Source organism: Ranitomeya imitator, chromosome 6 (assembly GCF_032444005.1).
Source record: "Ranitomeya imitator isolate aRanImi1 chromosome 6, aRanImi1.pri, whole genome shotgun sequence".
Taxonomy (NCBI): domain Eukaryota; kingdom Metazoa; phylum Chordata; class Amphibia; order Anura; family Dendrobatidae; genus Ranitomeya; species Ranitomeya imitator.
In genome coordinates this window covers 3,189,155-3,477,512 of record NC_091287.1, presented here as the reverse complement: position 1 = coordinate 3,477,512, position 288,358 = coordinate 3,189,155, and the positions used below count along the sequence as shown (strand labels likewise).

Sequence of the window (288,358 nt, the reverse complement as noted above, 5' to 3'; positions counted from 1 at the left end):
CCTCACACCCCGGTCACACAGGAGGAGACACTGATATCCGGCTCCTCTCCTCACACCCCGCTCACACAGGAGACACTGATATCCGGCTCCTCTCCTCACACCCCGGTCACACAGGAGGAGACACTGATATCCGGCTCCTCCCCTCACACCCCGGTCACACAGGAGACACTGATATCCGGCTCCTCTCCTCACACCCCGGTCACCCAGGAGGAGACACTGATATCCGGCTCCTCTCCTCACACCCCGGTCACACAGGAGGAGACACTGATATCCGGCTCCTCTCCTCACACCCCGGTCACACAGGAGGAGACACTGATATCCGGCTCCTCCCCTCACACCCCGGTCACACAGGAGACACTGATATCCGGCTCCTCCCCTCACACCCCGGTCACACAGGAGACACTGATATCCGGCTCCTCTCCTCACACCCCGGTCACCCAGGAGGAGACACTGATATCCGGCTCCTCTCCTCACACCCCGGTCACACAGGAGGAGACACTGATATCCGGCTCCTCTCCTCACACCCCGGTCACACAGGAGGAGACACTGATATCCGGCTCCTCTCCTCACACCCCGGTCACACAGGAGGAGACACTGATATCCGGCTCCTCCCCTCACACCCCGGTCACACAGGAGACACTGATATCCGGCTCCTCCCCTCACACCCCGGTCACCCAGGAGGAGACACTGATATCCGGCTCCTCTCCTCACACCCCGGTCACACAGGAGGAGACACTGATATCCGGCTCCTCTCCTCACACCCCGATCACACAGGAGGAGACACTGATATCCGGCTCCTCCCCTCACACCCCGGTCACACAGGAGGAGACACTGATATCCGGCTCCTCCCCTCACACCCCGGTCACACAGGAGGAGACACTGATATCCGGCTCCTCTCCTCACACCCCGATCACACAGGAGGAGACACTGATATCCGGCTCCTCTCCTCACACCCCGGTCACACAGGAGACACTGATATCCGGCTCCTCTCCTCACACCCCGATCACACAGGAGGAGACACTGATATCCGGCTCCTCTCCTCACACCCCGGTCACACAGGAGGAGACACTGATATCCGGCTCCTCTCCTCACACCCCGATCACACAGGAGGAGACACTGATATCCGGCTCCTCTCCTCACACCCCGGTCACACAGGAGACACTGATATCCGGCTCCTCTCCTCACACCCCGGTCACACAGGAGACACTGATATCCGGCTCCTCCCCTCACACCCCGGTCACACAGGAGACACTGATATCCGGCTCCTCTCCTCACACCCCGGTCACACAGGAGACACTGATATCCGTCTCCTCTCCTCACACCCCGGTCACCCAGGAGACACTGATATCCGGCTCCTCTCCTCACACCCCGGTCACCCAGGAGGAGACACTGATATCCGGCTCCTCTCCTCACACCCCGGTCACACAGGAGGAGACACTGATATCCGGCTCCTCTCCTCACACCCCGGTCACACAGGAGACACTGATATCCGGCTCCTCTCCTCACATCCCGGTCACACAGGAGGAGACACTGATATCCGGCTCCTCTCCTCACATCCCAGTCACACAGGAGGAGACACTGATATCCGGCTCCTCTCCTCACACCCCGGTCACACAGGAGGAGACACTAATATCCGGCTCCTCTCCTCACACCCCGGTCACACAGGAGGAGACACTGATATCCGGCTCCTCTCCTCACATCCCGGTCACACAGGAGGAGACAATGATATCCGGCTCCTCTCCTCACACCCCGGTCACACAGGAGACACTGATATCCGGCTCCTCTCCTCACACCCCGGTCACACAGGAGGAGACACTGATATCCGGCTCCTCTCCTCACACCCCGGTCACACAGGAGGAGACACTAATATCCGGCTCCTCTCCTCACACCCCGGTCACACAGGAGGAGACACTGATATCCGGCTCCTCTCCTCACATCCCGGTCACACAGGAGGAGACACTGTGTTAGCCGGAGTATTACCACAGCAGCGCGTGTTACTTCATATAAGCAGCAGAATCCAACGTAAGGCAAACTGTGTTTAATATATGCAGCTTGAACTGGAACAAAATAAGAAAGCTTTGACAGTAACTACCGATATAATCTAGTCCATGTAACACATGTCTCTCTGTGAAGGAAACAGCAGCAGAATGATGCAATCAGTGAGAGTCCTCTGACCTTTTTGTACAAACTTTAACAATCACAGCATAGCTGACAAATGAACACTCATAGACATTCAATGCAGACTACAACAGGAATGGAGTTGTTGCATTTAAACTTATTCCAACACCCCCACTCAACAACTGCTTATCCTGTTAGTCCCATTGCAGTTCTGAATTCTTCAAACTTGGCTCTTGACAATGGCTTTGTCAAAACATCTGCTAACATCTTGTCAGATTCACAGTAAACAAACTTTAGAACTTCACGCTCTACTAAGTCACGCAAGTGATGATGTTTAACATCAATGTGCTTTGTTCTTGCACTTATCCTTTCACTGCTGGCGAGCTTGATACATCCTTGGTTGTCCTCATAGATAACAGTTGGTTCAGCTAGTGGTTTGCCGAATTCTTCCAAAAGTTGCTTCAACCAAATTAACTCTTGACTTGCATGAGCAGCTGATGTATATTCTGCTTCTGTAGAAGACAATGCAACTGACACTTGTTTTCTACTGGACCATGAGATTGAAGTGTGTCCTAACTTGAACAAGTAACCACTTGTTGATCTTCGATCACTTGAGTCTCCAGCCCAATCTGCATCTACATATCCTCTGAGAATTAGATCTCCTGATGCAGAAATCTTTAGACTTAACTTTTGGGTTGCCTTAAGATACTGAAGAAGTCTCTTAATTGCATTCCAATCTCTTTGGCGTGGCTTGCTTACACGTCGGCAGAGAATTCCCACTGTGGCTGAGATATCTGGACGGGTTGTGGTTGCTATGTATAGAAGTGCCCCCACTGCTTGTCTGTAACTGTCATTTGTGGGTAGCAGATCTTCTTCTCCTTCCAATTTTAGGTAAGATGGATCCATTGGAGTTGATATGCCTTTGGCTTCTGACATTCCAAACTGGTTTAGAACTGTGGAGATTTTAGAATTTTGATTAAGAAGAAAACTTCCATCTTCCTCTCTCTGGATTTGGATTCCCAAATAGTATGTCACATCTCCAAGGTCCTTGGTCTCGAAATGCTTGTTCAGAATTTGACCTAGTTTTGAAATTTCTCTCTCTTCTTGATGCGCTATTATTACATCATCCACATATAGAATAACATACATCCAATCTTGTGATACACCTTTTGTATACAAACATGGATCCGCTTGAGACCTTTTAAATCCTTCGTCGATTAACACTTTGTTCATCTTAGTGTTCCATGCTCTTGCTGATTGCTTAAGGCCGTAGAGAGATTTTTGCATTCTGCAAACAAGGTTCTCTTTACCCCTTTTAACATAGCCTTCTGGTTGAGTCATGTACAGCTCTTCTTCAATGTCTCCATGTAGAAAGGCTGTTTTGATGTCAAAATGTCTTACTTTCATCTGCTGAACAGCAGCTATGGATAATAAAGTTCTGAATGTAGTTTGCTTGGCAACTGGAGCAAAAGTAGCATCATAATCTTCACCATATTTTTGTGAATATCCTTTTGCGACCAATCTTGCTTTAAAACGGTGAACATTACCTTCGGAGTCATATTTGTTCTTAAAGACCCACTTACATCCAATTGCTTTCTTGCCTTGAGGTAGCTCTGTGAGCTCCCATGTTTTGAGCTTATGAAGGGATTCCATTTCTTCATCAGCAGCTTTTATCCATTTTTGCTTCTTATGAATAGGCAGTTTTTGCATTTCCTGCCATGACTGTGGCTCTTCTTCTGGAATTGATCTGACCATATAAGAAAGGCGTTTAGCTGGAATTCCTTTATTTGATCTTTCTGATCTTCTGATCTCCTGAGGTTGGCTTGGTTCTTCTGTTTCTTTTTCAGTACTTTCAGAGCATATCCAGACTTCAGTATTTTCTTTGAGATTCTCTTCAATGTCTGGAATCACTGACTGAAATTCTTGTTCCTTAGGTTGAATTATTTGCGTAACCTCATGAAATTTGAGCGATACTGAGTTTTCATCAATCACTACATCTCTGCTGATTGTTACTGTGTTGGTCTGTGGGTGCAGGATTCTGTATCCTTTCTGAGTTTCACTGTACCCCACAAGAACTCCTTCCTTTGCATGAGATTCCCACTTAGAACGTTTTTCTTTGGGAACATGCACAAAAGTTTTGCTTCCGAATATCCTGAGATGCTTCAGGTTGGGTTTCTCACAGTTCCATAGCTCATATGGAGTTTTACTTGTAGCTTTACTTGGCAGTCGATTTTGAAGATAGGTAGCAGTCATGATGGCTTCTCCCCAATATGTTGTAGGTAGGTTTCCATCAAATAGCATACTTCTTCCACTTTCACAAAGAGTTCGGTTCTTTCTCTCTGCTGTGCCATTCTGCTCTGGGTTGTATGGAACGGTTGTCTGGAACACGATTCCATTCTTTTTCAGGATGGTTTGCACTTTACCACTTGTATATTCAGTTCCATTATCTGCTCGCAGTACCTTTGGTATTCTTCCAAATTTGTTAAGAACTGCAGCAAGATATTCTTCAAGTTTCTGTGGAACTTCATCTTTACTTTGAAGTAGGTAAGTAACAGTATATCTGGAATAATCATCAATGAATGTGAGAAAATATCTCTTCTTGCTGGGAGTAAGAACACTCATTGGACCACACACATCTGTATGTATCAAATCCAGTATCTGTGCAGATTTAGTAGTGCTTACTTTAGGAAACGATTTTCTGGACATTTTCCCTTTTAGGCAACTTGTGCACTTCATTGTTTGATTACACTGGTTGATTGCAATACCATTTGCAAGTTGAGCTAGTTTCTTTACTGCTTCTGGATCTCTGTGGCCTAGGCGTCTGTGCCACACATGAATACAGTCCTTATGAAAATCTTGTCTAGCACTGTAAACAGTTTCATTGCATTTCAGCTGATAAAGTTCATCTTTGATTTTTCCTTCGGCAAGGGTATGACCCTTCTTTGAAATGATGCATCTGTCATCCTTAAATGTAACTATATTTCCCTGTTGTGCAAGCTTCTTTACAGATAAAAGGTTACTTTCAAGTTTGGGAACATACAGCACGTCTTTAACTGGGATTTTTCTGACTTGTGCTGAGGATTGAACTTGACAATGGAGATAACCATCTCCTATTCCTTCTGATGTCATATAGTGACCATTAGCTAAAATTACCTTTTCAGACTTGCTTTCATCTAGATTAATGAAGAAATCTTTATCACGTGTCATGTGAGCAGTCGCTCCAGAGTCAATACACCAAACATGGTTTGCATATGGGCTTGTGCTGACCCCAAATGCAGTCGCAATACATGCATCTTCCTTCTTTACAGCTGTTTTAACCTTTTGATGACTGTCCTGCTTTTTAAACTGATTCATTCTTGCTTTCCACACTCTGCAGTCTGCTTTAAGGTGACCAGGCTTTTTACAGACAAAACATTCACGAGTTTCCTTTAAATGACTCTGAGCTTTAGAAAAGTACTGTGTCTTTAATGCTGCTTCTGCTTTGCATATATTATTGCTAATAGTCTCTGACTTTCTCTTGTATTCATCTGCAAGTTTCCCTTTCACATATTCTAGTGTGAGTTCATCATCTGGTCTGGCATCTAATGCAGTCACAAGCGTGTCATAACTTTCTGGAAGACCACTTAATAGTAATGCAGCAACATGAAAATCTTTAATTTCTTCACCAATACCCCTTAGGCGCTCCACAATCTCTAGGGTGTTTCTGATATAGTCCTGCATATGCTGGCCATCACTTAATTTAGACTGATACAGCTTTCTCATAAGATATAGCTTATTGCTGAGATTTGACCTTTCATGCACTTTCTGTAATTCTTCCCACATTTTCTTTGCAGTATCACATTTGCATACATGTACAATCTGGTTATCATCTATGCTGAGGGAAATAGTGCTTTGTGCTTTCTGATCAGTCTCTAGCCAATCACCCGGTACTGGGTCAGGCACAGGCTGTTCAATACATTTCCATGTACCCTCTCTTATAAGTAACATCTTTACCTTGAATTTCCAGGAGCTGTAATTGTGATTTGTGAGACTTGGCACTGTGTACTTCACTGCATTCCTTTCTGTAGACATTCTTGTCTCTTGTACCTTTTTTTTTTTTTTTGTTTGTTACTGGCCCTTTAAGCTGCGCTGTCCGGTGCTCTGTACACTGCGGTACCTTTGCGTTCCGGTGTCCTTGTATTCCGGGGGTTCCTCTGTGCTGTCTGCGCTTGGCTCGCTGCTTATTCCGGTGACTGGGCTTTTTACCATTTACTTTCCGGTGGCTGGGCCCATAACCTGTTAGCCGGAGTATTACCACAGCAGCGCGTGTTACTTCATATAAGCAGCAGAATCCAACGTAAGGCAAACTGTGTTTAATATATGCAGCTTGAACTGGAACAAAATAAGAAAGCTTTGACAGTAACTACCGATATAATCTAGTCCATGTAACACATGTCTCTCTGTGAAGGAAACAGCAGCAGAATGATGCAATCAGTGAGAGTCCTTTGACCTTTTTGTACAAACTTTAACAATCACAGCATAGCTGACAAATGAACACTCATAGACATTCAATGCAGACTACAACAGGAATGGAGTTGTTGCATTTAAACTTATTCCAACACACTGATATCCGGCTCCTCCCCTCACACCCCGGTCACCCAGGAGACACTGATATCCGGCTCCTCTCCTCACACCCCGGTCACACAGGAGACACTGATATCCGGCTCCTCTCCTCACACCCCGGTCACCCAGGAGGAGACACTGATATCCGGCTCCTCTCCTCACACCCCGGTCACACAGGAGCAGACACTGATATCCGGCTCCTCTCCTCACACCCCGGTCACACAGGAGACACTGATATCCGGCTCCTCTCCTCACACCCCGGTCACACAGGAGGAGACACTGATATCCGGCTCCTCTCCTCACACCTCGGTCACCCAGGAGGAGACACTGATATCCGGCTCCTCTCCTCACACCCCGGTCACACAGGAGCAGACACTGATATCCGGCTCCTCTCCTCACACCCCGGTCACACAGGAGACACTGATATCCGGCTCCTCTCCTCACACCCCGGTCACACAGGAGGAGACACTGATATCCGGCTCCTCTCCTCACACCCCGGTCACACAGGAGCAGACACTGATATCCGGCTCCTCTCCTCACACCCCGGTCACACAGGAGACACTGATATCCGGCTCCTCTCCTCACACCCCGGTCACACAGGAGCAGACACTGATATCCGGCTCCTCTCCTCACACCCCGGTCACACAGGAGACACTGATATCCGGCTCCTCTCCTCACACCCCGGTCACACAGGAGGAGACACTGATATCCGGCTCCTCTCCTTACACCCCGGTCACACAGGAGACACTGATATCCGGCTCCTCTCCTCACACCCCGGTCACACAGGAGACACTGATATCCGGCTCCTCTCCTCACACCCCGGTCACACAGGAGCAGACACTGATATCCGGCTCCTCTCCTCACACCCCGGTCACACAGGAGACACTGATATCCGGCTCCTCTCCTCACACCCCGGTCACACAGGAGGAGACACTGATATCCGGCTCCTCTCCTCACACCCCGGTCACACAGGAGACACTGATATCCGGCTCCTCCCCTCACACCCCGGTCACACAGGAGGAGACACTGATATCCGGCTCCTCTCCTCACACCCCGGTCACACAGAAGGAGACACTGATATCCGGCTCCTCTCCTCACACCCCGGTCACACAGGAGACACTGATATCCGGCTCCTCTCCTCACACCCCGGTCACACAGGAGACACTGATATCCGGCTCCTCTCCTCACAACCCCGGTCACACAGGAGACACTGATATCCGGCTCCTCTCCTCACACCCCGGTCACACAGGAGACACTGATATCCGGCTCCTCTCCTCACACCCCGGTCACACAGGAGGAGACACTGATATCCGGCTCCTCTCCTCACACCCCGGTCACACAGGAGGAGACACTGATATCCGGCTCCTCTCCTCACATCCCGGTCACACAGGAGCAGACACTGATATCCGGCTCCTCTCCTCACACCCCGGTCACACAGGAGACACTGATATCCGGCTCCTCCCCTCACACCCCGGTCACACAGGAGCAGACACTGATATCCGGCTCCTCTCCTCACACCCCGGTCACACAGGAGACACTGATATCCGGCTCCTCCCCTCACACCCCGGTCACACAGGAGCAGACACTGATATCCGGCTCCTCTCCTCACACCCCGGTCACACAGGAGCAGACACTGATATCCGGCTCCTCTCCTCACACCCCGGTCACACAGGAGACACTGATATCCGGCTCCTCCCCTCACACCCCGGTCACACAGGAGACACTGATATCCGGCTCCTCTCCTCACACCCCGGTCACACAGGAGGAGACACTGATATCCGGCTCCTCCCCTCACACCCCGGTCACACAGGAGACACTGATATCCGGCTCCTCTCCTCACACCCCGGTCACACAGGAGGAGACACTGATATCCGGCTCCTCTCCTCACATCCCGGTCACACAGGAGGAGACACTGATATCCGGCTCCTCTCCTCACACCCCGGTCACCCAGGAGGAGACACTGATATCCGGCTCCTCTCCTCACACCCCGGTCACACAGGAGGAGACACTGATATCCGGCTCCTCTCCTCACACCCCGGTCACACAGGAGACACTGATATCCGGCTCCTCTCCTCACACCCCGGTCACCCAGGAGGAGACACTGATATCCGGCTCCTCTCCTCACACCCCGGTCACACAGGAGGAGACACTGATATCCGGCTCCTCCCCTCACACCCCGGTCACACAGGAGACACTGATATCCGGCTCCTCTCCTCACACCCCGGTCACACAGGAGACACTGATATCCGGCTCCTCCCCTCACACCCCGGTCACACAGGAGGAGACACTGATATCCGGCTCCTCTCCTCACACCCCGGTCACCCAGGAGGAGACACTGATATCCGGCTCCTCTCCTCACACCCCGGTCACACAGGAGGAGACACTGATATCCGGCTCCTCTCCTCACACCCCGGTCACACAGGAGGAGACACTGATATCCAGCTCCTCTCCTCACACCCCGGTCACACAGGAGGAGACACTGATATCCGGCTCCTCTCCTCACATCCCGGTCACACAGGAGGAGACACTGATATCCGGCTCCTCTCCTCACACCCCGGTCACACAGGAGGAGACACTGATATCCGGCTCCTCTCCTCACATCCCGGTCACCCAGGAGGAGACACTGATATCCGGCTCCTCTCCTCACACCCCGGTCACCCAGGAGGAGACACTGATATCCGGCTCCTCTCCTCACACCCCGGTCACCCAGGAGGAGACACTGATATCCGGCTCCTCTCCTCACACCCCGGTCACCCAGGAGGAGACACTGATATCCGGCTCCTCTCCTCACACCCCGGTCACACAGGAGGAGACACTGATATCCAGCTCCTCTCCTCACACCCCGATCACACAGGAGACACTGATATCCGGCTCCTCTCCTCACACCCCGGTCACACAGGAGACACTGATATCCGGCTCCTCTCCTCACACCCCGGTCACCCAGGAGGAGACACTGATATCCGATTCCTCTCCTCACACCCCGGTCACACAGGAGGAGACACTGATATCCGGCTCCTCCCCTCACACCCCGGTCACACAGGAGACACTGATATCCGGCTCCTCTCCTCACACCCCGGTCACACAGGAGGAGACACTGATATCCGGCTCCTCTCCTCACACCCCGGTCACCCAGGAGGAGACACTGATATCCGGCTCCTCTCCTCACACCCCGGTCACACAGGAGCAGACACTGATATCCGGCTCCTCTCCTCACACCCCGGTCACACAGGAGACACTGATATCCGGCTCCTCTCCTCACACCCCGGTCACACAGGAGCAGACACTGATATCCGGCTCCTCTCCTCACACCCCGGTCACACAGGAGACACTGATATCCGGCTCCTCTCCTCACACCCCGGTCACACAGGAGGAGACACTGATATCCGGCTCCTCTCCTTACACCCCGGTCACACAGGAGACACTGATATCCGGCTCCTCTCCTCACACCCCGGTCACACAGGAGACACTGATATCCGGCTCCTCTCCTCACACCCCGGTCACACAGGAGCAGACACTGATATCCGGCTCCTCTCCTCACACCCCGGTCACACAGGAGGAGACACTGATATCCGGCTCCTCTCCTCACACCCCGGTCACACAGGAGGAGACACTGATATCCGGCTCCTCTCCTCACACCCCGGTCACACAGGAGGAGACACTGATATCCGGCTCCTCTCCTCACACCCCGGTCACACAGGAGGAGACACTGATATCCGGCTCCTCTCCTCACACCCCGGTCACACAGGAGACACTGATATCCGGCTCCTCTCCTCACACCCCGGTCACACAGGAGACACTGATATCCGGCTCCTCCCCTCACACCCCGGTCACACAGGAGGAGACACTGATATCCGGCTCCTCTCCTCACACCCCGGTCACACAGAAGGAGACACTGATATCCGGCTCCTCCCCTCACACCCCGGTCACACAGGAGGAGACACTGATATCCGGCTCCTCTCCTCACACCCCGGTCACACAGGAGGAGACACTGATATCCGGCTCCTCTCCTCACACCCCGGTCACACAGGAGGAGACACTGATATCCGGCTCCTCTCCTCACACCCCGGTCACACAGGAGACACTGATATCCGGCTCCTCTCCTCACACCCCGGTCACACAGGAGACACTGATATCCGGCTCCTCTCCTCACACCCCGGTCACACAGGAGACACTGATATCCGGCTCCTCTCCTCACAACCCCGGTCACACAGGAGACACTGATATCCGGCTCCTCTCCTCACACCCCGGTCACACAGGAGACACTGATATCCGGCTCCTCTCCTCACACCCCGGTCACACAGGAGACACTGATATCCGGCTCCTCTCCTCACACCCCGGTCACACAGGAGGAGACACTGATATCCGGCTTCTCTCCTCACATCCCGGTCACACAGGAGGAGACACTGATATCCGGCTCCTCTCCTCACATCCCGGTCACACAGGAGCAGACACTGATATCCGGCTCCTCTCCTCACACCCCGGTCACACAGGAGACACTGATATCCGGCTCCTCCCCTCACACCCCGGTCACACAGGAGCAGACACTGATATCCGGCTCCTCTCCTCACACCCCGGTCACACAGGAGACACTGATATCCGGCTCCTCCCCTCACACCCCGGTCACACAGGAGCAGACACTGATATCCGGCTCCTCTCCTCACACCCCGGTCACACAGGAGCAGACACTGATATCCGGCTCCTCTCCTCACACCCCGGTCACACAGGAGACACTGATATCCGGCTCCTCCCCTCACACCCCGGTCACACAGGAGACACTGATATCCGGCTCCTCTCCTCACACCCCGGTCACACAGGAGGAGACACTGATATCCGGCTCCTCCCCTCACACCCCGGTCACACAGGAGACACTGATATCCGGCTCCTCTCCTCACACCCCGGTCACACAGGAGGAGACACTGATATCCGGCTCCTCTCCTCACATCCCGGTCACACAGGAGGAGACACTGATATCCGGCTCCTCTCCTCACACCCCGGTCACCCAGGAGGAGACACTGATATCCGGCTCCTCTCCTCACACCCCGGTCACACAGGAGGAGACACTGATATCCGGCTCCTCTCCTCACACCCCGGTCACACAGGAGACACTGATATCCGGCTCCTCTCCTCACACCCCGGTCACCCAGGAGGAGACACTGATATCCGGCTCCTCTCCTCACACCCCGGTCACACAGGAGGAGACACTGATATCCGGCTCCTCCCCTCACACCCCGGTCACACAGGAGACACTGATATCCGGCTCCTCTCCTCACACCCCGGTCACACAGGAGACACTGATATCCGGCTCCTCCCCTCACACCCCGGTCACACAGGAGGAGACACTGATATCCAGCTCCTCTCCTCACACCCCGGTCACACAGGAGGAGACACTGATATCCGGCTCCTCTCCTCACATCCCGGTCACACAGGAGGAGACACTGATATCCGGCTCCTCTCCTCACACCCCGGTCACACAGGAGGAGACACTGATATCCGGCTCCTCTCCTCACACCCCGGTCACACAGGAGCAGACACTGATATCCGGCTCCTCTCCTCACATCCCGGTCACACAGGAGGAGACACTGATATCCGGCTCCTCTCCTCACATCCCGGTCACCCAGGAGGAGACACTGATATCCGGCTCCTCTCCTCACACCCCGGTCACCCAGGAGGAGACACTGATATCCGGCTCCTCTCCTCACACCCCGGTCACCCAGGAGGAGACACTGATATCCGGCTCCTCTCCTCACACCCCGGTCACCCAGGAGGAGACACTGATATCCGGCTCCTCTCCTCACACCCCGGTCACACAGGAGGAGACACTGATATCCAGCTCCTCTCCTCACACCCCGATCACACAGGAGACACTGATATCCGGCTCCTCTCCTCACACCCCGGTCACACAGGAGACACTGATATCCGGCTCCTCTCCTCACACCCCGGTCACCCAGGAGGAGACACTGATATCCGGTTCCTCTCCTCACACCCCGGTCACACAGGAGGAGACACTGATATCCGGCTCCTCCCCTCACACCCCGGTCACACAGGAGACACTGACATCCGGCTCCTCTCCTCACACCCCGGTCACACAGGAGGAGACACTGATATCCGGCTCCTCTCCTCACATCCCGGTCACACAGGAGGAGACACTGATATCCGGCTCCTCTCCTCACACCCCGGTCACACAGGAGACACTGATATCCGGCTCCTCTCCTCACACCCCGGTCACACAGGAGGAGACACTGATATCCGGCTCCTCTCCTCACTCCCCGGTCACACAGGAGGAGACACTGATATCCGGCTCCTCTCCTCACACCCCGGTCACACAGGAGGAGACACTGATATCCGGCTCCTCTCCTCACACCCCGGTCACACAGGAGGAGACACTGATATCCGGCTCCTCTCCTCACACCCCGGTCACACAGGAGGAGACACTGATATCCGGCTCCTCTCCTCACACCCCGGTCACACAGGAGACACTGATATCCGGCTCCTCTCCTCACACCCCGGTCACACAGGAGACACTGATATCCGGCTCCTCCCCTCACACCCCGGTCACACAGGAGGAGACACTGATATCCGGCTCCTCTCCTCACACCCCGGTCACACAGGAGGAGACACTGATATCCGGCTCCTCTCCTCACACCCCGGTCACACAGGAGACACTGATATCCGGCTCCTCTCCTCACATCCCGGTCACACAGGAGGAGACACTGATATCCGTCTCCTCTCCTCACATCCCGGTCACACAGGAGACACTGATATCCGGCTCCTCTCCTCACACCCCGGTCACACAGGAGGAGACACTGATATCCGGCTCCTCTCCTCACACCCCGGTCACACAGGAGACACTGATATCCGGCTCCTCTCCTCACACCCCGGTCACACAGGAGACACTGATATCCGGCTCCTCTCCTCACACCCCGGTCACACAGGAGGAGACACTGATATCCGGCTCCTCTCCTCACACCCCGGTCACACAGGAGACACTGATATCCGGCTCCTCCCCTCACAACCCGGTCACCCAGGAGGAGACACTGATATCCGGCTCCTCTCCTCACACCCCGGTCACACAGGAGGAGACACTGATATCCGGCTCCTCTCCTCACACCCCGGTCACACAGGAGACACTGATATCTGGCTCCTCTCCTCACACCCCGGTCACACAGGAGACACTGATATCCGGATCCTCTCCTCACATCCCGGTCACACAAGAGGAGACACTGATATCCGGCTCCTCTCCTCACACCCCGGTCACACAGGAGGAGACACTGATATCCGGCTCCTCTCCTCACACCCCGGTCACACAGGAGGAGACACTGATATCCGGCTCCTCTCCTCACACCCCGGTCACACAGGAGGAGACACTGATATCCGGCTCCTCTCCTCACACCCCGGTCACACAGGAGACACTGATATCCGGCTCCTCTCCTCACACCCTGGTCACACAGGAGGAGACACTGATATCCGGCTCCTCTCCTCACACCCCGGTCACACAGGAGACACTGATATCCGGCTCCTCCCCTCACAACCCGGTCACCCAGGAGGAGACACTGATATCCGGCTCCTCTCCTCACACCCCGGTCACCCAGGAGGAGACACTGATATCCGGCTCCTCTCCTCACACCCCGGTCACACAGGAGACACTGATATCCGGCTCCTCTCCTCACACCCCGGTCACACAGGAGGAGACACTGATATCCGGCTCCTCTCCTCACACCCCGGTCACACAGGAGGAGACACTGATATCCGGCTCCTCCCCTCACACCCCGGTCACACAGGAGACACTGATATCCGGCTCCTCTCCTCACACCCCGGTCACACAGGAGACACTGATATCCGGCTCCTTGTTGTGAATTCTGTTTTCGAACTCCCTCCTGTGGTCATGAATGGTACTTCGGCGAGTTCTGTCCATGGACTCCCTCTGGTGGCTGTGAGTGGAGCTGCTGCTTCTGAGGTTCCTTCCACAGGTGACGTAGTTTATTCTTTGGCTGGCTGTTCTATTTAACTCCACTCAGATCGTTACTCCATGCCAGCTGTCAATGTTCTTGTACTGGTTCAGTTCGCTCTTGGATCTTTCTGGTGACCTGTCTACTCCAGCAGAAGCTAAGTCCCTGCTGGCTAATTATTTGTTCATTGTTTCCTTGTCCAGTTGGCTATCATGATTTTGTCTTGCTAGCTGGAAGCTCTGGGATGCAGAGTGGCACCTCCGCACCGTGAGTCGGTGCGGAGGTCTTTTTGCACACTCTGCGTGTTTTTTTGTAGTTTTTTGTGCTGACCGCAAAGATACCTTTTCTATCCTCAGTCTGTTTAGTAAGTCTGGCCTCCCTTTGCTGAAACCTGTTTCATCTCTGTGTTTGTGACTTTCATCTTAACTCACAGTCAATATATGTGGGGGCTGCCTTTTGCTTTGGGGAATTTCTCTGAGGCAAGGTAGGCTTTATTTTCTATCTTTAGGGCTAGTTAGCTCTTAGGCTGTGAAGAGGCGTATAGGCCGTGTTAGGTACACTCCATGGCTATTTCTAGTGTGTGTGATAGGATTAGGGGTTGTGGTCCGCAGAGTTCCCACTTCCCAGAGCTTGTCTTGTGTGAGTTTAACCATCAGGTCGTTCCTGGTGCTCCTAACCACCAGGTCATAACAGTACAGCTGGCCCAAAGTATTAATGCATCTCAATAGAGGGATAAGAGAACTTCTGAGACCATTTTTTTTCCTCTGCAGTGTTTTTTTTGTCTTTCTTTTCCCCTTAACCTTTGGGTGGTTCAGGACACAGGTGTAGATATGGACATACAAGGTCTGTCCTCTTGTGTGGATCATCTCACTGCAAGGGTACAAAACATTCAAGATTTTGTGGTTCAGAATCCGATGTTAGAGCCTAGAATTCCAATTCCTGATTTGTTTTCTGGGGATAGATCTAAATTCCTGAATTTCAAAAATAATTGTAAACTGTTTCTTGCTTTGAAACCCCGCTCCTCAGGTGACCCTGTTCAACAAGTGAAAATCATTATTTCTTTGTTGCGTGGTGATCCTCAAGACTGGGCATTTTCCCTTGCGCCAGGAGATCCTGCATTGCGTGATGTTGATGCGTTTTTCCTGGCGCTTGGATTGCTTTATGATGAACCAAATTCAGTGGATCAGGCAGAGAAAATCTTTCTGGCTTTGTGTCAGGGTCAAGATGAAGCGGAGGTGTACTGTCAGAAGTTTAGAAAGTGGTCTGTGCTTACTCAGTGGAATGAATGTGCCCTGGCAGCAATTTTCAGAAAGGGTCTCTCTGAAACCCTTAAGGATGTCATGGTGGGATTTCCCACGCCTGCTGGTCTGAATGAGTCTATGTCCTTGGCCATTCAGATCGATCGGCGCTTGCGTGAGCGCAAAGCTGTGCACCATTTGGCGGTATTCTCTGAGCATAGGCCTGAGCCTATGCAGTGTGATAGGACTTTGACCAGAGCTGAACGGCAAGAACACAGACGTCGGAATGGGCTGTGTTTTTACTGTGGTGATTCCACTCATGCTATCTCCGATTGTCCTAAGCGCACTAAGCGGTTCGCTAGGTCTGCCACCATTGGTACAGTACAGTCAAAATTTCTTTTGTCCGTTACTTTGATCTGCTCTTTGTCATCTTATTCTGTCATGGCATTTGTGGATTCAGGCGCTGCCCTGAATTTGATGGACTTGGAGTATGCTAGGCGCTGTGGTTTTTTCTTGGAGCCCTTGCAGTATCCTATTCCATTGAGAGGAGTTGATGCTACGCCTTTGGCCAAGAATAAGCCCCAATACTGGACTCAATTGACCATGTGCATGGCTCCTGCACATCAGTAGGATATTCGCTTTTTGGTGTTGCATAATCTGCATGATGTTGTCGTTTTGGGGTTGCCATGGCTACAGGTCCATAATCCAGTATTGGATTGGAAATCTATGTCTGTGTCCGGCTGGGGTTGTCAGGGGGTACATGGTGATGTTCCATTGCTGTCAATTTCGCCTTCCACTCCTTCTGAAGTCCCTGAGTTTTTGTCAGATTACCGGGATGTATTTGAAGAGCCCAAATCCGGTGCCCTACCTCCTCATAGGGATTGCGATTGTGCTATTAATTTGATTCCTGGTAGTAAGTTTCCTAAGGGCCGACTGTTCAATTTATCTGTGCCAGAGCACGCCGCTATGCGGAGTTATATAAAGGAATCCTTGGAGAAAGGTCATATTCGCCCGTCGTCATCACCGTTGGGAGCAGGGTTCTTTTTTGTGGCCAAGAAGGATGGCTCTTTGAGACCTTGTATTGATTACCGCCTTCTTAATAAGATCACGGTCAAATTTCAGTACCCTTTGCCGCTGCTGTCTGATTTGTTTGCTCGGATTAAGGGGGCTAGTTGGTTCACCAAGATAGATCTTCGAGGGGCGTATAATCTTGTGTGAATTAAACAGGGCGATGAATGGAAAACAGCATTTAATACGCCCGAGGGCCATTTTGAGTACCTGGTTATGCCATTCGGGCTTTCTAATGCTCCATCTGTGTTTCAGTCCTTTATGCATGACATCTTCCGAGAGTACCTGGATAGATTCATGATTGTATATTTGGATGATATTTTGGTCTTTTCGGATGATTGGGAGTCTCATGTGAAGCAGGTCAGAATGGTGTTCCAGATCCTTCGTGCGAATTCCTTGTTTGTGAAGGGGTCGAAATGTCTCTTTGGGGTTCAGAAGGTTTCATTTTTGGGTTTCATTTTTTCCCCTTCTACTATCGAGATGGACCCTGTTAAAGTTCAGGCCATTTATGATTGGACTCAGCCGACATCTGTGAAGAGTCTGCAGAAGTTCCTGGGCTTTGCTAATTTTTACCGTCGCTTCATCGCTAATTTTTCTAGTGTTGCTAAACCATTGACTGATTTGACCAAGAAAGGTGCTGATGTGGTCAATTGGTCCTCGGCGGCTGTAGAGGCTTTTCATGAGTTGAAGCGTCGTTTTTCTTCTGCCTCTGTGTTGTGCCAGCCGGATGTTTCGCTCCCGTTTCAGGTCGAGGTTGATGCTTCTGAGATAGGAGCAGGGGCTGTTTTGTCGCAAAGAAGTTCTGATGGCTCGGTGATGAAACCATGTGCCTTCTTTTCTAGAAAGTTTTCGCCTGCTGAGCGTAATTATGATGTTGGCAATTGAGAGTTGTTGGCCATGAAGTGGGCATTCGAGGAGTGGCGACATTGGCTTGAAGGAGCCAAGCATCGCGTGGTGGTCTTGACGGATCACAAGAATTTGACTTATCTCGAGTCTGCCAAACGATTGAATCCTAGACAGGCTCGATGGTCGCTGTTTTTCTCCCGTTTTGATTTTGTGGTTTCGTACCTTCCGGGCTCTAAGAATGTGAAGGCTGATGCCCTGTCAATGAGTTTTGTGCCTGACTCTCCGGGTGTTCCTGAGCCGGCGGGTATTCTCAAAGAGGGGGTAATTTTGTCTGCCATCTCCCCTGATTTGCGGCGCGTGCTGCAGAAGTTTCAGGCTGATAGACCTGACCGTTGTCCAGCGGAGAAACTGTTTGTCCCTGATAGATGGACTAGTAGAGTTATCTCTGAGGTTCATTGTTCGGTGTTGGCGGGTCATCCTGGAATCTTTGGTACCAGAGATTTGGTGGCTAGATCCTTTTGGTGGCTTTCTTTGTCACGGGATGTGCGTTCTTTTGTGCAGTCCTGTGGGATTTGTGCTCGGGCTAAGCCCTGCTGTTCTCGTGCCAGTGGATTGCTTTTGCCCTTGCCGGTCCCGAAGAGGCCCTGGACGCATATTTCCATGGATTTTATTTCAGATCTCCCTGTCTCTCAAAGGATGTCGGTCATTTGGGTGGTTTGTGATCGCTTCTCTAAGATGGTCCATTTGGTACCCTTGTCTAAATTGCCTTCCTCCTCTGATTTGGTGCCATTGTTTTTTCAGCATGTGGTTCGTTTGCATGGCATTCCGGAGAACATCGTTTCGGACAGAGGTTCCCAGTTTGTTTCGAGGTTTTGGCGATCCTTTTGTGCTAGGATGGGCATTGATTTGTCTTTTTCTTCGGCTTTCCATCCTCAGACAAATGGCCAAACCGATTAACTAATCAGACTTTGGAAACATATCTGAGATGCTTTGTTTCTGCTGATCAGGATGATTGGGTGTCCTTTTTGCCTTTGGCTGAGTTCGCCCTTAATAATCGGGCCAGCTCGGCTACTTTGGTTTTGCCGTTTTTCTGTAATTCTGGTTTCCATCCTCATTTCTCTTCAGGGCAGGTTGAGCCTTCGGACTGTCCTGGTGTGGATACGGTGGTGGACAGGTTGCAGCAGATTTGGACTCATGTGGTGGACAATTTGACATTGTCCCAGGAGAAGGCTCAACGATTCGCTAACCGCCGGCGCTGTGTTGGTCCCCGACTTCGTGTTGGGGATTTGGTTTGGTTGTCATCTCGTCATGTTCCTATGAAGGTTTCCTCTCCTAAGTTCAAGCCTCGTTTCATTGGGCTATATAAGATTTCTGAAGTTCTTAATCCTGTGTCATTTCATTTGGACCTTCCAGCTTCTTTTGCCATCCATAATGTGTTCCATAGGTCGTTATTGCGGAGATACGTGGCGCCTATGTTTCCCTCCGTTGATCCTCCTGCCCCGGTGTTGGTCGAGGGGGAGTTGGAGTATGTGGTGGAGAAGATTTTGGATTCTCGTATTTCGAGACGGAAACTCCAGTACAGTCCAGTTATGGTCAGGAAGATAATTCCTGGGTTTTTGCCTCTGATGTTCATGCTGCCGATCTAGTTCGTGCCTTTCATTTGGCTCGTCCTGATCGGCCTGGGGGCTCTGGTGAGGGTTCGGTGACCCCTCCTCAAGGGGGGGTACTGTTGTGAATTCTGTTTTCGAACTCCCTCCTGTGGTCATGAATGGTACTTTGGCGAGTTCTGTCCATGGACTCCCTCTGGTGGCTGTGAGTGGAGCTGCTGCTTCTGAGGTTCCTTCCACAGGTGACGTAGTTTATTCTTTGGCTGGCTGTTCTATTTAACTCCACTCAGATCGTTGCTCCATGCCAGCTGTCAATGTTCTTGTACTGGTTCAGTTCGCTCTTGGATCTTTCTGGTGACCTGTCTACTCCAGCAGAAGCTAAGTCCCTGCTGGCTAATTATTTGTTCATTGTTTTCTTGTCCAGCTTGCTATCATGATTTTGTCTTGCTAGCTGGAAGCTCTGGGATGCAGAGTGGCACCTCCGCACCGTGAGTCGGTGCGGAGGTCTTTTTGCACACTCTGCGTGGTTTTTTGTAGTTTTTTGTGCTGACCGCAAAGATACCTTTTCTATCCTCAGTCTGTTTAGTAAGTCTGGCCTCCCTTTGCTGAAACCTGTTTCATCTCTGTGTTTGTGACTTTCATCTTAACTCACAGTCAATATATGTGGGGGGCTGCCTTTTCCTTTGGGGAATTTCTCTGAGGCAAGGTAGGCTTTATTTTCTATCTCTAGGGCTAGTTAGCTCTTAGGCTGTGAAGAGGCGTCTAGGTCATGTTAGGTATGCTCCACGGCTATTTCTAGTTGTGTGATAGGATTAGGGGTTGCGGTCAGCAGAGCTCCCACTTCTCAGAGCTTGTCCTGTGTGAGTTTAACCATCAGGTCGTTCCGGGTGCTCTTAACCACCAAGTCCATAACAGCTCCTCTCCTCACACCCCGATCACACAGGAGGAGACACTGATATCCGGCTCCTCTCCTCACACCCCGGTCACACAGAAGGAGACACTGATATCCGGCTCCTCTCCTCACACCCCGGTCACACAGGAGGAGACACTGATATCCGGCTCCTCTCCTCACATCCCGGTCACACAGGAGGAGACACTGATATCCGGCTCCTCTCCTCACATCCCGGTCACACAGGAGGAGACACTGATATCCGGCTCCTCTCCTCACACCCCAGTCACACAGAAGGAGACACTGATATCCGGCTCCTCTTCTCACACCCCGGTCACACAGGAGGAGACACTGATATCCGGCTCCTCTCCTCTCCTCACACCCCGGTCACACAGGAGACACTGATATCCGGCTCCTCTCCTCACACCCCGGTCACACAGGAGGAGACACTGATATCCGGCGCCTCTCCTCACACCCCGGTCACACAGGAGGAGACACTGATATCCGGCTCCTCTCCTCACACCACGGTCACACAGGAGGAGACACTGATATCCGGCTCCTCTCCTCACACCCCGGTCACACAGGATGAGACACTGATATCCGGCTCCTCTCCTCACACCCCGGTCACACAGGAGGAGACACTGATATCCGGCTCCTCTCCTCACACCCTAGTTGTCACGATATTGTATGAAATATCATATAAGTTTAGTTTCTCTTGCTAGCATTCTGTGGGCTAAGCCCCCCCTCCTTGGAGTGATTCTGCAACAGCTTTTATGGCTTGTAGCTGCAAATTCCTGACTTTCAGCTCCCACGCCCCTCATCCCCCTCGCCAAGGTATTTACGACCGGCATCCCTGCAGTGGAAAGTGACCAACTTAAACTGGTAGAGAATCTTCTAGAATCCATGGAAGTCCTGTGTTCCATTATTGTAATATATTGGGCCAACCATTTAAGATAGGAACAGGAAAATACATATTCTTAATCTCCCTCGGTGGATCTATCCATCACGGTAAACCTGAGCTTCTAACTCCATCAGGTAAAAAAGTAGGGATTTCTCTGTAATGACGCAACACACATAAGACATATTTGGTCTCATTAGAATGCCAACGTTAATACGAGATGAACGCTGGGTTGGTTATGACTGTGACATGTTCTGGAGCAGAGATACAAGCATTAGAAGAACTTGTGTTAGATTTACCTAAACTGAAGAAAGAGGAGGGTGATCTTAACTCAACCCTTTTTGGTGATGTCATAGGCTGCGGGCTATAAGGGTCTGCAGGCTTTGAGCAGTTTAAGTTTTTACCTGGTCTGTCTTCTGCTGGAGCCTATGTGCGGCTGAGTTCTACGTGGGAAGCCCTGACTGCCAGTCCCCATGCATTGGGACATCTGGGCTGTGCATGCAGCATGGTTTTTGCCTGATATGAGCTGAGAACATGTGAGTTGTACCTTTTCTTATTTAATCCCTGTTTATTTTATAATTACCCTTGTACATTTTCAATTGTCTCATTTTGTAACAGCCTTGTAATCTTTTTCGATAAACACTGCCTCAAACTTTATGGAGTATAATATTTAATACTAGTTTAGTTCTTCATGCTCTAAAACGTACCCTGTCTCCTGAAGGGAATTACGCTACTGCTTTGGACCCGTTTAATCGAAGCTGGTGGCAGCTTACCGTGTGCAGGCTTTTGGGTGTTGTTGTAGCGACTGCGGCGTTGATAATTATTGTTCCTGCCTGAGCGGGAGTAGTTGATTGCGTCGCTGCAGCGTGCCCAATAGCCAGTACATAGCAGGCAGCCTGTCTGGCGACGAATTACCCCCGGTGCAGTACCTAATCTGTCCTGAGCGTAAGAGGGGCGCCAGAGAGCTGCAAGTTTCAAGTGGAACTGTAAGCGGGATATACATAAATCCCTGCAGTTCATGGTATATTGAAGAGTAGTGGGATACCTAGAATAAGCCTCTGCTGTAAACTAAGAGGTCAATAGCCTTGTGTGTGTTTTTTCATCACATTGTGGAGTGGAGGGATAACTAAGATAAGCCCCCCTGCACATGTGATAGCCATCTGTTGGCCTAAAGTCACCCCGATCCGTGACGTAGGGGTGACGGTCATGGTGTGAATCGTGACAAATTGGTGGCAGCGGTGGGATATGCACGTACCATGGCCTGAACTCCCAGGGCAAGACCAAGGTTCAAATGGTCGCTGAACTGGTGCAATTTGAAGCAGACCAAGCCAGGCCACAGAGCCCAGAGGCCGCAGAAGCCAGCACCAGCGAACATGGGGCTGCAGCAGAGGTCCAAACACTGAATGCCGGCCCTATTAGCAATCAGGGTGAAGTGGACCCCCACTTGCTGGCGGCCTTGGAAGAACTCCCCACTGATGACCATGATGGACGCATACAGCTGATTCAGCAATACCGGCAGGAGGCCCGAGCCGAGCGAGAGGCTGAGCGAGAGGCCCAGGCCCAGAGAGCCGAGCGAGAGGCCGCGGAGCGGGAGTACCAGCTGCAGATGGCCCGACTGCAAATGCAGGGGTTGTCCCAGTCCAGCCGTGAGCCCAGCAGTGCTCAGACACCGAAGCTCCGGCCCAATCACTTCCCTGTTATGGAAAAGGACGGGGACTTGGACACTTTTCTGCGGCCCGTACCAGCTGCCTGCACAAGAATGGGCCCGATACCTGACACCAGGGCTGAGAGGCAAAGCTCTGGAGGCGTTTGCTGCCCTCCCTCATAGTAACATAGTAACATAGTTAGTAAGGCCGAAAAAAGACATTTGTCCATCCAGTTCAGCCTATATTCCATCATAATAAATCCCCAGATCTACGTCCTTCTACAGAACCTAATTGTATGATACAATATTGTTCTGCTCCAGGAAGACATCCAGGCCTCTCTTGAACCCCTCGACTGAGTTCGCCATCACCACCTCCTCAGGCAAGCAATTCCAGATTCTCACTGCCCTAACAGTAAAGAATCCTCTTCTATGTTGGTGGAAAAACCTTCTCTCCTCCAGACGCAAAGAATGCCCCCTTGTGCCCGTCACCTTCCTTGGTATAAACAGATCCTCAGCGAGATATTTGTATTGTCCCCTTATATACTTATACATGGTTATTAGATCACCCCTCAGTCGTCTTTATTCTAGACTAAATAATCCTAATTTCGCTAATCTATCTGGGTATTGTAGTTCTCCCATCCCCTTTATTAATTTTGTTGCCCTCCTTTGTACTCTCTCTAGTTCCATTATATCCTTCCTGAGCACCGGTGCCCAAAACTGGACACAGTACTCCATGTGCGGTCTAACTAGGGATTTGTACAGAGGCAGTATAATGCTCTCATCATGTGTATCCAGACCTCTTTTAATGCACCCCATGATCCTGTTTGCCTTGGCAGCTGCTGCCTGGCACTGGCTGCTCCAGGTAAGTTTATCATTAACTAGGAACCCCAAGTCCTTCTCCCTGTCAGATTTACCCAGTGGTTTCCCGTTCAGTGTGTAATGGTGATATTGATTCCCTCTTCCCATGTGTATAACCTTACATTTATCATTGTTAAACCTCATCTGCCACCTTTCAGCCCAAGTTTCCAACTTATCCAGATCCATCTGTAGCAGAATACTATCTTCTCTTGTATTAACTGCTTTACATAGTTTTGTATCATCTGCAAATATCGATATTTTACTGTGTAAACCTTCTACCAGATCATTAATGAATATGTTGAAGAGAACAGGTCCCAATACCGACCCCTGCGGTACCCCACTGGTCACAGCGACCCAGTTAGAGACTATACCATTTATAACCACCCTCTGCTTTCTATCACTAAGCCAGTTACTAACCCATTTACACACATTTTCCCCCAGACCAAGCATTCTCATTTTGTGTACCAACCTCTTGTGCGGCACGGTATCAAATGGTTTGGAAAAATCGAGATATACCACGTCCAATGACTCACCGTGGTCCAGCCTATAGCTTACCTCTTCATAAAAACTGATTAGATTGGTTTGACAGGAGCGATTTCTCATAAACCCATGCTGATATGGAGTTAAACAGTTATTCTCATTGAGATAATCCAGAATAACATCCCTCAGAAACCCTTCAAATATTTTACCAACAATAGAGGTTAGACTTACTGGCCTATAATTTCCAGGTTCACTTTTAGAGCCCTTTTTGAATATTGGCACCACATTTGCTATGCGCCAGTCCTGCGGAACAGACCCTGTCGCTATAGAGTCACTAAAAATAAGAAATAATGGTTTATCTATTACATTACTTAGTTCTCTTAGTACTCGTGGGTGTATGCCATCCGGACCCGGAGATTTATCTATTTTAATCTTATTTAGCCGGTTTCGCACCTCTTCTTGGGTTAGATTGGTGACCCTTAATATAGGGTTTTCATTGTTTCTTGGGATTTCACCTAGCATTTCATTTTCCACCGTGAATACCGTGGAGAAGAAGGTGTTTAATATGTTAGCTTTTTCCTCGTCATCTACAACCATTCTTTCCTCGCTATTTTTTAAGGGGCCTACATTTTCAGTTTTTATTCTTTTACTATTGATATAGTTGAAGAACAGTTTGGGATTAGTTTTACTCTCCTTAGCAATGTGCTTCTCTGTTTCCTTTTTGGCAGCTTTAATTAGTTTTTTAGATAAAGTATTTTTCTCCCTATAGTTTTTTAGAGCTTCAATGGTGCCATCCTGCTTTAGTAGTGCAAATGCTTTCTTTTTACTGTTAATTGCCTGTCTTACTTCTTTGTTTAGCCACATTGGGTTTTTCCTATTTCTAGTCCTTTTATTCCCACAAGGTATAAACCGCTTACACTGCCTATTTAGGATGTTCTTAAACATTTCCCATTTATTATCTGTATTCTTATTTCTGAGGATATTGTCCCAGTCTACCAGATTAAGGGCATCTCTAAGCTGGTCAAACTTTGCCTTCCCAAAGTTCAGTGTTTTTGTGACTCCCTGACAAGTCCCCCTAGTGAAAGACAGGTGAAACTGTACAATATTGTGGTCGCTGTTTCCTAGATGCCTGACCACCTGCAGATTTGTTATTCTGTCAGGTCTATTAGATAGTATTAGGTCTAAAAGTGCTGCTCCTCTGGTTGGATTCTGCACCAATTGTGAAAGATAATTTTTCTTGGTTATTAGCAGAAACCTGTTGCCTTTATGGGTTTCACAGGTTTCTGTTTCCCAGTTAATATCCGGGTAGTTAAAGTCCCCCATAACCAGGACCTCATTATGGGTTGCAGCTTCATCTATCTGCTTTAGAAGTAGACTTTCCATGGTTTCTGTTATATTTGGGGGTTTGTAACAGACCCCAATGAGAATTTTGTTACCATTTTTCCCTCCATGAATTTCGACCCATATGGACTCGACATCCTCATTTCCTTCGCTAATATCCTCCCTTAAAGTGGACTTTAGACAAGACTTTACATAGAGACAAACCCCTCCTCCTCTCCGATTTTTACGATCCTTTCTAAACAGACTGTAACCCTGTAAGTTAACTGCCCAGTCATAGCTTTCATCTAACCATGTCTCGGTTATTCCCACTATGTCAAAGTTACCTGTAGATATTTCTGCTTCTAGTTCTTCCATCTTGTTTGTCAGGCTTCTGGCGTTTGCGAGCATGCAGTTTAGAGGATTTTGTTTTGTTCAAATCTCCTCGCTGTGGATTGTTTTAGAAATGTTCTTACCTCCCTTCTGAGTATGTTTTCCTGGATCTTCTTTGTTCAAGTCTAATGTTTTTCTTCCCGTCCCCTCTTCTTCTAGTTTAACGCCCTCCTGATGAGTGTAGCGAGTCTTCTGGCGAATGTGTGTTTCCCAGGTTTGTTGAGGTGTAGTCCGTCTCTGGCGAGGAGTCCATCGTACAAGTAATTCACACCGTGGTCCAGGAATCCGAATCCTTGTTGTCTCCACCATCGTCTTAGCCAGTTGTTTGCATCAAGGATCCTGTTCCATCTCCTGGTGCCATGCCCGTCTACTGGAAGTATAGAAGAAAAAACTACCTGTGCATCCAGTTCCTTTACTTTCTTCCCCAACTCTTCAAAGTCTTTGCAGATTGTCGGTAGGTCCTTCCTTGCCGTGTCATTGGTGCCAACATGTATCAGAAGAAATGGGTCGACGTCCTTGGAGTTGAAGAGCTTTGGTATCCTATCGGTCACATCCTTGATCATCGCACCTGGAAGGCAGCATACAGCTCTTGCAGTTATGTCCGGTCTGCAGATGGCTGCTTCTGTGCCTCTCAGTAGTGAGTCTCCCACCACCACCACTCTTCGTTGCTTCTTGGCTGTACTTTTTGCTGTCACTTGTTGCTGTGTGCCCTTTTCTTTTTTGCTTGCTGGTATTGCTTCATCTCAAGAACAAGATGGTGACAATGAGGCCATCAAGCAAGCTCTGATAGCCAAGTACCAGCTTACCCCTGAGGTTTACCGTAAAAAGTTCCGGAACCTCCAACGTGGCCTCATGACAGCTACGGCGATGTGGCGCATGGACTGGGGACCCACTTTGACCAGTGGACCCAAGGACTGTCAGTGACCACCTTTGCACAGCTGCGAGACCTGATGATCAAAGACCAGTTCTTACATCTTTGCCCAGCTGAGGTGCGACAGTTCGTGATGGACAGAGAACCCAAAGACGTGACGAAAGCAGCGCAGATTGCCGATGCCTATGAGGCCAACCGTAGATCGGAAGTGCGGAAGCCAGTCACCACCAGCTGGAGAGGGGGTAAGCCTGCAACCAACGCCAATACCCCTGCCAGCCAACACACCAGAGGTCCTGGCCCCGTGGCCAACAATACCAGACCGACCACCGAACCTCACAAGTGTTTCACCTGCCATCAGACTGGTCATATCAGTACCTACTGCCCAACCAAGCAGAACAACACCCCAGCCAAGGCCCCAGGGCCTAATGCAGCAGTTCTTTTGGTGGGTGGTGTGGTTGGGAGGGTGTGTGACAACGTACAGCCCGTCACTGTGGGAGGCCATGTTGCTACAGGCCTCAAGGACACCGGGGCTGAACGAACCCTCATCCGACCCGAACTGGCGGCCCCTGAAGAAATCATTCCGGGGAAAACCCTAACTGTCACTGGGATTGGGGGCATCAGCTGTCCCTTACCGATGGCCCGGGTTTTTATTGATTGGGGTGCTGGGAGCGGGGTGAAGGAAGTGGGGCTGTCGGATAATTTGCCCACTGATGTTTTGTTGGGGACTGATTTGGGGAGGATGGTTGCATACTACGTCCCTGACACCCCTCCCCAATCTACTAATGAGGGAAACGTTAACCCTGATGATGATGATGATGATAATGATGGGAAATCGCATGTGTTACCTGACCATGCTTTATCTTGTAATGATGCATCTAATAACCATTTTTTCCCCAGGATTGATGGTGAAAATGTGGTACCTGTGCCAGCTGAACCTGATAATGATTTTTCTGTGAAGGTTAATGTGTCCATAGGTACAGGCGTGCCCAGCCACGTCGCTCTGCGGAGTGAGACGGCTGAGGAACCCCTAACAGGGGCAAGTGTCGGTGCTACAGGAAATGGGGAGATGCAGGGTCGGACTGGGGCACCGGGACACCGGAGAATCCTCCGGTGGGCCCCGCCCCCAGCGCCTGCCTCCCTCATTTGTGCCTGCCCTGCATGTTCGTAGGGTGCACCAGCAGTGCGCACATTATATAGACGGCACAGCTGGCAGACTGCACAGGTGATGGGAAGTGCAGGAGCAGCTCCTTCACATCACCTGCTGCCGCTGCCATTCCTCTGCCAGGAGAGCTGTGTGCAGACCCTCAATACAGCCAGCACAGTCAGAGGAACCGCTGACTGTGAGGCTGAGAGCAGACAGCACACAGCTCACCCGCAGTCACCTGTCTCCTGTGCTCTGTCCCTCTGCTCCTCTTCAAAAATGTCCTGGGCAGCAGTGTAAACGCTGATTGGCTGCAGTTCAGCCAATCAGCGTTAGTTTTCTTTGTGTGAGCTCACAGCACAGCTCAGGCAAGGAGCTGTGCTGTGATTGGTCAGCAGTCCTACCCAAGCAGCAGTGGAGCAGAGGGAGTCTGATGGCTGCAGTCAGTGTGACTGGAATAACTCTATGATGCCGGCACCTGAGTAGATCTCCGGCCACAGAGGCAGTGACACAGGGGAGGGGGCCCACAGTGATATTCTAATTTTCTTCTGGGCCCCCTCCCCTACCTCTATTTTAGGCTATGTGCACACGTATTCTGGGTCCACTGCGGAGTTTTCTGCAGCGGATTTGATAAATCCGCAGTGGAAAACCGCTGCGGATTTATTGCCGATTTACCGTGGTTTTTCTGCGTTTTCCACTGCGGTTTTCCATAGGGGCAGTTGTAAAACCGCTGCAGAAAACGCAGAAAGAAGTGACATGCTGCGGAATGTAAACCGCTGCGTTTCTGCGTGGTTTTTTCCACAGCATGGGCACAACGTTTTCTGTTTCCCATAGGTTTACATGGTACTGTAAACGTATGGGAAACTCCTGCTGACCCGCAGCTGCGGAAATACTGCGGATCCGCAGCAAAATCCGCATCGTGTGCACAAACCCTCACTGTGGCTTCCCTTTCACTCTCTGAGCAGGCCCATAGGAAAATAGAGGTGAAACAGTGGGGGAGGGGCCCACAGGAAAATAGAGGTGAAACAGTGGGGGAGGGGCCCACAGGAAAATAGAGGGGAAACAGTGGGGGAGGGGGCCCATAGGAAAATAGAGGTGAAACAGTGGGGGAGGGGGCCCATAGGAAAATAGAGGGGAAACAGTGGGGGAGGGGCCCACAGGAAAATAGAGGTGAAACAGTGGGGGAGGGGCCCACAGGAAAATAGAGGGGAAACAGTGGGGAAGGGGGCCCATAGGAAAATAGAGGGGAAACAGTGGGGGAGGGGGCCCACAGGAAAATAGAGGGGAAACAGTGGGGGAGGGGGCCCATAGGAAAATAGAGGGGAAACAGTGGGGGAGGGGGCCCATAGGAAAATAGAGGGGAAACAGTGGGGGAGGGGGCCCACAGGAAAATAGAGGTGAAACAGTGGGGGAGGAGGATATTGGGTGACACAGTGGGGGAGGGGGCCCATAGGATACTGGGTGACACAGTGGTGAAGGGGGTCCTCAGGTGATTAACACCCTTACGACATCTGCCTTACATGTGTGGCGCGTGTTAAATGCCAGTGTCAATCTCTGACTGCAGCATATAACACATGCCAGCATGCGTGCGTATCATTCTCTCACCCATTGGTGTCCATGAGGTGATCGTGGGTCGCCAATGGGTTGTAATGACAGCCAGGGGTCTTCTTCCTGTAGCCGAGCTTTAAAGGAGACCATCATTTCTCCTATATGCAGGGATGCTGTGGCAGCACTGTATATAATAGCACATGTGATCGGATGATCGCATCTTCATGTCCTCTAAGGCTCTGTGCACACGTTGCGGATTCGGCTTAGGAATTTCTGGTACAGATTCTGCCTCTCCTGGAAGAAAACTCACCTGCGGATTTGTCGCATTTTTTTGTGCGGTACCGCCGCGTTTTTTGTGCGTTCTTGCTGCGGTTTTCTTGCGGATTTGCTGCGTTTTTTACCCCTGCGGTTTTCTATAATGGAATGGGTACAAAAACGCTGCAGATTCACAAAAAAGAAGTGACATGCTACTACTTTTAAACTGCAGCGTTTCCGAAGCGGATTTTCCGCAAAGTGTGCACAGCAATTGCGGATCTGCAGCATTTCTGCACTGCATAAAATGCTGCGGATCCGCAGAGAATCCGCAACGTGTGCACATAGTCTAAGGGGGCTAACTGTACCAGTGAAAGGTAAAAAGAAAATAAAAAAAATTCCTAAAAGTTCAAATCACCCTTTTTATCCCATTGAAAATAAATATAGTTTAAAAATAAAAAACAACAAATATTTGGTATTGCTGGGTTCAGAAAAGTCCGATCGATCAAACTATAAAAACAATTAACTTGATCAGAAAACACCGTAAAAAGAAACAAATGCCAAATGTCCTTTTTTCTGTTCACCACAATTTCACAAAAAAAGCTAAAAAAAGATGAAAACATTACATCTATCCCAAAATCGTACTAATAAAAACAATGTCTCGCCCCCAACAGAAAGCTTCCCTGTGTGTAATAAAATACGCAGCAGTCGCCGTCTTCTGCCGCTGCGTCGTTGCTTCTGTCTTCATTGCAGTGGAATATGGCCACCGGTAAGTATTTTACTACACATAGTGGACCTACATTACTGCTCTCCTGAGTGGTGTAGTATATAGAGGATCTGTCAGCTCTCCCGTGTGGTGTAGTATATAGAGGATCTGTCAGCTCTCCTGTGTGGTGTAGTATATAGAGGATCTGTCAGCTCTCCCGTGTGGTGTAGTATATAGAGGATCTGTCAGCTCTCCTGTGTGGTATAGTATATACAGGATCTGTCAGCTCTCCTGTGTGGTGTAGTATATAGAGGATCTGTCAGCTCTCCTGTGTGGTGTAGTATATAGAGGATCTGTCAACTCTCCTGTGTGGTGTAGTATATAGAGGATCTGTCAGCTCTCCTGTGTGGTGTAGTATATAGAGGATCTGTCAGCTCTCCCGTGTGGTGTAGTATATAGAGGATCTGTCAGCTCTCCTGTGTGGTGTAGTATATAGAGGATCTGTCAGCTCTCCTGTGTGGTGCAGTATATAGAGGATCAGTCAGCTCTCCTGTGTGGTGTAGTATATAGAGGATCTGTCAGCTCTCCTGTGTGGTGTAGTATATAGAGGATCTGTCAGCTCTCCTGTGTGGTGTAGTATATAGAGGATCTGTCAGCTCTCCTGTGTGGTGTAGTATATAGAGGATCTGTCAGGTCTCCTGTGTGGTGTAGTGTATAGAGGATCTGTCAGCTCTCCTGTGTGGTGTAGTATATAGAGGATCTGTCAGCTCTCCTGTGTGGTGTAGTATATAGAGGATCTGTCAGCTCTCCCGTGTGGTGTAGTATATAGAGGATCTGTCAGCTCTCCTGTGTGGTGTAGTATATAGAGGATCTGTCAGCTCTCCTGTGTGGTGTAGTATATAGAGTACCTGTTAGCTCTCCCGTGTGGTGTAGTATATAGAGGATCTGTCAGCTCTCCTGTGTGGTGTAGTATACAGAGGATCTGTCAGCTCTCCTGTGTGGTGTAGTATATAGAGGATCTGTCAGCTCTCCTGTGTGGTGTAGTATATAGAGGATCTGTCAGCTCTCCTGTGTGGTGTAGTATATAGAGGATCTGTCAGCTCTCCTGTGTGGTGTAGTATATAGAGGATCTGTCAGCTCTCCCGTGTGGTGTAGTATATAGAGGATCTGTCAGCTCTCCCGTGTGGTGTAGTATATAGAGGATCTGTCAGCTCTCCTGTTTGGTGTGGTATATAGAGTATCTGTCAGCTCTCCTGTGTGGTGTAGTATATAGAGGATCTGTCAGCTCTCCCGTGTGGTGTAGTATATAGAGGATCTGTCAGCTCTCCCGTGTGGTGTAGTATATAGAGGATCTGTCAGCTCTCCTGTGTGGTATAATATATAGAGGATCTGTCAGCTCTCCTGTGTGGTGTAGTATATAGAGGATCTGTCAGCTCTCCCGTGTGGTGTAGTATATAGAGGATCTGTCAGCTCTCCTGTGTGGTGTAGTATATAGAGGATCTGTCAGCTCTCCTGTGTGGTGTAGTATATAGAGTACCTGTTAGCTCTCCCGTGTGGTGTAGTATATAGAGGATCTGTCAGCTCTCCTGTGTGGTGTAGTATACAGAGGATCTGTCAGCTCTCCTGTGTGGTGTAGTATATAGAGGATCTGTCAGCTCTCCTGTGTGGTGTAGTATATAGAGGATCTGTCAGCTCTCCTGTGTGGTGTAGTATATAGAGGATCTGTCAGCTCTCCTGTGTGGTGTAGTATATAGAGGATCTGTCAGCTCTCCTGTGTGGTGTAGTATATAGAGGATCTGTCAGCTCTCCTGTGTGGTGTAGTATATAGAGGATCTGTCAGCTCTCCTGTGTGGTGTAGTATATAGAGGATCTGTCAGCTCTCCTGTGTGGTGTAGTATATAGAGGATCTGTCAGCTCTCCTGTGTGGTGTAGTATATAGAGGATCTGTCAGCTCTCCTGTGTGGTGTAGTATATAGAGGATCTGTCAGCTCTCCTCTGTGGTGTAGTATATAGAGGATCTGTCAGCTCTCCTGTGTGGTGTAGTATATAGAGGATCTGTCAGCTCTCCTGTGTGGTGTAGTATATAGAGGATCTGTCAGCTCTCCTGTGTGGTGTAGTATATAGAGGATCTGTCAGCTCTCCCGTGTGGTGTAGTATATAGAGGATCTGTCAGCTCTCCTGTGTGGTGTAGTATACAGAGGATCTGTCGGCTCTCCTGTGTGGTGTAGTATATAGAGGATCTGTCAGCTCTCCTGTGTGGTGTAGAATATAGAGGATCTGTCAGCTCTCCTGTGTGGTGTAGTATATAGAGGATCTGTCAGCTCTCCCGTGTGGTGTAGTATATAGAGGATCTGTCAGCTCTCCCGTGTGGTGTAGTATATAGAGGATCTGTCAGCTCTCCCGTGTGGTGTAGTATATAGAGGATCTGTCGGCTCTTCTGTGTGGTGTAGTATACAGAGGATCTGTCGGCTCTCCTGTGTGGTGTAGTATATAGAGGATCTGTCAGCTCTCCTGTGTGGTGTAGAATATAGAGGATCTGTCAGCTCTCCTGTGTGGTGTAGTATACAGAGGATCTGTCAGCTCTCCTGTGTGGTGTAGTATATAGAGGATCTGTCAGCTCTCCTGTGTGGTGTAGTATATAGAGGATCTGTCAGCTCTCCTGTGTGGTGTAGAATATAGAGGATCTGTCGGCTCTCCTGTGTGGTGTAGTATATAGAGGATCTGTCAGCTCTCCTGTGTGGTGTAGAATATAGAGGATCTGTCAGCTCTCCTGTGTGGTGTAGTATATAGAGGATCTGTCCCCTCTCCTGTGTGGTGTAGTATATAGAGGATGTCAGCTCTCCTGTGTGGTGTAGTATATAGAGGATCTGTCAGCTCTCCTGTGTGGTGTAGTATATAGAGGATCTGTCAGCTCTCCTGTGTGGTGTAGTATATAGAGGATCTGTCAGCTCTCCTGTGTGGTGTAGTATATAGAGGATCTGTCAGCTCTCCTGTGTGGTGTAGTATATAGAGGATCTGTCAGCTCTCCTGTGTGGTGTAGTATATATATATCTGTCAGCTCTCCTGTGTGGTGTAGTATATAGAGGATCTGTCAGCTCTCCCGTGTGGTGTAGTATATAGAGGATCTGTCAGCTCTCGTGTGTGGTGTGGTATATAGAGGATCTGTCAGCTCTCCTGTGTGGTGTAGTATATATATATCTGTCAGCTCTCCTGTGTGGTGTAGTATATAGAGGATCTGTCAGCTCTCCCGTGTGGTGTAGTATATAGAGGATCTGTCAGCTCTCGTGTGTGGTGTGGTATATAGAGGATCTGTCAGCTCTCCTGTGTGGTGTAGTATATAGAGGATCGGTCAGCTCTCCCGTGTGGTGTAGTATATAGAGGATCTGTCAGCTCTCCCGTGTGGTGTAGTATATAGAGGATCTGTCAGCTCTCCTGTGTGGTGTAATATATAGAGGATCTGTCAGCTCTCCTGTGTGGTGTAATATATAGAGGATCTGTCAGCTCTCCTGTGTGGTGTAGTATATAGAGGATCTGTCAGCTCTCCTGTGTGATGTAGTATATATAGGATCTGTCAGCTCTCCAGTGTGGTGTAGTATATACAGGATCTGTCAGCTCTCCTGTGTGGTGTAGAATATAGAGGATCTGTCAGCTCTCCTGTGTGGTGTAGTATATAGAGGATCTGTCAGCTCTCCTGTGTGGTGTAGTATATAGAGGATCTGTCAGCTCTCCTGTGTGGTGTAGTATATAGAGGATGTCAGCTCTCCTGTGTGGTGTAGTATATAGAGGATCTGTCAGCTCTCCCGTGTGGTGTAGTATATAGAGGATCTGTCAGCTCTCCTGTGTGGTGTAGTATATAGAGGATCTGTCAGCTCTCCTGTGTGGTGCGGTATATAGAGGATCTGTCAGCTCTTCTGTGTGGTGTAGTATATAGAGGATCTGTCAGCTCTCCTGTGTGGTGTAGTATATAGAGGATCTGTCAGCTCTCCTGTGTGGTGTAGTATATAGAGGATCTGTCAGCTCTCCTCTGTGGTGTAGTATATAGAGGATCTGTCAGCTCTCCTGTGTGGTGTAGTATATAGAGGATCTGTCAGCTCTCCTGTGTGGTGTAGTATATAGGGGATCTGTCAGCTCTCCTGTGTGGTGTAGTATATAGAGGATCTGTCAGCTCTCCTGTGTGGTGTAGTATATAGAGGATCTGTCAGCTCTCCCGTGTGGTGTAGTATATAGAGGATCTGTCAGCTCTCCCGTGTGGTGTAGAATATAGAGGATCTGTCAGCTCTCCCGTGTGGTGTAGTATATAGAGGATCTGTCAGCTCTCCCGTGTGGTGTAGTATATAGAGGATCTGTCGGCTCTTCTGTGTGGTGTAGTATATAGAGGATCTGTCAGCTCTCCTGTGTGGTGTAGTATATAGAGGATCTGTCAGCTCTCCTGTGTGGTGTAGTATATAGAGGATCTGTCAGCTCTCCTCTGTGGTGTAGTATATAGAGGATCTGTCAGCTCTCCTGTGTGGTGTAGTATATAGAGGATCTGTCAGCTCTCCTGTGTGGTGTAGTATATAGGGGATCTGTCAGCTCTCCTGTGTGGTGTAGTATATAGAGGATCTGTCAGCTCTCCTGTGTGGTGTAGTATATAGAGGATCTGTCAGCTCTCCCGTGTGGTGTAGTATATAGAGGATCTGTCAGCTCTCCCGTGTGGTGTAGAATATAGAGGATCTGTCAGCTCTCCCGTGTGGTGTAGTATATAGAGGATCTGTCAGCTCTCCCGTGTGGTGTAGTATATAGAGGATCTGTCGGCTCTTCTGTGTGGTGTAGTATATAGAGGATCTGTCAGCTCTCCTGTGTGGTGTAGTATATAGAGGATCTGTCGGCTCTCCTGTGTGGTGTAGTATATAGAGGATCTGTCAGCTCTCCTGTGTGGTGTAGAATATAGAGGATCTGTCAGCTCTCCTGTGTGGTGTAGTATATAGAGGATCTGTCCCCTCTCCTGTGTGGTGTAGTATATAGAGGATGTCAGCTCTCCTGTGTGGTGTAGTATATAGAGGATCTGTCAGCTCTCCTGTGTGGTGTAGTATATAGAGGATCTGTCAGCTCTCCTGTGTGGTGTAGTATATAGAGGATCTGTCAGCTCTCCTGTGTGGTGTAGTATATAGAGGATCTGTCAGCTCTCCTGTGTGGTGTAGTATATAGAGGATCTGTCAGCTCTCCTGTGTGGAGTAGTATATATATATCTGTCAGCTCTCCTGTGTGGTGTAGTATATAGAGGATCTGTCAGCTCTCCCGTGTGGTGTAGTATATAGAGGATCTGTCAGCTCTCGTGTGTGGTGTGGTATATAGAGGATCTGTCAGCTCTCCTGTGTGGTGTAGTATATATATATCTGTCAGCTCTCCTGTGTGGTGTAGTATATAGAGGATCTGTCAGCTCTCCCGTGTGGTGTAGTATATAGAGGATCTGTCAGCTCTCGTGTGTGGTGTGGTATATAGAGGATCTGTCAGCTCTCCTGTGTGGTGTAGTATATAGAGGATCGGTCAGCTCTCCCGTGTGGTGTAGTATATAGAGGATCTGTCAGCTCTCCCGTGTGGTGTAGTATATAGAGGATCTGTCAGCTCTCCTGTGTGGTGTAATATATAGAGGATCTGTCAGCTCTCCTGTGTGGTGTAATATATAGAGGATCTGTCAGCTCTTCTGTGTGGTGTAGTATATAGAGGATCTGTCAGCTCTCCTGTGTGATGTAGTATATAGAGGATCTGTCAGCTCTCCTGTGTGGTGTAGTATATATATATCTGTCAGCTCTCCCGTGTGGTGTAGTATATAGAGGATCTGTCAGCTCTCCCGTGTGGTGTAGTATATAGAGGATCTGTCAGCTCTCCTGTGTGGTATAGTATATACAGGATCTGTCAGCTCTCCTGTGTGGTGTAGTATATAGAGGATCTGTCAGCTCTCCTGTGTGGTGTAGTATATAGAGGATCTGTCAGCTCTCCTGTGTGGTGTAGTATATAGAGGATCTGTCAACTCTCCTGTGTGGTGTAGTATATAGAGGATCTGTCAGCTCTCCTGTGTGGTGTAGTATATATATATCTGTCAGCTCTCCTGTGTGGTGTAGTATATAGAGGATCTGTCAGCTCTCCCGTGTGGTGTAGTATATAGAGGATCTGTCAGCTCTCGTGTGTGGTGTGGTATATAGAGGATCTGTCAGCTCTCCTGTGTGGTGTAGTATATATATATCTGTCAGCTCTCCTGTGTGGTGTAGTATATAGAGGATCTGTCAGCTCTCCCGTGTGGTGTAGTATATAGAGGATCTGTCAGCTCTCGTGTGTGGTGTGGTATATAGAGGATCTGTCAGCTCTCGTGTGTGGTGTAGTATATAGAGGATCTGTCAGCTCTCCCGTGTGGTGTGGTATATAGAGGATCTGTCAGCTCTCCTGTGTGGTGTAGTATATAGAGGATCTGTCAGCTCTCCTGTGTGGTGTAGTATATAGAGGATCTGTCAGCTCTCCTGTGTGGTGTAGAATATAGAGGATCTGTCAGCTCTCCTGTGTGGTGTAGTATATAGAGGATCTGTCCCCTCTCCTGTGTGGTGTAGTATATAGAGGATGTCAGCTCTCCTGTGTGGTGTAGTATATAGAGGATCTGTCAGCTCTCCTGTGTGGTGTAGTATATACAGGATCTGTCAGCTCTCCTGTGTGGTGTAGTATATAGAGGATCTGTCAGCTCTCCTGTGTGGTGTAGTATATAGAGGATCTGTCAGCTCTCCTGTGTGGTGTAGTATATAGAGGATCTGTCAGCTCTCCTGTGTGGTGTAGTATATAGAGGATCTGTCAGCTCTCCTGTGTGGTGTAGTATATAGAGGATCTGTCAGCTCTCCTGTGTGGTGTAGTATATAGAGGATCTGTCAGCTCTCCTGTGTGGTGTAGTATATATATATCTGTCAGCTCTCCTGTGTGGTGTAGTATATAGAGGATCTGTCAGCTCTCCTGTGTGGTGTAGTATATAGAGGATCTGTCAGCTCTCCTGTGTGGTGTAGTATATAGAGGATCTGTCAGCTCTCGTGTGTGGTGTGGTATATAGAGGATCTGTCAGCACTCGTGTGTGGTGTAGTATATAGAGGATCTGTCAGCTCTCCTGTGTGGTGTAGTATATAGAGGATCTGTCAGCTCTCCTGTGTGGTGTAGTATATAGAGGATCTGTCAGCTCTCCTGTGTGGTGTAGTATATAGAGGATCTGTCAGCTCTCCTGTGTGGTGTAGTATATAGAGGATCTGTCAGCTCTCCCGTGTGGTGTAGTATATAGAGGATCTGTCAGCTCTCGTGTGTGGTGTGGTATATAGAGGATCTGTCAGCACTCGTGTGTGGTGTAGTATATAGAGGATCTGTCAGCTCTCCTGTGTGGTGTAGTATATAGAGGATCTGTCAGCTCTCCTGTGTGGTGTAGTATATAGAGGATCTGTCAGCTCTCCCGTGTGGTGTAGTATATAGAGGATCTGTCAGCTCTCGTGTGTGGTGTGGTATATAGAGTATCTGTCAGCACTCGTGTGTGGTGTAGTATATAGAGGATCTGTCAGCTCTCCCGTGTGGTGTAGTATATAGAGGATCTGTCAGCTCTCGTGTGTGGTGTAGTATATAGAGGATCTGTCAGCTCTCCCGTGTGGTGCAGTATATAGAGGATCTGTCAGCTCTCCCGTGTGGTGTAGTATATAGAGGATCTGTCAGCTCTCGTGTGTGGTGTGGTATATAGAGGATCTGTCAGCTCTCGTGTGTGGTGTGGTATATAGAGGATCTGTCAGCACTCGTGTGTGGTGTGGTATATAGAGGATCTGTCAGCTCTCCTGTGTGGTGTAGTATATAGAGGATCTGTCAGCTCTCCTGTGTGGTGTAGTATATAGAGGATCTGTCAGCTCTCCCGTGTGGTGTAGTATATAGAGGATCTGTCAGCTCTCCTGTGTGGTGTAGTATATAGAGGATCTGTCAGCTCTCCTGTGTGGTGTAGTATATAGAGGATCTGTCAGTTCTCCTGTGTGGTGTAGTATATAGAGGATCTGTCGGCTCTCCTGTGTGGTGTAGTATATAGAGGATCTGTCGGCTCTCCTGTGTGGTGTAGTATATAGAGGATCTGTCGGCTCTCCTGTGTGGTGTAGTATATAGAGGATCTGTCAGCTCTCCTGTGTGGTGTAGTATATAGAGGATCTGTCAGCTCTCCTGTGTGGTGTAGTATATAGAGGATCTGTCAGCTCTCCTGTGTGGTGTAGTATATAGAGGATCTGTCAGCTCTCCTGTGTGGTGTAGTATATACAGGATCTGTCAGCTCTCCTGTGTGGTGTAGTATATAGAGGATCTGTCAGCTCTCCTGTGTGGTGTAGTATATAGAGGATCTGTCAGCTCTCCTGTGTGGTGTAGTATATAGAGGATCTGTCAGCTCTCCCGTGTGGTGTAGTATATAGAGGATCTGTCAGCTCTCCCGTGTGGTGTAGTATATAGAGGATCTGTCAGCTCTCCTGTGTGGTGTAGTATATACAGGATCTGTCAGCTCTCCTGTGTGGTGTAGTATATAGAGGATCTATCAGCTCTCCTGTGTGGTGTAGTATATACAGGATCTGTCAGCTCTCCTGTGTGGTGTAGTATATAGAGGATCTGTCAGCTCTCCCGTGTGGTGTAGTATATAGAGGATCTGTCAGCTCTCCTGTGTGGTGTAGTATATAGAGGATCTGTCAGCTCTCCTCTGTGGTGTAGTATATAGAGGATCTGTCAGCTCTCCTGTGTGGTGTAGTATATATATATCTGTCAGCTCTCCTGTGTGGTGTAGTATATAGAGGATCTGTCAGTTCTCCCGTGTGGTGTAGTATATAGAGGATCTGTCAGCTCTCCTGTGTGGTGTAGTATATATATATCTGTCAGCTCTCCTGTGTGGTGTAGTATAAAGAGGATCTGTCAGCTCTCCTGTGTGGTGTAGTATATAGAGGATCTGTCAGCTCTCCTGTGTGGTGTAGTATATAGAGGATCTGTCAGCTCTCCTGTGTGGTGTAGTATATAGAGGATCTGTCAGCTCTCCTGTGTGGTGTAGTATATACAGGATCTGTCAGCTCTCATGTGTGGTGTAGTATATAGAGGATCTGTCAGCTCTCCTGTGTGGTGTAGTATATAGAGGATCTGTCAGCTCTCCTGTGTGGTGTAGTATATAGAGGATCTGTCAGCTCTCCCGTGTGGTGTAGTATATAGAGGATCTGTCAGCTCTCCTCTGTGGTGTAGTATATAGAGGATCTGTCAGCTCTCCTGTGTGGTGTAGTATATATATATCTGTCAGCTCTCCTGTGTGGTGTAGTATATAGAGGATCTGTCAGCTCTCCTGTGTGGTGTGGTGTAGTATATAGAGGATCTGTCAGCTCTCCTGTGTGGTGTAGTATATAGAGGATCTGTCAGCTCTCCTGTGTGGTGTAGTATATAGAGGATCTGTCAGCTCTCCCGTGTGGTGTAGTATATAGAGGATCTGTCAGCTCTCGTGTGTGGTGTGGTATATAGAGGATCTGTCAGCACTCGTGTGTGGTGTAGTATATAGAGGATCTGTCAGCTCTCCCGTGTGGTGTAGTATATAGAGGTTCTGTCAGCTCTCGTGTGTGGTGTAGTATATAGAGGATCTGTCAGCTCTCCCGTGTGGTGCAGTATATAGAGGATCTGTCAGCTCTCCCGTGTGGTGTAGTATATAGAGGATCTGTCAGCTCTCGTGTGTGGTGTGGTATATAGAGGATCTGTCAGCTCTCGTGTGTGGTGTGGTATATAGAGGATCTGTCAGCACTCGTGTGTGGTGTGGTATATAGAGGATCTGTCAGCTCTCCTGTGTGGTGTGGTATATAGAGGATCTGTCAGCTCTCCCGTGTGGTGTAGTATATAGAGGATCTGTCAGCTCTCCTGTGTGGTGTAGTATATAGAGGATCTGTCGGTTCTCCTGTGTGGTGTAGTATATAGAGGATCTGTCGGCTCTCCTGTGTGGTGTAGTATATAGAGGATCTGTCGGCTCTCCTGTGTGGTGTAGTATATAGAGGATCTGTCGGCTCTCCTGTGTGGTGTAGTATATAGAGGATCTGTCGGCTCTCCTGTGTGGTGTAGTATATAGAGGATCTGTCAGCTCTCCTGTGTGGTGTAGTATATAGAGGATCTGTCAGCTCTCCTGTGTGGTGTAGTATATAGAGGATCTGTCAGCTCTCCTGTGTGGTGTAGTATATACAGGATCTGTCAGCTCTCCTGTGTGGTGTAGTATATAGAGGATCTGTCAGCTCTCCTGTGTGGTGTAGTATATAGGGGATCTGTTAGCTCTCCTGTGTGGTGTAGTATATAGAGGATCTGTCAGCTCTCCCGTGTGGTGTAGTATATAGAGGATCTGTCAGCTCTCCCGTGTGGTGTAGTATATAGAGGATCTGTCAGCTCTCCTGTGTGGTGTAGTATATACAGGATCTGTCAGCTCTCCTGTGTGGTGTAGTATATAGAGGATCTGTCAGCTCTCCTGTGTGGTGTAGTATATACAGGATCTGTCAGCTCTCCTGTGTGGTGTAGTATATAGAGGATCTGTCAGCTCTCCCGTGTGGTGTAGTATATAGAGGATCTGTCAGCTCTCCTGTGTGGTGTAGTATATAGAGGATCTGTCAGCTCTCCTGTGTGGTGTAGTATATATATATCTGTCAGCTCTCCTGTGTGGTGTAGTATATAGAGGATCTGTCAGTTCTCCTGTGTGGTGTAGTATATAGAGGATCTGTCAGCTCTCCTGTGTGGTGTAGTATATATATATCTGTCAGCTCTCCTGTGTGGTGTAGTATATAGAGGATCTGTCAGTTCTCCCGTGTGGTGTAGTATATAGAGGATCTGTCAGCTCTCCTGTGTGGTGTAGTATATATATATCTGTCAGCTCTCCTGTGTGGTGTAGTATATAGAGGATCTGTCAGCTCTCCTGTGTGGTGTAGTATATAGAGGATCTGTCAGCTCTCCTGTGTGGTGTAGTATATAGAGGATCTGTCAGCTCTCCTGTGTGGTGTAGTATATAGAGGATCTGTCAGCTCTCCTGTGTGGTGTAGTATATAGAGGATCTGTCAGCTCTCCCGTGTGGTGTAGTATATAGAGGATCTGTCAGCTCTCCTCTGTGGTGTAGTATATAGAGGATCTGTCAGCTCTCCTGTGTGGTGTAGTATATATATATCTGTCAGCTCTCCTGTGTGGTGTAGTATATAGAGGATCTGTCAGCTCTCCTGTGTGGTGTGGTGTAGTATATAGAGGATCTGTCAGCTCTCCTGTGTGGTGTAGTATATAGAGGATCTGTCAGTTCTCCCGTGTGGTGTAGTATATAGAGGATCTGTCAGCTCTCCTGTGTGGTGTAGTATATATATATCTGTCAGCTCTCCTGTGTGGTGTAGTATATAGAGGATCTGTCAGTTCTCCCGTGTGGTGTAGTATATAGAGGATCTGTCGGCTCTCCTGTGTGGTGTAGTATATAGAGGATCTGTCAGCTCTCCCGTGTGGTGTAGTATATAGAGGATCTGTCAGCTCTCCTGTGTGGTGTAGTATATAGAGGATCTGTCAGCTCTCCCGTGTGGTGTAGTATATAGAGGATCTGTCAGCTCTCCCGTGTGGTGTAGTATATAGAGGATCTGTCAGCTCTCCCGTGTGGTGTAGTATATAGAGGATCTGTCGGCTCTCCTGTGTGGTGTAGTATATATATATCTGTCAGCTCTCCTGTGTGGTGTAGTATATAGAGGATCTGTCCCCTCTCCTGTGTGGTGTAGTATATAGAGGATCTGTCAGCTCTCCTGTGTGGTGTAGTATATATATATCTGTCAGCTCTCCTGTGTGGTGTAGTATATAGAGGATCTGTCCCCTCTCCTGTGTGGTGTAGTATATAGAGGATCTGTCAGTTCTCCCGTGTGGTGTAGTATATAGAGGATCTGTCAGCTCTCCTGTGTGGTGTAGTATATAGAGGATCTGTCAGCTCTCGTGTGTGGTGTAGTATATATATATCTGTCAGCTCTCCTGTGTGGTGTAGTATATAGAGGATCTGTCCCCTCTCCTGTGTGGTGTAGTATATAGAGGATCTGTCAGCTCTCCTGTGTGGTGTAGTATATAGAGGATCTGTCAGCTCTCCTGTGTGGTGTAGTATATAGAGGATCTGTCAGCTCTCCTGTGTGGTGTAGTATATAGAGGATCTGTCCCCTCTCCTGTGTGGTGTAGTATATAGAGGATCTGTCAGCTCTCCTGTTTGGTGTGGTATATAGAGTATCTGTCAGCTCTCCTGTGTGGTGTAGTATATAGAGGATCTGTCAGCTCTCCTGTGTGGTGTAGTATATAGAGGATCTGTCCCCTCTCCTGTGTGGTGTAGTATATAGAGGATCTGTCAGCTCTCCCGTGTGGTGTAGTATATAGAGGATCTGTCAGCTCTCCTGTGTGGTGTAGTATATAGAGGATCTGTCCCCTCTCCTGTGTGGTGTAGTATATAGAGGATCTGTCAGCTCTCCTGTTTGGTGTGGTATATAGAGGATCTGTCAGCTCTCCTGTGTGGTGTAGTATATAGAGGATCTGTCAGCTCTCCTGTGTGGTGTGGTATATACAGTGGGGCAAAAAAGTATTTAGTCAGTCAGCAATAGTGCAAGTTCCACCACTTAAAAAGATGAGAGGCGTCTGTAATTTACATCATAGGTAGACCTAAACTATGGGAGACAAACTGAGAAAAAAAAATCCAGAAAATCACATTGTCTGTTTTTTTAACATTTTATTTGCATATTATGGTGGAAAATAAGTATTTGGTCAGAAACAAACAATCAAGATTTCTGGCTCTCACAGACCTGTAACTTCTTCTTTAAGAGGCTCCTCTGTCCTCCACTCATTACCTGTAGTAATAGCACCTGTTTAAACTTGTTATCAGTATAAAAAGACACCTGTGCACACCCTCAAACAGTCTGACTCCAAACTCCACTATGGTGAAGACCAAAGAGCTGTCAAAGGACACCAGAAACAAAATTGTAGCCCTGCACCAGGCTGGGAAGACTGAATCTGCAATAGCCAACCAGCTTGGAGTGAAGAAATCAACAGTGGGAGCAATAATTAGAAAATGGAAGACATACAAGACCACTGATAATCTCCCTCGATCTGGGGCTCTGTTGTGAATTCTGTGGCTGAATTCACTCCTGTGGTCACAAGTGGTATTGCAGCCTCTGGGCTTCCTCCCTCAGGTGTTTTGGTGAGCTCGTTGGCTGCCTTGCTATTTAACTCCACCTGAGTCTGTCTTCCTTGCTCCTTGTCAATGTTCCAGTGTTGGATCTGAGCTACTGCATCTTTCCTGTGGCCTGCTGCTCTGCTAGATAAGTGTTACTTTGTTTTTGTTTCCGTTTTTTCTGTCCAGCTGTGCTATTCTCTTTTGCTGGAAGCTCTGAGATGCAAAGGGTGCACCGCAGTGCCGTTAGTTCGGCACGGTGGGTCTTTTTGCCCCCCTTTGCGTGGTTCTGCTTTAGGGTTTTTTGTAGACTGCATAGTTCTCTTTGCTATCCTCGCTCTGTCTAGAATATCGGGCCCCACTTTGCTGAATCTATTTCATTCCTACGTTTTGTCTTTTCATCTTGCTAACAGTCATTATATGTGGGGGGCTGCCTATTCCTTTGGGGTATTTCTCTGAGGCAAGTCAGGCTTGTATTTCTATCTTCAGGCTAGTCAGCTCCTCAGGCAGTGCCGAGTTGCATAGGTAGTGTTAGGCGCAATCCACTGCTGCTTTTAGTTGTGTGAGGATAGGTTCAGGTATTGCAGTCTGCAGAGATTCCACGTCTCAGAGCTTGTTCTATTGTTTTTTGGTTATTGCCATATCACTGTATGTGCGCTGATTACTGCACACTGTGTTGCCTGATAGCACAGCATAACAGGGCTCCACGCAAAATCCCACCCTGTGGGGTCAGAATGATCACAAGAACGGTGAGCAAAAATCCCAGAACCACGCGGGGGGACCTAGTGAATGAACTGCAGAGAGCTGGGACCAATGTAACAAGGCCTACCATAAGTAACACACTACGCCACCATGGACTCAGATCCTGCAGTGCCAGACGTGTCCCACTGCTTAAGCCAGTACATGTCCGGGCCCGTCTGAAGTTTGCTAGAGAGCATTTGGATGATCCAGAGGAGTTTTGGGAGAATGTCCTATGGTCTGATGAAACCAAACTGGAACTGTTTGGTAGAAACACAACTTGTCGTGTTTGGAGGAAAAAGAATACTGAGTTGCATCCATCAAACACCATACCTACTGTAAAGCATGGTGGTGGAAACATCATGCTTTGGGGCTGTTTGTCTGCAAAGGGGCCAGGACGACTGATCCGGGTACATGAAAGAATGAATGGGGCCATGTATCATGAGATTTTGAGTGCAAACCTCCTTCCATCAGCAAGGGCATTGAAGATGAAACGTGGCTGGGTCTTTCAACATGACAATGATCCAAAGCACACCGCCAGGGCAACGAAGGAGTGGCTTCGTAAGAAGCATTTCAAGGTCCTGGAGTGGCCTAGCCAGTCTCCAGATCTCAACCCTATGGAAAACCTTTGGAGGGAGTTGAAAGTCCGTGTTGCCAAGCGAAAAGCCAAAAACATCACTGCTCTAGAGGAGATCTGCATGGAGGAATGGGCCAACATACCAACAACAGTGTGTGGCAACCTTGTGAAGACTTACAGAAAACGTTTGACCTCTGTCATTGCCAACAAAGGATATATTACAAAGTATTGAGATGAAATTTTGTTTCTGACCAAATACTTATTTTCCTCCATAATATACAAATAAAATGTTAAAAAAACAGACAATGTCATTTTCTGGATTTTTTTTCTCAGTTTGTCTCCCATAGTTGAGGTCTACCTATGATGTAAATTACAGACGCCTCTCATCTTTTTAAGTGGTGGAACTTGCACTATTGCTGACTGACTAAATACTTTTTTGCCCCACTGTAGGATCTATCCTGTGTGGTATTTTTAAACTGCATGGTGGGCCCCAAGAATGATTTTTCTCTGGTGGGCCCAAGGTACTCCAGTCCGACGCTGGGGAGATGCATGGGAACCGTGAGGAAGGTGATGCCATGAAAGTGACCAGTGCCACCGAGGAAGGTAACTGGCCCATAAGTAGCACTGCCCCTGGAGTGTTGGGGGTGGATGGGGAGGTAGAGCCCATAGCAGCGCTGGCTGATGGGTCTGTAGAAACCCCCGGGGAGACAGCCTACGTAGCTGTCTGCCTTCCGGACCCTCCTCAGTCATCACTGTGACTGAACCAGAGGTGGACCCAGAGCAGGTCCAAGAGGGTTCCCGTGGGGAAGGGACCCTGACATCGCTTCTGGCTTCCCCTAGCCAGGAGTTTCAGGCCGCTCTGCACACAGATGCGAGCCTAGAGAGTTTGAGACAACTCGCCGAGACGCTCTTCTCCGGGACTGAGAAGGAGAGGGTGTTCTGGGAATGAGGAAGGTTGTACCGGGAGACAGTACCCAGGGAATCACAAAAGGAGTGGTTGAGGGAAAGACAGCTGGTCGTCCCGCAGCAATTCCGGGGTGAGTTGTTACGGATTGCTCATGAGATCCCGCTAGCTGGACACTTGGGGATCAGCAAAACTAAGGCCCGGCTGTCTCAACACTTCTATTGGCCTAAGATGGGGACAGATGTATCAAACTACTGCCGCTCATGTGTCACTTGTCAAAGAGTGGGGAAGGCGGGGCCTGCTCTTAAGGCTCCCCTGATCCCTTTGCCAGTGATAGAGGAGCCTTTCCAGAGGATCGCGGTGGACATTGTGGGCCCGCTGGCCATCCCCAGCAGCTCTGGAAAGCAATACATCCTTACTGTGGTAGACTACACTACCCGGTACTCAGAGGCAGTAGCTCTGTCGTCAACTAGGGCAGATAAGGTGGCGGATGCCCTGTTGGCCATCTTTTCACGTGTAGGATTTCCCAGAGAAATGCTTACTGATCAAGGGACCCAATTTATGTCTCGCCTAATGGAGGCTCTCTGTAATAGGATGCAGGTGAAGAACCTGGTATCGAGTGCGTATCACCCACAGACCAATGGCTTGTGTGAACGCTTCAATGGTACCCTCAAACAGATGCTACGCATGCTGGTTGAGACCCAAGGGCGCGACTGGGAGCGGTACCTCCCACACCTGCTGTTCGCTTACCGAGAGGTTCCGCAGGCTTCGACGGGGTTCTCCCCCTTCGAGCTCCTGTACGGCAGGCAAGTCCGGGAACCCCTTGGGTTGGTAAGTGAATCCTGGGAAGAGGAGCCGAACCCTTCTGAAGTGTCCATAGTGGAGTATGTCATGCGCTTCTGTGACAAGATGCAGACCTTGACGCAGTTGGTGCATGACAACATGACGCAGGCTCAGGCTGATCAGAAGCACTGGTACGACCAGAACGCCCGGGAGCGGACCTACCACGTGGGTCAAAAGGTGCGGGTGCTGGTCCCCGTACCAACGGATAAGCTTCAGGCAGCCTGGGAGGGCCCATACGTTGTCCACCAACAGCTCAACCCGGTCACCTACGTGGTCACGCTTGACCACGCCCGGGGTAGGCGAAAGGCCTTTCACGTCAACATGATGAAGGCTCATCACGAATGTGAAGCTTTCGTCCTACCGGTCTGCAGCTTACCCGAGGACGGGGAGGAAGACACCCTCCTGGACATGCTGGCCCAAGCCAAGGCCGGTGGGTCCATCGAGGACGTGGAGGTAAGCGCCTCGTTAACTGAATCACAGTGGTTGCAGTTGCAAACCACACTGGAACCCTTCCGGGTCGTGTTCTCCAACCGACCTGGGAGGACTGAGTTAGCAGTCCACGAGGTGGACACCGGGAATCACGCCCCACTACGGCGAACACCCTATCGAATCTCTGACCAGGTGCAGCAGGTTATGCGCGAGGAGATCGATGAGATGTTACAGCTGGGGGTGATTCGATGGTCAAAGAGCGCGTGGGCCTCACCTGTAGTTCTCGTGCCAAAGCAAGACCGGTCCACCCGGATCTGCGTGGACTACAGGGGGCTCAACGCCATCACAGCCTCTGATGCACACCCAATGCCGCGCATCGAGTAGCTGCTTGAGAGGTTAGCTGGCTGTTGTGAATTCAGCTTTTGGGCTCCCTCCGGTGGTTGTAGAGGGTAATGCAGTTGTGCCTGGATTGCAGGAGTGGACATGTGTATCTACTAATTGCAGGACTGACTGGGGTATATAGCTTTGCAGGATCCTTTAGTCAGTGCCAGTTGTTCATTGTTCTTGCAGGATTCACTTCCCTGCTGGTCTCTCCAGTTTGCTGTGCTTTTCTACAAAGATAAGTCCTGGCTTTGTTTTTGCTGTCCACCTGCTGTGGACCTTAATAGTTCTGTGCATGTTCATGTTTTTGCCTTGTCCAATTTTGTCTGTGAAGGATTTTTTGCAGCCTGGCTATTTCTCTGGAGATGCAGATATACCCCCCATGTCTTTAGTCAGATGTGGTGATTCGTATCTTCTGTGGTGGATATTTTCTAGCGTTTTTATACTGACCGCATAGTACTCTGTTCTTTTCTTTCTTTTTAGCTAGTATGGCCTCCTATGCTAAAATCTGATTTCATATCTGCGTATGTTATTTTCCTCTCCTCTCACAGTCAATATTTGTGGGGGGCTATCTATCCTTTGGGGATTTTCTCTGAGGCAAGATAGGTTTCCTGTTTCTGTCTTTAGGGGTAGTTAGATCTTAGGCTGTGCCGAGGGGTCTAGGGAGTGTTAGGTACCCCCCACGGCTACTTCTAGTTGCGCTGCTAGGTTCAGGGTTTGCGGTCAGTACAGGGACCACCTTCTCCAGAGTCCGTCTCATGCTGCTCCAAGGCCACCAGATCATAACAGCTGGCGCAAAATACCTGACAATAATGGATCTGAGTAGAGGATACTGGCAGATTCCCCTGAGCCCCGAGGCGCAGGAGAAGTCCGCCTTTATCACACCCTTTGGACTGTACGAGTCCACGGTCATGCCCTTCGGCATGAAGAATGCCCCTGCCACTTTCCAGCGGATGGTCAACCTCCTGCTTCAGGGACTGGAGAAGTACGCAGTGGCATACTTGGATGACTTTGCCATCTTCAGTCCCTCCTGGGAGGAACACCTGCAGCATCTCGAGGAGGTGCTCAGGCGAATTCACCAAGCAGGACTGACTATCAAACCCGGAAAGTGCCAGATGGGCATGAGGGAGGTCCACTCCCTGGGACACCGGCTAGGCGTGGGAACCATGAAGCCAGAGCATGGCAATGTTGATGGGTTGGCCCACCAGGGTGAACCTGCTGAGGTGCGCATGGAGGAGCACCATGAGGTCCTGCCTCCGTAGCGCACACCAAAAGGGGGAGGTGTCACGATATTGTATGAAATATATAAGTTTAGTTTCTCCCCCCCTTCTCTTTCACTCCTGTCTTGTCAATGCATGTGGGGGAGTTTTAAAGGTATTTACGACTAGGCTCAAATCTTTTAGAAGTGTCTAGAAGTTTCCTGAAATCCATGAGAGTCCTTTGTTCCAATATGATAAGATATTGGGCCAACTACTGGGCATAAGAGAATATTAATTAGATATTGCTAAAGTCCATCGGAGCCTCTATCCATCACGGTAAACCTGAGCTTCTAACTCCATCAGGTAAAAAAGTAGGGATTTCTCTGTAATGACGCATCACACATGTGACATATTTGATCTCATTAGAATGCCAATGTTAATACTAGATGAATGCTGGCTTTGTTATGACCATGACATGTTCTGTAGCGGAGTTACAAGCATTAGAGAAATTTAGGAAGTTTTAGTTTAAACTGAAAAGGTAGGAGGGTCTGGGATAGCCAGCCCTTTTGGTGATGTCACCAAGCTGAGCTATAACTGTTTTGCCAGACCCCAGCAGTGAGTCCATCTGCTGGAGCCTATGTGAGTCTGAGTTTACCTGGGAAGCCCTGACTGCCAGTCCCCATGCATTGGGACATCTGGGCTGTGCATGCAGCATGGTTTTTTGCCTGATATGAACTGAGAACATGTGAGTTATACCTTTTCTTATTTAATCCCTTTATTTTATAGTTACCTTGTACATACAGTGGGGCAAAAAAGTATTTAGTCAGTCAGCAATAGTGCAAGTTCCACCACTTAAAAAGATGAGAGGCGTCTGTAATTTACATCATAGGTAGACCTCAACTATGGGAGACAAACTGAGAAAAAAAAATCCAGAAAATCACATTGTCTGTTTTATTAACATTTTATTTGCATATTATGGTGGAAAATAAGTATTTGGTCAGAAACAAAATTTCATCTCAATACTTTGTAATATATCCTTTGTTGGCAATGACAGAGGTCAAACGTTTTCTGTAAGTCTTCACAAGGTTGCCACACACTGTTGTTGGTATGTTGGCCCATTCCTCCATGCAGATCTCCTCTAGAGCAGTGATGTTTTTGGCTTTTCGCTTGGCAACACGGACTTTCAACTCCCTCCAAAGGTTTTCTATAGGGTTGAGATCTGGAGACTGGCTAGGCCACTCCAGGACCTTGAAATGCTTCTTACGAAGCCACTCCTTCGTTGCCCTGGTGGTGTGCTTTGGATCATTGTCATGTTGAAAGACCCAGGCACGTTTCATCTTCAATGCCCTTGCTGATGGAAGGAGGTTTGCACTCAAAATCTCACGATACATGGCCCCATTCATTCTTTCATGTACCCGGATCAGTCGTCCTGGCCCCTTTGCAGAGAAACAACCCCAAAGCATGATGTTTCTACCACCATGCTTTACAGTAGGTATGGTGTTTGATGGATGCAACTCAGTATTCTTTTTCCTCCAAACACGACAAGTTGTGTTTCTACCAAACAGTTCCAGTTTGGTTTCATCAGACCATAGGACATTCTCCCAAAACTCCTCTGGATCATCCAAATGCTCTCTAGCAAACTTCAGATGGGCCCGGACATGTACTGGCTTAAGCAGTGGGACACGTCTGGCACTGCAGGATCTGAGTCCATGGTGGCGTAGTGTGTTACTTATGGTAGGCCTTGTTACATTGGTCCCAGCTCTCTGCAGTTCATTCACTAGGTCCCCCCGCGTGGTTCTGGGATTTTTGCTCACCGTTCTTGTGATCATTCTGACCCCACGGGGTGGGATTTTGCGTGGAGCCCCAGATCGAGGGAGATTATCAGTGGTCTTATATGTCTTCCATTTTCTAATTATTGCTCCCACTGTTGATTTCTTCACTCCAAGCTGGTTGGCTATTGCAGATTCAGTCTTCCCAGCCTGGTGCAGGGCTACAATTTTGTTTCTGGTGTCTTTTGACAGCTCTTTGGTCTTCACCATAGTGGAGTTTGGAGTCAGACTGTTTGAGGGTGTGCACAGGTGTCTTTTTATACTGATAACAAGTTTAAACAGGTGCCATTACTACAGGTAATGAGTGGAGGAAAGAGGAGACTCTTAAAGAAGAAGTTACAGGTCTGTGAGAGCCAGAAATCTTGATTGTTTGTTTCTGACCAAATACTTATTTTCCACCATAATATGCAAATAAAATGTTAAAAATACAGACAATGTGATTTTCTGGATTTTTTTTTCCCAGTTTGTCTCCCATAGTTGAGGTCTACCTATGATGTAAATTACAGACGCCTCTCATCTTTTTAAGTGGTGGAACTTGCACTATTGCTGACTGACTAAATACTTTTTTGCCCCACTGTATTTTCAATTGTCTCTTATTGTAACATCTTTATATGACCGTTTATAAACACTGCCTGAAACTTTTGACGGAGTATAAAATTTAATACTAGAGTCGTTCTTCTGCTCTAAACCGTACCCTTTCTCCCGAAGGGAATTACGCTACTGTGTTGTGGGTTAGCTGGTGGCAGCAATATCGCGTGCAGGCTTTTGGGTGGCATTGTAGCGACTGCGGCGTTAATAATTATTGTTCCTGCCCGAGTGGGACTAGTTTATCGCATCGCTGCAGCGTGCCCAATAGCCAGTACATAGCAGGCAGCCTTTCTGGCGACTAATTACCCAGGGTGCAGTACTTAATCTGACCCGAGAGTAAGGGGGGCGCCAGCGAGCTGCAAGTGTTAAGTGGAACTGTAAGCGGGATATACATAAATCCCTGCAGTTCGTGGTATATTGAAGAGCAGTGGGATACCTAGTATAAGCCCCTGCTGTAAACTAAGAGGTCAATAGCCTTGTGTGTGTTTTTTCATCACATTGTGGAGTGGAGGGATAACTAAGATAAGCCCCCCTGCACATGTGATAGCCGTCTGTTGGCCCAAAGCCACCCCGACCCGTGACGTAGGGGTGACGGTCACGGTGTGAATCGTGATGTACTGTATATACAGTGATATCTCCGCTCTATATCCTGGTGATCTGGGTGTAGTACTGATCACTATACTGACCTCTCACCAGTGATGTATATACAGTGATATCTCCGCTCTATATCCTGGTGATCTGGGTGTAGTACTGATCACTATAGTGACCTCTCACCAGTGATGTATATACAGTGTTATCACCGCTCTATATCCTGGAGATCTGGGTGTAGTACTGATCACTATAGTCACCTCTCACCAGTGATGTATATACAGTGATATCACCGCTCTATATCCTGGTGATCTGGGTGTAGTACTGATCACTATAGTGACCTCTCACCAGTGATGTATATACAGTGATATCACCGCTCTATATCCTGGTGATCTGGGTGTAGTACTGATCACTATAGTGACCTCTCACCAGTGATGTATATACAGTGATATCTCCGCTCTATATCCTGGTGATCTGGGTGTAGTACTGATCACTATAGTCACCTCTCACCAGTGATGTATATACAGTGATATCACCGCTCTATATCCTGGTGATCTGGGTGTAGTACTGATCACTATAGTGACCTCTCACCAGTGATGTATATACAGTGGTATCTCCGCTCTATATCCTGGTGATCTGGGTGTAGTACTGATCACTATAGTGACCTCTCACCAGTGATGTATATACAGTGATATCTCTGCTCTATATCCTAGTACTGATCACTATAGTGACCTCTCACCAGTGATGTATATACAGTGATATCACCGCTCTATATCCTGGTGATCTGGGTGTAGTACTGATCACTATACTGACCTCTCACTAGTGATGTATATACAGTGATATCACCGCTCTATATCCTGGTGATCTGGGTGTAGTACTGATCACTATACTGACCTCTCACCAGTGATGTATATACAGTGATATCACCGCTCTATATCCTGGAGATCTGGGTGTAGTACTGATCACTATAGTCACCTCTCACCAGTGATGTATATACACTGATATCTCCGCTCTATATCCTGGTGATCTGGGTGTAGTACTGATCACTATAGTGACCTCTCACCAGTGATGTATATACAGTAGTATCTCCGCTCTATATCCTGGTGATCTGGGTGTAGTACTGATCACTATAGTGACCTCTCACCAGTGATGTGTATACAGTGATATCACCGCTCTATATCCTGGTGATCTGGGTGTAGTACTGATCACTATACTGACCTCTCACCAGTGATGTATATACAGTGATATCACCACTCTATATCCTGGTGATCTCGGTGTAGTACTGATCACTATAGTCACCTCTCACCAGTGATGTATATACAGTGATATCACCGCTCTATATCCTGGTGATCTGGGTGTAGTACTGATCACTATAGTGACCTCTCACCAGTGATGTATATACAGTGATATCACCACTCTATATCCTGGTGATCTGGGTGTAGTACTGATCACTATACTGACCTCTCACCAGTGATGTATATACAGTGATATCACCGCTCTATATCCTGGTGATCTGGGTGTAGTACTGATCACTATACTGATCTCTCACTAGTGATGTATATACAGTGATATCACCGCTCTATATCCTGGTGATCTCGGTGTAGTACTGATCACTATAGTGACCTCTCACTAGTGATGTATATACAGTGATATCTCCGTTCTATATCCTAGTGATCTGGGTGTAGTACTGATCACTATAGTCACCTCTCACCAGTGATGTATATACAGTGATATCACCACTCTATATCCTGGTGATCTGGGTGTAGTACTGATCACTATACTGACCTCTCACCAGTGATGTATATACAGTGATATCACCGCTCTATATCCTGGTGATCTGGGTGTAGTACTGATCACTATACTGATCTCTCACTAGTGATGTATATACAGTGATATCACCACTCTATATCCTGGTGATCTGGGTGTAGTACTGATCACTATACTGATCTCTCACTAGTGATGTATATACAGTGATATCACCGCTCTATATCCTGGTGATCTCGGTGTAGTACTGATCACTATAGTGACCTCTCACTAGTGATGTATATACAGTGATATCACCGCTCTATATCCTGGTGATCTGGGTGTAGTACTGATCACTATAGTCACCTCTCACCAGTGATGTATATACAGTGATATCACCACTCTATATCCTGGTGATCTGGGTGTAGTACTGATCACTATAGTGACCTCTCACCAGTGATGTATATACAGTGATATCACCACTCTATATCCTGGTGATCTGGGTGTAGTACTGATCACTATAGTCACCTCTCACCAGTGATGTATATACAGTGACATCACCGCTCTATATCCTGGTGATCTGGGTGTAGTACTGATCACTATACTGACCTCTCACCAGTGATGTATATACAGTGACATCACCGCTCTATATCCTGGTGATCTCGGTGTAGTACTGATCACTATAGTGACCTCTCACCAGTGATGTATATACAGTGATATCTCCGCTCTATATCCTGGTGATCTGGGTGTAGTACTGATCACTATACTGACCTCTCACCAGTGATGTATATACAGTGATATCTCCGCTCTATATCCTGGTGATCTCGGTGTAGTACTGATCACTATAGTGACCTCTCACTAGTGATATATATACAGTGATATCTCCGCTCTATATCCTAGTGATCTGGGTGTAGTACTGATCACTATAGTGACCTCTCACCAGTGATGTATATACAGTGATATCACCGCTCTATATCCTGGTGATCTGGGTGTAGTACTGATCACTATACTGACCTCTCACCAGTGATGTATATACAGTGATATCACCGCTCTATATCCTGGTGATCTGGGTGTAGTACTGATCACTATAGTCACCTCTCACCAGTGATATATATACAGTGATATCTCCGCTCTATATCCTGGTGATCTCGGTGTAGTACTGATCACTATAGTCACCTCTCACCAGTGATGTATATACAGTGATATCACCGCTCTATATCCTGGTGATCTGGGTGTAGTACTGATCACTATAGTGACCTCTCACCAGTGATGTATATACAGTGATATCACCGCTCTATATCCTGGTGATCTCGGTGTAGTACTGATCACTATAGTTACCTCTCACCAGTGATGTATATACAGTGGTATCTCCGCTCTATATCCTGGTGATCTCGGTGTAGTACTGATCACTATAGTGACCTCTCACCAGTGATGTATATACAGTGACATCACCGCTCTATATCCTGGTGATCTCGGTGTAGTACTGATCACTATAGTCACCTCTCACCAGTGATGTATATACAGTAATATCACCACTCTATATCCTGGTGATCTGGGTGTAGTACTGATCACTATAGTGACCTCTCACTAGTGATGTATATACAGTGATATCACCGCTCTATATCCTGGTGATCTCGGTGTAGTACTGATCACTATACTGACCTCTCACCAGTGATGTATATACAGTGATATCACCGCTCTATATCCTGGTGATCTGGGTGTAGTACTGATCACTATAGTGACCTCTCACCAGTGATGTATATACAGTGACATCACCGCTCTATATCCTGGTGATCTCGGTGTAGTACTGATCACTATAGTCACCTCTCACCAGTGATGTATATACAGTGATATCACCGCTCTATATCCTGGTGATCTGGGTGTAGTACTGATCACTATAGTGACCTCTCACCAGTGATGTATATACAGTGATATCTCCGCTCTATATCCTGGTGATCTCGGTGTAGTACTGATCACTATAGTGACCTCTCACCAGTGATGTACAGTGGGGCAAAAAAGTATTTAGTCAGTCAGCAATAGTGCAAGTTCCACCACTTAAAAAGATGAGAGGCGTCTGTAATTTACATCATAGGTAGACCTCAACTATGGGAGACAAACTGAGAAAAAAAAATCCAGAAAATCACATTGTCTGTTTTTTTAACAATTTATTTGCATATTATGGTGGAAAATAAGTATTTGGTCAGAAACAAACAATCAAGATTTCTGGCTCTCACAGACCTGTAACTTCTTCTTTAAGAGTCTCCTCTTTCCTCCACTCATTACCTGTAGTAATGGCACCTGTTTAAACTTGTTATCAGTATAAAAAGACACCTGTGCACACCCTCAAACAGTCTGACTCCAAACTCCACTATGGTGAAGACCAAAGAGCTGTCAAAGGACACCAGAAACAAAATTGTAGCCCTGCACCAGGCTGGGAAGACTGAATCTGCAATAGCCAACCAGCTTGGAGTGAAGAAATCAACAGTGGGAGCAATAATTAGAAAATGGAAGACATACAAGACCACTGATAATCTCCCTCGATCTGGGGCTCCACGCAAAATCCCACCCCGTGGGGTCAGAATGATCACAAGAACGGTGAGCAAAAATCCCAGAACCACGCGGGGGGACCTAGTGAATGAACTGCAGAGAGCTGGGACCTATGTAACAAGGCCTACCATAAGTAACACACTACGCCACCATGGACTCAGATCCTGCAGTGCCAGACGTGTCCCACTGCTTAAGCCAGTACATGTCCGGGCCCGTCTGAAGTTTGCTAGAGAGCATTTGGATGATCCAGAGGAGTTTTGGGAGAATGTCCTATGGTCTTATGAAACCAAACTGGAACTGTTTGGTAGAAACACAACTTGTCGTGTTTGGAGGAAAAAGAATACTGAGTTGCATCCATCAAACACCATACCTACTGTAAAGCATGGTGGTGGAAACATCATGCTTTGGGGCTGTTTCTCTGCAAAGGGGCCAGGACGACTGATTTGGGTACATGAAAGAATGAATGGGGCCATGTATCATGAGATTTTGAGTGCAAACCTCCTTCCATCAGCAAGGGCATTGAAGATGAAACGTGGCTGGGTCTTTCAACATGACAATGATCCAAATCACACTGCCAGGGCAACAAAGGAGTGGCTTCGTAAGAAGCATTTCAAGGTCCTGGAGTGGCCTAGCCAGTCTCCAGATCTCAACCCTATAGAAAACCTTTGGAGGGAGTTGAAAGTCCGTGTTGCCAAGCGAAAAGCCAAAAACATCACTGCTCTAGAGGAGATCTACATGGAGGAATGGGCCAACATACCAACAACAGTGTGTGGAAACCTTGTGAACACTTACAGAAAACGTTTGACCTCTGTCATTGCCAACAAAGGATATATTACAAAGTATTGAGATGAAATTTTGTTTCTGACCAAATACTTATTTTCCACCATAATATGCAAATAAAATGTTAAAAAAACAGACAATGTGATTTTCTGGATTTTTTTTTTCTCAGTTTGTCTCCCATAGTTGAGGTCTACCTATGATGTAAATTACAGACGCCTCTCATCTTTGTAAGTGGTGGAACTTGCACTATTGCTGACTGACTAAATACTTTTTTGCCCCACTGTATATACAGTGATATCACCGCTCTATATCCTGGAGATCTGGGTGTAATACTGATCACTATAGTGACCTCTCACCAGTGATGTATATACAGTGATATCACCGCTCTATATCCTGGTGATCTCGGTGTAGTACTGATCACTATACTGACCTCTCACCAGTGATGTATATACAGTGATATCACCGCTCTATATCCTGGTGATCTAGGTGTAGTACTGATCACTATACTGACCTCTCACCAGTGATATATATACAGTGATATCTCCGCTCTATATCCTAGTGATCTGGGTGTAGTACTGATCACTATAGTGACCTCTCACCAGTGATGTATATACAGTGATATCACCGCTCTATATCCTGGTGATCTCGGTGTAGTACTGATCACTATACTGACCTCTCACCAGTGATGTATATACAGTGATATCTCCGCTCTATATCCTGGTGATCTCGTTGTAGTACTGATCACTATAGTGACCTCTCACCAGTGATATATATACAGTGATATCTCCGCTCTATATCCTAGTGATCTGGGTGTAGTACTGATCACTATAGTGACCTCTCACCAGTGATGTATATACAGTGATATCACCGCTCTATATCCTGGAGATCTCGGTGTAGTACTGATCACTATACTGACCTCTCACCAGTGATGTATATACAGTGATATCTCCGCTCTATATCCTGGTGATCTCGTTGTAGTACTGATCACTATAGTGACCTCTCACCAGTGATATATATACAGTGATATCTCCGCTCTATATCCTAGTGATCTGGGTGTAGTACTGATCACTATAGTGACCTCTCACCAGTGATGTATATACAGTGATATCACCGCTCTATATCCTGGAGATCTCGGTGTAGTACTGATCACTATACTGACCTCTCACCAGTGATGTATATACAGTGATATCACCGCTCTATATCCTGGTGATCTCGGTGTAGTACTGATCACTATAGTGACCTCTCACCAGTGATGTATATACAGTGATATCACCGCTCTATATCCTGGTGATCTAGGTGTAGTACTGATCACTATACTGACCTCTCACCAGTGATGTATATACAGTGATATCTCCGCTCTATATCCTGGTGATCTCGTTGTAGTACTGATCACTATAGTGACCTCTCACCAGTGATATATATACAGTGATATCTCCGCTCTATATCCTAGTGATCTGGGTGTAGTACTGATCACTATAGTGACCTCTCACCAGTGATGTATATACAGTGATATCACCGCTCTATATCCTGGAGATCTCGGTGTAGTACTGATCACTATACTGACCTCTCACCAGTGATGTATATACAGTGATATCACCGCTCTATATCCTGGTGATCTCGGTGTAGTACTGATCACTATAGTGACCTCTCACCAGTGATGTATATACAGTGATATCACCGCTCTATATCCTGGTGATCTCGGTGTAGTACTGATCACTATACTGACCTCTCACCAGTGATGTATATACAATGATATCACCGCTCTATATCCTGGTGATCTGGGTGTAGTACTGATCATTATAGTCACCTCTCACCAGTGATATATATACAGTGATATCTCCGCTCTATATCCTGGTGATCTCGGTGTAGTACTGATCACTATAGTCACCTCTCACCAGTGATGTATATACAGTGATATCACCGCTCTATATCCTGGTGATCTGGGTGTAGTACTGATCACTATAGTGACCTCTCACCAGTGATATATATACAGTGATATCTCCGCTCTATATCCTGGTGATCTCGGTGTAGTACTGATCACTATAGTCACCTCTCACCAGTGATGTATATACAGTGATATCACCGCTCTATATCCTGGTGATCTGGGTGTAGTACTGATCATTATAGTCACCTCTCACCAGTGATATATATACAGTGATATCTCCGCTCTATATCCTGGTGATCTCGGTGTAGTACTGATCACTATAGTCACCTCTCACCAGTGATGTATATACAGTGATATCACCGCTCTATATCCTGGTGATCTGGGTGTAGTACTGATCACTATACTGACCTCTCACCAGTGATGTATATACAGTGATATCTCCGCTCTATATCCTGGTGATCTGGGTGTAGTACTGATCACTATAGTGACCTCTCACCAGTGATGTATATACAGTGGTATCTCCGCTCTATATCCTGGTGATCTGGGTGTAGTACTGATCACTATAGTGACCTCTCACCAGTGATGTATATACAGTGGTATCTCCGCTCTATATCCTGGTGATCTGGGTGTAGTACTGATCACTATAGTGACCTCTCACCAGTGATGTATATACAGTGATATCACCGCTCTATATCCTGGTGATCTGGGTGTAGTACTGATCACTATAGTCACCTCTCACCAGTGATGTATATACAGTGATATCACCGCTCTATATCCTGGTGATCTGGGTGTAGTACTGATCACTATAGTCACCTCTCACCAGTGATGTATATACAGTGATATCACCGCTCTATATCCTGGTGATCTGGGTGTAGTACTGATCACTATACTGACCTCTCACCAGTGATGTATATACACTGATATCTCCGCTCTATATCCTGGTGATCTGGGTGTAGTACTGATCACTATACTGATCTCTCACTAGTGATGTATATACACTGATATCTCCGCTCTATATCCTGGTGATCTGGGTGTAGTACTGATCACTATAGTGACCTCTCACCAGTGATGTATATACAGTGATATCACCGCTCTATATCCTGGTGATCTGGGTGTAATACTGATCACTATTGTGACCTCTCACCAGTGATGTATATACAGTGATATCTCCGCTCTATATCCTGGTGATCTGGGTGTAGTACTGATCACTATAGTCACCTCTCACCAGTGATGTATATACAGTGATATCACCGCTCTATATCCTGGTGATCTGGGTGTAGTACTGATCACTATAGTCACCTCTCACCAGTGATGTATATACAGTGATATCACCGCTCTATATCCTGGTGATCTCGGTGTAGTACTGATCACTATAGTCAACTCTCACCAGTGATGTATATACAGTGATATCACCGCTCTATATCCTGGTGATCTCGGTGTAGTACTGATCACTATACTGATCTCTCACCAGTGATGTATATACAGTGACATCACCGCTCTATATCCTGGTGATCTCGGTGTAGTACTGATCACTATAGTGACCTCTAACCAGTGATGTATATACAGTGATATCACCGCTCTATATCCTGGTGATCTGGGTGTAGTACTGATCACTATAGTGACCTCTCACTAGTGATGTATATACAGTGATATCACCGCTCTATATCCTGGTGATCTGGGTGTAGTACTGATCACTATAGTGACCTCTCACCAGTGATGTATATACAGTGATATCTCCGCTCTATATCCTGGTGATCTCGGTGTAGTACTGATCACTATACTGACCTCTCACCAGTGATGTATATACAGTGATATCACCGCTCTATATCCTGGTGATCTCGGTGTAGTACTGATCACTATACTGACCTCTCACCAGTGATGTATATACAGTGATATCACCGCTCTATATCCTGGTGATCTGGGTGTAGTACTGATCACTATAGTGACCTCTCACCAGTGATGTATATACAGTGATATCTCCGCTCTATATCCTGGTGATCTCGGTGTAGTACTGATCACTATACTGACCTCTCACCAGTGATGTATATACAGTGACATCACCGCTCTATATCCTGCGTGATCTCGGTGTAGTACTGATCACTATAGTGACCTTTCACCAGTGATGTATATACAGTGATATCACCGCTCTATATCCTGGTGATCTGGGTGTAGTACTGATCACTATACTGACCTCTCACTAGTGATGTATATACAGTGATATCTCCGCTCTATATCCTGGTGATCTCGGTGTAGTACTGATCACTATAGTGACCTCTCACCAGTGATGTATATACAGTGATATCACCGCTCTATATCCTGGTGATCTGGGTGTAGTACTGATCACTATAGTCACCTCTCACCAGTGATGTATATACAGTGACATCACCGCTCTATATCCTGGTGATCTGGGTGTAGTACTGATCACTATACTGACCTCTCACCAGTGATGTATGTACAGTGATATCACCGCTCTATATCCTGGTGATCTCGGTGTAGTACTGATCACTATAGTCACCTCTCACCAGTGATGTATATACAGTGATATCACCGCTCTATATCCTGGTGATCTGGGTGTAGTACTGATCACTATAGTGACCTCTCACCAGTGATGTACAGTGGGGCAAAAAAGTATTTAGTCACTCAGCAATAGTGCAAGTTCCACCACTTAAAAAGATGAGAGGCGTCTGTAATTTACATCATTGGTAGACCTCAACTATGGGAGACAAACTGAGAAAAAAAAATCCAGAAAATCACATTGTCTGTTTTTTTTAACATTTTATTTGCATATTATGGTGGAAAATAAGTATTTGGTCAGAAACAAAATTTCATCTCAATACTTTGTAATATATCCTTTGTTGGCAATGACAGCGGTCAAATGTTTTCTGTAAGTCTTCACAAGGTTGCCACACACTGTTGTTGGTATGTTGGCCCATTCCTCCATGCAGATCTCCTCTAGAGCAGTGATGTTTTTGGCTTTTCGCTTGGCAACACGGACTTTCAACTCCCTCCAAAGGTTTTCTATAGGGTTGAGATCTGGAGACTGGCTAGGCCACTCCAGGACCTTGAAATGCTTCTTACGAAGCCACTCCTTCGTTGCCCTGGCGGTGTGCTTTGGATCATTGTCATGTTGAAAGACCCAGCCACGTTTCATCTTCAATGCCCTTGCTGATGGAAGGAGATTTGCACTCAAAATCTCACAATACATGGCCCCATTCATTCTTTCATGTACCCGGATCAGTCGTCCTGGCCCCTTTGCAGAGAAACAGCCCCAAAGCATGATGTTTCCACCACTATGCTTTACAGTAGGTATGGTGTTTGATGGATGCAACTCAGTATTCTTTTTCCTCCAAACCCGACAAGTTGTGTTTCTACCAAACAGTTCCAGTTTGGTTTCATCAGACCATAGGACATTCTCCCAAAACTCCTCTGGATCATCCAAATGCTCTCTAGCAAACTTCAGACGGGCCCGGACATGTACTGGCTTAAGCAGTGGGACATGTCTGGCACTGCAGGATCTGAGTCCATGGTGGCGTAGTGTGTTACTTATGGTAGGCCTTGTTACATTGGTCCCAGCTCTCTGCAGTTCATTCACTAGGTCCCCCCGCGTGGTTCTGGGATTTTTGCTCACCGTTCTTGTGATCATTCTGACCCCACGGGGTGGGATTTTGCGTGGAGCCCCAGATCGAGGGAGATTATCAGTGGTCTTGTATGTCTTCCATTTTCTAATTATTGCTCCCACTGTTGATTTCTTCACTCCAAGCTGGTTGGCTATTGCAGATTCAGTCTTCCCAGCCTGGTGCAGGGCTACAATTTTGTTTCTGGTGTCCTTTGACAGCTCTTTGGTCTTCACCATAGTGGAGTTTGGAGTCAGACTGTTTGAGGGTGTGCACAGGTGTCTTTTTATACTGATAACAAGTTTAAACAGGTGCCATTACTACAGGTAATGAGTGGAGGAAAGAGGAGACTCTTAAAGAAGAAGTTACAGGTCTGTGAGAGCCAGAAATCTTGATTGTTTGTTTCTGACCAAATACTTATCTTCCACCATAATATGCAAATAAAATGTTAAAAAAACAGACTATGTGATTTTCTGGATTTTTTTTTCTCAGTTTGTCTCCCATAGTTGAGGTCTACCTATGATGTAAATTACAGACGAATCTGATCTTTTTAAGTGGTGGAACTTGCACTATTGCTGACTGACTAAATACTTTTTTGCCCCACTGTATATACAGTGATATCACCGCTCTATATCCTGGAGATCTGGGTGTAGTACTGATCACTATACTGACCTCTCACCAGTGATGTATATACAGTGATATCTCCGCTCTATATCCTGGTGATCTCGGTGTAGTACTGATCACTATAGTGACCTCTCACCAGTGATGTATATACAGTGATATCTCCGCTCTATATCCTGGTGATCTCGGTGTAGTACTGATCACTATACTGACCTCTCACCAGTGATGTATATACAGTGATATCACCGCTCTATATCCTGGTGATCTGGGTGTAGTACTGATCACTATAGTGACCTCTCACCAGTGATGTATATACAGTGATATCACCGCTCTATATCCTGGTGATCTGGGTGTAGTACTGATCACTATAGTCACCTCTCACCAGTGATGTATATACAGTGATATCTCCGCTCTATATCCTGGAGATCTGGGTGTAGTACTGATCACTATAGTGACCTCTCACCAGTGATGTATATACAGTGATATCTCCGCTCTATATCCTGGAGATCTGGGTGTAGTACTGATCACTATAGTGACCTCTCACCAGTGATGTATATACAGTGATATCTCCGCTCTATATCCTGGTAATCTGGGTGTAGTACTGATCACTATACTGATCTCTCACCAGTGATGTATATACAGTGATATCTCCGCTCTATATCCTGGTGATCTCGGTGTAGTACTGATCACTATAGTCACCTCTCACCAGTGATGTATATACAGTGATATCACCGCTCTATATCCTGGTGATCTGGGTGTAGTACTGATCACTATAGTGACCTTTCACCAGTGATGTATATACAGTGATATCTCCGCTCTATATCCTGGTGATCTGGGTGTAGTACTGATCACTATACTGACCTCTCACCAGTGATGTATATACAGTGATATCTCCGCTCTATATCCTGGTGATCTGGGTGTAGTACTGATCACTATACTGACCTCTCACCAGTGATGTATATACAGTGGTATCTCCGCTCTATATCCTGGTGATCTGGGTGTAGTACTGATCACTATAGTGACCTCTCACCAGTGAGGTATATACAGTGATATCACCGCTCTATATCCTGGTGATCTCGGTGTAGTACTGATCACTATAGTCACCTCTCACCAGTGATGTATATACAGTGATATCTCCGCTCTATATCCTGGTGATCTCGGTGTAGTACTGATCACTATAGTCACCTCTCACCAGTGATGTATATACAGTGATATCTCCGCTCTATATCCTGGAGATCTGGGTGTAGTACTGATCACTATACTGATCTCTCACCAGTGATGTATATACAGTGATATCACCGCTCTATATCCTGGTGATCTGGGTGTAGTACTGATCACTATACTGATCTCTCACCAGTGATGTATATACAGTGATATCTCCGCTCTATATCCTGGTGATCTCGGTGTAGTACTGATCACTATAGTCACCTCTCACCAGTGATGTATATACAGTGATATCACCGCTCTATATCCTGGAGATCTGGGTGTAGTACTGATCACTATAGTCACCTCTCACCAGTGATGTATATACAGTGATATCTCCGCTCTATATCCTGGTGATCTGGGTGTAGTACTGATCACTATACTGACCTCTCACCAGTGATGTATATACAGTGATATCACCGCTCTATATCCTGGTAATCTGGGTGTAGTACTGATCACTATACTGATCTCTCACCAGTGATATATATACAGTGATATCTCCGCTCTATATCCTGGTGATCTCGGTGTAGTACTGATCACTATAGTGACCTCTCACCAGTGATGTATATACAGTGATATCTCCGCTCTATATCCTGGTGATCTGGGTGTAGTACTGATCACTATAGTCACCTCTCACCAGTGATGTATATACAGTGATATCACCGCTCTATATCCTGGTGATCTGGGTGTAGTACTGATCACTATACTGACCTCTCACCAGTGATATATATACAGTGATATCACCGCTCTATATCCTGGTGATCTCGGTGTAGTACTGATCACTATAGTGACCTCTCACCAGTGATGTATATACAGTGATATCTCCGCTCTATATCCTGGAGATCTGGGTGTAGTACTGATCACTATACTGATCTCTCACCAGTGATGTATATACAGTGACATCACCGCTCTATATCCTGGTGATCTCGGTGTAGTACTGATCACTATAGTGACCTCTCACCAGTGATGTATATACAGTGATATCTCCGCTCTATATCCTGGTGATCTCGGTGTAGTACTGATCACTATAGTGACCTCTCACCAGTGATGTATATACAGTGATATCACCGCTCTATATCCTGGTGATCTCGGTGTAGTACTGATCACTATACTGACCTCTCACCAGTGATGTATATACAGTGATATCTCCGCTCTATATCCTGGTGATCTGGGTGTAGTACTGATCACTATACTGACCTCTCACCAGTGATGTATATACAGTGATATCACCGCTCTATATCCTGGTGATCTGGGTGTAGTACTGATCACTATAGTCACCTCTCACCAGTGATGTATATACAGTGACATCACCGCTCTATATCCTGGTGATCTGGGTGTAGTACTGATCACTATACTGACCTCTCACCAGTGATGTATATACAGTGATATCTCCGCTCTATATCCTGGTGATCTGGGTGTAGTACTGATCACTATAGTCACCTCTCACCAGTGATGTATATACAGTGATATCTCCGCTCTATATCCTGGTGATCTGGGTGTAGTACTGATCACTATAGTGACCTCTCACCAGTGATGTATATACAGTGACATCACCGCTCTATATCCTGGTGATCTGGGTGTAGTACTGATCACTATAGTCACCTCTCACCAGTGATGTATATACAGTGACATCACCGCTCTATATCCTGGTGATCTGGGTGTAGTACTGATCACTATACTGACCTCTCACCAGTGATGTATATACAGTGATATCACCGCTCTATATCCTGGTGATCTGGGTGTAGTACTGATCACTATAGTGACCTCTCACCAGTGATGTATATACAGTGATATCACCGCTCTATATCCTGGTGATCTGGGTGTAGTACTGATCACTATAGTGACCTCTCACCAGTGATGTATATACAGTGATATCACCGCTCTATATCCTGGTGATCTCGGTGTAGTACTGATCACTATACTGATCTCTCACCAGTGATGTATATACAGTGATATCTCCGCTCTATATCCTGGTGATCTGGGTGTAGTACTGATCACTATACTGATCTCTCACTAGTGATGTATATACAGTGGTATCTCCGCTCTATATCCTGGTGATCTGGGTGTAGTACTGATCACTATACTGACCTCTCACCAGTGATGTATATACAGTGATATCACCGCTCTATATCCTGGTGATCTGGGTGTAGTACTGATCACTATAGTCACCTCTCACCAGTGATGTATATACAGTGATATCACCGCTCTATATCCTGGTGATCTGGGTGTAGTACTGATCACTATAGTGACCTCTCACCAGTGATGTATATACAGTGATATCACCGCTCTATATCCTGGTGATCTCGGTGTAGTACTGATCACTATAGTGACCTCTCACTAGTGATGTATATACAGTGATATCACCGCTCTATATCCTGGTGATCTGGGTGTAGTACTGATCACTATAGTGACCTCTCACCAGTGATATATATACAGTGATATCACCGCTCTATATCCTGGTGATCTGGGTGTAGTACTGATCACTATAGTCACCTCTCACCAGTGATGTATATACAGTGATATCACCACTCTATATCCTGGTGATCTCGGTGTAGTACTGATCACTATAGTGACCTCTCACCAGTGATGTATATACAGTGATATCACCGCTCTATATCCTGGTGATCTGGGTGTAGTACTGATCACTATACTGACCTCTCACCAGTGATGTATATACAGTGATATCACCACTCTATATCCTGGTGATCTGGGTGTAGTACTGATCACTATAGTGACCTCTCACCAGTGATGTATATACAGTGATATCACCGCTCTATATCCTGGTGATCTGGGTGTAGTACTGATCACTATACTGACCTCTCACCAGTGATGTATATACAGTGATATCTCCGCTCTATATCCTGGTGATCTGGGTGTAGTACTGATCACTATAGTCACCTCTCACCAGTGATGTATATACAGTGATATCTCCGCTCTATATCCTGGTGATCTGGGTGTAGTACTGATCACTATAGTGACCTCTCACCAGTGATGTATATACAGTGACATCACCGCTCTATATCCTGGTGATCTGGGTGTAGTACTGATCACTATAGTCACCTCTCACCAGTGATGTATATACAGTGACATCACCGCTCTATATCCTGGTGATCTGGGTGTAGTACTGATCACTATACTGACCTCTCACCAGTGATGTATATACAGTGATATCACCGCTCTATATCCTGGTGATCTGGGTGTAGTACTGATCACTATAGTCACCTCTCACCAGTGATGTATATACAGTGATATCACCGCTCTATATCCTGGTGATCTGGGTGTAGTACTGATCACTATAGTCACCTCTCACCAGTGATGTATATACAGTGATATCACCGCTCTATATCCTGGTGATCTGGGTGTAGTACTGATCACTATAGTGACCTCTCACCAGTGATGTATATACAGTGATATCACCGCTCTATATCCTGGTGATCTCGGTGTAGTACTGATCACTATAGTGACCTCTCACTAGTGATGTATATACAGTGATATCACCGCTCTATATCCTGGTGATCTGGGTGTAGTACTGATCACTATAGTGACCTCTCACCAGTGATATATATACAGTGATATCACCGCTCTATATCCTGGTGATCTGGGTGTAGTACTGATCACTATAGTCACCTCTCACCAGTGATGTATATACAGTGATATCACCGCTCTATATCCTGGTGATCTGGGTGTAGTACTGATCACTATAGTGACCTCTCACCAGTGATGTATATACAGTGATATCACCGCTCTATATCCTGGTGATCTCGGTGTAGTACTGATCACTATAGTGACCTCTCACCAGTGATGTATATACAGTGATATCTCCGCTCTATATCCTGGTGATCTGGGTGTAGTACTGATCACTATAGTGACCTCTCACCAGTGATGTATATACAGTGATATCACCGCTCTATATCCTGGTGATCTGGGTGTAGTACTGATCACTATACTGACCTCTCACCAGTGATGTATATACAGTGATATCTCCGCTCTATATCCTGGTGATCTGGGTGTAGTACTGATCACTATACTGACCTCTCACCAGTGATGTATATACAGTGATATCACCGCTCTATATCCTGGTGATCTGGGTGTAGTACTGATCACTATAGTCACCTCTCACCAGTGATGTATATACAGTGATATCACCGCTCTATATCCTGGTGATCTCGGTGTAGTACTGATCACTATAGTGACCTCTCACCAGTGATGTATATACAGTGATATCACCGCTCTATATCCTGGTGATCTGGGTGTAGTACTGATCACTATAGTGACCTCTCACCAGTGATGTATATACAGTGATATCACCGCTCTATATCCTGGTGATCTGGGTGTAGTACTGATCACTATACTGACCTCTCACCAGTGATGTATATACAGTGATATCTCCGCTCTATATCCTGGTGATCTGGGTGTAGTACTGATCACTATACTGACCTCTCACCAGTGATGTATATACAGTGATATCACCGCTCTATATCCTGGTGATCTGGGTGTAGTACTGATCACTATAGTCACCTCTCACCAGTGATGTATATACAGTGATATCACCGCTCTATATCCTGGTGATCTCGGTGTAGTACTGATCACTATAGTGACCTCTCACCAGTGATGTATATACAGTGATATCACCACTCTATATCCTGGTGATCTGGGTGTAGTACTGATCACTATACTGATCTCTCACCAGTGATGTATATACAGTGACATCACCGCTCTATATCCTGGTGATCTCGGTGTAGTACTGATCACTTTAGTGACCTTTCACCAGTGATGTATATACAGTGATATCACCGCTCTATATCCTGGTGATCTGGGTGTAGTACTGATCACTATAGTGACCTCTCACCAGTGATGTATATACAGTGATATCACCGCTCTATATCCTGGTGATCTCGGTGTAGTACTGATCACTATAGTGACCTCTCACCAGTGATGTATATACAGTGACATCACCGCTCTATATCCTGGTGATCTGGGTGTAGTACTGATCACTATAGTCACCTCTCACCAGTGATGTATATACAGTGATATCACCGCTCTATATCCTGGTGATCTGGGTGTAGTACTGATCACTATACTGATCTCTCACCAGTGATGTATATACAGTGACATCACCGCTCTATATCCTGGTGATCTCGGTGTAGTACTGATCACTTTAGTGACCTTTCACCAGTGATGTATATAGTGATATCTCCGCTCTATATCCTGGTGATCTGGGTGTAGTACTGATCACTATACTGACCTCTCACCAGTGATGTATATACAGTGATATCACCGCTCTATATCCTGGTGATCTGGGTGTAGTACTGATCACTATAGTCACCTCTCACCAGTGATGTATATACAGTGATATCACCGCTCTATATCCTGGTGATCTCGGTGTAGTACTGATCACTATAGTGACCTCTCACCAGTGATGTATATACAGTGATATCACCGCTCTATATCCTGGTGATCTGGGTGTAGTACTGATCACTATAGTGACCTCTCACCAGTGATGTATATACAGTGATATCACCGCTCTATATCCTGGTGATCTCGGTGTAGTACTGATCACTATAGTGACCTCTCACCAGTGATGTATATACAGTGATATCACCACTCTATATCCTGGTGATCTGGGTGTAGTACTGATCACTATAGTGACCTCTCACCAGTGATGTATATACAGTGATATCACCACTCTATATCCTGGTGATCTGGGTGTAGTACTGATCACTATAGTGACCTCTCACCAGTGATGTATATACAGTGATATCACCACTCTATATCCTGGTGATCTCGGTGTAGTACTGATCACTATAGTGACCTTTCACCAGTGATGTATATACAGTGATATCACCGCTCTATATCCTGGTGATCTGGGTGTAGTACTGATCACTTTAGTGACCTTTCACCAGTGATGTATATACAGTGATATCTCCGCTCTATATCCTGGTGATCTGGGTGTAGTACTGATCACTATACTGACCTCTCACCAGTGATGTATATACAGTGATATCACCGCTCTATATCCTGGTGATCTGGGTGTAGTACTGATCACTATAGTCACCTCTCACCAGTGATGTATATACAGTGATATCACCGCTCTATATCCTGGTGATCTCGGTGTAGTACTGATCACTATAGTGACCTCTCACCAGTGATGTATATACAGTGATATCACCGCTCTATATCCTGGTGATCTGGGTGTAGTACTGATCACTATAGTGACCTCTCACCAGTGATGTATATACAGTGATATCACCGCTCTATATCCTGGTGATCTCGGTGTAGTACTGATCACTATAGTGACCTCTCACCAGTGATGTATATACAGTGATATCACCACTCTATATCCTGCGTGATCTCGGTGTAGTACTGATCACTATAGTGACCTTTCACCAGTGATGTATATACAGTGATATCTCCGCTCTATATCCTGGTGATCTGGGTGTAGTACTGATCACTATAGTGACCTCTCACCAGTGATGTATATACAGTGATATCACCGCTCTATATCCTGGTGATCTGGGTGTAGTACTGATCACTATAGTGACCTCTCACCAGTGATGTATATACAGTGATATCACCACTCTATATCCTGGTGATCTGGGTGTAGTACTGATCACTATAGTGACCTTTCACCAGTGATGTATATACAGTGATATCTCCGCTCTATATCCTGGTGATCTGGGTGTAGTACTGATCTCTATTGTGACCTCTCACTAGTGATGTACGGTATATAGTTAGATACAGAAGCACTTGTAAGATTGTTGGATACTTTATGCTGAGATACAGTGTTGCAGTAAGTAGTATAGATACAGTGTAGATATAAGATAGGATTAGATACAGTTCAGGGATTTAGCAGATTTTTGCATTTCTTCGTTGTACACATCTTCAGTTCGGGTTAATGTTCTGGTTCAGGTTTTCTTGCTTCATGGTTCCGTCTGTAGATAATCGGAGGACACAGCAGTCGGAGCGGTCAGCAAGCGAACTCTCGAATGGATCCCACAGCCTGGTGACGAGGTATTTGGTGCGGTGAACATTTCGGGCAGTATGGTGTGCTCCGCAGAGACGGCCATGAGTCCTGTGCAGAAGAGACAGGGGGATTAGCACTGACAATAGAAGGAACGTGGACTTGGAGTGACACAGAGGACCATAGACAATGGACGGAGCATACATGGCGGGGCTTTACTGTCCCTCTCTATCTCCATTATGATGAAAGTATCTCCATGGCTTCTGCGGTGATCTGACGAATAGTTCTTGCGGCCAGATCTGGGCTGGTCAATGAGCCCATTATCTCTGTGTGCTTTCTTGGACTCAGGTGGGGGCATAAAAGGATGAATGATGGACACCAGATGGAGGTGGTTTGTGTTGGTAGAATTAGCATGTCACCCTTGTGTGTTGTGAACACAGATGTTTGGTAAGTTTTTGGTGGACTGAATTTTTGAGCATAGTCTTTTATGTGTCCTGCACTATGACGTGACATGGTCCAGGATTGATGAAGAGATTGTACATACCACCCATATTTCGTTATCACAGAGATTATATCACCAATGAACTCTGAGAAGTGTCAGTCTAAAGTCCTAATGCTCGATCCACCGTATTATCAGTCATTGAACCTTAACAAGCTGAGATATAACCTGAAACTTTTTTCGGTAATCTCTGTGCCAAGTAGAACATTGAGGTCCTGTTGGATGGCTGAGGACAAAAATCCTCTACAGAGAAGCGTCTCTGAGAGGTGTCTCCAAGAGTAAAGTCCTAACGCCCGGTCCCACAGTCTCATCAATCCTAAAACCATGACAAGCCTAGGTGTAACCTGAAGATTCTGGGCCCAGGACAATGTCTCTGCAAAGTAGAATAATGGTGTCCTGCGAAGTGGCTAAGAACAAAAATCCTATACAGAGAAGCGTCTCCAAGTGTAAAGTCCTAACGCCCGATCCCACTGTCTCATCAGAACCTTGACAAGCCAAGGTGTAACCTGAAGCTTCTGGGCCCTGGGGTGTTCCAGGACAAAAATACAGAGAAAGAGACTCCTTGTGATGAACATAAAAAGTGGTCTCTGCACATCCATTTTACCATATGTTCCTCTGTAGAATCATTCGTTCTCGGCTCATCGAGACGTAATGATGACCTTCTGTTAGGGCTGGCGGTACGCACCGAGTTAATTTGAGAGATGTTATTTGTGCGTTCACAGCCCGGGGTCCACCGTGCAGGAGAGGACCTGCTGCTGGCAAATGGCGGACCTATATGGCGGTAGAAACGCACTCTGTTACTTCAGAGACGCTGTGCCAGATCTCACTCTGACCCTCGGTGGCTTTTAAGCCCACATCAGAGGACGCCCCGAGTCAGCAGCTGAGACCTTGGCAACTAAGAAATGCGGAACCCTGTTGACTTCACAGGAGTATCCAGCAACTGCCGAGCTGAAGGCAGTGTGTGGCAAAACAAACATACAATCTCCTCACCGGAGGAGCCGGTATTCTAGGGGCTTATTTCAGCACACAATCTCCATGCACATAATCTCCTCGCCGGAGGTGCCGGCATTCTAGGGGCTTATTTCAGCTGAATCCCTGAACACACATAAATGTGACCACACTGGCGCATGCACGTAACTGATTAAATACTAGCGCATGGCCATGCGAGCCTTAAATAGCTACAGCAAGTACAGGACCTTCCAAGAAGGACCAATGAGAGGCTGAAACAGAGTCTGAGCACCTACAGGACCTTCCTAGAAGGACTAATGGCTTTAGCTGCAGTATCTGAACATGTGACCCTCGATCTCCACTGAGAGATCTTACTCTGGGCATGCTCAGAACGGGAAAAGCAGGACTTAGTCCTAGAAGCGTCTGCTCGCCGCTGCCCAACACTGACTTCAATGGCAGAAGCAGGAAAAGCAGCAGTAACCCTTTGTACAGAGTCAGACTGAGCGAGACGCTGGGACTGACGTCTCCGCTGAGCAGGCTCCACTGCGGCAGGAGAATGGGAGACCGCAGCAGAGATGGCCCGAGATTCCCCCTGTACAGAGGCGGGAACTTGACCCCCAACACCTTCTGTCCTAATCTTGGGTATTACTACTTTGTACTTAGGATTTAATTCTGTATACTGCGGTGTATGTTAGGATTTATCCTGACAAATTGGGCGTTATCATGTCTAGTATGGCCGATAAAGGAGACTCAGCGGATTGTTGGGTTAGTAGGTCGGACATTGTAGGATGACCATACTCACATGATTGTGCATCTTGTCTTGGGGTCTACATTCCTCTTTTGGTCACTTCTCCATATTTCTAACTCTTTCATTGTATTAGTTTTACTCTATTTTATAATAAAGAATTATTATTTTTGATCGTTTGAGTCTTTTTCTGCTTATCAGATTGTTGATTAATTGACTCTTACCCAAGTAGGTTAACCATGCGGCAGAATAGGCCGCTCCTCTCTGAGTCGCCGCCAGTACCAGGATCCGACAGGAACTCCATAACCATGAGCTGATATCAATCCATAGTCTTTTCTTCCATGGACACTTGAGTTGTGTTTTGTTGTTGGAAGGTAATTTTAACCCCTTAATGACCACCGACATGCCTTTTAACAGCGGTAGTTAAGGGTACTTAAACCACTTAATTAACGGCGCTGTGGAAAAAGTATATAGCACCCCCCAGAGTCGGATTTTCTCCGGGGTCTCAGCTGCCGGGGGTAGCAGAGACCCCTTTAGTGAAACACTTGGGGGTTTAAAGCTCTCACAACATATCTAGATAAGTTCCTTGGGGTATCTAGTTTCCAAAATGGTGTCATTTGTGGGGGGTTTCCAACCTTTAGGCTTATTATTATTATTTATTATTATTATTATTATACATTTTTATAGTACCATTTATTCTATGGCGCTTTACATGTCAAAAGGGGGCAAGTATAGACAAATACAAGAAACATGAGCAAAAAACCAGGCACACAGGTACATAAGGAGGGAGGACCCTGCCCGCGAGGGCTCACAGTCTGCAGGACATTAGGGGCTCTCCAAACGTGACATGGCGTCCGATCTCAATTCTGCATTGAAAAAGTAATTTCCAGAACAACTACATATATTGATGTTTTTCTGGTGACATATTCATGAGCCTGCAATGCCGGCGTCTCTGCACTCTGCCTCCCTCCCCTGGCAAAGCTTACTCACTAACCGTCGCAACCCCGTGCTCAGTCCTCTGCCTCCTGCTGCTCCTGCCTGGGGTATGCACACTGCTCGCAGACCCCCGAGCTCTGTTATTAGGTCGCAGGAGGTCACAAAATTTTAAAGGGCCAGTGCGAACCATCCTAAAGTGTCCCCAGCTAATAGCTGGGAGACACTTATTATTTAAGCACCTCCACCTTCCTGCCTGTATATCAGCTGTGCCAGCCGTTTCTGCCTTCTGTCCCTTGGAGGTCAGCTGCCATCGACCAGAGGTTAGTCCTGGTGTAGTACCAGGTCTCGCCTCTCTCTCGTCTTTTCTTAGATCACGTTATCGTCAGCCGCCGTGCATGCAAGGTTGGACTTGGTGAGGCACCTAGTCGCTCCCTTCCAGGCTCTCCTCGGATCACGGTACAGTGGTTCCAGCACCCAGTCCGTAACATAACTGATGGTGGTTCTGGTGATTTTTTTTTTTAATTCCTCATTTTTCATTCATAGACATTCCTATGGAGTTGGCCCCTTTGCAGATATAAAAGCCCCTGATTTTATGGGAAGGATTTCTACAAAATTTCATAGATGCTTGTGTGAATATTTGTCTCTTCATGCAGAAGAGCATTTGTAAGGTTAGACACTGAAGTTGGAAGAGAGGGCAGGGATCACTATCTATGTTCTAAGTCATTCTAAAGCTGTTGGAAAGGTTTAAGGCCCAGTCTTAAGTTCTTCCACCAAATTTCCTCAACCATAACTTTATGGAACTTGTGTATAGGGCACAGTCATGGAGAACAGAAAATGGATCAAGCAAACTGTTTCCACAAAGCTGAAGCAACAATTGTCCACAATGTCTTCTGCTGAAGAGTTAAGATTTCCATTTACTGGAACTAAGGTGCAGAGGCAACCCTCATAAAGAACAAGCCCATAGCATTGTCCTCCTTCAACAAACTGTACTATGCAGTAAGGCGGGTAATGTTCTCTAGGGGTTCAACAAACCCAGACTCATCCGTCAGAGAAACGTGAACTAGTTATTACGTGGTTTGTTTCCCCCCAACCGTGTACGTCAAAAATTTGAACACATCTTTGTGCAAGGATTGTCCTTTTGGTTGGAATGTGCGCATTGTAAATTCAAACTGAAGTAAAAAAAAACTAGGATGGAACACATTGAAACAAATAATAAACACGTGTGAAACAAACCCAAATATGTCTCACACCTTATATTCCTCCTGGTACTCCAGTTCTACTGTGGTGAAAACTTTACAACTCTATTGTAGACTTGTCAGCTGCTTTGCCTTCTCTCTTCGTCCATCTACTGCTGATTCGCTGAACCATCTGATTGGGTTGGGTGATTGTGGAGGCCATGTCGCTGTTTTCATTCCTGTCTGGTTCTTGTGTTATTCGGTCCATACAAAGGTCTTCTTGTTGGCAGTCCTCATTAGCAGCTCCTTTGCAGCAATTGAACCATAAAGGCCGCTCCTCCCAGTCTCCTCTGGCCAATTGATATTGAGATGTGTCTGCTACTTGATGTCTGGGCATCATTCATGAGGGCACAATCTAAGGTGCTGTCAATTTTCTGTTTCTGAGGCTAGAAACTCTGACCAACTTATCCTCTGCAGCAGAAATAATTTTTGGTGTTCCTTTAGTGGGGCGGTCCTCATGAGAGCCAGTTTCGTCACAGCAATTAAGGAGAATAATGGTATGCACTCGGATCAAAATAATTCGAGGTGCTGGTAAGACAGACCGGGAGGCCCGAAAAGTCATATATCAAAAAATTACCACACACTCAAACTTTTTGCATCATATCAAGTCTGAGTGTGCAGTGATTTTTTGATTTATGTCATCACAGCAATTGACAGATTTCATAGCTGCCCTTGAGGATACCTTCAAGTTTCTAGAAATTTTCCTGAATGACTGAGTTTATTGTCTTACAGTAATGACTGACTGTGGTGTCTCTTAGTTGAGTGTTTTTTTGCAATATTTTGGCAAAGATCAGTTCTGGAGTATGCTCAGCCCTATAAGGAGCTTTGCACCAACACTGCCCCTTTGCGAATATTTTTTTGAAGACCGGTGACTCCACACATGAACTCTAGATGAGGCGAATTGATGATTGGATGATTGATGTCTGAAATGATGCGTTGTGTATATGGGTCACATGCAATAAGGCAAGGTTTTCACATATTTGACAGTTAGGGGGTGCTCTAGCTCAATGAGAATTCCCAGTTTTTACCAGTTCACTTTCTTTGCTCTGTGCATTTCTTCTTTTCTTTAAGTAGCTGAAAACTTTGTCCCGGAAAACCTGCAAGACACGGGAAAAGTGATACAAGACATAGGGATATGGATATTAGGCAGGGAAAGAGGGTTACAAGGCACGTGAAGAGTGAAATATGAGACTGAGAGAGGGATATAAGATACAATGAGTGCGGCATATGACAGGCGAAGACAGAGATAATGCATGGGTAGAGGGAAACAAAGCACGAGAACAGGGGCACACAGTGGGGAAAATAAGTACTTGCTGATTTTGCACAGTTCCGTCCTATAAATAATGGAGAGATCTGTAATTTTAAATAGTAGGAGCACATCACCTGTGAGAGACAGAATCTAAAAATAAAATCCAGAAAATCACATTGTAGGATTTTTACATAATTAGCATTTTATTGCTTAAAATAAGTATTTGATACAATAGAAAAGCAGAGCTTAATATTTATACAGAAACCTTTGTTTGCAATTACAGAGATCAGACGTTGCCTGTAATTCTAGACCAGGTTTGCACACACTGCAGCAGGGATTTTGGCCCCCTCCGCCATACAGATCTTCTCCAGATCTTTCAGGTTTCGTGGGGCAACATTGAGTTTCAGCTCCTCCAAAGATTTTCTATTAGGTTAAGGCCTGGAGACTGGCTAGGCCACTCCAGGACCTTGAAATGCTTCTTACGGAGGCACTCTGTAGTTGCCCTCACTGTGTGTTTTGGGTCCTTGTCATGCTGGAAGACCCAGTCATGACCCATATTCAATGCTCTTACTGAGGGAAGGAGATTGTTGGCCAAAATCTCGACACATGACCCCATCTATCCTCTCTTCAATACAGTACAGAAAAGTACCCCCAAAGTATGATGTTTCCCCCACCATGCTTCACAGTTGGGATGGTGTTCTTGGGGTTGTACAGATCCTTCTTCCTTCAAGCACGGCGAGTGGAGTTGATACCACAAAGTTCTATTTTGTTCTCATCTGATCACATTGCCTTCTACCATGCCTCCTCTGCGTCATCTAAATGGTCACTGGTGAACTTCAAACGGACCTGGACATGTGCTGGTGTGAGCAGGGGACCTTGTGTTCCCTGCAGGATTTTAATCTATGACGGTATAGTGTGTTACTAACAGTAACATTTGAGACTGTGGTCCCAACTCCCTTCAGGTCATTGACCAGGTCCTCCCGTGTAATTGTGAGCTGATTCCTGACCTGTCTCAGAATTTTCCTTACCCCACAAGGCGAGATCTTGCATGGGGATCCAGACTGAGGAAGATTGACAGTCACCTTGTGCTTTTTCCATTTTCTAATAATTGTGCCAACAGTTTTTGCTTTTCACTTAGCTGCCTGCCTATAGTCCTGCAGCTCATCCCAGCCTTGTGCATGCTGCCATTTTGTCCCTGGTGTCCTTAGACAGCTCTTTGGTCTTGACGATGGTGGAGAGGTTGGAGTGTGATTGACTGGGTCTACAGGTGTCTTTTATACAGATAACAAGATCAAACAGGTGCAATTAATAAAATCACAGAATCCTAGAATGTTAGTGTTGGAAGGCACCTCCAGGGTCCTCGTGTCCAATCCCCTGCTCAATGCAGGATTCACTAAACCATCTCAGACAGATATGTCCAGCCTCTGTTTGAAGACTTCCATTGAAGGAGAACTCACCACCTCTCATGGCCTCCTGTTCTACTCATTGATCACCCTGTTATGGCTGGCAATCAGGCAACACAGCGTGCAGTAATCAGCGCACATACAGAGATCTGGCAATAACCAAAAACAATAGGACGAGCTCTGAGACGTGGAATCTCTGTAGACTGCAGTACCTGATCTATCCTCACACAACTATAAGCAGCAGTGGATTGCGCCTAACAACTACCTATGCAACTCGGCACTGCCTGAGGAGCTGACTAGCCTGAAGATAGAAATACAAGCCTGACTTACCTCAGAGAAAAACCCCAAAGGAATAGGCAGCCCCCCACATATAATGACTGTTAGCAAGATGAAAAGACAAACGTAGGAATGAAATAGATTCAGCAAAGTGAGGCCCGATATTCTAGACAGAGCGAGGATAGCAAAGAGAACTATGCAGTCTACAAAAAACCCTAAAATGAAAACCACGCAAAGGGGCAAAAAGACCCACCGTGCCGAACTAACAGCACGGCGGTGCACCCCTCTGCTTCTCAGAGCTTCCAGCAAAAGACAATAGCAAGCTGGACAGAAAAAAAACAGAAAACAAACTAGAAGCACTTATCTAGCAGAGCAGCAGGCCCAAGGAAAGATGCAGTAGCTCAGATCCAACACTGGAACATTGACAAGGAGCAAGGAAGACAGACTCAGGTGGAGCTAAATAGCAAGGCAGCCAACGAGCTCACCAAAACACCTGAGGGAGGAAGCCCAGAGACTGCAATACCACTTGTGACCACAGAAGTGAACTCAGCCACAGAATTCACAACAGTACCCCCCCCTTGAGGAGGGGTCACCGAACCCTCACCAGAACCCCCAGGCCGACCAGGATGAGCCACATGAAAGGCACGAACAAGATCTGGGGCATGGACATCAGAGGCAAAAACCCAGGAATTATCTTCCTGAGCATAACCCTTCCATTTGACCAGATACTGGAGTTTCCGTCTAGAGACACGAGAATCCAAAATCTTCTCCACAATATACTCCAATTCCCCCTCCACCAAAACAGGGGCAGGAGGCTCCACAGATGGAACCATAGGTGCCACGTATCTCCTCAACAACGACCTATGGAATACATTATGTATGGAAAAGGAGTCTGGGAGGGTCAGACGAAAAGACACCGGATTGAGAATCTCAGAAATCCTATACGGACCAATAAAACGAGGTTTAAATTTAGGAGAGGAAACCTTCATAGGAATATGACGAGAAGATAACCAAACCAAATCCCCAACACGAAGTCGGGGTCCCACACGGCGTCTGCGATTAGCGAAAAGCTGAGCCTTCTCCTGGGACAAGGTCAAATTGTCCACTACCTGAGTCCAGATCTGCTGCAACCTGTCCACCACAGAATCCACACCAGGACAGTCCGAAGACTCAACCTGTCCTGAAGAGAAACGAGGATGGAACCCAGAATTGCAGAAAAATGGAGAGACCAAGGTAGCCGAGCTGGCCCGATTATTAAGGGCGAACTCAGCCAACGGCAAAAATGACACCCAATCATCCTGGTCAGCGGAAACAAAACATCTCAGATATGTTTCCAAGGTCTGATTGGTTCGTTCGGTCTGGCCATTAGTCTGAGGATGGAAGGCCGAGGAGAAAGATAGGTCAATGCCCATCCTACCACAAAAGGCTCGCCAGAACCTCGAGACAAACTGGGAACCTCTGTCAGAAACAATATTCTCAGGAATGCCATGTAAACGAACCACATGCTGGAAGAACAAAGGCACCAAATCAGAGGAGGAAGGCAATTTAACCAAGGGCACCAGATGGACCATTTTAGAAAAGCGATCACAGACCACCCAAATGACCGACATCTTTTGAGAAACGGGAAGGTCAGAAATGAAATCCATCGAAATATGTGTCCAAGGCCTCTTCGGGACCGGCAAGGGCAAAAGCAACCCACTGGCACGTGAACAGCAGGGCTTAGCCCTAGCACAAATTCCACAGGACTGCACAAAAGCACGCACATCCCGTGACAGAGATGGCCACCAGAAGGATCTAGCAACCAACTCCCTGGTACCAAAGATTCCTGGATGACCGGCCAGCACCGAACAATGAAGTTCAGAGATAACTTTACTAGTCCACCTATCAGGGACGAACAGTTTCTCGGCCGGACAACGATCAGGTTTATTAGCCTGAAATTTCTGCAACACTCTCCGCAAATCAGGGGAGATGGCAGACACAATGACTCCTTCCTTGAGGATACTCGCCGGCTCAGATAACCCCGGAGAGTCGGGCACAAAACTCCTAGACAGAGCATCCGCCTTCACATTTTTAGAGCCCGGAAGGTATGAAATCACAAAATCAAAACGAGCAAAAAATAACGACCAACGGGCCTGTCTAGGATTCAAGCGCTTGGCAGACTCGAGATAAGTCAAGTTCTTATGATCAGTCAATACCACCACGCGATGCTTAGCACCCTCAAGCCAATGACGCCACTCCTCGAATGCCCACTTCATGGCCAGCAACTCTCGGTTGCCCACATCATAATTACGCTCAGCAGCAGAAAATTTCCTGGAAAAGAAAGCACATGGTTTGAACACTGAGCAACCAGAACCTCTCTGTGACAAAACCGCCCCTGCACCAATCTCAGAAGCATCAACCTCGACCTGGAACGGAAGAGAAACATCAGGTTGACACAACACAGGGGCACAGCAAAAACGACGCTTCAACTCCTGAAAAGCCTCCACGGCAGCAGAAGACCAATTAACCAAATCAGCACCCTTCTTGGTCAAATCGGTCAATGGTCTGGCAATGCTAGAAAAATTACAGATGAAGCGACGATAAAAATTAGCAAAGCCCAGGAATTTCTGCAGACTTTTTAGAGATGTCGGCTGAGTCCAATCCTGGATGGCCTGAACCTTAACCGGATCCATCTCGATAGTAGAAGGGGAAAAGATGAACCCCAAAAATGAAACTTTCTGCACACCGAAGAGACACTTTGATCCCTTCACGAACAAGGAATTAGCACGCAGTACCTGGAAAACCATTCTGACTTGCTTCACATGAGACTCCCAATCATCTGAGAAGATCAAAATGTCATCCAAGTAAACAATCAAGAATTTATCCAGATACTCACGGAAAATGTCATGCATAAAAGACTGAAAAACAGATGGAGCATTGGCAAGTCCGAACGGCATCACCAGATACTCAAAATGACCCTCGGGCGTATTAAATGCCGTTTTCCATTCATCTCCCTGCCTGATTCTCACCAGATTATACGCACCACGAAGATCAATCTTAGTAAACCAACTAGCCCCCTTAATCCGAGCAAACAAGTCAGAAATCAATGGCAAGGGATACTGAAACTTAACAGTGATCTTATTAAGAAGGCGGTAATCAATACACGGTCTTAGCGAACCATCCTTCTTGGCTACAAAAAAGAACCCTGCTCCCAATGGTGACGACGATGGGCGAATATGTCCCTTCTCCAGGGACTCCTTCACATAACTGCGCATAGCGGTGTGTTCAGGTATGGACAAATTAAATAAACGACCCTTAGGGAATTTACTACCAGGAATCAAATCGATAGCACAATCACAATTCCTATGCGGAGGTAGGGCATCAGACTTGGACTCTTCAAATACATCCTGAAAGTCCGACAAGAACTCTGGGATGTCAGAAGGAATGGATGACGAAATAGACAAAAATGGAACATCACCATGTACTCCCTGACAACCCCAGCTGGTTACCGACATAGAGTTCCAATCCAATACTGGATTATGGGTTTGTAGCCATGGCAACCCCAACACGACCACATCATGCAAATTATGCAGTACCAGAAAGCGAATAACTTCCTGATGTGCAGGAGCCATGCACATGGTCAGCTGGGCCCAGTACTGAGGCTTATTCTTGGCCAAAGGTGTAGCATCAATTCCTCTCAACGGAATAGGACACCGCAAAGGCTCCAAGAAAAATCCACAACGTTTAGCATAATCCAAATCCATCAGATTCAGGGCAGCGCCTGAATCCACAAACGCCATGACAGAATACGATGACAAAGAGCACATTAAGGTAATGGACAAAAGGAATTTGGACTGTACAGTACCAATAACGGCAGAGCTATCGAACCGCCTAGTGCGTTTAGGACAATTAGAAATAGCATGAGTAGAATCACCACAATAGAAACACAGTCTGTTCAGACGTCTGTGTTCTTGCCGTTCTACTTTAGTCATAGTCCTGTCGCACTGCATAGGCTCAGGTTTACTCTCAGGCAGTACCGCCAGATGGTGCACAGATTTACGCTCGCGCAAGCGACGACCGATCTGAATGGCCAAGGACATAGACTCATTCAAACCAGCAGGCATAGGAAATCCCACCATTACATCCTTAAGAGCTTCAGAGAGACCCTTTCTGAACAAAGCCGCTAGTGCAGATTCATTCCACAGAGTGAGTACTGACCATTTCCTAAATTTCTGACAATATACTTCTACATCATCCTGACCCTGGCATAAAGCCAGCAGATTTTTCTCAGCCTGATCCACTGAATTAGGCTCATCGTAAAGCAATCCGAGCGCCAGGAAAAATGCATCAACATTACTCAATGCAGAATCTCCTGGTGCAAGAGAAAACGCCCAGTCCTGTGGGTCGCCGCGCAAAAAAGAAATAATAATCAAAACCTGTTGAATAGGATTACCAGAAGAATGAGGTTTCAAGGCCAAAAATAGCTTACAATTATTTCTGAAGCTCAGGAACTTAGTTCTGTCACCAAAAAACAAATCAGGAATCGGAATTCTTGGTTCTAGCATCGATTTCTGATCAATAGTATCTTGAATCTTTTGTACATTTACAACGAGATTATCCATTGAGGAGCACAGAGCCTGAATATCCATGTCCACAGTTGTGTCCTGAAGCACTCTAATGTCTAGGGGAAAAAAAAGACTGAAGACAGAGCTAAGAAAAAAAAATGATGTCAGGATTTCTTTTTTCCCTCTATTGGGAATCATTGGTGGGGCTCCTTGTACTGTTATGGCTGGCAATCAGGCAACACAGCGTGCAGTAATCAGCGCACATACAGAGATCTGGCAATAACCAAAAACAATAGGACGAGCTCTGAGACGTGGAATCTCTGTAGACTGCAGTACCTGATCTATCCTCACACAACTATAAGCAGCAGTGGATTGCGCCTAACAACTACCTATGCAACTCGGCACTGCCTGAGGAGCTGACTAGCCTGAAGATAGAAATACAAGCCTGACTTACCTCAGAGAAATACCCCAAAGGAATAGGCAGCCCCCCACATATAATGACTGTTAGCAAGATGAAAAGACAAACGTAGGAATGAAATAGATTCAGCAAAGTGAGGCCCGATATTCTAGACAGAGCGAGGATAGCAAAGAGAACTATGCAGTCTACAAAAAACCCTAAAACGAAAACCACGCAAAGGGGCAAAAAGACCCACCGTGCCGAACTAACAGCACGGCGGTGCACCCCTCTGCTTCTCAGAGCTTCCAGCAAAAGACAATAGCAAGCTGGACAGAAAAAAAACAGAAAACAAACTAGAAGCACTTATCTAGCAGAGCAGCAGGCCCAAGGAAAGATGCAGTAGCTCAGATCCAACACTGGAACATTGACAAGGAGCAAGGAAGACAGACTCAGGTGGAGCTAAATAGCAAGGCAGCCAACGAGCTCACCAAAACACCTGAGGGAGGAAGCCCAGAGACTGCAATACCACTTGTGACCACAGAAGTGAACTCAGCCACAGAATTCACAACATCACCCTCACAGTCAAAAAGTTTTTTCTAATATCTAATCTGTATCTTCTGCCTTTCAGTTTCATTCTATTGCTCCTCGTGTTTCTATATGCAGATGAGAATAAAGATGATCCCGCTCCACTGTGACAGCCCTTCAGATATTTGTAGTCAGCTAATATTTCTTCTCTTAGCTTTCTTTTTTACAAGCTAAACATTCCCAGATCCTTTAACCATTCCTCGTGGGACATACTTTGCAGTTCGCTCAACATCCTGGTTGCTCTTTTCTGAACTTGCTCTTAGTTTTTCAATGTCTTTTTTAAAATGTGCCCAGAACTGGACCCAGTATTCCAGATTAGGCCTGACCAAGGAGGAGTAGAGGGGGAGAATTACTTCACGTGAACTAGACTATGTGCTTCTCTTAATACATCCTAGAACTGTGTTTGCCTTTCTTGCTGCTGCATCACACTGTTGACTCATGTGCAGTCTGTGATCTATTAGTATATCCAAGTCTTTTTCACATGTGCTGTTTAGTTCTATAGCTCCCATTTTGTAGATGTGTATGTATATGTCCTGGTGTATTGGAAACACCCATCCGATGTCAAGAAAGCAGTCTTCTCCTTAGCACTCTGGCACATGGGGATCTGCTAATAGCCCTTCATCAGGTTGTGGTGGCAATGTACCTCACGGTCTCCAGTCTCCCAATGAATTCGGCCACCCAGGGCATCGGATATGCATCCGATTTGGAGACCTAGTTCAGTTTGCAGTTTGCGGTAATTTGCAAAACTGCCACTCTCCGTTGAGCTTCGGCACGAGGACTATGGGACTCGACCATCTGCTTTTCGACTCCTCGATCACCCCAAGGTCCAACATCCTCTTCACCTCATTGGCTATTACCTCCCAACGTGCTTCGGGAATTCAATATGGCCTGAGGTTCACCCTTACATGAGGCTCCGTCAACATGAGGCTCTGTCAACACATCATGCTCTGCCACCTGCTTGTGCCCAGGCAACTCGGAGAACAGGTCACAGTTCTGCTGCAACAGTTCCCGACAGAGTTGTCTCTGGGCCTGTGTAAGAGTCTCTGCAACCAGATGCTTATACAGGTGTATGTGAACAGCGCAGCATACAAGCCTCTATTGTGCTATAATATACCTGGCAACCACACCCTCCATGGATTGGCAGCCTGAATGTGGTTGTCTAATCAGTATTTTTGCACCCGTGTTGCCGCCATCTTAACTACTTGGGTCCACTGCATCCTTATATTGCATTTGTTTGGAGGCCTGGGCAGGAGGATTTTTAAGTCCTCTTTTTGTGGTTTTGCTGTTTAGTAATCAGATAAGAGGCAAGTTCTGCTATGGGGGTACTGCTCAAATGTGACAGGCCATGCCGGGCAGAGAAAGACTTTGCAACTCATCTCATGTCACTATTGGTGGACTACCGGATATCATGGAATTTGCTTCTGCCTGTACTTCCTGTGCAGGGAAAAAGACTCCCAGACAACTCCAGTCCAGATGACTTGTATCACTTCCTGTCCCTTCTGCGTTCTGACAGCACATCACCATGGACTTTATTACAGACCTCTCTGGATGCTCCGTCATCTGAGTAGTAGTGGATCGCTTCTCGAAGATTAGAGCTATGTGGTGCTGGACTTCTCTCCTGCATACCACCCTCAATCCAACAGACAAGTGGCCAGGTTCTGGCCGCCACCTTCCTGCGGTATTTCAGGAATGTGCACCATGATGACTGGATCAACCTCTTACCCTGTGCGGAGTTCTCCTATAACAATCATGCAAGTGAGTCTTCTCCAAGTTCTCTGTTCTTCATTGTCTTTGGGCAACAGCCAGGAATCCTTCTTCCGATGTCGGCCTCTTGTGGTGTACCAGCAGCCGATGCTCTCACAAAGGATTTATTTAAAATCTCTGAGGACAGCAAAGCCACTCTGGAAAGATCATCTGAACGTATGAAGAGGCATGCTGACTAAAAGACCAAAGACACTTGGATCCACCTGGTTATCGTCCAGGAGATAAGGTGTGGCTATTTTCTAGGAGAACTACAATACCCAGATAGATTAGCGAAATTAGGATTATTTAGTCTAGAAAAAAGACGACTGAGGGGCGATCTAATAACCATGTATAAGTATATAAGGGGACAATACAAATATCTCGCTGAGGGTCTGTTTATACCAAGGAAGGTGACGGGCACAAGGGGGCATTCTTTGCGTCTGGAGGAGAGAAGGTTTTTCCACCAACATAGAAGAGGATTCTTTACTGTTAGGGCGGTGAGAATCTGGAATTGCTTGCCTGAGGAGGTGGTGATGGCGAACTCAGTCGAGGGGTTCAAGAGAGGCCTGGATGTCTTCCTGGAGCAGAACAATATTGTATCATACAATTAGGTTCTGTAGAAGGATGTAGATCTGGAGATTTATTATGATGGAATATAGGCTGAACTGGATGGACAAATCTCTTTTTTTCGGCCTTACTAACTATGTTACTATGTTACTATGTCTCAAGATTCCATCCTATCCTATAAGTTGGGTGCTTGCTTCATCGGTCCCTTTGAAGTCATCAAGCAAATTAATGCCATGCCAACCTCATTACGTGATTATGTGTATATAGTTCCTTTCAAGTATCTCTACCCAAGCCGGCCTTTTTGAGCCCCTTCTTCAAGGATCCTGGTGCTATACCTGCTCTCGTCAGCTCAGAGGAAGTCTTTGTAGTAAAAAGTATACTTGCCATGAAGAAGGTGAGAAGAAACACCTTTTTCTTATTGGTTTGGAAAGGATTTGGTCCTGAAGAAAGATCTTGGGAAACCAAAGAAAATATTCATGCCCCACTTCTACTACAGAGATTCCTCATGTGCTTGAAAAAGAGAGGGCGTAAAATGGGGGGTACTGTTATGTGAGGGCCGTCATCACTGCATGATCCCTCTAACTCTTTCCGGCAGTAACGTCAACATGCTCACCCATGGACTCGCTCTACTCTGGTCCCCACCTTGTCGGTTTCCTCCAGGAACCTGTGCAAGGCAAGCAGGTCTCATGGGAGAGTGCTTAGAGTGCACACGCTCCCCCCTTCCTGTTTCTTAAAAGGACAGCACGCATGCTTCTGAAAATGTCCCCAACCAATAGCTGGGAGACCTCAAGTATTTAAGGCACCCTTCCCTATAGGGAGTTGCTTAAGCAACATTAGTGATCAGTGAGTACACTTACTACTTCATTGTAAGGTCCCTGTATCTATGCTCCCTGAACCTGATCCAGTCCATCCTGTCTTAGCTTGGTCCTGTCCGTCCTGCTGAAACTGTTCATGAACCTGTTTTGCCTATACCTAGTTGCAGGATCACAAGAGTAGGTTCAGATTGGACAGGTGGAAACTGAGTCCGCCCTGTGTTCCTGAGGCCAATTCTAACCACACTATCAAGGGCTCCAGCTAAGAACCAGGTGGTTACTTAGTTACACCTCTCTAGACTCTCTCCGGTCTGTGGTGCAGTAGTTCCACAACCACCAGCATGACAAAGACACAGGCAGAGGGATATAAGAAATGGGGAGAGCGATATCACATACAGGGAGAGGGATGAAAGGCACTGGGGAAAGGGACATAAGATTCGAGGAGAGGGACATAAGACGTGGGGATGGATGCAAGGCATGGAGAGAGGGTCAGAAGGCATGGGGAGAGAGATACAAGGCATGGAGAGAGGGTCAGAAGGCATGGGGAGAGAGATATACGATACAGAGAGGGGTACATAAGAGCCATGGAGAAAGTTTTTCAGACATAGAGTGAATAAAATATTGGTCAGACTCAGACAAGACTTAAACTGAATAAGACATATCATGTATAGACATGGGGTCTAAAAATTTGGGGAGGACAAGACATGAGGTAGATAAACGTAGGGTGCAGCTCTGACTGTGAAATTTTAAGTAAAACCTAAATTCTTTGGCTAAGAAATAGAAGTACTGTCACATGATGTCCCCCTCACATGACCCAGTACAGTCACATGATGTCTCCGTCACCTGGTCCAGTACAGTCACATGATATTCCCCTCATACGGCCCAGTACTGTCACATGATGTCCACCTCACATGGTCCTGTATGGTCACATGATGTCCCCCTCATGTGGCCCAGGACTGTCACATGATGTCCTCTTCACATGGTCCAGTGATATCACATGATGTCGCCTCACATGACCCACTTTAGTCACAAGATTTGCCTCTCACATGGTCCGGTACTTTCACATGACGTCCCCCTCACATGGTCCCAAACATTCACATGATGACCCCCTCACATGACCTAGTACTGTCACACGATGTCCCCCTCACATGGCCCAGTACTGTCACATAAGGTCCTCTCACATGGCCCAGCACTGTCACATGATGCCCCCATCAGATGGCCCAGTAATGCCACATGATGTCCCCCTTAAATGGTCAATTACTGTCATATAAGGCCCCCTTCACATGGCCCAGTTACTGTCAAATGATGTCCCCCTCACATGGCCCAGTATTGTCACATAACGTGCCACTAACATGGCCCAGTACTGTCACATGATGTCCCCCTCACATAGGCCGGTTATTCTCACATGATGTTCCCATCTCATGGGCCGGTTATTGTCACATGAAATCTCCCACACATCGGCCTGTTCTTGTCACATGATGTCCACCTCACATCGGCCTGTTCTTGTCACATGATGTCCCCCTCACATCGGTCTATTCTTGTCACATGATGTCCCCCTCACATCGGTCTATTCTTGTCACATGATGTCCCCCTCACATCGGCCTGTTCTTGTCACATGATGTCCCCCTCACATCGGTCTATTCTTGTCACATGATGTCCCCCTCACATCGGCCTGTTCTTGTCACATGAAATCTCCCACATATCGGCCTGTTCTTGTCACATGATGTCCCCCTCACATCGGTCTATTCTTGTCACATGATGTCCCCCTCACATCGGTCTATTCTTGTCACATGATGTCCCCCTCACATCGGTCTATTCTTGTCACATGATGTCCACCTCACATCGGTCTATTCTTGTCACATGATGTCCCCCTCACATCGGCCTGTTCTTGTCACATGAAATCTCCCACACATCGGCCTGTTCTTGTCACATGATGTCCCCCTCACATCGGTCTATTCTTGTCACATGATGTCCCCCTCACATCGGCCTGTTCTTGTCACATGATGTCCCCCTCACATCGGTCTATTCTTGTCACATGATGTCTCCCTCACATCGGCCTGTTCTTGTCACATGATGTCCCCCTCACATCGGCCTGTTCTTGTCACATGATGTCTCCCTCACATCGGTCTATTCTTGTCACATGATGTCCCCCTCACATCGGCCTGTTCTTGTCACATGATGTCCCCCTCACATCGGCCTGTTCTTGTCACATGATGTCCCCCTCACATCGGTCTATTCTTGTCACATGATGTCCCCCTCACATCGGTCTATTCTTGTCACATGATGTCCCCCTCACATCGGCCTGTTCTTGTCACATGATGTCCCCCTCACATCGGTCTATTCTTGTCACATGATGTCCCCCTCACATCGGTCTATTCTTGTCACATGATGTCCCCCTCACATCGGTCTATTCTTGTCACATGATGTCCCCCTCACATCGGCCTGTTCTTGTCACATGATGTCCCCCTCACAACGGTCTATTCTTGTCACATGATGTCCCCCTCACATCGGCCTGTTCTTGTCACATGATGTCTCCCTCACATCGGTCTATTCTTGTCACATGATGTCCCCCTCACATCGGCCTGTTCTTGTCACATGATGTCCCCCTCACATCGGTCTATTCTTGTCACATGATGTCCCCCTCACATCGGTCTATTCTTGTCACATGATGTCCCCCTCACATCGGCCTGTTCTTGTCACATGATGTGCCCCTCACATCGGTCTATTCTTGTCACATGATGTCCCCCTCACATCGGCCTGTTCTTGTCACATGATGTCCCCCTCACATCGGTCTATTCTTGTCACATGATGTCCCCCTCACATCGGTCTATTCTTGTCACATGATGTCCCCCTCACATGGACTGGATTTTATCACATGATGTCCCCCTCACATGGACTGGATTTTATCACATGATGTCCCCCTCACATGGACTGGATTTTATCACATGATGTCTCCCTCACATCGGTCTATTCTTGTCACATGATGTCCACCTCACATCGGTCTATTCTTGTCACATGATGTCCCCCTCACATCGGCCTGTTCTTGTCACATGATGTCCACCTCACATGGACTGAATTTTATCACATGATGTCCACCTCACATCGGTCTATTCTTGTCACATGATGTCCCCCTCACATCGGTCTATTCTTGTCACATGATGTCCCCCTCACATGGACTGGATTTTATCACATGATGTCCCCCTCACATCGGCCTGTTCTTGTAATATGATGTCCCCCTCACATCGGCCTGTTCTTGTCACATGATGTCCCCCTCACATCGGTCTATTCTTGTCACATGATGTCCCCCTCACATGGACTGGATTTTATCACATGATGTCCCCCTCACATCGGTCTATTCTTGTCACATGATGTCCCCCTCACATGGACTGGATTTTATCACATGATGTCCCCCTCACATGGACTGGATTTTATCACATGATGTCTACCTAATATGGGTCGGTTATTGTCACATGATTTCTCCCTCATATCGGCAAGTTAATGTCACATGATATCACCTTCACATGGACCAGTACCATCACATGATATCACCTTCACATGGACCAGTACCATCACATGAAGTTCCCCTCACATGGACCAGTACCATCACATGAAGTTCCCCTCACATGGACCAGTACTATCACATGAAATCCCCCTTACATGGACCAGTACTATCACATCATGTTCCCCTTACATCAGCCGGTTGTCCCATGATGTCCCTCTCACATGGGCCGGTACTTTCACATGGCTCAGTACACACTGGGGCTATATGTGAGTGGTATTTATTATTATTATTATACATTTTTATAGCGCCATTTATTCCATGGCGCTTTACATGTGAATATGGGGCAAATATAGACAAATACATTAAACATGAGCAGATAACAGGCACACGGGTACATAAGGAGGGGGGACCCTGCCCGCGAGGGCTCACAGTCTGCAGGGGAGGGGTGATGAAACACTAGGAGAGGGTAGGGCAGGTTGGTAGGGCAGGTATCTAGTCTCACCTCATACAGGTAGTCAATGATTTCCAGGATGGTGAGGATACTGGCCCCAATGAACAAGCCCATTTGACCTCCAATGTCACCTGGAGACATAATTCATTCATTAGACAGAACAAACTTCACATGTGAATCTCATTCCTTAGCCCGTGTGCAGCACCAAAAATGCCACAAAAAAAATTTGTTAAAAAAATATTAACTCTTAGAAGACTATTCCTGTTCACCTTAATGTTAATCTATTTTACTCTTCATTTCCTCGTTTTTTTTTTCAACTTTTTTTTTTATTTCAAGTGTTTAAAAACGCTTAGTGGAAAATACAATCGCACGTCCCTTCTCTAAGTGGCTCCTAATGGAATCTGCTCCAAACTAGGCATTGTCCAATCCAAAGACTGCAGAAGCACTTCAGGAAACAAAAACTCCTTCAAAAATTCCTATGAATCGAGGAATTGATTTCCATGCGAAAAATATGTAATTTTTCACCAACTTAAAAAATTCCTTGTGCACCTACTGTAAGGATTGGTCTCCCCAGTCCCATCTGGTCCCAGCCATACTTTGCACATACACACGCTACCATGAACCTGCATTGCATTGAGTTCTGGGTCTCACCAAGCAAACCAGCAACTTCATAAGCCTTCTTCTGCTCAATCGTCTCATAATTCAGCGCTTCAAAGAAGATGTCCAAAACCAGAATGTTCTCCCTGAAACAAGAGGTACAAGCACAATTAAACGTTAGATGCGACAGTGATTTAGTACATGGATACTCAAACGATTGTAAAATGGCACGGTGCCTCACCGTCATCTTCTAGCTCTAGGACATTGGTTCAAGTCCCACCAAGGACAACATCTGCACAGAATTTACATGTTCTCTGCGTGTTTGTGAGGGTTTTCTCCAAACAAATAGTGATAGTGAATTATATTGAGAGCCCCAATGGGGGCAGGGATGTTAATGTCTAAAGAAGAATAAAATGCTGTCTGCAGGGGATGTAGGGCAAGAGTTAGAAGAGCTAAAGCCAGTAATGAAGTCAGGCTTGCAAGAGAGACAAAAAGCAATAAAAAAGGATTTTGGGGTTATGTCAAAAGCAAAAGAAAAGTCAGAGATGCTATAGGATTTTTACAGGATGAAAAGGGTGAAGTGGTATCAAATTATGTTGAGAAGCCAATCTTTTAAATTCCTATTTTGCATCTGTGTTCTCTAAGAAAGCAAATGTAACATCAACTGATCTTCACGGTGCCATCGAAGTACTAAAAGAATCCACACTATCCATAAAAAGAGAGATGGTGAGTAACACTTAGCTAATTTACATTAATTTACATCTCTTGGTCCAGATGAATTACATCCTAGGTGTGACACTAATCACTTCTCACGGCCAAGCCATGAGCCAGAGTGGTCAAGGAGTCCAAGGTCAGAAGCCACGAGGGTACGTCATAACAGAAGGAAGAGACAAAAGCGTAGTTAGGTAACGTTCTGAGGTCAGTGTATCGGGAGGATAACGGATCAGAGCTGAAGGGATTAAACAGGCGGGTAGTCAGAACAAAGTCCAAGGTCAGGCACCAGATCAAACATATAGAACTCAAGACACAGAGAGCACAAACCTCACAAGATGAATGTATGTCTGGCAGTGGTCTAGGAAATTCTGCTCAGTTAAGAAGCATGGCCATTATCGAAAGTGGAATAATGTACATATGAGACAGCCGACACCTCACAGTCTCAGATTGGATAGTCGAGCTGTCAATCAACACACTGACAGCTTGAGCATACCCATATACCAGATTGGATGGCCGAGCTGTCAGTAACTGCATCCCAGACACCCTGAGGGGTGGAACCGTGACAATAGGGTACTGAAAGAGCTAGCAGAGGAAATTGCAGAACCTCTAGCCAGAATTTTTGAGAAGTCCCGGAGAACAGAAGTCCCAGAAGATTGGAGAGGGCAAATGTTGTCCCTATCCTCAAAACAGGAAAGAATATGGAGAAAGGAAATTACAGGCCAGTGAGATCTGTGAACAAATTATTACACAGCATGTATGTAAGTATTTGCATAAGAATACAGTAATTAACCAGAGCCAGCATGGGTTTATAGCAAACAAGTCATGCCAGACTAATCTAATTTCCTTCTATGATGGAATCACTGACTGGGTGGATCAGGATAATGCGGTGGATATAGTATATCTTGACTTCAGCAAAGCATTTGATAAAGTATCTCATACTATCCTTATTGAAAAAAATGACCAAGTATGAGATTGACAAGGCCATGGTTAGGTGGATTCATCCAATTGTAAGAATTTTTAAATTGGGGTACCACAAGGTTTTTTCCTGGCACCAGTGTTGTTCAACATTTTTATAAATGACCTAGATAAGGGAACTGAAGGTAAACTAATCAAATTTGCAGACAATGCAAACCTAGGAGGGATAACTTACGGTACCTTCACATTTAGCGATGCTGCAGCATTCTAGACAACGATGTCGATCGCTGCAGCGTCGCTGTTTGGTCGCTGGAGAGCTGTCACACAGACCGCTCTCCAGCGACCAACTATGCGAATTCTATTAGTCACTGCTCATAGTTCAAGCTTATCTAGATCCCTCTGAATCCTTTCTCTGTCTTCTCTAGTGTTAGGGTACCGTCACACTATACGATTTACCTACGATCATGACCAGCGATATGACCTGGCCGTGATCGTAGGTAAATCGTAGTGTGGTCGCTGGGGAGCTGTCACACAGACAGCTATCCAGCGACCAACGATGCCGAGGTCCCTGGGTAACCAGGGTAAACATCGGGTAACTAAGCGCAGGACCGCGCTTAGTTACCCGATGTTTACCCTGGTTACAAGCGTTAAACTAAAAAAAAACAAACAGCACATACTTACATTCTGGTGTCCATCAGGTCCCTTGCAGTCTGCTTCCCTCTGCTTCCCGCACTCACAGACTGCCGGCCGTAAAGTGAAAGTGAAAGCACAGCCGCTGTGCTCTGCTTTCACTTTACGGCCGGCAGTCTCAGAGCAGGAAGCAGACTGCAAGGGACCTGACGGACACCAGAATGTAAGTATGTGCTGTTTGTTTTTTTTTAGTTTTACGCTTGTAACCAGGGTAAACATCGGGTTACTAAGCGCGGTCCTGCGCTTAGTTACCCGATGTTTACCCTGGTTACAAGCGAACGCATCGCTGGATCGCATCGCTAGATCGGTGTCACACACACCGATCTAGCGATGACAGCGGGAGATCCAGCGATGAAAGAAAGTTCCATACGATCTGCTACGATGTACGATTCTCAGCAGGATCCCTGATCGCTGCTGCGTGTCAGACACAGCGATATCGTAACGATATCGCTGGAACGTCACGAATCGTACCGTCGTAGCGATCGAAATGTTATAGTGTGACGGTACCCTTAAGGTACCTTCACACTAAACAACTTCACAACGATATCGCTAGCGATCCGTGACGTTGCAGCGTCCTGGATAGCGATATCGTTGTGTTTGACACGCAGCAGCGATCTGGATCCTGCTGTGACTTCACTGGTCGGAGCAGAAAGTCCAGAACTTTATTTCGTCGCTGGATCTCCCGCAGACATTGCTGAATCGGCGTGTGTGACGCCGATTCAGCGATGTCTTCACTGTGTGAGCGCCGGCTAGCCGTAAAGCAAAGCGGTGACGTCACCGCTGTGCTTTACGGCTTGCCGGCGCTGACAGTGCAGAGAAGCACAGCGCCGGGGGACAGACACCGGAATGTAAGTATGTAGTGTTTTTTTTTTTTTTTTTATGTTTACGCTGGTAACCAGGGTAAACATCGGGTTACTAAGCGCGGCCCTGCGCTTAGTAACCCGATGTTTACCCTGGTTACCAGTGAAGACATCGCTGAATCGGCGTCACACACACCGATTCAGCGATGTCAGCGGGAGAGCCAGCGACAAAATAAAGTTCTGGACTTTCTGCTCCGACCAGCGATGTCACAGCAGGATCCAGATCGCTGCTGCGTGTCAAACACAACGATATCGCTAGCGAGGACGCTGCAACGTCACGGATCGCTAGCGATATCGTAACGAAATCGTTATGTGTGAAGGTACCTTAACACTAGAGAAGACAGAGAAAGGATTCAGAAGGATCTAGATAGGCTTGAACTATGAGCAGTGACTAATAGAATGGTGTTTAACAAAGAAATGCCGGATTCTACATCTAGGCAAGAAAAACGAAAATTACATCTATAGAATGGGAGTAATAGAACTAAGCAACAGAACTTATGAAAAAGACTTGGGTAAACTAATAGATCCCAGACTGCACATGAGTAAACAGTGTGATGCAGCAGCTAAAAAGGCAAACACAGTTCTAGGATGTATTAAGAAAAGCATAGAGTCTAGATCACGTGAAGTAATTCTCCCCCTCTACTGCTCCTTGGTCAGGCCTCATCTGGAATACTGTGTCCAGTTCTGGGCACATTTTAAAAAAAAGACACTGAAAAACTGGAGCAAGTTTAGAGAAGAGCTACCAGGATGGTGAGCGGACAGCAAACTATGTCCTACGAGGATCTAGGAACGTTTAGCTGCAAAAAAGAAGGCTAAGAGGAGACTTAATAGCTGTCTACAAATATCTGAAGGGCTGTCACAGTGTAGAGGGATCATTATTATTCTCATCTACATGTGGAAACACGAGAAGCAATGGGATGAAACTGAATGGGAGGAGACACAGATTAGATATTAGAAAAAACTTTTTGACAATGAGGGTGATCAATGAGTGGAACAGGCGGCCACGAGAGGTGGTGAGTTCTTCAATGGAAGTCCTCAAACAGAGGCTGGACAGACATCTGTCTGAGATGGTTCAGTGACTCCTGCATTCAGCAGGGGGTTGGACACGAGGACCCTGGAGGTTCCTGTCACGATAATGTAAAAATGTCATATTGTGAGTTTAGTTTCAGAAGGTTACATGGCTTTCCAGACACGCTGTGGGTCATTCCGACCCCCTTTCTTCTTTCTTCCTGATGCTTGTGTGTGTGTGAATACTAAACCCGCAGGAGGCAGATTAAACACGTAAGGTCTTCATCACTGACCGTTGTGGCGCTGTCTTTCTTCTATTCTGGGATATGGACTTGCAGCCGGGCTGGACCCCTTGGCATTGACTTGCGCCAATATGCGAATGGAAGCTGTATGGACATAGGGTGCGGTTTTTCTCTTTTTGGATTTCTGAATACTAAACCCATCCCTGAAGAATTTTTATGGTTCTATACTGCAGGCAGAGCAGTCTCCTTAAAACTACTCATTCCCCGTCCCCTTTAGAATACTGTGCACAGTTCTGGTCTCCGGTGTATAAGAAAGACATAGCTGAACTAGAGCGGGTGCAGAGAAGAGCGACCAAGGTTATTAGAGGACTGGGGGGTCTGCAATACCAAGATAGGTTATTACACTGGGGGCTATTTAGTTTGGAAAAACGAAGACTAAGGGGTGATCTCATTTTAATGTATAAATATATGAGGGGACAGTACAAAGACCTTTCTGATGATCTTTTTAATCATAGACCTGAAACCGGGACAAGGGGGCATCCTCTGCGTTTGGAGGAAAAAAGGTTTAAGCATAATAACAGACGCGGATTCTTTACTGTAAGAGCAGTGAGACTATGGAACTCTCTGCCGTATGATGTTGTAATGAGTGATTCATTACTTAAATTTAAGAGGGGACTGGATACCTTTCTGGAAAAGTATAATGTTACAGGATATATACACTAGATTCCTTGATAGGGCGTTGATCCAGGGAACTAGTCTGATTGCCGTAATGTGGAGTCGGGAAGGAATTTTTTTCCCCAGTGTGGAGCTTACTCTTTGCCACATGTTTTTTTTGCCTTCCTCTGGATCAACATGTTAGGGCATGTTAGGTTAGGCTATGGGTTGAACTAGATGGACTTATAGTCTTCCTTCAACCTTAATAACTATGTAACTATGTAACATGGTACTAGTTGAAACTGGTGTAGCCACCATAAGATTCTTTGTTCTATTAAAGTGATATTCTGGCACTGATCCAGACTAGAGATTATTCCAGGGAAAACCCTTACTGTCACCGGGATTGGGGGCATCTGCTGTCCCCTGCCAATGGCCTGGGTGCATATAGATTGGGGTGCCGGGAGCGGGGTGAAGGAAGTGGGGCTCTCCGATAACTTGCCCACTGATGTTTTATTGGGGACTGATTTGGGGAGGATGGTTGCATATTATCTCCCTGACTCCCCTACACGATCGAATGCTGATGATAGCGATGGGAAATTTCATGTGTTACCTGACAATGCTTTACCGGGTAATGATGTACTTGATAATGACTTTCTGAAAATGCCAAGGGTAATACTAATAATGATGATGATGATGAAAATGTGCATGTGTTACCTGCTAACCATTGTGTCTGAAGGATGATGTGTTCACAGGTGCAGGAGTGCTCAGCCATGTCACTCTGCGGGGTGGGATGGCTGAAGAACCCCTAACAGGAGCAAGCGATGGAGCTAAGGAAAATGAGGAGATACATGGGAACCATGAGGAAGGTGATGCCGTGCAACTGACCAGTGCCACAGAGGAAGGTAACGGGCCCATAAGTAGCACTGCCCCTGGAGTGTTGGGGGTGGATGGGGAGGTAGAGCCCATAGCAGCGCCAGCTGTTCAGTCTGTGGAAATCCCCGGGGAGACAGCCTACGTAGCTGCTGTCACCCGCAGTCAGAGTGCCTGGAACGCAGATAACGTTCAGCCTTCCGGACCCTCCTCAGTCACAGGCGTGACTGAACCAGAGATGGACCCAGAGCAGGTCCCAGAGGGTTCCCGTGGGGTAGGGACCCTGAAGTCGCTTCTGGCTTCCCCTAGCCAGGAGTTCCAGGCCGCTCTGCACTCAAATGCGAGCCTGGAGAATTTGAGGTACCTCGCCGAGAAGCCCACATCCATGACTGATAAGGAGAGGGTGTTATGGAAACGAGGGAGGTTGTACCGGGAGACAGTACCCGGAAAATCGCAAAAGGAGTGGTTGAGGGAAAGAAAGCTGGTGGTCCTGCACCAATTCAGGAGTGAGTTTTTTTGTGGATTTCCCATGAGATCCCGCTCGCTGGACACTTGGGGCTCAGCAAAACTAAGGCCCGGCTGTCTCAACACTTCTATTGGCCCAAGATGGGGACAGATGTGACAAACTACTGCCGCTCCTGTATCACCTGTCAAAGAGTGGGGAAGGCGGGGCCTGCTCTTAAGGCTCCCCTGATCCCTTTGCCAGTGATAGAGGAGCCTTTCCAGAGGATCGCGTTGGATATTGTGGGTTCGCTGGCCGTCTCCAGCAGCTCTGGAAAGCAATACATCCTTACTGTGATAGACTACGCTACCCGGTACCCAGAAGAGATTTGGGGTGGATGATGCTGTAGTGTCTCTGCTACATACAGTACATTCATTCTTGGACAATGATGGATCTGTAGTTCGCGCCATGTTTTTTGACTTCTCAAGTGCTTTCAATACTTTACAGCCGCCCTTAGTAGGTAATAAGCTGACTGATATGGCAGTATATGAGGGGATGGTTGTTACGATTCACACCGTGACCGTCACCCCTACGTCACGGGTCGGGGTGACTTTAGGCCAACAGACGGCTATCACATGTGCAGGGGGGCTTATCTTAGTTATCCCTCCACTGCTACAATGTGATGAAAAAATACACACAAGGCTATTGACCTCTTAGTTTACAGCAAGGGCTTATTTTAGGAATCCCACTGCTCTTCAATATACCACGAACTGCAGGGATTTATGTATATCCCGCTTACAGTTCCACTTGAAACTTGCAGCTCTCTGGCGCCCCCCCCCCCTTACTCTCAGGTCAGATTAGGTACTGCACCTAGGGTAATTAGTCACCAGAAAGGCTGTCTGCTATTTACTGGCTATTGGGCACGTTGCAGTGAGGCGATATAACCACTCCCACTCAGGCAGGAACAATAATTATCAACGCTGCAGTCGCTACAACGACTCCCAACTACCCAGTACAAAGGTATGCTGCCACCAGCTTCGATTAAACGGGTCTGAAGCTAACCCAAAACAGTAGCGTAATTCCCTTCAGAAGACTTAGGGTACGTTTTAGAGCAGGAAGAACGAAAACTAGTAATTTGAATATTTACTCCAAAGAAGGCAGTGTTTTATCAAAATTTTACAGGGATGTTACAATATGAGACAATTGAAATATGTACAAGGTAATTATAAAAGAAAGGGATTAAATAAGAAAAGGTACAACTCACATGTTCTCAGTTCATATCAGGCAAAACCGTGCTGCAGGCAGACCCCAAATGTCCCAATGCATAGTATGGCTCCAGTCCTCAGGCAAAAAAAATCTCAGACTGCAGGCTGGGTTAAGTGTGGGGGCTTATATACTCCAGCCTCAGGACATCACTAAAGGGCTGGTTAATGATATTCACTGAGGTCAGAGATCTTTACGTTTTCAGACCCTGGAGACAAAGAAATTCCTGACTAAGAAGGGAGGGACCACAGGTGGCTTTGCAGGATTGGTCACCTGCAGTTTAAAGCCACACCCTTCTAACACATTAGCTTCAAATTACCCAGTGTCTGCCATAGGGCTGGTTTGTTGTATTCGGGGGGAGGGGGGAGAAAGACTGCTGGAAATGTTCTACCAGTCTGTTGTGGCAAGCGCCATCTTTTTTGCTATCATATGCTGGGGCAGTAGTGTGCGAGTAGCTGACGCTAATAAGCTCAACAAACTTATCCAGAAGGCAGCGCGGCTGTTGGCCTCCATCTGGCCTCTTCTGTGGAGGTATTGGAGGATAGAATTCAGAAGAAGTGTAATGCTATAATGATCAATAATACACAACCACTATACGAGCAGAAGAGCACATTCAGCAGCCGTCTAATCCTACTAAGGTGCAAGGAGGAAAAATTCAGGAAATTGTTTGTACCTACTGCTATGGGGATGTATAATCATTTCCTATGGGTGGTAGACAATAATGACTGATTGCTAGTGTACTAATGTCAATTAACGGTGATTTATATACCTGAACTACCCACATTTATTTATATACCTGAACTACCCACATTTATTTGTTATGTAATGTTGGTATACTTGTGCAAGATCTGTGTCCTAATATTTTATGTACTGCTGTTTGTATTGCTGCTGTAATACCGTAATTTCCCCCTGGGATCAATAAAGTGTATCGTATCATATCGTATCGTAAGCAGTGGCTCTGTCCTCAACTAGGGCAGATAAGGTGGCGGATGCCCTGTAGGCTATCTTTTCACAGGTAGGATTTCCCAGGGAGATGATTACCGATCAATGGACCCAATTCATGTCTCGCCTAATGGAGGCTCTCTTTAAGAAAATGGAGGTGAAGCGTCTGATATCGAGTGCGTATCACCCACAGACCAATGGCTTGTGGGAGCGCTTCAATGGTACCCTCAAACAGATGCTATGCATGCTGGTTGAGACCCAAGGACGCGACTGGGAGTGGTACCTTCCACATCTGCTATTAGCTTACCGAAAGGTTCCGCATGCCTCGACGGGGTTCTCCCCCTTCGAGCTCCTGTACGGCAGGCGAGTCCGGGGATTCCTTGGGTTGATGAGGGAGTCCTGGGAAGAGGAGCTGAACCCTTCTGAAGTGTCCATAGTGGAGCATGTGATGCGCTTCCGTGACAAAATGCAGACCTTGATGCAGTTGGTGCATGACAACATGACACAGGCTGATCAGAAGAACTGGTACGACCAGAACGCCCGGGAGCGGACCTACCACGTGGGTCAAAAGGTGTGAGTGCTGGTCCCCGTACCAAAGGATAAGCTTCAGGCAGCCTGGGAAGGCCAGTACATCGTCCACCAAGAGCTCAACCCAGTCACCTACGTGGTCACGCTTGACCACGCTAGGGGTAAGCGAAAGGCCTTTCACGTCAACATGATGAAGGCTCATCACGAACTTGAACCTTACGTCCTACTGGTCTGCAGCCCGAAGATAGTGAGGAGGACCTCATCCTGGACATGCTGGCCTAAGCCAAGGCCGGTGGGTCCATTTAGGACGTGGAGGTAAGCGCCTTGTTAACCGAACTCCAGCGGTCGCATTTGCGGACCACGCTGGAACCCTTCCGGCCCGTGTTCTCCAATCGACCTGGAAGGACGATGTTAGTGGTCCACGAGTGGATACCGGGAATCATGCCCCACTACGGCGAACACCCTATCGTTTCTCCGAGGTGCAGCAGGTTATGCGCCAGGAGATCGATGAGATGTTACAGCTGGGGGTGGTTCAGCGGTCAAAGAGTGCGTGGGCCTCACCTGTAGTTCTCGTGCCAAAGAAGGATCGGACTACCCGGTGCTGCATGAACTACAGGGGGCTCAATGCCATCATAGTCTCTGACACGCACCCAATGCCGCGCATCGAGGAGCTGCTTGAGCGGTTAGCTGGCGCAAAATATCTGACCATAGTGGATCTGAGTCGAGGATACTGGCAGATTCCCCTGAGCCCTGAGGCGAAGGAGAGGTCCGCCTTTATCACACCCTTCGGACTGTACGAGTCGACGGTCATACCCTTCGGCATGAAGAATGCCCCTGCCACTTTCCAGTGGATGGTCAACCACCAGCTTCATGGACTGGAGAAGTACGCGGTGGCGTACCTGGATGACATTGCCATCTTCAGTTTGTCAGTATCTAGTCCTGGAATCTGTTTCTCTTGCCCTTTAACTTGCCCTTAGTTAACATGGATCTTGAAATTTCACGTCGGCCATCTTGCTTCCTGCCAAAGTTGTATATAAAGCCAGCACCTGCTCTGTTTCATTGCTTGTGTATTATGTTTTGGACCTTGTTTCTCTGCAGTCCCCAAGCCTGGACTTACTATCCCTGTTGGTCCTTTCCTAACGGCGGAGTCTTCTGCCAACCTGCACATCTGGATCCCTGCCTGCTGACCAAGTGATTGCTGGACACCTGACTTCAGAAACCTCTGACTGACCACACCTGCGGTGAAGTAAGAACTGAAGCCAGCTAGTGTGCACCTCTGCTCTGCAAGAGACTGTGTCTTGTGCACTCATTGCTCAGTGACTTTGCATGCTGTGTCGCAGAGTATCAGCTCTGCTATTACTGTTTATCAGATTGACTGAACATTTATCTGGACTTACATGCTATATTGCATTCAGATCACAAATACAATTCTGCTTGTTCAAACCAATGTTTCTGCAGTCTCTTTGACCTAGTGTTATGACCTGGTGGTTAGGAGCACCCGACCTGATAGTTAAACTCATACAGGACGAGCTCTGGGATGTGGGAGCTCTGCTGGCCGCAAGCCCTAATCCTATCGCACACACTAAAAATAGCCGTGGAGCGCTCCTGACGCTCCCTAGGCGCCTCGTCACAGCCTCAGAGCTAGCTAGCCCTAGAGATAGAAAATAAAGCCTACTTTGCCTCAGAGAAATTCCCCAAAGGAATAGGCAGCCCCCACATATAATGACTGTGAGTAAAGATGAAAGTCACAAACGCAGAAATGAAATAGGTATCAGCAAAGGGAGGCACGACTTACTAAATAGACAGAGGATAGGAAAGGAATCTTTGCGGTCAGCACAAAAACCTACAAAAGACCACGCAGAGTGTGCAAAAGGGTCCTCCGCACCGACTCACGGTGCGGGGTGCCACTCTGCATCCCAGAGCTTCCAGCTAGCAAGACAAAATCAGGATAACCAGCTGGACAAAGAAACAATGAGCAAAAATAACAATAAGGAACTTAGCTTCTGCAGGAGAAGACAGGTCACCAGGCAGATCCAGGAGCGAACTGAACCAATGCTAAAACATTGACAGCTGTCATGGAGTAACGATCAGAGTGGAGTTAAATAGAGAAGCCAACCAAAGGATAAACCATGTCACCTGTGTAAGGAACCTCAGAAGCAGCAGCTTCACTCATAGCCACCAGAGGGAGCCCATAGACAGAACTCACCGAAGTACCATTCACGACCACAGGAGGGAGTTCGACAACAGAATTCACAACACCTAGCCACTGGTGTCCAGTTGTATCCACTAGTATCGTGACACAGTTCCTCCTGAGATGAACACCTGCAGCATCTTCAGGAGGTGCTCAGGCAAATTCACCAAGCCGGTCTGACCATCAAGCCAGGAAAGTGCTAGATGGGCATGAGAGAGGTCCACTACCTGCGGCACTGGGTAGGTGGGAAGTCCATAAAGCCTGAGTCTAGGAAAGTGGACATGATCGCATCTTGACCCACCCCCAGGACCAAGAAACAGGTGATGTCCTTCCTGGGCGCTGCAGGGTACTATAGGTGCTTCATACAGAACTATAGTATCCTGGCAAAACCCTTGAAAGACCTCACCAGGAAGAAGCTAACATAGTCGACTTGACAGACACCTGTGAGGGGCCCTTCCAGGCGTTGAAAACAGTCCTATGCAATGCTTCTGTGTTGAAAGCAGTCAACAGCAGTCGACTGTTCTTGGTGCAGACCGACGCCAGCGAATTTGTCCTTGATGCTGTGCTCAACCAGTGCGACTCGGGGAACCAAGAGCACCCAGTGTTGTACCTGAGCCGGAAGCATCTGCCAAGTGAAGTGGCCTATTCCACAATCGAGAAGGAGTGCCTGACCATAATCTGGGCCCTGCAATGTTTGCAGCCCTATCTGTACGGTCGCACCTTCACTGTGGTGATGGACCACCACCCTCTGCGCTGGCTACAAGCCATGTGTGGAACCAACGGAAGGTTTCTACGCTGGAGCCTTGCCCTCCAGCAGTACGACTTTGCCATCAAGCACAAAACGGGCAGGGAGCATGGCAATGCAGATGGGTTGTCCCGCCAGGGTGAACCTGCTGAGTTGCACATGGAGGAGTACCGAGAGGTTCTGCCTCCGTAGCGCAGTCCAAAAGGGGGGAAGTGTCACAATAATGTAAAAATCTTTCAAAAATCTTTCCAAAAACGCTGTGGGCCATTCCGACCCCCCCTCTTCTTTCTGCCTGCTGCTTGTGTGTGTGCCTAAACCCCACCCTCAAGATTTTTTATGGTTCTATGCTGCAGGCAGAGCAGTCTCCCTAAAAATACTCATTCCCCCTCCCACATGGTACTACTTGAAACTGGTGTACCCACCATGAGATTCTTTGCTCTATTAAAGTGATATATTCTGGCACTGATCCAGGGTAGAGATATAAGAATTGTATATTCCGGATGTCCATTGATAGATCTATCACTCCCTGAAACCGCTAGCAGCTAAACTCAATGAGGGCAAAGTGTGGATTTCTCAGTAAAAGGTTCAGGCAATTGCTCCGTGTTTACACTTAAAAGAATCGCCCAGACATGGCGCACCTCGTGATCCGGAAGTATTCCGGATACGAGATTCCTACAGCAAGCTAGGCATAAAAAATAGTTTTCCTAAGTCTAAGTAAAGGGGAGGTTTCAGCCCCTAAGTGATTTCACCGCAGGGGGAGTGCCTTGGTTTTAGGCTAAGAAACAAGTAGTGAAGCGAGCAGTCTTGCAGTCTTTTTGCCCGGGGTCCAGCTTCTCTACAGATGTGACATGCATCTTGATGTATCTCCTGAGCACATGGGCAAACAGATGAAATGATCTGAATGCTATGGAAGTGTTTTTCAATTTTAATCCTTTTATTTGTAATTGTATTGTTCATATGATTTGTCTTCCTTTATAATATCTTTTTATACTTTGTAAACACTGCCTACCTTTTTTTGTAGTAAAATATAAAATTACTTGTCTCTCCATGCTCTAAACGAACTGTCGCGCCCTCTGAGATGAATTACGCTACTGATATGGGTTGGCTCCGGACCCGTTAACAATTAAGAGAATCAGAGCTGGTGGCAGCATACTTTGTTCTGTGCGTTTGGGAGGTGTTGTAGCGATGGAGGCGTTGATAATTATTGTTCCTGCCTGAGTGGGAGTAGTTATATCGCCCTCGCTGCAGTGTGCCCAATAGCCAGTACATAGCAGGCAGCTCTTCTGGCGACTAATTACTCTAGATTCAGTACCCTGACAGACCTGAGGGTAAGGGGGGTGCCAGATAGCTGCAAGTTCCAAAGCGGAACTGGGAAGTGGGATATAGATAAATCCCCTACAGAAGGAACCAGGGGCAACCAAACAACTCTGATTCATGACAAATTGGTGTGAGTGGTGGCGATGATAAAGGTATCTTCCCCGTGAACCGTGACATATCCGGTGGGATCCGTGACATATTGGTTGCAGCACAGCGGATCCGTGACAATCCCTTCCAACTCTAGCATTCTAGGATTCTATGAATCTAAGTTTGCACAGCACTGCGGCACATGTCAGTGCTACAGGCAAGCATAATAGATAGAAACATTCAACAGACACGTGCAGACAGTCATCAGAAACACTTCAAGAAATTAAAAACTCCCTCAAAAAGTGTCTTTCCTGAAATGGTTTCAATTTGAACACTTCTTATTTTTAACCACCTCAACGGACTGTCTGCACAAAGTGTGAGGATTGTGTCTCCCCGGCCACATCAGGTCCATGCCTCACTATATGCACCTGACCGGGAATCTGAATTACATGAACTTTGGGGACTCACCCCACAAACCAGAGACTCCATTGTAGACACTCAACTTGTGAATTATAGACACGTTGGTATGAGCGAGGCACAGTTCTGCCCGGGACGTAGTCCATTGTCCTGATCATTTCCATTGGATAAAAAGCATTTGGGACAATTCATCATGAATGGCATTTCGTATGCCTGTTTTGATGTTGAATGACTGGAGTTAGACGTGGCATTGCACACTGCTACTAAGGAATTTGGCACATTTTTGACATGTCTGTCCTGGTTCTACTATTTGTGCTCAATATAGACTCCTCTACTCAATCAAAAAGCCAATAGGATGCTCGAGCCACAAACCATCAATGCAAATATGAGAAAGAGGAGAAAAAGAAGAAGCAAGAGAATAACAAGAAATAGCAGGAGAAGTGAAAAGGAAGGAGAAGAAGGAAAAATGAGCAGGAGCAAGAGAAAAAGATGAAGAAGGGCCATGAGAAAAGAAAGGAGAAGGAAAAATGAGAAAGAAGGAGCAGCAAAGGAATAAGGAGAAGGAGAAAGTAAAGAAGGGTGTTACGATATGGTATGAAATATCATAAGTAGTTCTCTTGCTAGCCTGAGTGGGCTAAGCCCCCCCTTCTTGGAGCACAGTTTGAGCTGCAAATTCCTGGCTTTCCTTCTCTGAGAGTATGGGGGAAGAGAGGTTTTATTGCCGAATGGAATTTACGACTAGCGTTTCCTGTGTAAGCTCTTGTTCAGCTATAAGGGAAGTAGAAACTTCAAGAATCCATGAAAGATTCTTTGTTTAGTTTTTGTTAGATATTAGGCAAACGATTTAAGCTAGAAATACGAAAATATATATTCGTAGTCTCACTCTGTGTATCTACACATCCCATGAATCTCGGGCTTCTAACTCCATCTGGTAAAGAAGTAGGGTTTTCTCTGTCCATCACGAACTGTCGCACCTCAGCTGGGCAAAGATGAAAGAACTGGTCTTTGATCATCAGGTCTCGCAGCTGTGCAAAGGTGGTCACTGACAGTCCTTGGGTCCACTGGTCAAAGTGGGTCCCCAGTCCATGCACCACATCACTGTAACTGTCGTGTGGGCCACGTTGGAGGGTCCGGAACTTTCTACGGTACACCTCGGGTGTAAGCTGGTACTTGGCTATCAGAGCCTGCTTGATGGCCTCATAGTCACCATCTTGTTCTTGAGGGAGGGCAGCAAACGCCTCCAGAGCTTTACCTCTCAGCCCTGGTGTCAGGTATCGTGCCCATTCATCTGTAGGCAGCTGGTACTGTCTGCAGGCTTTCTCAAAGGCCCGCAGAAAAGTGTCCAAGTCCCCGTCCTTCTCCATAACAGGGAAGTGATCGGGCCGGGGCTTAGGTATCTGAGCGCTGCTGGGCTCACGTCTCTGGGCGGTGGAGGGCATCCCCCCCTGCCGGAGCATCTCCAGTTCATGTTCTCGCTGGGCTTGGCGCTCGGCTCGCTGGGCCTGGGCCTCTCGCTCGGCTCGCTCCTGGTATTACTGGATCAGCTGCAGACGTCTCTCTAGGTCATCTGCGGAGCATTGTTGCAGAGCCAGCTGCAGGAGGAGGTCTGCACCCCCCTGGTTGCCAGTAGGGCCCGTATTCAGTGGTTGGACCTCTGCTGCAGCACCATGTTCGCTTGTGCTGGCTTCTGCGGCCTCTGGGCTCTGTGACCTGGCTTGGTCTGCTTCAAATTGCACCAGTTCAGCGACCATTTGGATCTTGGTCTTACCCTGGGGGTTCAGGCCATGGTACGTGCATATCCCAGCAAGAATGTCCATCTTCTGCTGGTTGTACCAGGCTTCCCCTTTCGCAGCCATGGTTGCCAAATAAAAGATAGGATAGAAAAACGAAGAGAAAGGGAAGGGATAATTACCAGTACGCAATTGTCTCACAACTAAAAAGCACTGAGTTCGTTCTCCAAACTTATTTGCGCAGAGTCCTCGCAAGAACTTTCTGCAAGTTTTTAGTGAGAGGAATGATTACTCAAACCAAATCACTAATGCTCTAAGATATCCCACCGCCTTGCCACCAATTGTCACGATTCCCCTGACCGCTGTCACCACTGGGTCAGGATTCACACCGTGACCGTCACCCCTACGTCACGGATTGAGGTGACTTTAGGCCAACAGACGGCTATCACATGTGCAGGGGGGCTTATCTTAGTTATCCCTCCACTCCACGATGTGATGAAAAAACACACACAGGGCTATTGACCTCTTAGTTTACAGCAGGGGCTTATTCTAGGTATCCCACTGCTTTTCTATATACCACGAACTGCAGGGATTTATGTATATCCCGCTTACAGTTCCACTTAACACTTGCAGCTCTCCGGCGCCCCCCTTACTCTCAGGTCAGATTAGGTACTGCACCCTGGGTAATTAGTCGCCAGAAAGGCTGCCTGCTATGTATTGGCTATTGGGCACGCTGCAGCGACGCGATAACTACTCCCATACAGGCAGGAACAATAATTATCAAACCCGCAGTTGCTTCAGCATCATCCAACAGTCAGCACACTATCGCTGCCACCAGCTTCGATAAAACGGGTCCGAAGCTAACCCAACACAGTAGCGTAATTCTCTTCAAGAGCCAGGGTACGGCTTTTAGAGCATGGAGAAGAACTAATATAAAATAGTATATGCCATTAAAATTAATTAGGCAGTGCTTTATCAAAAATAGTTTATAAAGATGTTATACATGAGACAATTGCAAATATGTACAAGGGTAATTATAACATAAAGGGAATAAATGAGAAAAGATAACACTCACATATTAAAAGCATTGCAGGCATCCAGGCTAGTGCAGTTTCCATACATCCCAGTCCATGGGAGGTACTCAGCTCTTCCAGGACAATAGGACAAAACAGTCCAGAAGGAGAAATCAGCAGAAGACCGTGCCCTGGGCAGCCTGCTACAACTTAATACCTGGAGGCTGTGACATCACAGAAGGGCTGGCTTATCCAGACCCTCCTCTCTCTACATTCTGCCTAAACTTTAAACTATTCTCTCTAATTTCTATAACTTCACTACAAAACATGACAGAGTCATACCAAACCCATAATTCATCTCGGATTAACGTGAGCATTCTAATGAGATCAAATATGTCCTATCTGGGATACATATTTACAGAGAAAACCCTACTTCTTTACCAGATGGAGTTAGAAGCCCGAGATTCATGGGGTGTGTAGATACACAGAGTGAGACTACGAATATATATTTTCGTATTTCTAGCTTAAATCGTTTGCCTAATATCTAACAAAAACTAAACAAAGAATCTTTCATGGATTCTTCAAGTTTCTACTTCCCTTATAGCTGAACAAGAGCTTACACAGGAAATGCCGGTCGTAAATTCCATTCGGCAATAAAACCTCTCTTCCCCCATACTCTCAGAGAAGGAAAGCCAGGAATTTGCAGCTCAAACTGTGCTCCAAGAAGGGGGGGCTTAGCCCACTCAGGCTAGCAAGAGAACTACTTATGATATTTCATACCATATCGTGACAAAGGGAAAGAGAGAAGGAAGAATGAGCAGGAGCAAAGGAATAAGGAGAAGGACATACTGAAGAAAAATTAAAAAAAGAAAGAAGCAGCAGAGAGAGATGAAAAAAGAGGAATATTATTACTAAGAAGAAGAAGGAGGACAAGAACAAGGAGAAGAAGGAGGCTGAAAAGATGACAAAAAATGGAAGTACTGTAGAATGACTGAAGAAAGAGAAGAGAGAAGAGGAAATATAGGTGAAAAAGGTAGAGTTAAAGAAAGTGTAAGATTGAGAAGAAGGGTGAAGATATAAAGAGGCAGAATGAAGGTAAGAATAAGAAGGAAAAGAATGAGAAGATGATAAAGGACAAGATAGAAAAGAGCATAAATAGCCTCCTGACTGTCGGTTCACGTTTCTTTCCTGCCCAGTGCTTGGGCGTTCTCACTTAATGTATTCTTCAGTCCGGTTGTATTTCATGGCCATGAATTTAGACGCGGACTTGCTTGGTATCTTCACCATGGACAGTTCTTTCCCAAATCGAACCATTGAACACGGCGTCTGACACTCACACAGCGGCTTCTCGACATCTGATGAAGTCTCTAAATACGGCAGAGAAAAGAACATTATTTCTGTGCCGATACCTGGCAGAGCTCTGTCCCATCAGACACTGGGCCCATTACAGAGGGACGTCGTCCACATTCCCAGATGGAGACAAATGGGAGATTGGATCATTTACTACAAAACAGGAGATTGTGAGTCATGATCATGAGTACCAGAAAATTCACTATCTGACAAGACGATGGGAAAACCAGATTACTTTGTCCTATATCCGCTCACCATCCAGCATTCCTGACCCCACCGCCCCTCACCATCCGACATTCTTGACCCCACCGACCCTCACCATCCGACATTCCTGACCCCACAGCCCCTCAACATCCAGCATTCCTGACCCCACCGCCCCTCACCATCCGACATTCTTGACCCCACCGACCCTCACCATCCGACATTCCTGACCCCACAGCCCCTCAAAATCCAGCATTCCTGACCACACTGCCCCTCACCATCCAGCATTCCTGACCCCACCGCCCCTCACCATCCGACATTCTTGACCCCACCGACCCTCACGATCCGACATTCCTGAGCCCACAGCCCCTCAACATCCAGCATTCCTGACCACACTGCCCCTCACCATCCGGCATTCCTGACTCCACAGCCTCTCAACATCCAGCATTCCTGACCACACTGCCCCTCACCATCCGGCATTCCTGACTCCACAGCCTCTCAACATCCAGCATTCCTGACCACACTGCCCCTCACCATCCGGCATTCCTGACCCCACAGCCCCTCAACATCCAGCATTCCTTAACCCACTTCCCCTCAACATCCGGCATTCCTGACCCCTCAGCCCCTCAACATCCAGCATTCCTTATCCCACTGCCCCTCAACATCCAGCATTCCTGACTCCACCACCTCTAACTATGTGGAATTCTTGACCCCTCATCATCTGGCATTCCTGACCCCACCGCCCCTCACCATCCAACATTCCTGATCCCACCACCCGTCACCATCTGACATTCCTTTCCTCACCGCCCCTCACCATCTGACATTCCTTATTCCACTGCCCCTCACCATCCGGCATTCCTGATCCCACCGGCCCTCACCATCTGGCATTCCTGAACCCACCGCCCTTCACCATCTGGCATTTCTGAACCCACCGGCCCTCATCATCCTGCATTCCTGAACCTATCGGCCCTCACCATCCAGAATGCCTGGTCCCACAGCCCATCACCAACCAGAATTCTTGGCCACACTGCTCACCATCCGGAATTTTTGACCCCACCGCCCCTCAACATTCAGAATTCCTGACCCCACCGCCCCTCAACATCTGGCATTCCTGAACCCAACGCCCCTCACCATCCAAAATTACTAACTCCACCATCCGCCTTTCCTGACCCCAACGCCCCTCACCATCTGACATTCATGACACCACCGCCCCTCGCCATTCGGCATTACTGACCACACCACTCCCAATATCCATCATTCATGATCCTACCACACTTCACCATCCGACATTACTGACCGGACCTCCACTTACCATCCGGCATTCCTGACCCCACCGCCTCTCACTATCTGCATTCCTGATCCACTGCCACTCACCTTCTGAAATTTCTGACTCCACCAACTCTCACCACCTGGCATTCCTGACTCGACCGCCCCTTACCATCTGGCATTCCTGACCATATCTCCCCTCACCTTCCAGCATTCCTCACCCAACTGCCCCTCACCATCGATTTTTCCCGACTCCACGTCCCTCACCATCCTGCATTCCTGATCCCACCACCCCTCACCATTCGGCATTCCTGACTCCACCACCTCTAACTATGTGGAATTCTTGACCCCTCATCATCTGGCATTCCTGACCCCACCGCCCCTCACCATCCAACATTCCTGATCCCACCACCCGTCACCATCTGACATTCCTTTCCTCACCGCCCCTCACCATCTGACATTCCTTATTCCACTGCCCCTCACCATCCGGCATTCCTGATCCCACCGGCCCTCACCATCCAGCATTCCTGACCCCATTGTCCCTCACTATCCAACATTCCTGAACCCACGGCCCATCACTGTTTGGCGTTTCTGACTCCACCAACCCTCACCATTTATCATTCCTGACCCACTACCCTTCACCATCTAGCATTCCTGACCAGACAGCCCCTTACCATCTGGCATTCCTGACCCCACCGCCCCTCACCATCCAACATTCCTGATCCCACCACCCCTCACCATCTGACATTCCTTTCCTCACCGCCCCTCACCATCCTGCATTCCTGATCCAACCACCCCTCACCATTCGGCATTCCTGACTCCACCACCTCTAACTATGTGGAATTCTTGACCCCTCATCATCTGGCATTCCTGACCCCACCGCCCCTCACCATCAAACATTCCTGATCCCACCACCTGTTAGGGCTAGCGGAACGCACCAAATAATAAGACTGATAGTGTACGGTGCGTTCGTAGCCCGGGGTCCACCGTGCAGAGATGGAACCTGCTGCTGAGTAATGATGGACTATATGGCGGTACTCATAAGTATACTCGCGTGGGTTAAACTTCACCCAACGTGAAGGAAGCGATCCTGTTGCATCACAGGATCGCGGTACCGCACATAGAAGGCGAGCAAGCAGTCAGCGAACTTAACCCCAACTAGGATTGAAGTCCGATTAGACCACTTGCTGACACAACACCGCAACAGGGTGTGTTAGGCAACTCTTATAATTAGAGCACCGAAGTGCGAACTGTGCCGTGCTGGCAGGCACCACTAAGCACCCAGACGTGGGTCAGGAAGCGCACTACTGGCGCGTGGCGCCGCACTGGCGGTCACAGCAATAGACGCTGATACGTGTGTGACACGTTGAGTGATTTGTCGGGCGCTAGATAGCAGCCATACTCCATACGCGAACAGTCATACAATAGGGTAGGGGTATTTAATGAACGACTTGCACTCACAACAAACACACGTATTCAATTGTACACTAGCGCATGGCCGTGCGGTCATGCGCAGTTTATATAATTGCAGGACAGGAAGTGGCCACAGAAACTTTGCCCTTCCAGGGCCTGCCAAGAGGACCAATGGAATGCGCTGCAGAGCCAGAGCACATGACCCTCGATCTCCAACGGGAGATCTTGCTCTGGGCATGCTCAGTGTGCGCAAACAAGGACTTAGTCCCAGGGAAGTCCGCTCGCCGCTGACCAGCACTGACTTTAATGGCAGGAGCTGAAGAAGCAGCAGTAACTCTCTGCACAGAGTGAGAGCGAGCAAGACACTGGGAGCGACGTCCCCGCTGAGCAGACTCCACTGCAGCTGGAGGAGAATGGGAGACTGCAGCGGAGACGGATCGAGATTCCCCCTGTGCAGCAGAGGAAACTCGACTCCTAACACCACCCTCTCACCATCTGACATTCCTTTCCTCACCGCCCCTCACGATCTGACATTCCTTATTCCACTGCCCCTCACCATCCGGCATTCCTGATCCCACCGGCCCTCACCATCCAGCATTCCTGACCCCATTGTCCCTCACTATCCAACATTCCTGAACCCATGGCCCATCACTGTTTGGCGTTTCTGACTCCACCAACCCTCACCATTCATCATTCCTGACCCACTACCCTTCACCATCTAGCATTCCTGACCAGACAGCCCCTTACCATCTGGCATTACTGACCCCACTGCCATCACTATCCAGCATTTCTGACCCCATCGCCGCTCACCATCCAGCATTCCTGACCCCCTCGCCGCTCACCATCCAGCATTCCTAACCCCACTGCTTCTCACCATCTGGCATTCCTAACCCCACTGCTTCTCACCATCTGGCATTCCTGACCCCACCGCCCTCACTATCCGGCATTCCTGACCCCATCGCCGCTCACCATCCAGCATTCCTGACCCCACCGCCCCTCACCTTCTGAAATTCCGGACTCCACAGTCACTCACCATCTGGCATTCCCAACCCCACCGCCTGTCACCATCCAGCATTTCTGACCCCACCAACTCTCACCATCTGGCATTCCTGACAAAATCTCCCATCACCATCCAGCACTCTTCACCATCCACTGCCCCTCAATGTCCTGCATTTTTACCACCCTTACCACATCCATGACCCTACTGGCATGCATGTATGACCCTACCACCCATCAATGCCTTGCATCTCTGAACCTACCACCACTCACTGCACAGCTTCCCTAACCTTACTGCCATCAACATCCTTCCTCCATGACTCAACCGTCCCTCACCTTACTGAATCCTTGATTCCACACAGATTACTGACCCCGACTAAACATCTCTAAGCTTTAACCCCCATTACTGACCTATTAGCCTCAAAGTGTCCTCTGCACAGATGATGTCGTTTTCCTGCTCACATATGGTTTCAGTTCCTGGAGATAGAAGGGGATGGATGCCATCATTTACTCACATGTTGACTGCCTTGCAGGAGCAATCTCACACATTTTCTTTTGTTAGTTTTAAAAAGTTTTAAGGCGTCTGTTCTCTGAACTAATACAGTGATAAAGGGCCGGTATGCCGTGGCTGATGACCAGACACTTATCCCCAGCGCTCTGCCTTTACTGAGTGCAAGTCAGCCATGTTTACAGCATTGATCATAATTATGTAATCTATACACCAGCAACAAGGTGACCTCAATGGACGGCCTCCAACTCTAGTGACGCACCTTGCTTAGCGTCTGGTTAGGCTTGAGCTCTGCCGCACAGAGTGTGCAAATACAGCACTGTGCAAAAGATTTAGGCAGCTGTGGAAAAATGCTGTCGAGTAAGAATACTGTCAAAATAGAAATGTTAATAGTTTATTTTTATCAATTAGCAAAATGCAAAAGTGACTGAAGAAAAGAGAAATGTAGATCCATGAGTATCTGGTGACTCCAGTCCCCTCCATCATCAGTATCTGGTGACCATCTGCTGCCTCCATCATCAGTATCTGGTGACCATCTGCTGCCTCCATCATCAGTATCTGGTGACCGTCTGCTGCCTCCATCAGTATCCGATGACCGTCTGCTGCCTCCATCATCAGTATCTGGTGACGATCTGCTGCCTCCATCATCAGTATCTGGTGTCTCCAGTCCTCTCCATCATCAGTATCTGGTGACCATCTGCTGCCTCCATCATCAGTATCTGGTGACTCCAGTCCTCTCCATCATCAGTATCTGGTGACCGTCTGCTGCCTCCATCAGTATCCGATGACCGTCTGCTGCCTCCATCATCAGTATCTGGTGACTGTCACGATATTGTATGAAATGTCATATGATTTTGTAGCTTTGCCTGTTAGACCCATGCTGTGGGCAAAACCCCCCCTTCTCTCTCTGTCTCTCTTTGCTTCTATGTGTGTGTGAAACTATTCTTCTCAATGCTCTGCCTTGCCCCCAAGCCCAGGAAGGTTTATTGCGCTTGTAGCGGCACAAATCTCCCTCCAGCTAGAACTGGTCAGATATCCTTCTCAAAGACATGCGGTTCTTTGTTCGGTTACAGTAAGATATTGGGCCACCGATTTGGGCTAGAAAAATAATAAGTATATATTGCTAACCTCCATCGGCGGATCTATGAGCCACTGTAAGCACGAGCCTCTAATTCCACCAGGTAAAAATGTATGGATTTCTCTGGAACTGTATGTCCCAACTAGCCCAAATTTGGTTTAATTAGAAAACCAATTTTAAAATAAGCTGAATGAGGGTGTGCTGGGATTCTGGCATGCGGAGATGCGAGCATTATAAAACTTTGTGTTAAATTTAGTATGTTTGAGGAGATGGGAGGGTCCGAGGAAACCAACCCCTTTAGTGATGTCATGAGGCTGGGGTTTAAAAGTCTCTACACTTAACCCAGCTTCCAGTCTGAGTCTTACCTGAGGAGCTGTTCCTACCCACGACCTCCTGATGCACTGGGACATTTGGGGACTCCACCTACCAGCATGGTTTAGCCTTGAAATGACCTGAACACATGTAAGTGTTAACTTTTATTATTATTATTATTATTATTATTATTATACATTTTTATAGCGCCATTTATTCCATGGCGCTTTACATGTGAATACGGGGCAAATATAGACAAATACATTAAACATTCTCATTTAATCCCTGTTATTTTTATAATTACCCTTGTACATATTTTAAATTGTCACTTTTGTAACATCCTTGTAATATTTTGATAAAACACTGCCTAATTTTATGGAGTAAAATATTTAAAATACTAGATTCGTTCTTCCTACTCTAAAACGTACCCTAAGTCTTCTGAAGGGAATTACGCTACTGTTTTGGGTTAGCTTCGGACCCGTTAATCGAAGCTGGTGGCAGCATACCGAGTTCTGGGTATTTGGGAGTCGTTGTAGCGACGGCGGCGTTGATAATTATTGTTCCTGCCTGAGTGGGAGTAGTTTATCGCGTCGCTGCAGCGTGCCCAATAGCCAGTGCACAACAGGCAGCCTTTCTGGCGACTAATTACCCTAGGTGCAGTACCTAGTCTGACCTGAGAGTAAGGGGGGCGCCAGAGTGCTGCAAATTTCAAGTGGAACTGTAAGCGGGATATACATAAATCCCTGCAGTTCGTGGTATATTGAAGAGCGGTGAGATACCAAAAATAAGCCCCTGCTGTAAACTAAGAGGTCAATAGACTTGTGTGTGTATTTTTTCATCACATTCCAGCAGTGGAGGGATAACTAAGATAAGCCCCCTGCACATGTGATAGCCGTCTGTTGGCCTAAAGTCACCCCGATCCGTGACGTAGGGGTGACGGTCACGGTGTGAATCGTGACAACTGGGCATCTAAAATAGACACCTGGCCTGAATTGGCAGAATATGCATTACAGGAGCTCGCTTGCCCTGCTTCTAGTGTGCTATCAGAAAGAGTCTTCAGTGCTGCGGGTTCAATACTGACCGAAAAAAGGACTCGTCTGGCTCCCTGAAATGTTGATGATCTAACCTTCATTAAAATGAACCAATCATGGATTTCAAATTATTTTGCCCCACCTTCCCCTGCTGACACGTAGCTTGCTGGATAAATGTCTTGCTTTTGGCCTCTTCTTACTGACTGTTCCAATTCCTCCATTTGCAGCTGCTGAATGTCTACCATAGGCCATTTTTATACCTCCCTAAATGGGCTGACTCTCCCCACAGGGCCGTGGTCACCACTTGGCGCAAGCACCCGTGCGAGTGCTGTTTGCCTGGACAGGTGGGTGTGCCCACTCTTGGGCGACGGCACTGGCACAGGGTCCCTCATAGTACAATGAAGTGTCTCTAACGGTGGTGGTGTACAACCAATGTCAGACACACCGTCGTAATATGAGGGGCCCTGTGCCAGTACCGCTTTTAGCCTACTTACTTATTTGGGCCTAGTAACTGTGTCTGCCACTCATTACAGTTGTCCTCCACTGAACAAAGCAATGCCGTCTGTTTAGTCCGGTTACCAATTTTGAACTGCATTTAGCCTACTTTATTCTTTGGGCCTATATCTGTGTTTCCCCCTCATCCTGCCCATTGCCCAGCCAGTGATAGATGAGTCTGCTGGTATATTGGCCCAGACCACTACATTCCCCTTGCCCTCTACACAGCCAGAATCTGACCCTGCTGAAAGTCAGGTTCCCCTTCCCGCATACCATACCACCTTACACGGGGGCAAAGAGGAAGGTGCAGATGAAAGTGCAGGTTCCGTCATCAGGTGGGGGGAGGAATACTTGTTGGCGACGTCACTGGCACAGGGCCTCTCATAGTGCGCAAAAGTGCCTTTGCCGGTGGGAGGCGCCACCCGCCGTCAAACACACCGCCGTACTATGAGGGGCCCTGTGCCAGTGCCAACTAGTGGGCCCCACTGCTTGCTCAGGATCACAGCACTTGCAAAGTTGAAATACTTACCTCTCCCTGCTCCACCGCCGTGACGTGGTCCAGATTTCCTGGGCCCACGAAAATCTTGAGCCAGCCCTACCCCCCACAACTTTAGCCAAATGACCTCCTGTTTTCAATGCTAACTATTATTATAAAGTAAATTAAGATTGACAAGCTTAAGAAATAAGAATGGATGTTTTTGCCAGTAAAATGGGCACTCTAGGTGTTTTCCTGTCCTCCACTCACTGCCGACTATGCTCCCCCATTGACTTGCATTGGGTTTCGTGTTTCGGTCGGCCCCCGACTTTTCGCAATAATCGGCTGATTTCAGCCGACTCGACTTTTGAGAAAGTTGGGTTTCGCGAAACAAGACTCGATCCTAAAAAAGTAAAAGTCGCTCAACTGCGAGCGGTGATTACCGGGTCCGGTGGAGGGAGGTCTGTGCACAGGCAGTGAGTCAGGGACTGAGGGTGGCACAGCGAGAGAATGGAGACCCGGAGACTGCCCGTCCCAGTGTACGCCGTAGCCTGGAGCCTTATTATTAGAGGAATATGTCAGTTAATACATTGTTTTTCTAAAGCTTTATAGTGTAGTTTTAGGTCAGAGAGGGATGAGCTAGGAAGGTGCAGGGACAGGTAGTGATGGCTACTTGTGGACATGTGCAGCAATTGCGGTTTTGCACTTGTGGTGATACAAAATACACTGCTGGCAGTGTTTCTTTCCATTGCTGTAAGTACTGCATTTGCCGGATCGTGGCAAAACCGCAAGTGCCGCACATGTCCGCAAGTCCCATAGGGAATGAATGAAGCCGAACGCAGTGTTGCGGTAAGTGATCCATTACGCGGTAGATGCGGAAAAACTGCCGGATCTGCTGCAAAAGACGACTTTCACATCAGCAATTTATGGCAAAGTCACTGCCGATAGTGTCATACTCACCAAAGGGGGAGGCAGCACTAATAGTGCCTAGGGCAGCAGAAACTCTAAATACGGCCCTGATTACCAGATACTGATGATGGAGGTGATGGGCGGTCACCAGATACTGATGATGGAGGGGACGGGTGGTCACTAAACACTGATGATGGAGGGGATGGGCAGTCACCAGATACTGATGATGATGGAGGTGACGGGCAGTCACCAGATACTGATGATGGAGGTGACGGGAGGTCACCAGATACTGATGATGAAGGCGACGGGCGGTCACCAGATACTGATGATGGAGGCGACGGGCGGTCACCAGATGCATTTCTCTTTTTTTTAGTCACTCTGTTTTTAGCTCAATGATAATAAACTATTAACCCTTTTATGGCTGAAGCTTCTGACACTGCAACATTTATGGTACCTCTGACAGACGTTTGCACAGCACTGTGAGTCTATATGATGTATACGTGTGAGGCAATGACCGGTGTTATATGCGAGGGTCGCTGTGTATCCCCCAGGATGCGCAAAGAAGTCACATGCATAGCTGTGATTGCAGTGCAAAATAAAAGTAATGCATGGGCTTTTATTTTTGGAGCGAACACAGGATGGTAGTGGGACGGTCCATTTCCTCCAGGCCAGGTCTTACAAGTGGCCCATGGCCACAGATTCCTTAAAAACTCTACAGCAAAGGGATAGGGTGTCAGTCATGGTTTGCAAACTTGCAGAGCAGGTGGCTTTGCAAAGCTTCAGCCTGTGTGAAGCAACACGGAGTCAAACGACCTGGTACTCAGTGAGGACGTCTCTATATTACTGTGGCCAGTGAGGACATCTCCATATTACTGAGGCTAGTGAGGACATCTCCATATTACTGTGGCCAGTGAGGACATCTCCATATTACTGAGGCTAGTGAGGACATCTCCATATTACTGTGGCCAGTGAGGACATCTCCATATTACTGAGGCCAGTGAGGACATCTCCATATTACTGTGGCCAGTGAGGACATCTCCATATTACTGAGGCTAGTGAGGACATCTCCATATTACTGTGGCCAGTGAGGACGTCTCTATATTACTGAGGCCAGTGAGGACATCTCCATATTACTGAGGCCAGTGAGGACATCTCCATATTACTGTGGCCAGTGAGGACATCTCCATATTACTGAGGCCAGTGAGGACATCTCCATATTACTGTGGCCAGTGAGGACATCTCCATATTACTGTGGCCAGTGAGGACGTCTCTATATTACTGTGGCCAGTGAGGACATCTCCATATTACTGAGGCCAGTAAGGACATCTCCATATTACTGTGGCCAATGAGGACATCTCCATACTACTGTGGCCAGTGAGGACATCTCCATGTTACTGTGGTCAGTGAGGACGTCTCCATATTACTGTGGCCAGTGAGGATGTCTCCATATTACTGTGGCCAGTGAGGACGTCTCCATATTACTGAGGCCAGTGAGGACGTCTCCATATTACTGTGGCCAGTGAGGACATCTCCATATTACTGTGGCCAGTGAGGACATCTCCATATTACTGTGGCCAGTGAGGACATCTCTATATTACTGAGGCCAGTGAGGACATCTCCATATTACTGAGGCCAGTGAGGAAGTCTCCATATTACTGTGGCCAGTGAGGACATCTCTATATTACTGAGGCCAGTGAGGACATCTCCATATTACTGAGGCCAGTGAGGACGTCTCCATATTACTGAGGCCAGTGAGGACGTCTCCATATTACTGAGGCCAGTGAGGACGTCTCCATATTACTGAGGCCAGTGAGGACGTCTCCATATTACTGAGGCCAGTGAGGACGTCTCCATATTACTGTGGCCAGTGAGGACATCTCCATATTACTGAGGCCAGTGAGGACATCTCCATATTACTGAGGCCAGTGAGGACATCTCCATATTACTGTGGCCAGTGAGGATATCTCCATATTACTGTGGCCAGTGAGGATATCTCCATATTACTGTGGCCAGTGAGGACATCTCCATATTACTGTGGCCAGTGAGGACATCTCTATATTACTGAGGCCAGTGAGGACATCTCCATATTACTGAGGCCAGTGAGGATATCTCCATATTACTGTGGCCAGTGAGGACATCTCCATATTACTGTGGCCAGTGAGGACATCTCTATATTACTGAGGCCAGTGAGGACATCTCCATATTACTGTGGCCAGTGAGGATATCTCCATATTACTGTGGCCAGTGAGGACATCTCCATATTACTGTGGCCAGTGAGGACATCTCTATATTACTGAGGCCAGTGAGGACATCTCCATATTACTGAGGCCAGTGAGGAAGTCTCCATATTACTGTGGCCAGTGAGGACATCTCTATATTACTGAGGCCAGTGAGGACATCTCCATATTACTGAGGCCAGTGAGGACATCTCCATATTACTGTGGCCAGTGAGGATATCTCCATATTACTGTGGCCAGTGAGGATATCTCCATATTACTGTGGCCAGTGAGGACATCTCTATATTACTGAGGCCAGTGAGGACATCTCCATATTACTGAGGCCAGTGAGGAAGTCTCCATATTACTGTGGCCAGTGAGGACATCTCTATATTACTGAGGCCAGTGAGGACATCTCCATATTACTGAGGCCAGTGAGGACATCTCTATATTACTGAGGCCAGTGAGGACATCTCCATATTACTGAGGCCAGTGAGGACATCTCCATATTACTGAGGCCAGTGAGGACATCTCCATATTACGTGGCCAGTGAGGACGTCTCCATATTACTGAGGCCAGTGAGGACGTCTCCATATTACTGATGCCAGTGAGGACGTCTCCATATTACTGTGGCCAGTGAGGACATCTCCATATTACTGTGGCCAGTGAGGACATCTCCATATTACTGAGGCCAGTGAGGACATCTCTATATTACTGAGGCCAGTGAGGACATCTCCATATTACTGAGGCCAGTGAGGACATCTCTATATTACTGAGGCCAGTGAGGACATCTCCATATTACTGAGGCCAGTGAGGACATCTCCATATTACTGAGGCCAGTGAGGACATCTCCATATTACGTGGCCAGTGAGGACGTCTCCATATTACTGAGGCCAGTGAGGACGTCTCCATATTACTGATGCCAGTGAGTACATCTCCATATTACTGTGGCCAGTGAGGACATCTCCATATTACTGTGGCCAGTGAGGACATCTCCATATTACTGTGGCCAGTGAGTGACATTTTAACATAAAGTCATCATTCACCACACCGTTGATTATGAAAAGCAAGCAATGATGGATAAAGTGAAGTTTAAGCGATAGGCTGCGTTTCTACCATGGCTACCCAGTAATGTCAGGTACATGAAATAATGGAGAACTATGCATTGACCACAATAGTATGGCTTCCCAAAGGGGAAGAGGGGGAGCGTAAGGCAGGGTGCCAGAGAGGACCAGGTGAAAAGAGCAAAACGCGCTGTCTGTGATGACATAACTGGACATAGCGATGTTTGAAAAAGACCGAGGCAGGGTCAGAACGTAACATATCGCTTACCTATCACATTACCCATCATCGCTTGTTTTTGACATTCAACGGTGTGGTGAATGATGACTTTATGTTAAAATAAAAACACTATTGCAATCTATAGAAAAGGTTGACACGGCCTTGATCTGAAAGGACATTTGCTCAGACCCGTGTGATTACGAGACACTTCTGGCTCCATACTTGTAATCACTGACATGAACATATTTCACTGCATCCTCCAGATAGTATATAGACCTTACCTGGCATATAGACCAAGCGACAGCCGCATGCTTCCAGAATAAGGCGAGTCTCACAACTGATGCGACAGGCAGAGATGCTGTACTTATCAAAGTAAGGAGACGTGAACGGAGTATCCTTACAGTCCCCCCACGGTGGAGGCAGGTATGACAACTAAGGAAAAAAAAGTTAAGGACAAATATGATGCATTGTGGGTAGTGATGAGCAAATATACTCGTTTCTCGAGATTTCCAGAGCATGCTCGGGGTCCTCCAACTATTTTTTAGTACTCAGAGATTTAGTTTTTCTCACCTCAGCGGAATGATTTACATCTGTTAGCCAGCATAAGTACATGTGGGGGTTGCCTGGTTGCTAGGGAATCCCCACATACTTTTGCTATCAGATGTAAATCATTCAGTTGTGGCGCTAAAAACAAACTCTGAGCACTAAAAAATACTCGGAGGACCCCTGAGCATGCTCTGGAAATCTCGAGTAACGAGTATATGCGCTCATCACTAATTGTGAGACCACAAAAGTCCAATTTACAGGTGAAGGCTTCAGGCCAATGGGTCCACTAAATATGAGCTCATGATTTGTGAGCCCTAAATAATGGCTGGTGATATTCTGAACTGGATTCAAGGGTCTCTTTGCACCAGGCTCGGACTGGCCCACCGGAGAACCGAAGGATTCTCCGGTGGGCCCAGGCACTGACACCTGCTGGCATACTGGCCAACAGCTGCCTAGGGCCCCCACTGCTCCAGGGGCCCCCAGCCAGTGGCTATGGGGTCCCTGAGTCAAGGGGGCCCGCCCTGTGCCAGCATGGCAGCAGCTGGAGACAGGATCCTGTCTCCGCTGCTAAAGCAGAATGAATATTCACGCTTCTCCACGCCCCTATGGGTGTGGAGAGGCATGAATACCATTTCTCTTTAATAGTGGGCAGCGTTAGTCGCAGGCTGCAGCTAACACTGCCCGCATGTAAAGCCCCACCACCACACGCACACACACAGCACAAATACACACACAGCACCGCACACATACACACACATGCAGACACACAGACTCACACAAAGCAGCTCACCTCCCGGCGTCCTGCTTCCTGTCTGAGACAGCCCAGCTGCTGTCTCAGTCAGAAAACTTCCAGCGAGGAAGAGTCTGCTGGGATGAGCTGCTGCTGCAGAGAGGTGACCTGTGCTGTGTGCCTGCGTGTGTCTGTCCCTGTGTGTGTGTGAGAGTGTGTGTGTGCCTGCGTGTTTGTTTGTGTGTGCCTGCATGTGTGTGCCTGCGTGTGTGTGTGCCTGCGAGTGTGTGTGTGTGCCTGCGTGTGTGTGTGCCTGCATGTGTGAGAGTGTGTGTGCCTGCATGTGTGCCTGCGTGTGTGTGTGTGTGATGAGCTGCTGCTGCGGTGAGGTGTGTGTGTGGTGGTGAAGGACAATGATATTGGTGATTGGTGGGGGGAGACAATGATGGAGGTGATGGGCAATGATGGTGGTGTGGGGAGGCAATGTTGGAAGTTATGGGCAATGATGGTGGTGGGGGTGACAATGATGGAGGTGATGGGCAATGATGGTGGTGGGGGGAGACAATGATGGAGGTGATAGGCAATGGAGGTGATAGGCAATGATGGTGGGGAGGCAATGATGGAGGTGATGGGCAATGATGGTGGTGGGGGAGGCAATGATGGAGGTGATAGGCAATGATGGTGGGGGAGGCAATGATGAAGGTGATAGGCAATGATGGTGGGGAGGCAATGTGTCATGTCGGACGCTATTCACACTAGGGCGTCCGACAGACAGCGGTAATTCTTCATTCGTCCACTATGTGCTCAGTGGCGCCGGCTAGATTTTATCTAGGTTGTCCGGGGTTAATCTAGCTGGTACTCGGATTGGAGGCTGGGTCACGCCCACGGCCTTTAAATAGTTCTTCTGAACTTTGGGCGTCGCCGATTATAGCTTGTCTTGTACCTGGTGATCTCAGTTCGGAGTGGTGGTCTTGGAGTGGAAATATCATATGTGGTGGTGTATGATCCTTTGTCATATTTCTCCTTCCTATTAGTGTATTGTTTTACCCTGTGTACATTATAGTGTTTTCCTGAGTGTGTTTGCTGCGTGGTGCGTTTTTAGTTTTCCCTGTCTGTGCTTTCTGTAGGGGTTGGTGTGAAGTATTATCACTGGGTGGAGGGTGGAGGTTTCAGATTAGAACTGAAACAGGAGTTAGGGTCAGGCCTGGCGGCCCAGACAAGCACACCATCAGTGTAATCTCTGGGAGAGGGACAGGCAGGGTTTCCCTAGTCTGAGGGATATCACAGGGGCCCGGGTTATTAGCTTTGCCTACCTGGGCTCCCCGTGACACAATGATGGAGATGATGGGCAATGATGGTGGTGAGGGAGGCAATGATGGAGGTGATGGGCAATAATGGAGGTGATAGGCAATGATGGTGGGGAGGCAATGATGGAGGTGATAGGCAATTATGGTGGTGGGGGAGGCAATGATGGAGGTGATGGGCAATGATGATGGTGGGGGGAGGCAATGATGGAGGTGATGAAATGGGCAATGATGGTGGTGGGGGAGGCAATGATGGAGGTGATGAAATGGAAAATGATGGTGGGGAGGAGGCAATGATGCAGGTGGTGGAATGGGTAGTGATGAGGTGGTGGGGGAGAAAGATAGGGGTGGAGGGGGAGGAGGCAATGATGGAGATGGTGATGAGGACAATGATGGGGGTGGAAAGGGGCTGAATTAACTTTATGAGGGGGCTACATTATATTCTGTGGGGGACTGCATTATTCTCAGGGTACTACATTATATTATGGGGGCTACATCATACTATATGAGGGGGCTACAGTATACTCTATGAGGGGCTGCATTATATTCTGTGGTGGGCTGCATTCTCTCAGGGGACTACATTATATTCTGTGGTGGGGACTGTGTTATACCTAAGGGGGTTGCATTATATTTTGTGGGGTGCTGTATTATATTTCATGAGGGGGCTACATTATATTTTGTGAGGGGGCTACCCCAACCCTTGCTACATAATTAAGACGTGAACTACCTTATATTATACCCTGATATTAGAGCTTTTTACCGCACAATTGGTGGTCTTGTATCTATTTCTATGTAGCTACATAGTGGGCCCCAAGAATGATTTTCTCTGGTGGGCCCAAGGTGCCCAGTCCGACGCTGCTTTGCACGGTGGGTTCAATTTCTTCAACATGTTGAAAAATAATTTTTTAGACATTGACTATCATCAGAACCTCCTGACATCCACTATGACTATCGCCATCTTAGCTGACTTGACGAGTGATGTACTCTGTAGAAAAGAAAAAAACATTTCCATCGTACTCACATTTAGAAAACACCTGTCTTTATCTTCAGGAGCGCCATTCTGATTCTGCTGACCGGCCAGAAACGTCCTACCAAAGAAAAACAATGGAAAAGGCACATCCTATAAAAAAGCACTCTTCAAGCTTTATTAACGATGCAGCTCATTAAAAATTCCACAAGGGAATAATGTGGTACAAAAACCACGTCATAGAGCTCGTGGAATGTTTAATGCTATGCATCTTTAATGAAGCCTCTAGAATTTTTTATTATTAGTATGCCTATCCATTGTTTTTCTTTGGTTAGAGAGACATATGGTTGGTTTCCAGAAGTCTTGGTGTTGTGCCCTTGATTACTAATTGTCCTCATATTAGTTGTGTACTTTATTGCTCAACACAATATACAGTAGATGTCACAATGGTAGTAAAGGATACATTCTGCTGCTGACAGGATACAAATGTCTGGAACCCTGGGGCAACTCCGAACCCGAGCTGACCTATGTCTGGAGGCTCATCCTGACTGTGAATCTGAACCTTCACTCCAGCCTCTAGTAAAGAGTCAGCTGCCCGGAACAAAGTGCAAGTACACAAAAGAAGGGGATTTAATGATTTATTATGACCATAGCCTTGTCCTCTAATGATCTCCTACAGATACAATGTCATAGCCTTGTCCTCTAATGTTCTCTAGATACAAGGTCAAAGTCGTGACCTCTAATGGATTCAAGGTTCAAGGTCAAAATAATGTTCTACAATGGTCTTTAGATACAAGGTCATCATTATGCCCTCTAACCATCTCCTGCAAATACAATGTCATTGTCATATCCTCTAATATTCTACATAACAGATGCAGGGTCATCGTCATGTCCTTTATTTTTCTACAGATACAAGGTAATCTGCATGTGCTCGAGTGGTCTGCAAAAACAAGGTCATCATCATCTCCAATATTTTTCTTCAGATACATGGTCATCGTTATGTCTTACAATGGTCAATAGATACAATGTCATTGTCATGTCCCCTAATATTTTCCTACACGCACAAGGACTTCGTCATGTCCTCTAGCACAGAGGTCCCCAACTCCAGTCCTCAAGGCCCACCAACAGGTCATGTTTTCAGGATTTCCTTTGCATTGCACAGGTGATGCAATTATTACCTGGGCAAGACTAAGGAAATCCTGAAAACATGACATGTTGGTGGGCCTTGAGGACTGGAGTTGGGGACCCCTGCTCTAGCAGTCTAAAGATACAAGATAATCAACTCTTTTAGAGGTCTACAGATACAAGGCCATCATCATGTCCTCTATTAATCTACATATACTGTACAAGATCATCGTGATGTCCTCTAATAGTCTCCAGATACAATGTTATCATCATGCCCTCTATTAATGTACACATACAATGTCATTGTCATGTCGTCTAATAGTCTCCAGATACAAGGTCATCATCATGTCCTGTAGTGGTCTTCAGATACAAGGTCATCATTATGCCCTCTAGTGGTTTCCAGATACAAGTTTATCATCATGTCCTCTAGTGGTCTACAGATTGAAGGTCAAAATCATGTCCTCTAGTGGTCTACATATACAATGTCATCATTATGCCCTCTAGTGGTCTCCAGATACTAGGTCATCATCATGTCCTCTAATGGTCTACAGATTAAAGGTCAGAATCATGTGCTCTAGTGATCTACATTTACAATGTCATCATTATGCCCTCTAGTGGTCTTCAGATACTAGGTCATCATCATGTCCTCTAATGTTCTACAGATTAAAGGTCAAAATCATGTCCTCTAGTGATCTACATATACAATGTCATCATTATGCCCTCTAGTGGTCTCCAGATACAGGGTCATTATCATATTTTCTAGTGGTCTACAGATACAAGGTCGTCATCATGTCCTCTAATGGTCTACAGATACAAGGTCGTCATCATGTCCTCTAGTGGTCTATAGATACAAGGTCAAAATCATGTCCTCTAGTGGTCTATAGATACAAGGTCAAAATCATGTCCTCTAGTGGTCTACAGATACAATGTGTGATGGGGAGCGATGGGAAGACAGAAAATAAGGAACCTGGGCCCTAGAACTGCCCCGTAGTCTAGGGGTGTCCTGCCTGCCGTTAACTCAGGGGTACCCTTGATGGTAGTTAGGCCTGAGTCACCGACCTGTCCCCATCTCCTGGCCAGCCCTGAAATAACCCCCTACCCCTCCTTAGAAGGGGAACCATAAAAAAAACCACAGTTAACCCCTTACTGACATTGGACGGGATAGTACGCCCGATGTCAGTATCCCCCACTTTGGTGTGGGCTTCAGCGGTGAGCCCGCATCAAAGCCGGGTCATGTCAGCTGTTTTGAAGAGTTCACATTTGCCCGCAAAAGGCGCAGGTGGAATCATGATCATCCCGTGCCTATTAACTAGTTAAATGCCGCTGTCAAACTCTGACAGTGGCATTTATCGAGCGCTTCTGGCCATTGGCATGGAAATATGCACACTGCTGACCTCAGTCACGTGATCGAGGGTCATCGGTTCATCAGCATAACAACCAGAGGTCTCAAGGAGACCTCTATGGCTGTTGATGCCGGATTGCTATGAGACCCACCCTGTGGTCGGCACTCATAGCAATGCTGTAATTCTACTACTTAGGGTCGATCTGAGCATCGCCTCTATGTAGCAAAATCGATCAAGCTATGGCAGCTTCTAGCCTCGCTTGGAGGCTATTGAAGCATGCCAAAAGTTAAAGAATAATGTTTTTAAAAATATAAAAAAAATAAAAAATCACATCACCCCCTTTTGCCCCATTCAAAATAAAACAATAAAACAAAAAATCAAACATACACATATTTGGTATCACCGTGTTCAGAATCGCCCGATCTTTCAATAAAAAAAGGATTAACCTGATCACTAAACAGCGTAGCGAGAAAAAAATTCTAAACGCCAGAATTACTTGTTTTGGTCGCTGTCACATTGCATTAAAATGAAATAACATGTGATCAAAAGAACGTATCTGCACAAACGTGGTATCACTAAAAACGTCATATCAGCACACAAAAAATAAGTGCTCACCCAACCCGAGATCACGAAAAATGGAGACGCTATGAGTAACGGAAAATTGCGCAATTTTTTTTTTCCGGCAAACTTTGGAATTTTTTTTTCACCACTAAGATAAAAAAAAACCTAGACATGTTTTGTGTCTATGAACTCGTAATGACCTGGAGAATCATAATGGCAGGTCAGTTTTAGCATTTAGTGAACCTAGCAAAAAACCCAAACAAAAAACAAGTGTGGGATTGCACTTTTTTTGCAATTTCACCACACTTGGAATTTTTTTCCCGTTTTCTGTTACACAACATAGTAAAACCAATGGCATTTTTCAGAAGTACAACTTGTCCCGCAAAAAATAAGCCCTCACATGGCCATATTGACGGAAAATAAAAAAGTTATGGCTCCTGGAAGGAGGGGAGCGAAAAACAAAAACGCAAAACCGAAAAAAAGCTCTGTTCATGAAGGGGTTAAAGACTGACAGGGATAAAGAAAACTGCACGACAACACAAACTATCAGGACGACGCAATATGTGTGCAGGGGAGAACACCATACAAAATAGGGAAATGAACAAGCAACAAAGTATACTTCACCAGACACCAAATTAGGATTTGAGTATCAACAGCTACTCCAAAACAGGACCGGTATACAAGAGACACGTAAATGCTATAGTCGCCATCCAGGAACGTTCTGAGCCATACTTAAAGGGAGAAGCAGCCTCAGCCACTAATCAATAAGATAACTCCTGCCAAGCTGAACATAAATGAACAAACCACCGCCGACCCCCAAACTCAGGCTGAGCAACAGGAAGGTCTAAGACTGCACAACAGAATCCCCAGTGTGAACAGAGTCCAAAGCCGGCATGACAAAAGGTCATCATTATGCCCTCTAGTGGTCTCCAGATACTAGGTCATTGTCATATTTGTAAAACCCCAGGTAACCGGTTGTTACAGTGATTTTGCCTATCTTTTGGGGAGTGTGATGTCATGCTTGGAGGCAAGTAGGATTCCCTTTACCAGGTAACAAACCTACATGCAACACATTCTATATCCAGGCCAGAACGGGGAGCTCTGAACACGAATTCAGGGGAGCTTCCTCCAGATATATATATATATTCTGGTGTGGGGGAGGAGTTAGACAGTTGTTCAGAGACAGTTAAAGAGAGAGGAGTTGGAGGAGAGCAGAGAGTGGAGCTGTGCAGCCAGGTGAGAGCTGCATCTCCAGGAACGGAAGATAACCTGAAGGGTTGGAATGTAGTGAGCATCTGAGGAAAGAAGCAAATGAGAAGGAAAGGGTATAGAGGGGAACTGTGACCGGGCACCCTCTGAGCTGAAGCGCAGCAACCGGGCAGCGGGAGCCCGAGGTTGTGTTAAACTCTAAGTCGCACAGAAGAACCGGAGGGCAAAGGACTTTATGTAATTTGCCCGCACCCAGACCCGAAGGTCTACGCAGTACACGAAGAGCCTGGTTCGTGATAGAGACCCTATAAAAAGGCTCACACTGCCCACCATACGGGTAACTGGTCCAGGACAGGAGAGAGGACTTTGTCAGGGAGCCACAGGCAGCAAGGACCTCGCATACGAGCGTGAGCAGGAAGGCTTACGGACCTCACCTGGGAGAGGGATCTACCATTGCCTCTAAGCCAGCTGGACCACATCACCACCTGTTTCTGGTACCCTGGACTGTGGCCTGCTACCACCAGTAAACCTGGTAAAGACGTTACAACCCTGTGTCCTCCATTTATTTGTTGGCATCCATCACACCATCCCTGCCCAGCATACCGGGAGCCCTGATGACCCAGATTCACCTGTGGGAAGCAACACCATCTTGCTGCCGTACCATCACCCCCAGAGGACCCCTTTAAGCAGCATCGGTCACCCCTGAACGAACACCACAGGTGGCGTCACAAACTTTTATTGCTTTACAACTCCCTTTAAAAAAACTATCCCTTTTACTTGTGCACCCAGGGCCTTGGAAAGGGTCACTGCCACCGTAACTACCCCTTTAATTGCGACTGGACCCAGTACCGAGTACCCCTAGTCCCTGGTGGGCGACTCGTATTCTCTAGTGGTCTACAGATACAAGGTAATCATCATGTCCTGTAATGTCTACAGATGCATGGTCTTCATCATGTTTTGAAGTGGTCTCCCGATACAAGGCCATCATTATGCCCTCTAGTGGTTTCCAGATACAAGATCATCATCATGTCCTCTAGTAGTCTACAGATGCAAGGTCATCATCATGTCCTGTAGTGGTCTCCAGATACAAGGTCATCATTATGTCCTGTAGTGGTCTCCAGATACAAGATCATCATCATGTCCTGTAGTGGTCTCCAGATACAAGGTCATAACATAGTTAGTAAGGCCGAAAAGACATTTGTCCATCCAGTTCAGCCTATATTCCATCATAATAAATCCCCAGATCTACGTCCTTCTACAGAACCTAATTGTATGATACAATATTGTTCTGCTCCAGGAAGACATCCAGGCCTCTCTTGAACCCCTCGACTGAGTTCGCCATCACCACCTCCTCAGGCAAGCAATTCCAGATTCTCACTGCCCTAACAGTAAAGAATCCTCTTCTATGTTGGTGGAAAAACCTTCTCTCCTCCAGACGCAAAGAATGCCCCCTTGTGCCCGTCACCTTCCTTGGTATAAACAGATCCTCAGCGAGATATTTGTATTGTCCCCTTATATACTTATACATGGTTATTAGATCGCCCCTCAGTCGTCTTTTTTCTAGACTAAATAATCCTAATTTCGCTAATCTATCTGGGTATTGTAGTTCTCCCATCCCCTTTATTAATTTTGTTGCCCTCCTTTGTACTCTCTCTAGTTCCATTATATCCTTCCTGAGCACCGGTGCCCAAAACTGGACACAGTACTCCATGTGTGGTCTAACTAGGGATTTGTACAGAGGCAGTATAATGCTCTCATCATGTGTATCCAGACCTCTTTTCATGCACCCCATGATCCTGTTTGCCTTGGCAGCTGCTGCCTGGCACTGGCTGCTCCAGGTAAGTTTATCATTAACTAGGATCCCCAAGTCCTTCTCCCTGTCAGATTTACCCAGTGGTTTCCCATTCAGTGTGTAATGGTGACATTGATTCCTTCTTCCCATGTGTATAACCTTACATTTATCATTGTTAAACCTCATCTGCCACCTTTCAGCCCAAGTTTCCAACTTATCCAGATCCATCTGTAGCAGAATACTATCTTCTCTTGTATTAACTGCTTTACATAGTTTTGTATCATCTGCAAATATCGATATTTTACTGTGTAAACCTTCTACCAGATCATTAATGAATATGTTGAAGAGAACAGGTCCCAATACTGACCCCTGCGGTACCCCACTGGTCACAGCGACCCAGTTAGAGACTATACCATTTATAACCACCCTCTGCTTTCTATCACTAAGCCAGTTACTAACCCATTTACACACATTTTCCCCCAGACCAAGCATTCTCATTTTGTGTACCAACCTCTTGTGCGGCACGGTATCAAACGCTTTGGAAAAATCGAGATATACCACGTCCAATGACTCACCGTGGTCCAGCCTATAGCTTACCTCTTCATAAAAACTGATTAGATTGGTTTGACAGGAGCGATTTCTCATAAACCCATGCTGATATGGAGTTAAACAGTTATTCTCATTGAGATAATCCAGAATAACATCCCTCAGAAACCCTTCAAATATTTTACCAACAATAGAGGTTAGACTTACTGGCCTATAATTTCCAGGTTCACTTTTAGAGCCCTTTTTGAATATTGGCACCACATTTGCTATGCGCCAGTCCTGCGGAACAGACCCTGTCGCTATAGAGTCACTAAAAATAAGAAATAATGGTTTATCTATTACATTACTTAGTTCTCTTAGTACTCGTGGGTGTATGCCATCCGGACCCGGAGATTTATCTATTTTAATCTTATTTAGCCGGTTTCGCACCTCTTCTTGGGTTAGATTGGTGACCCTTAATATAGGGTTTTCATTGTTTCTTGGGATTTCACCTAGCATTTCATTTTCCACTGTGAATACCGTGGAGAAGAAGGTGTTTAATATGTTAGCTTTTTCCTCGTCATCTACAACCATTCTTTCCTCGCTATTTTTTAAGGGGCCTGCATTTTCAGTTTTTATTCTTTTACTATTGATATAGTTGAAGAACAGTTTGGGATTAGTTTTACTCTCCTTAGCAATGTGCTTCTCTGTTTCCTTTTTGGCAGCTTTAATTAGTTTTTTAGATAAAGTATTTTTCTCCCTATAGTTTTTTAGAGCTTCAATGGTGCCATCCTGCTTTAGTAGTGCAAATGCTTTCTTTTTACTGTTAATTGCCTGTCTTACTTCTTTGTTTAGCCACATTGGGTTTTTCCTATTTCTAGTCCTTTTATTCCCACAAGGTATAAACCGCTTACACTGCCTATTTAGGATGTTCTTAAACATTTCCCATTTATTATCTGTATTCTTATTTCTGAGGATATTGTCCCAGTCTACCAGATTAAGGGCATCTCTAAGCTGGTCAAACTTTGCCTTCCTAAAGTTCAGTGTTTTTGTGACTCCCTGACAAGTCCCCCTAGTGAAAGACAGGTGAAACTGTACAATATTGTGGTCGCTATTTCCTAGATGCCCAACCACCTGCAGATTTGTTATTCTGTCAGGTCTATTAGATAGTATTAGGTCTAAAAGTGCTGCTCCTCTGGTTGGATTCTGCACCAATTGTGAAAGATAATTTTTCTTGGTTATTAGCAGAAACCTGTTGCCTTTATGGGTTTCACAGGTTTCTGTTTCCCAGTTAATATCCGGGTAGTTAAAGTCCCCCATAACCAGGACCTCATTATGGGTTGCAGCTTCATCTATCTGCTTTAGAAGTAGACTTTCCATGGTTTCTGTTATATTTGGGGGTTTGTAACAGACCCCAATGAGAATTTTGTTACCATTTTTCCCTCCATGAATTTCGACCCATATGGACTCGACATCCTCATTTCCTTCGCTAATATCCTCCCTTAAAGTGGACTTTAGACAAGACTTTACATAGAGACAAACCCCTCCTCCTCTCCGATTTTTACGATCCTTTCTAAACAGACTGTAACCCTGTAAGTTAACTGCCCAGTCATAGCTTTCATCTAACCATGTCTCGGTTATTCCCACTATGTCAAAGTTACCTGTAGATATTTCTGCTTCTAGTTCTTCCATCTTGTTTGTCAGGCTTCTAGCGTTTGCGAGCATGCAGTTTAGAGGATTTTGTTTTGTTCCAATCTCCTCGCTGTGGATTGTTTTAGAAATGTTCTGACCTCCCTTCTGAGTATGTTTTCCTGGATCTTCTTTGTTCGAGTCTAATGTTTTTCTTCCCGTCCCCTCTTCTTCTAGTTTAACGCCCTCCTGATGAGTGTAGCGAGTCTTCTGGCGAATGTGTGTTTCCCAGGTTTGTTGAGGTGTAGTCCGTCTCTGGCGAGGAGTCCATCGTACAAGTAATTCACACCGTGGTCCAGGAATCCGAATCCTTGTTGTCTGCACCATCGTCTTAGCCAGTTGTTTGCATCAAGGATCCTGTTCCATCTCCTGGTGCCATGCCCGTCTACTGGAAGGATAGAAGAAAAAACTACCTGTGCATCCAGTTCCTTTACTTTCTTCCCCAACTCTTCAAAGTCTTTGCAGATTGTCGGTAGGTCCTTCCTTGCCGTGTCATTGGTGCCAACATGTATCAGAAGAAATGGGTGGACGTCTTTGGAGTTGAAGAGCTTTGGTATCCTATCGGTCACATCCTTGATCATCGCACCTGGAAGGCAGCATACTTCTCTTGCAGTTATGTCCGGTCTGCAGATGGCTGCTTCTGTGCCTCTCAGTAGTGAGTCTCCCACCATCTCCAGATACAAGGTCATCATTATGTCCTGTAGTGGTCTCCAGATACAAGGTCATCATCAAGTCCTGTAGTGGTCTCCAGATACAAGGTCATCATTATGTCCTGTAGTGGTCTCCAGATACAAGGTCATCATCATGTCCTGTAGTGGTCTCCAGATACAAGGTCATCATCATGTCCTGTAGTGGTCTCTAGATACAAGGTCATCATTATGTCCTGTAGTGGTCTCCAGATACAAGTTCATCATCATGTCCTGTAGTGGTCTCCAGATACAAGGTCATCATTATGTCCTGTAGTGGTCTCCAGATCCTAGGTCATTGTCATAGCCTTTATTTTTCTGCAGATACAAGGTCATCATCATGTCCTGTAGTGGTCTCCAGATACAAGGTCATCATCATGAACTGTAGTGGTCTCCAGATACAACGTCATCATCATGAACTGTAGTGGTCTCCAAATACAAGGTCATCATTATGTCCTGTAGTGGTCTCCAGATACAAGGTCATCATCATGTCCTGTAGTGGTCTCCAGATACAAGGTCATCATTATGTCCTGTAGTGGTCTCCAGATACAAGGTCATCATCATGTCCTGTAGTGGTCTCCAGATAAAAGGTCATCATCATGTCCTGTAGTGGTCTCCAGATACAAGGTCATCATTATGTCCTGTAGTGGTCTCCAGATACATGGTCATCATTATGTCCTGTAGTGGTCTCCAGATACATGGTCATCATTATGTCCTGTAGTGGTCTCCAGATACAAGGTCATCATCATGTCCTGTAGTAGTCTCCAGATACAAGGTCATCATTATGTCCTGTAGTGGTCTCCAGATACAAGGTCATCATCATGAACTGTAGTGGTCTCCAGATACAAGGTCATCATCATGAACTGTAGTGGTCTCCAGATACAAGGTCATCATCATGAACTGTAGTGGTCTCCAGATACATGGTCATCATTATGTCCTGTAGTGGTCTCCAGATACATGGTCATCATTATGTCCTGTAGTGGTCTCCAGATACAAGGTCATCATTATGTCCTGTAGTGGTCTCCAGATACAAGGTCATCATCATGTCCTGTAGTGGTCTCCAGATACAAGGTCATCATTATGTCCTGTAGTGGTCTCCAGATACAAGGTCATCATCATGAACTGTAGTGGTCTCCAGATACAAGGTCATCATCATGAACTGTAGTGGTCTCCAGATACAAGGTCATCATCATGAACTGTAGTGGTCTCCAGATACATGGTCATCATTATGTCCTGTAGTGGTCTCCAGATACAAGGTCATCATTATGTCCTCTAATGGTTTTCACATAAACAGATATTTTGATGGTTTCTGCATAGAATCGTGGTCATTAGTATGTCTACTAAAGGCCTTCTACATACACATTGTCACCCTCATGTCATTCACTACTCACATAATAATGTCCTACACATAATAATGTCCTACAGATCACTGTAGTTAAGGTTTCCTGAAATGTCTAGATAAATCTCATCTTTTACATATTCTCACCTGCCAAGAAATGACTCACCTGTATCTTCAAACACAGGAATGTACTCATTCTGCTGAATGTCCAGCATCAGTTCCAGACCATTGCCAGTGCCCCCCTTTAATGTGTTGAGAAGTTCAAAACCTTCCTTCCCAGAGTTAAATGTATAGCACTTTCCATTACTCGTGTACTCCTGAAACGCAAGGACAACGCAAAGATGTCACTACCAACATCAGGACAGGAAAATAAACTGACCGGAAATAATATAAAGTCTACTGACATATAGATGAGGGTATATAGTAGAGGACTAAGTGTAGAACAAGTCAAAGAACAAAGCGAAAAGGAGGAGAAATGGTATAGAGCCTCAACGACTGTAACAAAAGGAACATTATGAAACAAAAACACTGAAGATGGAGGCCTGAATACAGCGGTAATGAGAGAGACAGCACAGGAGAGGACATGTAACGAAACATGCAACATTTCATAGGGCAATATAAGAGGACAGGACAAAGAAAGACCAACATGGAAGTATATACACTGGCACACATCTACCCATAAATGCCCTCCATAGAGCGCGAGTCACAATGGACACGTGACCTGCATTGGTCACGTAATCAGGGTAGCCAACTCAGCTTTATTTTTTCTGGGAAACATATCAAAGATTCAAAGACAAGACAGACAACTTTTTTATAAATACAAAGAAAAACCACAACAAATCCATGATTATAAGTGATTAGTGTCTACAGCCCATACTTCTGATATCAGACATCAGCTGCCATCACTGTGAGCTATAAGATGAGGCAAAACACAGTCAGAATCATCTGGAGAAGTTTCTTCAGTTTCCAAAAAATCACCAATGCCTTAAATATATACAATGGACAGCGCAAAAAAGTGATGAATTTTTACTTACTGCCCTGCAATTTCTGGACGTTTGGCGGCTCAGCAGATCTCCAAGCGAGACACTTCCCACAAAGACGTGAACTACGGGAGGGAAGGGAGAGAGGGACTCATGCATACATGCAGATAGAAGATGAAGCTGATAGATGCACAGTAGACGGTGCCAGATTGATAAAACCTAGAAGCCAATACACAAGAAATCTGCCCAAAGAGAAGTGTAAAGATGTGACCATCAATAAGGATAAGGCCATTCTCACCCAGAAAAGTGGAGGATTTCTTTTCAGACATAATAGTTAATAATTATGAACATGTCCAAGGAGAAGCAACCCAGAAAAAAAGGCCCTATTTCTGGTCATTACATCTATTACAGCTAGATGTAATGACCAGAGATCCGAATAAGATCCAGTGGGTCACAAACCGAGAATGAGGCAGAAATAACAATACTGTCTTTACTAAAATTACAGTTGGAGTGAGGTTTAGTATTGAAGGAAACAGACTGAAATTCCCTTTCAATTACACTCATTCAGCCAGAGCCGAAATCAATATGCTAATCCCAAAGTTCCTGCTTTGAGTGTGTTACACTGATGTTTAGAATAAATTTACCTATCCAGAAGGTCAAACAAGGTACTAAGAAAACAGGTGTAAATCAGTTGAGGTGGTATTATGGGACCCATAATGGGATAATCTGCATTGGCTGTAGCCAGTCACAAAATCTTCGGCGCCAAAAACAACCACAGGAAAACAAGGTTCAGCATCTTGTCGGCCGATGTAGAGCCCACGTGCCGGGGACTTACAGTTCTGTAGCCTCAGGGAATGGTCTGGGATAGCACTTCAACAGGGCTTGTCAGGATCCCTCTCAATACGAATGATACAGGATACCATCTCTCGTCCAGCAGTCACTCACAGATTTTCCTGAGAGCAAACTTCCTGAATCTGCACTGGATAAATGTTTTCTGTTGCTTTTCAGCTCAGCACAGCAGGAACTCCACAGAGCTCCAAAGTCACAAAGCTCTCATGAATGCTCTGTAATTGTTCCACAACAGAACCACAGGTTCACCAGAGGAAGGGGTTAATACCCTCACTAACACGCTGGCAGCAAAACAGTCTTTACAGAGTCCAAACTTCTACCTTCACATCAGCTGCCACATGCTGCTTCTCACACAGCAGTTTCTCTTCTCCACCTCCTTTCCTCTCTCATGAGCTTCCCTGCCCAGTTTCTGGGGACTTTTCTCTCAGCTCAGATGTGCAGAAACAGCAGGGTCCTAATGTTATCACAGTTCACCCCCTTACATGCCACCCCACTAGAGGTGGGCGTCCACGACATATCTCCCCACTCAAAAACGTCCTGAGCATAGCACTGAGGTGGTATTCCTGCTGTAGATCAGGTAGTTCTCCAGAGACCTACTCCAACAGGCTCAGTCCCACAGGGAACGGGAGCCTCTTCTGTTGGATCATCAGGGGGATGAAATGATGATGCTTCCTCCTGAGGTGTGGCACCCTGTGATACAACTTCTAGGTCAAGTAACTGACTTGACTCTCCCTCTTCAGCAGGACATACCACATTCTCAACACTCTCTTCACATGGGAACAGATGGACCACAGGGAGTAAGTAAGCAGGAGCAGAAGAAGACACACCATCAAATTCAAGAATACTAGGAGTATCCATCCCTTGAGATGCAGCCTCTGGCTCTGTGGGAATGGGGGCTGAATCTTCAAACCAGCACCGTTGTAGCATGTTATGGTGAAGATTACGGGTTGACCCCTCTGTCCCCACTGGCTTGACCTCATAAACTGGAATCTCAGGATTCACCCATTTTTTTTGATCAGATATGGAGTCGCCTTCTACCGATGACTGAGCTTCCATGACCGTCCTTTGGCTCTCACCAACACTCTATCCCCTGGAGAAAATGGCTCTGCTTGCACGGGTCGCGTGTCCCTATGGGCCACCTGATGTAGGCGGTCACCCACCACCTGATACACCACCCTTAATTACCGCCGGTGCTCTTGTACTCATTCGGATGCAGTCCAAGGGGATTGGAGGAGGGATCCAGCATGCTCAAATCCTCAATGTCCCTGCCGGGCCTCCTGAACAGCAACATGTGTGGTGAATAGCCAGTAGTGCTGTGCACTCAAATATTGTAGGCCCACATCAATTCGGGGAGATACCAAAGCCAGCTCGCTTGCTGTTTACCCTCTAATGTCCTCAACATCTGCAACAGGGTCCGATTAAAGCACTCACATGCCCCGTTGCCCTGGGGGTGATAAGGCGTCATTCTTCACTGTTCGATACCATACAGCTGGTACAGCTCTTTCATCAGTGTCCCCTGGAAGCATGCCCCCTGATCCGAGTGTGTTCTCTGCAGACACCAGAACACTTGGAGGAAATGTTGACACACGGCCTCAGCTGCCGACTCTGCTGTCTGGTCTCTTGTTGGCACTGCTACAGCATACTTGGTAAAGTGATCTGTCATTGTCAGACAATAGGAGTACCCAGACATGGAAGACCCTATCAAAACATAGTCTGAATAGACTGTGTGGGAGCCTGCTGCTCAGGGCTTTTACTGAGCCCACAGACCCGACACTGCCGACATGTGTCTGCCAGCATTCCTCCCAACTCAGGGCAATAGAGGAGTCGCTGTAGCCACTGAAGTGTTTTTTCACTTCCAAAGTGGCTTTCACATGTGCCTGTTGAGCGACCACGAGACCCAGCTTCACAGGGATCACCAGTTGGTACCGGTGATGCAGCTCGCATGGCAGGTACACTTTATGATACAAGAGGCCCTGTTTCACACACAACTTGTCCCACTGTCGCAGTAGTTTCGTTCCTTCCCAGGACAGTTGAGCCTTGTCCTCTGCATGGGGCCAGATCCCATTTTGTACCCAACGGCGCACAAGTGCAATGTCTGGGCATTTATCCTGGTCTTTTGCCCAATCTGAGGGTGTTTTACCCAGGACACAGGACATCCCTGATGCCATCCCACTTGAGTGTACCACACTTCGGAAAATAGGTATCTGCCCCAAGGCCAGAGTTTCAGTGTCCTCGAGTTGGTGTTAAAAATACTTATTTAGTAAATTTATTCAGGGCTCTTTACCAGATGCAATACTCTAAAGAAAATGTCATGATATTTCTTATAAAAAATGTAGTGGTTTATTTGATTGTCCAACAAAAAGCATGATTGCAGCAAAACATAAAATAGGTAAAATAGTTACAAAGAGATTGTCCATTTGTCCATATCAAAGTTTGTTCCCCATCTTTCCTGAGACTCTGAATGGTAAATTGCATCTGTCTAAAGCATGGTAGGAGCCATCAAAAAGCACATCGTTAACTCATATACCAGCTGTTCATTCTGTCTGAAGTCTGTGTGGAGTGTCTGTGAAGTACGCAGAGAGCGAGAGACCCCCAAGTGAGAGGGAGAGAGGCCCTCCCTCCTGTGAGTCATGAATATATACTCTGCTCAAAAAATAAAGGGAACACTAAAATCCCACATCCTAGTTATCACTGAATGAAATATTCCAGTTGTAAATCTTTATTCATTACATAGTGGAACGTGTTGAGAACAATAAAACCTAAAAATGATCAACATAAATCACAACTAATATCCCACAGAGGTGTGGAGTTGGAATGATGCTCAAAATCAAAGTGGAAAATAAAGTTAGAGGTTGATCCAACTTCAGTGGAAATGCCTCAAGACAAGGAAATGATGCTCAGTAGTGTGTGTGGCCTCCACGTGCCTGAATGACCTCTCTACAACACCTGGGCATGCTCCTGATGAGGCGGCGGATGGTCTCCTGAGGGATCTCCTCCCAGACCTGGATTAAAGTATCTACCAACTCCTGGACAGTCTGTGGTGCAATGTGACGTTGGTGGATGGTGCGAGACATGATGTCCCAGATGTGTTCAATTGGATTCAGGTCTGGGGAACAGGCGGGGCAGTCCATAGCTTCAATGCCTTCATCTTGCAGGAACTGATGACACACTCCAGCCACATGAGGTCTGGCATCGTCCTGCATTATGAGGAACCCAGGGCCAACCGCACCAGCATATGGTCTCACAAGGGGTCTGAGGATCTCATCTCGGTACCTAATGGCAGTCAGGCTACCTCTGGTGAGCACATGGAGGGCTGTGTGACCCTCCAAAGATATGCCACCCCACACCATTACTGACCCACTGCCACACCGGTCATGCTGAAGAATTTTGCAGGCAGCATGTTGCTCTCCACGGCATCTCCAGACTCTTGTCACATCTGTCACATGTGCTCAGGGTGAACCTGCTTTCATCTGTGAAGAGCACAGGGTGCCAGTGGCGAATTTGCCAATTCTGGTGTTCAGTGGCAAATGCCAAGTGTCCTGCATGGTGTTGGGCTATGAGCACAACCCCTGTGATGAGGGAACAGCCGCCATCTTGGAACAGGCATGCTATCAGATTGGCGTGACTCCATTTTGTCTCCTGGACACAGGAGTGCTCCTGGCCCCCACCTTTGCTAATGAATAGAGTTCCTATTAGTATGCTAACGGGCTGAGCTCAGTGTAAACTGTAGACGGTATTTCAAAGCCCCATGAGGAAACCACGCCACCAGGGGGCTTGGAAATGCTTGGGGGCTTAATTAAAACACGCATGCCAAGTGGCCACTGGATACACATCTATTATGGCAGCCCAGCCAAACCGTCTCCAACATGGAATTGTGAATTATGGACGCATCGTCCGAGGTACAGGCTCATAAAAAATATTCTCCTTACCCTAAAGAAATTGTGCATCCAACAGTGTGACTCCCATGACGGTGGAAGGTCTGAAACCCGAGATATAGGGATCAGCCTCCCACAGGGACCGAATGGGTCCAGGTTTGATCCCAGTACGACCGGCAGAACAAACCACAGGCGCTGGTACTGCCCGTGTGCTGATCCGATCATCCTGAGAGAAGTTATCCCATTTATTAGATATTGGAATAAATCTTGCAGGGAGACAGAGGGGGTGGAGATTGCTAAGCCCACCCAGCTGCAGGCAGGGGGGCTCAGCCAGGTATAAGAAGAAGCTGAGGTCACTGGGAGGGTCTCACTCCACAGAAGAAGATGATGATGATGATGACATCTTAAGGAACAGGGTATGCCAGCCAGAGGGGAGCAAGCACATGCTTTCTGGGGGCTGCCCGGCAACTAAGTTTTGGACCTGCGGAATGCTATGCCCCCCGGCTTCCACAAGCGACCTTCGACCTGGTAAATTGACCTCCAGCTTTATACCTTTAAGCCTTGTATTATTGTTGTTATATTGTACTCTGACTGTAACTCTTGATATATTGTGATTGTATATTTCTTGTAATTATCTAGTGCGCCCTTAAGGCAATTAAATCATAAATTAATTTTGGGCTGATCCTTTTACTCTGATTGCGAATCTTAGAATACCCAGGGTGGGTAACAGGGCAGTCTCCCCGGCGGCCATTTGCTCTAGGTGCAGTCCCTTTACTGACCTGAGAGACAAAGGGGGCGCCGGAGAGCTGGACCTGTGTAGTGACGTCACGGATTGGTGACGTGGGAGGAAGGGGTAATCCTTCACAGTGGTGGCAGCGTACGTGGGATCAGAGTAATAGTGTGCGTGGGACCCCTACTCCCAGACACTAAAGACTACCAGTGGTAACTTTCACTGCTGGGGTCTTAAGGTCAGCCCAGCACTAGACGGTCAGAGTGTAGATATAATAAGTTGTGTGCAAGGTCAGGGGTACAGCTGTGTCAGTAACCAGAGGTTCCAAAGATGGCGGATGGCACCAGGAGTGCAGTGAGGGCGCAGGCCAGTGCTATGGCCTATGAGGAGGTGGTGGTGGACGGTACTGTTCCAGGCGAGGGGGAGCTCAGCCCAGACTCCCCAAGGAGCCAGCCACCCGTGCTTAGTCCGGCAAGGGACTACCCACCACCTACCCGCCCCAGCCTGTCCACATCAGCGGCCCTTGTTGCAGCGGCAGTAGCACGTCTCGAGGCGGGTAATGAAGACGCCTATATGAGACTCATGGCAGCTGCAGAGAAAGCAGCGGAGGCCGAGCGTGCAGAACGCCGTGAAGCAGAGGAGCGGGAGAGGGCAGAACGCCGTGAAGCGACAGAGCGAGAGAGGGCAGAACGCCGTGAGGCAGCGGAGCGGGCAGAGAGAGCTGCTGAGCGGGCAGCGGAGCAAGCAGCGGCAGAGAGAGCAGCGGAGCGCCAGCACCGACTGGAGATGGCTCATCGCGGGCTCCCGCTGGACGCCCCAGCACCGCCAGAGTCCAGGGTTTCCAAAGTCCGGGCCGAGGACTTCCCTCTGCTTGAGAAGGATGGAGACCTGGATTCCTTCTTGCTGGCCTTTGAAAGGACCTGCCTTCAACACCATCTGGCCCCGGATCAGTGGGCAAGATACCTGACCCCCCGTTTGAGGGGTAAGTCCCTGGAAGTTTTGGGGGACTTACCTGCCGGGGCTGAGCAGGACTACAGCAGCATCAAGCGGGCCCTGATCCAGCACTACAACCTCACCCCAGAGTCTTACCGCAAGAAGTTCCGGAGCCTGCAGCGGGGCCCAAAGGACACCTGGACCGACCACATGCGGGCGTTGCTGAGAGCTGCAGAGCACTGGACCTCGGGTCTAGCGCTCACCACCCGCCAGGAGGTCCAGGAACTGTTCGTCATGGAGCAGTTCTTGTGGAACTGCCCAGAGGACCTCCAGCAGTTCCTCCGTGACCGGAAACCGAAGGGGGCTTCTGCTACAGCCGCCCTGGCAGATGAGTATGCCAATAACAGGGCGCCTGAGCCGAAGAAGCCTGCCAGCAGCACCTGGAGAGGGGGTAAGCCCAATCCTGCCCCTGTTCCCCCAGCCCCCAGAGTGCAAGGGGTGTACCCCCCTGCTGCCCTCTCCAGGCCAGGCGCAGAACCCAGACGTTGTCATCACTGCAACCAGCTGGGACACTTCAAAGCTGCATGTCCCCAGCGTCTTAAGGCCCCATCCCTGTCCCCGGAACCGTCCACTGTTTTATGTGTGGGAGGGGGTGGTGGGAGGTCCCTGGACAATTACCAACCCGTCACTATCGGCCGCTCAGCGGTCATGGGACTGCGGGACACAGGCGCTGAACGAACCCTAGTACGTCCTGAGGTGGTGTCCCCTCAAGACTTGGTGCCAGGGAGAACCCTGTCCGTCTCCGGAATTGGAGGCGTGGAACCGGCGCTGCCTGTCGCAAAGGTGTTTTTGGACTGGGGTGCCGGGAGGGGAATGCGGGAGGTGGGAGTAACGTCAAATATTCCTGCTAATGTATTACTTGGGACCGATTTGGGGCGGCTAGTGTCTCAGTATGTGGCCACTGAACCCCCAAGTTCGGCTCCCCAAGAATGTCATGACTCTACTGTGAATGTTGATGTGTTGAATGTGCCTCCAACAGTGGGGGAGGGAGTGAAACCTGAGGGTACTCCATACACTGACACCACACACGCAGGGCTCACAGGGAGGACAGGTGAGGAGACTGTAGGGGAGAGCTCAGAGGTGGAGGGAGGGGCTGCTACGGGCAGTGTAGGGCCCCTAAGTGAATCCAGCCTGCTGAGTCTAGGGCCCCTGCAGGAAGAGGAACAGGCCATGGGGGGAGGAGGCGTCCCGGGAGAGGAGCCACCAGGTAAGACCCCAGGGCAGGAGTTCCCCACACCCGGGATGTCAGGAGGGCAGGGAAGTCTGCCTGACCCGGCGACTTGGTCAGGAGCCGGGGGGAAGCGGGCGCTACCCATGGGCACAGTGGTCGTGGCCGCTGTCACCAGGAGTGGGAGCGCCGGAGCCCAAGGAGCCTTGCAGAGGTCCGACGGCTTCCCCCTCTCTGACCAAGTGGCTGCCGAGTCAGACAGCAGCCAGGAGACAGATCCCGGGGAGCTGACGGTGGATGTGGCGGTGTCGTCCATTCTTGCCACATTGAGTCAGGGATTTCAGGAAGCGTTGGAAGCTGATGCTAGCCTGAAAGCTCTTAAGGAGCAGGCGGCACAGCCTCCTGGGGAGTCAGACCGCGAGCGGGTGGTCTGGGACCACGGACGGCTGTACCGGGTAACGGTCAAGCAGGGTTCACCGGAGGCGTGGCCCAGGGACCGACAGTTAGAGGCAGCCTCTGAGAGAGGAGGAGGGGGCAGAGACAGCCTCAGCGAGAGAGAGGAGGGGGCAGAGACAGCCTCAGAGAAAGAAGGAGGAGGGAGCAGAGACAGCCTCAGAGAGAGAGAGGGAGGGGCAGAGACAGCCTCAGAGAGAGAGAGGAGGGGGCAGAGACAGCCTCAGAGAGAGACAGAGGAGGAGGAAGAAACAGCCTCAGAGAGAGGGAGGAGGGGGCAGAGACAGCCTCAGAGAGAGAAGGAGAAGGGGGCAGAGACAGCCTCAGGGAGAGAGAGGAGGGGGCAGAGACAGCCTCAGATAAAGACGGAGGAGGAGGGGGCAGAGACAGCCTCAGAGAGAGAGAGGAGGGGGCAGAGACAGCCTCAGAGAGAGACAGAGGAGGAGGGGGCAGAGACAGCCTCAGAGAGAGACAGAGGAGGAGGGGGCAGAGACAGCCTCAGAGAGAGAGAGGAGGGGGCAGAGACAGCCTCAGAGAGAGACAGAGGAGGAGGGGGCAGAGACAGCCTCAGAGAGAGAGAGGAGGGGGCAGAGACAGCCTCAGAGAGAGACAGAGGAGGAGGGGGCAGAGACAGCCTCAGAGAGAGAGAGGAGGGGGCAGAGACAGCCTCAGAGAGAGACAGGAGGAGGGGGCAGAGACAGCCTCAGAGAGAGAGAGGAGGGGGCAGAGACAGCCTCAGAGAGAGACAGAGGAGGAGGGGGCAGAGACAGCCTCAGAGAGAGAGAGGAGGGGGCAGAGACAGCCTCAGAGAGAGACAGGAGGAGGGGGCAGAGACAGCCTCAGAGAGAGAGAGGAGGGGGCAGAGACAGCCTCAGAGAGCGATGGAGGAGGAAGCGGAGACAGCCTCAGCGAGAGAGAGAAGGAGGAGGGGGCAGAGACGGCCTCAGAGAGAGAAGGAGGAGGAGGCAGAGCCAGCTTCAGGGAGAGAGAGGAGGGGGCAGAGACAGCCTCAGAAAGAGAAGGAGGAGGGGGCCGAAACAGCCTCAGAGAGAGACCGGGGAGGAGGCAGAGACAGCCTCAAAAAGAGGGGAGAGGCAGAGACCGCCTCAGAGAGAAAGAGAGAGGAGGGACAGAGTCAGCCTCAGAGAGGAGGAGGCAGGGACAGTCTCAGGGAGAGAGAGGCCGAGACCATAGTAATGCTGATGGGTTGCCCCGGCAAGGAGAAGGTGCGGAAGGGCGCATGGGGGAACACAGGAATGTGATGCCCCCTAGCGCCCTCTAAAGCAGGGAGGTGTGATGAGGGAACAGCCGCCATCTTGGAACAGGCATGCTATCAGATTGGCGTGACTCCATTTTGTCTCCTGGACACAGGAGTGCTCCTGGCCCCCACCTTTGCTAATGAATAAAGTTCCTATTAGTATGCTAACGGGCTGAGCTCAGTGTAAACTGTAGACGGTAGTTCAAAGCCCCATGAGGAAACCACGCCACCAGGGGGCTTGGAAATGCTTGGGGGCTTAATTAAAACACGCATGCCAAGTGGCCACTGGATACACATCTATTATGGCAGCCCAGCCAAACCGTCTCCAACATGGAATTGTGAATTATGGATGCATCGTCCGAGGTACAGGCTCATAAAAAATATTCTCCTTACCCTAAAGAAATTGTGCATCCAACAGTGTGACTCCCGTGACGGTGGAAGGTCTGAAACCCGAGATATAGGGATCAGCCTCCCACAGGGACCGAATGGGTCCAGGTTTGATCCCAGTACGACCGGCAGAACAAACCACAGGCGCTGGTACTGCCCGTGTGCTGATCCGATCATCCTGAGAGAAGTTATCCCATTTATTAGATATTGGAATAAATCTTGCAGGGAGACAGAGGGGGTGGAGATTGCTAAGCCCACCCAGCTGCAGGCAGGGGGGCTCAGCCAGGTATAAGAAGAAGCTGAGGTCACTGGGAGGGTCTCACTCCACAGAAGAAGATGATGATGATGATGACATCTTAAGGAACAGGGTATGCCAGCCAGAGGGGAGCAAGCACATGCTTTCTGGGGGCTGCCCGGCAACTAAGTTTTGGACCTGCGGAATGCTATGCCCCCCGGCTTCCACAAGCGACCTTCGACCTGGTAAATTGACCTCCAGCTTTATACCTTTAAGCCTTGTATTATTGTTGTTATATTGTACTCTGACTGTAACTCTTGATATATTGTGATTGTATATTTCTTGTAATTATCTAGTGCGCCCTTAAGGCAATTAAATCATAAATTAATTTTGGGCTGATCCTTTTACTCTGATTGCGAATCTTAGAATACCCAGGGTGGGTAACAGGGCAGTCTCCCCGGCGGCCATTTGCTCTAGGTGCAGTCCCTTTACTGACCTGAGAGACAAAGGGGGCGCCGGAGAGCTGGACCTGTGTAGTGATGTCACGGATTGGTGACGTGGGAGGAAGGGGTAATCCTTCACAACCCCCATCTGTGGATGTCAACCACTCAGACCAACCTCAGAGTCGGTTTCTAACTGTGCAGACACATGCACATTTGTGGCCTGCTGGAGGTCATTTTGAAGGGCTCTGGCAGTGGTTCTCCTGTTCCTCCTTGCACAAAGGCTGAGGTAGCGGTCCTGCTGCTGGGTGGTTGCCCTCCTACGGCCCCCTCCATGTCTCCTGGTGTACTGGCCTGTCTCCTGGTGGCACCTCCAGCCTCTGGACACTATATTGACAGACAAAGCAAACCTTCTTGGCAAAGCTTGCATTGATGTGCCATCCTGGATGAGCTGCACTACCTGAACAACTTGTGTGGGTTGCTGAGTCCTTCTCAAAATATCATCAGAATAACAAATCTTCCAATGCAATCAGAGACAATATAATTCTTAAAATTTTGAAACACAGCAGGTGCATTAGATAATCCTAAAGGCATGACAAGGTTTTTAGAAAGACACTTAGAAGTTAAAAAACGCCGTTTTCCAATCATCACCCTCCCGCATGTGGATCAAATTGTAAGCCCCTCTAAGATCAAGTTTAGAAAACACCCTGGTCACCAGAAGCTGATTATAGAGGTCAGGGATGAGTGGAAGTGGGTAAGTATTTTTAACTGTGATCTTATTTAGTTCTCAGAAAACAAGGCAAGGACGGAGACTCCTATATTTCTTTTTAACGACAAATACAGCATCTATAGGGGAGGAGGAAGGACGGATATGACCCTTCCATAAACTTTCATTAACATATTCTTTCCTGGTAGGCCTTTCAGGTCCTGACAAATTGTAAAGGTGAGCTTTTGGCAACTTGGCGCTAGGAATAAGATCAACAGCACAATCATAAGGACGATGGGGTGGTAGAATTTCTGCCTCTTTTTTTCGAGAGCACATCTCCTAAGTCCTTCAGGTACCCCAGAGCACCCTCCAGACTAGTGGAGCATATTTGTATGTTTTTTAGAGATTTCTTGTAAAAACCAGGGCTAACTGGATTTTGACTCTGCAACCATGGAAACACCAGTACCAATCCAGCAGGTAAATTATCCAACACAAAACAGGAGATGGACACAAAACAGGAGATGGATTCAAAGTGCAGTGTTCCCACTTGGAGAGTGAAATCCAGCATTGCTCTCTTGACCAAATTGTGAGCTAACGGTGTCTTGTCAAGGGCAATGACTTGAATGGGTTTTCCTAAGCTAACTGTTCCTAACCCTAACTTCAGAACCAGTCCCGAATCAATAAAGTTAGCAGCAAACCCACAGTCAATGAACGCCAATGTTGATAACACCTGGTTACATAGTAACATAGTAACATCGTTAGTAAGGCTGAAAAAAGACATTAGTCCATCCAGTTCAGCCTATATTCCATCATAATAAATCCCCAGATCTACGTCCTTCTACAGAACCTAATAATTGTATGATACAATATTGTTCTGCTCCAGGAAGACATCCAGGCCTCTCTTGAACCCCTCGACTGAGTTCGCCATCACCACCTCCTCAGGCAAGCAATTCCAGATTCTCACTGCCCTAACAGTAAAGAATCCTCTTCTATGTTGGTGGAAAAACCTTCTCTCCTCCAGACGCAAAGAATGCCCCCTTGTGCCCGTCACCTTCCTTGGTATAAACAGATCCTCAGCGAGATATTTGTTTTGTCCCCTTATATACTTATACATGGTTATTAGATCGCCCCTCAGTCGTCTTTTTTCTAGACTAAATAATCCTAATTTCGCTAATCTATCTGGGTATTGTAGTTCTCCCATCCCCTTTATTAATTTTGTTGCCCTCCTTTGTACTCTCTCTAGTTCCATTATATCCTTCCTGAGCACCGGTGCCCAAAACTGGACACAGTACTCCATGTGCGGTCTAACTAGGGATTTGTACAGAGGCAGTATAATGCTCTCATCATGTGTATCCAGACCTCAAAGGATGTTATCTCAAAGGATAACATTGTATTCATCAGTACTTTATCAGAGGAAGAAAAAGGTACCTGGGAGTCTATGTGATCTCCTCAGCTGTCACCCAGACTCAGACGTTCTCCCGATGGTTTGATAGCTTGAGGACGAGTGGGACAATTCTTAAGAAAATGTTCAGAGAGACCACAATATAGACAGAGTCCAAGATCTTGTCTCTGTCTTCTCTCCGCAACACGAAGACTGGCAACTCTAACCTCGGGTAAATGGACCTGCTCTGGGGAAGTACAACGAGCAGCCTGCTGCTGTTCACTAGGTCTCTCACGGATTCTGCAGTCCATTTGTATAGCCTGAGTAATGACTTCCATCAGAGAACAAGGGGTGTCATGAAGAACCAGAGCATGTTTGAGGGTTTCGGAAAGGCCTTTTTGAAACTGGCACCAGAGAGCAGCATCGTTCCATAGAACTTCTGTGGTACCACTTCCGGAACCCCATTGTGCCAAGTTAATGATCTTAGCTTCGGTGATCTGTCAGGTTCGTCATATATTAGAATCACAAGGTTGAGCCAATCAGAAACTTAGGGTAGAAACATTACGAATTCAGGTTGGAGACATCAGGAACAACACAGGTACTAGTATCTGATTTAGCAATCAACTGCAGAATAGCTCAGAGGGAAGAACTTTCGTCTGGTGCACAAGAGCTGAGGGATTCATTCCTGACAGTGTGTGACTCGTAGGACCATGGGGTGCGCAGTGATAGTGTGTGACTTATAAGAGCTTGGGATGTGTAGTGATGGTGTGTGAGTCGTAAGAGCGTGAGGTGTGCAGTGATGGTGTGTGACTCAGGACAGTGGAGTGTGCAGTGATTACTGAGTATGTGACTCATAGTAGTGTGGGGTGTGCAGTGATGGTGTGTGATTTATTGGAGAGTGGGGTGTGCAGTGATGGTGTGTGATTTATTGGAGGTGGGGTGTGCAGTGATGGTGTGTGATTTATTGGAGAGTGGGGTGTGCAGTGCTGATGTGTGATTTATTGGAGTGTGGGGTGTGCAGTGATAGTGTGTGATTTATTGGAGAGTGGGGTGCGCAGTGATGGTGTGTGATTTATTGGAGTGTGGGGTGTGCAGTGATAGTGTGTGATTTATTGGAGCGTGGGGTGTGCAGTGATGGTGTGTGATTTATTGGAGCGTGGAGTGTGCAGTGATTGTGTGAGACTACTAGGAGCGCGAGGTGTGCACTGATGGTATGTGACTCAGGACAGTGGAGTGTGCAGTGATTACTGAGTGTGCGACTCATAGTAGTGTGGTGTGTGCAGAGATGGTGTGTGATTTATTGGAGTGGGGTGTGCAGTAATGGTGTGTGATTTATTGGAGAGTGGGGTGTGCAGTGCTGGTGTGTGATTTATTGGAGAGTGGGGTGTGCAGTGATGGTGTGTGATTTATTGAAGCTTGGGGTGTGCAGTGATGGTGTGTGATTTATTGAAGCTTGGGGTGTGCAGTGATGGTGTGTGATTTATTGAAGCTTGGGGTGTGCAGTGATGGTGTGTGATTTATTGGAGCGTGGAGTGTGCAGTGATGGTGTGTGACTCAGGACAGTGGGGTGTGCAGTGATTACTGAGTGTGTGACTCATAGTAGTGTGGGGTGCGCAGTGATGGTGTGTGATTTATTGGAGTGTGGGGTGTGCAGTGATGGTGTGTGATTTATTGAAGCTTGGGGTGTGCAGTGATGGTGTGTGATTTATTGAAGCTTGGGGTGTGCAGTGATGGTGTGTGATTTATTGGAGCATGGAGTGTGCAGTGATGGTATGTGACTCAGGACATTGCAGTGATTACTGTATGTGTGACTCATAGTAGTGTTGGGTGTGCAGTGATGATGTTATTTATTGGAGCATGGGGTGTGCAGTGATGGTGTGTGATTTATTGGAGCGTGGGGTGTGCAGTGATGGTGTGTGATTTATTGGAGAGTGGGGTGTGCAGTGATGATGTGTTATTTATTGGAGAGTGGGGTGTGCAGTGATGGTGTGTGATTTATTGGAGCGTGGGGTGTGCAGTGATGGTGTGTGATTTATTGGAGCATAGGGTGTGCAGTGATGATGTGTTATTTATTGGAGCATGGGGTGTGCAGTGATGGTGTGTGATTTATTGGAGCGTGGGGTGTGCAGTGATGGTGTGTGATTTATTGGAGAGTGGGGTTGTCACGATATGGTATGAAATATCATAAGTAGTTTTCTTGCTAGCCTGCGTGGGCTAAGCCCCCCTTCTTGGAGTGATGCTGCAGCAGTTTGTAGCTGCAAATTCCTGGCTTTCCTTCTCAGAGAGTGTGGGGGTTAGGAGAGCCAAAAGTATTTACGACCGGCATTTCCTGTGTAAGCTCTTGTTCAGCTATAAGTGAAGTAGAAACTTCGAGGATCCATGAAAGATTCTTTGTTTAGTTTTGTTAGATATTAGGCAAACGATTTAAGCTAGAAATACGAAAATATATATTCTTATTCTCACTCGGTGTATCTACCCATCCCGCGAAACACGGGCTTCTAACTCCGTCTGGTAAAGAAGTAGGGATTTCTCTGTAAATATGTATCCCAGATAGGACATATTTGATCTCATTAGAATGCTCACGTTAATCCGAGATGAATGATGGATTTGTTAGGACTATAACATGTTTTGTAGAGGAGTTATCGAAATTAGATATAGATTAGAAAAAATGAGTTAACTGAAGAGGTAGGAGGGACGAGGTGATCCAACCCCTTTCTGGGATGTTACAGGCTTAAGCTCTAACTGTCTGCACACCTCCCCAGCTTCCTTCTTGTCCTATTTTCCTGGAAGAGCTGAGTACCTCCCATGAGCTGGGACGTATGGAAAACTGCCCTAGCCTGGTTGCCTGTCATGTTTTGAACATGTGAGTGTTACTTTTTCTCATTTATTCCCTTTATGTTATAATTACCCTTGTACATATTTGCAATTGTCTCATTTGTAACATCTTTATAAAATATTTTTGATAAAGCACTGCCTAATTTTTATGGAATATAATATTTAATATTAGTTCGTTCTCCTGTTCTAAACCGTACCCTAAGTCTTCTGAAGGGAAAGACGCTACTGTTACTGTTGTGTTGGGTTAGCTTCGGACCCGCTTAATCGAAGCTGGTGGCAGCATACATTTTGTACTGGGTAGTTGGGTGGCGTTATAGCGACTGCGGCGTTGATAATTATTGATCCTGCCTAAGTGGGAGTAGTTTATCGCGTCGCTGCAGCGTGCCCAATAGCCAGTACATAGCAGGCAGCCTTTCTGGCGACTAATTACCCAGGGTGCAGTACCTAATCTGACCTGAGAGTAAGGGGGGCGCCAGAGAGCTGCAAGTGTTAAGTGGAACTGTAAGCGGGATATACAGTTAGGGCCAGAAATATTTGGACAGTGACACAATTTTCGCGAGTTGGGCTCTGCATGCCACCACATTGGATTTGAAATAAAACCTCTACAACAGAATTCAAGTGCAGATTGTAACGTTTAATTTGAAGGGTTGAACAAAAATATCTGATAGAAAATGTAGGAATTGTACACATTTCTTTACAAACACTCCACATTTTAGGAGGTCAAAAGTAATTGGACAAATAAACATAACCCAAACAAAATATTTTTATTTTCAATATTTTGTTGCAAATCCTTTGGAGGCAATCACTGCCTTAAGTCTGGAACCCATGGACATCACCAAACGCTGGGTTTCCTCCTTCTTAATGCTTTGCCAGGCCTTTACAGCCGCAGCCTTCAGGTCTTGCTTGTTTGTGGGTCTTTCCGTCTTAAGTCTGGATTTGAGCAAGTGAAATGCATGCTCAATTGGGTTTAGATCTGGAGATTGACTTGGCCATTGCAGAATGTTCCACTTTTTGGCACTCATGAACTCCTGGGTAGCTTTGGCTGTATGCTTGGGGTCATTGTCCATCTGTACTATGAAGCGCCGTCCAATCAACTTTGCAGCATTTGGCTGAATCTGGGCTGAAAGTATATCCCGGTCCACTTCAGAATTCATCCGGCTACTCTTGTCTGCTCTTATGTCATCAATAAACACAAGTGACCCAGTGCCATTGAAAGCCATGCATGCCCATGCCATCACGTTGCCTCCACCATGTTTTACAGAGGATGTGGTGTGCCTTGGATCATGTGCCGTTCCCTTTCTTCTCCCCATCATTCTGGTCCAGGTTGATCTTTGTCTCATCTGTCCATAGAATACTTTTCCAGAACTGAGCTGGCTTCTTGAGGTGTTTTTCTGTCTATTTTTGGTATTGATGAATGGTTTGCATCTAGATGTGAACCCTTTGTATTTACTGTCATGGAGTCTTCTCTTTACTGTTGACTTAGAGACAGATACACCTACTTCACTGAGAGTGTTCTGGACTTCAGTTGATGTTGTGAACGGGTTCTTCTTCACCAAATTAAGTATGCGGCGATCATCCACCACTGTTGTCATCCGTGGACGCCCAGGCCTTTTTGAGTTCCCAAGCTCACCAGTCAATTCCTTTTTTCTCAGAATGTACCCAACTGTTGATTTTGCTACTCCAAGCATGTCTGCTATCTCTCTGATGGATTTTTTCTTTTTTTCCAGCCTCAGGATGTTCTGCTTCACCTCAATTGAGAGTTCCTTTGACCGCATGTTGTCTGCTCACAGCAACAGCTTCCAAATGCAAAACCACACACCTGGAATCCACCCCTGACCTTTTAACTACTTCATTGATTACAGGTTAACGAGGGAGACGCCTTCAGAGTTAATTGCAGCCCTTAGAGTCCATTGTCCAATAACTTTTGGTCCCTTGAAAAAGAGGACGCTATGCATTACAGAGCTATGATTCCTAAACCCTTTCTCCGATTTGGATGTGGAAACTATCATATTGCAGCTGGGAGTGTGCACTTTCAGCCCATATTATATATATAATTTTATTTCTGAACATGTTTTTGTAAACAGCTTAAATTACAAAACTTGTGTCACTGTCCAAATATTTCTGGCCCTAACTGTACATAAATCCCTGCAGTTTGTGGTATATTGAAAGCAGTGGGATACCTAGAATAAGCCCCTGCTGTAAACTAAGAGGTCAATAGCCTTGTGTGTGTTTTCTCATCACATTGCTAGCAGTGGAGGGATAACTAAGATAAGCCCCCCTGCACATGTGATAGTTGTCTGTTGGCCTAAAGTCACCCCGAATCGTGACAATTGGGGCAAGCGGTCAGGGGAATCCTGACAGGGGTGTGCAGTGATGGTGTGTGATTTATTGGAGAGTGGGGTGTGCTGTGATGGTGTGTGATTTATTGGAGAGTGGGGTGTGCAGTGATGATGTGTGAATTATTGGAGAGTGGTGTGTGCAGTGATGGTGTGTGATTTATTGGAGCGTGGGGTGTGCAGTGATGGTGTGTGATTTATTGGAGCGTGGGGTGTGCAGTGATGGTGTGTGATTTATTGGAGAGTGGGGTGTGCAGTGATGGTGTGTGATTTATTGGAGAGTGGGGTGTGCAGTGATGATGTGTTATTTATTGGAGAGTGGGGTGTGCAGTGATGGTGTGTGATTTATTGGAGAGTGGTGTGTGCAGTGATGGTGTGTGATTTATTGGAGCGTGGGGTGTGCAGTGATGGTGTGTGATTTATTGGAGAGTGGGGTGTGCAGTGATGGTGTGTGATTTATTGGAGAGTGGGGTGTGCAGTGATGGTGTGTGATTTATTGGAGCATGGGGTGTGCAGTGATGGTGTGTGATTTATTGGAGTGGGGTGTGCAGTGATGGTGTGTGATTTATTGGAGCGTGGGGTGTGCAGTGATGGTGTGTGATTTATTGGAGCGTGGGGTGTGCAGTGATGGTGTGTGATTTATTGGAGTGTGGGGTGTGCAGTGATGGTGTGTGATTTATTGGAGAGTGGGGTGTGCAGTGATGGTGTGTGATTTATTGGAGAGTGGGGTGTGCAGTGATGATGTGTGATTTATTGGAGCGTGGGGTGTGCAGTGATGGTGTGTGATTTATTGGAGAGTGGGGTGTGCAGTGATGATGTGTGATTTATTGGAGAGTGGGGTGTGCAGTGATGATGTGTTATTTATTGGAGAGTGGGGTGTGCAGTGATGGTGTGTGATTTATTGGAGCGTGGGGTGTGCAGTGATGGTGTGTGATTTATTGGAGAGTGGGGTGTGCAGTGATGATGTGTTATTTATTGGAGTGTGGGGTGTGCAGTGATGGTGTGTGATTTATTGGAGAGTGGGGTGTGCAGTGATGATGTGTTATTTATTGGAGAGTGGGGTGTGCAGTGATGGTGTGTGATTTATTGGAGCGTGGGGTGTGCAGTGATGGTGTGTGATTTATTGGAGAGTGGGGTGTGCAGTGATGGTGTGTGATTTATTGGAGGGGGTGTGCAGTGATGGTGTGTGATTTATTGGAGGGGGTGTGCAGTGATGGTGTGTGATTTATTGGAGAGTGGGGTGTGCAGTGATGGTGTGTGATTTATTGGAGCATGGGGTGTGCAGTGATGGTGTGTGATTTATTGGAGAGTGGGGTGTGCAGTGATGGTGTGTGATTTATTGGAGAGTGGGGTGTGCAGTGATGGTGTGTGATTTATTGGAGTGGGGTGTGCAGTGATGGTGTGTGATTTATTGGAGAGTGGGGTGTGCAGTGATGGTGTGTGATTTATTGGAGCATGGGGTGTGCAGTGATGGTGTGTGATTTATTGGAGTGTGGGGTGTGCAGTGATGGTGTGTGATTTATTGGAGCATGGGGTGTGCAGTGATGGTGTGTGATTTATTGGAGAGTGGGGTGTGCAGTGATGGTGTGTGATTTATTGGAGTGGGGTGTGCAGTGATGGTGTGTGATTTATTGGAGAGTGGGGTGTGCAGTGATGGTGTGTGATTTATTGGAGCATGGGGTGTGCAGTGATGGTGTGTGATTTATTGGAGAGTGGGGTGTGCAGTGATGGTGTGTGATTTATTGGAGTGGGGTGTGCAGTGATGGTGTGTGATTTATTGGAGAGTGGGGTGTGCAGTGATGTTGTGTGATTTATTGGAGCATGGGGTGTGCAGTGATGGTGTGTGATTTATTGGAGAGTGGGGTGTGCAGTGATGGTGTGTGATTTATTGGAGCGTGGGGTGTGCAGTGATGGTGTGTGATTTATTGGAGAGTGGGGTGTGCAGTGATGGTGTGTGATTTATTGGAGTGGGGTGTGCAGTGATGGTGTGTGATTTATTGGAGAGTGGGGTGTGCAGTGATGGTGTGTGATTTATTGGAGCATGGGGTGTGCAGTGATGGTGTGTGATTTATTGGAGTGTGGGGTGTGCAGTGATGGTGTGTGATTTATTGGAGCATGGGGTGTGCAGTGATGGTGTGTGATTTATTGGAGAGTGGGGTGTGCAGTGATGGTGTGTGATTTATTGGAGTGGGGTGTGCAGTGATGGTGTGTGATTTATTGGAGAGTGGGGTGTGCAGTGATGGTGTGTGATTTATTGGAGAGTGGGGTGTGCAGTGATGGTGTGTGATTTATTGGAGCATGGGGTGTGCAGTGATGGTGTGTGATTTATTGGAGCATGGGGTGTGCAGTGATGGTGTGTGATTTATTGGAGAGTGGGGTGTGCAGTGATGGTGTGATTTATTGGAGAGTGGGGTGTGCAGTGATGGTGTGTGATTTATTGGAGAGTGGGGTGCGCAGTGATGGTGTGATTTATTGGAGCATGGGGTGTGCAGTGATGGTGTGTGATTTATTGGAGCATAGGGTGTGCAGTGATGGTGTGTGATTTATTGGAGAGTGGGGTGTGCAGTGATGGTGTGATTTATTGGAGAGTGGTGTGTGCAGTGATGGTGTGTGATTTATTGGAGAGTGGTGTGTGCAGTGATGGTGTGTGATTTATTGGAGCGTGGGGTGTGCAGTGATGGTGTGTGATTTATTGGAGCGTGGGGTGTGCAGTGATGGTGTGTGATTTATTGGAGTGGGGTGTGCAGTGATGGTGTGTGATTTATTGGAGTGGGGTGTGCAGTGATGGTGTGTGATTTATTGGAGAGTGGGGTGTGCAGTGATGGTGTGTGATTTATTGGAGTGGGGTGTGCAGTGATGGTGTGTGATTTATTGGAGTGGGGTGTGCAGTGATGGTGTGTGATTTATTGGAGAGTGGGGTGTGCAGTGATGATGTGTTATTTATTGGAGAGTGGGGTGTGCAGTGATGGTGTGTGATTTATTGGAGAGTGGGGTGTGCAGTGATGATGTGTTATTTATTGGAGAGTGGGGTGTGCAGTGATGGTGTGTGATTTATTGGAGCATGGGGTGTGCAGTGATGGAGTGTGATTTATTGGAGAGTGGGGTGTGCAGTGATGGTGTGTGATTTATTGGAGTGGGGTGTGCATTGATGGTGTGTGATTTATTGGAGCATGGGGTGTGCAGTGATGGTGTGTGATTTATTGGAGAGTGGGGTGTGCAGTGATGGTGTGTGATTTATTGGAGAGTGGGGTGTGCAGTGATGGTGTGTGATTTATTGGAGAGTGGGGTGTGCAGTGATGGTGTGTGATTTATTGGAGAGTGGGGTGTGCAGTGATGGTGTGTGATTTATTGGAGCATGGGGTGTGCAGTGATGGTGTGTGATTTATTGGAGAGTGGGGTGTGCAGTGATGGTGTGTGATTTATTGGAGAGTGGGGTGTGCAGTGATGGTGTGTGATTTATTGGAGAGTGGGGTGTGCAGTGATGGTGTGTGATTTACTGGAGCATGGGGTGTGCAGTGATGGTGTGTGATTTATTGGAGGGGGTGTGCAGTGATGGTGTGTGATGTATTGGAGAGTGGGGTGTGCAGTGATGGTGTGTGATTTATTGGAGCATGGGGTGTGCAGTGATGGTGTGTGATTTATTGGAGAGTGGGGTGTGCAGTGATGGTGTGTGATTTATTGGAGCAATGGGTGTGCAGTGATGGTGTGTGATTTATTGGAGAGTGGGGTTGTGAAGGAACAAATTATGAAAGATTCTCCATTTTGTGCTTTGACTCCATTTTGTTGTTGGTTAAAGATAAATTCTGTTATTTACTTAGGTAGAAGGTTACAGCTGCTATGAAATAACTGTCCTGTTTCTCACGAAGATAACATTTTGTTATTCAGCTAGTCTATGGTTCATAATTGATATAAAGACCTTGAGTATTCTAACTCGAGTGAGCCAGATAAGAGACTCGTGGGGGTATCGCTATACAAGACTGAGGCATCTGTTAATATGTTTTTCTATGCCAAAAAGACATGACCATATCTGTAGTTCCCATTTTTCCTGTATCCTCATGGGTTAAGTTTTTCCTGTATTCTTATAGGTTAAGAACTGTGAACGTGTTCTTATGCTGATTGGTTGAAGTATAATTTCTATGACTATGAAAAGTCAGACAATAAAACGGGGGCCCAGAGATCTGCTCGATCCCCCACACAGAGGCACGAGTCTCCGTCTGGTCATTTTCAGTTGCCGGCAACGCCCTTTAGATTAATCTGGAAATCACTGAGTCAACCGTGAAGGATCACTTTAGATCCTCCCTCAACAGCTTGGCGCCTGAAAACGTGGGGCCCCAACCAGGAACGCCTCTGCCCCCCGGAGGACAACCAGACAAAGGACCCTCGGAGCGGACACAGGCACTGGAAAATTGGGACTGATCATCCCCCACAACAACCACGGTAAGTTGGCAGTTATACTGCCCAGACTGACCGTTTGGTGTGGTTTTCCTGTGTTTGTTGCTGCAAAGAGGATCTGAGGTTTGTCCCCGATGGTGGGGTGATTTTTGGGTGGAATCATATAGAGGTGTAGTTCCGTTGGGAGCCCAGTGCTCGAACCGTACCTCATAAGGGACGGACACCCCGGATTGACCAGTGATGTAATTCTCTTTATAGTCAAAATATACTGAATTGCTGATCATTGTTAGAATCAGGCGCGGTGAGGTGATCGAAGATTGGGTAGGATACGTAACTCAGGAATATATAGAAGTATACAGTAGGGCGGCACGGTGGCGCAGTGGTTAGCACTACAGCCTTGCAGCGCTGGAGTCCTGGGTTCAAGCCCCACTAAGGACAACATCTGCAAAGAGTTTGTATGTTCTCTCCGCGTTTGCGTGGGTTTCCTCCGGGCTCTCCGGTTTCCTCCCACATTCCAAAGACATACTGATAGGGAATTTAGATTGTGAGCCCCATTGGGGACAGTGATGATGATGTGTGCAAAATGTAAAGCGCTGCGGAATATGTTAGCGCTATATAAAAATAAAGATTATTATTATATATATATCCAGAGGTATTCGGAGGGAATGTCTAAGACGCCCTCCTCCTTTCACTGAGTACCGCGTTTTTGGGTTGTCCCAGTGGGGGACAGGTAAACCTAGTGGAATAGACTATATACGGCCGCTCTGGTACTATGCACGACAAAGTAAGGATATTTAGCTCTAAAGGAGAATCATGTTTCCATGGAAGTAAGAGAAGACTTTGAATTTGTGTGTTGAATCTGATATTGTTAGCCCAAAGATGGAGAAAATATTCTCAATCATTGGTTTTTCTAAGGTGGTCTGGTTTTTTATATGAATTGTGTAATGAAGGTTTTGTAGAAATTAATTAAGTCTGAGAACTGCTGAATTCCGTCTCTGTGTGAAATTTGGGATGGGAGGGGTCAAACATCTGCGCTATTGCTTTCTTTTGTGTTGAGGAATGCTGTGATGTTCTTATCTGTTCTGTGTTTCTGGTATGGAGGGGGCGAGTCGCTGCGCCCTCTCGGAATTTTCTATCCATGTGTTGTGTAGTATGTGCAATAGTACAATGTTGTATTGAATTAGAAAGAAATATCGTAAGTTCAAGTTGGAATTTGAAAGTGAAAGAATTGTGCCTATTTTAGAAGAAAACATGTAAGAGATTGTTTGATTATCAGTGTAAGTAATTAAAAGATTGGTAAAAGATTCACCTGCTTCAAGTTGAGTGGTTGATATATAGTAAATTAAGGATTAACAGAGAAAGTGAATTCGGATTTGTTTTTGTTACGCTGAAAAAGGGAAGCTGTCTACTACTATGACAAAGACTGAGAAAGTGGCTGAATGTTTTGTGGTGCAGGAAGAAATTGAGAAAGTGATTGAGGGTGGCATGATGTATAACCTGGACGGGGGAACCTATGAGAGTGGTGTTGATTTCTGTAATGCTTTAAAGGTTTGGGCACAAGATAGATTAGCGGACCAAGCTACCTCCCTCATAGATGTCACACAGGACAAGGGGGAGACTGCCGAGAAGTTCTATGGGCATCTTATGGTAGTATTTAAAGATTTGGGGTTTTCACTGTATAATAAAGCCCATACACACCTTTTTTGTAGTAGCTTTGATGTCCAGCCTTAAATCTGAATTGAAAGAGGCAATAATGTCAGTTAGATCCGATATTGAGACTTCCATTCTGGACGATGCATTGAAAAAAGTAGTACTAAGTTTTCAGAAGAACTTAACCCACTCTAAATCAGCAGCTGCAGCGATCTCTGCTCGCTCTCTAGCCCCCCGCCGCAGCTTCAAGGACGCAGCTCGGTTCCTTATCAGTGGCCCAGACTTTAGCTCCAGCCCCCCTCCCTTACACAAATCCAGTCTTACGCTCCAATATCTATTTTAACCCTGTGTCTGGAAATCTCCCTCGCTATGTTAATTCTCAGACCAAGAGTTTGTTTTAATTAGAGTAGATGGCAGACCCAATAAATATACTCTTACAAAACCCATCCCTGTGGGACCTTTCCCTGAAGTCACTGCTCAGTTCATAATCTCTCCCTCATGTCCGGTAAATTTACTGGGGACAGATTTTATTATCACAGTTCCGCTCCAGAATATAATTCCAAGATGATGGTCAAATGGTCCTTACGTTATATAACCCCTATGCAGATGAACATAATGAGATGTATATCTTACATGCCCTTCCCACGGTTATGATGGCCCTGGTAGGCCCAGATCCACTCCCAATAATGCCTGTAAAACCAGTAAAAGTGTTTCTCAAACCCGGTGCCCCTTTTCCCAAAGTCCATCAGTACCCTTTGAAGCATGATCAGGAGCGGGGCCTCAAGGGGCAAATACAAACGTTACTCGATAATGGTGCCCTGGTACCCTGTGTTTCCCCATGTAACACGCCCTTGTTTCCCGTTAAGAAAAAGACCCCACCCGGCCAACCCCCTGCCGGTACACAGACCTATGGGCAGTTAATGCAGCTACTGTTCTAGAAACTCCGGTGGTGCCTAATCCATATACTCTTGTCCCAGATATCTCAGGATGCTGCTTGGTTTACAGTCATCGACCTCGCCAATGCCTTCTTCAGCATTCCATTACACCCAGATTGCCAGTTTGTTTGCATTCACTTATCAGGGACGACAATTGATGTGGACAGTTATGCCACAAGGGGCCCAAAACAGTCCCAATCAGTTTGCAAAAAATATATGGGCGAGTGTCTTTTACCCTGGCAGTTAGAATATTCTTATGTCACGCTGCTTCAGTATGTGGATAATTTTTTGTTGTGTGCACAGACAGAGCAGGAAGCCATTGTTGCCACTGTTAGTTTTCGCAAGTATCTGGCAGATCTGAACTGTCAGGTTTCGGCCTCGAAACTTCGGTTCTGCCTTGGTCAAGTGATATTTTTGGGTCACTGTCTCCTTCAGGGTGCCAGACACCTCACAGAAGAAAAAAAAAAAAAAAAATAGCTGTCAGCTCCCTTCCTTTCCCAAAAGATGAGACTGAACTCCAGCGTTTTCTTGGACTATGTACTTATTGTTGTCAGTGGATACCGGACGCATCCCGCATAATGCAACCTCTCTACAATGCCGTGAAAGACGGTTCACGATATGGTGATGATTTTGGCAGATTCCACACCGGATAAGCTGTTACCACGGAAGATACTGTATTGCTCGGAGCTGCACTCCCTCCCTCCCTGTCAGGACAAGAAGCAGAACTTCAGGATCTGTCTACTACATGTACTTTGGCCAAAGACAGGCGGGCTAATATATACGGACTCACAGTATGCATTTGGTATTGCTCATGATTTTGGAGCCCTATGGACCAATCGAGGGTTTGTTACTACCGCCGGGACTCAGTGAAGAATGTTGAAGCTGTTAAAGCCCTCATGGACTCAATCAAATTACCTACTCAGGTGGCCATTATCAAAGTTAAGGAGCACGGTACTATGGAACAGGCCACAGACTGTTGGTAACGCCTCTGCAGATATGCAAGCAAAAGCTGCTGCTCTCCTACCCGTTGAACAGACCATACCAGCTATGGTGACCACACGCTCTCAGCGTAAACAGTTACAAGAAACACTGACTCTACAGGAACCTGATGATCTATGCCAGACTGAGGTTTTCTGCCGGAACCCGCAAGACCGCTTAATGACGATGCAGAGAATGTCTCCAAAGGAAGAAGTGAAGCACTGGAATGCTGATGGAGCACGTATGGACAATGGTCGCTGGAAAAAGGACCAACTTGTGTGTCTCCCTAAGCAGATGTACCCTGCTATTGTCACGTGGGCGCATGGGCCCACACATCGAGGTATCTGTCAGACCTGCAAACCCGGTGAACTTCAACGTGTACCCCCGAAGCACCTTGCTAAGCCCGACTATCCTTTCCAAAGGCTCCAGGTGGACCACATCACGTTGCCTAAGTCTGGAAGGTATGAATATTGTCTGGTGGTTGTCGATATGTTCTCCAATTGGCCAGAAGCATTCCCCGTTACCAACGTGACTGCAAAGACCACAGCAAAGAAACTGGTGATGGAAGTTATATGCAGATATGGTGTTCCAGAAGTTGTTGAAAGTGACCAAGGCTCATGTGTATCAGGAGGTTCTGACAATGCTTGGATCCACTGTAGCCCTCCATACTCCGTACCATCCACAATCCAGTGGGAAAGTTAAGAGGCTGAACGGCACACTGAAGGGACAATTGACCAAAATGATGCAGGAGACTACGGCTCCATGGCCAGTGCTCTTATATATTCGTACTACCCCTATTGCAAAACATGGCCTGTCCCCATATAAGATATTGTTTGGTGCTAGGTTCTCAGTTGTAAATTTTCAGTCTCAGTAGTTGTCAGAAGAAACTGACCGTGTTGTTCAATATGTTATTCAGTTTAGTAGAAATGTTGTTAACACCCATGTTTTAGTTTCTTCTTTCCTTCCAGATTCAGCAGAAACCGATATTGGTTATAATTTGAAGCCTGGTGGTTTTATGGTCGTGAAAAGCTATGTCAGAAAACACGGACTAGAACCCTTGTATGACGGTCCCTACCAAGTCCTCCTCATCACTCCTATGTCAGTAAAGCTGGAAGGAAGGCCGACGTGGATCCACGTATCGCAGTGCAAGCTGGTCAAACAGACTAGTGGCAAATAAGGGGACATGATGTTTTGGTTTTTCGTATTTCCATATAATAATAATGGTAACCGCATGGGACAGCCTAAATTCCACAACATCCTTGAACAATAAGTTTGTACAATATCATGAAAATTTAGTAGTACAGATGGGTATAGCCAATAAAATTGTCAGTTATACAAATGTGGGATAAATTGGTTAGGGCCACAGATTATCCAGATGATTAAATTTGGGATATATTGGATATACTTAATACCACTGCCTGTGATATGAATCTGTTGAAGGGTCTAAAGTCCACTGATTGCTCAGATTATGTCCCACTAATTCATGAAGCACCTAAACTAAAGGTCCCAGGAGGGATAACCGTATTAGCTGATAATTATACCTGCTATAATTCCCACGACACTACAGGTACACCAGTAGGGGTCTTCGAGACAGGTTTCTGTAAAGAGAACAGTTCCCTAGATACGGACTTGCTAGCTAATCATACACAGTATATGTACGATATTTATTGGTTATGTGGAGATGGTAAGCTCCGTCCTAGGTTGCCTAATGCCTGGACAGGTCAATGCACCCTTGTTAAACTAGCCAAGAAGTTCAAGATTTTACCTTGGGATCCGGAGACACCTGATGAATATACCAGAAAGAGGAGAAGTCTCGATCAGCTCCACATGAGTTATGAAGAAGATCCATTAGTGTATGTCGATGGCATTGGAGTGCCAAGGGGGGTGCCTGACCAATTTAAGGCCCAGAACCAGATCTATGCTGGCTTTGCTTCTATAATCCCACAGGTGCAGATTAATAAAAATGTTGATTGGATCAATTACATATATTACAGTGAACAAAGGTTTGTCAATTTTACCTGTGATGCTTTCCAGGGTATAGTTGAGGAATTGGGCCCTAACACTAGAATGACCCTCCAAAACCGACTCGCCCTTGATATGATCTTAGCTGAGGAAGGAGGAGTCTGTGGGATGGTGGGAGAGGAGTGATGTACCTATATCCCTCAGAACTCTGGGGTAAATGGAAAGACCATGATAGCCCTTAAAAAGATAAATGGGTTAGCAGCAGAATTAAAAATTAATGCTGGAGTAGACACATCTTTCTTTTCCGGCTGGTTGGGTGGGCTCAAAGGATTCTTTCAACAAGCTTGTCTGGTACTGATTGCTCTCCTTGTAGTTGGATCGATAATCCTCTGTTGTGTTATTCCCCTGTATAAAAAGGTTATCACTGAGGCAACTCCGACTGGCACCTTCCTTAACGAAGAAGTAGACTCACCAGAGTACGATGGCACTGATCCAGGGGACATCCCCAAGTACGTCCCCCTCAAGAAGATAGACAATACCCCTTACTCTCAGATGATGCTAAGAGATTTAGTTTAGGGACAGCGAGAGAACTCCATGTGAAGCTAGTGAAGGGTTCAGCTGCCTGGAGGCCTCTCGCAAGGGGAGAGCTTCTGAGGTGTCTGGATGAAGAAATCCACCTCCCCTTTCCCCATCACATGGACAGTCTCGAAGGATCTTTCTTTTTAGGGAAAAACTTAGTGTTTAGGGGGGGGTTGTCAAGTTGAAAATATATATAATATATATCTTTATACTCTTTTGTACTTTTATATATTCTTATGCTGTGAAACAATAAGTTTTTCCCCTTATGTTTGCTAATGCAAATTTAACTGTATTTAAGATGGCTGCCAGTATTCACATAAGTTAGAAGATATTCAAAGACTCAGAGATTAATATGATAAAGACAATGACCGTAATAAGGACAGTTGGTGGGCAGACACCTTCTCCTTTCTTAATCCAGCCAATTGGTTTGAGGGACTTGCGGCTGGATAGCTGGAATCTTACAAAGTTTGTTATATATCGCTGCCTTTATCCTTGTCATGTATGTAATACTAAAACTTGTTCTTTGGTGTATTTCTGTATGTATTAGGAAATTCTGCACTAAGACAACTAATGATGAAACCAAAAGCGTTGCCACCCCTGCTCTTCTCTACACCGATTTTACAAAGTTACCTGATGAAGATGTTGAAGCCAAGCACATGGCTACCTTCAAAAGATCCCAACTACTGTTATCAATAATTGTTATTCATAAATTCTAGTATACAGGGGGGACGAGTACGCCGCAACAGCCATGGCTGGTAACATGGCACCAGTTATGTGAAGACCAGTACCCCTCGAGCTTATAGCTTGGGATAGTACCTCTGATGCTGGACATTAGTTAACAAAATTTATCTAGGGGGAAATGTGATGGAACAAATTATGAAAGATTCTCCATTTTGTGCTTTGACTCCATTTTGTTGTTGGTTAAAGATAAATTCTGTTATTTACTTAGGTAGAAGGTTACAGCTGCTATGAAATAATTCTGTCCTGTTTCTCACGAAGATAACATTTTGTTATTCAGCTAGTCTATGGTTCATAATTGGTATAAAGACCTTGAGTATTCTAACTCGAGTGAGCCAGATAAGAGACTCGTGGGGGTATCGCTATACAAGACTGAGGCATCTGTTAATATGTTTTTCTATGCCAAAAAGACATGACCATATCTGTAGTTCCCATTTTTCCTGTATCCTCATGGGTTAAGTTTTTCCTGTATTCTTATAGGTTAAGAACTGTGAACGTGTTATTATGCTGATTGGTTGAAGTATAATTTCTATGACTATGAAAAGTCAGACAATAAAACGGGGGCCCAGAGATCTGCTCGATCCCCCACACAGAGGCACGAGTCTCCGTCTGGTCATTTTCAGTTGCCGGCAACGCCCTTTAGATTAATCTGGAAATCACTGAGTCAACCGTGAAGGATCACTTTAGATCCTCCCTCAACAGGGTGTGCAGTGATGGTGTGTGATTTATTGGAGCATGGGGTGTGCAGTGATGGTGTGTGATTTATTGGAGAGTGGGGTGTGCAGTGATGGTGTGTGATTTATTGGAGAGTGGGGTGTGCAGTGATGGTGTGTGATTTATTGGAGAGTGGGGTGTGCAGTGATGGTGTGTGATTTATTGGAGAGTGGGGTGTGCAGTGATGGTGTGTGATTTATTGGAGAATGGGGTGTGCAGTGAAGGTGTGATTTATTGGAGCATGGGGTGTGCAGTGATGGTGTGTGATTTATTGGAGTGGGGTGTGCAGTGATGGTGTGTGATTTATTGGAGAGTGGGGTGTGCAGTGATGGTGTGTGATTTATTGGAGTGTGGGGTGTGCAGTGATGGTGTGTGATTTATTGGAGAATGGGGTGTGCAGTGATGGTGTGATTTATTGGAGAGTGGGGTGTGCAGTGATGGTGTGTGATTTATTGGAGAATGGGGTGTGCAGTGATGGTGTGTGATTTATTGGAGAGTGGGGTGTGCAGTGATGGTGTGTGATTTATTGGAGCATGGGGTGTGCAGTGATGGTGTGTGATTTATTGCAGAGTGGGGTGTGCAGTGATGGTGTGTGATTTATTGGAGCGTGGGGTGTGCAGTGATGGTGTGTGATTTATTGGAGCATGAGATGTGCAGTGATGGTGTGTGATTTATTGGAGTGGGGTGTGCAGTGATGGTGTGTGATTTATTGGAGAGTGGGGTGTGCAGTGATGGTGTGTGATTTATTGGAGAGTGGAGTGTGCAGTGATGGTGTGTGATTTATTGGAGAGTGAGGTGTGCAGTGATGGTGTGTGATTTATTGGAGCGTAGGGTGTGCAGTGATGGTGTATGATTTATTGGACGGTGGGGTGTGCAGTGATGGTGTGTGATTTATTGGAGAGTGGGGTGTGCAGTGATGGTGTGTGATTTATTGGAGAGTGGGGTGTGCAGTGATGGTGTGTGATTTATTGGAGCATGGGGTGCGCAGTGATGGTGTGTGATTTATTGGAGCATGGGGTGTGCAGTGATGGTGTGTGATTTATTGGAGCGTGGGGTGTGCAGTGATGATGTTATTTATTGGAGAGTGGTGTGTGCAGTGATGGTGTGTGACTCATGAGAGTGGGGTGTGCAGTGATGGTGTGTGATTTATTGGAGAGTGGGGTGTGCAGTGATGGTGTGTGATTTATTGGAGAGTGGTGTGTGCAGTGATGGTGTGTGACTCATGAGAGTGGTGTGTGCAGTGATGGTGTGTGATTTATTGGAGCATGGGGTGTGCAGTGACAGTGTATGATTTATTGGAGAATGGGGTGTGCAGTGATGGTGTGTGATTTATTGGAGAGTGGGGTGTGCAGTGATGGTGTGTGATTTATTGGAGCATGGGGTGTGCAGTGATAGTGTATGATTTATTGGAGAATGGGGTGTGCAGTGATGGTGTGTGATTTATTGGAGAGTGGGGTGTGCAGTGATGGTGTGTGATTTATTGGAGCATGGGGTGTGCAGTGATAGTGTATGATTTATTGGAGAATGGGGTGTGCAGTGATGGTGTGTGATTTATTGGAGAGTGGGGTGTGCAGTGATGGTGTGTGATTTATTGGAGAGTGGGGTGTGCAGTGATGGTGTGTGATTTATTGGAGAGTGGGGTGTGCAGTGATGGTGTGTGATTAATTGGAGAGTGGGGTGTGCAGTGATGGTGTGTGATTTATTGGAGTGGGGTGTGCAGTGATGGTGTGTGATTTATTGGAGAGTGGGGTGTGCAGTGATGGTGTGTGATTTATTGGAGAGTGGGGTGTGCAGTGATGGTGTGTGATTTATTGGAGCATGGGGTGTGCAGTGATAGTGTGTGATTTATTGGAAAGTGGGGTGTGCAGTGATGGTGTGTGATTTATTGGAGCATGGGGTGCGCAGTGATGGTGTGTGATTTATTGGAGTGGGGTGTGCAGTGATGGTGTGTGATTTATTGGAGCATGGGGTGTGCAGTGATGGTGTGTGATTTATTGGAGCATGGGGTGTGCAGTGATGGTGTGTGATTTATTGGAGAGTGGGGTGTGCAGTGATGGTGTGTGATTAATTGGAGAGTGGGGTGTGCAGTTATGGTGTGTGATTTATTGGAGTGGGGTGTGCAGTGATGGTGTGTGATTTATTGGAGAGTGGGGTGTGCAGTGATGGTGTGTGATTAATTGGAGAGTGGGGTGTGCAGTGATGGTGTGTGATTTATTGGAGTGGGGTGTGCAGTGATAGTGTATGATTTATTGGAGAATGGGGTGTGCAGTGATGGTGTGTGATTTATTGGAGAGTGGGGTGTGCAGTGATGGTGTGTGATTTATTGGAGAGTGGGGTGTGCAGTGATGGTGTGTGATTTATTGGAGAGTGGGGTGCGCAGTGATGGTGTGTGATTTATTGGAGAGTGGGGTGTGCAGTGATGGTGTGTGATTTATTGGAGAGTGGGGTGTGCAGTGATGGTGTGTGATTTATTGGAGAGTGGGGTGTGCAGTGATGGTGTGTGATTTATTGGAGAGTGGGGTGTGCAGTGATGGTGTGTGATTTATTGGAGCATGGGGTGCGCAGTGATGGTGTGTGATTTATTGGAGAGTGGGGTGTGCAGTGATGGTGTGTGATTTATTGGAGCATGGGGTGTGCAGTGATGGTGTGTGATTTATTGGAGCATGGGGTGTGCAGTGATGGTGTGATTTATTGGAGAGTGGGGTGTGCAGTGATGGTGTGTGATTTATTGGAGTGGGGTGTGCAGTGATGGTGTGTGATTTATTGGAGAGTGGGGTGTGCAGTGATGGTGTGTGATTTATTGGAGAGTGGGGTGTGCAGTGATGGTGTGTGACTCATGAGAGTGGTGTGTGCAGTGATGGTGTGTGATTTATTGGAGAGTGGGGTGTGCAGTGATGGTGTGTGATTTATTGGAGAGTGGGGTGTGCAGTGATGGTGTGTGATTTATTGGAGTGGGGTGTGCAGTGATGGTGTGTGATTTATTGGAGAGTGGGGTGTGCAGTGATGGTGTGTGATTTATTGGAGAGTGGGGTGTGCAGTGATGGTGTGTGATTTATTGGAGTGGGGTGTGCAGTGATGGTGTGTGATTTATTGGAGAGTGGGGTGTGCAGTGATGGTGTGTGATTTATTGGAGCATGGGGTGTGCAGTGATGGTGTGTGATTTATTGGAGAGTGGGGTGTGCAGTGATGGTGTGTGATTTATTGGAGTGGGGTGTGCAGTGATGGTGTGTGATTTATTGGAGAGTGGGGTGTGCAGTGATGGTGTGTAATTTATTGGAGCGTGGGGTGTGCAGTGATGGTGTGTGATTTATTGGAGAGTGGGGTGTGCAGTGATGGTGTGTGATTTATTGGAGAGTGGGGTGTGCAGTGATGGTGTGTGATTTATTGGAGCATGGGGTGCGCAGTGATGGTGTGTGATTTATTGGAGTGGGGTGTGCAGTGATGGTGTGTGATTTATTGGAGCATGGGGTGTGCAGTGATGGTGTGTGATTTATTGGAGCATGGGGTGTGCAGTGATGGTGTGTGATTTATTGGAGAGTGGGGTGTGCAGTGATGGTGTGTGATTTATTGGAGAGTGGGGTGTGCAGTGATGGTGTGTGATTAATTGGAGAGTGGGGTGTGCAGTGATGGTGTGTGATTTATTGGAGTGGGGTGTGCAGTGATGGTGTGTGATTTATTGGAGAGTGGGGTGTGCAGTGATGGTGTGTGATTTATTGGAGAGTGGGGTGTGCAGTGATGGTGTGTGATTTATTGGAGAGTGGGGTGCGCAGTGATGGTGTGTGATTTATTGGAGCATGGGGTGCGCAGTGATGGTGTGTGATTTATTGGAGTGGGGTGTGCAGTGATGGTGTGTGATTTATTGGAGCATGGGGTGTGCAGTGATGGTGTGTGATTTATTGGAGCATGGGGTGTGCAGTGATGGTGTGTGATTTATTGGAGCATGGGGTGTGCAGTGATGGTGTGTGATTTATTGGAGAGTGGGGTGTGCAGTGATGGTGTGTGATTTATTGGAGAGTGGGGTGTGCAGTGATGGTGTGTGATTTATTGGAGAGTGGGGTGTGCAGTGATGGTGTGTGATTTATTGGAGAGTGGGGTGTGCAGTGATGGTGTGTGATTTATTGGAGAGTGGGGTGTGCAGTGATGGTGTGTGATTTATTGGAGAGTGGGGTGTGCAGTGATGGTGTGTGATTTATTGGAGAGTGGGGTGTGCAGTGATGGTGTGTGATTTATTGGAGAGTGGGGTGTGCAGTGATGGTGTGTGATTAATTGGAGAGTGGGGTGTGCAGTGATGGTGTGTGATTTATTGGAGAGTGGGGTGTGCAGTGATGGTGTGTGATTTATTGGAGAGTGGGGTGTGCAGTGATGGTGTGTGATTTATTGGAGGGGGTGTGCAGTGATGGTGTGTGATTTATTGGAGAGTGGGGTGTGCAGTGATGGTGTGTGATTTATTGGAGCATGGGGTGTGCAGTGATGGTGTGTGATTTATTGGAGAGTGGGGTGTGCAGTGATGGTGTGTGATTTATTGGAGCATGGGGTGCGCAGTGATGGTGTGTGATTTATTGGAGTGGGGTGTGCAGTGATGATGTGTGATTTATTGGAGCATGGGGTGTGCAGTGATGGTGTGTGATTTATTGGAGCATGGAGTGTGCAGTGATGGTGTGTGATTTATTGGAGCATGGGGTGTGCAGTGATGGTGTGTGATTTATTGGAGCATGGGGTGTGCAGTGATGGTGTGTGATTTATTGGAGTATGGGGTGTGCAGTGATGGTGTGTGATTTATTGGAGCATGGGGTGTGCAGTGATGGTGTGTGATTTATTGGAGTGGGGTGTGCAGTGATGGTGTGTGATTTATTGGAGAGTGGGGTGTGCAGTGATGGTGTGTGATTTATTGGAGCATGGGGAATGCAGTGATGGTGTGTGATTTATTGGAGAGTGGGGTGTGCAGTGATGGTGTGTGATTTATGGGAGCGTGGGGTGTGCAGTGATGGTGTGTGATTTATTGGAGAGTGGGGTGTGCAGTGATGGTGTGTGATTTATTGGAGAGTGGGGTGTGCAGTGATGGTGTGTGATTTATTGGAGAGTGGGGTGTGCAGTGATGGTGTGTGATTTACTGGAGCATGGGGTGTGCAGTGATGGTGTGTGATTTATTGGAGAGTGGGGTGTGCAATGATGGTGTGTGATTTATTGGAGAGTGGGGTGTGCAGTGATGGTGTGTGATTTATTGGAGAGTGGGGTGTGCAGTGATGGTGTGTGATTTAATGGAGCATGGGGTGTGCAGTGATGGTGTGTGATTTATTGGAGCATGGGGTGTGCAGTGATGGTGTGTGATTTATTGGAGAGTGGGGTGTGCAGTGATGGTGTGTGATTTACTGGAGCATGGGGTGTGCAGTGATGGTGTGTGATTTATTGGAGAGTGGGGTGTGCAGTGATGGTGTGTGATTTATTGGAGAGTGGGGTGTGCAGTGATGGTGTGTGATTTATTGGAGAGTGGGTTGTGCAGTGATGGTGTGTGATTTATTGGAGCATGGGGTGTGCAGTGATGGTGTGTGATTTATTGGAGTGTGGGGTGTGCAGTGATGGTGTGTGATTTATTGGAGAGTGGGGTGTGCAGTGATGGTGTGTGATTTATTGGAGCATGGGGTGTGCAGTGATGGTGTGTGATTTATTGGAGAGTGGGGTGTGCAGTGATAGTGTGTGATTTATTGGAGTGGGGTGTGCAGTGATGGTGTGTGATTTATTGGAGAGTGGGGTGTGCAGTGATGGTGTGTAATTTATTGGAGCATGGGGTGTGCAGTGATGGTGTGTGATTTATTGGAGAGTGAGGTGTGCAGTGATGGTGTGTGATTTATTGGAGAATGGGGTGTGCAGTGATGGTGTGATTTATTGGAGAGTGGGGTGTGCAGTGATGGTGTGTGATTTATTGGAGTGGGGTGTGCAGTGATGGTGTGTGATTTATTGGAGAGTGGGTTGTGCAGTGATGGTGTGTGATTTATTGGAGCATGGGGTGTGCAGTGATGGTGTGTGATTTATTGCAGAGTGGGGTGTGCAGTGATGGTGTGTGATTTATTGGAGCATGGGGTGTGCAGTGATGGTGTGTGATTTATTGGAGAGTGGGGTGTGCAGTGATGGTGTGTGATTTATTGGAGAGTGGGGTGTGCAGTGATGGTGTGTGATTTATTGGAGAGTGGGGTGTGCAGTGAGGGTGTGTGATTTATTGGAGCGTGGGGTGTGCAGTGATGGTGTGTGATTTATTGGAGCGTAGGGTGCGCAGTGATGGTGTGTGATTTATTGGAGAGTGGGGTGTGCAGTGATGGTGTGTGATTTATTGGAGAGTGGGGTGTGCAGTGATGGTGTGTGATTTATTGGAGAGTGGGGTGTGCAGTGATGGTGTGTGATTTATTGGAGCATGGGGTGTGCAGTGATGGTGTGTGATTTATTGGAGCATGGGGTGTGCAGTGATGGTGTGTGATTTATTGGAGCGTGGGGTGTGCAGTGATGATGTTATTTATTGGAGAGTGGGGTGTGCAGTGATGGTGTGTGACTCATGAGAGTGGGGTGTGCAGTGATGGTGTGTGATTTATTGGAGAGTGGGGTGTGCAGTGATGGTGTGCGATTTATTGGAGAGTGTGGTGTGCAGTGATGGTGTGTGATTTATTGGAGAGTGGTGTGTGCAGTGATGGTGTGTGATTTATTGGAGAGTGGGGTGTGCAGTGATGGTGTGTGATTTATTGGAGAGTGGGGTGTGCAGTGATGGTGTGTGATTTATTGGAGCATGGGGTGCGCAGTGATGGTGTGTGATTTATTGGAGCATGGGGTGTGCAGTGATGGTGTGTGATTTATTGGAGCGTGGGGTGTGCAGTGATGATGTTATTTATTGGAGAGTGGGGTGTGCAGTGATGGTGTGTGACTCATGAGAGTGGGGTGTGCAGTGATGGTGTGTGATTAATTGGAGAATGGGGTGTGCAGTGATGGTGTGTGATTTATTGGAGCATGGGGTGTGCAGTGATAGTGTATGATTTATTGGAGAATGGGGTGTGCAGTGATGGTGTGTGATTTATTGGAGAGTGGGGTGCGCAGTGATGGTGTGTGATTAATTGGAGAATGGGGTGTGCAGTGATGGTGTGTGATTTATTGGAGAATGGGGTGTGCAGTGATGGTGTGTGATTTATTGGAGAGTGGGGTGTGCAGTGATGGTGTGTGATTTATTGGAGCATGGGGTGTGCAGTGATAGTGTATGATTTATTGGAGAATGGGGTGTGCAGTGATGGTGTGTGATTTATTGGAGAGTGGGGTGCGCAGTGATGGTGTGTGATTTATTGGAGAGTGGGGTGTGCAGTGATGGTGTGTGATTTATTGGAGAGTGGGGTGCGCAGTGATGGTGTGTGATTTATTGGAGTGGGGTGTGCAGTGATGGTGTGTGACTCATGAGAGTGGGGTGTGCAGTGATGGTGTGTGATTTATTGGAGAATAGGGTGTGCAGTGATGGTGTGTGATTTATTGGAGAGTGGGGTGTGCAGTGATGGTGTGTGATTTATTGGAGCATGGGGTGTGCAGTGATAGTGTATGATTTATTGGAGAATGGGGTGTGCAGTGATGGTGTGTGATTTATTGGAGAGTGGGGTGCGCAGTGATGGTGTGTGATTTATTGGAGAGTGGGGTGTGCAGTGATGGTGTGTGATTTATTGGAGCATGGGGTGCGCAGTGATGGTGTGTGATTTATTGGAGTGGGGTGTGCAGTGATGGTGTGTAATTTATTGGAGCATGGGGTGTGCAGTGATGGTGTGTGATTTATTGGAGAGTGGGGTGTGCAGTGATGGTGTGTGATTTATTGGAGCATGGGGTGTGCAGTGATGGTGTGTGATTTATTGGAGAGTGGGGTGCGCAGTGATGGTGTGTGATTTATTGGAGAGTGGGGTGTGCAGTGATGGTGTGTGATTTATTGGAGAGTGGGGTGTGCAGTGATGGTGTGTGATTTATTGGAGCATGGGGTGCGCAGTGATGGTGTGTGATTTATTGGAGTGGGGTGTGCAGTGATGGTGTGTGATTTATTGGAGCATGGGGTGTGCAGTGATGGTGTGTGATTTATTGGAGCATGGGGTGTGCAGTGATGGTGTGTGATTTATTGGAGCGTGGGGTGTGCAGTGATGATGTTATTTATTGGAGAGTGGGGTGTGCAGTGATGGTGTGTGACTCATGAGAGTGGGGTGTGCAGTGATGGTGTGTGATTTATTGGAGAGTGGGGTGTGCAGTGATGGTGTGTGATTTATTGGAGAGTGTGGTGTGCAGTGATGGTGTGTGATTTATTGGAGAGTGGTGTGTGCAGTGATGGTGTGTGACTCATGAGAGTGGTGTGTGCAGTGATGGTGTGTGATTTATTGGAGCATGGGGTGTGCAGTGATGGTGTATGATTTATTGGAGAATGGGGTGTGCAGTGATGGTGTGTGATTTATTGGAGAGTGGGGTGTGCAGTGATGGTGTGTGATTTATTGGAGAGTGGGGTGTGCAGTGATGGTGTGCGATTTATTGGAGAGGGGGGTGTGCAGTGATAGTGTATGATTTATTGGAGAATGGGGTGTGCAGTGATGGTGTGTGATTTACTGGAGCATGGTGTGTGCAGTGATGGTGTGTGATTTATTGGAGAGTGGGGTGCGCAGTGATGGTGTGTGATTTATTGGAGAGTGGGGTGTGCAGTGATGGTGTGTGATTTATTGGAGAGTGGGGTGTGCAGTGATGGTGTGTGATTTATTGGAGCATGGGGTGCGCAGTGATGGTGTGTGATTTATTGGAGTGGGGTGTGCAGTGATGGTGTGTGATTTATTGGAGCATGGGGTGTGCAGTGATGGTGTGTGATTTATTGGAGAGTGGGGTGTGCAGTGATGGTGTGTGATTTATTGGAGCATGGGGTGTGCAGTGATGGTGTGTGATTTATTGGAGCATGGGGTGTGCAGTGATGGTGTGATTTATTGGAGAGTGGGGTGTGCAGTGATGGTGTGTGATTTATTGGAGTGGGGTGTGCAGTGATGGTGTGTGATTTATTGGAGAGTGGGGTGTGCAGTGATGGTGTGTGATTTATTGGAGAGTGGGGTGTGCAGTGATGGTGTGTGACTCATGAGAGTGGTGTGTGCAGTGATGGTGTGTGATTTATTGGAGCATGGGGTGTGCAGTGATGGTGTGTGATTTATTGGAGAGTGGGGTGTGCAGTGATGGTGTGTGATTTATTGGAGCGTGGGGTGTGCAGTGATGGTGTGTGATTTATTGGAGAGTGGGGTGTGCAGTGATGGTGTCTGATTTATTGGAGAGTGGGGTGTGCAGTGATGGTGTGTGATTTATTGGAGCATGGGGTGCGCAGTGATGGTGTGTGATTTATTGGAGTGGGGTGCGCAGTGATGGTGTGTGATTTATTGGAGAGTGGGGTGTGCAGTGATGGTGTGTGATTTATTGGAGCATGGGGTGTGCAGTGATGGTGTGTGATTTATTGGAGAGTGGGGTGTGCAGTGATGGTGTGTGATTTATTGGAGAGTGGGGTGTGCAGTGATGGTGTGTGATTTATTGGAGAGTGGGGTGTGCAGTGATGGTGTGTGATTTATTGGAGCATGGGGTGCGCAGTGATGGTGTGTGATTTATTGGAGTGGGGTGTGCAGTGATGGTGTGTGATTTATTGGAGCATGGGGTGTGCAGTGATGGTGTGTGATTTATTGGAGCATGGGGTGTGCAGTGATGGTGTGTGATTTATTGGAGCGTGGGGTGTGCAGTGATGATGTTATTTATTGGAGAGTGGGGTGTGCAGTGATGGTGTGTGACTCATGAGAGTGGGGTGTGCAGTGATGGTGTGTGATTTATTGGAGAGTGGGGTGTGCAGTGATGGTGTGTGATTTATTGGAGAGTGTGGTGTGCAGTGATGGTGTGTGATTTATTGGAGAGTGGTGTGTGCAGTGATGGTGTGTGACTCATGAGAGTGGTGTGTGCAGTGATGGTGTGTGATTTATTGGAGCATGGGGTGTGCAGTGATGGTGTATGATTTATTGGAGAATGGGGTGTGCAGTGATGGTGTGTGATTTATTGGAGAGTGGGGTGTGCAGTGATGGTGTGTGATTTATTGGAGAGTGGGGTGTGCAGTGATGGTGTGCGATTTATTGGAGAGGGGGGTGTGCAGTGATAGTGTATGATTTATTGGAGAATGGGGTGTGCAGTGATGGTGTGTGATTTACTGGAGCATGGTGTGTGCAGTGATGGTGTGTGATTTATTGGAGAGTGGGGTGCGCAGTGATGGTGTGTGATTTATTGGAGAGTGGGGTGTGCAGTGATGGTGTGTGATTTATTGGAGAGTGGGGTGTGCAGTGATGGTGTGTGATTTATTGGAGCATGGGGTGCGCAGTGATGGTGTGTGATTTATTGGAGTGGGGTGTGCAGTGATGGTGTGTGATTTATTGGAGCATGGGGTGTGCAGTGATGGTGTGTGATTTATTGGAGAGTGGGGTGTGCAGTGATGGTGTGTGATTTATTGGAGCATGGGGTGTGCAGTGATGGTGTGTGATTTATTGGAGCATGGGGTGTGCAGTGATGGTGTGATTTATTGGAGAGTGGGGTGTGCAGTGATGGTGTGTGATTTATTGGAGTGGGGTGTGCAGTGATGGTGTGTGATTTATTGGAGAGTGGGGTGTGCAGTGATGGTGTGTGATTTATTGGAGAGTGGGGTGTGCAGTGATGGTGTGTGACTCATGAGAGTGGTGTGTGCAGTGATGGTGTGTGATTTATTGGAGCATGGGGTGTGCAGTGATGGTGTGTGATTTATTGGAGAGTGGGGTGTGCAGTGATGGTGTGTGATTTATTGGAGCGTGGGGTGTGCAGTGATGGTGTGTGATTTATTGGAGAGTGGGGTGTGCAGTGATGGTGTCTGATTTATTAGAGAGTGGGGTGTGCAGTGATGGTGTGTGATTTATTGGAGCATGGGGTGCGCAGTGATGGTGTGTGATTTATTGGAGTGGGGTGTGCAGTGATGGTGTGTGATTTATTGGAGCATGGGGTGTGCAGTGATGGTGTGTGATTTATTGGAGAGTGGGGTGTGCAGTGATGGTGTGTGATTTATTGGAGAGTGGGGTGTGCAGTGATGGTGTGTGATTAATTGGAGAGTGGGGTGCGCAGTGATGGTGTGTGATTTATTGGAGTGGGGTGTGCAGTGATGGTGTGTGATTTATTGGAGCATGGGGTGCGCAGTGATGGTGTGTGATTTATTGGAGTGGGGTGTGCAGTGATGGTGTGTGATTTATTGGAGCATGGGGTGTGCAGTGATGGTGTGTGATTTATTGGAGCATGGGGTGTGCAGTGATGGTGTGTGATTTATTGGAGAGTGGGGTGTGCAGTGATGGTGTGTGATTTATTGGAGTGGGGTGTGCAGTGATGGTGTGTGATTTATTGGAGAGTGGGGTGTGCAGTGATGGTGTGTGATTTATTGGAGAGTGGGGTGTGCAGTGATGGTGTGTGATTTATTGGAGAGTGGTGTGTGCAGTGATGGTGTGTGATTTATTGGAGAGTGGGGTGTGCAGTGATGGTGTGTGATTTATTGGAGCATGGGGTGTGCAGTGATGGTGTGTGATTTATTGGAGCATGGGGTGTGCAGTGATGGTGTGTGATTTATTGGAGAGTGGGGTGTGCAGTGATGGTGTGTGATTTATTGGAGAGTGGGGTGTGCAGTGATGGTGTGTGATTTATTGGAGAGTGGGGTGTGCAGTGATGGTGTGTGATTTATTGGAGAGTGGGGTGTGCAGTGATGGTGTGTGATTTATTGGAGAGTGGGGTGTGCAGTGATGGTGTGTGATTTATTGGAGAGTGGGGTGTGCAGTGATGGTGTGTGATTTATTGGAGAGTGGTGTGTGCAGTGATGGTGTGTGATTTATTGGAGAGTGGGGTGTGCAGTGATGGTGTGTGATTTATTGGAGCATGGGGTGTGCAGTGATGGTGTGTGATTTATTGGAGCATGGGGTGTGCAGTGATGGTGTGTGATTTATTGGAGCATGGGGTGTGCAGTGATGGTGTGTGATTTATTGGAGAGTGGGGTGTGCAGTGATGGTGTGTGATTTATTGGAGAGTGGTGTGTGCAGTGATGGTGTGTGATTTATTGGAGAGTGGTGTGTGCAGTGATGGTGTGTGATTTATTGGAGAGTGGGGTGTGCAGTGATGGTGTGTGATTTATTGGAGAGTGGTGTGTGCAGTGATGGTGTGTGATTTATTGGAGCGTGGGGTGTGCAGTGATGGTGTGTGATTTATTGGAGAGTGGGGTGTGCAGTGATGGTGTGTGACTCATGAGAGTGGTGTGTGCAGTGATGGTGTGTGATTTATTGGAGAGTGGGGTGTGCAGTGATGGTGTGTGATTTATTGGAGAGTGTGGTGTGCAGTGATGGTGTGTGATTTATTGGAGAGTGGGGTGTGCAGTGATGGTGTGTGACTCATGAGAGTGGTGTGTGCAGTGATGGTGTGTGACTTATTGGAGCATGGGGTGTGCAGTGATGGTGTGTGATTTATTGGAGCTTGGGGTGTGCAGTGATAGTGTGTGATTTATTGGAGAATGGGGTGTGCAGTGATGGTGTGTGATTTATTGGAGCATGGGGTGCGCAGTGATGGTGTGTGATTTATTGGAGAGTGGTGTGTGCAGTGATGGTGTGTGATTTATTGGAGAGTGGGGTGTGCAGTGATGGTGTGTGATTTATTGGAGTGTGGTGTGCAGTGATGGTGTGTGATTTATTGGAGAGTGGGGTGTGCAGTGATGGTGTGTGATTTATTGGAGAGTGGTGTGTGCAGTGATGGTGTGTGATTTATTGGAGAGTGGGGTGTGCAGTGATGGTGTGTGATTTATTGGAGTGTGGTGTGCAGTGATGGTGTGTGATTTATTGGAGAGTGGGGTGTGCAGTGATGGTGTGTGATTTATTGGAGAGTGGGGTGTGCAGTGATGGTGTGTGATTTATTGGAGCATGGGGTGCGCAGTGATGGTGTGTGATTTATTGGAGAGTGGGGTGTGCAGTGATGGTGTGTGATTTATTGGAGCATGGGGTGCGCAGTGATGGTGTGTGACTCATGAGAGTGGTGTGTGCAGTGATGGTGTGTGACTTATTGGAGCATGGGGTGTGCAGTGATGGTGTGTGATTTATTGGAGCTTGGGGTGTGCAGTGATAGTGTGTGATTTTTTGGAGAGTGGGGTGTGCAGTGATGGTGTGTGATTTATTGGAGCATGGGGTGCGCAGTGATGGTGTGTGATTTATTGGAGAGTGGTGTGTGCAGTGATGGTGTGTGATTTATTGGAGAGTGGGGTGTGCAGTGATGGTGTGTGATTTATTGGAGTGTGGTGTGCAGTGATGGTGTGTGATTTATTGGAGAGTGGGGTGTGCAGTGATGGTGTGTGATTTATTGGAGTGGGGTGTGCAGTGATGGTGTGTGATTAATTGGAGAGTGGGGTGTGCAGTGATGGTGTGTGATTTATTGGAGAGTGGTGTGTGCAGTGATGGTGTGTGATTTATTGGAGCATGGGGTGTGCAGTGATGGTGTGTGATTTATTGGAGTGGGGTGTGCAGTGATGGTGTGTGATTTATTGGAGAGTGGGGTGTGCAGTGATGGTGTGTGATTTATTGGAGAGTGGGGTGTGCAGTGATGGTGTGTGATTAATTGGAGAGTGGGGTGTGCAGTGATGGTGTGTGATTTATTGGAGAGTGGGGTGTGCAGTGATGGTGTGTGACTCATGAGAGTGGTGTGTGCAGTGATGGTGTGTGATTTATTGCAGTGGGGTGTGCAGTGATGGTGTGTGATTTATTGGAGAGTGGGGTGTGCAGTGATGGTGTGTGATTTATTGGAGCGTGGGGTGTGCAGTGATGGTGTGTGATTTATTGGAGAGTGGGGTGTGCAGTGATGGTGTGTGATTTATTGGAGAGTGGGGTGTGCAGTGATGGTGTGTGATTTATTGCAGTGGGGTGTGCAGTGATGGTGTGTGATTTATTGGAGAGTGGGGTGTGCAGTGATGGTGTGTGATTTATTGGAGAGTGGGGTGTGCAGTGATGGTGTGTGATTTATTGGAGAGTGGGGTGTGCAGTGTTGGTGTGTGATTTATTGGAGAGTGGGGTGTGCAGTGATGGTGTGTGATTTATTGGAGTGGGGTGTGCAGTGATGGTGTGTGATTTATTGGAGAGTGGGGTGTGCAGTGATGGTGTGTGATTTATTGGAGAGTGGGGTGTGCAGTGATGGTGTGTGATTTATTGGAGAGTGGGGTGTGCAGTGATGGTGTGTGATTTATTGGAGAGTGGGGTGTGCAGTGATGGTGTGTGATTTATTGGAGAGTGGGGTGTGCATTGATGGTGTGTGATTTATTGGAGAGTGGGGTGTGCAGTGATGGTGTGTGATTTATTGGAGAGTGGGGTGTGCAGTGATGGTGTGTGATTTATTGGAGTGGGGTGTGCAGTGATGGTGTGTGATTTATTGGAGTGTGGGATGTGCAGTGATGGTGTGTGATTTATTGGAGAGTGGGGTGTGCAGTGATGGTGTGTGATTTATTGGAGTGGGGTGTGTAGTGATGGTGTGTGATTTATTGGAGAGTGGGGTGTGCAGTGATGGTGTGTGATTTATTGGAGCATGGGGTGTGCAGTGATGGTGTGTGATTTATTGGAGAGTGAGGTGTGCAGTGATGGTGTGTGATTTATTGGAGTGGGGTGTGCAGTGATGGTGTGTGATTTATTGGAGAGTGGGGTGTGCAGTGATGGTGTGTGATTTATTGGAGCATGGGGTGTGCAGTGATGGTGTGTGATTTATTGGAGAGTGGGGTGTGCAGTGATGGTGTGTGAATTATTGGAGAGTGGGGTGTACAGTGATGGTGTGTGATTTATTGGAGCATGGGGTGTGCAGTGATGGTGTGTGATTTATTGGAGAATGGGGTGTGCAGTGATGGTGTGTGATTTATTGGAGTGTGGGGTGTGCAGTGATGGTGTGTGATTTATTGGAGAATGGGGTGTGCAGTGATGGTGTGATTTATTGGAGCATGGGGTGTGCAGTGATGGTGTGTGATTTATTGGAGTGGGGTGTGCAGTGATGGTGTGTGATTTATTGGAGAGTGGGGTGTGCAGTGATGGTGTGTGATTTATTGGAGAGTGGGTTGTGCAGTGATGGTGTGTGATTTATTGGAGCATGGGGTGTGCAGTGATGGTGTGTGATTTATTGCAGAGTGGGGTGTGCAGTGATGGTGTGTGATTTATTGGAGAGTGGGGTGTGCAGTGATGGTGTGTGATTTATTGGAGCGTGGGGTGTGCAGTGATGGTGTGTGATTTATTGGAGAGTGGGGTTTGCAGTGATGGTGTGTGATTTATTGGAGTGGGGTGTGCAGTGATGGTGTGTGATTTATTGGAGTGGGGTGTGCAGTGATGGTGTGTGATTTATTGGAGAGTGGGTTGTGCAGTGATGGTGTGTGATTTATTGGAGCATGGGGTGTGCAGTGATGGTGTGTGATTTATTGCAGAGTGGGGTGTGCAGTGATGGTGTGTGATTTATTGGAGTGGGGTGTGCAGTGATGGTGTGTGATTTATTGGAGAGTGGGTTGTGCAGTGATGGTGTGTGATTTATTGGAGCATGGGGTGTGCAGTGATGGTGTGTGATTTATTGCAGAGTGGGGTGTGCAGTGATGGTGTGTGATTTATTGGAGAGTGGGGTGTGCAGTGATGGTGTGTGATTTATTGGAGCATGGGGTGTGCAGTGATGGTGTGTGATTTATTGGAGAGTGGGGTGTGCAGTGATGGTGTGTGATTTATTGGAGAGTGGGGTGTGCAGTGATGGTGTGTGATTTATTGGAGAGTGGGGTGTGCAGTGATGGTGTGTGATTTATTGGAGCGTGGGGTGTGCAGTGATGGTGTGTGATTTATTGGAGTGGGGTGTGCAGTGATGGTGTGTGATTTATTGGAGAGTGGGGTGTGCAGTGATGGTGTGTGATTTATTGGAGCATGGGGTGTGCAGTGATGGTGTGTGATTTATTGGAGAGTGGGGTGTGCAGTGATGGTGTGTGAATTATTGGAGAGTGGGGTGTGCAGTGATGGTGTGTGATTTATTGGAGCATGGGGTGTGCAGTGATGGTGTGTGATTTATTGGAGAATGGGGTGTGCAGTGATGGTGTGATTTATTGGAGCATGGGGTTTGCAGTGATGGTGTGTGATTTATTGGAGTGTGGGGTGTGCAGTGATGGTGTGTGATTTATTGGAGAGTGGGGTGTGCAGTGATGGTGTGTGATTTATTGGAGCATGGGGTGTGCAGTGATGGTGTGTGATTTATTGGAGTGTGGGGTGTGCAGTGATAGTGTGTGATTTATTGGAGTGGGGTGTGCAGTGATGGTGTGTGATTTATTGGAGAGTGGGGTGTGCAGTGATGGTGTGTGATTTATTGGAGCATGGGGTGTGCAGTGATGGTGTGTGATTTATTGGAGAGTGAGGTGTGCAGTGATGGTGTGTGATTTATTGGAGCGTAGGGTGCGCAGTGATGGTGTGTGATTTATTGGAGAGTGGGGTGTGCAGTGATGGTGTGTGATTTATTGGAGCATGGGGTGTGCAGTGATGGTGTGTGATTTATTGGAGAGTGGGGTGTGCAGTGATGGTGTGTGAATTATTGGAGAGTGGGGTGTGCAGTGATGGTGTGTGATTTATTGGAGCATGGGGTGTGCAGTGATGGTGTGTGATTTATTGGAGCATGGGGTGTGCAGTGATGGTGTGTGATTTATTGGAGTGTGGGGTGTGCAGTGATGGTGTGTGATTTATTGGAGAGTGGGGTGTGCAGTGATGGTGTGTGATTTATTGGAGTGGGGTGTGCAGTGATGTTGTGTGATTTATTGGAGCATGGGGTGTGCAGTGATGGTGTGTGATTTATTGGAGAGTGGGGTGTGCAGTGATGGTGTGTGATTTATTGGAGAGTGGGGTGTGCAGTGATGGTGTGTGATTTATTGGAGCATGGGGTGTGCAGTGATGGTGTGTGATTTATTGGAGCATGGGGTGTGCAGTGATGGTGTGTGATTTATTGGAGAATGGGGTGTGCAGTGATGGTGTGATTTATTGGAGAGTGGGGTGTGCAGTGATGGTGTGTGATTTATTGGAGTGGGGTGTGCAGTGATGGTGTGTGATTTATTGGAGAGTGGGTTGTGCAGTGATGGTGTGTGATTTATTGGAGCATGGGGTGTGCAGTGATGGTGTGTGATTTATTGCAGAGTGGGGTGTGCAGTGATGGTGTGTGATTTATTGGAGCATGGGGTGTGCAGTGATGGTGTGTGATTTATTGGAGAGTGGGGTGTGCAGTGATGGTGTGTGATTTATTGGAGAGTGGGGTGTGCAGTGATGGTGTGTGATTTATTGGAGTGGTGTGTGCAGTGATGGTGTGTGATTTATTGGAGAGTGGGTTGTGCAGTGATGGTGTGTGATTTATTGGAGCATGGGGTGTGCAGTGATGGTGTGTGATTTATTGCAGAGTGGGGTGTGCAGTGATGGTGTGTGATTTATTGGAGCATGGGGTGTGCAGTGATGGTGTGTGATTTATTGGAGAGTGGGGTGTGCAGTGATGGTGTGTGATTTATTGGAGAGTGGGGTGTGCAGTGATGGTGTGTGATTTATTGGAGAGTGGGGTGTGCAGTGATGGTGTGTGATTTATTGGAGCGTGGGGTGTGCAGTGATGGTGTGTGATTTATTGGAGCGTAGGGTGCGCAGTGATGGTGTGTGATTTATTGGAGAGTGGGGTGTGCAGTGATGGTGTGTGATTTATTGGAGAGTGGGGTGTGCAGTGATGGTGTGTGATTTATTGGAGAGTGGGGTGTGCAGTGATGGTGTGTGATTTATTGGAGCATGGGGTGTGCAGTGATGGTGTGTGATTTATTGGAGCATGGGGTGTGCAGTGATGGTGTGTGATTTATTGGAGCGTGGGGTGTGCAGTGATGATGTTATTTATTGGAGAGTGGGGTGTGCAGTGATGGTGTGTGACTCATGAGAGTGGGGTGTGCAGTGATGGTGTGTGATTTATTGGAGAGTGGGGTGTGCAGTGATGGTGTGCGATTTATTGGAGAGTGTGGTGTGCAGTGATGGTGTGTGATTTATTGGAGAGTGGTGTGTGCAGTGATGGTGTGTGACTCATGAGAGTGGTGTGTGCAGTGATGGTGTGTGATTTATTGGAGAGTGGGGTGTGCAGTGATGGTGTGTGATTTATTGGAGTGGGGTGTGCAGTGATGGTGTGTGATTTATTGGAGTGTGGGGTGTGCAGTGATGGTGTGTGATTTATTGGAGAGTGGGGTGTGCAGTGATGGTGTGTGATTTATTGGAGAGTGGGGTGTGCAGTGATGGTGTGTGATTTATTGGAGCATGGGGTGTGCAGTGATGGTGTGTGATTTATTGGAGCATGGGGTGTGCAGTGATGGTGTGTGATTTATTGGAGAATGGGGTGTGCAGTGATGGTGTGATTTATTGGAGAGTGGGGTGTGCAGTGATGGTGTGTGATTTATTGGAGTGGGGTGTGCAGTGATGGTGTGTGATTTATTGGAGAGTGGGTTGTGCAGTGATGGTGTGTGATTTATTGGAGCATGGGGTGTGCAGTGATGGTGTGTGATTTATTGCAGAGTGGGGTGTGCAGTGATGGTGTGTGATTTATTGGAGCATGGGGTGTGCAGTGATGGTGTGTGATTTATTGGAGAGTGGGGTGTGCAGTGATGGTGTGTGATTTATTGGAGAGTGGGGTGTGCAGTGATGGTGTGTGATTTATTGGAGAGTGGGGTGTGCAGTGATGGTGTGTGATTTATTGGAGCATGGGGTGCGCAGTGATGGTGTGTGATTTATTGGAGCATGGGGTGTGCAGTGATGGTGTGTGATTTATTGGAGCGTGGGGTGTGCAGTGATGATGTTATTTATTGGAGAGTGGGGTGTGCAGTGATGGTGTGTGACTCATGAGAGTGGGGTGTGCAGTGATGGTGTGTGATTTATTGGAGAATGGGGTGTGCAGTGATGGTGTGTGATTTATTGGAGAGTGGGGTGTGCAGTGATGGTGTGTGATTTATTGGAGCATGGGGTGTGCAGTGATAGTGTATGATTTATTGGAAAATGGGGTGTGCAGTGATGGTGTGTGATTTATTGGAGAGTGGGGTGCGCAGTGATGGTGTGTGATTTATTGGAGAGTGGGGTGTGCAGTGATGGTGTGTGATTTATTGGAGAGTGGGGTGCGCAGTGATGGTGTGTGATTTATTGGAGTGGGGTGTGCAGTGATGGTGTGTGACTCATGAGAGTGGGGTGTGCAGTGATGGTGTGTGATTTATTGGAGAGTGGGGTGTGCAGTGATGGTGTGTGATTTATTGGAGAGTGGGGTGTGCAGTGATGGTGTGTGATTTATTGGAGCGTGGGGTGTGCAGTGATGGTGTGTGATTTATTGGAGCATGGGGTGTGCAGTGATGGTGTGTGATTTATTGGAGCATGGGGTGTGCAGTGATGGTGTGTGATTTATTGGAGCGTGGGGTGTGCAGTGATGATGTTATTTATTGGAGAGTGGGGTGTGCAGTGATGGTGTGTGACTCATGAGAGTGGGGTGTGCAGTGATGGTGTGTGATTTATTGGAGAGTGGGGTGTGCAGTGATGGTGTGTGATTTATTGGAGAGTGTGGTGTGCAGTGATGGTGTGTGATTTATTGGAGAGTGGTGTGTGCAGTGATGGTGTGTGACTCATGAGAGTGGTGTGTGCAGTGATGGTGTGTGATTTATTGGAGCATGGGGTGTGCAGTGATGGTGTATGATTTATTGGAGAATGGGGTGTGCAGTGATGGTGTGTGATTTATTGGAGAGTGGGGTGTGCAGTGATGGTGTGCGATTTATTGGAGAGTGGGGTGTGCAGTGATAGTGTATGATTTATTGGAGAATGGGGTGTGCAGTGATGGTGTGTGATTTACTGGAGCATGGTGTGTGCAGTGATGGTGTGTGATTTATTGGAGAGTGGGGTGCGCAGTGATGGTGTGTGATTTATTGGAGAGTGGGGTGTGCAGTGATGGTGTGTGATTTATTGGAGAGTGGGGTGTGCAGTGATGGTGTGTGATTTATTGGAGCATGGGGTGTGCAGTGATGGTGTGTGATTTATTGGAGAGTGGGGTGTGCAGTGATGGTGTGTGATTTATTGGAGCATGGGGTGTGCAGTGATGGTGTGTGATTTATTGGAGCATGGGGTGTGCAGTGATGGTGTGATTTATTGGAGAGTGGGGTGTGCAGTGATGGTGTGTGATTTATTGGAGTGGGGTGTGCAGTGATGGTGTGTGATTTATTGGAGAGTGGGGTGTGCAGTGATGGTGTGTGATTTATTGGAGAGTGGGGTGTGCAGTGATGGTGTGTGACTCATGAGAGTGGTGTGTGCAGTGATGGTGTGTGATTTATTGGAGCATGGGGTGTGCAGTGATGGTGTGTGATTTATTGGAGAGTGGGGTGTGCAGTGATGGTGTGTGATTTATTGGAGCGTGGGGTGTGCAGTGATGGTGTGTGATTTATTGGAGAGTGGGGTGTGCAGTGATGGTGTCTGATTTATTGGAGAGTGGGGTGTGCAGTGATGGTGTGTGATTTATTGGAGCATGGGGTGCGCAGTGATGGTGTGTGATTTATTGGAGTGGGGTGTGCAGTGATGGTGTGTGATTTATTGGAGCATGGGGTGTGCAGTGATGGTGTGTGATTTATTGGAGAGTGGGGTGTGCAGTGATGGTGTGTGATTTATTGGAGAGTGGGGTGTGCAGTGATGGTGTGTGATTAATTGGAGAGTGGGGTGTGCAGTGATGGTGTGTGATTTATTGGAGTGGGGTGTGCAGTGATGGTGTGTGATTTATTGGAGAGTGGGGTGTGCAGTGATGGTGTGTGATTTATTGGAGAGTGGGGTGTGCAGTGATGGTGTGTGATTTATTGGAGAGTGGGGTGTGCAGTGATGGTGTGTGATTTATTGGAGCATGGGGTGTGCAGTGATGGTGTGTGATTTATTGGAGCATGGGGTGTGCAGTGATGGTGTGTGATTTATTGGAGCATGGGGTGTGCAGTGATGGTGTGTGATTTATTGGAGAGTGGGGTGTGCAGTGATGGTGTGTGATTTATTGGAGAGTGGTGTGTGCAGTGATGGTGTGTGATTTATTGGAGAGTGGTGTGTGCAGTGATGGTGTGTGATTTATTGGAGAGTGGGGTGTGCAGTGATGGTGTGTGATTTATTGGAGAGTGGTGTGTGCAGTGATGGTGTGTGATTTATTGGAGCGTGGGGTGTGCAGTGATGGTGTGTGATTTATTGGAGAGTGGGGTGTGCAGTGATGGTGTGTGACTCATGAGAGTGGTGTGTGCAGTGATGGTGTGTGATTTATTGGAGAGTGGGGTGTGCAGTGATGGTGTGTGATTTATTGGAGAGTGTGGTGTGCAGTGATGGTGTGTGATTTATTGGAGAGTGGGGTGTGCAGTGATGGTGTGTGACTCATGAGAGTGGTGTGTGCAGTGATGGTGTGTGACTTATTGGAGCATGGGGTGTGCAGTGATGGTGTGTGATTTATTGGAGAGTGGGGTGTGCAGTGATGGTGTGTGATTTATTGGAGAGTGGGGTGTGCAGTGATGGTGTGTGATTAATTGGAGAGTGGGGTGTGCAGTGATGGTGTGTGATTTATTGGAGTGGTGTGTGCAGTGATGGTGTGTGATTTATTGGAGAGTGGGGTGTGCAGTGATGGTGTGTGATTTATTGGAGCATGGGGTGCGCAGTGATGGTGTGTGATTTATTGGAGAGTGGTGTGTGCAGTGATGGTGTGTGATTTATTGGAGAGTGGGGTGTGCAGTGATGGTGTGTGATTTATTGGAGTGTGGTGTGCAGTGATGGTGTGTGATTTATTGGAGAGTGGGGTGTGCAGTGATGGTGTGTGATTTATTGGAGTGGGGTGTGCAGTGATGGTGTGTGATTAATTGGAGAGTGGGGTGTGCAGTGATGGTGTGTGATTTATTGAAGAGTGGTGTGTGCAGTGATGGTGTGTGATTTATTGGAGCATGGGGTGTGCAGTGATGGTGTGTGATTTATTGGAGTGGGGTGTGCAGTGATGGTGTGTGATTTATTGGAGAGTGGGGTGTGCAGTGATGGTGTGTGATTTATTGGAGAGTGGGGTGTGCAGTGATGGTGTGTGATTAATTGGAGAGTGGGGTGTGCAGTGATGGTGTGTGATTTATTGGAGAGTGGGGTGTGCAGTGATGGTGTGTGACTCATGAGAGTGGTGTGTGCAGTGATGGTGTGTGATTTATTGCAGTGGGGTGTGCAGTGATGGTGTGTGATTTATTGGAGAGTGGGGTGTGCAGTGATGGTGTGTGATTTATTGCAGTGGGGTGTGCAGTGATGGTGTGTGATTTATTGGAGAGTGGGGTGTGCAGTGATGGTGTGTGATTTATTGGAGAGTGGGGTGTGCAGTGATGGTGTGTGATTTATTGGAGAGTGGGGTGTGCAGTGATGGTGTGTGATTTATTGGAGCGTGGGGTGTGCAGTGATGGTGTGTGATTTATTGGAGAGTGGGGTGTGCAGTGATGGTGTGTGATTTATTGGAGAGTGGGGTGTGCAGTGATGGTGTGTGATTTATTGCAGTGGGGTGTGCAGTGATGGTGTGTGATTTATTGGAGAGTGGGGTGTGCAGTGATGGTGTGTGATTTATTGGAGAGTGGGGTGTGCAGTGATGGTGTGTGATTTATTGGAGAGTGGGGTGTGCAGTGATGGTGTGTGATTTATTGGAGCGTGGGGTGTGCAGTGATGGTGTGTGATTTATTGGAGAGTGGGGTGTGCAGTGATGGTGTGTGATTTATTGGAGCGTGGGGTGTGCAGTGATGGTGTGTGATTTATTGGAGAGTGGGGTGTGCAGTGATGGTGTGTGATTTATTGGAGAGTGGTGTGTGCAGTGATGGTGTGTGATTTATTGGAGAGTGGGGTGTGCAGTGATGGTGTGTGATTTATTGGAGTGTGGTGTGCAGTGATGGTGTGTGATTTATTGGAGAGTGGGGTGTGCAGTGATGGTGTGTGATTTATTGGAGTGGGGTGTGCAGTGATGGTGTGTGATTAATTGGAGAGTGGGGTGTGCAGTGATGGTGTGTGATTTATTGGAGAGTGGTGTGTGCAGTGATGGTGTGTGATTTATTGGAGCATGGGGTGTGCAGTGATGGTGTGTGATTTATTGGAGTGGGGTGTGCAGTGATGGTGTGTGATTTATTGGAGAGTGGGGTGTGCAGTGATGGTGTGTGATTTATTGGAGAGTGGGGTGTGCAGTGATGGTGTGTGATTAATTGGAGAGTGGGGTGTGCAGTGATGGTGTGTGATTTATTGGAGAGTGGGGTGTGCAGTGATGGTGTGTGACTCATGAGAGTGGTGTGTGCAGTGATGGTGTGTGATTTATTGCAGTGGGGTGTGCAGTGATGGTGTGTGATTTATTGGAGAGTGGGGTGTGCAGTGATGGTGTGTGATTTATTGCAGTGGGGTGTGCAGTGATGGTGTGTGATTTATTGGAGAGTGGGGTGTGCAGTGATGGTGTGTGATTTATTGGAGAGTGGGGTGTGCAGTGATGGTGTGTGATTTATTGGAGAGTGGGGTGTGCAGTGGTGGTGATGACTCCTGAGCTCCGTCATCTAATTCTATCATGTGTGTTGATGTCTTCTGAGCTGTGTGCTTTATCCTGTCATGTGTGATACTGTCTGCTGTATATAATTCTGTTCAGATTGATGCAGTGTCAGCGCTCGCCTTTGTGTTTTGCGGTTGTCAGCAGTCCTCTCTTCTCCCATTTCACTAATGTCCTGCAGGGAATGTGACTCCTCTGGTCCTCACACCCGATCCTCCCCTGGGGCCACTTAGGATCGGCACAGTCTCTGCTCAATAACGGAAAAGCAATTGTCATTATAAGAATTAAAAATAGCTGAAACTAACCCCCGATGCCCTGGAGAAAGGGCACCGATCCTAGTGATTGCCAGCTCCTGGGGGGAGGGCACCGATCCTAGTGATTGCCAGCTCCTGGGGGGAGGGGACCGATCCTAGTGATTGCCAGCTCCTGGGGGGAGGGGACCGATCCTAGTGATTGTCAGCTCCTGGGGGGAGGGGACCGATCCTAGTGATTGCCAGCTCCTGGGGGGAGGGGACCGATCCTAGTGATTGTCAGCTCATGGGGGGAGGGCACCGATCCTAGTGATTGCCAGCTCCTGGGGGGAGGGGACCGATCCTAGTGATTGCCAGCTCCTGGGGGGAGGGGACCGATCCTAGTGATTGCCAGCTCCTGGGGGGAGGGGACCGATCCTAGTGATTGTCAGCTCATGGGGGGAGGGCACCGATCCTAGTGATTGCCAGCTCCTGGGGGGAGGGGACCGATCCTAGTGATTGCCAGCTCCTGGGGGGAGGGGACCGATCCTAGTGATTGCCAGCTCCTGGGGGGAGGGGACCGATCCTAGTGATTGCCAGCTCCTGGGGGGAGGGGACCGATCCTAGTGATTGTCAGCTCATGGGGGGAGGGCACCGATCCTAGTGATTGCCAGCTCCTGGGGGGAGGGGACCGATCCTAGTGATTGCCAGCTCCTCGGGGGAGGGGACCGATCCTAGTGATTGTCAGCTCCTGGGGGGAGGGCACCTATCCTAGTGATTGCCAGCTCCTGGAAAAAGGGCACCGATCCTAGTGATTGCCAGCTCCTGGGGGGAGGGCACCGATCCTAGTGATTGCCAGCTCCTGGGGGGGAGGGCACCGATCCTAGTGATTGCCAGCTCCTGGGGGGAGGGGACCGATCCTAGTGATTGCCAGCTCCAGGCGGCAGGGCACCGATCCTAGTGATTGCCAGCTCCTGGGGGGAGGGCACCGATCCTAGTGATTGCCAGCTCCTGGGGGGAGGGCACTGATCCTAGTGACTGCCAGCTCCTGGGGGGAGGGGACCGATCCTAGTGATTGCCAGCTCCTGGGGGGAGGGCACCGATCCTAGTGATTGCCAGCTCCTGGGGGGAGGGCACCGATCCTAGTGATTGCCAGCTCCTGGGGGGAGGGCACCGATCCTAGTGACTGCCAGCTCCTGGGGGGAGGGGACCGATCCTAGTGATTGCCAGCTCCTGGGGGGAGGGCTCCGATCCTAGTGACTGCCAGCTCCTGGGGGGAGGGGACCGATCCTAGTGATTGCCAGCTCCTGGGGGGAGGGCACCGATCCTAGTGATTGCCAGCTCCTGGGGGGAGGGCACCGATCCTAGTGATTGCCAGCTCCTGGGGGGAGGGCACCGATCCTAGTGACTGCCAGCTCCTGGGGGGAGGGGACTGATCCTAGTGATTGCCAGCTCCTGGGGGGAGGGCACCGATCCTAGTGATTGCCAGCTCCTGGGGGGAGGGCACCGATCCTAGTGATTGCCAGCTCCTGGAAGGAATGGACCGATCCTAGTGATTGCCAGCTCCTGGGGGGAGGGGACTGATCCTAGTGATTGTCAGCTCCTGGGGGGAGGGGACCGATCCTAGTGACTGCCAGCTCCTGGGGGGAGGGGACCGATCCTAGTGATTGCCAGCTCCTGGGGGAGGGCACCGATCCTAGTGATTGCCAGCTCCTGGGGGGAGGGCACCGATCCTAGTGATTGCCAGCTCCTGGGGGGGTGCACCGATCCTACTGACTGCCAACTCCTGGGGGGAGGGGACTGATCCTAGTGATTGCCAGCTCCTGGGGGGAGGGCACCGATCCTAGTGATTGCCAGCTCCTGGGGGGAGGGCACCGATCCTAGTGATTGCCAGCTCCTGGAAGGAATGGACCGATCCTAGTGATTGCCAGCTCCTGGGGGGAGGGGACTGATCCTAGTGATTGTCAGCTCCTGGGGGGAGGGGACCGATCCTAGTGATTGCCAGCTCCTGGGGGGAGGGGACTGATCCTAGTGATTGCCAGCTCCTGGGGGGAGGGGACATGTCATGCTTGTATTTAATGAATATATATTTTCAAACTCTACAATTACACATGCCATTAGATCAAGTGAAGACATGAATATGTGATCGACCTATAGAAAGCACAGCAAAACGTGTCTGCTAGACTCCAGTAGTATTGCAGAGGGTTGTGCTCCTACGAGTCACACACCATCACTGCACACCCCAATTTCTTAGGAGTCACACACCATCACTGCACACCCCAATTTCTTAGGAGTCACACACCATCACTGCACACCCCAATTTCTTAGGAGTCACACACCATCACTGCGCACCCCAAGCTCCTACGAGTCACACACCATCACTGCGCACCCCAATTTCTTAGGAGTCACACAGAATCACTGCGCACACCAATTTCTTAGGAGTCACACACCATCACTGCACACCCCAATTTCTTAGGAGTCACACACCATCACTGCGCACCCCAAGCTCCTACGAGTCACACACCATCACTGCGCACCCCAATTTCTTAGGAGTCACACAGAATCACTGCGCACACCAATTTCTTAGGAGTCACACAGAATCACTGCGCACCCCAATTTCTTAGGAGTCACACACCATCACTGCGCACCCCAATTTCTTAGGAGTCACACACCATCACTGCGCACCCCAATTTCTTAGGAGTCACACACCATCACTGCGCACCCCAAGCTCCTACGAGTCACACACCATCACTGCGCACCCCAATTTCTTAGGAGTCACACACCATCACTGCGCACCCCAAGCTCCTACGAGTCACACACCATCACTGCGCACCCCAATTTCTTAGGAGTCACACAGAATCACTGCGCACACCAATTTCTTAGGAGTCACACACAATCACTGCACACCCCAATTTCTTAGGAGTCACACACCATCACTGCGCACCCCAATTTCTTAGGAGTCACACACCATCACTGCGCACCCCAAGCTCCTACGAGTCACACACCATCACTGCGCACCCCAATTTCTTAGGAGTCACACAGAATCACTGCGCACACCAATTTCTTAGGAGTCACACACAATCACTGCACACCCCAATTTCTTAGGAGTCACACAGAATCACTGCGCACCCCAATTTCTTAGGAGTCACACACCATCACTGCGCACCCCAATTTCTTAGGAGTCACACACCATCACTGCGCACCCCAAGCTCCTACGAGTCACACACCATCACTGCGCACCCCAAGCTCCTACGAGTCACACACCATCACTGCGCACCCCAATTTCTTAGGAGTCACGCAGAATCACTGCGCACCCCAATTTCTTAGGAGTCACGCAGAATCACTGCACACCCCAATTTCTTAGGAGTCACGCAGAATCACTGCGCACCCCAAGCTCCTACGAGTCAAACACCATCACTGCGCACCCCAATTTCTTAGGAGTCACGCAGAATCACTGCACACCCCAATTTCTTAGGAGTCACACAGAATCACTGCACACCCCAATTTCTTAGGAGTCACACAGAATCACTGCACACCCCAATTTCTTAGGAGTCACACAGAATCACTGAACACCCCAATTTCTTAGGAGTCACGCAGAATCACTGCACACCCCAATTTCTTAGGAGTCACACAGAATCACTGCACACCCCAATTTCTTAGGAGTCACACAGAATCACTGCACACCCCAATTTCTTAGGAGTCACACACCATCACTGCACACCCCAAGCTCTTACACGTCTGACACGAATCACAGGGGGATATTTTATCATCCCCACCACTTACACCAATGTGTCTTGAACAGGGGTTGTTTGGTTGCCCCGATTCTTTTCTGAGGGGATTTACCTATATCCCACTTCCGGTTTGACCCTCAGGTCAGTCAGCGTACTGCACCTAGGGTAATTAGTCGCCAGAAGGGCTGCCTTACTATGTACTGACTAATGGGCACTCGAGGGCGACATAACTACTCCCACTCAGGCAGGAACCATAATTATCAACGCCTTCCATCGCTACCAGGTTTCCCAAAGGCTCAGGACAAGGTATGCTGCCCCCACCTCTGATTTCTTAATTAATAACATGTCCGGAGCCAACCCAATTATTAGCATAATTCACTTCAGAGGATGTGACAGTACATTATAGAGCAAGGAGGAACGAAGCTAGTAATTTTAGATATTTTAATCCAAAAAAAGATATTATAACATAAGACACGTATACATGTACAGATAAATAAAAAGGGATTAACGGAAGAAAATAGACTTACAGTTCTTTCATATCATGGCTGACCATGCGGCTGGAGGGGGAGCGGCGATACATCAAGATTCATTACAGATGTGACTCTCATCTAGACCCTGGACAGAGACTGCAGCAAAATGAGGTTTCACTATCTTATACTTGTGCCCCAAACCAAGGCACTCCCCCTGTGGTGACCTCACTAGGAGGTTGAATACTCCTCTTTTACAAAGTTATGGAAAACCATCTCTGGACATATCTTGCCGTATGAACCTCGTAGAAGAACGACACAATTATCATTATGCTCACCATGACATGGGGTTCATTTAAGTATAAACACGAGGTAGATATGTGACCTGCTAAAGCAGCAATCCGTCTCTCCGTCCCTGCTAGGCGCTGCACCTAGAAAACGCACTGGCATGTAGCCCGATTGTCGCACATCCCAAATATATAACTTTCATATCTCTGTCACTACCTGAGGTCGAATTATTGTCATGGATAATTCTCACATAACTTAGAAGACGCATGGCTGCTAACAAAAACATTCCTGAGGGAGGGGGGTAAAGAGTGGCTTAGAATTTCACTGTACTGACAGGCAGAGTGAAGAGGGGATGTCAGAGAGCCCACAGCGTGTGTCTGCCATAGGACTTTTTGTATCAGCGAGTGCAGTGGGGGTTGATTATGTAGCATGTGTGTGCGCGCCATGGAACCTTCTAGAACTAAACTCATAATATGGCATTTTTACATTATCGTGTGTTAGGTGTCGAGTTCCTGCATCTGCACAGGGGGAATCTCGAACCACCTCCACTGTGGTCTCCAATTCTTCTTCAGCCACAGTGGAGCCTGCTCAGCGGAGACGTCGGTCCCAGTGTCTGGCCCAGGCAGATACTGTGCGCTTGGTTATTGCTGATCTTCCAGGCTCAGCCATTGTAACTAGCACTGTTATGCGGCGACCAGATGCTCCTGGGACTAAGTCCTGCTTTTCCGCTGAGGAGCATGCCCAAGGGACGACCTCTCATTGGAGGTCGGGGGTCACATGCTCAGGTCCTGAAGTGGTTCCTATTGGACCACTAGGAAGGTCCTGGAGAGCTTTCTCTATAAAAGGTTTGCATGGCCACACGGCCATGCACTAGTATCAACCTATGTTTATGAGCTTAGCTACCTTGTGGTCAGTGTCTGCATGTGTTCAGGGTTGGCTATATAGCCACTAGAATTCCAGCACCTCCGGAGAGGAATTTGTGTGTGTGAATTTAGGGCGGGCGTATAGCCACTAGAATTCCGGCACCTCCAGAGAGTTGTTTGTGCTTATGCTGACTATATGACGACTATATGCTATCTGCTCTGTTAGTGAGCTGTGATCCTCTGTGAAATTAACAGGGCACAGCGTTATCTTAATCTTGGTGACTCTGTGAAGCAACAGAGTTCGCTCCTATACAGACCAGGTGATGGAACCGGTGTCTATTCAGGCGTTAAACCATCATATAGTGCCGCCATTTACTAGCAGCAGGTTCCACTCCTGCACGGTGAAGCCCGAGCTGCGAAAGCACCTATATTATCTCAATATTTACTCGGTGCGTTCCGCCAGCCCTAACATTATACTAACACCAGGGTCTGGCTAGTAATGGTGGACGAACAGCGACCGCATCGGTACATCCAGCAGCTGGAGGGCAGGTTGGCGGGTCATGAGCGCACAACCTCAGCTGTGGATGTTACCACAGTAGCTGTTCAGGCTGCTAGCGTGGCTGCAGCTAGTTTGTCCACTGCCACCTCGGTTTCGACCTTATCCCGCCTCCCACTGCCAGATAGGTACTCTGGCAATAGCAAGTCATGCAAGGGATTCATGAACCAGTGTGCGATACATCTTGAGCTCCTGGCTGCACGTTTACCCTCAGAGCGGGCTAAAGAGGGATTCATTATATCCCTCTTGTCAGACAGGGCGTTGGAGTGGGCTACGCCGCTGTGGGAGCACGATGATCATGTGGTGCAGAGTGCTCTCTGGTTCCTGACCACTCTGAAACAGGTCTTTTTGAGACCTCAAGTCACTCATGATACGACGCTCCAACTGCTGGCACTGACACAGGGCTCATCCTTGGTCAGCCATTTTTCCGTCCACTTCCGGACTTTAGCATCTGAGCTGGAGTGGCCGGATAAAGCCCTCATCCCTGTATTTTGGAGGGGGCTGGCTGACCATGTAAAGGATGCTTTGGCCACTAGGTAGATTCCCGCCACACTGGAGGAGCTAATAGCTGTTTCAACCCGCATTGACCTTCGTTTTAGCGAGCGAAGGTTGGAGCGAGCCCAGTGTAGGCAGAGGTTTAGGCTGGCTCCCACCTTCGCCATACCTCTGGAATCTCTGGTCCAGGCGTCCGATCCACATGAGGCCAATGACGTGTTACGAGCGGGATCTAAGTCCCGGACCGCTTGTGCACTCAAGGTCTGTCATGTCTACCGGCGGTCAGGACATCTTGCCTCCAGATGTTCCCAGCGGTCGGGAGAACGTCAGCATCTAGAAAATGTAGGAGGTGGTACACTAGACACGGCGACATTTTCTTCCAAACTGTCATTCAAAGGGACAATCACTTTAGGCCCAACCACTCCTACAGTGGAGCTTTGTGTGGATTCTGGGGCAGAGGCGAATTTTAAGTCCTCAGCCTTCGCCCAACGCCACGCAATACCCCTGGTGATGCTCACCAAGCCGGTGACTGTCGAGTGGTGAATGGGTCGACACTGCCCTCACAAATAACACACCAGATCATCCCATTTACATTGTCTATATCTCCATCCCATCAGATTATTTCCCTCGTCATCCCCGAGGGAATAGATGAGATTCTGCTAGGGATACCCTGGTTACGTTATCACTCCCCTCAAATAGAGTGGTCGTCAGGGAGAATTTTGGGGTGGAGTGAATCTTGTGAGGGCAGATGTCTGAGGGAATGCATTCAGGTTGCTACTACTGAAGTACCCGCGATCTTTCCTCTCTCCCCAAGCACTACTGGTCTTAAGAGGACGTATTCTCCAAGAGGGCTGCGGAGACCCTTCCGCCCCACCGCCCCTATGACTGTCCTATTTACCTCTTGCCTGGTGCAGAGCCTCCCCAGGGTCGAGTCTACCCCGTCTCTCCCGGTGATGGAGGCGATGTCCAAATACATCCAGGAGAACGGAGAACCACGTCCATGCATTGATTACAGGGGTCTTAACGCTATCACCGTTAAGAATAAATATCCTCTGCCTCTGATATCAGAGCTATTCGACAGGTTGCGGGGAGCGAGGGTATTTACTAAAGTAGATCTGCGGGTGCTTACAACCTGATTCGCATCCATGAGGGGGGCGAATGGAAGACGGCATTAAACACCAAGCACGGGCACTGTGAATACCTGGTGATGCCCTTCGGGCTCTGTAATGCCCCTGCCGTTTTCCAAGACTTTGTGAATGATATCTTACGGGATATGCTCTCCACCTCGGTCGTAGTTTATCTGGATGATATTCTCATCTACTCTCCAGATATAGATTCCCACCGGAGAGATGTTTGTAAAGTCTTCGACCTCCTACGGGCAAACTCCCTTTACGCCAAATTGGAGAAGTGTGTGTGTCACGATATTGTATGAAATGTGGTATGATTTTGTAGCTTGCCTGTTAGACCCATGCTGCTGGCTAAAAAAAAACCCTTCTCTCTCTGTCTCTCTTTGTTTCTATGTGTGTGTGAAACTATTCTTCTCAATGCTCTGCCTTGCCCCCAAGCCCAGGAAGGTCTATTGCGCTTGTGGCAGCACAATTCTCCCTTCAGCTGAAACTGGTCTGATCTCCTTCTCAAAGACATGCGGCTCTTTGTTCTGTTATAGTAAGATAAAGATATTGGGCCACCGATTTGGGCTAGAAAAATAATAAGGATATATTGCTAACCTCCATCGGTGGATCTATCAGCCACTGTAAGCACTAGCCTCTAATTCCACCAGGTAAAAAAAGACAGATTTCTCTGGAACTGCATGTCCCAACCAGCCCAAATTTGGTTTCATTAGAAAGCCAATTTTAAAATAAGCTGAATGAGGGGTGTGCTGGGATCCTGGCATGCTCTGGAGCAGAGATACGAGCATTATAAAACTTTGTGTTAAATTTGGTATGTGTGAGGAGATGGGAGGGTCCGAGGAAACCAACCCCTTTAGTGATGTCACGAGGCTGGGGTTTAAAAGTCTCTACCCTTAATCCAGCCTGCAGTCTGAGTCTTACCAGTGGAGCCCTCACTGCCAGACCTGATGCATTGAAACATTTGAGAGCTCCGCCCACCAGCATGGTTTTGCCTGAAATGAACTGAGAACATGTGAGTTATACCTTTTCTCATTTAATCCCTTTATTTTATAATTACCTTTGTACATATTTACAATTGTAACACCTTTATGTGCCTTTTTATAAACACTGCCTTCTTTCGGAGTAAAATATATAAATTACTATTTTTTGTTCTTCCTGCTCTAAAACGTACCCTAAGTCTTCTGAAGGGAATTACGCTACTGTTTTGGGTTAGCTTCGGACCCGTTTAATCGAAGCTGGTGGCAGCATACCTTGTGCGGTGCCTTTGGGTGTCGTTGTTAATTATTGTTCCTGCCTGAGCGGGAGTAGTTGTATCGCCTCGCTGCAGCATGCCCAATAGCCAGTACATAGCAGGCAGCCTTTCTGGCGATTAATTACCCTAGGTGCAGTACCTAGTCTGACCTGAGGGTGAGGGGGGCGCCAGAGAGCTTCAAGTTTTCAAGCGGAAGTGTAAAGCGGGATATACGTAAATCCCTGCAGGTCGTGGTATATTGAAGAGCAGTGGGATACCTAAAATAAGGTAGCAAAAAGAGAAATCCAGCTCACCATAGTAACGATCCCAGGAGGCTCGGAGCACGGAAACGCTGTGTCAAGGCGTGAGGAAACCAGGAAAAGAAAAGGAAATCCAGCTCGACGAGGCAGTGAAAAGTAAAAACTTGATACTTTATTCACTTCATATGGGAAGCAGAGGATAAAACATCAGCACAATAAAGATAAAAAACACTATCTACGCGTTTCAGGTGACAAAGCACCCTTAATCATGATATCATGATTAAGGGTGCTTTGTCACCTGAAACGCGTATGAAGTGAATAAAGTACCAAGTTTTTACTTTTCACTGCCTCGTCGAGCTGGATTTCTTTTTCTTTTCCTGGGCACCTAAAATTAGCCCCTGCTGTAAACTAAGAGGTCAATAGCCTTGTGTGTGTTTTTTTATCACCCTGTAGCAGTGGAGGGATAACTAAGATAAGCCCCCTGCACATGTGATAGCCGTCTGTTGGCCTAAAGTCACCCCGATCTGTGACGTAGGGGTGAAGGTCACGGTGTGATCGTGACATATTGGTGGCAGCGGTGGGATCTTAGAGCATTAGTGATTTGGTTTGAGCGATCATTCCTCTCACTAAAAACTTGCAAAGTTCTTGCGAGAACTCTGCGCAAATAAGTTTGGAGAACGAACTCAGTGTTTATTAGTCCAGAGACAATTATGTGTCAGTGACCACCTTTGAGCAGGTGGGAGACCTGATGATAAAAGACCAGTTCTTACATCTTAGCCCAGCTAAGGTGCGACAGTTCGTGATGGACAGAGAACCCAAAGACGTGATGAAAGCAGCGCAGATTGCTGATGCCTATGAGGCCAACCGTAGATCGGGAAGTGCGGAAGCTAGTCCCCGTGGCCAACAGCACCAGACCTACCACCGAACCTCACCAGTGTTTATTCTGCAAGCGGACTGGCCATATCAGTCCTTACTGCCCAGAAAAGCAGAAGAACACCCCAGCCAAGGCCCCAGGGCCTAATGCAGCAGTTCTTTTGGTGGGTGGGTGACAACGTACAGCACGTCACTGTGGGAGGCCATGTTGCTAAAGGTCTCAAGGACACCGGGGCTGAACGAACCCTCATCCGACCCGAACTGGCGGCCCCTGAAGAGATCATTCTGGGGAAAACCCTAACTGTCACTGGGATTGGGGGCATCAGCTGTCCCTTACCAATGGCCTGGGTTTATATTGATTGGGGTGCTGGGAGAGGGGTGAAGGAAGTGGGGCTGTCTGATAATTTTCCCACTGATGTTTTGTTGGGGACTGATTTGGGGAGGCTGGTTGCATACTACGTCCCTGACACCCCTCCCCAATCTACTAATGAGGGTAACGTTAACCCTGATGATGATGATGGGAAATCGCATGTGTTACCTAACCATGTTTTATCTTGTAATGATGCATCTGATAACCATTTTTCCCCTAGGATTGAAGGTGGAAATGTTGTACCTGTGCCAACTGAACCTGATAATGTTTTTTCTGCAAAGGTTAATGTGTCCATAGGTACAGGAGTGCTCAGCCACATCGCTCTACGGAGTGAGATGGCTGAGGAACCCTTAGAAGGGGCAAGTGTCTGTGCTACAGGAAATGGGGAGAAGCATGGGAACCGTGAGAAAGGTGATGCCATGAAATTGACCAGTGCAACAGAGGAAGGTAACTGGCCCATAAGTAGCACTGCCCCTGGAGTGTGGGGGGTGGATGGGGAGGTAGAGCCCATAGCAGCGCCGGCTGATGGGCCTGTAGAAACCCCCGGGGAGACAGCCTACGTAGCTGCTGTCACCCACAGTCAGAGTGCTCGGAACGCAGATAACTGTCTGCCTTCCAGACCCTCCTCAGTCATCATTGTGACTGAACCAGAGGTGGACCCAGAGCAGGTCCAAGAGGGTTCCCGTGGGGAAGGGACCCTAACATCGCTCCTGGCTTCCCCTAGCCAGGAGTTTCATGCTGCTCTACACACAGATGCGAGCCTGGAGAATTTGAGGCACATCGCCGAGACGCCCACCCCTGTGACTGATAAGGAGAGGGTGTTCTGGGAACGAGGAAGGTTGTACCGGGAGACAGTACCCGGAGAATCACAAAAGGAGTGGTTGAGGGAAAGACAGCTGGTCGCCCCGCAGTAATTCCGGGGTGAGTTGTTACGGATTGCCCATGAGATCCCGCTAGCTGGACACTTGGGGATCAGCAAAACAAGGCCCGGCTGTCTCAACACTTCTATTGGCCTAAGATGGGGACAGATGTGTCAAACTACTGCCGCTCCTGTATCACCTGTCAAAGAGTGGGGAAAGCGGGGCCTGCTCTTAAGGCTCCCCTGATCCCTTTGCTAGTGATAGAGGAGCCTTTCCAGAGGATCGCGGTGGACACTTTGCCCCCGCTGGCCATCCCCAGCAGCTCTGGAAAGCAATACATCCTTACTGTGGTAGACTACGCTACCCGGTACCCAGAGGCAGTAGCGCTGTCGTCAACTAGGGCAGATAAGGTGGCGGATGCCCTGTTGGCCATCTTTTCACGTGTATGATTTCCCAGGGAGATGCTTACTGATCAAGGGACCCAATTCATGTCTTACCTAATGGAGGCTCTCTGTAAGAGAATGCAGGTGAAGCACCTGGTATCGAGTGCGTTTCACCCACAGACCAATGGCTTGTGTGAACGCTTCAATGGTACCCTCAAACAGATGCTACGCATGCTGGTTGAGACCCAAGGGCGCGACTGGGAGCAGTACCTCCCACACCTGCTATTCGCTTACTGAGAGGTTCCGCAGGCCTCGACAAGGTTCTCCCCCTTCGAGCTCCTGTATGGCAGGCAAGTCCGGGGACCCCTTGGGTTGGTAAGGAAATCCTAGGAAGAGGAGCCGAACCCTTATAAAGTGTCCATAGTGGAGCATGTCGTGCGCTTCCGTGACAAGATGCAGACCTTGTCGCAGTTTGTGCATGACAACATGACGCAGGCTCAGGCTGACCAGAAGCACTGGTACGACCAGAACACCCAGGAGTGGACCTACCACGTGGGTCAAAATGTGTGGATGCTGGTTCCTGTGCCAACGGATAAGCTTCAGGCAGCCTGGGAGGGCCCGTATGTCATCCACCAACAGCTCAACCCGGTCACCTACGTGGTCACGCTTGACTATGCTCGGGGTAGGCGAAAGGCCTTTCACATCAACATGATGAAGGCTCATCACGAAAGTGAACCTTTCATCCTACCGGTCTACAGCTTGCCCGAAGACGGGGAGGAAGACACCCTCCTGGACAAGCTTGCCCAAGCCAAGGCCGGTGGGTCCATCGAGGATGTGGAGGTAAGCGCCTCAATAACCGAACCCCAGTGGTCGCAGTTGTGGACCAAGCTGGAACCCTTCCGGGTCGTGTTCTCCAACCGACCTGGAAGGACGGAGTTAGCAGTCCACGAGGTGGACACCGGGAACCATGCCCCACTACGGTGAACACCCTATCGAATCTCCGACCAGGTGCAGCGGGTCATGCGCCAGGAGATCGATGAGATGTTACAGCTGGGGGTGATTCAACGTTCAAACAGTGCGTGGGCCTCACCTGTAGTTCTCGTGCCCAAGAATGACGGGACCACCCAGTTCTGCGTGGACTACAGGGGGCTCAATGCCATCACAGCCTCTGATGCGCACCCAATGCCGCGCATTGAGGTGCTGCTTGAGAGGTTAGCTGGCGCAAAATACCTGACAATAATGGATCTGAGTCGAGGATACTGGCAGATTCCCCTGAGCCCCGAGGCGCAGGAGAAGTACACCTTTATCACACCCTTTGGACTGTACGAGTCCACGGTCATGCCCTTTGGCATGAAGAATGCCCCAGCCACTTTCCAGCGGATGGTCAACCTACTGCTTCAGGGACTGGAGAAGTACGCAGTGGCATACTTGGATGACTTTGCCATTTTCAGTTCCTCCTGGGAGAAACACCTGCAGCATCTCGAGCAGCTGCTCAGGCGAATTCACCGAGCTGGACTGACTATCAAGCCGGAAAAGTGCCAGATGGGCATGGGTGAGGTCCACTACCTGGGGCACCGGGTAGGCGGAGGCACCCTAAAGCCAGAGCCTGAGAAGGTGGGAGCGATCGTGAACTGGCCCACCCCCAGGACCAAGAAACAGGTGATGTCCTTCCTGGGCACGGCAGGGTACTATAGGCACTTCGTACAGCACTATAGTAGACTGGCAAAACCCTTGACGGACCTCACCAGGAAGAAGCTACCCCACATCGTCAACTGGATTGATGGCTGTGAGGGGCCCTTCGAGGCATTGAAAACAGCACTGTTAAACTCCCCTGTGTTGAAAGCAGTCAACAGCAGTTGACTGTTCTTGGTACAGACCGACGCCAGCGACTTTGGCCTTGGTGCTGTGCTCAGCCAGGTTGACTCGGAGGACCAAGAGCACCCCGTGTTGTACCTGAGCTGGAAACTTTTGCCAAGGGAAGTGGCCTACTCCACCATCGAGAAGGAGTGCCTGACCATAATCTGGGCACTGCAGCGCTTGCAGCCCTACTTGTACGGTCGCATCTTCACTGTGGTGACCGACCACAACCCTCTGCTCTGGCTAAACGCCATGTGTGGAACCAACGGCAGGTTGCTACGCTGGAGCTTTGCCCTTCAACAGTTTGACTTCACCATTGAACACAAAACGGGCAGGGAGCATGGCAATGCAGATGGACTGTCCCGCCAGGGTGAACCTACTGAGGTGCGCATGGAGGTGTACCGAGGGGTTCTGCCTCCATAGCGCAGACCAAAAGGGGGAGGTGTCATGACATTGTATGAAATGTGATATGATTTTGTACCTTGCCTGTTAGACCAATGCTGTGCGCTAACCCCCCCTTCTCTCTCTGTCTCTCTTTGTTTCTATGTGTGTGTGTGAAACTATTCCTCTCAATGCTCTGCTCTGCCCCCAAGCCCAGGAAGGTCTATTGCGCTTGTGGCGGCACAATTCTCCCTTCAGCTGAAACTGGTCTGATCTCCTTCTCAAAGACATGCGGCTCTTTGTTCTGTTATAGTAAGATATTGGGCAACCGATTTGGGCTACAAAAATAATAAGGATATATTGCTAACCTCCATCGGCGGATCTATCAGCCACTGTAAGCACTAGCCTCTAATTCCACCATGTAAAAAAAAGACAGATTTCTCTGGAACTGCATGTCCCAACCAGCCCAAATTTGGTTTCATTAGAAAGCCAATTTTAAAATAAGCTGAATGAGGGGTGTGCTGGGATTCTGGCATGCTCTGGAGCGGAGATACGAGCATTATAAAACTTTGTGTTAAATTTGGTATGTTTGAGATGGGAGGGTCCGAGGAAACTAACCCCTTTAGTGATGTCACGAGGCTGGGGTTTAAAAGTCTCTACCCTTAATCCAGCCTGCAGTCTGAGTCTTACCAGTGGAGCCCTCACAGCCAGACCTGATGCATTGGGACATTTGGGAGCTCCACCCACCAGCATGGTTTTGCCTGAAATTAACTGAGAACATGTGAGTTGTACCTATTCTCATTTAATCCCTCTATTTTATAATTACCTTGTACATATTTACAATTGTCTGTTTTGTAACACCTTTATATGCCTTTTTATAAACAATGCCTTCTTTCGGAGTAAAATATATAATTTACTAGTTTTTGTTCTTCCTGCTCTAAAATGTGCCCCAAGTCCTCTGAAGGGAATTACGCTACTATTTTGGGTTAGCTTCGGACCCATTTAATCGAAGCTGGTGGCAGCATACCATGTGCGGTGGCTTTGGGTGTCGTTGTAGCGATTGCGGCGTTGATAATTATTGTTCCTGCCTGAGCGGGAGTAGTTGTATCGCCTCGCTGCAGCGTGCCCAATAGCCAGTACATAGCAGGCAGCCTTTCTGGCGACTAATTACCCTAGGTGCAGTACCTAGTCTGACCTGAGGGTGAGGGGGGCGCCAGAGAGCTGCAAGTTTTCAAGCAGAACTGTAAAGCGAGATATACATAAATCCATGCAGGTCGTGGTATATTGAAGAGCAGTGGGATACTTAAAATAAGCCCCTTCTGTAAACTAAGAGGTCAATAGCCTTGTGTGTGTTTTTTCACCACCTTGTAGCAGTGGAGGGATAACTAAGATAAGCCCCATGCACATGTGATAGCCGTCTGTTGGCCTAAAGTCACCCCGATCTGTGACGTAGGGGTGACGTTCATGGTGTGATCATGACAGTCTGTTTGAGAAGGAGTCCTTGCCTTTCCTTGGCTATATCATCTCCGACCAGGGATTGGCTATGGATCCTGCCAAGCTATTGGCTGTGATGGACTAGCAGGAACCCCATTCTCTCAAAGCGGTGCAGCGCTTTATGGGGTTCATTAATTACTATCGCCAGTTCATTTATGATGCTTGTGTAGGCTCAAATCTCCCTCTAGCTGAAACTGGTCTGATCTCTCTCTAAGACAGGAGCTTCTTTGTTCTAATATTGTAAGATATTGGGCCACCGATTTTGGCTAGGAAAATAAGAAGTCCATTTTGCGAATCTCCATCGGCGGATCTGTCGGTCACAGTAAGCGCGAGCCTCTGAGCCCAACAGGTACAGAGCACAGATTTCTCCGGAACTGTGTGTCCCAGCTAGGACAAATTTGGTCTCATTAGAAAGCCAATTCTAAAATAAGATGAATGCTGGGTGTGTTATGATTCTGACATGTTCGGGAGCGAAAATACAAGAATTATATGAATTGTTGGAGAAAACTGTACAGCTGAGGAGAGGGGAGGGTGATGTTAACTAAACCCCTTTAGTGATGTCACGAGGCTGCAGTTTTTAAGTTTCTGCACTTCACCCAGCTGTTAGTCTTACCTGAGGAGCTCTTACTGCCAGCCCTGATGTATTGGGATATTTGGGAACTCCGCCCACTAGCCTGGTTTTGCCTGCAATGACCTGAACACATGTAAGTGTTAACTTCTCATTTATCCCGTTATTTTATAATTACCTTTGTACATATTTTCAATTGTCTCTTATTGTAACATCTTTGTAATAATTTTTATAAACACTACCTATTCTTTTACGGAGTAAAATATCTAAATTACTAGTTTTGTTCTTCTTGCTCTAAAACGTACCCTAAGTCTTCAAAAGGGAATTACGCTACTGCTTTCGGTTAGCTTTGGACCCGTTTAATCGAAGCTGGTGGCAGCATACCTTGTTCTGTGCCTTTGGGAGTTGTTGTAGCGACGGCAGCGTTGATAATTATTGTTCCTGCCTGAGTGGGAGTAGTTATATTGCCTCGCTGCAGTGTGCCCACTAGCCAGTGTAATGGGGCCTACCAAGCTGTACCACCCCGTTTCAGGAGGTCCACTCTGCTTTGGCTGGAGTCTGAATGAAGGATGCTGGCTGGAATTCCTTGGTTACCGGGGAGTATATAAAATATCACTGCTTCTCCACGTATTTCCAGTCTGACCACACTTTATTCACAGGACACAGAATATATCACACAGATACAGAGGGCAGGCCTGTGAGGAAACTGTATAAAATAAGTAGTAGTTTATCTGCCTGTTAGCACCATAGCTGAGGGATTTTTGGCACTTCTGACCATGGTTCCAAAAAACACATGGCAGACCCTGGGCTCAAAACCCCCCCTTCCCATTACTTCAGAGTTTAGCTTTCCTTCTCAGAGAGTGTGGGGGTTTTAGGAGAGCCAAGGTATTTACGACCGGCATTTCCTGCCGTGTAAGCTCTTGTCCAGCTATAAGTGAACTAGAAACTTCTAGGATCCATGAAAGTTCTTTGTTTGGTTTTTGTAAGATATTATGCACACCGTTTACGTTAAGAACACGAAAATATATATTCTTATTCTCCCTCAGTGGACCTACCCATCCCTCGAAACACAGGCTTCTAACTCCGTCTGGTAAAGAAGTAGGGATTTCTCTGTAAATATGTATCCCAGATAGGACATATTTGATCTCATTAGAATGCTCACGGTAATCCGAGATGAATGATGGGTTTGTTATGACTATGACATGTTTTGTAGCGGAGTTACTGGAATTAGATATAGATTAGGATAAAAATGAGTTAACTGAAGAGGTAGGAGGGATGAGACGATCCAACCCCTTTCTGGGATGTCACAGACTGAAGCTATAACTGTCTGCCACAATCCCCAGCTCAGTCTTCTTCTTGACTTCGTGTCTCCTCCTGAAGCCCTGAGCACATCCAATGAGCTGGGACGTATGGTTGCCTGCCATGCAATGAACTGAGAACATGTGAGTGTTATCTTTTCTCATTTAATCCCTGTTTATTTTATAATTACCCTTGTACATATTTGCAATTGTCTCATTTGTAACATCTTTATAAAATATTTTTGATAAAGCACTGCCTAATTTTTATGGGATATAATATTTAATATTAGTTCATTCTCCATGCTCTAAACGTACCCTAAGTCTTCTGAAGGGAAATACGCTACTGTGTTGGGTTAGCTTTGGACCCGTTTAATCGAAGCTGGTGGCAGCATACATTCTGTACTGGGTAGTTGAGTGGCGTTGTAGCGACTGCAGCGTTGATAATTATTGATCCTGCCTAAGTGGGAGTAGTTTATCGCGTCGCTGCAGCGTGCCCAATAGCCAGTACATAGCAGGCAGACTTTCTGGCGACTAATTACCCAGGGTGTAGTGCCTAATCTGACCTGAGAGTAAGGGGGGCGCCAGAGAGCTGCAAGTTTTAAGTGGAACTGTAAGTGGGATATACATAAATCCCTGCAGTTTGTGGTATATTGAAAAGCAGTGGGATACCTACAATAAGCCTCTGCTATAAACTAAGAGGTCAATAGCCTTGTGTGTGTTTTCTCATCACATTGTTAGCAGTGGAGGGATAACTAAGATAAGCCCCCCTGCACATGTGATAGCCGTCTGTTGGCCCAAAGTCACCCCGACCCGTGACGTAGGGGTGACGGTCACGGTGTGAATCGAGACGAATTGGTGGCAGCGGTCAGGGGATTCCTGACAAGGCCAATAGAAAAGCAGCAGGCCAGACATACATTACAATAGCCGCAGGGGGCCGGAGCGTGCCGATATTTACTGTGGGAATTACGAAGGTGGGGGAGGACAGAAGGGGGATATCTTGTCCCCTCTGCCCAGGGGCGCAGCCTGTGGGCTCATGTATCTCACATGGAACCTATTATACATGCATATAACTGCATAACATATTCTGAGTGCTGAGTGGTTCCGTAACACGTAACAGCCAGTACATAGCAGGCAGCCTTTCTGGCGACTAATTATCCTAGGCGCAGTACCTAATCTGACCTGAGGGTAAGGGGGCGCCAGAGAGCTGCAAGTTCTCAAGCGGAACTGTACAGCGAGATATACATAAATCCCTGCAGTTCGTCTTATATTGCAGAGTAGTGGGATAACTAAAATAAGGCCCTGCGGTAAACTAAGAGGTCAATAACCTTGTGTGTGATTTCATCACAGTGTAGCAGTGGAGGGATAACTAAGGTAAGCCCCCCTGCACATGTGATAGTCGTCTGTTGGCCTAAAGTCACCTCGATCCGTGACGTAGGGGTGACGGTCACGGTGTGAATCATGACAATCACTGTTATTATGGGGACACTGTGGATATCACTGTTATTATGGGGGACACTGTGGATATCACTGTTATTATGGGGACACTGTGGATATCACTGTTATTATGGGGGCACTGTGGATATCACTGTTATTATGGGGGACACTGTGGATATCACTGTTATTATGGGGACACTGTGGATATATCACTGTTATTATGGGGACACTGTGGATATCACTGTTATTATGGGGACACTGTGGATATCACTGTTATTATGGGGACACTGTGGATATCACTGTTATTATGGGGACACTGTGGATATCACTGTTATTATGGGGACACTGTGGATATCACTGTTATTATGGGGACACTGTGGATATCACTGTTATTATGGGGACACTGTGGATATCACTGTTATTATGGGGGACACTGTGGATGTCACTGTTATTATGGGGACACTGTGGATATCACTGTTATTATGGGGACACTGTGGATATATCACTGTTATTATGGGGACACTGTGGATATCACTGTTATTATGGGGGCACTGTGGATATCACTGTTATTATGGGGACACTGTGGATATCACTGTTATTATGGGGACACTGTGGATATCACTGTTATTATGGGGACACTGTGGATATCACTGTTATTATGGGGACACTGTGGATATCACTGTTATTATGGGGACACTGTGGATATCACTGTTATTATGGGGACACTGTGGATATCACTGTTATTATGGGGCACTGTGGATATCACTGTTATTATGGGAGCACTGTGGATATCACTGTTATTATGGGGACACTGTGGATGTCACTGTTATTATGGGGACACTGTGGATATCGCTGTTATTATGGGGACATTGTGGATATATCACTGTTATTATGGGGACACTGTGGATATCACTGTTATTATGGGGACACTGTGGATATCACTGTTATTATGGGGGCACTGTGGATATCACTGTTATTATGGGGGACACTGTGGATATCACTGTTATTATGGGGGCACTGTGGATATCACTGTTATTATGGGGACACTGTGGATGTCACTGTTATTATGGGGACACTGTGGATATCACTGTTATTATGGGGACACTGTGGATATATCACTGTTATTATGGGGGCACTGTGGATATCACTGTTATTATGGGGACACTGTGGATATCACTGTTATTATGGGGACACTGTGGATATCACTGTTATTATGGGGGCACTGTGGATATCACTGTTATTATGGGGGACACTGTGGATATCACTGTTATTATGGGGGCACTGTGGATATCACTGTTATTATGGGGACACTGTGGATATCACTGTTATTATGGGGACACTGTGGATATCACTGTTATTATGGGGACACTGTGGATGTCACTGTTATTATGGGGACACTGTGGATATCACTGTTATTATGGGGGCACTGTGGATATCACTGTTATTATGGGGACACTGTGGATATCACTGTTATTATGGGGGCACTGTGGATATCACTGTTATTATGGGGGACACTGTGGATATCACTGTTATTATGGGGGCACTGTGGATATCACTGTTATTATGGGGGACACTGTGGATATCACTGTTATTATGGGGACACTGTGGATATCACTGTTATTATGGGGGCACTGTGGATATCACTGTTATTATGGGGACACTGTGGATATCACTGTTATTATGGGGGACACTGTGGATATCACTGTTATTATGGGGGCACTGTGGATATCACTGTTATTATGGGGGACACTGTGGATATCACTGTTATTATGGGGGCACTGTGGATATCACTGTTATTATGGGGACACTGTGGATATCACTGTTATTATGGGGACACTGTGGATATCACTGTTATTATGGGGACACTGTGGATGTCACTGTTATTATGGGGACACTGTGGATATCACTGTTATTATGGGGGCACTGTGGATATCACTGTTATTATGGGGGCACTGTGGATATCACTGTTATTATGGGGGACACTGTGGATATCACTGTTATTATGGGGACACTGTGGATATCACTGTTATTATGGGGGACACTGTGGATGTCACTGTTATTATGGGGACACTGTGGATGTCACTGTTATTATGGGGACACTGTGGATATCACTGTTATTATTGGGGCACTGTGGATATCACTGTTATTATGGGGGCACTGTGGATATCACTGTTATTATGGGGACACTGTGGATATCACTGTTATTATTGGGGCACTGTGGATATCACTGTTATTATGGGGCACTGTGGATATCACTGTTATTATGGGGACACTGTGGATATCACTGTTATTATGGGGACACTGTGGATATCACTGTTATTATGGGGACACTGTGGATATCACTGTTATTATAGGGGCACTGTACCTGTAATTTCGGGAGGGCATTGTGCTGTGACTCCATGTCAGTGTAGTGCGCTCGGTGTCCGTGGTGCTGATCAGCATGTACAGTGCAGCAGACACTGCACCATCAGCTTAGATCAGTTTCTGGCATTATATTACGTTTCATTTGCAATTTTGCATGTTTCTCAGACTATTTGAATGGTGATTTCCATGTGTCCCTGGCTGTGAGGACAGAGAAACAGAATGGTCACTGGTGATACATAGCATAGTGATCAGAAGAAAGAAAGGTGAAGCAAAGTTCTGCACATCTGCTGAGAGGTCAGCGGTGTAATAGTCCGGAGCATAGATCGCTGTGTATCTGTCAGGATGGAGCAATGTTCTGCAGATCAGTAGAGGTCTGCCTGTGATCCTAGTTTGTACTGTTCACATTTGTGGATCAGGGACTGCTCTCTTGTGATAATTTTCCTTCCAGATACAAAAGCTCTGGGTTCAGTGTGTGGCCACCCTCTATTGCATTATTTATAAACGATGGTTAGGATGGGGGTTGTTGTTGTGTTGGCTATACGCTTGTCCCGTCCCAATCTAGAAATCTCAAGAAGTGACATTGAGGCTTGGACTGCCTTCATGACGTTATTATTTCTGTTCTACACTTTTGTGGCAATTCTTCTGGAGAACGTCCTTCACTCAAGTTCCTCCTCCTTTCTCTAGGTTGTTCTCCTTTTCCTCATTCCCTCATTCTCTTCTTCTTCTTTCTCAAAGCTTTTCTTCTACTCCTCATTCCTGGGCTTCTATTATTACTCCTAATTCCTGAACTACTCATGGCTTCTCCTAATTCTGCTGTAATGGCTGAGTTTGGAGATTTGATCCTTTGAGCTGTTGCTGTGTGGACAATTCCTGAGTCTCCTGAGCTATTGTCTTTTCTTCCCTGTCCAAATGCTGATGATTCTAATTATCGTTGCACCTATCCAGTGGTTTTTGTTTTTTCCTGTTTTGGTTTTCCCTATCACATATTTTTGGGGGTTTAATATGTTTACCCTTCACTGTACTTCCTTGCTGGCTATACTTTTAGGTGGAATTGGCTTTAGGAGTTCCCACTAAGCCTTATATGTACATTTTTTAATTTTCTCACCCCGGATTTTGTATCTTCCTGCACACTTTCCTGTCCTCTTGTTGGCAGTGTCTTGCGGCCTCCCCTTTGTTTCCTCAAAAGGAAGAAGAAACCACTCAAAGGCCTTTAGTAGAGATGAGTGAATATGTTCGATAAACGATTGCATACATAAAATCGGCACGAATATGGTACATTCGGATTCCTGATCGGAAACCTAAGCACATTTTTATAAAATCTGAAAACTCGCTAACATTCGTTAAGTGTGGGAAAATATTTGGCTAGGTTAGTGGTGGTGTATGATGAGCATGGGGCATGTGTTTGATGAGGGGAGTACCTGGGGAGAGCTCAGAGGAGCGGCGTGCTTTTAAATTTATTTAACTTTGTGTACACATTGCGGCTAGCCAATCAGAGAGCAGGAAACACAATGTCAAGACACAAGGGCTTGTGTCATTGGCTGCTGAAATCACAGGTCCCTCTCTTTATATAGAGCGGACATCTTGTTTTAGCACCATTTTGACAATAACAGCGCAGAGAGACTGCTCCTGATGTTGAGACTGTTTGCTGATAGATTTTAGTTAGTTAGCTAGGTGGTTGTTTCTTAGTCAGATAGTGTAGCTAGCTAGTGTCCACTCTGGCTGTGAAGTCAACCTTCCCGCAGATTTTTTTCTTTTGTGTCATTAGTGAGGTCCACATACAAAGCCAGCAGGACAAATGTCCTACAAGTGTGTTGTGCACTGCTTCTATTGTGCTTCATGCACGAGTATAGCGTTCAAAATCTTATTTTTTCCAGTCACCCATGACAGCACCAATCAGAGAGGGGATGGATGCACCCTTCAAGGACAGGAAACCTTCAGCTGATAGCTTGAATACATGTGGGGATTCCCTAGCAACCACGCAACCACCCCATGTACTCAGGCTGGCTAGCAGCCTTAAATCATGCAGCTGCATCAACAAAAACTAAATCTCAGAGAAGTTACAAATACTAGGAGACCACCCGAGCAACAAGTACACCCGCTCATCACTAGTGGTTTCCTGTCCTTGAAGGGGGAACATTCACCTGCAAGACGGCAGCAGAAGAAAGAAGAGCAAGTCCAAGACCTTGCCGGAGTTACTGGAAGCGCAGCGAAAAGGCCAGGTGGGGTCTCAATCCTCAGTCGTGCGGGAGTCTGTGGCACAATCACTGCATGGTTAGCTGGCAGCCCTGCATGCCGACGCGGGCACAGAGCACGGCCAGAAATCGAAAGCCACGCTCTGATGACACGGCTGGGACCTTTTACCCGGAGCACTTCTGAGGTCTGATACCGGAAGCTGCAGGAGACGCTGACCGGCAGAATCCCTACAGACACAATACTTATAGGTAGATCACTGGTCAGACAGCGGCACCAGTGCAGAGATGGATGCACAGCAGACCTCTCCACAGTGACAGCCACAGCAGCAGCATTTGGAGCCAGAGCAACAGCAGCGACTGCACCAGGATAGGAGTTCTGGACATTCCAGCGGGTCACGCCGGTCCAAAGACTCTAGGACAAGTTAGCACAGGTCTAGACCAGGATGGAAGATTCCACAGTCCCTAAAGGAGACCTTTTGGATGACATCTTGCCTCTTGTTACGGATCCCCCAAGAAAATGTAAAGGGAAATTGAAACACAGAGCCTGCATTCTCTGTGGGCAGGATCTGGCTAGCATATGGACCAAAATATGATGCCAGGCTGGTGGCTAATGAGACCCCAGACTTCTCTTCCACCTTAAGAACCCTCATCAGAGCAGAGGTGGAGAACTCATAAAGGTTCAAATACCTCTCAGGGGAAACATCACTGAAGTGTTTCCCACATCGTTTGCTGTATATTCGGACAAGAGAGAGAGATACTTCAGAATCATCCTCATCAGAAAATGACTTGGGCTCAGGCTCCTGCTCCCCCTTAGAAGAGGTGGACAATTTAGTTAAGGCCGGGCATGCTACTTATTCATCATGGCATCCTATATCTTTGACCTCGTTAGAATCACACAGGTCTCCTGATGAACCATGACAACGGGGAAACCTGTTGGGGCACATCGTGTCTATGATAAGTCTACTCTATTAAATTCACTGAAATTTTGTATATACTGTATATGGTGAATTGAATCCCTGAGCATATGATCATGTTGTAGGCCAGGATAGGTAGGTATCTAACAAAAGTATTTCTTCAGAAGCGTTGTCATAGGGACGGAATATCAATGTTTTATAAATAGTTATTGCCATTATATCTGTATGATCTACAGAATACCTGCAGGGGATGTTTATGTCAAACAGCTGCCTGGGAATTGACTTAATTTCTTTCATCTCTTTCTTTCATCTATATTGTTTTCCCTCCTGCCTTGGTAGGGTTTTATGGGAAGTGAGGGATAATCCTCGTTGACTGGGGGCACCAAAAAATCATTCTCTTAGGGTGCCAAGCAGGTTCAGGAGTAGGATTATTGCAGGATTGTCTATATTTTTTGGTCTATGGTTTGATTTTGGTATTTAACCAATTGTTTTCACTGGGTAGGTGTTTAATATTGGAATAAAGTTGTTTCAAGGGATTATATGTATTATATTATATCCTTCAAAAAGAGCCTGAAGACCCACCTCTTCCGACAAGCCTACAACCTGCAGTAACCACCGGTCGACCAAACCGCTGCATGACCAGCTCTATCCTCGCCTACTGTATCCTCACCCATCCCTTGTAGATTGTGAGCCCTCGCGGGCAGGGTCCTCACTCCTCCTGTATCCTCACCCATCCCTTGTAGATTGTGAGCCCTCGCGGGCAGGGTCCTCACTCCTCCTGTATCCTCACCCATCCCTTGTAGATTGTGAGCCCTCGCGGGCAGGGTCCTCTCTCCTCCTGTATCCTCACCCATCCCTTGTAGATTGTGAGCCCTCGCGGGCAGGGTCCTCTCTCCTCCTGTATCCTCACCCATCCCTTGTAGATTGTGAGCCCTCGTGGGCAGGGTCCTCTCTCCTCCTGTATCCTCACCCATCCCTTGTAGATTGTGAGCCCTCGCGGGCAGGGTCCTCTCTCCTCCTGTATCCTCACCCATCCCTTGTAGATTGTGAGCCCTCGCGGGCAGGGTCCTCTCTCCTCCTGTATCCTCACCCATCCCTTGTAGATTGTGAGCCCTCGCGGGCAGGGTCCTCCTCCTGTATCCTCACCCATCCCTTGTAGATTGTGAGCCCTCGCGGGCAGTGTCCTCCTCCTGTATCCTCACCCATCCCTTGTAGATTGTGAGTCCTCGCGGGCAGGGTCCTCTCACCTCCTGTATCCTCACCCAACCCTTGTAGATTGTGAGCCCTCGCGGGCAGGGTCCTCTCTCCTCCTGTATCCTCACCCATCCCTTGTAGATTGTGAGCCCTCGCGGGCAGGGTCCTCTCTCCTCCTGTATCCTCACCCATCCCTTGTAGATTGTGAGCCCTCGCGGGCAGTGTCCTCCTCCTGTATCCTCACCCATCCCTTGTAGATTGTGAGCCCTCGCGGGCAGTGTCCTCCTCCTGTATCCTCACCCATCCCTTGTAGATTGTGAGCCCTCGCGGGCAGGGTCCTCTCACCTCCTGTATCCTCACCCATCCCTTGTAGATTGTGAGCCCTCGCGGGCAGGGTCCTCTCTCCTCCTGTATCCTCACCCATCCCTTGTAGATTGTGAGCCCTCGCGGGCAGGGTCCTCTCTCCTCCTGTATCCTCACCCATCCCTTGTAGATTGTGAGCCCTCGCGGGCAGGGTCCTCTCTCTTCCTGTACCAGTTATGACTTGTATTGTTTAAGATTATTGTACTTGTTTTTATTATGTATACCCCTCCTCACATGTAAAGCGCCATGAAATAAATGGCGCTATAACAATAAATAATAATATGTACACAACTCATTTATAATGACCCTGGCAAATTCACTGTGGCTGAATCAAAGATCTGAAACTTGGGTCAGGGAAGCCATAGAGCTGAGGACTACTGCTCAGAGTTTGGACGATGGGCACTAGAGACCTCGTGCAATGACCCTGATCATCGGAGTCAGTCCGGCCAAGGACTTTCAGACCAGATTAAGGACATGTTGGTCTACAGCCCTTGTTGTTCTCAGTCCCTGGAGGAAGCTATGACAAATTTTAGATAGACACCTGAAAAATAGAGACACATGTAAAGGTGGTGGTATCTTCCTTGCTATTAGTTGAAACTTGTGAACCTATGACAATTGGTGCTTGTAGAAACTCCGGGGGGATGCAGAATTAGGAGCATCAGCTTAGTAGCTTAGCAAGGTTGAAAAAAGCCATCTGTCCATCTAGTTCAGCCTATGTTCCATCAGAATAAATCCCCAGATCGACGTCCTTCTACAGAACCTAATAACTGTAAGATACAATACTGTAAGGCTATATGCCCACGTTGCGGATTTGTGTGCGGATTTTTCCGCACCGTCTTTGAAAAATCCACAGTTAAAATGCAGTGTGTTTTACCTGCGGATTTACCACGGATTTCCTGCAGTTTTTGTGCGGATTTCACCTGCGGTTTTACACCTGTGGATTCCTATTGAGGAACAGGTGTAAAACGCTGCGGAATCCGCACAAATAATTGACATGCTGCGGAAAATACAACACAGTGTTTCCGCGCAGTATTCTCCGCACCATGGGCACCGCGGATTTGGTTTTTCATGTGATTAGATGGTATTGTATACCTGATGGAAAACTGCTGCAAATCCACAGCAACCAATTCGCTGTGGATCCGAAGGCAAATCCGCACCGTGTGAACACAGTCATACGCTCCATGAAGACATCCAGACCGCTTGCTTTTGTTTTTTCTGTGGTCATTCAGGTCATGTGGGGTTTTATTTTACACCTGCCGTTGTGGATTCAGGTTCTGCCCTGAATCTTATTGATCATGACATAAACTGTGGTTTTAATGTCTCTTCCCATTCAAGTTTTGGCTTTTGATAACGCTCCTCTCACAAAGCCATTTTACTATGGAGGTCGAGAATGTATTTATAAAAGTAGGAGCGTTGCGCATTGGATCCATTTCATTCCTGGTTTTTCCTTCTCTACCTGCAAGTGCACATGTTGCGGATTTCCTGCGGATCCGCAGCGTTTTTTTTACTGTGCAGAAACGCTGCAGATCCGCAAGTGATTTACGGTACAATGTAAGCCCCTAGTCCATGAACATATGCAGCAAACAAGGCTGCTTCACAATCAGGGTCTCCCATGGGCGGAAAAGTATATGCTGGTACAGTGGGTAGCAAAAGTCGCGTCAGTACTTGGTTCTCTCTTTTCGGCGCATGTGCTGTACTCACAATCACGAAGCACACGGCACCTTGCTCTCTGCCAGCCACCGGGTGCGCTGCACTTCTCTCTATGCTGCGAGCTGCCTGTTCCCACCAAGACTGAAGCTCTGACAACAGCTGGCGCGATGCTTCTCCAGCAAGGTCCTACAGAGCACGGTCCAACAACGAGGGCAGCAGCGAACAGTCCTGAACTCTGCCCTGGCGCTTAGTCTGGCGTGCGGCACTTAGCAGAACAGGGCTCCCGGCTCTTTCCTTATTATTGCGGTGGGCTCCAGCAGTGTCCTGGCATCAGATCAGCCGCGTGTCGTTGCAGCCTGGCTGCGCACCCCTCAGAGCCTGCACCTTGCCTGTCAGCGCTAGGGGGAAACTGCCCGATGCGGAGCACACTTTTACTTATAACCGCACCCCCAGCTCCGGGTCAGGGAACCTGTCCGGGCCTTTTTGCCTTCCCCTGGACAACAGTTCTGGACCCAGTCTGGCACAGGTACCCGCAGTCCGGTCTTCCTCCTTACAAACTGACAATCTTAATTAACACATAGGCAGCCCCTTTTTGAAGTGAAAGACCTCGACATTGTCCAAGTGACAGAACGAGGATGTCTTTTGTGCGTGAGACAGAGGTTTATAGATTAGACAGATAATTAAGACCTATTGTCTCTCCTGAAAGTACATCCTTTGTTCCACCAACCTCAGGGAAATGTTAGAACTACAATAGCAAGCCCAGACTGGGGCCGGTATAGATCCATAAATTTCAGCTTCAGGACGAATCTGGGAAGATCCATGGTTCTTCATAACTGTAACACCTGCCTATAAGCCACAAATCAATAAAGGGCAGATAACTGAAAACAGCCAGGTCATGTTGGATCTCTGGGTAACGGTAAAATCCTGATTAAGAGAATATGGCGGCGTGACTGCACAGTATTTCTTCTTAATTATGCCATAAATTCCGTAGGCTCAGAATCATAGACTACTGTCTGAATTGGAGGAGAAAGGATGGATATCCGGTTTGCCAACCAGGAAAATCCAAAATATATTAGAACTAAAGCAAAAAACATTAAAACAGCTTTGACTCTTCTTGTAGGTTGAATTGATATTTGTAAATTGGTGAATGGTTATTTACCTCATATCATCTCCTACAACTTATTTTTACTGCTCTCTTTGCAAAACAGGGATGCAAGGTCATGAACAATGAACAATGTTTGTCGTTTCAGTGGGATGATGATCCCTGGTACATATAGTCTTGAGCAAGTGGACGAGAGCACCCACTGACCCCCGGTGTCTCCACAGGTGGCAATCTTGAACTTTTTTGATCATCAGGAGGGAAGTTATTACATAAGTTGGGAATTCCATAAAATCCTGCGGGTCTCCTCCATTAATCATTGGTGAATCGAGTAATTGACTGGGTAATAGGGAGAAGCAAAGCATTGTTCTCTCTCCAAATATAACATCTGAGATACAAGCTCCTTGGCTGCGATCTTAGGCTACGTTCACATTTGCGGTGCATCGGGCGCAACCACGGCGACGCATGCGTCATGCGCCCCTATAATTAACATGGGGGTGCATGGACATGCGTTGTCTTGCGTTTTGTGACGCATGCGTCTTTTTTGGCGCAAGCGTCAGGGCGCAGCAAGTTGCATTTTTTTTGCGGCCAAAATCGGACAAAAAAGGACGCATGCGTCACAAAACAATGCGTTTTTGCATGCGTTGTTTCGCACCCCACATCCCCTCCTCCCCCCTTTTTTGCTTCTCTTTCCCCTTTATCTAGGCTGTCTTGGGGTCCTGATCCATTTTGTGTCAGCGGCTCTTTCTAGGCACAGGTATATTATGTACTATCCAGGCAAATCTCAGACCATTATGTCGATTACCTTGTACATTTGCATCTGCATTAATGGGGCATGAGCTTTTTGTCCCAGCAGCCATTGGGGCATTGATTGTTACATGTTTGCTTTCATCAATTGTTCCTTGGCTTTAATTGTCTGTGGGACCATATGGCACTGTGATATTGGTGAGTCCATATATAAGTATGCACTGCATCTTTTGATAGCGGGGATATAGCAGTATTTCACAGTTATTATTAGTATTGTATAGAGACTATCTGCACTGTATGTACTGCTATATGGTTAAATTATTGGCCATTGCGCTGAATATATCCATTTCAATTTTTGGGAGGGGAAGGGGATGTGGTTAGGCATTTTCCCTATATTAGGAAATGTCTGTTGTGCACGTTTGTTCTGTGCATTGCATTTTTAAATGTTTTTAGTCCTATTTTTTGTGTGATGTATCTTTGACCATTGTGATACTTTTTCAATAAAAACTTTGTAACTTTTGTGTAATTGTTTGAGGAGCTCCCGTTCATGTGGACATGTTCTTTTCTTTCTTGGGTTATCTCTGTTGTTTCTCAGTCCACGGTGAGCCCCAACATTAGTTTTACATTCAGTGGTGCCCTCCGCTTTCTCTATTCAATGCGCCCCTATAATTAACATGGGGGTGCATGGACATGCGTTGTCTTGCGTTTTGTGACGCATGCGTCTTTTTTGGCGCAAGCGTCAGGGCGCAGCAAGTTGCATTTTTTTTTGCGGCCAAAATCGGACAAAAAAGGACGCATGCGTCACAAAACAATGCGTTTTTGCATGCGTTGTTTCACCGACGCAACACACAACAACCCAAATGTGAACGTAGCCTTAGACAAACTGGTTGCAGCGGTGGGACTTTCAGTGATCCCTGCAGTGAACGCTCCTTGACAGCATTCAATATGCCTGAAGGTAATTTTGAAAATTTAGTGATGCCGTTTAGGTTATCCAATGCTCCAGCAGTCTTTCAAAATTTCATAAATTACACTTTTTACTTTCTAGTGGGTAGATTTGTTTTTATTTACCTGGATGACATATTGATTTACTCATATATTCGGGAAAAGAATCATGAGCATGTCAGACAAAATATCCAGGTTCTATGTGAAAACCATTTATTTGCTAAACTGGAGAAATGTCAATTTGAAGAACAGGAGGTCCAGTTCTTAGGACATTTGGTCTCTGCATTGGGGTTTCAGATGGACCTATCTTTCCTATCCAAATGCTGATGGTTCCAATTTTCTTTATTCCCCTTTTGGTTTACTCTCCTCCAGTTGTTTTCACACATTCTATCACATTCTAGGTTGGGATTTATATGTTCACCCTTCACTGCAATTCCTTGCTGGTTATACCTCTAGGCGGACTTAGGTTTAGGCATTCCAGACCTTCAGCTAAAGGGTTTACCTTGTATGGTAAACACAAGCTGAATAACTGCTGTGAATTTGTTTTGTTTTCCTTCCCAGTTTCGCTTCCTTTCATCTTTTTTACATTTCTGGGAGGTTATACTTGTTCCATTTACTTTTATCTCTCCTTAACTTGCACTCTCTACTCTACGACAGAGCAAGTATCCTTAATTTAATTATGCCAGATATATTGTTCAGTAGGTCATTGGACATGAGCCTGTATGTTGACTCTTTTATATTAATTTGTGGAATGCCTGCTGATTAAGTCCACCTTCCCACTTCCAGGTTTCTGCTGTTCTCACTCCCAGGTGTGTCATTCTCCTCACTTCCTGGCTTCTCTTCCTCCTTCTCAATTGGCTTCTCTTCCTCCTTCTCAATCCCAAGATTCTCCTCCACCACATCACTCAGGCTTCTCATTCTCCTGTTCACTCCTGGAATTCTTCTCGTCCTCTTCACTCCCAGGCTTCTACTTCTCCTCATTCTGCCCAATACCAGACATCTCCTTCTCAACTCTGAGATTCTCCTCCATCTCACTACTTTTTCTTCTCCTTCTCACTGCCAGCATTCTCCTTCTCCACACTCCCAGGTTTCTCCACTTTGGTCTTCTCATTTGTGGGCTGACTCTCCTCCTGCTTACTCCTAGGCTGCTTCTTCTTTTCACTCCTGGGCTTCTTCTCCTCCTCCTCACTCCAGTTCTTCTCTTTCTTTTCCATCCCTGGATTTTCTACCTCTTCACTCCTGGGTTTCTCCTTTTCAATCCCGACTTCTCCTCCTGCTTACTTCCAAGCTTCTCCTACTCCTTCTCACTCCCGGGCTACTCCTCTTCCTCACTCACAGAATCTTCCTTCTTCTCACTCCTGGCTTATCCACCTCCTCGTTCACACACCTTGGTTTCTACTTCTCCTCCTGCTCACTTCTTGGGTTATTTTGCTCCTCCTCAGTCACAGGCTTTCTGTTATCCTTTCCATTCCCTTGAATTCTTGTCATGCTCACCACCATGCTTCTCCTCCTTCTCTTCACTCCCTGGCTTCTTCTCTTCCTTTTCACACCCAAGGGTTCTTCTCCTGCTTCTCACACCCAGTCTTCTTTTCCTCCTCCAACTCACATCACGGCTTCTGCTCCTCCTTGCTGCCGTTCAATTTTTCCAAGTGCAAAACTGTTTATTTTTCACTGATTTTATTCTGCAGGTGCCAGTACCAAAATGCACAATAGCAATATGCTGTGATTATTGCATTCTTGGTGCAGATTTGAAGTAGAGTTTTTTTTAATGAATATGTTAGTGTAGAAATGCTGGGATTTTGCATTTAAACTGACACTGCAATATAAACATGCATTTTTTTAGATCACTTAAAGAAGGCTATAGGGAAAAAAACATTTAAGAAATACTCAGTTAAACAAGATATATAGGAGGGAACCTATCAACAGGATTGTCCACGGTAACTACCCAAAGGTATGGGTAGAATGGCACGGTCATGCTGACTTTATACATACCTTTAGTGTAAAAATCTGCAGCCTGGTTTTCATTTAAACCTTGTCGGCAGGACTGGCGGTAGATTCTTCTGCTCAGAGGGCGCACCCAAAGCCCCTCCGCTGCCTCTGTTGTATTTATTATCTTCGTAATTTACATTTTGGGTTGGCGACAACCTAAGTATGGACTGCACTTTTGCAGATTCGGCTGATGGTGTCCTTTCATGAAAATGCACAGATCAACCTCTGGCGGTCTTCAAGAAAATGGTGCTGGAGGTGGCACCATTTTCCCGATGATCACAGCCAGTCAAATCTGTAAGAGCGCCGCCCACATCTAGGATGGCGCCAGCCCAAAATTAAAATTCCGAAGATAGTTAATAAAGGGGCCATGACTTTATATAAAAACACACCAGCATTTATGCTACATGGGAACATTGCCTATAGGTGCAATGTTTATAGGGAAGATATCTCCTACATGGCTATGGGCTTAGTTTATACTGCAAAAAACACAAAAAACTGTGCAACACCTCCCAAAAGAATGAAGTGTGAACACGTGCATGCCGTGGATACAGGACCAGCAGCAGCCGCTGTAAGCACCAATACATGCAAACATTGAGTACAGTACAGACCAAAGTTTGGACACACCTTCTCATTTAAAGATTTTTCTGTATTTTCATGACTATGAGAATTGTACATTCACACTGAAGGCATCAAAACTATGAATTAACACATGTGGAATTATATACTTAACAAAACAGTGTGAAACAACTGAAATTATGTCTCATATTCTAGGTTCTTCAAAGTAGCCACCTTTTGCTTTGATGACTGCTTTGCACACTCTTGGCATTCTCTTGATGAGCTTCAAGAGGTAGTCACCGGGAATGGTCTTCCAACAATCTTGAAGGAGTTCCCAGAGATGCTTAGCACTTGTTGGCCCTTTTGCCTTCACTCTGCGGTCCAGCTCACCCCAAATAATAATAATAATCTTTATTTTTATATAGCGCTAACATATTCTGCAGCGCTTTACAGTTTTGCACACATTATCATCACTGTCCCCATTGGGGCTCACAATCTAGAATCCCTATCAGTATGTCTTTGGACATACTCCATTGGGTTCAGGTCTGGTGACTGTGGAGGCCAGGTCCTCTGGCGTAGTACCCCATCACTCTCCTTCTTGGTCAAATAGCCCTTACACAGCCTGGAGGTGTTTGGGGTCATTGTCCCGTTGAAAAATAAATGATGGTCCAACTAAACGCAAACCGGATGGAATAGCATGCCGCTGCAAGATGCTGTGGTAGCCATGCTGGTTCAGTATGCCTTCAATTTTGAATAAATCCCCAACAGTGTCACCAGCAAAGCCCCCCCACACACACATCACACCTCCTCCTCCATGCTTCACGGTGGGAACCAGGCATGTAGAGTCCATCCGTTCACGTTTTCTGCGTCACACAAAGACACGGTGGTTGGAACCAAAGATCTCAAGTTTACTCATCAGACCAAAGCACAGATTTCTACTGGATTAATGTCCATTCCTTGTGTTCTTTAGCCCAAACAAGTCTCTTCTGCTTGTTGCCTGTCCTTAGCAGTGGTTTCCTAGCAGCTATTTTACCATGAAGGCCTGCTGCACAAAGTCTCCTCTTAACAGTTGTTGTAGAGATGTGTCTGCTGCTAGAACTCTGTGTGGCATTGACCTGGTCTCTAATCTGAGCTGCTGATAACCTGCGATTTCTGAGGCTGATGACTCAGATAAAATTATCCTCAGAAGCAGAGGTGACTCTTGGTCTTCCTTTCCTGGGGCGGTCCTCATGTGAGCCAGTTTCTTTGTAGCGCTTGATGGTTTTTGCAACTGCACTTGGGGACACTTTCAAAGTTTTCCCAATTTTTCGGACTGACTGACCTTCATTTCTTAAAGTAATGATGGCCACTTGTTTTTCTTTACTTTGCTGCTTTTTTCTTGCCATAATACAAATTCTAACAGTCTATTCAGTAGGACTATCAGCTGTGTATCCACCAGACTTCTGCACAACACAACTGATGGTCCCAACCCCATTTATAAGGCAAGAAATCCCACTTATTAAACCTGACAGGGCACACCTGTGAAGTGAAAACCATTCCCGGTGAAGACCTCTAGAAGCTCATCAAGAGAATGCCAAGAGTGTGCAAAGCAGTCATCAAAGCAAAAGGCGGCTACTTTGAAGAACCTAGAATATAAGACATAATTTCAGTTGTTTCACACTTTTTTGTTAAGTATATTATTCCACATGTGTTAATTCATAGTTTTGATGCCTTAATTATATATATATATTACCATATCTGCTCATTATTATTATTTATTGTTATAGCGCCTTTTATTCCATGGCGCTTTACATGTGAGGAGGGGTATACATAATAAAAACAAGTACAATAATCTTGAACAATACATGTCACAACTGGTACAGGAGGAGAGAGGACCCTGCCCGCGAGGGCTCACAATCTACAAGGGATGGGTGAGGATACAGGAGGAGAGAGGACCCTGCCCGCGAGGGCTCACAATCTACAAGGGATGGGTGAGGATACAGGAGGAGAGAGGACCCTGCCCGCGAGGGCTCACAATCTACGAGGGATGGATGAGAATACAGTAGGTGAGGATAGAGCTGGTCATGCAGCTGTTTGGTCGATCGGTGGTTACTGCAGGTTGTAGGCTTGTCGGAAAAGGTCGGTCTTCAGGCTGTTTTTGAAGGTTTTGATGGTAGGCGAGAGTCTGATATGTTGTGGTCATTAAAATTGTGAATACAAAACAAACGATCTGGACATAAATATTAAAAGTAACCTTTATTAAATAAGTTAAAATAACCACTCACAAATATAAAACCAAAAATGTGTACTACATGAAAAAGAAAAACAAGGAAATAACAACACTAATGGTAAAGCCCGCACCTTTGGGATAAAAATATAAATCTACACATGCGTGTAAGGGTAACACAATGACGGGCCCACATAAAGGGTCTGTGCACGACCCGGAAAAGGGACACAGAATGTGCAGAATAAAATTGGATACAACCACAGGGCCGAAACGGTGGTACCATAGACGATAAGAATCAAATGGAATAAAATGAAATGATAGGCAAGCCCTCCCTGGCGGCCCTAAAGTGTGCAGGGGGAGTAGGGAGGGTGTTATGAAAGGCAATTCAGTACCACAATGGACATAGCGGTCAGAGCACATACAGTGATCTGACAATAACCCAAAATCATAGAACGAGCTCTGAGACGTGGGAACTCTGCAGACCGCAATCCCTAATCCTCTCCAAACAACACTAGAGGCAGCCGTGGATTGCGCCTAACTCTGCCTATGCAACTCGGCACAGCCTGAGAAACTAACTAGCCTGAAGATAGAAAAATAAGCCTACCTTGCCTCAGAGAAATACCCCAAAGGAAAAGGCAGCCCCCCACATATAATGACCGTGAGTTAAGATGAAAAGACAAACGTAGAGATGAAACAGATTCAGCAAAGTGAGGCCCGACTTTCTTAACAGAGCGAGGATAGGAAAGATAACTTTGCGGTCTACACAAAACCCTAAAGAAAACCACACAAAGGGGGCAAAAAGACCCTCCGTACCGAACTAACGGCACGGAGGTACACCCTTTGCGTCCCAGAGCTTCCAGCAACAAATTAGACAAGCTGGACAGAAAAAATAGCAAACAAATAGCAAAGAAGAACTTAGCTATGCAGAGCAGCAGGCCACAGGAATGATCCAGGGAAAAACAAGTCCAACACTGGAACATTGACAGGAAGCCAGGATCAAAGCATTAGGTGGAGTTAAGTAGAGAAGCACCTAACGACCTCACCAGATCACCTGAGGGAGGAAACTCAGAAGCCGCAGTACCACTTTCCTTCACAAACGGAAGCTCCCAGAGAGAATCAGCCGAAGTACCACTTGTGACCACAGGAGGGAGCTCTGCCACAGAATTCACAACAGGAGGGTACACAAAATGAGGGAAGGGAGAAAGCACCGGAGAATAGACACGGGTGCAACAAGTGGCATAGGACTGGGTTCCTAGCTAAAAGGCATATAGTTCTACCCCGTGAGTGAGGCCTTTAGGTGCAAGGCTGTCAAGGGAAAATATCCATTTGGATTCAGCCCTGGACGTAACCTGTATTAAATTGCCCTCTCAAGTTTTGTCTAATTCTTTGGATGCCCTGAGCATCCTTCATCGATTTCTTGTGTTTCTCACTGAAATGACTTGAGTGGGTGACCCATAAAGCCTTTCTGGATGTCAGTGAAGTGATCCTTAATTCGTACCATGAGGGGCCTCTTAGTGCGGCCTACATACAATTCTTTACATGGACATTCAATTAGATAAATGACTTTTGTAGTAGAACATGTGATATTGTCCTTAATCCTAAATTCATTCATGGCATCAGAGTCAGTAAACGTAGATCGGCGTGTTTGTTTAAAAGATGTATGTCTGCAACCAAAACAATAACCACAGGGCATGAACCCCGGCTTGGTACCACTAAGGGTACCGACTTGATGCTTCTGGTTAGAAGCCGCTTTTGTAGTGGGGTCTATGATACTGCCCAGAGATTTGGCCTTCCTAAATACAAATCTAGGTACGGCCAGCAAATATTCCACTATGATTTTGTCCCTTTGAAGCATGGACCAATGTTTCTGGATGATGGACCTAAACTTGGCATACCCTGCATGGAATTGTGTGATGAGCTGGCAAATTTGATCATGAATACTGATAGTAGTTGGATTAGTAGGTTTCACTCTGTGTATCAAGGCGTTCCTGGGTATCGCCATCACTTCCTGTTTTGCTTGTTCCAACAGTGAGATGGAATAACCTTTATCGAGGAATTGTTGGGTCAAAACTTCGGATTCCCTGTTATAGTCATCCAGGGTTGTACAGTTACGTCTAATTCTTGTAAACTGACCTTTAGGGATATTTGTCAGCCATACAGCTAAGTGGCAGCTGGTAATATTAATAAAACTGTTGGAATCCACTTCTTTTCGATAACAGTTAGTTAGTAGCTGGCAATCCTCTACATATATGCAGGGGTGCATTCGTGCACAATTATTCGTGTATTTTTATTCAAAGTACTTTTTTTCTAAGTACTCGGCAGTTATAACATGGCAGAATATAATCAAGCATCTCTTCTCTCTTCATACAGGTAAACTGATCATTCATTCTCTGAGCTGAAATATCCTGCATGTCTATTGCTCCAGTCCCTGACAGCAAGCAGCTTGGATGGAATCTGAGTCATTCTATCTTCGGCATTGAATCCTGCATGTATCTATATATGTTAGTCATCCTATTATGCATTTGTTTGTGTTTATAGATATTTAACTGACTTTTGCATGTCTTTACTCAGAGAGATCACATAACTGTTTCAAAGTGCTTTATGATCCATGTAGACCTGGACATTTGTTTATCTGATCACTACATTTATTGTGTCCTGTTGTCTCAACTGAGTTAGATTGATTGCTAACGAGCTTTAACCAAAAAAAAAAAAAAAAAAGGGGAGATCTAAGAGCTAGCCTTCTATAAATGTAGACTTAGCTTGGGGATGCATTCGTGCAGGGGTGCATTCGTGAACTGTTATTCGTGTATTTTTATTCAAAGTACTTTTTTTCTAAGTACTCGGCAGTTATAACATGGCAGTTAGACAGGGCAGGAGACAGGTAAGACAATCTAAATCTAATCCATATACACTTGAAACAGCACAAATACTCACCATATTTATTTGTATAATCTATATCCTGGCTGCTGCATTCACTCACATTCACCGCCCTTGCATTAACTCTCTACACTCCATCCATATCGGCCCCTCTGTCCTTCCCTCTCCTATGTATAGCACCCACGCTCTGTTCACATTGCTTAACAGCACAGATCCATTCAGTCCCACCATCCAACACAAGAGACGCTCTCACAAATCACTTAACCATCTGCTCACTCTTTCGATCCTCCTTCTCCTAGTCGCTGGAGACATATCTCCAAACCCCGGCCCCCTATGTTATAGCCAGTCAAACCTCCCAATTGTTACACCCAGAAACCCCTCTAACCTTATTAATATTCCCTGCATGCCTTCTGTCTCTTTGAATTGTGCCCTTTGGAATTCTCGCTCTGTGTGTAATAAACTCTCCTTCATCCATGACTTCTTCCTTTCTAATTCTCTTAATCTCCTGGCTCTTACTGAAACCTGGATCCAGCAGTCAGACACCACCGCTGCTGCTGCTCTTTCCTATGGTGGACTACATTTTTCTCATACCCCAAGATCAGACAACAGAGCAGGTGGAGGCGTTGGTCTGCTCCTTTCACCCAAATGTACCTTCCAAGTTATCCCCCAAGTGCCCTCACTTGTCTTCCCTTCCTTTGAGGTCCATGTGGTCAGACTCTACATCCCCTTCTCCATGCGAGTGGCGGTGGTGTATCGTCCTCCCGGCCCCTCTCATCAGTTCCTGGATCACTTTGCCACCTGGCTTCCACACTTTCTCTCCTGTGACACCCCCACCCTTATCATGGGTGATTTCAACATCCCCATTGCTTCTCCCCTCTCCCCATCTGCTTCTCACCTTTTATCTCTATCCTCCTCTTTCGGCCTCTCGCAGCATACTAACTCTCCAACGCATGAAGATGGAAACTCCCTTGACTTGGTCTTCTCCCGGCTTTGCTCAGTGGATGATTTCACAAACTCCCCTTTCCCTCTCTCTGACCACAACCTTCTTTCATTCTCTATCAAGAACTGCCATCCAGCTCAGGTCACCCCCATTTTCCACACTTATAGAAACATACAGGCCATTAACACCCAGAAACTTATGAAGAACCTGCAGTCCTCATTGGCCCCAATCTTCTCCATCTCATGTCCTGATTCTGCTCTGAAGCATTACAATGAAACCCTGCAAAGTGCTCTGGATGAAGCTGCTCCTCCTATACATAAAACAACTCGGCACAGACGGCAACAACCGTGGCACACGCTGCAAACACGTTTCCTGTAGCGGTGCTCCAGGTGCGCAGAACGTCTGTGGAGAAAATCTAATCTACCCGAATACTTCATCCATTATAAGTTCATGCTAAAGACATACAATTCTGCCCTTCACCTCTCCAAACAAACCTATTTCAACACCCTCATCACCTCCCTGCCCAATAACCCTAAACGTCTCTTTGACACGTTCCAGTCCCTACTCAACCCAAGAGAGCAGGCCCCAACCACGGATCTCCGCGCTGACGATCTGGCCAATTACTTCAAAGAAAAAATTGACCACATTCGACAGGAAATCATCTCCCAATCTCTTCATATCATGCACTGTCCTCCCTCCCCCACTGCATCTAGTTCACTCTCTGACTTTGAACCAGTTACAGAAGAAGAACTAAGCAAGCTCCTTGCATCCTCTCGCCCAACCACTTGCACCAGTGACCCCATTCCGTCACATCTCCTCCAGTCCCTTTCCCCGGCTGTCACCTCTCACCTAACAAAAATATTCAACCTTTCCCTCACTTCTGGTATTTTTCCCTCCTCATTTAAGCATGCCATCATACATCCATTACTTAAAAAACCATCCCTCGACCAAAACTGTGCCGCTAATTATAGACCTGTCTCTAATCTTCCCTTCATCTCTAAACTCCTCGAACGCCTGGTCCACTCCCGTCTTACCCGCTATCTCTCAGATAACTCTCTTCTAGACCCTCTTCAATCTGGCTTCCGCTCTTTACACTCTACTGAAACTGCCCTCACTAAAGTCTCTAATGACCTACTAACAGCTAAATCTAATGGTCACTATTCCATGCTAATTCTCTTGGATCGCTCCGCAGCATTCGATACTGTGGATCAGCTCCTCCTCACTATGCTCCGCTCCATCGGCCTCAAGGATAGCGTTCTTTCCTGGTTCTCCTCCTATCTCTCTGACCGATCCTTCACTGTATGTTTTGCTGGTTCCTCCTCCTCTCACCTTCCCCTTACTGTTGGGGTTCCTCAAGGATCAGTCCTAGGCCCCCTCCTCTTCTCTTTGTATACTGCCCCTATTGGACAATCAGTAGATTTGGTTTCCAGTACCATCTCTATGCTGACGACACCCAATTATACACTTCTGCTCCTGATATCTCGCCTGCCTTATTAGAAAACACCAGTGATTGTCTTACCGCTGTCTCTAGCATCATGTCCTCCCTCTATCTGAAACTAAACCTGTCAAAAACTGAACTCCTCGTGTTCTCTCCTTCTACTAACCTACCTTTGCCTGACATTGCCATCTCCGTGTGCGGTTCCACCATTACTCCAAAGCAACATGCCCGCTGCCTTGGGGTCATCCTTGATTCTGACCTTTCATTCACCCCCCACATCCGATCACTGTCTCGCTCTTCTTATCTGCATCTCAAAAACATTTCTAGAATTCGCCCTTTTCTTACTTTCAACTCTGCAAAAACTCTGACTGTTTCACTTATTCATTCTCGTCTGGACTATTGTAACTCTCTACTAATCGGCCTCCCTCTTACCAAACTCTCCCCGCTCCAATCTGTCCTGAATGCTGCTGCCAGGATCATATTCCTCACCAATCGGTACACCGATGCCTCTACCTTGTGCCAGTCATTACACTGGTTACCCATCCACTCCAGAATCCAGTACAAAACTACTACCCTCATCCACAAAGCTCTCCATGGCTCTGCACCACCCTACATCTCCTCCCTGGTCTCAGTCTACCACCCTACCCGTACCCTCCGCTCCACTAATGACCTCAGGTTAGCATCCTCAATAATCAGAACCTCCCACTCCCGTCTCCAAGACTTTACACGTGCTGCGCCGATTCTTTGGAATGCACTACCTAGGTTAATACGATTAATCCCCAATCCCCACAGTTTTAAGCGTGCCCTAAAAACTCATTTGTTCAGATTGGCCTACCGCCTCAATGCATTAATGTAAGGATCCCTGTGTGGCCTATTTAAAAAAAAAAAAAAAAAATTGTTCTCATTCACTTTATGCAGTTAATAGCCCTCTGTGTCTGTACTGCTACATACTTAGGCAGGTAACTGGTTCATGCAGCTTTACATGAACACCCGAGCCTTACACTATGGCCGGTCCGAATAACTAAAGCAATTGTTACCATCCACCTCTCGTGTCTCCCCTTTTCCCCATAGTTTGTAGCTTGCGAGCAGCAGGACCCTCACTCCTCCTGGTATCTGTTTTGAACTGTATTCCTGTTATGCTGTAATGTCTATTGTCTGTGCAAGTCCCCTCTATAATTTGTAAAGCGCTGCGGAATATGTTGGCGCTATATAAATAAAAATTATTATTATTATTATATGTTGAGATCCAAAAAGTTACTGCTCGTAGTACTAATTGTTGGTGTGAATTCCAATCCAGAACTATTAGGCTATGTGCACACTTTGCGGATTCCACTGCAGATTTTTCCGCAGCAGAATTCCAAAATCCGCAGTGAAAACCCGTCGCGGTTTTTACTGCGGATTTATCGCGGTTTTTACTGCGTTTTCTTCTGCGGATTTTCATCTGCAGTTTCCTATTGGAGCAGGTGAAAATACGCAGAAAAGAAGTGACATGCTGAGGAATGTAATCCGCAGCGTTTCCGCGCGGATTTTTCTGCAGCATGTGCACAGCGTTTTTTGTTTCCCATAGGTTTACATTGTACTGTAAACTCATGGGAAACTGCTGCGGATCCGCAGCAGTCAAATCCGCTGCGGATCCGCAGCAAAATCCGCAAAGTGTGAACATAGCCTTAAGGTACCGTTACACTAAACGATTTACCAACAATCACGAGCAGCGATACGACCTGGCCGTGATCATTGGTAAGTCGTTGTGTGGTCGCTGGCGAGCTGTCACACAGACAGCTCTCCAGCGACCAACGATCTGGGGAACGACTTCGGCATTGTTGAAACTGTCTTCAACGATGCCGAAGTCCCCGGGTAACCAGGGTAAACATCGGGTTACTAAGTGCAGGGCCGCACTTAGTAACCCGATATTTACCCTGGTTACCATACCACCACCATGCCTGAGGAGGTGGTGATGGCGAACTCAGTCGAGGGGTTCAAGAGAGGCCTGGATGTCTTCCTGGAGCAGAACAATATTGTATCATACAATTATTAGGTTCTGTAGAAGGACGTAGATCTGGGGATTTATTATGTTTGTGTGTGTAGCCCATTCACTATCCCCATCTACCCCCCACCCCCTGAAGATGGCCGGACCCTCATTGTAAATACATCATTGTAAATACACACCTGTACTTTGTATCTCCCCCACCTCATTGTAGATTGTAAGCTCTCACGAGCAGGGTCGTCTTATTTTGCTTTAATTATTGTATTGTTAACGTTGTTACTTATGACTTTTGTGTTTGAAACTGTTAAACTGTAAAGCGCTGCGGAATATGTTGGCGCTATATAAATAAAGATTATTATTATATAAATAAAGATTATTATTATTAGGCTGAACTGGATGGACAAATGTCTTTTTTCGGCCTTACTAACTATGTTACTATGTTACTATGTTACCATTGTAAAAGTAAAAAAAAAAACACTACATACTCACATTCTGATGTCTGTCACGTCCCCCGGCGTCACCTTCCTGCACTGTGTAAGCGCTGGCCGTAAAGCAGAGCAGTGATGTCACCGCTGTGCTCTGCTTTACGGCCGGCTGGCGCTGACACAGTGCAGGGAAGCTAACGGCGGGGGACGGGACAGACATCGGAATGTGAGTATGTAGTGTTTTTTTTTTTTTACTTTTACAATGGTAACCAGGGTAAATATCGGGTTACTAAGCGCGGCCCTGCACTTAGTAACCCGATGTTTACCCTGGTTACAGGTGAACACATCGCTAGATCAGCGTCACACACGCCGATCTAGCGATGACAGCTGGTGATCAGCGATCAAAAAAAGGTCCTGATCATTCCCCAATGACCAACGATCTCCCAGTAGGGGCCTGATCGTTGGTCGCTGTCACACAAAGATATCGTTAGCGGGATCGTTGCTGCGTCACAAAAAGCGTGACGTTGCAACGATATCGTTAACGAAATCGTTATGTGTGAAGGTACTTTTACTGTTTAGATTGGGAATAAATAAATCCGAATCATTTCTAGAACCATTCCAGACGAACAACACGTCATCAATGAATCGGTGACATAGCATTAGACCTGTACGGAGATTGCCAGAGGTATAGATGTGGAACTCCTCCCACTTTGCAACAAACAAGTTGGCATAACTGGGGGCAAAGCGTGTGCATCCTATCTTTAGGGCGAACCGAAGGTATTTCTGTGAGGGGACTTTTAACCACTCGTGTATTTCATGTCCCTATAAGGAAGAAAGGACGTCCTCCATGGTGCTGTCAGGAGGGACGTCCTGGAAATGGTCATTAGCAGGAACAGTGAAGGTCAAGATAAGGTCTGGAAGACCAAGCAAAACTTCAGTGCGAGCTGCTTGTACGATTGCTAGAGAGGCAAATAAGAACCACCACTTGACTGCAAAAGACCTTCAGAAAGATTTATCAGACTCTGGAGTTGTGGTACATTGTTCTACTGTTCAGACACCTGCTTCATGGAAGAAAGCCTCTCATGCATCCTCACCATACAATTCAGTGTCAGAAGTATGCACAGGAACATTTAAACAAGCCTGTCACAATATGGTATGAAATATCATATAAGTAGTTTCTCTTTCTAGCAGGCTGTGGGCTAAAAAAGCCCCCCTTCCCTTTCACTCAGCCAAGAGCTGCCTTGCCAAAGTACTGGGGGGAGTTTTATTGAAGAAAGGAATTTACGATCGCTTTGGAAGGCTCCGACTCTTCTCCAGGTATGATTGGATTAGAAATTTCCAGAATCCATGAAAGTTCTTTGTTCTGTTTTTGTAAGATATTAGGCAAACCATTTAAGATAAGAACACGAAAATATATATTCTTAATCTCCCTCCGTGGATCTACCCATCACTCTAAACACGGGCTTCTAACTCCATCTGGTAAAGAAGTAGGGATTTCTCTGTAAATATGTATCCCAGATAGGACATATTTGATCTCATTAGAATGCCCACGTTAATCCGAGATGAATGATGGGTTTGTTATGACTATGACATGTTTTGTAGCGGGGTTATAGAAATTAGATAAAAGTTAGGGTAAAATTAGTTAACTGAAGAGGTAGGAGGGACGAGGTGATCCAACCCCTTTCTGGGATGTTACAGGCCGCAGCTATAACTGTTTGCCCAGATCCCCAGCACTTCTTCTTGTCTTTTTCCTGGAGAGCCCTGAGCACGTCCAATGAACTGGGACGTATGGAAACTTCACTAGCCTGGTTGCCTGCAATGAACTGAGAACATGTGAGTGTTATCTTTTCTCCTGTAATCCCTTTATGTTATAATTACCTTGTACATATTTGCAATTGTCTCATTTGTAACATCTTTGTAAAATATTTTGATAAAGCACTGCCTAAATTTTGTGGGGTATATTATTTAATACTAGTTCTCTCCATGCTCTAAACGTACCCTAAGTCTCCTGAAGGGAATTACGCTACTGTTTTTGGGTTAGCTTCGGACCCGTTTAATCGAAGCTGGTGGCAGCATACGTTTTGTACTGGGTAGTTGGGTGTTGTTGTAGCGACTGCGGCGTTGATAATTATTGTTTCTGCCTGAGCGGGAGTAGTTTATCGCGTCGCTGCAGTGTGCCCAATAGCCAGTACATAGCAGGCAGCCTTTCTTGCGACTAATTACCCCAGGTGCAGTACCTAATCTGACCTGAGAGTAAGGGGGGCGCCAGAGAGCTGCAAGTCTTAAGTGGAACTGTAAGCGGGATATACATAAATCCCTGCAGTTCGTGGTATATTGAAGAGCAGTGGGATACCTAGAATAAGCCCCTGCTGTAAACTAAGAGGTCAATAGCCTTGTATGTGTTTTTTCATCACATTGTGGAGTGGAGGGATAACTAAGATAAGCCCCCCTGCACATGTGATAGCCGTCTGTTGGCCTAAAGTCACCCCGACCCGTGACGTAGGGGTGACGGTCACGGTGTGAATCGTGACAAATTGGTGGCAGCGGTCAGGGATTCCTGACAAAGCCTATTGCATTTTAGGAGCAAGTCTTGTGGATCCATGAGGTTAAAATAGATGGCTTTGGCCACAATGATCAAAGATATATGAGGAGAAAAAAGTGCACAGAAATTCATGAAAAGAACATCTCGCCAACTGTTAAACATGGGGGAGGATTAATCATGCTTTGGGGTTGTGTTGCAGCCAATGGTAACGGGAACATTTCACGGGTAGAGGGAAGAATGGATTCAATGAAATTTCAACAAATTGGTTATGCAAACATAATACCATCTGTAAAAAAGCTGAAGGTGAAAAGTGGAAGAGGATGGCTGCTACAAATGCATGATGGTCCTAAACACACGTCACAATCCACAATAGACGACTTCAAAAGGCGCAAGATGAAGGTTTCTCAATGGCCCTCACAGTCCCCTGATCCGAGCATCATTCATAATCTGAGGCTAGATCACAAAATATGGTAGACGACCCAGGAATCTCACAGAACTGGAGGAATTTTCCAAGGACGAATGGAGGAAAATCCCTCAAACAAGAATAGGAAGCCTCTTAGGCTACTTTCACAAATGCGTTTCTTTTAATCCGTCACAATCCGTTGTTTTTTGTGAATGCAGGATCCTGCATTTTCCCATAGACTTGTATTAACGACGGACTGTGACGGATGGCCATCCGTTTCATCCGTCGTGCACTGGATCCGTCGTAAAATAGCGGTCTGTCGTGCGGAGAAAACCTTCATAGGAACGTTTTTTGTGAATGTCGGAAAATCGGTCAGCGACGCATCCTGCGCAGCCCGTCGTGGGATACAATGGAAGCTTATGGACGCAGGATCCGTTGCTTACCGTCACAGACAGGAATCCAGTTTTTGTCTTCTGAGCATGCCCGGAAGGATTTTTCAAGCCTGGGAAGAAGTCTCAGTCTCCCTCTCTCTCTCGTCCCCGGACATTACAGTTTGGAAAATTTTTTCCCATTGACAAATACAAACGACGCATCCGTTGCACGTTTTTCACAATTTTCATGACGTCTGTTGAAACGCCATTTCACTGCGCGCAGACGGAAACCAGAAAACGCAAGGGTGAAAGTAGCCTTATCTGGCTACAAAAAGCATTTACAAAATGTGATACTTGCAAAAGGGGAGCTACTAGGTACTGATCATGCAGGGGGCCCAAACTTGTGCAGCGGCCCATTTACCTTTTTGTAATTTTTAAAATGTAATAGATGACATTTTTATTTTCCTGAACTATAAAGGAAACGTGTCATCTGTAACTTTAGGCCTTTTAGATCATTTCATCTTCAACTTGCTTAAGTGATCACAGTAACAGTCGTTTTGACCAGGGGTGCACAGACTTTTACATGTCACTGTATATACCCTACACTCACTGTGAGTCCCCCAATAACCGGCCGAGTCGCAGAAGCAGCTGCGGCCTCGTCCATCACTCGTCAGTCAATGACATATTGTTGTGATGATTGGAGGCAGCGGACAACTGGTGGCATCTGTGTGACCCCCTCCTGTTATCACAGGGTCTCCACCAGTCCCAGAAGATGGGAGGTCCGGTGCCCTGTTCTTCCTCTGCATGGTACAAGTCCCTGTGACGTCCCCTCATCTGATCGGGGAGGTTCATCGGCCTTTCAGCCAAGTGTTTGAGGAGTTTCGAGCAGCAGATCTGCCTGGTGTGAAGATTTCCTAAGACCCAAGAACCCTATAAAGTGGAGTGGACCCCAGCGGGGACGAAACCACGGTGACCCCCCTGCCATCTGTGCGGTGGAGACGGAGGGATGAGTAGGTGTGGAGCTCGATGGGTTAAACCCCTTCACTCCAGGAATGTTTCCTCCACGGCACACAGCAGCCCAGACAGAATAATGTCCGATATCATCTCCACCCGAAGCCGGCCCACCGACTCTTGGGTGTAATAATGGGGGCTCCGACTGTAAAGCGGGGTGCTCAGTTACCTGGGGCCACATTCAGCCCACAACGCCAGTCAGTCCCCCCACCATCTGGTCATGCTCCATGCTGGAGGGGATCGGTGCTGGAGCACAGGCTGTGCGGATGGGTGGGGAGGCGGCCATACATACAGCGGGGGGCGTCCGGACATAACTCACAATGTACAGCGCTGCTCCCATGCTCTGTACTACAGTACAAAGGGGTTTGTAGGACCCCCCATACAGACCCCTTCCCCTATACAGACCCCTTCCATGGGCGGGAGGGACCCTCCATACAGACCCCTTCCATAGGCAGGTGGGACCCCCCATACAGACCCCTTCCCCTATACAGACCCCTTCCATAGGCAGGTGGGACCCCCCATACAGACCCCTTCCCCTATACAGACCCCTTCCATAGGCAGGTGGGACCCCCCATACAGACCCCTTCCATAGGCAGGTGGGACCCCCCATACAGACCCCTTCCATAGGCAGGTGGGACCCCCCATACAGACCCCTTCCCCTATACAGACCCCTTCCATAGGCAGGTGGGACCCTCCATACAGACCCCTTCCATAGGCAGGTGGGACCCCCCATACAGACCCCTTCCATAGGCAGGTGGCACCCCCCATACAGACCCCTTCCCCTATACAGACCCCTCCCATGGGCAGGTGCGACCCCCCATACAGACCCCTCCCATGGGCAGGTGCGACACCCCATACAGACCCCTTCCATGGGCAGGTGCGACCCCCCATACAGACCCTTCCCATGGGCAGGTGCGACCCCCCATACAGACCCCTTCCCCTATACAGACCCCTTCCCCCCATACAGACCCCTTCCCCCCATACAGACCCCTTCCCCTATACAGACCCCTTCCATAGGCAGGTGCGACCCCCCATACAGACCCCTTCCCCTATACAGACCCCTTCCCCCCATACAGACCCCTTCCATAGGCAGGTGGGACCCCCCATACAGACCCCTTCCCCTATACAGACCCCTTCCCCCCATACAGACCCCTTCCCCTATACAGACCCCTTCCATGGGCGGGAGGGACCCTCCATACAGACCCCTTCCATAGGCAGGTGGGACCCCCCATACAGACCCCTTCCCCTATACAGACCCCTTCCATGGGCGGGAGGGACCCTCCATACAGACCCCTCCCATGGGCAGGTGCGACCCCCCATACAGACCCCTCCCATGGGCAGGTGCGACCCCCCATACAGACCCCTCCCATGGGCAGGTGCGACCCCCCATACAGACCCCTTCCCCTATACAGACCCCTTCCATAGGCAGGTGGGACCCCCCATACAGACCCCTTCCCCTATACAGACCCCTTCCATAGGCAGGTGGGACCCCCCATACAGACCCCTTCCATAGGCAGGTGGGACCCCCCATACAGACCCCTTCCCCTATACAGACCCCTTCCATGGGCGGGAGGGACCCTCCATACAGACCCCTTCCATGGGCAGGTGCGACCCCCCATACAGACCCCTTCCATGGGCAGGTGCGACCCCCCATACAGAACCCTCCCATGGGCAGGTGCGACCCCCCATACAGACCCCTCCCATGGGCAGGTGCGACCCCCCATACAGACCCCTCCCATGGGCAGGTGCGACCCCCCATACAGACCCCTCCCATGGGCAGGTGCGACCCCCCATACAGACCCCTCCCATGGGCAGGTGCGACCCCCCATACAGACCCCTTCCATAGGTAAGAAATCTCGCAGTGCCCATGTTACTTTTTTGTGGCTCTTGGCGCGGTGTAAATCTGACATTACGGCCTTCAGATCAGAAAAGTCCGTGCCCCCTGCAGTATGAAGTGAGGGGTCTTCCCACAGAGAAGTCGCCGGCTCCGCACTCACCACAGAGAAGTCGCCGGCTCCGCACTCACCACAGAGAAGTCGCCGGCTCCGCACTCACCACAGAGAAGTCGCCGGCTCCGCACTCACACAGAGAAGTCGCCGGCTCCGCACTCACCACAGAGAAGTCGCCGGCTCCGCACTCACCACAGAGAAGTCGCCGGCTCCGCACTCACCACAGAGAAGTCGCCGGCTCCGCACTCACCACAGAGAAGTCGTCGGCTCCGCACTCACCACAGAGAAGTCGTCGGCTCCGCACTCACCACAGAGGAGTCGCCGGCTCCGCACTCACCACAGAGAAGCCGCCGGCTCCGCACTCACCACAGAGGAGTCGCCGGCTCCGCACTCACCACAGAGAAGTCGCCGGCTCCGCACTCACCACAGAGGAGTCGCCGGCTCCGCACTCACCACAGAGGAGTCGCCGGCTCCGCACTCACCACAGAGAAGTCGCCGGCTCCGCACTCACCACAGAGGAGTCGCCGGCTCCGCACTCACCACAGAGGAGTCGCCAGCTCCGCACTCACCACAGAGGAGTCGCCGGCTCCGCACTCACCACAGAGGAGTCGCCGGCTCCGCACTCACCACAGAGGAGTCGCCGGCTCCGCACTCACCACAGAGGAGTCGCCGGCTCCGCACTCACCACAGAGGAGTCGCCGGCTCCGCACTCACCACAGAGGAGTCGCCGGCTCCGCACTCACCACAGAGGAGTCGCCGGCTCCGCACTCACCACAGAGGAGTCGCCGGCTCCGCACTCACCACAGAGGAGTCGCCGGCTCCGCACTCACCACAGAGGAGTCGCCGGCTCCGCACTCACCACAGAGGAGTCGCCGGCTCCGCACTCACCACAGAGAAGTCGCCGGCTCCGCACTCACCACAGAGGAGTCGCCGGCTCCGCACTCACCACAGAGGAGTCGCCGGCTCCGCACTCACCACAGAGGAGTCGCCGGCTCCGCACTCACCACAGAGGAGTCGCCGGCTCCGCACTCACCACAGAGGAGTCGCCGGCTCCGCACTCACCACAGAGGAGTCGCCGGCTCCGCACTCACCACAGAGAAGTCGTCGGCCCCGCACTCACCACAGAGGAGTCGCCGGCCCCGCACTCACCACAGAGGAGTCGCCGGCTCCGCACTCACCACAGAGGAGTCGCCAGCTCCGCACTCACCACAGAGGAGTCGCCGGCTCCGCACTCACCACAGAGAAGTCGTCGGCCCCGCACTCACCACAGAGGAGTCGCCTGCTCCGCACTCACCACAGAGGAGTCGCCGGCTCCACACTCACCACAGAGGAGTCGCCGGCCCCGCACTCACCACAGAGGAGTCGCCTGCTCCGCACTCACCACAGAGGAGTCGCCGGCTCCGCACTCACCACAGAGGAGTCGCCGGCCCCGCACTCACCACAGAGGAGTCGCCGGCCCCGCACTCACCACAGAGAAGTCGTCGGCTCCGCACTCACCACAGAGGAGTCGCCGGCTCCGCACTCACCACAGAGAAGTCGCCGGCTCCGCACTCACCACAGAGGAGTCGCCGGCTCCGCACTCACCACAGAGGAGTCGCCGGCTCCGCACTCACCACAGAGAAGTCGCCGGCTCCGCACTCACCACAGAGAAGTCGCAGGCTCCGCACTCACCACAGAGAAGTCGCCGGCTCCGCACTCACACAGAGAAGTCGCCGGCTCCGCACTCACCACAGAGGAGTCGCCGGCTCCGCACTCACCACAGAGGAGTCGCCGGCTCCGCACTCACCACAGAGAAGTCGCCGGCTCCGCACTCACCACAGAGAAGTCGCCGGCTCCGCACTCACCACAGAGAAGTCGCCGGCTCCGCACTCACCACAGAGAAGTCGCCGGCTCCGCACTCACCACAGAGAAGCCGCCGGCTCCGCACTCACCACAGAGAAGTCGCCGGCTCCGCACTCACCACAGAGGAGTCGCCGGCTCCGCACTCACCACAGAGAAGCCGCCGGCTCCGCACTCACCACAGAGAAGTCGCCGGCTCCGCACTCACCACAGAGAAGTCGCCGGCTCCGCACTCACACAGAGAAGTCGCCGGCTCCGCACTCACCACAGAGGAGTCGCCGGCTCCGCACTCACCACAGAGGAGTCGCCGGCTCCGCACTCACCACAGAGAAGTCGCCGGCTCCGCACTCACACAGAGAAGTCGCCGGCTCCGCACTCACCACAGAGAAGTCGCCGGCTCCGCACTCACACAGAGAAGTCGCCGGCTCCGCACTCACCACAGAGAAGTCGCCGGCTCCGCACTCACACAGAGAAGTCGCCGGCTCCGCACTCACCACAGAGGAGTCGCCGGCTCCGCACTCACCACAGAGAAGTCGCCGGCTCCGCACTCACCACAGAGAAGTCGTCGGCTCCGCACTCACCACAGAGGAGTCGCCGGCTCCGCACTCACCACAGAGAAGTCGCCGGCTCCGCACTCACCACAGAGAAGTCGTCGGCTCCGCACTCACCACAGAGAAGCCGCCGGCTCCGCACTCTCCACAGAGAAGTCGCCGGCTCCGCACTCACCACAGAGAAGTCGCCGGCTCCGCACTCACCACAGAGAAGCCGCCGGTCCCGCACTCACCACAGAGAAGCCGCCGGCTCCGCACTCACCACAGAGAAGTCGCCGGCTCCGCACTCACCACAGAGAAGTCGCCGGCTCCGCACTCACCACAGAGAAGTCGCAGGCTCCGCACTCACCACAGAGGAGTCGCCGGCTCCGCACTCACCACAGAGGAGTCGCCGGCTCCGCACTCACCACAGAGAAGTCGCCGGCTCCGCACTCACCACAGAGGAGTCGCCGGCTCCGCACTCACCACAGAGAAGTCGCCGGCTCCGCACTCACCACAGAGGAGTCGCCGGCTCCGCACTCACCACAGAGAAGCCGCCGGCTCCGCACTCACCACAGAGAAGTCGCCGGCTCCGCACTCACCACAGAGGAGTCGCCGGCTCCGCACTCACCACAGAGAAGTCGCCGGCTCCGCACTCACCACAGAGAAGTCGCCGGCTCCGCACTCACCACAGAGAAGCCGCCGGCTCCGCACTCACCACAGAGAAGCCGCCGGCTCCGCACTCACCACAGAGAAGTTGTCGGCCCCGCACTCCCGGTTCCGGTACCGGCACTCCAGCACCATCTCCTCGATGCTGTGGCCCGTTCGCTCGTAGAACTCCGTCAGGGAGAAGGGCGCCCCCGGGTCGCTGACGTTCTGGATGACGCCCCGCAGCTCGTCCAGGTGGTTGCTCAGCCCCAGGATCGCGCCCATGTTCTCCACGTCCCGGGTCGTCATCCGCGACAGGCGGAACTTGTTGTAGTTGCAGATGGTGACGGCCGGGAAGGTCATGTCGCTGCTCTCCTGCTCGTCCAGGGTGGTGACATGGTGGAACTCCGAGTAGTAGAGGATGCGGTCCACCACTTGGAAGAGGAAGCAGCTGAGCGAGCAGAGGAAGGCGACCGCCCAGAACACCCGCCTGGGGGTCACCCCACCGGGCAGGAAGACGTGGCTGATCCCGTGCAGAGTGGAGCTACCGGCAAACACCGTCAGGTCGGAAGCCTTCTTCTCAGCCTGCTCCTGCCCCTCGTCTGGCGGGGGCTTCACAGTATCCATAGCTGGGGGTCTACTACTGTGGGGGTCTGCTACTGCCAGGGGTCCGCTACTGGGGGTCTACTGCCAGGGGTCCGCTACTGCCAGGGGTCCGCTACTGAGGGTCTACTGCCAGGGGTCTACTGCCCGGGGTCTACTGCCAGGGGTCCGCTACTGAGGGTCTACTACCAGGGGTCTACTGCCAGGGGGTCTGCTACTGCCAGGGGTCCGCTACTGGGGGTCTACTGCCAGGGGTCTACTGCCAGGGGTCCGCTACTGCCAGGGGTCCGCTACTGAGGGTCTACTGCCAGGGGTCTACTGCCAGGGGGTCTGCTACTGGGGGTCTACTGCCAGGGGTCCACTACTGGGGGTCTACTGCCAGGGGTCCGCTACTGCCAGGGGTCCGCTACTGAGGGTCTACTGCCAGGGGTCTACTGCCCGGGGTCTACTGCCAGGGGTCCGCTACTGAGGGTCTACTACCAGGGGTCTACTGCCAGGGGGTCTGCTACTGGGGGTCTACTGCCAGGGGTCCACTACTGGGGGTCTACTGCCAGGGGTCTACTGCCAGGGGTCCGCTACTGGGGGTCTACTGTCAGGGGGTCCGCTACTGGGGGTCTACTGCCAAGGGTCTACTACTATGGGGGTCTACTGCCAGGGGGTCTGCTACTGGGGGTCTACTGCCAGGGGTCCGCTACTGAGGGTCTACTACCAGGGGTCTACTGCCAGGGGGTCTGCTACTGGGGGTCTACTACCAGGGGTCTACTGCCAGGGGGTCTGCTACTGGGGGTCTACTGCCAGGGGTCCGCTACTGGGGGTCTACTGTCAGGGGGTCCGCTACTGGGGGTCTACTGCCAAGGGTCTACTACTATGGGGGTCCGCTACTGGGGGTCTTCTGCCAGGCGTCCCCTACAGCAGAGGCTCTCTGGGCTGCAGCAGATGGAGGACGCCCAGGTGTCTGAGGAAAGTTTACTCTGTAGCTTCTGCTCTGCCCTCAGTGAGGAGGAGGAGGGAGCGGAGCCATTAGAGGAGCAGACCACAGGACTAATGGATCAGAAAGAAACCCAACACCGTCAGTCCTGAGGGAGAGACAGCAGCGGAGGGGGTGATATCGAGCGAGAGAGACCGACTATGTGAGAGACCGAGAGAGAAACACAACAGCGGAGGGGGCGAGACCGAGCGAGAGAGACCGACTGTGAGAGACACCGAGAGAAACAGACAGAAGCAGATGGGGCAAGATCGAGAGAGATCAACTGTGAGAGAGATCGAGAGACAGCCACAGAGGGGGCAAGACCGAGGGGGAGACAGCAAGAGAGAGACAGCCGCAGAGGGGGTGAGACCAAGCGAGAGAGACCGACTATGTGAGAGACCGAGAGAGACACAGCAGCAGAGCGGGCGAGACCGAGAGACCAACTGTGAGAGAGACCAAGAGAGACACAGCAGCGGCGGGGGCGAGACCGAGCAAGAGAGACAGACTATGTGAGAGACCGAGAGAGACCGACTATGTGAGAGACCGAGAGAGACAGCAGCGGAGGGGGTGAAACTGAGAGACCGACTGTGAGAGACACCGATCGAGAAAGACAGACAGCAGTAGAGGGGGCGGGACAGAGAGAGATCGACTGTGAGAAAGAGACAGCAGCGGAGGGGGCAAGACCGAGAGAGATCGACTGTGAGAGAGAGAGACAGCCGCGGAGGGGGCGAGACCGAGAGAGACTGACTGTGAGAGAGCGAGAGAAAGACAGCCGCAGAGGGGGTAAGACTGACTATGAGACTGACCGTGAGAGACGGAGACAGCCGCAGAGGGAGCGACACCAAGAGAGAGACTGACTGTGAGAGACGGAGACAGCCGCGGAGGGGGCGAGACCGAGAGAGAGAGACTGACTGTAAGAGACGGAGACAGCCGCAGAGGGAGCGAGACCGAGAGAGACTGACTGTGAGAGACGGAGACAGCCGCGGAGGGAGCGAGACTGAGAGAGAGAGACTGACTGTGAGAGACGGAGACAGCCGCAGAGGGAGCAAGACCGAGTGTGAGAGACCAAGTGTCACGATAATGTAAAAATGCCATATTATTATTATTATTATTTATTGTTATAGCGCCATTTATTCCATGGCGCTTTACATGTGAGGAGGGGTATACATAATGAAAACAAGTACAATAATCTTAAACAATACAAGTCATAACTGGTACAGGAGGAGAGAGGACCCTGCCCGCGAGGGCTCACAATCTACAAGGGATGGGTGAGAATACAGTAGGTGAGGGTAGAGATGGTCATGCAGCGGTTTGGTCGATCGGTGGTTACTGCAGGTTGTAGGCTTGCCTGAAGAGGTGGGTCTTCAGGTTCTTTTTGAAGGTTTCGATGGTAGGCGAGAGTCTGATGTGTTGTGGTAGAGGGTTCCAGAGTAGGGGTGATACGCGAGAGAAATCTTGTATACGATTGTGGGAAGAGGAGATAAGAGGGGAGTAGAGTAGGAGATCTTGTGAGGATCGGAGGTTGCGTGCAGGTAAGTACCGGGAGACGAGGTCACAGATGTATGGAGGAGACAGGTTGTGGACGGCTTTGTACGTCATGGTTAGGGTTTTGTACTGGAGTCTCTGGGTGATGGGGAGCCAGTGCAGGGATTGACAGAGGGGAGAGGCCGGGGAATAGCGGGGGGACAGGTGGATTAGTCGGGCAGCAGAGTTTAGAATAGATTGGAGGGGTGCGAGAGTGTTAGCGGGGAGGCCACAGAGCAGGAGGTTGCAGTAGTCAAGGCGAGAGATGATGAGGGCATGGACTAGGGTTTTTGCAGATTCATGGTTGAGGAATGAACGGATTCGTGAAATATTTTTGAGTTGCAGTCGGCAGGAAGTGGAAAGGGCTTGGATATGTGGTTTGAAGGAGAGATCAGCGTCAAGGATTACCCCGAGGCAGCGAGCTTGTGGGACTGGGGAGAGTGGGCAGCCATTTACTGTAATTGATAGGTTCGTTGGGGGGGTCGCGTGAGATGGGGGAAAGATGATGAATTCTGTTTTGTCCATGTTAAGTTTCAAAAATCTAGCGGAGAAGAAGGATGAAATAGTGGACAGACATTGAGGGATTCTGGTTAGAAGGGAGGTGATATCTGGTCCAGAGATGTAGATCTGTGTGTCGTCAGCATAGAGGTGATACTGAAAGCCATGAGATTCTATGAGCTGTCCCAGGCCAAAGGTGTGAGTTTAGTTCTAGAAGGTTCCATTGCAGACACACTGTAGGCGATTCCGACCCCCCCTCTTCTCACTCTGCCTGGTGCCTTTGTGTGTAATTCAAAACCCCTCAGTTTCCCTCCTCCCACAAGAATTTATATAGCTCTACCCTGCAAATACCAGACTCTGTGAACACTACTCATTCCCCTTCCCGCCTGGTACCCGCCAAAACTAGTACAGAAAGCCTGAGATTCTTTGTTCTATTAATGTGATATATAGGGGCACCGATCTAGGCTAGAGATATAATAATTATATATTCCGGATGTCCATCGATAGATCTATCACTCAATGAAACCGGTAGCAGCTAAAAGCAACGAGTGCAAAGAGTGGATTTCTCCATAAGCGGGTCATCTAATTACTCCGTGTTTACACTTAAAAGAATCCCCGTGATGTGGGTCACATCCTGATCATTGTGTATTTAGTATACGATATTCATACAGCAAGCTAGGCATAAAAATAGTTGCCATAGCTCCAAGTAAAGGGGAGGTTTCAGCCTCTCAGTGAGATCACCACAGGGGGTGCGCCTGGGTTTTGGGCTGTGAGATAACTTTCTGGTGACAAATTACCCTAGGTGCAGTACCCTGACTGACTTGAGGGTAAGGGGGGCATCAGAGAGCTGCAAGTTCCAAACTGGAAGTGGGATGTAGATAAATCCCCTTCAGAAAAAAACAGGGGCAACCACACAACCCCGGTTTATGACCAATTGGTGTGAGTGATGGGGATGATAAAGGTATCCTCCCTGTGAACTGTGACATATTGGTGGCATCTCTGACCTAGTCGGTGGGATTTGTGACATATTGATGGCAGAACAGTGGGATCATAGAGCATTAGTGATCGGGTTTGAGCAATTATTCCTCTCACTAAAAACTTGCACAGTTCTTGGGAGGACTTGGCGCAAAAAAGTTTTGGAGAACAAGCTCAGTGTTTACTAGTCCTGAGACAAATGTGTGTACTTGCGATTACCCCCTCCCTTTCTCTTTGTTTTTCTAATCTTTTATTTGGCAATGATGGCCGCAAAAAGAGAAGCCTGGTACACCCAGCAGAAGAGAGTCACTCTTGTTGGCGTATGCACGTACCACGGCCTGGACCCCCATGGCAAAACCAAGGCTCGATTGGTCATGGAACTGGTGCAATTTGAAGCAGACCAAGCCCGGTCTCGGAGCCCAATGGCCGCAGAAGCCAGCACAAGCGAAGATGGTACTGCAGCTGAATGCCGGCCATGCTTGCAACCAGGGTGGGTTGGACCCCATCTGCTGGCGGCCTTGGAACAACTCCCCGCCGATGACCATGAGGGACGTCTGCAGCTGATCCAGCAATACCAAGAGAAAGCGAGAGGCACAGAGAGCCCAGTGGGAAGCCGAGAGAGCTGAGCGAGAGGTCCAAGCTCGGAGGGAACATGAGCTGCGGCTGGCACAACTCAGAGCCGTACCACATACCACGCAGAGCAGTGAGTCCAGCAATGGTCAGTTCCCAAAACCCTGGCCAGAGCACTTTCCTGTGATGGAAAAGGATACCTGACCCTAGGGCTAAAAGGCACAGCTCTGGAGGCGTTTGCTTCTCTCCCTACAACCAAGACAAAGATTATGAGGCCATCAAGCAGGCCCTGATAACAAAGTACCAGCTTACACCTAAGGTTTACTGTAGAAAGTTCCGGAACCTCCAACGCGACCCACACGACAGCTATAGCGATGTGGCGCATGGACTCGGAACCCACTTTGACCAGTGGACCCAAGGACTGTCAGTGACCACATTTGCACAGCTGCGGGACTGGATGATCAAAGACCAGTTCTTACATCTTTGCCCACCTGAGGTGCGACAGTTCATGATGGACAGAGAGCCTAAAGACGTGACTAAAGCAGGGCGGATTGCTGATGCCTATGAGGCCAACCGTAAGTCGGAAGTGCAGAAGCCAGTCACCACCAGCTGGAGAGGGGGTAAGCCTGCAACCAACGCCAGTATGGCTGGGGTCACACTGCGTTATGGCAGTCCATTAGATGGACTGCGTTACACCGCGGCATAACGCGATGTAACGCAGAGTCCGTTAACGCTGCCATTAACCCCTATTATCGGGTGCATCTCCAACGCATGCCATAATCGGCATGCGCTAGCGATGTGCCATCATTCTGTAATGGACCCTCGGATGCGGTCTGCAGCGTTTCGTGGTCCGTCACCGCTAGCGCAGATAGAACTTCTGCGCTAGCACGATCGCATAACGCGATCTTTTTCGGCACTTGCGTTAGCGCAGTCCGTGTAACGCATGCGTTGAACGGACTGCACTAACGCAATGTGAACCTAGCCTAACCCTGCCAGCCAACTCACCAGAGGGCCTCCCTGTTGCCAACAACTCCCAGACCTACCACTGACATTTGCCAGTGTTTTGCCTGCAAACGGACTGGTTATATCAGGGAGCGAGACAGAGTGTGAGAAATGGAGACAGCCGTGGAGGGGCCGAGACCGAGTGAGAGATGGAAATAGCCGCGGAGGGGACGAGACAGAGTGTGAAAGATGGAGACGGCCGCGGAAGGAGAGAGACCAAGTGTGAGAGATGGAGACAGCTGCGTAGGGAGCGAAACAGTGTGAGAGATGGAGACAGCTGCGGAGGGGGTAAGTGTGAGAGATGGTGACCGCCGCGGAGGGGACGAGACCGAGTGTGAGAGATGGAGACAGCCGCGGAGGGGGCGAGACCGAGTGTGAGAGATCAAGTGTGAAAAATGGAGACAGCTGCGGAGGGAGCGAGACTGAGTGTGAGAGATGGAGACAGCCGCGGAAGTGGCGAGACCGAGTGAGAGAGATGGAGACAGCCGCGAAGGGAGCGAGACAGAGTGTTACGTGTTACGGAACCACTCAGCACCCAGAATATGTTGTGCAGTTATATGTATGTTTAATAAGTTCCATGGCAGATGCATGTCCCTAATGCATCAGCCCACAGGCTGCGCCCCTGGGCAGAGGGGACACGATATTCCCCTTTTGTCTTCCCCCCACCTTTGTAATTCCCACAGTAAATATCGGCAGGCTCCGGCCACCTGCGGCTATTGTAATGTATGTCTGGCCTGCCGCTTTTCTATTGGCCTGCCCTCTGTATCTGTGTGTTATATTCTGTGTCCTGTGAGTAAAGTGTTGTCAGACTGGAAATACGTGGAAAAGCAGTGATATTTTATATGCTCCCAGGTAACCAAGTAATTCCAGCCAGCGTCCTTCATTCAGACTCCAGCCAAAGCAGAGTGGACCTCCTGAAACACGGGTTGGTACTGAAAGAGGTACCCCAGCTTGGTAGACCCTGTTACACTGGTGGCAGACAGCGGGATATGATACCCCTTCTACAGGAGGAAAGGAATGAATGGAAAACAACTACCAGAAGTTAAAGAAGACTACATTAAAAGATCTGGTGGAAGCCCAAGGGTTGATCGCCAGCAACAAAACAAAAGCGGATTTGATAGCAGCCATCATGGAACACGACAGTGCAGCGCCCCCCAATGTGAACGTGGAGGAGACTGAATTCCAGAGGGAGGTAAAGAACAGACTGGCGTTCTATGGCCCAAATCCTGCAGTAGAGATCATACGAGAGGTGTTGGCTGATGTGCGTACTTGTCACGATATGGTATGAAATATCATAACTAGTTCTCTTGCTAGCCTGCGTGGGCTAAGCCCCCCTTCTTGGAGTAACAGTTTGTAGCTCCAAATTCCTGGCTTTCCTTCTCTGAGAGTATGGGGGAAGAGAGGTTTTATTGCCGAATGGAATTTACGACTGGCATTTCCTGTGTAAGCTCTTGTTCAGCTATAAGGGAAAGTGGCTCCAAAAATTCATGAAAGATTCTTTGTTTAGTTTTTGTTAGATATTAGGCAAACTATTTAAGCTAGAAATACGAAAATATATATTCTTAGTCTCACTCGGTGTATCTACACATCCCATGACACTCGGGCTTCTAACTCCATCTGGTAAAGAAGTAGGGATTTCTCTGTAAATATGTATCCCAGTTAGGACATATTTGATCTCATTAGAATGCTCACGTTAATCCGAGATGAATGATAGGTTGAGTCTGACTCTGTCATGTTTTGTAGCAAAGTTATAGCAAGTAGATAAATTTAAGATTGAATTACTCAGAATGTAGAGAGAGGAGGGTCTGGATAAGCCAGCCTTTCTGTGATGTCACAGCCTTGAAAGTATAACTGGCTGCACACATCCCCAGCTGAGTCTCTGCTAGATTTCTTCCTGACTTCTTGTCTTCTCCTGAAGCCAGCAGCATCCCATGGACTGGGATATATGGAAACTGCCCTAGCCTGATTGCCTGCAATGCTTTTAACATGTGAGTGTTATCTTTTCTCTTTTATTCCCTTTATGTTATAATTACCCATGTACATATTTGCAATTGTCTCCTTTATAACATCTTTATAAAATATTTTTGATAAAGCACTGCCTAATTTTCTATGGGATATAATATTATATATTAGTCCGTTCTCCTGTTCTAAACCGTACCCTGTCTTCTGAAGGGAAATACGCTACTGTGTTGGGTTAGCTTCGGACCCGTTTAATCGAAGCTGGTGGCAGCGATATGTGTGCCGACTGTTGAGGGATGCTGTAGTGACTGCGGCGTTAATAATTATTGTTCCTGCCTGAGTGGGAGTAGTTATCGCGTTGCTGCAGCATGCCCAATAGCCAGTACATAGCAGGCAGTCTGGCGACTAATTACCCAGGGTGCAGTACCTAATCTGACCTGAGAGTAAGGGGGGCGCCAGAGAGCTGCAAGTGTTAAGTGGAACTGTAAGCGGGATATACATAAATCCCTGCAGTTTGTGGTATATTGAAAGCAGTGGGATACCTAGAATAAGCCCCTGCTGTAAACTAAGAGGTCAATAGCCTTGTGTGTGTTTTTTCATTACATCGTGGAGTGGAGGGATAACTAAGATAAGCCCCCCTGCACATGTGATAGCCGTCTGTTGGCCTAAAGTCACCTCAATCCGTGACGTAGGGGTGACGATCACGGTGTGAATCCTGACCCATTGGTGACAGCGGTCAGGGGAATCGTGACAATTGGTGGCAAGGCGGTGGGATGTCTTAGAGCATTAGTGATTTGGTTTGAGTAATCATTCCTCTCACTAAAAACTTGCAGAAAGTTCTTGCGAGGACTCTGTGCAAATAAGTTTGGAGAACGAACTCAGTGCTTTTTAGTTGTGAGACAATTGCGTACTGGTAATTATCCCTTCCCTTTCTCTTCGTTTTTCTATCCTATCTTTTATTTGGCAACCATGGCTGCGAAAGGGGAAGCCTGGTACAACCAGCAGAAGAAGGACTCTTGCTGGGATATGCACGTACCATGGCCTGAACCCCCAGGGTAAGACCAAGACTCAAATGGTCGCTGAACTGGTGCAATTTGAAGCCGACCAAGCCAGGTCACAGAGCCCAGAGGCCGCAGAAGCCAGCACCAGCGAACATGGTGCTGCAGCAGAGGTCCAACCACTGAATGCCGGCCCTGTTAGCAATCCGGGCGAATTGGACCCCCACCTGCAGGCGGCCTTGGAAGAACTCCCCACTGATGACCATGAGGGATTCAGCAGTATCGGCAGGAGGCCCGAGCCGAACGAGAGGCCCAGCGAGAGGCTGAGAGAGCCGAGCGCCAAGCCCAGCGAGAACATGAACTGGAGATGCTCCGGCAGGGGGGGATGCCCTCCACCGCCCAGAGACGTGAGCCCAGCAGCGCTCAGATACCGAAGCCCCGGCCCGATCACTTCCCTGTTATGGAGAAGGACGGAGACTTGGACACTTTTCTGCGGGCCTTTGAGAAAGCCTGCAGACAGTACCGGCTGCCTACAGATGAATGGGCCCGATACCTGACACCAGGGCTGAGAGGTAAAGCTCTGGAGGCATTTGCTGCCCTCCCTCAAGAACAGGATGGTGACTATGAGGCCATCAAGCAGGCTCTGATAGCCAAGTACCAGCTTACACCCGAGGTGTACCGTAGAAAGTTCCGGACCCTCCAACGTGGCCCACACGACAGCTACAGTGATGTGGTGCATGGACTGGGGACCCACTTTGACCAGTGGACCCAAGGACTGTCAGTGACCACCTTTGCACAGCTGCGAGACCTGATGATCAAAGACCAGTTCTTTCATCTTTGCCCAGCTGAGGTGCGACAGTTCGTGATGGACAGAGAACCCAAAGACGTGACGAAAGCAGCGCAGATTGCCGATGCCTATGAGGCCAACCGTAGATCGGAAGTGCGGAAGCCAGTCACCACCAGCTGGAGAGGGGGTAAGCCTGCAACCAACGCCAGTACCCCTGCCAGCCAACACACCAGAGGTCCTGGCCCTGTGGCCAACAACACCAGACCTACCACCGAACCTCGCAAGTGTTTCACCTGCAATCAGACTGGTCATATCAGTACCTACTGCCCAGCCAAGCAGAAGAACACCCCAGCCAAGGCCCCAGGGCCTAATGCAGCAGTTCTTTTGGTGGGTGGTGTGGTTGGGAGGGTGTGTGACAACGTACAGCCCGTCACTGTGGGAGGCCACGTTGCTACAGGCCTCAAGGACACCGGGCTGAACGAACCCTCATCCGACCCGAACTGGCGGCCCCTGAAGAAATCATTCCGGGGAAAACCCTAACTGTCACTGGGATTGGGGGCATCCGCTGTCCCTTACCGATGGCCCGGGTTTTTATTGATTGGGGTGCTGGGAGCGGGGTGAAGGAAGTGGGGCTGTCGGATAATTTGCCCACTGATGTTTTGTTGGGGACTGATTTGGGGAGGATGTTTGCATACTACGTCCCTGACACCCCTCCCCAATCTACTAATGAGGGTAAAGTTAACCCTGATGATGATGGGAGATCGCATGTGTTACCTGACCATGCTTTATCTTGTAATGATGCATCTAATAACCATTTTTTTCCTAGGATTGATGGTGAAAATGTTGTACCTGTGCCAGCTGAACCTGATAATGATTTTTCTGTGAAGGTTAATGTGTCCATAGGTACAGGCGTGCCCAGCCACGTCGCTCTGCAGAGTGAGACGGCTGAGGAACCCCTAACAGGGGCAAGTGTCAGTGCTACAGGAAATGGGGAGATGCATGGGAACCGTGAGGAAGGTGATGCCATGAAAGTGACCAGTGCCACCGAGGAAGGTAACTGGCCCATAAGTAGCACTGCCCCTGGAGTGTTGGGGGTGGATGGGGAGGTAGAGCCCATAGCAGCGCCGGCTGATGGGCCTGTAGAAACCCCCGGGGAGACAGCCTACGTAGCTGCTGTCACCCGCAGTCAGAGTGCCCGGAACGCAGATAACTGTCAGCCTTCCGGATCCTCCTCAGTCATTACTGTGACTGAACCAGAGGTGGACCCAGAGCAGGTCCAAGAGGGTTCCCGTGGGGATGGGACCCTGACGTCACTTCTGGCTTCCCCTAGCCAGGAGTTTCAGGCCGCTCTGCACACAGATGCGAGCCTAGAGAGTTTGAGACAACTCGCCGGGACGCGCTTCTCCGAGACTGATAAGGAGAAGGTGTTCTGGGAACAAGGAAGGTTGTACCGGGAGACAGTACCCGGAGAATCACAAAAGGAGTGGTTGAGGGAAAGACAGCTGGTCGTCCCACAGCAATTCCGGGGTGAGTTGTTGCGGATTGCCCATGAGATCCCGCTAGCTGGACACTTGGGGATCAGCAAAACTAAGGCCCGGCTGTCTCAACACTTCTATTGGCCTAAGATGGGGACAGATGTGTCAAACTACTGCCGCTCCTGTATCACTTGTCAAAGAGTGGGGAAGGCGGGGCCTGCTATTAAGGCTCCCCTGATCCCTTTGCCAGTAATAGAGGAGCCTTTCCAGAGGATCGCGGTGGATATTGTGGGCCCGCTGGCCGTCCCCAGCAGCTCTGGAAAGCAATACATCCTTACTGTGGTAGACTATGCTACCCGGTACCCAGAGGCAGTAGCTCTGTCGTCAACTAGGGCAGATAAGGTGGCGGATGCCCTGTTGGCCATCTTTTCACGTGTAGGGTTTCCCAGGGAAATGCTTACTGATCAAGGGACCCAATTTATGTCTCGCCTAATGGAGGCTCTCTGTAAGAGAATGCAGGTGAAGCACCTGGTATCGAGTGCGTATCACCCACAGACCAATGGCCTGTGTGAACGCTTCAATGGTACCCTCAAACAGATGCTGCGCATGCTGGTTGAGACTCAAGGGCGCGACTGGGAGCGGTACCTCCCACACCTGCTGTTCGCTTACCGAGAGGTTCCGCAGGCCTCGACGGGGTTCTCCCCCTTCGAGTTCCTGTACGGCAGGCGAGTTCGGGGACCCCTTGGGTTGGTAAGAGAATCCTGGGAAGAGGAGCCGAACCCTTCTGAAGTGTCCATAGTGGAGTATGTCATGCGCTTCCGTGACAAGATGCAGACCTTGACGCAGTTGGTGCATGACAACATGACGCAGGCTCAGGCCGATCAGAAGCACTGGTACGACCAGAACGCCCGGGAGCGGACCTACCATGTGGGTCAAAAGGTGTGGGTGCTGGTCCCCGTACCAACGGATAAGCTTCAGGCAGCCTGGGAGGGCCCGTACGTCGTCCACCAACAGCTCAACCCGGTCACTTACGTGGTCACGCTTGACCACGCTCGGGGTAGGCGAAAGGCCTTTCACGTCAGCATGATGAAGGCTCATCACGAACGTGAACCTTTCGTCCTACCGGTCTGCAGCTTGCCCGAAGACGGTGAGGAAGACACCCTCCTGGACTTGCTGGCCCAAGCCAAGGCCAATGGGTCCATCGAGGATGTGGAGGTAAGCGCCTCGTTAACTGAACCCCAGCGGGTGCAGTTGCAAACCACACTGGAACCTTTCCGGGTCGTGTTCTCCAACCGACCTGGGAGGACTGAGTTAGCAGTCCACGAGGTGGACACCGGGAATCACGCCCCACTACGGCGAACACCCTATCGAATCTCTGACCAGGTGCAGCAGATTATGCGCCAAGAGATTGATGAGATGTTACAGCTGGGGGTGATTCGACGGTCAAAGAGTGCGTGGGCCTCACCTGTAGTTCTCGTGCCAAAGAAGGACCGGACCACCCGGTTCTGCGTGGACTACAGGGGGCTCAACGCCATCACAGCCTCTGACGCGCACCCCATGCCGCGCATCGAGGAGCTGCTTGAGAAGTTAGCTGGCGCAAAATACCTGACAATAATGGATTTGAGTAGAGGATACTGGCAGATTCCCCTGAGCCCCGAGGCGCAGGAGAAGTCCGCCTTTATCACGCCCTTCGGACTGTACGAGTCCACGGTCATGCCCTTCGGCATGAAGAATGCCCCTGCCACTTTCCAGCGGATGGTCAACCTCCTGCTTCAGGGACTGGAGACGTACGCCGTGGCGTACTTGGATGACATTGCCATCTTCAGTCCCTCCTGGAAGGAACACCTGCAGCATCTCGAGGAGGTGCTCAGGCGAATTCACCAAGCAGGACTGACTATCAAGCCGGGAAAGTGCCAGATGGGCATGAGGGAGGTTCTCTACCTGGGGCACCGGGTAGGCGGGAACACCCTGAAGCCAGAGCCTGACAAAGTGGGAGTGATCGTGAACTGGCCCACTCCCGTGACCAAGAAACAGGTGATGTCCTTCTTGGGCACTGCAGGGTACTATAGGCGCTTCGTACAGCACTATAGTAGCCTGGCAAAACCTTTGACGGACCTCACCAGGAAGAAGCTACCCCACATCGTCAACTGGACAGATGGCTGTGAGGGGGCCTTCCAGGCATTGAAAACCGCACTGTGCAACGCCCCTGTGTTGAAAGCAGTCGACAGCAGTCGACCGTTCTTGGTGCAGACCGACGCCAGCGAGTTTGGCCTTGGTGCTGTGCTCAGCCAGGTTGACTCGGAGGACCAAGAGCACCCCGTGTTATACCTGAGCCGGAAACTTTTGCCGAGGGAAGTGGCCTACTCCACAATCGGGAAGGAGTGCCTGGCCATAGTCTGGGCCCTGCAGCGCTTGCAGCCCTACTTGTACGGTCACACTTTCACTGTGGTGACCGACCACAACCCTCTGCGCTGGCTAAACGCCATGTGTGGAACCAACGGCAGGTTGCTACGCTGGAGCCTTGCCCTTCAGCAGTTTGACTTCACCATTGAACACAAAACGGGCAGGGAGCATGGGAATGCAGATGGACTCTCCCGCCAGGGTGAACCTACTGAGGTGCCCATGGAGGCATACCGTCGGGTTCCACCTCCCTAGCGCACACCAAAAGGGGGAGGTGTCACGATATGGTATGAAATATCATAACTAGTTCTCTTGCTAGCCTGCGTGGGCTAAGCCCCACTTCTTGGAGTAACAGTTTGTAGCTGCAAATTCCTGGCTTTCTTTCTCTGAGAGTATGGGGGAAGAGCGGTTTTATTGCCGAATGGAATTTACGACTGGCATTTCCTGTGTAAGCTCTTGTTCAGCTATAAGGAAAAGTGGCTCCAAAAATTCATGAAAGATTCTTTGTTTAGTTTTTGTTAGATATTAGGCAAACGATTTAAGCTAGAAATACGAAAATATATATTCTTAGTCTCACTCGGTGTATCTACACATCCCATGACACTCGGGCTTCTAACTCCATCTGGTAAAGAAGTAGGGATTTCTCTGTAAATATGTATCCCAGTTAGGACATATTTGATCTCATTAGAATGCTCACGTTAATCCGAGATGAATGATAGGTTGAGTCTGACTCTGTCATGTTTTGTAGCAAAGTTATAGCAAGTAGATAAATTTAAGATTGAATTACTCAGAATGTAGAGAGAGGAGGGTCTGGATAAGCCAGCCTTTCTGTGATGTCACAGCCTTGAAAGTATAACTGGCTGCACACATCCCCAGCTGAGTCTCTGCTAGATTTCTTCCTGACTTCTTGTCTTCTCCTGAAGCCAGCAGCATCCCATGGACTGGGATATATGGAAACTGCCCTAGCCTGATTGCCTGCAATGCTTTTAACATGTGAGTGTTATCTTTTCTCTTTTATTCCCTTTATGTTATAATTACCCATGTACATATTTGCAATTGTCTCATTTATAACATCTTTATAAAATAGTTTTGATAAAGCACTGCCTAATTTTCTATGGGATATAATATTATATATTAGTCCGTTCTCCTGTTCTAAACCGTACCCTGTCTTCTGAAGGGAAATACGCTACTGTGTTGGGTTAGCTTCGGACCCGTTTAATCGAAGCTGGTGGCAGCGATATGTGTGCCGACTGTTGAGGGATGCTGTAGTGACTGCGGCGTTAATAATTATTGTTCCTGCCTGAGTGGGAGTAGTTATCGCGTCGCTGCAGCGTGCCCAATAGCCAGTATATAGCAGGCAGTCTGTCTGGCGACTAATTACCCAGGGTGCAGTACCTAATCTGACCTGAGAGTAAGGGGGGCGCCAGAGAGCTGCAAGTGTTAAGTGGAACTGTAAGCGGAATATACATAAATCCCTGCAGTTTGTTGTATATTGAAAGCAGTGGGATACCTAGAATAAGCCCCTGCTGTAAACTAAGAGGTCAATAGCCTTGTGTGTGTTTTTTCATCACATCGTGGAGTGGAGGGATAACTAAGATAAGCCCCCCTGCACATGTGATAGCCGTCTGTTGGCCTAAAGTCACCTCAATCCGTGACGTAGGGGTGACGGTCACGGTGTGAATCCTGACCTATTGGTGACAGCAGTCAGGGGAATCGTGACAGTACTGATCTGAAGAAAGAGATGGCCGAGCGGACCAGGATAGAGCTAACCAAGATGGAGATGGCAGAGCGGACCAAAGTGGAGCTGGCCAAGATGGAGATGGCAGAGCGGAGAGAGGAGAGTCAGCGAGCAAGGGGAGCTCTGGCCTCTGCCCAGGTACCTTCAACAGTAAGCCACAAAAAGATCCAGTATAATGCCTTCCGACAGTTGGGGAAGGCAGAGGAAGACATTGATGGCTTTCTGCAAGACTTTGAGCGGCAGTGTGCCCTTCATCAAGTGAAGCCGGAGGAACGGGTTCAAATTCTGGCCAGCAAGCTGACAGGCCGGGCAGCGGACGCCTATCGCACGGTACCTGATGAGGACTTGATGCAAACAACTGGCTAAGACGATGGTGCAGACAACAAGGATTCGGATTCCTGGACCACGGTGTGAATTACTTGCACGATGGACTCCTCGCCAGAGACGGACTACACCTCAACAAACCTGTGAAACACACATTCGCCAGAAGACTCGCTACACTCATCAGGAGGGCGTTAAACTAGAAGAAGAGGGGACGGGAAGAAAAACATTAGACTTGAACAAAGAAGACACAGGAAAACATACTCAGAAGGGAGGTAAGAACATTTCTAAAACAATCCACAGTGAGGAGATTGGAACAAAACAAAATCCTCTAAACTGCATGCTCGCAAACGCCAGAAGCCTGACAAACAAGATGGAAGAACTAGAAGCAGAAATATCTACAGGTAACTTTGACATAGTGGGAATAACCGAGACATGGTTAGATGAAAGCTATGACTGGGCAGTTAACTTACAGGGTTACAGTCTGTTTAGAAAGGATCGTAAAAATCGGAGAGGAGGAGGGGTTTGTCTCTATGTAAAATCTTGTCTAAAGTCCACTTTAAGGGAGGATATTAGCGAAGGAAATGAGGATGTCGAGTCCATATGGGTCGAAATTCATGGAGGGAAAAATGGTAACAAAATTCTCATTGGGGTCTGTTACAAACCCCCAAATATAACAGAAACCATGGAAAGTCTACTTCTAAAGCAGATAGATGAAGCTGCAACCCATAATGAGGTCCTGGTTATGGGGGACTTTAGCTACCCGGATATTAACTGGGAAACAGAAACCTGTGAAACCCATAAAGGCAACAGGTTTCTGCTAATAACCAAGAAAAATTATCTTTCACAATTGGTGCAGAATCCAACCAGAGGAACAGCACTTTTAGACCTAATACTATCTAATAGACCTGACAGAATAACAAATCTGCAGGTGGTCGGGCATTTAGGAAATAGCGACCACAATATTGTACAGTTTCACCTGTCTTTCACTAGGGGGACTTGTCAGGGAGTCACAAAAACATTGAACTTTAGGAAGGCAAAGTTTGACCAGCTTAGAGATGCCCTTAATCTGGTAGACTGGGACAATATCCTCAGAAATAAGAATACAGATAATAAATGGGAAATGTTTAAGAAAATCCTAAATAGGCAGTGTAAGCGGTTTATACCTTGTGGGAATAAAAGGACTAGAAATAGGAAAAACCCAATGTGGCTAAACAAAGAAGTAAGACAGGCAATTAACAGTAAAAAGAAAGCATTTGCACTACTAAAGCAGGATGGCACCATTGAAGCTCTAAAAAACTATAGGGAGAAAAATACTTTATCTAAAAAACTAATTAAAGCTGCCAAAAAGGAAACAGAGAAGCACATTGCTAAGGAGAGTAAAACTAATCCCAAACTGTTCTTCAACTATATCAATAGTAAAAGAATAAAAACTGAAAATGTAGGCCCCTTAAAAAATAGTGAGGAAAGAATGGTTGTAGATGACGAGGAAAAAGCTAACATATTAAACACCTTCTTCTCCACGGTATTCATGGTGGAAAATGAAATGCTAGGTGAAATCCCAAGAAACAATGAAAACCCTATATTAAGGGTCACCAATCTAACCCAAGAAGAGGTGCGAAACCGGCTAAATAAGATTAAAATAGATAAATCTCCGGGTCCGGATGGCATACACCCACGAGTACTAAAGGCCCCGTCACACATAGCGAGATCGCTGCTGAGTCACAAGTTTTGTGACGCAACAGCGATCTCATTAGCGATCTCGCTATGTGTGACACGTACCAGCGATCAGGCCCCTGCAGCGAGATCGCTGGTCGTGTCGGAATGGCCTGGGCCATTTTTTGATCGTTGAGGTCCCGCTGAGATCGCTGAATCGGCGTGTGTGACGCCGATTCAGCGATGTCTTCGCTGGTAACCAGGGTAAACATCGGGTTACTAAGCGCAGGGCCGCGCTTAGTAACCCGATGTTTACCCTGGTTACCATCGTTAAAGTAAAAAAAGCAAACGCTACATACTTACCGCTGTCTGTCCCCGGCGCTCTGCTTCTCTGCTCTGGCTGTGAGCACAGCGGCCGGAAAGCAGAGCGGTGACGTCACCGCTCTGCTTTCCGGCTGCCTGCCGCTCACAGCCAGGGCAGAGAAGCAGAGCGCCGGGGACAGACAGCGGTAGGTAAGTATGTAGCGTTTGTTTTTTTTACTTTAACGATGGTAACCAGGCTAAACATCGGGTTACTAAGCGCGGCCCTGCGCTTAGTAACCCGATGTTTACCCTGGTTACCGGGGACCTCGGGATCGTTGGTCGCTGGAGAGCTGTCTGTGTGACAGCTCTCCAGCGACCAAACAGCGACGCTGCAGCGATCCGGATCGTTGTCGGTATCGCTGCAGCGTCGCTAAAGTGTGACGGTACCTTAAGAGAACTAAGTAATGTAATAGATAAACCATTATTTCTTATTTTTAGGGACTCTATAGCGACGGGGTCTGTTCCGCAGGATTGGCGCATAGCAAATGTGGTGCCAATATTCAAAAAGGGCTCTAAAAGTGAACCTGGAAATTATAGGCCAGCAAGTCTAACCTCTATTGTTGGTAAAATATTTGAAGGGTTTCTGAGGGATGTTATTCTGGATTATCTCAATGAGAATAACTGTTTAACTCCATATCTGCATGGGTTTATGAGAAATCGCTCCTGTCAAACCAATCTAATCAGTTTTTATGAAGAGGTAAGCTATAGGCTGGACCACGGTGAGTCATTGGACGTGGTATATCTCGATTTTTCCAAAGCGTTTGATACCGTGCCGCACAAGAGGTTGGTACACAAAATGAGAATGCTTGGTCTGGGGGAAAATGTGTGTAAATGGGTTAGTAACTGGCTTAGTGATAGAAAGCAGAGGGTGGTTATAAATGGTATAGTCTCTAACTGGGTCGCTGTGACCAGTGGGGTACCGCAGGGGTCAGTATTGGGACCTGTTCTCTTCAACATATTCATTAATGATCTGGTAGAAGGTTTACACAGTAAAATATTGATATTTGCAGATGATACAAAACTATGTAAAGCAGTTAATACAAGAGAAGATAGTATTCTGCTACAGATGGATCTGGATAAGTTGGAAACTTGGGCTGAAAGGTGGCAGATGAGGTTTAACAATGATAAATGTAAGGTTATACACATGGGAAGAAGGAATCAATATCCCCATTACACACTGAATGGGAAACCACTGGGTAAATCTGACAGGGAGAAGGACTTGGGGATCCTAGTTAATGATAAACTTACCTGGAGCAGCCAGTGCCAGGCAGCAGCTGCCAAGGCAAACAGGATCATGGGGTGCATTAAAAGAGGTCTGGATACACATGATGAGAGCATTATACTGCCTCTGTACAAATCCCTAGTTTGACCGCACATGGAGTACTGTGTCCAGTTTTGGGCATCGGTGCTCAGGAAGGATATGATGGAACTAGAGAGAGTACAAAGGAGGGCAACAAAATTAATAAAGGGGATGGGAGAACTACAATACCCAGACAGATTAGCAAAATTAGGATTATTTAGTCTAGAAAAAAGATGACTGAGGGGCGATCTAATAACCATGTATAAGTATATAAGGGGACAATACAAATATCTCGCTGAGGATCTGTTTATACCAAGGAAGGTGACGGGCACAAGGGGGCATTCATTGCGTCTGGAGGAGAGAAGGTTTGTCCACCAACATAGAAGAGGATTCTTTACTGTTAGGGCAGTGAGAATCTAGAATTGCTTGCCTGAGGAGGTGGTGATGGCGAACTCAGTTGAGGGGTTCAAGAGAGGCCTGGATGTCTTCCTGGAGCAGAACAATATTGTATCATACAATTAGGTTCTGTAGAAGGACGTAGATCTGGGGATTTATTTTGATGGACTATAGGCTGAACTGGATGGACAAATGTCTTTTTTCGGCCTTACTAACTATGTTACTATGACTGTATGGACTATGAGCGGATCAAAGAAGTGATCTTGGCCCGGTATGCGCTGACACCAGAGGCATACCACCAAAAGTTCAGCGGACTTATAAAACGAGTAACCGATACCCACACTGAATGGGCCTGTAAATTTCGGCGGTCACTGCTACAGTGGGTACAAGGGAGCCAAGCAACCACTAAGGAGGACGTCCTCCAGCTCTTCTTGTTAGAACAATTCTTTAATGGACTAAACCCCGAGACACAGGAATGGCTTCAGGACAGGCGGCCAATGACTCTTGAGGAAGCCGCTCGTCTGGCCGATGAACATCATGATGCCAGGAGGCCTCATTTGTCCGGATCAAAGATGGTCACTAGGGGTCCGCCCATGGACCTGGAGGGCCCCAAACCACCGAAGATTGTAGGGGGATCAGCTAGAAACCCGGTCTACCACAGTTCCCCTGGGGTGCGATGCCACACCTGCCGTCAGCTGGGCCACCTGCAAAGACAATGTCCCAACCGGACTCAGCATACCCAGTGGCCAAAGGCGGGAGCAGCTACCTTCTGCCGAGCCGCTGTACACTGCTACCAAGGTGAAGCTGACCCGGCATTGGGGGCTACAACTAACCAAGGGGTGGAAGACATGCAGGAAGTGCTGCATGAAGTAGACCCCGTGCAGGCAGCCCGGGCAGATAATCGACAACAGCATCGACAGGTCGTGTGGGTTAATGGGAAACGCATGCAGGGACTAAGAGATTCCGGAGCAAATTTGACCCTTGTGAAGCCTCATCTCGTCCGGGACCAAGAGAAGACGGACCGAACAGTGGCAGTCCGTGTAGCAGGGGGAGCCATACATCGACTGTCCACTGCCAGGATTCACCTGAACTGGGGAGTTGGGGATGGTCTTGTTGAGGTCGGCTTGATGGAGGATTTGCCTGCAGACGTCTTGCTGGGAAATGAATTGGGGCCCATGTTGTTTGCCTTCTCGGTTGCCCCTCTGGCTGAGACATATCCTGTGACCACCCGGAGACAAGCTCGAGCTGCGGAGGTGGAATCACACTCAGAGGAGGCCCAGGTAAGACATCACAGCCTTACACGTATTCCCATAGCCAGACACATTTCTTGGACCACACCAGATGAATTTAAGAGGGAGTTATTTGGGGATCCTTCATTGGAGGGATATCGTGGGAAGGCACAGCAGGGGAGAGGGGTACTGGAAGGGGAACAGTTTATATGGAAGCAGGGACTCCTCTACCTGATCACAGAGCAGCACCACACAGGGACGAGCCCCACTATAAAACGACAGCTGGTAGTTCCCAAGAAGTATAGGCAGGAGTTACTGCGAATCTCTCATGACATACCCTTGGCCGGGCACTTCGGCGTCAGTTGCACCAGGCATCGTCTGACACAAAACTTCTTTTGGCCGGGGGTAACCTATGACGTTTGTCAATACTGCCAGACCTGTGACAGTTGCCAGCGCATTGGCAAGAGGGGAGATCGATGCAAGGCCAAATTACGCCCCCTCCCCATTGTGGAGGAACCATTTAGCCGAGTAGCGGTCGATCTGATAGGGCCGTTAGCCAAACCCAGTCCATCAGGGAAAAGGTATATATTGACAGTGGTAGATTGAGGCGGTTGCGTTACCTAACATACTGGCAAAGATGGTGGCGGCTGCCCTGCTCCAGGTTTTCTCACGGGTTGGATTTCTCCGGGAGATTATCTCAGACCAGGGTACCCAGTTTACAGCAAAGGTGACCAACCAACTGTGGAAGCTGTGCGGCGTAAAGTCCATTAGAAGCGCCCCGTACCACCCGCAAACCAATGGGTTGTGTGAACGCTTTAACGGGACATTAAAACAACTCATTGGGACTTTTACCAGGACCTACAGGGACTGGGAGAAATTCTTGCCTCACCTCCTGTTTGCCTATCGAGAGGTGCCCCAAGAATCCATGGGGTTCTCCCCATTCGAACTGGTATACGGGAGACGGGTAAGGGGACCCCTAGACTTAGTGCTAGAACACTGGGAAGGGGAGGGCATCATAGAAGGGGTTCCTATTGTACCCTATGTGCTGGAATTCCGGGACCGCCTACAGGAGCTGACCCAGGCTGTACGTGGAAACATGCAGGTGGCCCAGCGGCGCCAGCGCGTATGGTACGATCGGAGGGCCAGAGAGCGCACCTTGGAAATAGGGCAGAAGGTCCTGGTGTTAGAGCCCACTAGGCAGAACAAGTTCCAAGCTGCTTGGCAGGGGCCCTACCAGGTAGTGGGGAAAATAGCCGACACCACCTATAATGTCGCCGATTGTGACGACCCCAGGGTTATTATTATTATTATACATTTTTATAGCGCCATTTATTCCATGGCGCTTTACATGTGAATACGGGGCAAATATAGACAAATACATTAAACATGAGCAGATAACAAGGCACACGAGTACATAAGGAGGGAGGACCCTGCCCGCGAGGGCTCACAGTCTGCAGGGGGTGGGTGAGGATACACTAGGAGAGGGAAGAGCTGGCTGTACGGCTGTTCAGTAGGTTGAGGATCACTGCAGGCTGTAGGCTTGTCGGAAGAGATGAGTCTTCAGGTTCTTTTTGAAGGTTTCTATGGTAGGCGCAAGTCTGATGTGTTGGGGTAGAGAGTTCCAGAGTATGGGGGAAGCACGGGAGAAGTCTTGGATGCGGTTATGGGAAGAAGAGATGAGAGGGGAGTAGAGAAGGAGGTCTTGGGAGGATCGGAGGTCGCGTGTAGGTAGGTACCTGGAGACCATGTCACAGATGTATGGAGGAGACAGGTTGTGGATGGCTTTGTATGTCAGTGTGAGGGTTTTGAACTGGAGTCTCTGGGCGATAGGAAGCCAGTGAAGGGCTTGACACAGGGGAGAGGCTGGGGAATAGCGGGGGGACAGGTGGATTAGTCGGGCAGCAGAGTGTAGGATGGATTGGAGTGGTGCCAGAGTGCTAGAGGGGAGTCCAGAGAGTAGGAGGTTGCAGTAGTTGAGGCGGGAGATGATAAGGGCATGCACTAGCGTTTTTGCAGTGTTGCGGTCAAGGAAAGCACGGATCCGGGAAATATTTTTGAGTTTGAGACGACAGGAGGAGGCAAGGGCTTGGATATGTGGCTTGAAAGAGAGGGCAGAGTCGAGGATCACCCCGAGGCACCGGGCGTGTGGGACTGGGGATAGTGAGCAGCCATTGACATTGATGGATAGGTCTGGTGGAGGGGTAGAGTGAGATGGGGGAAAGATGATGAATTCTATTTTGTCCATGTTCAGTTGTAGAAAGCGAGCAGAAAAGAAGGCTGAAATGGCAGACAGACAGTGCGGGATTTTGGTAAGCAAGGAGGAGAGGTCAGGTCCGGAGAGGTAGATCTGCGTGTCGTTAGCGTAGAGATGGTACTGCATACCGTGGGATTCTATGAGCTGTCCCAGGCCGAAAGTGTAGATGGAGAAGAGTAGGGGTCCTAGAACAGAGCCTTGAGGAACACCGACTGACAAGGGGCGAAGTGAGGAGGTGGTGTGGGGGAGGGAGACACTGAATGTTCGGTCTGTCAGATATGACGAGATCCAGGAAAGGGCCAAGTCTGTGATGCCAAGGGATGAGAGGATTTGTAGCAAAAGGGAGTGGTCTACAGTATCAAAGGCAGAAGACAAGTCCAGGAGAAGGAGGACAGAGTAGTGTCGCTTGCTCCTGGCAGTTAGTAGGTCATTGGTGACTTTAGTTAGGGCAGTTTCAGTTGAGTGATGGGAACGGAAGCCTGATTGTAACCGATCAAAGAGGGAGCAGGAGGAGAAGTGGGAGGACAGTTCAAGATGGACGTGTTGCTCCAGCAATTTGGAGGCATAAGGGAGAAGAGATATTGGGCGATAGCTAGACACAGAGGATGGGTCGAGGGAGGGCTTTTTGAGGATGGGTGTGATCTTGGCATGCTTGAAGGATGAGGGAAAGACACCTGTTGTGAGTGAGAGGTTGAAGAGGTGCGTTAGGGTTGGGATGAAGACCGTGGAAAGGTTAGGGATGAGGTGGGATGGGAGCGGGTCAAGCGTGCAGGTGGTGAGGTGTGATCTTGACAGGAGGGTGGAGAGCTGATCTGTCATGGTGGAGAAGCTGGTTTTGGAGGAGCAGGGTTGAGCAGCTAAGAGGGGCAGTGGGCGCTGTGGGCCAAAGCTTTCTCTGATCGTATCGATCTTCTGTTTAAAGAAAGAGGCGAAGTCATCAGCAGAAATGAGGGGGGAGGGAGGAGGTGCGGGGGGACGGAGTAGAGAATTGAAAGTGAGGCCAAAGGTTATCCGCATGTTCCACGTGAATATGCTGAATCCCTATCGGGAGCAGCCTGAAGAGGTAGTGGCCATCTGTGCACCTGAAGCAGAGGATTTAGCCGGACTTCTCTTGCCGGATGTCTTAGGGGAGAGGACTCAGTCTAAAACATGGGACCAGGTACACTGGGGTGAAGACTTAGGTCCCCGGGAGAGACAGCAGGCGGAGGAGTTGTTGAGGCAGCGACAGAGGATGTTTTCGGGGAAACCCGGGTACACTCAACTGGCACAACACAAGGTTGAGACCCAGGATCAGACCCCCCTGCGACAACCCCCCTTCCGCGTCCCTGAGTCTGTACGAGAAGGGATACGACAAGAGATACAAGAGATGTTGCGTTTAGGGGTCATTGAAGAGTCAGATAGTCCCTGGGCATCCCCCGTAGTGTTAGTGCCCAAGAAGGATGGGACTACACGGTTTTGTGTAGATTATCATAAGCTCAATGAGAAAACAGTGACGGATGCGTATCCCATGCCGCGTGTGGATGAGTTGTTAGATCGGCTGGCGGGGGCAAAGTATTTGACCACCATCGATCTATGCAAAGGCTACTGGCAGATTCCCCTTAGTCCTAATGCTATTCCCAAGTCGGCATTTGTCACCCCGTTTGGCTTATTCCAGTTTCGAGTTATGCCATTCAGGATGAAGACTGCCCCGGCGACCTTCCAGAGGCTGGCTGACCGGCTTCTGGATGGTCTCCAGGACTATGCGTGTTCCTACCTGGATGACATCGCCATCTACAGCGCGACATGGGAAGAGCATCTAAATCACCTAGAGACCATATTAGACAGGATCCACAAGGCCGGAATCATCCTGAACCCAAACAAGTGTCACGTGGGCAAAGCAGAGGTTCAGTATGTAGGGCATTGGGTGGGAAGTAGGAAACAGAGACCAGAACCAGCCAAGATTGAGGCCATAGCCAAATGGCCCACCCCACGCACTAAAACCCAGGTCATGGCGTTTCTAGGGACAGCGGGGTATTACAGGAAATTCGTTCAAATTACAGCAGCCGACAAATGGAATTTGTACCAACCCCATAAACTTCGGTCATCCCCAAACCAATCCGTTAAGGATCAGACTGTGTATGCCGATCGCGTCGCTGAAAAGGGGAGCCGTGTTACAGAACCCCAGCACCAAAAATATGTTATGCTATATATATTATGTATAATAGGTTCCATTTGAAATGCATCAGTCCACAGGCTGCATCCCTGGGCAGAGTTGACAAGATATTCTCCTTCTGACCTCCCCAACCGTTGTAATTCCCACAGTAAATACCAGCACGCTCCGGCCCCCTGCGGCTATTGTAATGTACAGTATGTCTGGCCTGTTTGTTCTATTGGCCTGCCCTGTGTATCTGTGTTATATATTCTGTTTGCTCTGAATAAAGTGTGTTCTTTTAGACTGGAAATACGTGGAGTAGCAGTCAGCTTTTATATGCTCCCTTGTGTTATGATACGGTGGTCTAGGAGCAACATGGAACGAGCTCTGAAGGAAGTGGTAACTGTACTGACCGCAGTCCCTAAGCTCAACACAACACTAGAAGTAGCCGTGGAATGCTCCTAACTCTCCCTAGGCATCTCGTCACAGCCTAAGAGCTAACTACCCCTAAAGAAAGAAGAAGAAAAGCTATCTTGCCTCAGAGAAAATCCCCAAAGGATAGATTAGCCCCCCACAAATAATGACTGTGAGTGGAGAGGGAAAAGACATACACAGAATGAAACCAGGATGAGCACAGGAGGCCAGTCTAGCTAAATAGATAGGACAGGATGGAATACTGTGCGGTCAGTATAAAACACTACAAAAATCCACGCAGAGCTTACAAAAAATCTCCACACCTGACTAAAGGTGTGGAGGGCAAATCTGCCTCCCAGAGCTTCCAGCAAGACAGAATTAATTCACACTGATAAGTGTTATGGACCTGGTGGTTAAGAGCACCCGAAATGACCTGATAGTTAAACCGATACAGGACAAGCTCTGGGAAGTGGAAACTCTGCTGACCGCAATCCCTAATCCTATCACACACACTAGAAATAGCCGTGGAGCGTACCTAACATGGCCTAGATGCCTCGACACAGCCTAAGAACTAGCTAGCCCTAGAGATAGAAAATAAAGCCTACCTTGCCTCAGAGAAATTTCCCCAAAGGAAAAGGCAGCCCCCCACAAATATTAACTGTGAGTAAAGATGAAAGTCAAACACAGAAATGAAACAGGTTTTAGCAAAGGGAGGCCAGACTAACTAAACAGACAGAGGATAGGAAAGGTATCTGCGGTCAGCACAAAAAACTACAAAAGACCACGCAGAGTGTGCAAAAAGACCCCCGCACCGACTCACGGTGCGGAGGTGCCACTCTGCATCCCAGAGCTTCCAGCTAGCAAAGCAAAATCATGAAAGCAAGCTGGTCAAGAAAACTATGAACAGAAAATAACAATCGGGGACTTAGCTTCTTGCAGGAAGAGACAGGTCGCCAGAAAGATCCAAGAGCGAACTGAACCAGTACAGGAACATTGACAGCTGGCATAGAGAAACGATCTGAGTGGAGTTAAATAGAGAAGCCAGCCTAAGAATAACCTAGGTCACCTGTGGAAGGAACCTCAGAACCAGCAACTCCACTCACAGCCACCAGAGGGAGTCCATGGACAGAACTCGCCGAAGTACCATTCATGACCACAGGAGGGAGTTCGATAACAGAATTCTCAACAGTACCCCCCCCTTGAGGAGGGGTCACCGAACCCTCACCAGAACCCCCAGGCCGATCAGGACAAGCCAAATGAAAGGCACGAACCAGATCGGCAGCATGAACATCAGAGGCAACAACCCAGGAATTATCTTCCTGACCATAACCCTTCCACTTGACCAGGTACTGGAGTTTCCGTCTCGAAATACGAGAATCCAAAATCTTCACCACGTACTCCAACTCCCCCTCAACCAACACCGGGGCAGGGGGGGTCGACGGAGGGAACCATAGGCGCCACATATCTCAGCAACAACGACCTATGGAACACATTATGGATGGCAAAAGAAGCTGGAAGGGCCAAACGAAATGACACAGGATTGAGAACCTCAGAAATCTTATAAGGGCCAATGAAACGAGGCTTAAATTTAGGAGAGGAAACCTTCATAGGAACATAACCAGACGACAACCAAACCAAATCCCCAACACGAAGTCGGGGACCAACACAGCGACGGCGGTTAGCGAAACGTTGAGCCTTCTCCTGGGACAATGTCAAATTGTCCACTACGTGAGTCCAAATTTGCTGCAACCTGTCCACCACAGAATCTACACCAGGACAGTCCGAAGGCTCAACCTGCCCTGAAGAAAAACGAGGATGGAAACCAGAATTACAGAAAAAAGGCGAAACCAAAGTAGCCGAGCTGGCCCGATTATTAAGGGCGAACTCAGCCAAAGGCAAGAAGGACACCCAATCATCCTGATCAGCAGAAACAAAACATCTCAGATATGTTTCAAAAGTCTGATTGGTTCGTTCGGTTTGGCCATTTGTCTGAGGATGGAAAGCCGAAGAAAAAGACAAATCAATGCCCATCCTAGCACAAAAGGACCGCCAAAACCTTGAAACAAACTGGGAACCTCTGTCCGAGACGATGTTCTCCGGAATGCCATGCAAACGAACCACATGCTGGAAAAACAATGGCACCAAATCGGAGGAGGAAGACAATTTAGACAAGGGCACCAAATGGACCATCTTAGAGAAGCGATCACAAACCACCCAGATGACCGACATCCTTTGAGAGACAGGGAGATCTGAAATAAAATCCATGGAAATATGCGTCCAGGGCCTCTTCGGGACCGGCAAGGGCAAAAGCAACCCACTGGCACGAGAACAGCAGGGCTTAGCCCGAGCACAAATCCCACAGGACTGCACAAAAGAACGCACATCCCGTGACAAGGAAGGCCACCAAAAGGATCTAGCCACCAAATCTCTGGTACCAAAGATTCCAGGATGACCAGCTAACACCGAACAATGAACCTCAGAGATAACTCTACTAGTCCATCTATCAGGGACAAACAGCTTCTCCGCTGGACAACGTCAGGTCTATCAGCCTGAAACTTCTGCAGCACCCGACGCAAATCAGGGGAGATGGCAGACAAAATTACCCCCTCTTTGAGAATACCAGCCGGCTCAGGAACATCCGGAGAGTCAGGCACGAAGCTCCTTGAAAGGGCATCAGCTTTCACATTCTTAGAGCCCGGAAGGTATGAAACCACAAAATTGAAATGGGAGAAAAACAGCGACCATTGAGCCTGTCTAGGATTCAACCGTTTGGCAGACTCGAGATAAGTCAAATTCTTGTGATCCGTCAATACCACCACGCGATGCTTGGCTCCTTCAAGCCAATGTCGCCACTCCTCGAATGCCCACTTCATAGCCAACAACTCTCGATTGCCAACATCATAATTGCGCTCAGCAGGCGAAAACTTTCTAGAAAAGAAAGCACATGGTTTCATCACTGAGTCATCCGAACTTCTTTGAGACAAAACAGCCCCTGCTCCAATCTCAGAAGCATCAACCTCGACCTGAAACGGGAGCGAAACATCTGGCTGACACAACACAGGGGCAGTAGAAAAACGACGCTTCAACTCCTGAAAAGCCCCAACGGCCGCAGAGGACCAATTGACCACATCAGCACCTTTCTTGGTCAAATCGGTCAAAGGTTTAACAACACTAGAAAAATTAGCGATGAAGCGACGGTAAAAATTAGCAAAGCCCAGGAACTTCTGCAGGCTCTTCACAGATGTAGGCTGAGTCCATTCATAAATGGCCTGAACTTTAACAGGGTCCATCTCGATAGTAGAAGGGGAAAAAATGAAACCCAAAAATGAAACCTTCTGAACCCCAAAGAGACATTTAGACCCCTTCACAAACAAGGAATTCGCACGAAGGACCTGGAACACCATTCTGACCTGCTTCACATGAGACTCCCAATCATCCGAAAAGACCAAAATATCATCCAAATATACAATCATGAATCTATCCAGGTACTTTCGGAAGATGTCATGCATAAAGGACAAACACAGATGGAGCATTAGAAAGCCCGAATGGCATCACCAGGTACTCAAAATGGCCCTCGGGCGTATTAAATGCTGTTTTCCATTCATCGCCCTGTTTAATACGCACAAGATTATACGCCCCTCGGAGATCTATCTTGGTGAACCAACTAGCCCCCTTAATCAGAGCAAACAAATCAGACAGTAACGGCAAAGGGTACTGAAATTTGACCGTGATCTTATTAAGAAGGCGGTAATCAATACAAGGTCTCAAAGAACCATCCTTCTTGGCCACAAAAAAGAACCCTGCTCCCTACGGTGATGACGACGGGCGAATATGACCTTTCTCCAAGGACTCCTTTATATAACTCCGCATAGCGGCGTGTTCTGGCACAGATAAATTGAACAGTCGACCCTTAGGAAACTTACTACCAGGAATCAAATTAATAGCACAATCACAATCCCTATGAGGAGGTAGGGCACCGGATTTGGGCTCATCAAATACATCCTGGTAATCCGACAAAAACTCAGGGACTTCAGAAGGAGTGGAAGACGAAATTGACAGCAATGGAACATCACCATGTACCCCTTGACAACCCCAGCTGGACACAGACATTGATTTCCAATCCAATACTGGGTTGTGAACCTGTAGCCATGGCAACCCCGAAACGACCACATCATGCAGATTATGCAACACCAAAAAGCGAATATCCTCTTGTTGTGCAGGAGCCATGCACATGGTCAAATGAGTCCAGTACTGAGGCTTATTCTTGGCCAAAGGCGTAGCATCAATTCCTCTGAATGGAATAGGATACTGCAAGGGCTCCAAGAAAAAACCACAGCACCTGGCAAACTCTAAGTCCATCAAATTCAGGGCAGCGCCTGAATCCACAAATGCCATAACAGAATAGGACGACAAAGAGCAAATCAGAGTAATGGACAAAAGAAATTTAGATTGTACAGTACCAATGATGGCAGACCTAGCGAACCGCTTAGTGCGCTTAGGACAATTGGAAATAGCATGAGTGGAGTCACCACAGTAAAAACACAGCCCATTCTGACGTCTGTGTTCCTGCCGTTCAGCTCTGGTCAAAGTCCTATCGCATTGCATGGGCTCAGGCCTATGCTCAGAGAGTACCGCCAAATGGTGCACAGCTTTGCGCTCACGTAAACGCCGATCGATCTGAATGGCCAAGGACATAGACTCATTCAGACCAGCAGGCGTGGGAAATCCCACCATAGTATCCTTAAGGGTTTCCGAAAGACCCTTTCTGAAAATTGCCGCCAGGGCACACTCATTCCACTGAGTAAGCACAGACCACTTTCTAAATTTCTGACAATATACCTCCGCTTCATCCTGACCCTGACACAAAGCCAGCAAGATTTTCTCTGCCTGATCCACTGAATTTGGTTCATCATAAAGCAATCCAAGCGCCAGAAAAAACGCATCAACATCACGCAATGCAGGATCTCCTGGCGCAAGGGAAAATGCCCAGTCTTGAGGGTCACCACGCAACAAAGAAATAATGATTTTTACTTGTTGAACGGGGTCACCAGAGGAGCGGGGTTTCAAAGCTAGAAACAGTTTACAATTATTTTTGAAATTCAAAAACTTAGATCTATCCCCAGAAAACAAATCAGGAATTGGAATTCTAGGTTCTAACATCGGATTCTGAACTACAAAATCTTGAATGCTTTGTACCCTTGCAGTGAGATGATCCACACAAGAGGACAGACATTGAATGTCCATATCTACACCTGTGCCCTGAACCACCCAGAGATCAAGGGGAAATGAAAGACAAAACACACTGCAAAGAAAAAAAAATGGTCTCAGAACTTCTCTTATCCCTCTATTGAGATGCATTAACACTTTCGGGCCAGCTATACTGTTATGGACCTGGTGGTTAAGAGCACCTGAAATGACCTGATAGTTAAACCGATACAGGACAAGCTCTGGGAAGTGGAAACTCTGCTGACCGCAATCCCTAATCCTATCACACACACTAGAAATAGCCGTGGAGCGTACCTAACATGGCCTAGACGCCTCGACACAGCCTAAGAACTAGCTAGCCCTAGAGATAGAAAATAAAGCCTACCTTGCCTCAGAGAAATTTCCCCAAAGGAAAAGGCAGCCCCCCACAAATATTAACTGTGAGTAAAGATGAAAGTCACACAGAAATGAAACAGGTTTTAGCAAAGGGAGGCCAGACTAACTAAACAGACAGAGGATAGGAAAGGTATCTGTGCGGTCAGCACAAAAAACTACAAAAGACCACGCAGAGTGTGCAAAAAGACCCCCGCACCGACTCACGGTGCGGAGGTGCCACTCTGCATCCCAGAGCTTCCAGCTAGCAAAGCAAACTCATGAAAGCAAGCTGGACAAGAAAACTATGAATAGAAAATAACAATCGGGGACTTAGCTTCTTGCAGGAAGAGACAGGTCACCAGAAAGATCCAAGAGCGAACTGAACCAGTACAGGAACATTGACAGCTGGCATGGAGAAACGATCTGAGTGGAGTTAAATAGAGAAGCCAGCCTAAGAATAACCTAGGTCACCTGTGGAAGGAACCTCAGAACCAGCAACTCCACTCACAGCCACCAGAGGGAGTCCATGGACAAAACTCGCTGAAGTACCATTCATGACCACAGGAGGGAGTTCGATAACAGAATTCACAACAGATAAGCTGGACAAACATAGAAAGCACAGAATGGATAAGTCCACAATCTATGACAGAAAAGAGCAAGCAAAAACTTAGCTTTGCTGAAATGGTCAGGATAACAGGGAACTCCAAAGAGATGTGAATCCAACCAGGAACCATTTACAAGTGGCACTGGCTGAAGAAAGAGCCAGGCCTAAATAGCAGAGCAGAAGAGAAGATAAGTGGAGGCAGCTGATGACAGCTAACTCCAAGGAGCAGCCATACCACTAGAAACCACAAGAGGGAGCCCAAGAGCAGAACTCACAAAAGTGCCACTTACAACCACTGGAGGGAGCCCAAGAGCGGATTTCACAACACCCATGTAATCAAGGAATTCCAGCCAGCGTCCTTCATTCAGAATCCAGCAAAAGCAGAGTGGACCTCCTGAAACACCGGGGGTGCTGAAAGAGGTACTACAGCAGAGTAGACCCCGTTACACCTGCCCTCTGTATCTGTGTGATATATTCTGTGTCCTGTGAGTAAAGTGTTGTCAGACTGGAAATACATGGAGAAGCAGTGATCTTTTTTATGCGCCCATGTAACCAAGCAATTCCAGCCAGCGTCCTTCATTCAGACTCCAGCCAAAGCAAAGTGGACCTCCTGAAACATGGGGTGGTACTGAAAGAGGTACCCCAGCTTGGTAGACCCCATTACACCGAGTGTCAGAGACCAATTGTGAGAGATGGAGACAGCCGCGGAGGAGACGAGACCGAGTGTGAGAGATGGAGACAGCCACGGACGGGGCGAGTGTTATGATCTGGTGGCCTAGGAGCAGCATGAGACGTACTCTGGAGAAGGTGGTACCTTTACTGACCGCAAACCCTGAACTAGCAGCGCAACTAGAAGTAGCCGTGGGGGGTACCTAACACTCCCTAGACCCCTCGACACAGCCTAAGAACTAACTACCCCTAAAGACAGAAACGGGAAAACTATCTTGCCTCAGAGAAAATCCCCAAAGGATAGACAGCCGCCCACAAATATTGACTGTGAAAGGAGAGGAAAATAACATACGCAGACATGAAATCAGGATTTAGCATAGGAGGCCATACTAGCTAAAAAGGAAGAATAGGACAGAGTACTATGCGGTCAGTATTAAAACACTAGAAAATATCCACCACAGAAAATACAAAACACCACATCTGACTAAAGACATGGAGGGTATATCTGCATCTCCAGAGACACAGCTAGGCTGCAAAAAATCCTGCACAGACAAAGCTGGACAAAACAAGAAAATGCACAGACTATAAGGTCCACAGCAGGTGGACAGCAAAAACAAGGCCAGAACTTATCTTTGAAGAAATGAACAGCAGACCAGGAGAGACCAAGTATGGATGTGAATCCTCCAAAAACAATGGACAACTGGCACTGACTAAAGGATAAAGCAGGACTTAAATAGCCCAGCCCAAATTGCAAAAAATGGATACACCTGATAAATGCTGCGATCCAACTACCGCAGCACTACCACTCATAACCACCGGAGGGAGCCCAAGAGCAGAATTCACAACAGGCGAGACCGAGTGTGAGAGATGGAGACCTCCATGGAGGGGACGAGACCAAGTGTAACAGGGTCTACCATGCTGGGGTACCTCTTTCAGTACCACCCCGTGTTTCAGGAGGTCCACTCTGCTTTGGTTGGAGTTTGAATGAATTGAAAAGCGGCATGCCAGACATACATTACAATAGCTGCAGGTGGCCGGAGCCTGCCGATATTTACTGTGGGAATTACAAATGTGGGGGGAGGTCATGAGGGGGATATCTTGTCCCCTCTGCCCAGGGCGCAGCCTGGGGGCTGATGCCTTAGGGACATGCATCTCACATGGAACCTATTATACATATAACTGCACAAGATATTCTGGGTGCTGAGTGGTTCCGTAACACATAACACCGAGTGTGAGAGATGGAGTCAGCTGTGGAGGGGGCGAGACCAAGTGTGAGACATGAAGACAGTTGTGGAGGGAGCGAGACCGAGGGTGAGAGGGAGAGACATCCGCGGAGGGAGCGAGACCCAGTTTGAGAGACCAAGTGTGAAAGATGAAGACGGCCACAGAGGGGGCAAGACTAAGTGTGAGATGGAAACAGCCATGGAGGGAGCGAGACCGAGCAAGAGACAGCCGAGAAGGGGGCAAGACCAAGCGAGAGAGAAAGACGTTGAGAGAGACTGAATGTTGGACAACCGCGGAGGGAGAGAGATAGAGTGATAGAGATCGAGTGGAAAGAGAGACAGCTGCGGAGGGGGCGAGACAAAGTGTGAGAGATGGAGACAGCCGTGGAGGGAGCGAGACCGAGTGTGAGAGATGGAGACAGCCACAGAGGGAGCGAGAACAAGTGTGAGAGATGGAGACAGAAGCGGAGGGAGCGAGACCGAGTGTTAAAGATGAATATAGCCGCGGATAGATCGAGACAGAGTGTGAGAGAGACAGCCGCAGAGGGGGCAACACCGAGAGACAGCCACAGAGGGGGTGAGAACGAGCGAGAGAGACAGTGTGAGACAGCCACGGAGGGGGCGAGACTGAGTGTCAGAGATGGAGACAGCCGCGGATGGAGCGAGACCAAGTGTGAGAGATCGAGTGTGAGATATGGTGACAGCCGTGGAGGGGGCGAGACCGAGTGTGAGAGATGGAGAAAGCCGCGCAGGGGCAAGACAGAATGTGAGAGATGGAGACAGCTGCGGAGGGAGCGAGATCAAGTGTGACAGTTGGAGACCGCCACGGAGGGAGCGAGACCGTGTGTGAGAGATTGAGACAGCCGCGGAGGGGGTGAGACCGAGTGTGAGAGAGAAAGCTGCGGAGGGGGCAAGACCGAGAGAGACAGCCACAGAGGGGGCGAGAACGAGCGAGAGGGAGAGACAACCGCAGAGAGAGAGAGCGATGGAGACAAAGTATGAAAGAGAGACAGCCGCTAAGGGGGCGAGACCGAGTGTGACAGATGGAAACAGCCGCGGAGGGAGTGAGACCAAGTGTGAGAGATTGAGTGTGAGAGATGGAGACAGTTGCGGAGGTGGCGAGACCAAGTGTGAGAGATGGAGACAGTTGCGGAGGTGGCGAGACCAAGTGTGAGAGATGGAGACAGCCGCGGAGGGAGCGATACCCAGTGAGAGAGACCGAATGTATGAGAGATAGAGACAGCCATGGAGGGGGCGAGACTGAGTGTGAGAGATGGAGACAGCTGCGGAGGGAGCGAGACCGAGTGTGAGAGATGGAGACAGCTGCGGAGGGAGCGAGACCGAGCGTGAGAGATGGAGACAGCCACAGAGGGAGTGAGAAAGAATGTGGGAGACCAAGTGTGAGAGATGGAGACCGAAGCGGAGGGAGCGAGACCGAGTATGAGAGATTGAGACAGCCGCGGAGGGAGCGAGACCGAGTGTGAGAGATCGAGTGTGAGATATGGTGACAGCCGTGGAGGGGGCGAGACCGAGTGTGAGAGATGGAGAAGGCCGCGCAGGGGCAAGACAGAATGTGAGAGATGGAGACAGCTGCCGAGGGAACGAGACCGAGTGTTAGAGATGGAGACAGCCGCGGAGGGAGCGAGTCCGAGTGTGAAAGACCAAGTGTAAGGGTACCGTCACACAGTGGCATTTTGATCGCTACGACGGCACGATCCGTGACGCTCCAGCATCGTAACAATATCGCTCCAGCGTCGTAGACTGCTGTCACACTTTGCAATGTACGACGCTGGAGCGATAATTTCATGACGTATGTGCGATGTAGAAGCTGTTGGTTACTATGCGCACATCGTATACGATATATGTTACACCATGCGATCATGCCGCCACAGCGGGACACTAGACGACGAAAGAAAGTTTCAAACGATCTGCTACGACGTACGATTCTCAGCGGGGTCCCTGATCGCAGGAGCGTGTCAGACACTGCGAGATCGCTGGAACGTCACGAATCGTGCCGTCGTAGCGATCAAAATGCACTGTGTGACAGTACCCTAAGAGATGAGACGGCCACGGAGGGGGCAAGATCAAGTGTGAGAGATGGAGACAGCCGCGGAGGGAGCGAGACCGAGTGTGAGAGACAGCCGCGTAGGGGGCAAGACCGAGCAAGAGAGACCGACTTTGAGACCGAATGTTAGATAAAGAGACAGCCGCGGAGGAAGAGAGACCGAGCCAAAGAGACTGAGTGTGAAAGAGAGACAGCTGCGGAGGGGGCGAGACCGACTGTGAGAGAGACCGAATGTTAGATAGACAACCGCGGAGGGAGAGAGACGGAGCCAAAGAGACTGAGTGGGAAAGAGAGGCAGCCGCGGAGGGGGCGAGACCGAGCCAGAGACCGAATGTTAGACAGAGACAGCCGCGGAGATAGAGAGACCGAGTGGAAAGAGAGACAGACGCGGAGGGGGCGAGACAGAGCGAGAGAGATGGAAACAGCCGCGAAGGGAGCGAGACCGAGCGTGAGCGAAGGAGACAGCCGCGGAGGGAGCGAGACAGAATGTGAGAGATGGAGACAGCCGCGGAGGGGCCGAGACCGAGTGTTAGAGATAAAGATAGTTGCGGAGGGAGCGAGACTGAGTGTGAGAGAGACAGCCACGGAGGGGGCAAGAAAGAGCGAGAGAGACCGACTGTGAGAGAGACTGAGGGTATGTGCACACGTCAGGATTTCTTGCAGAAATTTTCCTGACAAAAACCGGACATTTCTGCCAGAAATCCGCATGCGTTTTTACTGCGATTTTGATGTGTTTTTGGTGCGTTTTTTGTGCGTTTTTCCCAAATGCATAGAATTGCGGGAAAAACGCAGAAAATCCGCAAAAAAAAAACGCATCCATGTGCATAAAACATGCAGAATGCATTCTAAATGATAGGATGCATAATGTATGCGTTTTAATGAGTTTTTATAGCGTTTTTAGCGCGAAAAAACGTGAAAAAAACACGAAAAAACCTGTACGTGTGCACATAGCCTCAATGTTAGATTGACAGCCGCGAAGGGAGAGAGACCGAGCGATAGAGACCGAGTGCGAAGGAGAGACAGCCGCAGAGGGGGCGAGACAGAGTGTGAGAGATGGACACAGCTGCGAAAGGAGCGAGACAGGGTGTGAGAGATGGAGACAGCTGTGGAGGTGGCGAGACCGAGTGTGAGAGTTGGAGACAGCTGCGGAGGGAGAGAGAGCGAGTGTGAGAGATGGACACAGCTGCGAAAGGAGCGAGACGGTGTGAGAGATGGAGACAGCTGCGGAGGTGGCGAGACTGAGTGTGAGAGATGGAGACAGCTGCGGAGGGAGAGAGAGCGAGTGTGAGAGATGGAGACAGCTGCGGAGGTGGCGAGACCGAGTGTGAGAGATGGAGACAGCTGCGGAGGGAGAGAGAGCGAGTGTGAGAGATGGAGACAGCTGCGGAGGGAGCGAGACCGAGTGTGAGAGATGGAGACAGCTGCGGAGGTGGCGAGACCGAGTGTGAGAGATGGAGACAGCTGCGGAGGGAGAGAGCGCGAGTGTGAGAGATGGAGATAGCCGCGGAGGTGGCGAGACCGAGTGTGAGAGATGGCGACAGTTGCGGAGGTGGCGAGACCGAGTGTGAGAGATGGAGACAGCCGCGAAGGGAGCGAGACCGAGTGTGAGAGATGAAGACAGCCGCAGAGGGGGCGAGATCAAGTGAGAGAAGGAGACAGTTGCGGAGGTGGCGAGACCGAGTGTGAGAGATGGAGACAGCCGCGGAGGGAGCGATACCCAGTGAGAGAGACCGAGTGTGAGAGAGAGACAGCTGCGTAGGGGGCATGACCGAGCGAGAGAGACCGACGTTGAGAGAAACTGAATGTTAGATAGACAGCCACGGAGGGAGAGAGACCGAGCGAGAGAGACCGAATGTTAGATAGACAACCACGGAGGGAGAGATCGAGTAATAGAGACAGAGTGGAAAGAGAGACAGCCGCGGAGGGGGCGAGAGCGAGCGAGAGAGATGGAGACAGCTGCGGAGGGAGAGAGACCGAGCGAGAGAGACCGAATGTTAGATAGACAACCACGGAGGGAGAGATCGAGTAATAGAGACAGAGTGGAAAGAGAGACAGCCGCGGAGGGGGCGAGACCGAGCGAGAGAGATGGAGACAGCTGCGGAGGGAGTGAGACCGAGTGTGAGAGATGGAGACAGCTACAGCGAGGGCGAAACCGAGTGTGAGAGATGGAGACGGCCGCAGAGGGAGCGAAACCGCGTGTGAGAGATTGAGACAGCTGCGGAGGGGGTGAGACCGAGTGTTAGATGAAGATGGCCGTGGCGGGGGCAAGACCGAGAGAGACAGCCACAGAGGGGGCGAGAACAAGCGAGAGAGAGAGACAACCGCAGAGAGAGAGAGCGATAGAGACAAAGTGTGAAAGAGAGACAGCCGCTAAGGGGGCGAGACCGAGTGTGAGAGATGGAAACAGCCGCGGAGGGAGTGAGACCAAGTGTGAGAGATCGAGTTTGAGAGATGGAGACAGCCACGGAGGGAGCAAGACCGAGTGTGAGAGATGGAGACAGTTGCGGAGGTGGCGAGACCAAGTGTGAGAGATGGAGACAGCCGCGGAGGGAGCGAAACCCAGTGAGAGAGACCGAGTGTGAGAGAGAGAGACAGCCGCGTAGGGGGCAAGACCGAGCGAGAGAGACTGACGTTGAGAGAGACCGAATGTTAAAGAGACAGCCGCGGAGGGAGAGAGACCGAGTGAGACTGTCACGATTCCCCTGACCGCTGTCACCAATTGGTCAGGATTCCCACCGTGACCGTCACCCCTACGTCACGGATTGAGGTGACTTTAGGCCAACAGACGGCTATCACATGTGCAGGGGGGCTTATCTTAGTTATCCCTCCACTCCACGATGTGATGAAAAACCACACACAAGGCTATTGACCTCTTAGTTTACAGCAGGGGCTTATTCTAGGTATCCCACTGCTTTCAATATACCACCAACTGCAGGGATTTATGTATATCCCGCTTACAGTTCCACTTAACACTTGCAGTTCTCTGGCGCCCCCTTACTCTCAGGTCAGATAAGGTACTGCACCCTGGGTAATTAGTCGCCAGACAGACTGCCTGCTATGTACTGGCTATTGGGCACGCTGCAGCGACGCGATAACTACTCCCACTCAGGCAGGAACAATAATTATTAACGCCGCAGCCGCTTCAGCATCACCCAAAAGTCTGCACACTATCGGTATCACTGCCACCAGCTTCGATTAAACGGGTCCGAAGCTAACCCAACACAACAGTAACAGTAGCGTATTTCCCTTCAGGAGACTTAGGGTACGGTTTAGAACAGGAGAACGGACTAATATATAATATTATATCCCATAAAAAATTAGGCAGTGCTCTATCAAAAATATTTTATAAAGAAGTTACAAATGAGACAATTGCAAATATGTACATGGGTAATTATAACATAAAGGGAATAAAAGAGAAAAGATAACACTCACATGTTAAAAGCATTGCAGGCAATCAGGCTAGGGCAGTTTCCATATATCCCAGTCCATGGGATGCTGCTGGCTTCAGGAGAAGACCAAGAAGTCAGGAAGAAATCTAGCAGAGACTCAGCTGGGGATGTGTGCAGCCAGTTATACTTTCAAGGCTGTGACGTCACAGAAAGGCTGGCTTATCCAGACCCTCCTCTCTCTACATTCTGAGTACTTCAATCTTAAATTTATCTACTTGCTATAACTTTGCTACAAAACATGACAGAGTCAGACCAAACCTATCATTCATCTCGGATTAACGTGAGCATTCTAATGAGATCAAATATGTCTGGGATACATATTTACAGAGAAATCCCTACTTCTTTACCAGATGGAGTTAGAAGCCCGAGTGTCATGGGATGTGTAGATACACAGAGTGAGACTACGAATATATATTTTCGTATTTCTAGCTTAAATCGTTTGCCTAATATCTAACAAAACTAAACAAAGAATCTTTCATGGATCCTTGAAGTTTCTACTTCACGTAGAGCTGAACAAGAGCTTACACAGGAAATGCCAGTCGTAAATTCCATTCGGCAATAAAACTCCCCCACACTGTCTGAGAAGGAAAGCCAGGAATTGGCAGCTACAAACTGTTACTCCAAGAAGGGGGGCTTAGCCCACGCAGGCTAGCAAGAGAACTACTTATGATATTTCATACCATATCGTGACAGAGACCGACTGTGAAAGAGACCGAATGTTAGATAGACAACCGCGGAGGAAGAGATCGAGTGATAGAGACCGAGTGGAAAGAGCGACAGCCGCGGAGGGGGCGAGACCGAGTGTGAGAGATGGAGACAGCTGCGGAGGGGGTGAGACCGAAGAGACGAAGTGTGAGAGATGGAGACAGTCACGTAGGGGGCGAGACCGAGCATGAGAGATAGAGACAGCCATGGAGGGGGCGAGATTGAGTGTGAGAGATGGAGACAGCCGCGGAGGGGGCGAGACAGAGTGTGAGAGACCAAGTGTGAGAGATGGAGACAGCCGCGGAGAGGGCAAGACCGAGTGTGTGAGAGAAAGGCGGAGGGGGCGAGACCGAGAGAGGCAGCCATGGAGGAGGCAAGAATGAGCGAGAGAGACCGAGTGTGAGTGAGAGAGAAAGCCGCGGAGGGGGCGAAAACGAGCGAGAGAGACCGAGTGTAAAAGAGAGACAGCCTCAGAGGGGGCGAGACCGAGTGTGAGAGATGTAGACAGCCGCATGGAGAGCGAGACAGAGTGTGAGAGATGGAGACAGCCGCGGAGGGAGCGAGGCCGAGTGTGAGAGATGGAGAAAACCGTGAAAGGAGGCGAGACCGAGTGTGAGAGATGGAGACAGCAGCGGAGGGAGTGAGACCGAGTGTGAGAGATAGAGACAGCTGCGCAGGGGGCAAGACAGAATGTGAGAGAAGGAGACAGCTGCGGAGGGAGCGAGACTGAGTGTGAGAGACCAAGTGTGAGAGAGACAGCCGCGGAGGCAGCAAGAACGCGTGAGAGATGGAGACATCCGTGGAGAGGGTGAGACCAAGTGTGAGAGATGGAGACAGCCGTGGAGGGGGCAAGACTGAGTGTGTGAGAGAGAGGCGGAGGGGACAAGACCGAGAGACAGCCAAGGAGGAGGCGAGAATAAGCTAGAGAGACCGAGTGTGAGAGAGAGACAGCCTCAGAGGGGGCGAGACCGAGTCTGAGAGATGGAGACAGCCGCGTAGGGAGCGAGGCCGAGTGTGAGAGATGGACACAGCCACGGAGGGGGCGAGACCGAGTGTGTGAGAGAGGCGGAGGGGGCGAGACCGAGAGACAGCCAAGGAGGAGGCGAGAATGAGCGAGAGAGACCGAGTGTGAGTGAGACAGCCACGGAGGGGGCGAGAACGAGCGAGAGAGACCGAGTGTAAAAGAGAGACAGCCTCAGAGGGGGCGAGACCGAGTGTGAGAGATAGAGACAGCCGCGGAGGGGGCGACACTGGGTGTGAGAAATGGAGACAGCCACGGAGGAGGCGAGACAGAGTGTGAGAGATGGAGTCAGTTACAGAGGGGGCGAGACTGAGTGTGAGAGATGGAGAAAACCGTGAAAGGAGGCGAGACCGAGTGTGAGAGATGGAGACAACCGCGGAGGGGGCGAGACCGATTGTGAGAGATGGATACAGCAGCGGAGGGAGCGAGATCGAGTGTGACAGTTGGAAACAGCCATGGAGGGAGCGAAACTGAGTGTGAGAGACCGAGTGTGAGAGATGGAGACAGCCGCGGAGGGGGTGAGACAGAGCGTGAGAGATGGAGACAGCCATGGAGGGGGCGAGACCGAGTGTGAGAGATGTAGACAGCCGCGGAGGGAGCGAGACTGAGTGTGAGAGATGGAGACAGCCACCGAGGGAGCGAGACTGAGTGTGAGAGACCAAGTGTGAGAGAGAGAGAGACAGTCGCGGAGGCAGCGAGAACGAGTGTGAGAGATGGAGAAATCCGTGGAGAGGGGGTGAGACCGAGTGTGAGAGATGGAGACAGCCGCGGAGGGGGCAAGGCCGAGTGTGTGAGAGAGAGGCGGAGGGGGCGAGACCAAGAGAGACAGCCAAAGAGGAGGCGAGAATGAGCGAGAGAGACAGAGTGTGAGTGAGAGAGACATCCGCGGAGGGGGCGAGAACGAGCAAGAGAGACCGAGTGTTAAAGAGAGACAGCTTCAGAGGGGGCGAGACCGAGTGTGAGAGATGGAGACAGCCGCGTAGGGGGCAACACTGGGTGTGAGAAATGGAGACAACCACGGAGGAGGCGAGACAGAGTGTGAGAGATGGAGACAGTTACAGAGGGGGTGAGACTGAGTGTGAGAGATGGAGACAGCTGCGGAGGGAGCAAGGCCGAGTGTGAGAGATGGAGAAAACCATGAAAGGAGGCGAGACCGAGTGTGAGAGATGGAGACAACCGCGGAGGGAGCGAGACCCAAAGTGAGAGATGGAGACAGCGATGGAGGGGGCGAGACCGATTGTGAGAGATGGATACAGCAGCGGAGGGAGCGAGATCGAGTGTGACAGTTGGAGACAGCCACGGAGGGAGCGAAACTGAGTGTGAGAGACCGAGTGTGAGAGAGAGAGACAGCCGTGGAAGGGGCGAGACCGAGTGTGAGAGAGAGAGACAGCCGCGGAGGGGGTGAGACCGAGTGTGAGAGATGGAGACAGCCACCGAGGGAGCGAGACTGAGTGTGAGAGACCAAGTGTGAGAGAGAGAGACAGTCGCGGAGGCAGCGAGAACGAGTGTGAGAGACCAAGTGTGAGAGATGGAGAAATCCGTGGAGGGGGCAAGGCCGAGTGTGTGAGAGAGAGGCGGAGGGGGCGAGACCAAGAGAGACAGCCAACGAGCAGGCGAGAATGAGCGAGAGAGACAGAGTGTGAGTGAGAGAGACAGCCGCGGAGGGGGCGAGAACGAGCGAGAGAGACCGAGTGTAAAAGAGAGACAGCCTCAGAGGGGGCGAGACCGAGTGTGAGAGATGGAGACAGCCGCATAGGGGGCGAGACAGACTGTGAGAGATGGAGACAGCCGCGGAGGGAGCAAGACCAAGTGTGAGAGACAGAGTGTGAGAGATGGACACAGCCGCGGAGGGAGCAAGACCGAGTGTGAGAGATGGACACAGCCGCGGAGGGAGCGAGACAGAGTGTGAAAGATGGAGACAGCCGCGGAGAGAGCGAGACCAAGTGTGAGAGATGGACACAGCCGTGGAGGGAGCAAGACCAAGTGTGAGAAATGGAGACAGCCGCGGAGAGAGCGAGATCGAGTGTGAGAGATGGAGACAGCCGCAAAGGGAGTGAGACCGAGTGTGAGAGATGAAGACAGCTGCGGAGGGGGCGAGACCAAGTGTGAGAGATGGAGACAGTCGCGGAGGGGGCAAGGCCGAGTGTGTGAGAGAGAGGAGGAGGGGGCGAGACCAAGAGAGACAGCCAACGAGCAGGCGAGAATGAGCGAGAGAGACAGAGTGTGAGTGAGAGAGACAGCCGTGGAGGGGGCGAGACAGAGTGTGAGAGATGGACACAGCCGCGGAGGGAGCAAGACCGAGTGTGAGAGATGGACACAGCCTCGGAGGGAGCGAGACCGAGTGTGAGAGATGGAGACAGCCGCGGAGGGAGCGAGACCGAGTGTGAGAGATGGAGACAGATGCGGAGGGGGCGAGACCGAGTGTGAGAGATGGAGACAGCTGCAGAGGGGGTGAGACCGAGTGTGAGAGATGGAGACAGCCGCGGAGGGAGCGAGACCGAGTCTGAGAGATGGAGACAGCCGCGGAGGGAGCGAGGCCAAGTGTGAGAGATGGAGACAGCCGCGGACGGGGCGAGACCGAGTGTGAGAGATGGAGACAGCCGCGGAGGGAGCGAGACTGAGTGTGAGAGATGGAGACAGCCGCGGAGGGGGCGAGATTGAGTGTGAGAGATGGAGACAGCCACGGAGGGAGCGAGACCGAGTGTGAGAGATGGAGACAGCTGCGGAGGGGGCGAGACCGAGTGTGAGAGATGGAGACAGCTGCGGAGGGGGCGAGACCGAGTGTGAGAGATGGAGACAGCCGCGGAGGGAGCGAGACCGAGTGTGAGAGATGGAGACAGCCGCGGAGGGAGCGAGGCCAAGTGTGAGAGATGGAGACAGCCGCGGAGGGGGCGAGACCGAGTGTGAGAGATGGAGACAGCCGCGGAGGGAGCGAGACCGAGTGTGAGAGATGGAGACAGCCGCGGAGGGGGCGAGATTGAGTGTGAGAGATGGAGACAGCCACGGAGGGAGCGAGACCGAGTGTGAGAGATGGAGACAGCCGCGGAGGGAGCGAGACCGAGTCTGAGAAATAGAGACACCTGCGGAGGGTGCAAGATCGAGTGTGAGAGAGACAGCGGCGGAGGGGGAGAGACTGAGCGAGAGAGACAGCCACGGAGGTAGCAAGACCTAGTGTGAGAGATGGAGACAGCCGTGGAGGAGGAGAGACCAACCGAGTGTGAGAGATGGAGACAGCTGCGTAGGGGTGAAGACCGAGTGTGAGAGATGGAGACAGCTGCGGAGGGGGCGAGACCGAGTGTGAGAGATGGAGACAGCCGCGGAGGGAGCGAGACCGAGTGTGAGAGATGGAGACAGCCGCGGAGGGAGCGAGGCCAAGTGTGAGAGATGGAGACAGCCGCGGAGGGGGCGAGACCGAGTGTGAGAGATGGAGACAGCCGCGGAGGGAGCGAGACCGAGTGTGAGAGATGGAGACAGCCGCGGAGGGGGCGAGATTGAGTGTGAGAGATGGAGACAGCCGCGGAGGGAGCGAGACCGAGTCTGAGAAATGGAGACACCTGCGGAGGGTGCAAGATCGAGTGTGAGAGAGACAGCGGCGGAGGGGGAGAGACTGAGCGAGAGAGACAGCCACGGAGGTAGCGAGACCTAGTGTGAGAGATGGAGACAGCCGTGGAGGAGGAGAGACCAACCGAGTGTGAGAGATGGAGACAGCTGCGTAGGGGTGAAGACCGAGCTAGAGAGAACAACTTTGAGAGAGACCGAATGTTAGATAGACAGCCGCGGAGGGAGAGAGACCAAGCGATAGAGACCGAGTGGGAAAGAGAGACAGCCTCGGAGGGGGCGAGACCAAGTGTGAGAGATGGAGACAGCCGTGGAGGGAGCGAGACTGAGCGTGAGAGATGGAGACAGCTGTGGAGGGGGCGAGACCGAGTGTGAGAAATGGAGACAGCCGCGGAGGTGGCGAGAGTGAGAGATGGAGACAGCCACTGAGGGAGCGAGACAGAGTTTGAAAGACCAAGTGTGAGAGATGGAGACAGCCATGGAGGGGGCGAGACCAAGTGTTAGAGACGGAGACATCCGTGGAGGGAGCGAGACCAAGTGTGATAGAGGGGCGGAGGGGGCGAGACCGAGAGAGACAGCCATGGAGGAGTCGAGACCGAGTGTGAGAGAGACAGCCACGGAGGGAGAGACCGAGCAATAGATACCGAGTGTAAAAGAGAGACAGCCTCAGAGGGGGCGAGACTGAGTGTGAGAGATGGAGACAGCCGCGGAGTGGGCGAGACCGAGTGTGAGAGAGAGACACAGCTGCGAAGGGAGCGAGACCGAATGTGAGAGATGGAGACAGCCGTGGAGGGGGCGAGACTGAGTGTTAGAGATGGAGACAGCCGTGGAGGGGGCGAGACCGAGTGTGAGAGATGGAGACAGCCACTGAGGGAGCGAGACTGAGTGTGAGAGATGGAGACAGCCGTGGAGGGGGCGAGACGGAGTGAGAGATGGAGACAGCCACTGAGGGAGCAAGACTGAGTGTGAGAGATGGAGAAAGCTGCGCAGGGGGCGAGACCGAGTGTGAGAGATGGAGACAGCCGCGGAGGGAGCGAGACCGAGTGTTAGAGATGGAGACAGCCACTGAGGGAGCAAGACTGAGTGTGAGAGATGGAGACAGCCGTGGAGGGGGCGAGACTGAGTGTGAGAGATGGAGACAGCCACTGAGGGAGCGAGACTGAGTGTGAGAGATGGAGACAGCCGTGGAGGGGGCGAGACCGAGTGAGAGATGGAGACAGCCACTGAGGGAGCAAGACTGAGTGTGAGAGATGGAGAAAGCTGCGCAGGGGGCGAGACCGAGTGTGAGAGATGGAGACAGCCGCAGAGGGAGCGAGACCGAGTGTTAGAGATGGAGACAGCCACTGAGGGAGCGAGACTGAGTGTGAGAGATGGAGAAAGCTGCGCAGGGGGCGAGACCGAGTGTGAGAGATGGAGACAGCCGCCGAGGGAGCGAGACTGAGTGTGAGAGATAGAGAAAGCTGCGCAGGGGGTGAGACCGAGTGTGAGAGATGGAGACAGCCGCGGAGGGAGCGAGACCGAGTGTGAAAGATGGAGACCGTTGCGGAGGGGGCGAGACTGAGTATGAGAGATGGAGACAGCCGCGGAGGGAGCGAGACCGAGTGTGAGAGATGGAGACAGCCGCGGAGGGAGTGAGACCGAGTGTGAGAGATGGAGACAGCCGCGGAAGGGGCGAGACCAAGTGTGAGAGATGGAGACAGCCACGGAGGGAGTGAGACCGAGTGTGAGAGATGGAGACAGCCGCGGAAGGAGCGAGATCGAGTGTGAGAGATGGAGACAGCCACGGAGGGAGCGAGATCGAGTGTGAGAGATTGAGACAGCCGCGGGGGGAGCGAGATCGAGTGTGAGAGATGGAGACAGCCGCGGAGGGGGCGAGATCGAGTGTGAGAGATGGAAACAGCCGCGGAGGGAGCGAGATCGAGTGTGAGAGATGGAGACAGCCGCGGAGGGAGCGAGATCGAGTGTGAGAGATGGAGACAGCCGCGGAGGGAGCGAGATCGAGTGTGAGAGATGGAGACAGCCGCGGAGGGAGCGAGATCGAGTGTGAGAGATGGAGACAGCCGCGGAGGGAGCGAGATCGAGTGTGAGAGATGGAGACAGCCGCGGAGGGAGCGAGATCGAGTGTGAGAGATGGAGACAGCCGCGGAGGGAGCGAGATCGAGTGTGAGAGATGGAGACAGCCACGGAGGGAGCGAGACCGAGTGTGAGAGATGGAGACAGCTGCGGAGGGAGCGAGACCGAGTGTGAGAGATGGAGACAGCTGCGGAGGGAGCGACACTGAGTGTGAGAGATGGAGAAA

At 48.4% G+C, this 288,358-nt stretch overlaps 1 protein-coding gene across 1 annotated transcript; it reads right to left on the bottom strand.

The window, feature by feature from the left end:
• Positions 1 to 70,819: 70,819 nt before the first annotated feature.
• On the bottom strand, positions 70,820 to 243,267 carry LOC138641583 (acid-sensing ion channel 1C-like). Its single transcript, XM_069729071.1, has 10 exons — positions 241,725 to 243,267; positions 135,664 to 135,814; positions 125,692 to 125,819; positions 121,963 to 122,113; positions 113,788 to 113,853; positions 109,364 to 109,517; positions 91,577 to 91,668; positions 90,977 to 91,056; positions 76,425 to 76,493; positions 70,820 to 71,144 (listed from the first exon to the last, which is right to left on the bottom strand). Exons 1-10 carry the CDS (start codon positions 242,250 to 242,252, stop codon positions 71,040 to 71,042), a joined length of 1,524 nt encoding a protein of 507 aa, XP_069585172.1. The 5' UTR covers positions 242,253 to 243,267; the 3' UTR covers positions 70,820 to 71,039.
• Between the last annotated feature and the right edge of the window lie 45,091 nt (positions 243,268 to 288,358).

Excerpts from the sequence above, each read along its gene's own strand:
- LOC138641583 (XM_069729071.1), bottom strand. The coding sequence starts at position 242,252 with ATGGATACTGTGAAGCCCCCGCCAGACGAGGGGCAGGAGCAGGCTGAG. Across the intron at positions 135,815-241,724 it reads GGGCCGACAACTTCTCTGTG|GAGTACACGAGTAATGGAAA; the intron begins GTGAGTGCGGAG and ends CTTGCGTTTCAG. Across the intron at positions 91,669-109,363 it reads CGGACTGAAGAATACATTAA|GGAGAACATTCTGGTTTTGG; the intron begins GTGAGAACGCCC and ends CTCTTGTTTCAG.